This window comes from Melanaphis sacchari, unplaced genomic scaffold, assembly GCF_002803265.2.
Source record: "Melanaphis sacchari strain LSU unplaced genomic scaffold, SCAv2.0 Contig159_pilon_pilon, whole genome shotgun sequence".
Classification (NCBI taxonomy): Eukaryota; Metazoa; Arthropoda; class Insecta; order Hemiptera; family Aphididae; genus Melanaphis; species Melanaphis sacchari.
This window is the reverse complement of record NW_020270721.1, coordinates 843-289,200: the sequence shown is the minus strand read 5'-3', so window position 1 is coordinate 289,200 and position 288,358 is coordinate 843. Positions and strand designations below refer to the sequence as shown.

Below are 288,358 nucleotides of genomic sequence, written 5' to 3'. Positions count from 1 at the left end.
TTACCTAAATTCTAAAATATCTAACACATACAAATTACAAAATTATATTTAATCAACAGTTTATTTATAAGCTATATTACCGGAAATGTTGAAAAAAATTTAGGAAAAGATGACAATTCCGTCGTTTATTGGCAATATTATCATGCATGTTTGGTTGTCCAGTTTTTTTAGGTGCGGCATCGATTGGTTTATTTATGATGAAATTGGTTCTTTGTAATTAAGAAAGATACTACAAGAAAGCTCTGAATACAATGAACCATGTACTAGTGATTTATTAGATTTAGTAAAAAAAAAAAAAAATAGTATTATTATTGAAATTGATAAAAAAAAAAATAAGAAAAACTAGTTGAAGATTAATTTTTTTTTTTTAGAATGATTATGTAAGAGAAAATTAATGCTTAAAATATACATATTTAATTAAAATATTTGAAAAACAATAAATTAAACTGAATGTTTTTATAATGTATTTTAATATAATTTATCTGCTTTTTTTAAATATACAGTATTATAATTCATTATAATATTATAATATATTTATTATTATTTAGAAATGTGAACATGTGCTTAGAAATGACACCATTATTTCCTTAATTTAGGAACTGTTGACATTTCCGGTAACATATATAAAAATACCAACCTACATAATAGAATATTATTATTTATTAGTTGTTACTTATTATTTATAAATACGATAATAAAATTTTGTTCTACAATGATGACTTAAAAAATTGATTCTAAATCAAATCTAGCTTTAATGTAATACCTAATCAAATAGCCAAAACGCTCATCTCGAGATATTCCTCATAAATAACGCAATTATATAATGCATTCGTTCACTAGTGTGTTTATTATTTATTTATTTATTCATTTATTTTATACATCGTAATTACATTACAGTGATAACTATTAGTTTCTATAGAACATAATTCAAAAGACGTTAAAACATTATTTGTCTTATATATCATTCGTGTAAAAAAAAAAAAAAACATAAATAGCTGGTATAGACTTAATAATATTGGTGTATAAGAGGGATAAAACACGACGAAACGAATTATGAATTATGAATTACGAAATTTTCAATATATTTTAACGAAAAAAAAAATTATACTTATTGGATAACCGACAGTAGCTGGTCCCATAAAAAAAAAAAAAAAAAAACATTAGATCGGGAAAAAACGCACGGCCACTGACGTCGAAATAATTCAATAGAATAAAATAATAATTACGAAAATAAAAAAAAATAGCACGCATAACGCGGTATTATTAAATGCTAATAATACAATGAAAGGAAAGAAAAAAGAAATATTTATATTAATATACAGAATTATTACACATAATTCATACTAATATTTATATTTTTATAAAAATAAAAACAAGAAAAAGGAATTAATGATGTTACAATAAAGTAAAGACAATTGAGACCACAGTGTCAGTTATACAAGATCCGACAAAGAGTATAGATCTTTCAACTCGTTTTAAATTTTATTGTTGACTTTTGTCAGAACAAGTAAAAACACACATTTATTGTATATTTAATTTTTAGTATTAAATATTGGAATTTATTATTGTATAAATAGAATGTATTATTTTTAAGTTATTGATTAGCAAACAAAACAAATAATTTGCATATATTTACAATGAATAATAATTTTATTATAAAATAGTAATAATGATAAATATTTATTGGATAAGAGTTAATTATAAGAATTATAATAATAAATATAGTAATAATTAAAATAAATGTAATAAATTATACATAATATAGAAAACATTTAATAATCAATACAAATTTTAGTATTTGATTTGAGTTCGTAAGTTAAACATACCAAATAAATCAATCAATTGTACTTATTATACCTAATAATGTAATATAAATATGCAATTTATATCAAATTCAATAAGTGTTTTAACATAGAAACAAACATAATATATTCACAATTACGAGGAATTATTTTTCGTTACATTTTAAGATCAGATCTTTTCTGTAGATTATAAACGTGTAGTTCAGAAAATTGAAATAAATGAAAAATAAACGTATGACACGGCGTTCTATATACGCAATTTTTATACACGTGAGATCAAATATTGTTGACATTTCATACTTATATAAATTATAAATGTTTATTTGTTTACCATATATTATATAAATTTAATATTATAAAAATACTTGGTAATTCAATCGTCTTTTATTTAAATAGGTATTTAATTAGAAGTAAAATAACAGCAGAATTGCTAAAGTGATTCAAGTAGGATATTGTTTCATTTTCACTGGATTTTTCTTTGACACTAAAAATTCGTCAAGAATATTGATCCTTTAGTACAACGTTTTAAAGAAACTATAACTAGATATAGGAAGAATGCATATTATAAGTATGATATTTTCTATAAAATGTTAATAAATTATTATTTATGTATAAATTGTATATATTATATATGTATGAATATATATGTATTTGCTTATATTTTAGTAAGTAGTTTTTGGTGGATAATTAGTTCTAATTGTAGTCAAGAAGCAAATCTAAAAATAATCTCTGCCATTTTAAAAATAATCAGAAAAATTTGAAACGAAAATTGCAGAAAATCAGGAATACATTTTGTTTTTGTGCTGTAACTAACACAAAAATAAATAACCGTTTAACCATTGAGCGATTTCATTTTTTATTGTGTATTTATATTGAAATTTTGTAGACAGAATATAATTATATTTTTAAAAATAATTTGAATTTTTTGTTTATAGAAATTTAAAAAACTTATATTTTTTTCGATTGATGTTGATAACATTTTTATTTATTGATCATAAAGTTAGAAAATTTAATAAAAAGTTTGTCATTAGTTGTTTTTACTGCAATTTAATGTTATAATGTATTATGCAATGTTTTTGGAAAATATATAAGTTCGACCTTTCATATTAATAGAAAAATAAATGACTTATAGTCATGTAAATATAATATTGTAAATTTTCTTTAAAAGTGGTAACTGATTAGTGATTAACCATTTTTCTTTCAAAACGAGTCTTTTATTAACAATGATTTATTAGATTAATTATTGAATTCAAATTGTACATATTTGTTATTCATTGACCTATTCAATGACAAGGTAGTTGAACGAGTTCTCTGGTTAATTTTATAATATTTTGAATTTCAAAGTGTTTTATCGTTCAATAGTTTTTGGATCTAATAATTTATAGACTACGACTAATTGTGAAATTAAATGTGTAATAAATAGATTTGAATTAAATGATTTAGTGGTTGATTAAGTTAATTATAAAATAATTGTTATTGGTTTATTATTATTAGTTGTGGATGTATTGATAAGGAATGAGTTTCTATAAAAAAAAAGATTGTTTATTTCTGATAGGGTAAAAAATAAAAAATAAATGAGAACTAAAAACCAATAGTTTTAAAATTTTAATTAAACATTTTTTTTTTTTTTTTCATAAATAATCACAAATTATATACTGCAGATGAATAATTATTTTATTTTAAACTCGTTTGGTGACACTTAAATTAATTTTATGTTATTTTAATATGATTACATTTATTATTTCACTGGTAAGATTAAATAAATGGAAATCAAAATTTCAGCGTTTTTTATAATTTCACTTATTATATTATAATAGAAATCTGCAACCAGTGGTCATAAAACAACTATTTCGACTGTGTGTTGGTTCCGTGTCGGTTGGAACTTAGAAGCTGTTTTGAGTTAAAATAAAATATAATCATTTATTTCACTAGAATTGAGTACTTAACTAATTTGATTCATTTATTTAATTTGTTCATAAGTGTTTAGTTAAATTTGCATACAAAGTAATTCTTTAAAATCTTAAAAGTGAACACTAATTAATTTTATCAAAACTTTTGAAGGTTTTTTTTTTTTAGATGGGTACTCAAAGTTTGTAGTTCAAATGAGTGGTTCATTATTTTTTGGGATGTGACGTGAAACTTTACTCGGTGCTTCTAAACTTAATTAACTAATCGTTCGAAAATCAATTACTGAGCGTTGTAAATAAAAGAAAAATATTCTTCTTTCCAGTAAGAAGGGGTGTTTTGGATGACGACCGTGTAAGAAGATTTAATATCTAGTGCCAATGTGATCAAGCGTGTGGAGAAAACGATATAATTACCCCTGTGTGTAAGTTATTACATATTATGTTTTGGTATAAAAAAAATGAATAATTAAACTTTTTATGCATCGATTTTAATATATTATTACCATAATACTTGTATTGTTATGTTAATTTCATTGTGCTATTAGAATTATTGTATTAAAAATCTGTAAAACGTAAACATTATAAATAATTTAAAAAAATAATATTTTTGTACAATTTTCGCTATTATCGCGTGTAGTATACCGTTATATCTTTCATTTTTAAATAATACAATAACTTATAGAATTCGCATTAATCAACCATTTATTATTATAATTTTCGTATACCCATACTAATTATAAGGCACATAATAAATAATTATTATTACGTTTAATTGTTAACCATTTACAATCATGTATTATTTTTAAAGTGCTGAGTAGACTTAGAAAAGTTTTATTAGTTTAACATAAGCAATATTCTGAATTGATTAAATTTAATTTTATATATTCAAAAATAGCGTATGGCAACTAGTGAGTTGGCGAGTTAGCATTGTGATCAAAATGTGCTTTCCATTGAGTGTATTTTCACGAACTATTTCATTAAAATCATATACAAGAGAAATTTAATGTATATTTCTTGGTGTCATTTCTAATATGGAAATACACTTTATAATATCTTATCTCAGTAGAATAAAAATATACATGTCAGACTTATTTCCGTCGTAACTGAAAAAGGGCACATCTCTCAAATATTATAATATTCACTTATTCTTTGTATCACGCCGTATTTATTTTAGTGTACGCAAACAAATATACATTGTCGTCTATTATACTAAATGATAAAATTATACGGTATTATAATAATTTGGTCTTTAACAATGAAATAATTGATTGATTATCGTATAGAATAATTTAATGTTTCCACTCAATTATTGTGTTTTTTTACGTTTCAAACACAATCGAAAAAATAAAAGTAGTTATCATTTTACTATTACTCTTTATTCCATAATAACAAGCTATAAAAAAACAGCAATTTATTTTTGGAACTGCAAAATAAATGAGATTTATACGTAAAATATAGGTACATTTCTTTTGTTTTTCAAACCATATTAATTAATTTAAGTCAGATTTGTTAAGATGAATTATAAAAATAATTATTTTAATGCAATACATTCAATACTTTTAATGTATTCTATATTCATGTCTATCGGACAATGTACATTTTAATCAATTTCGGGTTTTTGGTATAACTATGAAGTGCCTATTATACATATTGTTCTATACTTTAAGTCTGTTAAACGAAATACAAATCAATTAAAATATAAAACTCATTACGTATAATAAAACTTTTCTGTTGTACCTAAATAAATAAAATTACCAATACTTTCGTGTTATTATTAAAATTGGTATTTCTGAGTAAAATAAAAACAATTCATATTGAGTCATTTTTAATAAAATCGTGCCCATGCCTGCAATCTTCAGAGAACACAGATTTAACACAAATAAAAGTATGCGTACTCTATATTTATTACAATATAAAAATCAAACGTGAAATTGATAATATATTTTAAACGTCTAAAATTTAATTGGAAGAGGAGAGGAAAATTATTCGAAACGCTCGATAATAGTGCAAAAATCATTTCACTCTCGCAAATCGCACGATTTACGAGAGCTTATTTATACACGAATAAGGCGAAAATGTATTAAATTATTAAGTGCTGGGTCTTATAATTTTTGCAATTAGATTAATATATAAGCAGTACCTTTAGAACTCTTGTTAAATGTTTCCTACAAATATTATAATATTATATTAATTGACACTTTGAAATATTATGACTAAAATTATATAGGCCTAATATGTAAACCTGGGCATTAATTATTAAAAGAGTTGAATATTAACCTAACTCTTAACTGAATCACACAATGAGGTAAATAATTTTCCATGATATGAAGTTAAAATTATCAGTTAATTAAAAATATATTTTGTTTCATATAAATAATTATTTTTAATGAAAAATACAATAAACAGAAATATTATTATATGACGTTCTTATTTAAAATAATAAATAATAAATCATTTATCAGAGTATAAAATTTAATATTTCTGGGCTTTAATATAAAAATAAAAATAACGTATATAAATAACTGCTATCCAAAAGTAGCCATATTATGTATTTTAATAATAAAATTATATTTTTGTTATATTACTTTTGAAATAAAATAATAATGGGTTACTTGCCAAGTATACAAGCATATACTAAGCATCGAGGGCGTTTTAGTTTAGAATGTTTAGATGTTAAATTTTGGTAAGCAAATATTTTATTTTTTCCCAATTATTATAGAATGTTTTAGATTTACCTGCGTCCTACATAATACATTATAATTTGATAAGTGCCCTATTGATATAGTAGATTTAATAGTACTTATAAATTTGAATTTATAAAATTAAGCATGTACTTCATATATTTATTTAAGTGAAAAATTAAAAAATATTAAATCCATAAAATGTAAATTAATTAATTTAAATAAGCGTATAGATATTGTTTATTTTTTTTACCTTTGAATCCTATTTCGTTTGATATTTAATAACTTGGTTGTTGTGGAATTTTATATCATTTTACAATGAGTTTTAATTTTTAAAGAACTTTAGTCATATTTCTGCTACCTTATTAGTTAATACTAACATTAAATTTAATACATATGTTGTAGGTATTTATAACGCCAATCACTTTAAACAATTTTATATTGTGTTGATAATTAAATATGAATAAATATTGGTTCAAAAAATGATCGAGCAATTAAAATATTTTAAAAAGGATAGTAAAAAAATAAATAAAAATATGTATAACGGTAATATTGTGATAGAAAATTTTAAAATCTGGTAGGTACCTATGTGTATAATCTAATTGGAATACAAAAATATTGCTATTCTGTGTAATATTTGGACCACTATAATGCGCTGAGTACCGTCGACTTATTTTTAGATCATATGTGTAGATTAATACAGAAACATCAGCTATCTACACGAGTTATGTACGTCATAAAATACTTTAATACATAAGAAAGCAACCATGGTCAATCTTCCACCACGAAAACCCCGACTAAGTTGATAGACTAAGAGTTAAACTACGGTAATAATTATTGCAGCCATCGCCATCCACTGGTTTTTCGATCCGACAACAAACGTGGAGCTACAGTCGGTGGTTATTTTCGATTCACGTATAGTAGTTAAATGTTAATGCCATGCTGCTGTTTGGAAATCGTCTTACATAAATATATATCATATTGTATTGTATTATTGTGTTTTAATATAACTCACCATAATATATACTACCTGGCTCATATATATACATATATCATATATGTGTATACAAGTATAAATCTGTATAATATAGATAGTGTGACGGCGCACGATTTCGTCTGATTCCGAGAAATGGGCGTTTAATATTATATAGCGAATTTGCTAATCGGTTTTTCTTTTTCTCTTGGCGGACGTCCGTTAGCTAGTTAATAATAATATATAAAGGCGCCTTGACGCCGAGTCGTTGCGCGTCGCTCTCCGTAAACTCGATGATACGCTGGTAACATAAACTAACGTAATGACTAATATTTTTACTTTGCCGTTAATTAGATATTATTTTAACCCAAATATATATATATATATATACATGTACACATCTACGTACGAAATGTATTAGGTACATAAAGTAAAAACAATAATTAAATAATAAAACGACAATCAATAAACTTCAATTTTCTTCGTGAATCGTATCAAGGAAAATTACCATTATATACCATTAAAATACCGTTATCATACGGTGGAGGTTATTGATATTCAATAGATACGACATTTATGTAAATAAATGATAGTATTTTTAATTATGGCAACACATTACAAATATCTATGAAGTAATAATTTAATATAATGTCGAATAGTATCTTAAAAAAAAAAAAAAAAAATAATAATAACATTTTCAGTTGATTAAAATATATATTTATAAAAATATCAATATAAATTTAGATTTATTTTAACCTTCTTACAAAACATATGAGCTAAGTAGAAAGGGTGTGTTAGGAAATTTTGACATTATGACTTTAACCTGTGTTAAATCGGACGTTGTCTGGAATAATAATTTCAGAGATAGGTTTATAGTACCTATAATTTCTGACTTAGGTAGTCAAAGTACACGAAACAAAAACATATTATGACGTTTTGGTCTACCTTATTTACTCGAAGTTTTTTTTTAATGGGTCGTTTAATGTTTTTTATTTTACGAGTGTGTTAATAACATATTTGTCGATGTAATATATTTTTATACTTCACTACCTACTCCTACCTATAATAGGTATTATCAATCTATATATATAGCCATCTATCATACTTCACAACAGCAAAAAAATTAACGAACACCTCACGAAATCATGAAAATTAGTAAGTTGTATATTCGAAATAACATGTCGGTCAAACTCTCAACTGTTCAAATATCTATAATGTTTAGAGGTTAACATTCATCGACGATAATTGTTCTTGAAATCATATGTTCAAGAACGTAATAATTGCTCGTAAAATTAGAATACCTTAAAAATAAGTTATGTTTATATAGTTATTCTTTGAAACGGAGACGTATACCTCACGTGAGACCTAACTATCATCCCATCATGTATATTGTGTATCTATATATTATATTATTTAGCATAATTTTACCATACAACTTGCACTACTGTCGATAATAATCGTTGTATAAATAGCTTGACAGTATTATACCATATACAATATACGTACAATTAATTTAAATGATATACATACTTATATAGAAATAACATTAATAAGTCGCCAAAGTAATACAATCATACCTTTTCAGACGTAAGTACGAAACCTTGAAAAAAATAACAATAATAATATTGAACACGACAAACTTAGCAAAGAGATTGAAAGTTGAAAACAATTTTAAAATGTTTCTTAATTTTTACTATTATATAACAATGACCTAAATACAATATAAGGATGTTACATCAGAATGGATCGTTTAGTGCTTTTTGGGTCTATTATATGTTTGTTTTATTTCATTCTCACGTTAAAATGTGTGCCGTTAATGGCCGTAGGAGTATAATATATACGAGTAGAAGTAGTATTATATATTATTGTGTATAATAGTGTCCGTTCACACCGTTTGAAAATAAAAACTTTCATTGTAACTCAAAAAATGCACGACACGCGTATCCACATATTGCAACAACTTATCATAGACATATTTTTGACTATTATCTATTTGCGTGTTGTCAGATTACGTTTTTATATATTTTACACATATTATTATGACAATCGTGTGATCAACTGATAAACTGATATTATGTTTTTCGTTGTATAATAATATAATGGGTCATGATAGTTTTATATTAAAAGAATTTATCGTAAATTAATGGGTTTAGGTTATTTTTAAATGATAAAGTATGTAAATTGAAACAGTTGAATGTTTACCTATATATTATTTAATCTTGAACTATTTTTAAATTTGCTTGTATAACGATTGTAAATGAGACATCAAATATAGTAGTTTAAAAACATACTGTTTTTGAGAAAATAACTAAAAAATATAACAGTGACAATATTTTCCCTTATACTATGTGTAATAAAATCGATAAGGTTTGGCGTTGTCATTATATACACTTATATTGAATAAATGCGAATCGTATAAGAATTTCAGATCTAAATATCGTTTATTGATTGAGAAAATGAGAAGTAAGTAGTATAATATTATTAATCATTTTATAATCATTATATTATATTTATTATGTAACATTTTTTTTCTTAAAATGTTATCATATTTAAAAAAAAAGAATATTTTATTGACTTTCTATTTATCTGTTCATTCTGTTCAAAATAAATTTGAAATTTAAAAATTGTATAATAAAAAGGGTTTACATGACTTAACAACATTTGCTATCTTGTAACAATCAATAAGTATTATAATACTATGCTTTTTTTTATGATAGTAAATAGGTGATTGTAAAAATAAGTAAGAAAATCATGTGGAGAAAGTATAATATAAATATTATAAAATCAACACGTAATAAATATATTGAAAATCACTAAAAGAAATTTCACCAAGTTGTAATTTACAGTTGATATCAAAATTGTTTTTCAATCAAAATTCATTAATTGTATTTTTTAATCGTTGAAAATCATCAAATAAAAAAAAATAATTATTAGATATGAAGAAATATTTATGATTTGAACAAGTATTTCATTAATTATAATATCAGTTACAAAGCTTTGATTTTATCAGAAAATCAAAATTATTATCAGTACTAGGATTTTTTCAATCAGGGACAACCAAAATATTGTTCAATTATATGTATAAGATTTATTTTTTTTTTTTTTAATATTTATTGTTAAACGGACTTATTATAAACGATAGTTAAAAGCTTACTTTGTTGTTGAGTGGAATCCATTAAGGATGAGTTCAATTCAAGATCAACGATGAATATTGTTGCATACAATGAAAAACGATACCTACTGAGCGAAAATGTTATAACTTTTTCGTATATTTAAATAATGATGTAAAAAATTATAATTTAAAGGAATTTTTTATTACATGTTTAAAGTTTTTGATAGAAAAAACAATTTTTTATCGACATATAAACAAAATATTTCAAACATATATATATTTATATATATAAAAATAATAATAATTTATATATAATATATATTTATATAAATAACAAAATTATACTATATAATATAGAAAATATTACATCATGTATATACCTACGGTTATTCGTTTTTTAATTAAAACAATATTTTGTCAAAAATTAGTTGCATACATTTTCATTTTTTTTTCTATTTTTGCTTCAATTTTTTTAATATTTAAGAAAATATTATATCTATAAATAATCATATTTCTTAAAATAATCATTGGCAATAAATTCGTAAAATGTAAGAAGTTCAATAATTTATCGAACTAAATATTCATAAATGTTACTGTAATTGAATAGCAACAATTTAAAATCTTAATATACACTTAAGTGTATAAATTTAAAAAAAAGTTATAAGTAGTAGCCATTAAAAAAAATCTGATTATAATAGAAAACCATTTTTATTTTTGAATTTAAGCTAAAAGTGTTTATAAGAATGGTAATTTGTTTATCGGCCTCACGGTGAAAAATATTTTTAGTACTATTTTTACCATTATATAAGTTCCGTACTACGTTAAATGAACATTAGTTAAATTATATTCTAGAGGAATAAAAAGTCTTCCCTCACTCTTTGACCTATGTAACATTGTTTTAACTACTGTAAATCGAAAACGCACAGGAATTCGATGTATAATCCTTATCCTTTAAAGGCAAACACATTTTATTATAACATTTTATTGATATCCGTTGTGATTTTAATTTTTTGTATAGAAAATTGGTGGCGTCAAAGCAGCATAAATATATATATAATTATCAAAAGTGTCTTTTATCATAATAATAATTAAATCAGTTTAAATAAAACACGTTAGAATGAATATAAACAATAGACCGTTGAAATAGCGAAAGAAATATTAATATAAGTTGTATAGATTTAGTGAGATTCTACAAAAAATTCCACACCAGCATGTGTTGTTTATCCATCTAGTAAGTAAACATAACATATTATAGCATGTCAATTTTATGTTCAGAATAATCAGTTTTATTCTATTATTTTTAATTCTAAGAATGAATTGAAAAATTATTAAATTTTAAGGTTAGAATATTAAACGATTATTTAGTTCTTAATTTAGGTTAATTTAAATTTAAAGCAATTAAAAAAAAAAAAAAAATTAAAAACGTTTTGGGATCTTAAAATGGATATAACTTGCTTTAAGTTTAAAATATCAAATAAACTTACACAAGTCCCTTGAATGATAATAATAAATTATTCCAACATTTAAACTTAATGATGCATCAATTCACTGTAATACAGTTAAATAGATTATTCTGAACGTAAAATTTGTAAAAACTAATTTAGTGTTGTCAGCTTTAATATTAGAGTAAATTGAATTTTCAAAATTAAGAAAGTATATCATCTGTGTTTATAATAAGATTTTTATGAAATACTTTAGTTTTCAGGAAAAAATTATAAAAATGTTTAAATTGTAAAATATTCATATCTCGCTTTAAAATTAAATTATCATAAAAAATAACGTATAAACACAGATGATATTTTTTGTTTTAATTACGATAACATATAGATTTTACTCGATGAAAATTAACTACGTTGCATCCATCTTACATACATATGATTAAATTTGAGTTCAATAGTTTCGATTTTGTGTAATACCCTTTAATAATAATATAAATAATTTTCCTATTATTTTGAAAACAAATCTTGAAAATGCTTGTAACTTACTCAAAAATTAAAATAATGTGAAAAACCATGACAAAGCACAGAACAGATAATGTTTTTACCTTCAAATTTTATAATAGGTTAATCTTCTCTATTTTTAAAGATTATTATTTATTACACTAAATAGAAATTTTTGAATACAATATAACTTTGTTGTACTCATGAAATAGGGTCAGGTTATGTGAATATGGTGTTTTATTAAGGTATATTTTGAGTTGAACTGTAATTCCCATTAAAAAATTTAGTATATAAAAGGTTTATGGTTTATGTAGGTAGATAAAAATATTGTAAATTAATGTATATTGTTTTTTGTAATTTATTTGATGCCAGTTGTATTTTAAGTAATTAATTATTATTTACACACATTATATGATTATTTTATGATAATTTGTATATTAATTTTCTCTTGGAGAATGTCCCATTTAATTAATAAGATTTTATATTATTAAGTGAAATGTTATCGATAGAAATTATGATCGTAGTGATAATTTTCGTGTAGTAGAATTTCAGAAGAATAATAAATGAGTAATTACTTACTTACAGGTCATAAACTGGGTCCAAAGTGAAATTATAATTTGATAGTTTATTTCATTGTTTTATTACAATAATAGTATCTATCATTTCGTAATGGGTTGTTTTTCATTTCCCAATATCTATGTAAAAATTACATGCATTTATTGTTTTTATTTTTCTGTTCGTAGTGACTTGTTAATTTAAAACAGAATTCGAATAATTACGGCGACAAATAGTCTGAGTTGTCGGCAAGGAACTGGGTCACAAAAGATGAAAATGATAATATTTTCATCTGAAAATTATCACTCCACCAGAGTCCACCTCATTATTTAGTCATTATTACATTTTTTTCACCAAGCAAAGAAACGTCGTTTGGGAATGCGTCTAACGTAGCTGATATTATAAGAAACGGCGGCAGTGGGCGGCGGACAAATGGGCAGTTCACTTTCTTCGTCGCCGTAGTCGTATAGGTTTTAAAAGCAGAACTATTTGCAAAATGCGTTCAAAATGAAAGAGTACAAAACGATTTGACAAAATGACTTTGGGAGGAAGGAACAGTTTTCGAATCTGATTAGCAGAGTATCAAAGCTGTGCGGCAACGGCACGTGACTTTCACCGAATAGTAATATTTTTATAATATATTATACATATTTCTGTACTGTCATAGTTTTTGGTCTGCCGTTTTAATTAATTTCATTTTTTACTTCTTCGACGTTTAACCTAATGTCGAAGAACCTCGAGGTTAGTAGCGCAACCAATGGGGGAGGGGAATCTCCGGACTGTAAAAAATAATTTACTAAGTATATATATAACTAATAGTATTACTCGGAAATGCTCGGGGATAAACGAAACAGAGATGAACAATTCACTTACGGCATATATTAATAAGTAACATTTTTATCTTACGTGAATCAATAATAGCTTGCAGAAATAAACGAATAAATAGTACTTAAAATAGTGGGCAAAAAATTTAAAATAATTAGCTTAATAACTTATTTAAACCTTCTTTGAATCTTTAAAATCGGTAGAGTACTTTTTGATTATACAAGCCTCACTCAAAAATCTTTGCATTCATATCATAATATACCTAATAGCTACTACACTTGATTTCTATTTTTATAATCTTATACGATCCATCCGGATTCTAATTATTATGTGTGCCAAATTTGGTACTTGAATAAAATTAGCCGACTATCTATTGTAATATAAATATATTTATCCATTTTTCTGTTTTGCTTCAATAATTTTTTTTTTGTCAAAACCGTTTGACTTTTTTACTATTTTCTTTTTTTTTTTTGTATGCAAGCCTCAATCTCTATTTTGTCACTAATAATACAGTAATATGTAATAGCTCATTTATATTTATACAGAATAGTTTTATTAACCTAATAACTAAAAAGTATAATGTAATACAGATAATTATATTTAATCATTAAAACTATTTTATAATTGTAATCAATGGCAATTCTGTATAAATCAATAAATCAACAGAAAAATATTCGATTTTTATGAGCCAAAAATAATTTACGTGTAGACCTATATGGGTTGAAAACGAAGCAATAAACTCTTCCAGAGTTTTTAAAAATATATTGACATATATTTTATTGAAAACAGTTCAGTAGCTTTTGAGTTTGTTGAGGAAAAAAAGAACATTCATTTTTATATATTATACACTACTATAGAGATATGAAAATATAATAAACGATAATAAATTATCAAAATTATCAGTTATTGGCGATTTTGTGATAGTTCGTGTTATGATAGCACAACTATGAAGAATATTGAAGATGAAATAAGATAAATATTATTAATAGTGTCTATTTTGTAATCGTTTTAAGTTATTAATTATTAATAAATGATCTAACAACGTTTTTAATTCTAAAGATTTGCACCTAAAAAATATGTTAATATATTAAGATGTAGTAAGTTATAATCAACTAAAAACTAAAACCAAATTATTCTTTCGATATTTTTGTTGTAACAAGTCTGAAGTCACTAAGATTATGTTAGCTTATATACGGTTTATTATTGAATAAAGTGTATTAATTTGCTGTTGTTAATTTATGTTACTATAAAACCATAAAACAAAAAATTATTAAAATTAAAATACAACGTATGTTTCTTTAGCCAACTTACAAAATTAAATGATCAAATAGAACTCACCTTTACAAATTAGAATATATTTAAATGACAAATATACGCTCATACATTTACAAATGATTTCTTTGAAGAAATAATAATGTTAATATTGTTAATTTAATATAAAGGTACTATAGGTACGTATAAAGTAATTATGTATTTATATAAATTTAGCTTATTGTAATATTTAACACGAAGTTTAAATGACAAATAAAATTCCACAAATTATATAGGTTAAAAAATTACTTAATATCTACCTATTAATTATAGACTGAATAAGTGAATAACAAAAACTGTTCTATAGACAGTCGTTATAGGTAATGAGTATAGTAATTCAATATTATAAGTGTGTATATTTTTAAAATTTAAAAAGCGTTTCAAATAAAATTTATTACTTTTATTGAATAATAATATTCTCTATTATTTTGCGTAGCAATAATTAATGAATTTTGGCATATTTATCTGATCAAATAGTCGTTCTACAGTCATCTATAGTTGTATCAAAATTGTTTTACTTGTCAGTTCTTTTTTTCTTATATCGTATCAAAAATCATAATCATTCATGTAGATAATATTATGCTTACAATTTTACATTAAATATTCAGACTAAATTTATTGAATCATTAAAATTTTATATTATAAATATTATGAATATAAATGTATAGGTAAAAAAAAATAATGACATGTCTTTCGTATCTACTATTTTTGTCTTTCGTCCATAATTGAAAATTTAAACATTTAACTAAACCACACCTGTGCATGTACGGCACACTATTGCCTTTTAAATGCACGATTTTAGTATGTCGTTATTTTTATCACACTCGATCTCAGTACCCTTGCTGTTTTACTTTACACTATTCTTCATTTATATATTTATAAAACAATTAATCTTTCGCATGCGATATTTCACTCGTTATTTCGAATTTGTACATCTAAACGAATTGTTTACCAAACGGTTAAAAAAAATAATCACACGTTATCGAATCAAGAACAATGTGAGCGTGGGTGAAAAAATACATCACGGACAGGTATGAAAAGTTTCTTCAACAATAATTGTGAGTCTTATGCTACACAATAATATAATATAATATTATATTATTTTACCGTATATTATTGTGCGTGTAGCGTCATTCCCCACTCGGTCTTGGACGTCGCTGGGACGTCGTAATCGCCACGTTCGGGAAAACGGTGGAAAAGAAGGAGAAAAACGATTCACTTTCTCTGATATCCAATTAGACAATCGGACGGGTTTAATTGTGCTCGGATAGTCGCACACAAAACATTTCCAAGTCGCTCGCATTCATTGAACATGTACAAAATAAACAATGATAATAAAACACCTTTCACGTGAGCTCTGCTGGTCCAGAGGTGTTCGCACGTGTATAATTATAATAATATTATTATGGTTAACACATATTCGTACATATTAATGTGTATATAATATTATATAATATTATGATAGTTGAAGGACTCTTTTTCTAAGCCTAGAAATTTTAATTTATCAAAAAAATCAGTCATCTACAGCTTGTTTCATTTTATATGACTTATTGTGATGTGAAAATTCAATAGAATACCAAGAATTCACTGAACAAATTATGATCGTTGAACATATTATATTGTAAAAAATATATATTTCAATATTTGGTTTGACTTATTATCGTCATGCATTTTTCAAATGACTAATATTTTACGCGTAAAAATATTATACAAAAATTTGAAAACTTTTAGTAGTTTTAAAAACATATGAAGTATTTAAGTCAAATTTAAGTTATTTATATACCTACTTAAAACATGTCTGCCGTTAGCGCAATGATTTGATTTTAAATTTGTGCTAAATAAAATGATGTTTTTTCAGTAGGTATTGTCGTATTATACAATGTATAAATTGATTTCTTTTCTTCAAAGAGTATTCCCAAGGGGTAAGGAAAATATTATTTGTTTCCCAGAAACGTTTCTCGAGGAGCATTTCTAGGTGCTCGTCACTAAATGAATTCGTGAAACCATGTTTCATCGTCGTCGTTTTGGTATTTCGCGCGATTGTCATTGTATATTATTTGTAGCATTATATACAGCACTACTCACATATCATATACCCCGTATACTGTTTATTTATTTTTTGGTAATATGTTTTTTTTTTAGCAGTAGCAATGCGATTATGTTGTCGTCATCCGTCGCGGTCTGTAGAAAAGAGATGAGAAACCTATACTGTGAGAGAAAGGTAGAGATTGACGAAGAGCCAAGGAAGGACGAGGTAGAAGTTTCGAAAGATAAATTGCATGGGCATAATATTACACTGCATTACCGATTAAGAATGCAAGAAAACAATACGGTTTTTGGTTTTTGTGTTTTCTTATATTTCTATTATTGTTATTAAATTAATTACACTAATATTACAGCCACATTGTGAGTTTATACACATAAAATTCTTCATTACTGTACACGTTTTTATATATATACAATATTATAATAATAATAATAATTCATCGAGACCTGTACGGTGGCGATGCGCGGTGGTCTCAGTTGAGGGTGGCGTAGTGCTTTGTAAGTGATCAAATGCAAGATTTGGTCGCTAACGATTGTACCATTGCAGCCAATAATAATAATGATAATAATAATAATAAAAATATTAAAATAATTTAAAAAAAAAAAAAAATAAAAATATATCACCGCGACAAGCTGGTATATTACGCGCATCGCGTACAGGCGAGTACGACGGTTCATTATTAAAAATATACCAATAAAATAAAATAACTTAAATATCTATAAATAGTGTAAAATAAAATAAAATAATATGATATGCATAATATATATAATATATTATTATATTATATACGAACGCACCTAAACGCGTACGTCGCACACAATGTGTTTATATATCATGCTTTATGTATTATAAATTATTAACGTTATAAATATGAATAGTTTGGATATCGGAAAATCGGTACACTGCACCGTATATAATATTAAAATATTATTATATACAATGTCTTCATCGGTCCGTCGGAGACTTGCGCACAGCACACGGTGTAGGTATGGTAAACATAGTAAATTGCTAAATCACTATTGTTGCGACGAATTGATTATATAGGAAATCCAGTCGACTGTCAACGCCACCCTGTGATATATGCCGGGTTGCCCGCGCTGCGCACACGAGTAACCTGCCGACACGATCCCGATCAAGTACCATCTGCCCGTCTTCTCTAACATCAGTGGTCCACCCGAATCACCCTGTGAAAATTGAAAACGAAAATGTAAGTCAACGGATTCGACTATTGCACGGGACCGGAAGATATTATGTTCCGCGTACCGGATAAGTTTCCGGGCTATAGGCAGATAATATAGATACTGATAGATGTAGCTGGTTACCTATCGTATCATATATTATGTAGGTTGGTATATTGTTATTATCGTGGCGTCTACCACTAAAAGATCTACGAGGTGATTCATTTAAAGGTGTACACTCATTATAACAAACATTATTTTAATTGATATCAATGCGAAACAATTATTTTTTTTATTAAATTTTCACTTATTTTGGACCACGGTACTTATTTTTGATTTTACATTCCTAAGCTGAATATTTTTAACAGGAAATTTGCACTAAAAACTAATTTTTTGAGTTAATTAAATATGAACTATAAGCATTTAAAACTTAGACGGGCGGAGTAGTGGACCGGAAGAATAGAGCTGGTAAGTATATCACTTTACTTCTTCTTTTTTAAATTCTTGTTTTTATTTATCGAAATACTTCTAAAAAAATATTTTGGTGAGGAATATGAATTAAAAAATTTATGTTTTCATTCAAAAAAGTAAAAACTTAAGAAATCATAATAATTATAAAAAGTTGTATACATTCTTACCACTGGTGTATACAATAATTAAGGGGTATTTCGGTTTGAAAACCTCCTGTTTAATAATAGTTGAATATTTATAACAAGCAGTTATTTCAAACAAAATTATAAATATTCAAAATAGAAATATATATTATTAAATTAATTAACCACCCTTGAAAAATGTATGATTGGCGTAAGAACGTTAGCATGTTACAATAATATAATATATACGTACGTATATTATTATTGTAACATTAGATATTATTGTTGTGGATATTATCTTTTTTTCACGGTTTGTGTTCGTTATTTTTCCTAACGTTAAATGTTGTATCACATTATTATTATTATTTTCCTGATTTTCTTCAAAGAAAATTTTTAACGTACGACTTCCATTGAGCGTGTCGGAAGAAAGCCGCTTCGTTAAAATCGCCGAATGCGTTAGTCACCCATCCGGAAAGATCTCGACATTCGTCGAGTAGATATATCATACGTGACGTTAGCTTTCATAACAGTTATGCGCAATGAGTTGTGCGTCAAATCATAAGTCAATGTGATAATGTTATATTATCGCCAATTATTGAGTTAATTTATTTTTTCATAGAATTTAATCGACTTTTAATTGCTCAAATAATAATAATAATGATAATAATAATTTAATAAATATCAATTATTTCATCATTGTGATTGTGGATTTGGAAAAATTGAAAGACAATTTGTTATTGTTTTACACGAAATTATATTCCGGCATGAAGAAAGCGTTAAGTCGGGTTGGTACAATAATTCCTTTTAATGCTCATCCGGAGGACAATTTGGAATTAATATAGGTAATTATATTATTATGTTATTTGAACCAGTGCAGTCGAAGGCTATACAAAACGATAATTTAGAAGAGATGAGAGAAAAACCCGTTGGCGTAAAATCTGAATCCGGTTGCGTTTTACTTACTTGGCACGAATCCTTCGATCCTTCCCGGTAACCGGCGCACATCATCTCGTCGTAAATTATAACGTTTATGCCGTTGGACTTGTGCCACCTCTCGCACTGTCTGTTGTCGATGATCGGAACGTCGACAGCCTGCAGCGTCTTCGGCCTCAGTCTAGAACCTGTGTAGCGAAAAACACGCAAAACAACAACAGAACACTGTACTATCGATAAACAATAATATTTTAAAACATTTTACATTTAAAATGCCAACCGGCGTGCAATCCGTTTCCGGATGCGATCGTTCGGGCATCACGAGGTAGTACAGACACGCCATAATATAGAGGACTCGTGATACCGATAAGGATCGAGACCGTTAAGTATTAGGAGAAGGTATCCTAACATATTTTAAAAATCATCGTGTCCGTAAAGACTTCACAAATAAGAAACACCGGGGTCCTTTTATACGAAGAAATAATTGTATGTAACGAATATAAACGAATTGAGGGAGGGGCATAAAGGCCAATGGTAAAAATAGTTTTCTGTAGCATCGAAGAATAGGGATACAGGGATATGCAATTTTTTTTTGTCACCGTTTCAATAACTTTATAAGTACATATATCGTGATTTTCTCCGTTATCGGATGTTTGAGGTCGTGTGACAAGAGTCCCCGTATACTTGAATAATTCAACTTATTTTCTAGTATCTATACGTGTAATTGGCTAGTTAAGGTTTTCGTGAAATACAAAACAAACCATTTCAACTATTGTACGTGCTCTCGGTCGACAGTTCTATTATATACCATGTGTGTTCCTTTTTTAGCGTTACGTGTAATATTTAATAGTCTACCTATTTCTACCGATAAATCCATCAACGTGTCGGGAACCTTTTACCTCGTCGCGTTTTTCGTAAATTAATTTTGTCTTCACGAGCGGGTAAAGACCAAACGGATTTCGACCGACAATAACCGAAAAGATTCACCTAGCCCGCGAGACGTGCGGGCGAGAGACGCCACTGCTGCGGCGGTAGCGACAACTGTGGTGTGTCTGATAGAGACGGCATCGCACACAAAGACTTTTTTAGAAACTCGTTTCCTTGCTCGTGACACGCGTGGCGGACACATTTCCTTTATTGTTTAGCGTGCGTGTTTATGTGTGTGCGTATTTTTACCAGTCCTACAACGCGCGTTCGCGGCGAAATCGCTAGATTACGATGATGCGCACGCATCGTCCGTCGTCGCCCACGCAGACCCGATATACGTTATAATAATAGCTGCGACAAGAATGTACATAATAAAGTTTGCATAAATTATACACATAAGAGCATAATAACGATTTATCGCAATATTATCAACTGGTATTATTCTATGTAAGTATATAGGTATGTTCTCGGCGATCCGGAGTCTGAACACGCACCCGTCCGCCGACCAAATGCCGGTCCTACATAATCTCCGTTGCGATATTATTATTATTATTATATTAATATATTATGAACTTACAACACGTAAAATGCGCGTTAATACCGCTGGATATGCGAATACGACACTGTGCTGATTATAATATTAAAATGGATGGCGTTTAAATAATTGTTCACTAGTTTGAACTGTCCTAGTTGTCAACATTTCGTCTGCTCGGACTTCAGTATAATAATCGAAGATTTTATAAATAAAACTGCTACGGTGATATTTTTGAGTATGCAGGTGGTTACCGCATCAGTACTACTGCGGTAGGTCCAATTTTTCGATTTCAACGAAATTATTTTATTTTATATTTCTTAATTGATCTTCTGATGCTGCGAAAACGTACAGCTTTAATGCTTCACAATCAAAACCCAAATTGACGTTAATTATTATTTCTTTTTTTTTTGTTCATTACTTACACGTCGTTTTGAAGATGTAATTTGTATAATAAATTCAACGAAGGTCGAAGGGTATAATCTTTCGAACTTTCACCATGAAACGCAGTGATTTCAACGATCTGTCTCCCACATCGAAATCGTAAAATAATAATAATAATATTAGAGCACAGATGTTGTAGGAGTTGTAAATTGTTCAATGCATTCTCAATATAATATATATACAGTATACATATATGTATATAATAACAGATCGAGTTAGAAATCAATAATTATGAACATTGTATATTTCTATAGATACAGTAACGAGATTTAAAACGATAGTTATTATGCATCTAGGAAAAAGTGCATACTTCTTAATTTATTTGTATTTTCTAAAAAAAATACGCTTTCATTGCTTCGTGCACAATTATTGAAGATAGGTACAAATCCATGTTTTTGTTATCCCCCGGTAATAGGTACACCACAACGATGTATCGTTTTTGTCCAATCAGCTTTTCATTACATTTCATTAATACTGTGTCATAGTTGTTTTCAATAATAAAAAGAACTGTACGTTTATATAGTAGAGAATAACTATTACGATATGACTAATAAGTAAAAATAGATAAGTTGTATTTTTTTTTTTTTTTTTGTTTTGCATACCTTAAATTTTTTGCGTGCACGATAATAAATTATATACATGTTAAAGCGTATAATATACGTTGGTTCGATCGTTGAAACGCGCTCGCGTGCGCCGTCATTCTAACACTGTACGTCATTAATAACAATATTTTATTATTGTATTGTCGACTGAGCGCCGACTAAACATAATATTATCGTAAAGATTTCAATCCGTGATCCTCGAGCGACAACCACTACGATGATAATGATAATAATAATAATAATAATAATATTATTAACATAACGACGTACGACTTTGGCGCGGACGATAACTGCAGTGTACACGCCGCTCTATAACGTGGAGGAAGCTGTCAACCGAAATGTTATCAATATCATTGTGAATTCGTTTACCCGTCACTGTCTTCGGACGAGATTCGAAAGCGGGTGAGCACGCGAACGCGTAGTTTTCTTGTATCATTATTATTATTACAGTTGTTTGGTACCTATACGACTAAACCGTATTGTACCTAGTTCTGCTGGTCGTCGATACGTCGTTGCTGTCTTGCTTACTTTTTATCATTATTAAACGAGTTCCAACATTGGCACGAAACGGGATAAAACGGCCGACTGATGTTTTCATTTTATTTGCCGACAGATACTATCGTTTAATACCTGCATCGTTATATTATTATACTGATATTATATTATACAAAGTTCTACAATATTTTTTTCCATTTAATGCATAATTTATTTAAATTCTGTAATTAGTATTTTTTTTAATTTTAAAACATATCTACTTTAGTGTCATATTTTAAAATCTTAAGATCTTTTTATACTATTCAAGAAATATCTAGTAATGATACAAGCTTATTTTTTTCAAACGATTACTATTCTTTTTTATTGAAAATTATGAAGTACCTACCTAGATGATTATTTTTTAAATGCTGATACGTATCTAAATCAACTTTTAGAGAGTAGTTTCGAATAGTTATTAAATTACGTAATTATATACTATTTTTAAGTCTTAGTCATCTTTAAAAATAATTTTAAATTAATTTAATTTTGTAATCTAGTTCGTATTATACTTAGGAAAATTTTTACCAATTATAAAATATTAATAGATAAATATAAGTTATTAAAATTTTCATACTATCTTAGCTCCATCAATATTCCTTAATTTATCATGGACCTATTATCTATAAAGCCCTATCCTTAGTATATAAAGTTAAGTAATTTAAAAACTACTCTCTTAAATTTCTATTTAGATAAACTGAAATTTGTAAAAATCTTTTGCTTAAAAGCTTGCAGTAAAACGGTGGTTATCGTTTGAAAACAATTTTGGATCACCATAAAACACTTTTTAATATAAAAAAAATCTTAAAATATGACATTTAATTTTTAAGTGTACGTAAAAATTCAATAAACCAGAATTTAAGAAATTATTTATTAAAAGATGTAGTTAACCTTGTTTAGCGAATGAGCCTGAATAATATTTGGTATTGCTTGTATCTAACTTTCAGATTCTTCGTTAGAATTTATAATGGTCTCTGTCGTTCTTTTCTTCTCTATACTTATCTTCTTCTACCCCATAATCTCACTACCTTTGTTTGTAATTTTTATTATTGTATAGTTAGTAGTCTGCACGATTATCATCACCCGAGGTTTAAAAATAAATCGCACGCTACTCTATTAATATTAAATCTGTGCACGTTCGACCGTATTTTAAACGATAATTAAATATTGTACAAAACTTAATTTTCAAATCGCTTACTAAATGCGAATGTTGTTACTTATATATATTATCACGAAATTTCTATTATATTTTATTAAAAAGAACAAATCTATAGGAAATTTTTCAAATAAAATGTATAACAATTTGAACTGCTAGGTACTTTATAGTATACTTTCTATACAAAATTACTTATGAAAAAACATCCTATTCGTTTAAAATCAAGAAAAATCCTTGAGTATATTGCGTACATTGAATAACAATAAATATTTTTCAATTTTCGCGTAGCAAGAAGATGTTTTTTAGTTCGATTGGGTGAGTATTGGTCATACATGAAAAATACATAATTGTAAATAATTTATATGCTGGAAAATTATTATTTACAATAAATACCGGAACTTTTGATATTTTATCGATTTTAGTAATTCAATTATAATTTTGAAAATAACTACTATTGCAAAATTAGTGAGAAATATAATTTTCATTAGGTACCCAGTGTTATTTTTTATTACAAGGTATTTGGCATGCAATTTATTATTCAAATATAATTATAATAAACATTTTCGGACCTAATTGTTTTCAATACATAATCAATTTTAGAGATTTTTATATTTTTATACATTTATACTGCTCTTGATATTTATTATTTATTATTATTTTAGAATCAAACCAACATTTATTGTGTCATTATACCTATGTATAATTTAATTTTATACAGCTGTTGGTTTTCGAAATTTTCAAAAGACAACGTTAAACCAATAATTTAATTAAATCTAATTTCTCAAAATTGCTCTGACCGAATGATTGAATGTTACTGTACGGAATTAGTAGTTGGTCGTTTTTTTCCATCCCATTCTTCGTAGAGCGGGTATTTTATATTTTTATATGTCTGTTCCGTTTAGGTTGAATTCACAATTGTTTACACTCTGTGTAATTTTAATTATTAGTGCGACATCCGTTATAATACTTTCCGGACAGACGTCTACTGTAGGTTCTCTATTACTTTTTTTCCAATTTTAACTGACCAATAATTTGTATTGACAATGTAACATCAGTGACGAATGTTTTTTTTTGACACCAATCAAACTGTACACAAAAATTTGTATATATTTTATACTCCTCACGATATGGTCTCGTAGTGAATTTATTGTGATACAATCGATTTTCGCGCACCTTTAGCCTATCCATTACAACGGACATCGGTCGTTAACGGTATAACATTGGTTAATATAATTATTATTGTTATGACGTTATATAAACAATTATACCATAAGCTGTATAATTAGCGTAATGTTTTCTGATGGCATTGTACGAGTGCCCCGGAACGTGCCCAATAATAATACGAATATTTTAGTTAACGCGAGTTGTCATCTCCTGTTCACCAATATAACATAGAAACCGTAACAAAAGGACAACAGATTATTGCATCGTTCGCATAACCGTTATTGAGGTCGTAGCACGATACATATGTATACCTAGCCGTAGGTACATCTGTTTTTTCTATGGTTGTTGAAACGCATAAACTTAATTAAATGTGTAACATACAGCTAGGATTACCGTGGTTCCGCAATTTTATAGATCACTAGGCTTATAATTTTACACAGTAATTCAAATACGGATGATACTACACGAACGGTATATCGGTGAATAATGTTTACCGATTTTTCTCCCTTCTCGATCACACAAACATTTTTTTTGTCTCTCATTCTCATAAAGACATTTATATTCGTCTCCAAAAATTTTAATTGATTTGAGTCAACTGTATTATAATATTTACGAGTAAATATGAATAAAAACTATTTATGAAAAATACTCTACTAAATAATAATATAATTGTATCATCACTCACTTTGAGAATTATTATTAAAAAAATAAATAAATAAATAGTAGTTTTAGAGATCACAAAACTAACCGAGGCTGATTTATTATCAGTTTTTATAGAAGCAGTCTGAATTATAATTATATTAGACTAAAACTATTAATATTACACTAGAATCTTTCAAAATGTGTTTTGTAAATTAAAATAAAACCACATCAAAAATTAGATTAAAAAAAAATTATAATTGATAACAAACTTATGATATAAACATAAAATATAAAATAATATCTATAGGTACGCTTAGATATTTTGACAATTTTAAATTAGTTCGAGTTTGATTCATATTGCAATTAATTATTATTTCCAAAATCGGAGCATAAATTTAAAATTACCCTTTAATTTCGTTTAACGACTTGTATTTTTACTTTCGTTTTTTGACCTCAGACTGAAAAAAAACAATCAGTAGATACCAGTTAATAAAAAAAAGACTCGTTAGAATTTAGCTCCCGGGTGAATACGTCTAATGAATATACAAATATAATTTTTATGATAACCTCCTCCGAGGTGCAAACGATTGCATCATATAGACTTACATGACGTAGGTAATAAGGTATATATTATACGAAATATAATAATATATTAGGTGAAGAGTTATTTTTACTGTGTGATGAGACTGACTAGTTTCAATTACTAGTAATGTCGTCCTTGTCCGGAGACAACGAAGAAAATTAAGTGACGCGTCGGCAATGCAGACAATGGTGTATAATATTAATAATTATGGTAAAAAAATGTAAAAAAACCGGTCGTAAAGAACAGACTAAAGTGGTCGTGGGGGCTTTTATATGTGTACACGTGTTACACGAACACGGATCAGTGGCAGTATTTGCGGGCGAACGTACGTCCCCAAATGTTTGGACACTAACTAATAAACATCTATCAACTATAGGAAATAAAAAAATTATTTTAAATAAACAATATTGGAATCATCGTTGCAAAACCTCTGCTTGTGAAGTAAAAAAACATAAAGCCTATACTAATGTTCAAACATTTTTTTCAAGAGACTTCAAATTGTTATTAAGTTTGTATATTTTTAAGTGGCTATTAATAAATTTTCATCAATATTTACATGTACATTTTTTTTTAATTAACAGTTTAAAATTAATTTTATTATACATTTTTTTTGATATTTTTACCACATAAATGACAAAGAATAGTCAAATTTTAAAAACAGTCTTGCAATATATACTCATCCTTAACTAATATTTTGATTTTTCGGAGAAAATTTTAGTGTGACATATTATCCTCTATATATTGGGGTGCTGTAAAAACTTCAAGGGCTCAGTCCTCAAGTTCTAATTTAGTTGAACTATGATCAACTCGAGCTGCATTATGAACCTCATTTTATGCATATATAATAACTGGCAGCTGTAGTACCTATACGTGGGGGCCAGAGGGCGTCACCCACGTCTAAATAGTAATAAAAAAAATCTCCGCTTTCCGTTCGACTTACGAGTTACGAATAATAATATCCCTATAGTCTCACCGTATACACTCTCTCTCCAGTCTCTCCCACCGGAACTACTCTGTGAGACGGTAGACCATCCGTCAAGCAAACGGATAATATGGGCGATGCGATATTATTGTTATACGCGTAGGTATACTATATATTATATTGTACGTAGCAGGAATGTGATTTATTGGAAAAGTCGGTTCGGCGACTAAACGTTGTGTATTATTGAACCACGATTTGAAACGCATATTTAAATAACATGTTTATAAGCGTATTGAAATACCACCGTAAATGATAAATTTACAGATGACGCAGCGTTATAAATAGATACGTATAATGTAGTATAACTGACGAGTTAAAAAAAAATGATTTCTCGATCTCGAACTAATATAAAATACGCGTTTACTTGGTGTAGTAAACCGTATTATAGTAAGTATATTAATATTGTTATTGTATGGCCAGTGGATAGACTCTTCAATGTGATTGCGTTAACGGGAAAATGTGGTTGGTCTGTTTGGCGTCGAAAAACGTCAGCGACGTATGCTTTGGAGGTGGTGATTTGAAGGAAGCATACTATGGGAGATTATCACACTCAAACGATTTCCTAGTCTGTCAATAAAGTTTGCAATTTTTGAACGGTTCACAAATATTTTTAAACGATTTAATTATGTTGTATTGTCAATAGTTTTAATGTTCTACCCGTTTCGCCTATTACGGTAATAAAAACATTGGAAGTATTCAATTAAAAAATTCAACCAATTTTTTAGTTCTTACCTTTTTATAGGTTTATAATCTGATGATGGATTATCATGTTATCATTTAATATTGTAAAAAATCAATCATGTTCTGTAATATCAAGATAAAGTGAATAAAAAAGTTTAAAAATTTAAAAGCTTTACTTTTAAAAGACATATGAACATCACTTTCGACAAAATGTGTCTAGACTCTATTCCCCTCTCCTTTCTAAACTATGATTATCAAACAAACACTAGAACGATACACTAGAAAATATTTGCAAAACCTCGAGTTTACCTCATCCCTAATCAATATAAAACTGTTTCTGGTGGGAGGAACGTCGGTCATCATTCGAACTTTTACGATCGTCATCGTCGTACATTTTATTATATCATATTACATTGTAATGAGTGTATAACGTTTATTTACCGGCTTGCAGAGCTCCCCATCCGGCGGCCCATCCGTAGTGGCCCAAAAAGTCTTCGCCCTTGTCCGGCAAGCAGATGGGTGCTATGTGCGGCATGTACTGTACCGGTCTGTCCAGCCTAAGCACAGCCACGTCGAACCGATCGGCTTGCGGCGTGAACTTGAAGAACGGATGTACGCTGATCTTGCGGACTCCGAACGTGTACGCCGGCAACGGTTCCACCGCCGAGTTGATGACATAATCGCCGAGCGTCACCTGCACCTGTCGCGCCGACGCCCTGAGGACAAAGAAAATGCATAAGGCGGCTGCACGTGCTTACTGCAGTTTAGTCTTTCCCAAACGTTTCGACGCAATATAACAGTTGTGCTTTACCACGGCGGGTACGTCATACGAACGCATGTCTGATAAAACGACTTGGAAATTCGAAAATGATTTGCTAAACGTTAGTAGCGATCAGATAATACACTTGCACTTTTGCGTCATATGGGTCTTATTTTGGCTGGCAGGTATATGGTTAAAACGATTTTAAAGTCTACACATAATATGTATTGATAGAAAATTATAGTTAGAGCTATAGGGATAACGTTACAATGTAATTATATTCCCTGGTGTTCTAAACGATAATCTAGGATTCAGAAAATAATAGAATCGGATATTATTTAGTCTCCAGGAGTCATTAGCCATCGGACGTTTGGTTTCCAGCATAACACTTTGATAACAGTAGAATGTTTGTTCTTTGGATTTTTGAATCGTGATTTTTATTTATTTATATTTTATTGCAAGAAAATAATATAAAGTTTAGAAATAAGTTTTATATTCTTTATTTCATTGATTTTCATATTCTATTTCGTCTCATTATCTCAATGATGAAAAAAAAAAACGAACGAAATATGGAATATGTCAATAGAAATTAATTTATAAAAAAAGAAAATACATTTAAACGGAATTTAATTATTAAACGACGGAGGTATATTAAATTATTTAAAAAAATAATATTCATGACCTAAAATGTTAGTATAAATTTGTGAAACGAGAATTATTTAAACTATTTATGTTTTAATTTATTTTAGTCATATTTTCATAAAAAAAAAAAAAATTTATAAATTCATAAAGATTATACATATTATTTTTAAGAAATTAATCCAATGATAAACTCCCGGGGACCAAATATCTAATATTATAATATATATCAAATATTGTAATATTATACTGTTAAATTACGTCCGTAAACTTAAATTTTTTGACAAATTATATGTTTTAGAGCAATTTTCAAAATTAATTTTAAAGCAAATGTATATCGTAATAAAAGATGCATTTTTTCAAAATATTAACTGAGACTAGAGAGAGATATATTATTATGGTTGGATTGTTCGAACATGTTTTACATAGAAGTTGTTAACCATTAAACAGTTACATGTTTGTGTCAACATAAATTATTTAAAGTCGTTGTATAATTAAATTTTGACCATTACTTAATTATTGCTGTACTTTACTCTGCCGTTTCATGATAAAAACGATTAGCAAATCAAAATGTAATTGTCTTATCTTAAATTGGATATTTTACGAGCTATAAAATCTCAGTTGTACATAATATAAATTTGATGATCGACATAACGGGAATAGGCTGTGATTATTTTTCTCATGATAATTATTGATCAGTTATTAACTGTTAATATATTCGTAAATTGGTGAATTTCATCGTCTGTACATAGTAACACAGTTAATCACATAGCAGTAATTGACATAAAAAAATTGGAAGTTTTTGCTATTAATGTTCATGGAATAAAACATAATATATAATATAAGAATTAAAAAAAAACATGATTAACACGATTATTGTAAATTAAAATTTCTAAAAGCTGATAGTTTCTTGAATGATTTTTGTACTTATTCGTAAATCAAGTTTACGCCAGTAAACAGTAGGTATGTCAACAATGCCAAGAATACAGCAATGTTTTCGATCACTAATTTATAATTCTAAAATATTTCGAATAAATCTACCAAGAAGCTGCTTCAGCACTCAGCAATATTGACATGTTTATCAAAGCCTGTTGCTCCATGAAAAGGTATTTAGAGCAAAAAGTGCATTACTATTTGTAATGTTCTACGAATTATCTCGTTATTTATTTTTTTCATCTGTATAGATTTTTGATGTTGGTGAGCATATAATTTTGGTTGGCGTAGTACTTGTATATAAAGCATAACATTTGTATGTAGGTACAAAAATATTAAACTACGATAAGAGCTTGTTAAATCCAGTTCAGGAATTACTAAAAAAAATGTTCGATCCCATTATATTATTACTCTTTGATAGTTTATTATTTCTAAATTATATCTACATTTGAATTTTCTTTGAAAATTGAAACTATACAATTTCCATGTAAAAATGAAACTGAAAAAACCTACCTATCATATTATTATTAATGGCAGTTAAAATCGACCGTATCACGTTTGTGGACATTGTATTTTCATTTTAATCTACGAAATGTTTGCGTTGAATGACATATTTTTATTTACGTGTAAATAGTTACCTAGACAAAATTCGTTCTAGTAAAACGAAATACGTACCTAATTAATCTTTCGCGTAGCATTTGAAGTCCATAGCATGAACGTATGCTCATATACATAATCTTTTATAACTATATTAGGTTTATGAACAGTGATTGCTCTATTTAAACGTTTACGTGTAAGTATTGTTAAATTGATTTAAGTCATCATAATGGCTACAGAGTAAAGATCTCACACTAATTTGCAATTATTTTCAGTGATAGAATAAAATAAAATTTAGAATAAAAATCACTTTCATATCTTAAAGAAAAAAAAATTACAATAATTTCACCTATTGATAAGTTTTGAGTATAATATCATTATATTATGTCAAATGTTTGGAAAAACCATTAATATATGATACCATCACTGTATCTTTTTTTGGAATGCGTGTTTAAACAGCACTGTAAGTACAATTACACTGATAAAATATTATAATTACACATTATACAAAAGTCTATATAATAATGTAATCACGTAAATAACAAAACTACATAATATATAAGCTTATATCATATTATAATGTAATATAATATAATATCTGATGATTTTTGATCGAAACCGAAATGACAATAGTCATTATCGTTAGGACTAAAAATCGAATTACCTGGCAACACAATGTCCGGCTGTTACTACGTGATACCTGTTCACTAACGAACCACCGCACCGACTGGATCCGATGCGAATATAAGCCTAGAATCATATAAACATTATACATTAATAATTATTGATTTATACGTATGTATTAATATTGTACACAAGTGTAATCGAAATTTTTCTTAAGGTAAAATTGAGAGAGAGTGAGATTAATAATCCCAAAACGCCACTGCAAGTATAATTATTTAAAAAAATATATTGATGAAAAAAATTACGTAACAATTTATAAATATAAATATATTTTAGTGCAATGATTATGTTACTTTTCAAACTACCGAAGTGCATACTTATAAGTTATATCATGAAAAATTGTTTATTAAAAATACGAAAATTCGCTACGATAAAATATGTATGTTACTTGCAGTAAACATAGGTCACAATTGAGTTCAAATTTGACATAGGTATATTATATTATGTTGTAAAGCGTCTAAAAGGTCGGTGTATAAAAAATAAAAACGAACATTATTATTTTGGTGCATATATTATATACAATATACATACACTATTTTTACAGTATCGTGTCCATTTTATTTGTACTCGATAATTGTTTTACGATTTTATTTATAGTTATTAATTACACGAGTTATTATACATAAATTATATTATTATGTACACAGATAATATATTGTATTAAACAAAGTTGCGCGGGGTATTGGGCCACACACCGACAGACTTGCTCGTTACGATACCTGAACCGGCACCGCAGATTGCTCGGATCCGTTTCACCTTCCGTCGTTCGGATCGATGTTATTAATAATTTAATACGACGCGATTGTACAATAAACGTCACAATATTTCAAATGCGTAAAATGATGTCGAATAAATTATATGGGTAGGTGTATCGTCGTCGTGTTTTAGAAATCAAACGGCAGCTGCAGTGACAGTGGTCGCGTTCGAAAATGATTATTGCGGTAATGACACGTGTCTCGATGGTAATAATACATTTTACGATGTTTTCGTTGTGCAGACGGATGAAAATCATTCGACGATGCTACGCTTTGTGCATTCGATGGTGTTTAGGTCGTGAAAATATACAGACCAGTTTGGTTATATATACGTCATATACTGGTATGTATAGTGGACGGAGACTAATATTTTTGAGGTGCGCCTCCAAATCATTAAAAAAAAAACTAGTCTTGTTGAGTGTAGTTCTAGTATAGTTTAAAGATTTTAACATTATTACATTACCAGCGCATGTTTTAATTTATATTTTTCTATTGTTAATGCATTGTAATAAAACTTTAAATAGATATATAAAAGTAAAACATTTTAACAAATATTAACAAATATCGAAATTAAAATAGCTATATATGAATTATTGTATTCAGAATTTTAAGCATTATAGAGGAATATAAAAATAAATAGTATAATGCATCCAGGAGCTATGCGAGTATGAAATTAACTACGATTTTAATTTTAATTAATGATTAAAAATAACTTGAAAGATTCGTATAAGTTAATATATTTATATAACATATCATATGTTATTGATTTTTCAAAAACAATTGTAAGTATAATAATAATTCAATTTTTACCAACTAAAAATACTACATAATACAATATATACTAACTACTTACTTACCTGGTACGATTTAAAGCTGACTACAGTAAACCCTGGGGCCCCGGAGATGCGCTTACCTATTTACCCTCTTAATATTCCCATTTATGGAAACTTGTACGCGGTTAAGAATATTCGAGAAAAAAATAATATACCATTGCATAATATGTTATGATTAATAAGGCTAGGATTTCAATGTATTGATATGCTCTTTTTTATTTTACAAACTCTTTTTTATACATTTGATCACTGATTTCTTCATATTCAAGTACATCTACTTTTTGTTTTGCATAATATTTTAAATATAAACATGAAAATTTAAACTAAAATATCTAGGTAATAAATGGCTAGAAGCCATAATTACGCTTACGATTTCAATTTCAGGAATCGGTAATTTTGTCTTTGACGAAAACAATTTGAAAATGTTCTGGATTTATTTAAAAGTAAGAGTAACGAAAATAATTTACTTATTCAATTTATTTTCAAATTCAAATTCTTTCACATACTATGATTAGAAAATATTGGTAAATTCTTTGCGTATCTAATTTATTATATGTATTTTTATAGTGTATTTGAATAAAACGAAATGCATACTAAACTATTTTTTTATTGCATAATATAAATCCTAGCCCTAATTATAATTAATATCCGTTGTTTTCAGCGACGACGACGAGAGGTCGTAGATCAATGCATACCATTACAATACAATATTGGCTGATACGTGTATTGTTATTATTCTGTTATTGTTGCTTTACGCGACGGCGGTGACTTTTTTTATTTTTTTTATTCTATTCGGGAAAACTCACGGTGAATTATCGTTAATTTAATAAGGCGAATAGCAAGATCGCGTTGTATTATCATTATGGAATCGCGACTGTAGCAATATTGCGCTTGTGGAATAATTACCGTACACTTCCAGCGGTAGCACGGTGTTATTATTATTTATTATATTGTTATATTACAATGTAATAAATATTATATTATTATTAGGTTTTGTATTTACACTAAACAGGTATTATTATCGTTGTTGCTATGATATTATCTTAACATAATATATTATGTTATATTGTTGTGGTTGTTGTTTTTTACCTGCCATGGAAAGCTGCCGAACCCGGCTTCGTCGCCTCCGACAATTCTTCTTTGCGCTCCTTGTTGCTTGGCCACCGAAACACCACAACCTAGATAATATTCATACATTTTGATCAAATAAAATGCTCGTTTATTTTAAATACCATCCACCAAGTTTTTATATATATATATTTATATTTAAGCGTCTACATTCATTATTTCGAAAAGTTTTAAATTTTTTGAAAATATTTGTACATTTATATACATTTATTTGTACTTAGATTATTTCATGTCAAAACAATATAATTAAAAAAACAATATGATACGATTTATTTTTTGTAAAATTTTCGCTCTGCTAAATTGTTAACTTAAATAGTTAATTTAATATTAGTAAATAGAAAGTATTTCAAAGTATTTTGACTCATATAAATAAAATTACGAACGGTATAGTTAATAATTAGTTATTTAAAGCTCAAATGAACGGTGTATAGTGGACCAATTTTTGTGGAGTACCTCTATGCTACTTTACTCATTTAAACTTTAAATACTTGATTACTAATTAAATATTTGTACAAAATTCAATTTATTGAAATATAAATATTACAAAAAATATTCTGTTTCGGAATATAAAAACAAAAATGAATGTTGTAATTCAAAACAAAAAAATATTTAAAAATTTTTTTTCCGAAATAATGAATTTACACTCTTAATTAATCACCTTTTATACATGATTAGTCTGATATGAATATTTTGTTTTTGTCACATTTTATAGATAAATGTGTGTTATTTATTATATAAGCAAGACTGGGCAAGTAAAAATTAATGTCTCTTTGAACTTTGCAATATGAATTGCGAAATTCAATAAGAAATTAACTTATTGATTCGATAGTTAAATTGTTTTGTTTTTCTCGGGATTTCGACTACTACGGAATGATTAACAGAAGTGACAAAAATGTGTTAAAGTTATAATAAGTATTAATCAGGATTTGTAAATAATTAAAAAGAAAAAAATATGAGTAACTCGTTACGTTAAAAAGTTAAATTGATTCGACATCAAATTATTAAATCGGAAATGCCCCGTCTTGATTAAATTTAACATGTGGATAATATTATGAATAATGAGTCTGGTATAGGTAAACATTATTATTCTATATTATATATGTTTACCTATACATTTTTGTATAATATAACGATAGAGTCAAATTGTAGTATTTACAATGATATATTCGTCTATATAATATTATGACGATCGTGTAGTGCACCAAAACCACTTTCTAAATACTTGTATTATCATACAAACATAAAATATTATATACTATGTATATTTAATATTGTAAATACTATATAATATTCTCAATATCGGTTTGAGGCTACAAAATTGACCCTGTATTTTGGTTTTTTATTTCATAGCCCAAAACGTATTTATAATATTACGTATATCATCGGACCCGGTCAAAAGGGCATGATTTTTATTATTTCATACAGCATGAATATTACTCATTATGTTAAATAGGTATATATCTATAAATATATATATATATTTATATATATATAATATTATCGTTTTATATCATCATTATCAAATAAAAACTCATTTTTACAACCACGATTAATATTCCAGTAGTTTTCGTGTAATATAGTGTGCGAACATCCAAAAATATCGTTGATACATTATTCCAATATTCTGTGTGATACGCCCAGTCGTTATTAATTTTTACAAACATTATAGCCAACCAATTAATACCCATATTATATTATATTTATTTTGTATGTTATTAGACTCGTTGCAAATAATGTAATTGTTATTATTATCATTACAATATACCTACCTACGCGTTTTGATGGCCTACCGCGACGAAAACAAAATATTTTAATACGCTATGTTATATTATTAAAATGTTATTATAAGATGAGTTAAATAGATGAGCTGAAGTAGACATTAGTGTTAATGGTTAAGATAATGATAACTTTACTATATTAATATGGTTATACTACAACTATAGTTTTTATTGGGTAAAATGTTCATTTGATATATGTACGATTGTAAAAATATTTGGTATGATATATATTTTATAAGTCATAACGTTATGTATAGTTTTGGTATTTTCACTCTCACTATGGTGCATATTTTCGTACAAGTAAAATGTATACTGTAAGTTCGTGTTTAAATCATAATATACGGTTACCCGTCTAAATGATATAACGTAATATAATAATATATTATTAATTATATTTTAGGGTCTAGTCGAAGATAACAATAATTTGTTGGCGTACTTCCAATCAAAGATTGCACGATAATAATACTAATAACTATTATGTATTACGTATATACATATTTAATTAGAAAATCACGCGTAACACTAATAAATAATGATATTCGCTCACAATATTTGTCATTGTCGAAAGTTGTTTCGAGAAATTTTTACTTTTTTCTTAATCAAATAATATAAGACCGAGCGATTACAACCAGAAAGGCGTTACGTGTATATATCCACCGGTATATTATATTATATGACTGGAAATCTACAAACATCATTTCCAACAACATTATTTTTGATGTCTGTTCGATTTGAAAGTGTCGCGTGCGAGCAGCAATATACATAGTAATATCTATAAGCGTGTCCGAGTCTTTAAATTAGTTTTATTACTATTATTATGATGCATTAATAATATCATTATCCATATTATTATTATTCATTCCGTAAAATGTAAAAGCAAAAATAAAACGTGAAGTGATAACTAATATATTATCGGCGGAAGGAAACATCGATCGAACTTTTTTCTTTCGTGCGGAAAAACGAAATGCAATTAGTGATGTAATATTATACAAATACAATGTGAATCACTAAGTACGAACACCCCATTTTTATTTTAGTAACGAAAACCTTCATTTAAAATTATATTGACTATCATTAGTTTGCTAAAATTGTGTGATTTAGAAAGACTACCTAATTATAATAAATTAGTAAAAGTTTTATATCTTCACAGAAATATTTTGAAAGGTTAAAAAAAATCTAAATATTTGAAAGTAGGGTATTTCAGTAAACCTCAGTAATTCAAGTTTTTGAAAACTCCGCGAATCAGAATACTTGGATAATTTGGTGCGCATATGCTGATTGACAAAAAAAACATGTCAACATTATAATATTGAATAAGGTTTTTCAAAAACAAAAAAAATATACATTTATTTTATATTATAATGTACAAAAATCTAAAACCATTAAACTATTTAAACTAACATTTTAATTAATTTTTGATTGCCGTATTTTAAGATTTTATAACGATTAAATATTATAATGAAAATGTCATAAAATTAAATTTTTATCGTCGCTTGTCGTTTTTTTGAATTTTGATCGCCGAAACGGTTTGATTTTATTTTCCATCATAATACCTAACTAATAATTTCCGAAACTTTCACACTTTAATTAACAGGCAGTACTTATACTCTTAAGTGCCTATATAAATATTATGTGCTGGGAAATATTGTCTTCTGTTTTCGGGAATTTGGCATAGAAAATAAATAGTCACGGCACAATACTTCATGAGCCAGTGGAATAATATTGATGTACTATAATAGTGTAGTAGCACTTCAACACCAAAATATTTTTATTTACTATAAGTATGTAGCTTCTAGTCTTATACATTAAGAAAAGTTAAAAAAACATTAATTTAACAATCACCTTGTCCCGTTACATGTGTATTGCGAGATTTGAGTGAAAAAAAAATGGAGAGATTGAATAATATGTCATTATATCATATATAAGTGAATAACTCTAAAAATATGAACCAAATTATGTCATTGTCATGAGGGGTTCGGCCGGATCTGATATATTATAATACTTGGAGATCGATTATGGTAATAATAACAACTATGAAACGCTGTCGATATTATAATATAATATATTATATTATCACATTATTGCCGTGATGCGAAAGGCCACGGCGTCGCACGCGTCCTTCGCACAAAAACTATCGTTGTTCGGAACGAAAGAAAAAAAAATTCGCTTTCTACACAATAATATAAATAATAATAGAGCGCAGAGTTCCGCTTAATGCGATCACGTTGTCGGTGGAGTTAATTTTGATTATATTAATCGGTCGATTCCATAAAAGATTTTTTTTTTTTTTAATTATCTTTTATCAATATACTCACTTCAAATAAAATAAAAACAAAATATAGTTTAGAAGAAAGCATTCATCACCCATAAACGTTGTACTAAAATTTTCAATACCTAACGTAATATTGCAAAGCTAAATTTAAAGCTTTCTCTATAAGGTAAAATTACTGTCGAATAAATTTCTAGCTTGTTAAAAACATCGTAACAGTTGTTTTTCTACTTCGAAATTTTTCCTATTTGGTTTCAAGAAAAATTAAAATTTTGTTTTTGATATTTATCAATTTTTCAGAATGATTTTTAATTTTTTATGATAATTTATACAAGATAATAATGTATATGTATATAATAAACAGGCTGGAAATTTACAAAAATTAATCCTAAGCTTTACTTTGAAAATATTCTAATAAAACGAATAAGGCTTGTTTTTATTATTATTATTATTGATTAATCATTTCGTTTACCTGACATGTATAAAGTGAAATATGAGAATAATTATTATTTCAAGACAAGAAGTAGGTTCACAAATAAGTTTAAAAAATTGTTTAGGTAACGTTTACACTATTGAATACTACTTATATTAGCTTTTGATTGTTGAAAGACTATAAATATTTTTAATTTTTATAGAAATAATTTAATTATCCGGTACTCAGTGATTCCAATAAAAGGTTTACTGGATTAAAAATATGAAATTTGGTTAGATTTTCGGACATTTATTTATTTATTTATTTATTTTTTTTTGATTTCAATAAGACGGTTAACTTCGTTAATAATCAATGATCGCATCAAACGGAATCAGCTGTAATATTCTTATTAGAGCTGTTAATTAAAATTTGAATGTACTAAAAAACTTAACAAAACAAATTTCAAAAACTGTGTATGAAATTAAAGTCTAGAGAAATTTTAAAAAAATCTATAAATCCATCGATTTGAATAAAAAAATAAAAAAATGTTACTAACGAGATCTAAAAAAATCAAAAAATTCAAGATAAAAGTTTCAAAATTTAATTCTTTAGCACCTAATAAATATATAATTCAAGCTTGTAACAGCTCTAACAATACGAATGGTGAAGAAGTCTCCGCAAGCATACGGCTGGCGATCAAGAAAGCGTGTGCGCAGAAAATTTAATCGTGCACCCTTGGCATAGGTACACGAGTTTTTCGTCAAGAACACAACTAATACCGCGCAGATCAAAAAGCGAAATATAGTCGATGACAACCACTCGACGGCGCCAATAGCTGTATGTATACCGCGGTTGAAAATCGCACGAACATATCGAACCGTCTTCGAGTCGATTATTATACTGTTATCAATGTTATATCATAATTCATAATATTATTATTTATTATTTAACGCACTCGCCGTCCATAATACACGGCGCGAATACGCGTGTAATGTACATTATTATACTTGAAACCGGCCAACAGGCAACAACTATGTCGGTCCGTGCAACGAACAAATATATTAATATTTATAGGTTCATTGTCGTAATAATAACATAAATGGCGTTATTTTTTTATTTATTATTATCATTATATTATTATATAGGCGTACCTACGTTATATTATTATTATATTATGATATTACGCCGGTTGACATTGACGACACGGCGTGAATGCGATATCGACGTTAAACGGCCGCATGCATTTGTATTAATAATTTACCATTATAATAATGATCACGACTACTACTTAGAAAGTCGTATTGTACGTTATAATATAATATTATTATATAACAATATTATGATCGATCCTCGGAGAAAAAATCATCCCCGCCACTTACCCCTCTAACGGTTTCACCGCCACCGACGGTCCGGCGCATAATATCACGTCATTAAGTTATTATTGCGTTGGCTAAAATATTATTGTTACTAATACCGTTTTTTTCTTTTTAATTTAATCAAACCGTTTTGACTTGCTTGTCTCGTCAGTGAATAAACCGCGTGTACGCGCGTCAAAATATGATAATATTAATAATAATATACACATCGGTCGCGTCCATGTAATGATATGGTATGACAGTATACCCATAACGTCGAATCCGGAAATTCTCTGCCGATATAATAATAATAATAGCATAATAGTACAACAACACTATAATATTATTATGTACAAGTTGAGTATGTTATACCGATTATCGACGCGGTGACCGCGGTGACGATTTCCCCGCGAAATTCGCGAGCCGTCGACATTATATATCATAATATTATACACATTATTATATTACAGACGAAACGTCGTGAAAACCGCATACGATTTCACCGGTTTTGATTTTTGTCACAATCTCGGACAGACCATAGACGCAACTATGACAGTCGGCCGAACAGAAATTCGAACTGTAATATGATAACAATAGGTAATAATTTCGTAACGCCGCACAGATCGGGGATTTTATCGATTCCGCAAGACAATATTTTACTTTTTTTCTTTTTTTTTTTTTTTATTATTGATTTTTCGCTTCCACATCAAGGGCATTAGCATTACAATAATATAATATGTCGGACTTCAATTATTTTTTAAATTTACTTCATTTAAAATTTCTATTTCATGGACATACATTTTTATTAACAGAAAACGTACCTATTGATTCCGCTAATTTAGAATTGTAAGCTTTATAAAACTAAGAAAACAAAGTAATAATATAAATTTCTTAAACAAAAATTAAAAAAAAAAAATTTGAAATTTCATCAGTTGTTTTAAAATTGATGCAAAAACTAATTTGTATCATTTATACAATCGTATTGTTTTAAATGTATTACGTAAGATCGGAATCATTTTAAAATGATGATCAACATATTGTATTATTTTGTTATTTATATTTATAACATAATATTGATTATTAAATTTTGATCTTAATAATCAGACGGCAAAAACCATACCTCGCAAAACCAATATTAAGTTGATACTTCTAAAGTAGGCACCGTTAAAATATTTTGATTTCCAGAAATATCATTATTAAAAGTACGGCATTTGATATTATGTTTAAAAATGCTAATTTCTAATATAGGTGACCCTTATCAAAAAATACGCCAATATTGTTTATCTTCGACTTTAGGTTTGTAACTAATGTATTATAATTTTGTATTGTGTTACTGCGTTACCGATTTATCAAGGATGGTATTATCTACCAAAAGAATAAAATGTGATATATTTGTTTTGATATAAGTACAAAGCGTATTTAAGGTTAAAAAAATGTTAAAATGTTTAGTTTTAATGTAACTGGTAGTGTTTGAACGTATGGCAAATGTTATGAATATTTTTTTAAGTGTTAGGATGTTTTTTAGAGACATCAAGTCTGAGTGTATTGCTCATAAAAGTATTTTTCATCATCATTTCAAAAACTATTAAATTTTTTTAAATATTTTTATTTTTTAAATAATTTTTTAACGTTAAAAATATGATTTTTCAAACATATTTTGATATTTTACCGTTATTCATCATCATAATTTTTACATGTTTGGATAGCATCATACATTTTTAACTTAAAAATCAGATTCAGAATATGTTTCTAAATATTTTGATTTATAAAACTCGAATTTTAAATGAGTACCTACTACCTAGTTATAATTTATAAATATTTAAAGTTCAGATGAGTAGAGTAGAGTGGCACATGGGTACCCTGAAAAATGATGGTTCACTGATCCGCTCGTCTAACCTTTAAATATACTGATGTATGTAACAATAAAGCACTCTTTGTTATTCGAATTTTATGCATCGAAATATACTCTGAAAAAAATTCTGCTTAGAAATATAAAATAAAAATGTATGTTATAATTTATAAAATAAAAAATTATGATTTAAAAAAAAAATTTATTATGACTCAAAAGCGTTTTGAATAAAGTATTTTTTAAATTTTTAATAGTTTTCGAAGTAATGTGTGTCATACGTTAAAAAAAAATAATTTTGTGTATTATGTTGTACATGTCTTGTCTTCGAGCGACGGTTTGTGAAGTTTGTACAGAAGCAGGTCGTAATCATATAATATAGTAATGATATACGTATTATAGTTATTATACAGTTTGTAGCGTTATCGTTAGACAAGAAATGAAGAATGAAAATAATAAAACAGTATAAAGTAAAGTGATGTACAAGGTGTATAGGCAATAAAACCGCGGACCGGCGGTGACTTACTGGGGTCGTTAGTCACTGGGCCATAGTCGACCGGCACCGACGCTCTGTTAGTATTGATAGCAATATTTTCGTTCGTTTTGGCGGAATTTCGGTCGCAACAAACGTACAGGAAGCCACCACAGGTGCTCTCAATGTAACCGGATGCCATCCAGCAAGTTAACAAAAATTCACAGCTTCCTGTATTGCACAAACTATTGCGCTTGCTGTCTACTTCCAAGTCGGTCCATTCATCTGTGAACATCATCCACCGTCTTCACCTGATCATTTTTTACATTTGGAACGGGATCTGAGGTCGAAAATATGCTCGTGGACAATATAGGTCGGATGTAATCGTATGATATCATAATATTTTAGTCAAGTCGTAATTGTTTTACTATTATTTTCATATTAATGTTACTAGTTTGATTTAATACTTTATTGTGTTTATCGGGGTCGTCGTTTCACGGGGTTGTCGGTAAAAATAAGTCGTTTTATACTGAGTCCGTGTCCTTCCAAACTATTATCATTAATAGGTCTTATTTTATTGCGTTTGTGTTAAAAATACAATAGTAAATATTATTGCGATGTCATTACGCTTTTGGTATAGGTAGGTACAATAATATGTTAATTATTTTATTTGTGTGTTTAGTATCAAGGAATCCTCCATGGTATAACATATCTACTCATACACATATTTGGAAGCTATAATGTGTTAATCGTGCAAGTATAACATAATATATTTTAATTTAAATATTACACCAATAATTAACAATTAATTAATTAATTAAAATATTATTAATCTGCATAGAACCTCCCATTATATTATAGTGATAAGTGTTGATCACTCAATACCAATAATTTATAGACGTGAGAAAACTATAAAAAAGTAAGTTGTCAATAAACGTACATAAAATAATATTAGGTATATACTATAAATGATAAAAGTTGGATAAATTTACAGATCATTAAGGTCTAAAATTTAAAAAATTATGAGGCCCATTTTTTTGTCTCTATCTTGCAAATGTATAGCTATTAGCTTGGGTAATGTCCTTTCAGCACAATCAATTTTGTGTTGTTATCATAATATTAGACTGAATTAACTTATTGTCAAACTTAAGTGAACGCTGCTCCACATATTATATCGTCACCGTCTTACAAATAAACGACGCGACATAACAAATTACGTTCAGTAGAACCAATTGTATGTTGCTAGTTTTAGTATTAGAGTGAATTGACCTATTATCAAAGTAAAAGGTAAAAACATTATTTGTAGTTAAGCATTGGTTTGATATATTAATTTTCAAATAAGATATGAGTATTATAAATATTACAAGTAAATATACTCTTATCCATAGCTTAAATTTTAAAAAAAAACTAACGTTTAAATAAGCAGATAATGTTTTTAATTTTAACTTTAATAAAAAGTCAATTAATTCTGATTATTCTAATATTAAAATAACATAACAACACACAATTGGTTTTGCTAAACTATAATTTGCAATGTTGCATGTTTGTAAGATGGAGACAACATATGCAGGGGTAAGTTTTTTTTTTTAAGATGATAATATTATCTAGCGCCTCTCATAGGATTTTATTGATACTTTGACTTTAAACGGATGTTATAATCGATAACTATGTAAAATTTAGTATGATTTAAAAATATTTATAACTTGCGTTAAAATATAGGTATCAACAAAAAGCTTGTGGTTGTGCAAGATATTATTGTAACCTTTAAATTTGAAATTAAGTCAATTCACTCGAATATTAAAGCCGACAACATAAAATTCGATTCTATCGAGCATAGATTTACTATAAATGCCTGTGACTTATAAGACGTAGATAATACGCGGGTTCGTTGTGCTTTTAACTACAAACAAATACTCGTAATACAATATTTATAAACATTGTATCAGAGTCTCGGGAATGATCAGCTGAAGGTGATCGACCAGACCCGATTCACTCGTTTTTTTCCCACAGCCTATTAATTGTCCCACGTGATACGATTTTATTAGTTGATTTCTAAATTAATCATGCACAAAAATACCGGATTTAATGCTCCAAACTCATTACCTACAGGTACTCACTGTTAATGACATATTATAATATGTAGAAAATTATGAGGAACACCGATTACATGCCTAACCCACACGGGCACAAGTACAACTCTACACAGTTATTTGTATATTATTATTTATTATGTAAGCTCCTGATGAGCAATATATTTTAATCTGTCGGTCTTGGCGCTCTAGCGTTAGACGTATATTATGTTCCCATGATGTTTATATTCGAACGGCGTGTTATCGCTATCTAATTGTACACACATCTTTAACACCTGTCTCGGTGAAGATTTAAGCACGAGAGATGTGTGCCGTATCCCATTATAATACGCATGAAATAATATAATATTTGGTGAGGATGCACGCCACGATAACAATAATAATAATAATAATAAATAATAATATTACGTTTGTCCGGGGCTATAGTTTTTGTCGTCACGCCTTATTGTTATATTATGCCGTACAACAATATAACACAAACCCAGACGACGGTATAACAATTATAATATTGTCCCATACACCCCATTATAATAATATGTACAGAGTGATTCGCCGAACATATTCAACATAGTTTTCATTTAGGTTTTTTTGGATTTTTTAAGTGAGTATATACTTAAGGACTGTATTTCTAACCGTTTAGATTTTAATACCGTGAGGCAATACAGTTTTTTTCGAATGATAATTGGCCTTTTACGATTTTTAAAATTGAAATATCAACAGAAGTTATTTAAATGTAATACACTAAGGATAATAGTTTTTAAAAATGGTTAGGTTGTGTAATGTAGATGTAATTTTGGGTTTGATATTTATCATATTCAAATAGTGTTTAGAAATAAAAATATTTTTATAGATTAAAGTATGAATTGTTATAATTAACTCAGAAACTATTTATTAAAATTTAGATTTAGATTGGTATATGAAAATTTTTAAAAGTTATCTATACCTTAATAATTTATGAGCTTCAACTAAAGATCGATTTTATTTGAAATAATCTCCAGGGGTTAACACGAATCTTTAAATAACGCATACAAATCCAAGTGCCTACGAAAAAATATGGTATTTAGTTAGGTGTACTTAAAAATATTCCAAAAAAAAATTTTAATGAATTCAAATAACTAGAGAGTAAAATAATGGGTGGGACTGTGGGAGCGTACTTAACGAATCACTCTGTACATGCAAACACGCACCTGGCTCTAACTGCACAATAATATGTGTACGGCGTAGAATCGTCGAAGGTAATACAATCTAGGTATAAGAACCCTTATCCGTAAGCGTTCATCGGGCATCAGGAGCAACAGCGACGAGGTCCCAAGAGGTTTTGAATACATTATATTAATTTCATATAGTCGTGCGGGGGTAAAAGGGGTGACTATCCTTGACACCACAATGGATTAAGGATCGAGAATTTCGAGGTGAAACACTCTTATACGCGGTCAAAGCACCGTGGCTGGTTTTGGGGTCAAAAATCCCGACCGTCGTCGCAGCAGCAGTACCAGTAATAGCTCAATAATTTCTGGTGTTTGTCTCGCAGACGATTTAACTATAATGTATAAGCGGGTACGGGGTAATACCTATATTATAGAATCATATGAAGCATACTTTATTTTATACTTAAATTGATGGTGAAAATATAATATATTTAAAAGACGGTTGTGTGACTGTAGATTATTTTTATTTTCATTTCTATGTACACGGACGACGTCCCGGACCGCGGTCCAAAGGAAAAATATTTTAGTATATCCGCGGTCGGGACGTCGGCGATGGTCGGTAGTCGTGACAGACGTATAAAATCCGACGTATTAAACATTATAATATTATTACTGTGTACGTTCATTGTCGTGTACAATAACTTACGATCCGCCGTCGGTGGAGCAGCATATAGACGACGCGCGACGATCTCGCGTGGAGGAAATCGTGTCCGGAAATCGATGATCGTGTACCTTTACCTACAATATTATAATGTGCCTGCGTGTATCGGCGGCGGGTCGGTTTACGGGAAAAAGCGAAAGCGTACGATGACGGTCCGCCGGTGGGAAATCGAACGCCGCGTGTTGATTTGCTGTCGACTGTTTATTTATCGTTTTGCCAACACCTTCTATAGTTATACAATATATATTATAATATATTATTATACGCGTGTTTTAACGGCTGTCACGATCTTAACTTTGACTTTAACAAGTCGTCGCCACCGCGTCATTGTAAAAATCGGATATACGCGCGTAACGCGTCCGGTCGGAAGATTACGTGAACGACGCGTTAACACGCCGGCGGCGCTTCTATACCGCGGTATGCAGACGACGGACGTCCGCAAATGTGTTACGTAGGATAGACACTCTCACTGCTGATGCTGTTGCTGTTGCTGCGGATACCCGCATACACGACGGCCGTATCGGACGAGAGTATTTTATTGTTATTCGCATCGTGTTGCGTAACGCGATTGGGACCGGACCGGACCGGACGTGTGTGTGTGTGACAGTCGGCGCAAAAAAACCCGCTCGACGTTTTGTATTTTATAGGTACGATACACGAAACGGCGCGCCGTTAACGGGACAAACCGGTAAGCAAAGCGCGCGCGAAACCGCTCGACCAGCCGCGCTGCTTTCTTATTATTATTATCATTGTGTTGTTGTGTGCTTACCCACGGGAATATTATAATAATAATCGTTTCTCTCCGGGTAATACTACCGAGTTATACTTACGATTCGTGCAAGTAAACACGTTTTAACCTCCCCCTTAGGCGCTATAACAGTTATTACTCGTAACATTATTATTATTATTATTATTGTTATTATTGTTTGCGTCACTTTATAATATATTGTATAACAAATACGCGATATTATCCTTAATTTCGTCTGGACTTGGCGATCGCTAAAATTATATTGTATACTAGGTATATCGTAGCATAGTATATTAAGACAATAGCAGGACACGTACATCACCCGCGACCCTCCCCTCCCGCGCTCCCTACAAGTAAGCCCTGCCCCGGACCGCCCGTCGATAAGCGCGCTGAGCTGACACTGACCTTTGACGTCGTCGGGCTGCGAAACCAAAAGGTCTTGGAGTCCGTTGGGTCCACCACCGAACGGCGCCTGCAGCGTTCCCTGGTCCACGGGGTCCCGGAACACGAGTCGGGGACTCCTAGGCCCCATGGCCGGCGGCGGCTGCTGCGGTTGGATCGGGTACTGCGGCAGGTAGCTGAACGGCTGCTGTTGTTGCTGCGGCGACAGCTGGTGGCCGGGCAGCACGGCGGCCGGCGACCACGGGTTGCCGTTCAAGATGTTGTTGTACGCGGGCGGCGGCGCCTCGTGCGTGGGCGGGAACCGGAGGTACCGGCGCCGGAACTCGGCGGAACGGTCCCAGGCTGTGGCCGCCGCGCCGTTCCGCTTGTGGTGGTACGGGTCCGCGGCGTACCGGTAACGCCGCCGGCGGTTTTGCTGCAGCTGCAGGTCGGCGGCCAGCGACGGCCCGTGCTGCGGCTGCTGGTACCGGTAGTGGTTGTTGCCGGTATAGTGGTACGGCCGGATCATGCCGTTCGGGTACGCGGCCACCGCGGAACGCCGGAACCGCTTGCGCCGGTACAGCTGTTTGGACGCCGACGAACGCGCCACCGAGTAGTCCACGGCGGCGGCGGTGTCTTCGGCCGCCGTGTTCGCAGCGTCTGCGGCCGCCGCGTCGTCCACCGCGTCCTCGACCGACCGTCGGTACCGCTTGTACCGGAACAGTTGCTTGTACGTGGACGACTCGGCCGGCGACGTGGCCAGCGCGCGGCGGAACCGCTTGCGTCGGTACGACTGTTTGGCCGCCACCGAAGCCAACAACTGGGCGTACAGGTCTCGGTGTCGCGACGACATGACGGCCATCTTGAGCAACCGGACGTCGTGGTTGCGCTTGTTCCGCCGGGTCTTGGCCTTGTCCGTCGAGCACATCTTGCACGCGGCCGTCGAGTTACCGGAAATCGGTGCCGGTGCGACGGCGGTGGTAGTCGTCACGTTCTTCAGCGGGTCGTCCACGTATTGCCAGTCCTCCACGTGTTCGTCGAACTTGCTGGGCTTTCCGACCACCGTCTGTCCGCCGGAGGCCGTGTCGTTGCCGCCGTTCGTCAGTGGAGATTGCGTCGAGTAATCGTCAGTGGCCGCAGCGGCCCACGACGCCGACGACAGCTCGGAAGCAGACATGACGGTCGACGTTGCCGTGCCGTTGTTGTTGTTGACGTCGTCGTTGTTGTTGTTGTTGTTGTTGTCAGATCCGAGACATCGGTCGGCCAACAGCATCATCACTGCCAAGGCGGGCAAAAACACTAACAGACACCTGTGAAAACGAACGGATTTAACGATCGATCCATATTAAATTTAGCGTAGAAAAAAAAAAACCGGAAATTTAATAGGAAACGCGTATTTTGTTGTGTCATTAAATATTTTAAGTTAAGATTTTTTTTTTTACATGAAATCCGTTATTTTTAATTTTTACAACTCGAATAAAAAAACGATGTAGCACATATCTTCCGTGTCGTATATATTATATAGTTTTGTTTTTCAACTATGATTACACAGCCAGATTAGTTTTTATCAGTGCGAAACGATTTACGTCCAGAGGTGTTCTCTTAATACATATTATTATAGACTCGTGTTTCTATTGATCTTTACGTCTTGTACTCGTATGTTGCCGTTCTTCCGGCGTTGGCCACACATTTATTATGATAGAAGACTTTCGATCGGAACAACAATGTTTTATTTATTTACAGATTTGTATGTGATTATATTTTATTTTCTTACTATCAAAACAAAACAATCGTACAACTACGGAATTCGTAGTAATTTTTTTTTTAAGGAATCGATCTGGGAAATAAATTGTCATGTAATTATATAAAATATAAAAAAAAATTGCGTCGAAGGTGGTACATATGCATTGTGCACATAGTGATGTCAAGATTTAATCGATATCTTGTGTATAAATCAAAATACTCGCGAAACGATGACACAAGTTGTTTACGTAACATCTTACGAGTATGATATTACAAAAATCTACATGTAGATACGATACACACACAGTCACTTGTGTCAGACACAGACGAATTTGTATGACTAATGTTATTGCTCATTAGATACATTATATTTAAATTGATTTTATAATACCAACTCTGCACAGCGTACACACACGAGATATATCGTTTATAGAGTCTATACAGACGATCGCGTAGAATTTCGTTTAATATTTATTTTTTATATTATATACAGAACGCCATAAAATTTAGAATATTCTACTTGAATTGTTTCGTACAAAATGTTCTGCACATCATCTACCAATTTCTACCAATAATGATATTGCTCATCAAAATAGCGTATTACACACGCCGAGAATCGATGTTTTTGTTTAAATTTTAAAAGGAAAATTTCAGAGTACAATAATAATATTTTATTCATGCTAAAAGTTATTCTATTGTTTTTTGAGATCACTTATTTATTACAAGTCAGAGGTAAGGTCGGTCTCTCGATATGTCGGTAGCGTCGTCCAATTTATTATAATAGTTACCTTAGACGGTTGCATCTCGGTGACATGGCGAACATAGTGCGAATCTTACGAATGACCGGTGTCAAAGTGAAAACTCTCCAGCCATTTATTAATGATGTGAAAATTAAATATAATCCCTATACGGTATTATGTTTTTGGTTACGTATAAATTAATTTGAAAAAAAATATGATTATATCTTTTTTTTTTTTGAGTTCAGTGGAAAGAAAAAAAAAATGTAACTTTTGTTTGAAGAGAACCACGTGATTCCTCGGACACTAATTACAGTAATGATTTGGTCGGAGAATTTAGGGTTTTACGTCGTATAGAGCGTTATTCGCGAACTGCTACAGAAGATGGTTGCGGACCGGAAGACGACGTAGAACCAGTGCTGTGTTCTCGGGCCGGCATGACGGCGCGAGCGGACAGATCGGACTGATGCGTTCGAAATCGGACTTGGCGCTGCTGTTGGCCGCGGACCGTCGCGTCGTCGTCCGGACGAAACTCCCACCACCACCACCATCACCACCACCGCCTTCGCCTACACCGCCGCCACCGCCGCCGGATCACAGTGTCGACGGCGGGGCGGTGACAAACAGAAAATAATAATAATAATAATAAAGGAAAAGGGGAAAAAAATACCACCGCCGTGCCCATATTACACCGGTAACAGTATAGGACTGTGTCGTAGTCCACGCGCCCAGAACACAAAAGGAACGGCGACGAGGAGAGGACGAAGGAGAAGGAGAAGAATAAGAAGAGGAATACGAGAAAAGAAGAAGAAGAAGAGAACGCGCGCGCACTCGCACACACAAGTGAAAACCACTTTCATTTGTTATAAACTTTCTTTTGCAAGGTCAACCGAGGACCGGCATTGAAAAACCGAACCCCCTCCGCCCCCCCTCACTCGTCCGACAACCATACTATCCGCCGTGCGAGTATATTACTTACCTATTACTTTACGCTGCTACGACTCAGCTCGCGTATAATAATATTATTATTATTATACTCATCGCCGCCGCCGCCGCCGCCTGTTACGACACACACCAGACCGGCTGTTATTATTATTATAGCAGGAACGATGCGAGTGTACCTCTGTCTATCGTGTGTGTGTGTGTGTGCACAACACGCGTATACGGTTTTCGTAAACACTTTCACTGTACAAGTATACACAATATAATACTATAATATTATGATATGATACGCGTGGTATATATTAATTATTATCATACAAAAAATACGTGTATTGTAACGATAATACTGTTATAATGTACACGTCGTATGTATAATATGTACATTGAAGTCAGGATTTAAGGGTTGCGTCATTAGGGAAATAACTTTTTACGAAACACATATTATGATATTGTCTTCGATATAAAATATATGCATTTTTTTGTTTTTATTCATTAAGTGCAAGAGCTTATGGTACTTGTAGAATAAATCATATCTCGTGCCTAAAACAGAAAAACTGCAGTGTAGTTACTAGTTGTATGCAAGTACGTCTTGTCGTTTATTTAAAATCACCACTTAATCATTCGAACCACATAATGGATAGGTATATACTTATTTATATACGTATTAGCTCTATTAAATGACTTCACCAGGGTTAAAATTCATTTCTCTCTTTATCGTTTTCCGTTTTGCTTCGATTGAAACATAATAGTATAATATAAGCACTGTAATTACAATTCACATTTTTTTAAATTTTGCTTTACGTCCATAGACACTGTAAATGAAATTTGAATAAAAATTTTAATTTATACACTGAACTTCCACTTTGCCCCATATTATGGGTAGTCGTATAATGGTATGAGTTTCCTTGGTTTTTTTTTATATATAAACGAAGAAAAGCGCACGAACATTCAGGAACATATTTCTTAAATTACTCGGGGAGACTTAAATGAAAGCTGGCCATGCGTATTTATATGTACGATATAAGTATTAAAACGGTTTGCAGAGTACTAAAAGGTAGTTGAAGTACAGGTCCTAAATTTACTAACGGTAGATACAAAAGTCTGAAAAATATGGTGGACTGTAGGACAGCAAGGGCTTTTGTAACAATCGAGCTATAATGTAATCATCGTGGGTCAATAATAATAATAATGAATATAATACGAAAATAAATTATATATTGTTATTATTCGGTTTCAATAATGCAACCGTGATAAATAGCGCGAAACACACCCGCATAATAGCGACGGATTCGAATTGAATACTCTCAGGGTGTCATTTATTTAAATATAAGCACAATATTATATAAAAGTATAAAAATCAATCATTAATTGTTTAACTATAATTTAGAAAATTTAGAAAATTAATAAATACAAGTATCATGATTATTATGAATTGTTCTTATTTTTTATATATTATACATTATTTTATAAAAATACCCAGGATCTAAGACCTAAGTAAAATAAATTTATTTCGACATACATTTTTTTTTTTAAATTAATTGAATTACCTATAACTAGGAGTAAGATTTTGATACAATGTAATTTTTGTTTCTAGTGATTTAAAACATATTTCTATTAGTAAAAATGTGTTTTAATCACTTTTTGATAATACTGATTATTTTAATGTAATTTTTATTTAGTAAGCTTTTACAAATTTAATTTATGGTAATTTTTCGATGGTTTTTTCGAGATTTTTCAAGTTTTTAAGAACTCTTTTCAAGATTTTAATTTTCTTCTATTAGTATTAAAAATATTAATGTAGATACATAGTTATATTGATGACTAAATAGTGGTGAACGTAAATAATAATAATAATAATTTTTTTTTACATTATTAAGAGACTTTCCGTCAGAATTTGAGGGATTAGTAAAAAATCATTACCTATCTTTCTCACTTATTTAGTATTCGGACACACGCATTTATATCTATTTTTTATTATTTTATTTTATATTATTTATAATCATGGAATATTCATTCTTTAATATTAACGTATGAACACAAATTTACGATGGCTAGTGTTTGCATAATTTACAAAATAGGGACCTGCATTAGTTGCAACAGGAAGGGGCTTCATGGACAGGGCTAAGAGCGAAGAGTCTGTTTGCCAATTTTTTGATATTATAATAATATATAATTAAAATATAATACATGGATTGGCTGTATTATCTATAATATGCGACATGGTGATTGGACGGAACAAACGCGATCAACCGGGTCGTCGCAATACGACTGTATAATATTATAATATCAATATATATATAACAGTAAGACAATAACGTATATAATGATGATAATTAGAAGCTAAATATTATTATCAAATGAAATAAATCAAAAAAAAAAAAAAATCAATCGCATATCTTAGGTATAGTTATGAAACAATGTGATATTAAACATTATTATAATATTTTTATGAGTGGTTGAAAACAAATTTAAATCTATTTTACCATTCGTTCGTGTTTATTTTTTTATTTTAACGTAAACCACACATATTATATAAAAATAAAAACTGGACTTTTTATGCGGTTTTCCCTGCCTGTATATACCGCTATTGAAAATAATACGACGGTCGATTTTCTGCAGATCACACATTCCGCATTATTATTATATTATTTGTTTTTCACCGGCGATCTCCCGGGTTTGCTGTAATTTTATTATAATATTAGAATTAGGATGTTTATCAGTTTTACATAATATGCTTTCTTCTACTTATGTACATATAATAAGTTTGAATCGATTTAATATGAGTAATATGACGTAATATAAGTTGTATTAAATTTTGTATTGCGTATATTTTTCATTTTCAGGTATTTTTATTAGCTGTAAAGACGTGCAAATGCATTTTTTGTTTTTGAACGAATTTTTAAACTATGTGCGTATAGGTAATTTATTGTAAATTTTACACCTACATTTTTAGTCACACACACACACATATTATTTAATTTTATTAAAAATTAAAACCATAATTTTAATGTTATTATTGTTAAAAAATAATTATGTTAATATTACTTATTAGTTATTCTAGTTATTAATAATTATCTAATATTTATTATTAAATCATTACACATTTAGACCTATCATTAAAATGTAAATCTAATATATCTTATATACCTTGAATAAATAACGAATAATGCAAGTAATTAAATGCGTTTTATGATATCATATTTGATTGCTTTAAAGCCATACTTAGATATTTTTAGTCATACAGGTATGCATTTTTTTTTAGAGTTATTTTGGACATGAATATCCCACCCCAGTTATTATATAATAGTATAATAATAATAATATTACTACCAAAAATTATAATTTCCAGTGGTAATATGTTAGTACATTTCCATACTTGTCTCTTTCTTATTTATATTGTTTAAAATATTGCTCATATTTTTACAATAAGCTTGTTCTCACTTATCACCATTACATGTGTAAAACTGATGTTCACATAAAATTAATATATTTTTTTTAAGAACATAGTATAAGTAATTCAAAAGTTAGTATAAATGGATTTATATATTATTGAAACGGAAGATCCAGTGGTTTTAATACATACTGAAATTAACATTTTTAACGCGAGAAGGAATAAACGAAGTAGTAGGTATTATATAAGTTATTTTTTATTATTATTATCTTTATTGTTGGAAAAACTCCATTTACAAAACAATATATATAATTGTGTAATAACATATAAATACGATAAAATTAGGTACGAATAATATAAAATTCATATTCAATTAATTTTTAAAAAAAGTACATATTAATATGTGGAATGTAATTTTATAGTTATAATCAATTATTAACTAAAATTAATATCCATAACGTTTCCTATATTCATCAGCATATTTTTAGGTGATGATTTTAAGTAAGTTTTAGAGACATTATTAATAATTTAAAAACGTTCTTGATTTCTAGTGGTTTTGGTATTAATTCGAAAATATAATTGTTCCAGTAAATAAGGACAATCTACAGAGTTATTTAACAGTTTTAATAAAAATGAACAAGAAGATTTATTCAACAACTCAGAATATACCTAATTCATTGTTTGACGGCATTAAGAACACCACCTCCTCTAAAGAGACTACTAATATTAATATTACGGTCATATCTATATACATTATAATTATTAAAACTCAATTTGGAGGAACTAATATTTTTAGAAAGCCGTGTTTCAGTAAATGTGAATGCATTAAAATTAGAGTAAGGAATTTTAGCTTCAAGATAGTTTAATTTAGAATTTAAATCTCGAAAATTTTGGTAATGAATACCTAGTGAAAATGGAGTGGGTTTAATTAGTTTTTTGAAGGTACAATAGTTGGAATACCCTTAATATATTTTATAATTATTTGGAGATTTAAATCAGTATCGTAAAATAAATCTTTTAACTGTAATATATCAGACAAGCTCGTAGAATTTTCAGAATTGAGTTCATTTAATAATTCTATTTCAAAAGCTGGTGAATTTATGTTTTATTTAAGTGAAACATAATCCTGTTCAAGTAAGTCAAAACGACTCTTTAAATGCGTGTTTTCGGTTTTTAATTTTGAAAATTTAGATTTAAGATTATCAAATTTCGTGTTAAGGTCATCCAATATTTTTGAAGACGCTTTTAATGTTTTATCTTGCTCATTGGCTGCATTAACTAATTTGTTTTGTATTGTCTTTAAATCTGTTAATAGAGCTTAAAACATCATCCAATTTAGAATCCATTATTAGGGAATTAAGATTATAATAATTATACAACAGTATAAACTAATATGAATTATCAATGTTAATAAACAGAAAAAAATATACGAAATAATAATTATACTATATATATTATGTATATTGTACATATATGTACATAATTTATGGGATAATAATGCCAGTTTGACGCTAATTAAAATAAAATGATAACAGAGCGCACCAATATCAATTAAATCACAACACAACCGCATTAATTAGTGACACTATTGTAACTATTATATAAGTATATGATATGTATCAAGTAAGTAAAACCTAATCCTATTTTTTTGACTGGTTTTTTCCAATTATTTTGAAAAACACTGGGAACTTTTAATGTCGATCTTTCAAAAATACAAACCAGCTCCAAAAGATCGGTGCATTTTTCGATTACTTATCAGTTATCGTGTATATAATATATATATATGTGTGTGTGTGTGTGTGTGTGTGTGTGTATAAACAGCACCCATCATTATATAATCAATACATTTGTCGTTCCGTTCAGAGTCTAAGAAAAAATGGGACATTCGTGTAGGTATGTGTTTCTTACACAAGCAATAAAAACGTACACAGAATTAACCAGAAACACAGTCAAAACCACGTCACTGGTTATAACTTATAACACCTATGTCCACCTACTTTAAAAATGGTTAAGCTCGTCACTTATTCACACCACGGTCACCACGTGTATATTATAACTAAACAATGCCGGTGTATGTGTGTGTGTGTGTGTGCATAAGTGTTTATCGCCACGAGGAACCACGGTTGACCGTCCTCGTCGTCGAGGAATAATGAAAGTTTATAATAATAATATATATTATTATTATATTATTATGGCGTGTGCTGCAGTGCAACAGACGTCGTTTTAGCGTTTTACGGCGGTAGAAAGTCATAATACGCTTGTACCGTATACACTGCAGCGGCAAATCGACGAGGCGCCCACGCGTGTTTTGCAAAACATTATTTCTGTATATTATTATACACGACACACAGCTAGGACGTATAGGTAATAATTCTGATCGTCCTTAAACTGCGTGTAACACCGTCATAATACCTGCATAGTTATAATAACAATATAATACTGTTCGAACAAAATATTATACATTATAAAATTATATTTTAGGTATACGTTTGTAGTGTTTGTACAACGATGGCGTTCAAACGGTATTAGATTCACGTGCTGTATTCTTACTGGTAAATGAAATCGAACTCGGGCCAAGAGTAAAAGAACGAGTACCTAGTCTAGCTGTGGAATTCAAAGCGTTCAAATGCCATATTTCATATGTACACGGTAATAAACCATGTGTGATAATAAATTATTATTGTTTTCATACGAACAAATGTCGGCTGATTTAATATCATATATGTTATCGTCAATTTATAGTTGGCATACTTTTATATCGGATAGCGTTATGCACAGTATTATGTTTTAAGTGACATTATTAATAGATACTGACAACAGTAGGTACATTAAGTTTCGTTTTACTTGAAATTTAACAGTATAATGTTATAAGATTGTGCTACAACGTTGAAACGTGTACAGGGATTCTATTCGCGGCGATATAATTTTGTATAATAATGTATAGGATTGCGATCAATAAATGCTATCTGTAATATATAAATATAGTTACAATGATTATTATAATAATAATACAATTTACAGTCTTGCGAAATCCGGTGGTATAATAATATTATATTATATTTAAAACATTAACTAAATACATATACGAGTATATAGGTAGGTACTCGTATTTGTCTGCCCACGTGTCGCATATTAGTAGATTATCATAATACACCCGTGGGAAACTGTCGATGTTATATTATTATTGCAAAAATAATGCTGTATTTTTTGTCAGTACCTATTATACATATTATCGCAAATTGCACTGCATGTATTATTATACATTTTAATATGTCAGGTACCTCATTATAAAGATTAAAGAGCACCGTTTGAATTGAATAATATAATGAATTGCACTAAGCGCGCGCGATGAGAACACAAAGGATTGTTTTTTATTATTTTCTTTAAATCCCGGTGCGCGCGCGTGAACTAGACTCTGTTCGTGTGAAAAAATGTGTGGACGGATTGAGAAAAAAAAATAAATAAGAAAGCGTGAACCGCTCGAAAATTAAGTAATGTGTCGACGATTGCAAAGAAGAACATTCGATCAAAATCGTCTGCATGCTTACTGAATTGAAAACAAAAACGGTTAAATTCGCCGAATGGCTATGCAAAATAGCGGTTTAAATTGTACGTACACTTGTAATATTATATTGCTATATCCTATTCCCGTCGCGCATAATAAATACGAAAAATCGAGACAATCACAAAAAAATATATTATGCAGATTTTGGCTTATTTTATTATACATACTCGACAACAGTAATTCGTTAACATATACAGCAAATGTTGCGGGAAAGTCGTGGTGTAATGTATGAATCTCTCGGGACCACAATACCTGCGAGTTTCGAGCTCCATAGTATCAAAATTTAAAACTATTATCCTATTCGAAACACGTGTTGATTATTTTATAATAATCAGAATATCATCATCGTCTAAATCTATGTATTCGTTAAGTGCTATTATTGTTTGTACGTTAATAAAATCAAAAATGAACCATTAGTGTAAGCATTATTATGTATTGAAATGAATTTTAAATTTTTTTTGAGACATACAAAACAATATTATTCTACCAATAAGGAGCAAAAATAAGTTGCACGTAAATTTATTATAAATATGTGTACAGTTCATGGTAATTTAAAAATATAATTTTTGAAATAGTATTCTAATAATTGATAAAAATTGACTTTTATCATTCGATTTCTATTCGTTATTTACTTGTTTTATTTTTTTAATCATACCATTATTATAAATTGGTTATTGATGTAATAACAAACAAATGATTTATGTTTGACCCATGGGAACGAGGACGAATTTGAACAAAAACTAATTTTGATCAGGAAATAATATCATTTCCCCATAATGTCAATGATTAACCATAATTGTATAATACTATCACACTTCAATATATATATATACCTACTTTTTTGTTAACCATTTTGACTGTATTGGTAACTTGAAATATTTGTTTTTAATTGTAACATGAATGTATTCAAAATATCATTAATAATATTCATATAATATTAATTAATAATGTTTATGTCTTATCTAATCTCATATCATAATCAATAATTACATTTTAATTTAGGTTTTAACATATTTCTATATTCTTTTTATTGTTGATTTTAATTATTGATTTATGTTTATCATTCCATATTTTATTGGTATGTGTATTTTAAAAATATTATATTCTAATTTTTAAAAATAATATGCTCATTATTTTATTAAAAATGTGTACAATTTAGCATTGATTGCTGTCGAATTAACGTAAATAAAATATCGTGTAAAATTATTAATTTTTGAACATGGTTACTACCGTTGAATTAATAATACGGTTTTGAAGAAAAGTAAAAAGTGAGCAGTGGACGTCTAAACAGTTCTCTCCGATAACAATCAGAAAAAAAATCCGTTTTCATGTAGCATAATAATTTACTGTAACGTATATGTCTTATTATATATAATATGTACAGTTATTGACGTTAAATAGCTGTCTTCCTTTCTTCGTTCGTGATTAAATAATGACTACCTATTTAGTAACTGAAAAAAAAAATACAAGTGTGCAATAATTATTTTATTTTGTAAATTAAGTACAACTTTAATAAATACCTATAGAAGCGTTTTTAAAAAAGTTCATAATAAACATTATTATTATCAATCAATTAATTTGAATTTATATTGTAGAAATAAAAATATATATATATATTTTTTAGAAATTCTAATCAAAATTATTTTACGTTTTATTTTCTAATAGTATAATAATTTTTAAGTTACAATCATTTCCAACATTAAAACCAAGATTTTTTTCTAATGTAAAATATTTGCAATTATTTATTTAAATTCTTTAACAATATATATACATATAATGTTACGTTAAAACTTGGCAAAATAAACCTAATAATTATATTTATATCATTTTATCCGTGTTACATAGAAGTTGATCATATTCTACACAATATCTTTAGCTGATTTGAGTTATTAAAACATTAATAATTATTAACTCTACTATATTAGGTAGATGATATTAGTGATTTTTATTTCTTGAATAAATTGTTTAGTTATAAGTTATAATAACTTATATAGCTATTTAAATCCAAAATATATCTCTTGGGTTTACGTTTAGACGTTTTCATATTAAAATGTCTTTTCTAAATGTACAAAATATTATATCTATAGAAATAAGTATAATAAGTACATAGTATAATATTGTATTTACTGTTCTGTGAACTAGCGGTTTTTGCTAGGATTTTGAAAAGGACCAAAAACATTTATTTTAATTTTAAATATTAATTGACATAATGGTTATAAATTTAAAAAAAGTTATATACAATTTTACAAATGATTTATTCTTTCAATTTATTAGTTTACTTATCATAAGAAAAATTGTTAATTTTTTAATTGCAATTATTACTTATTTGTGATTTGATGTTATTTTAATGTTAATGGACGGAACTTTTTTGTTTAAAAGGATTCTGATACCAATAGAACTACAAAAAATGTGTTTAATTTTTTTCACATTTTATCATTTAAAATTTAATTTTAGTGTAGGTGTTACAAAATTATAAAAATGAGCTGCGTTGTTTATCATTATTTTAAACAAACTATACGAGTATATCATTGTATGTTTGGTAAATTATCTGAATATATTATCTTAAACACTATTTTTATAATTTTAATTTTTTGTTCTTAATAGGTATTTGTTCAAATTTATCCTTTTAAAAAAATATTTCGCCATAATCAAAAATATAATAATACAGTAATAGATAATATTGAGAAATAAAGATAATAATTTAAATGGTTAAAAACGTCGAAGCCCAGCATACTGGTATAAACCAAAGGAAACGTATATTTATCGGTATAATAAACGTTAACCGACAAACGGATACATATCCATCCGATAAGGATATACGTTTATATTCTTATAAAATATGTATGTATTATTATTTATACAAAATTTAATTTACTTATATGTATATCTTTTAAACAATTAACGATTATCCTGCGCGCACACTTTCTAGTCAACCTCACAGTAACTATACACACACCCGACCCGTCCGGTTTCGTAAGCTGGCGTGGTGTGCACACAATCATACATGTCATATTATTATAGTTGAACTGCCATTTGTTTTCAAAATTCCACTTCAAAGCTTCGCTATTTACCCGTCGTGTGTTACGTAATAAACGGTATCTACCGATACGTCCTGCAACATATTATGTGACTCGAGCGAGAAAATTCCCGCATCGGTGACGCGTTATCGACACCGACTGAGTCACTGGAAGCAAACCGCTGACTCCGCCGGTGTGCCATTGCGCCAATATCGGTTCTCCAGCTTTCGTAATTTTGAAATACTCCTCTCTTGATTATAATAACAGCCGCTGAGCCGTTGGTCTATTACGCCATACGAAAATAGTTAACATCGAATTTATCCTATTATACATTGTTGTGAACACACCGTAAGTAAGGTTGATAATATATCATATTAAGCTGCTGAAATAAGTAAAATTATTTTCCAAATATTTATAATGACACACACTAGTATAATATAGAAACGTGGTTTCCGAGAGACACTCAAACGACAATAATATGGATATAATATGGTGATTATAGAACTGCTGTGAATACAAAGCATTAAAATACTGTTTAACAATCGTGCACTTATATGGATTAAATATTTGGAAATTTTTGTTCGTCTTAAAATTAAAAAAATTAAATAAAATATATATATATATGTGTATTTTTTTTTTTTAATGTCATCTTACCCCAATAGCCGTATATAATGAACGATGGTATTTATTTATCTTGGAGGAAAATAAGTTCCGACGTATACATAGGTTAAAGATCTACCTATGTATAGCTTATATACTTTTTAAGTATGATATTGAATTTATTGATTGAGCAACTAATCTTTTATTTGGTAAGTTATTTTTATATTATGTATTTTGTTGTTGAAATAATTAGTATTTTTATTATTATAAGTACAGGTCATATTTGAAAATTAGTGATTAATATTTTGAGACTTTAGATATAAGACTGATTTTTATACTCCGACTATTTTAAGTAATTTTTTTTTTTTGATAAATACAATTTTTAACAATCAAAAAACAATAATTAACATGCATCACACTCAAGTTATGATAAATGAACAATAGTTCATGCCTATCACCTGAATCACAGCGGCGTGGACTGTATTGTTTTTGATATTGTCGCGTATACCTATAACATATAAATATCCTATATGTTGAGTTATGACCGGAAATACAATAATAATATTATAACTGAATATACTATATTATAATTTACAATACGTGGATATAAATAATTTATAATAACATCATAAATTCGATTATATGACGAATAGTTTATGTGTTGTTCGTGCGGTCGATAACAAAATGAAAGTAATAATTGAAACTTCGATTATAGTCTTGCCATACGATTACGATAACAGCTTGTTTGATGAGCTATTATGTAAAACTATAATATATACAGCTATTACTGTTTCTTTTATGTGTGTGTAAAATATTGGGTTAATTTTCTAAATATGATCGTCTTTTTTTTTATCTTTTAATAATGTTTTAATTCATTTTTAAATTTCAGTCTTAGCTTTTGCGTGTAAACAATTATAAAAATGTGTTAAATTACTTAAATTGGATATTTAAAACCGCCAAACACAGGCACCGGAAGTCTTACCGATAGAGTGGGTACATAGAAAACTATACACGCAGATAATATTGAACGGATGTTTGTTTGCGTGGTGTCTTTAATGGAACATTTTGGAAAGTGTATAAAGTATACTATACACATTCAAATAAGAACTAGATAATATGATATACATAGAGTTTGTTTTCGGTAGGTTAAGAAAACGTTTAAAGTTTTAAAAAAATATTTAAATTTTGAACATATTAGATATCAATATATGATGTTTAGATGCAAATATAATAAGTTGTAACTGTAAACTGAAGCGGATTTATATTGAAAAAATATTGGAAAAGTTCAATATAGTGAATCATTAATAGGCATGTGATTTGTGACTTATAACAATAATCAACCAAATCATAGTAAATCTGATAACATCACGGGAAAAATGAAAATTTTGAAGTACACAAAATGGTTAAGCATAGAAAATAGATCGAGTTGGATTATAATGGTTTTGTTTCAGTAATGTTAAATCATAATTTTATTTATAAACCCATTTTTTATAAATAAAGAATATAAATACATATTAAGTAAATAATTAATAAATCTTGATTAATTTATTTTATTTTGAATTATATTTTAAATTTAATAAATATTAATCATATACGAGTAGAACATTAAAATATTATAAATCGTATAACGTACAATTTATGATAAACAATTAATGTAATAACAATAATTTAGATTTATTTACATAAATATTCAGTTATCTTTATTGTTCAAAACAGTCATAACTCTCATTACAGCAATCAACCATCAGCAAATACAATTAAATTCCCATCCAGTGACCTACCAAGCAGAAAATAATTACGGTAAAATAATAAATTCAAACATAACACTTAGATTTCTTCTCAAATGTTTTACATGAAGTTCTACACAAAAATCAGACATTTTGTACTATGTATAATAAAAAATAATATAATACTTTCTAGTACCTAGTAGAAAGGTGGTAAATTAGTGATCGTAAATAAATTGTAAGTACTTGTCTGAATAATTATTTACACACAGCAAAAAATATCGATCAACACGCGGAGATAACTTATATGTTCTAAAATACCTATTGTATAAACAGATAAAGATTTTCCATGAATAGTTTATGTATACTATTGAGTTTGTCTATTTTTTTTTCTTTATGTCGTAAATATAACCAACTTGTAAATTCAATTTTTATAAAAGCTCGACGAATATTTAAATGTATATTTTTCGCCTTACAATTTATACATATTTACAAAACATAACTGATGTTCATTTAAATAACATAATACTCGTATTTTTATGATATGTTTCTATGTAATATGTATAATATGTGGCTTTAAAGATATATTAGAAATCGCATACTGTAATAATTAATATGAACAATATTTGTAAATGCTAACTGTTAGCATTTAGCATAATATATGGATGGTATATAATAAAAAATGTATTTATACAATATACCTATTACCTAATATGAAAAAACCCGTATTGTATACAATAATTTATATCATGTTTATTGGTATTTGATGTCTCATTTTTTTTTTTTTTTTTTTTTTTTGATAAATCAACGAGACATTCATAAAAAAAACAAAACCCTCACATTTTTTACTTGAGCATATATTTATGATTTTTTTTTTTTGTGTTAAATAACAGAAAGAAAAAACGTATAACGAAATTTTGAAAATAAACCGGTCTGTAGTCCACCACTGGGCCGTAACAGTAAAAACTACTCTACCTTATCGAATTACAGACATTGCTGTTGCTTGTTTAAATAGTCGAAGGGAGAAAACAAAAGTAAAACTATTTTAACAATTATTGTCAATAAATAATTACAAGTCATGTAAGAGAAGCTTGAGTAAGACACGGGAAAAATTAAATAGGTATTGCGTAATTGTGGAGGGCCTAACTTACTTTTCTCAAAATTATCTTTACAGAAAAACGTAAATGAATTTAACAACTAAGTAGGTATATAATAATATTATATTATGATATAACTAGTGGCGGGGGCCGGACGTCCATGTATAAAATTTAGGATAATTCGTTTTAACATAATAAAAATATAAAAATTATCTTTTCGCGCTATCACCAGCATAGAATCATAAATTAAGAATAAATTTTATATTGGATATGATATCTACAGTTATTGTCGTGTACATTAATTCCATAACTTAACGTAACGATGCACATTAATAAAATACAAATCATTTTGGTCATAACACTAAGAATTCACTATAAAGTCCATAAGCCACTTCGCTTACGTTTAACGTCATAACAGCATACAATACACATGATATGATTGCTATAACATAGAATAATATAAACTATAAACATGATCAGTAATCGGAAAAAAACACCAAAAAAACAAGGAAAATAAAAACTAAATGAAAAATATATTTAAAAAAAAAATAACTGATAAAAATAAACAATATTTTTAAATTTAAATTTTAAGTAGATGATATTTTTATTATTTTTGAATAAAATATGAAATGTGTGGGTACTGAGTATAATAAAGAGTAATATAGGTATGTTTTTATTGCTGGAAATTCCCTAGACCTCATCATACTTTCTTTCATTGTTTATCTTTGTATATAGTGTTATTGTTTGACTATATACATTGTTAGTCTGTCACCAATGTGTTTTATTACAAATTGTTTTTCCTAACCGGGATATTAATTTTTAGATATCTAACTGAATAGGAACAAAATTATTAAATCTAATAAATACTGTCAATGCGTAGCGCTTAATTTAAATGATGTACACTTATATGAAAGAACAAAGATAAAAATCATCTTACTAAAAAATGTTTCACAGAAAATATAGCTAATTTTCCTAGAATATTAGAGATTAGTATTTTGAAAACTTACTATTCCGTGGTGATAAAATATGTTTAAATATATTTTAATAACTTTGTTCGTTGAACTTTGAGCTTTATTAATTTTTTCCTTTTTATGTTTAACCGCTTGGAGCTATATACCGTATGCGGTATGCTTAATATTTTAGCTTCTATGAGTCGAAATGTCGATGACGTTTAACAGAGAACAAACACGTTTTTTGATCTTAGTATATTGCTTAGAATATACATATATTATAATACGTACACTGTATAAATTAGGTATAGAAATGTCCTATCTACATAAACATTAAATATAAATGCTCGTAATACATTATGTTATAATATTACCTACATATTCAATTTTTATTTTGTAATATAATTGAGTATTTTTAAACATGGAATATTTCATCGTTTCGCTATTTAGTTAATCTAAAAAAGAGTTATCGAATTCAAAAACATTTTAGTGTCTAGAAATATTAATAAATATATACAGTTATACCTGTAATTGGATGTGGAATTCTCGGTGGATCAATTTGTACCTGGACGTATTGTTTAAAGTGCATCAGGTTTTTTGGACAGTTTAAGTTATTTCACTGTGTCAGTGATATGTCCGAATGTCCGATTACGCACCGATGACGCACTGACACAGCTAATGACTGTACATATAATAGATAAGTACTTATGGAATGCTATCTGGTCGTTTGTCAATTTTAACAAGAACATATTCCGTAGTAAATGTAAACACCGTTTACTTCGTATGACGTGATTGATGTATACTTTATACATTATTGTTTTACTACGTCATAGTTGTGGGTATACTGTCCGGTATACGGTTCTTGTTCACTGCGTGGTAATACAACGCTGAAAGATTAGTGATTACTGTATGATTAGACTTTACAGTATTAAGTGTAGTGTTCACGTAATGTGTTTCTGCTTAAAACGTTTTATCGGCCATGTAGGTAGGTACAACAAACACGAATCACGACCGACACAATACATTATTGCATTATTGTAAGAAAATGATTATTTGAAAATAGTGTCGTAAGTTTATTTATTTGAGATAACGCGGATAATACCAAATAACATGTTACATCGGTTGTAGCAGGTTATATATTATTAATTTGCATAGTTAAAATACATTTTTAATGATAAATAATTAATTTGACCACTAAAACAACACATTTGGGTTTTAGCTATTAAAGCGTAGAAAATTGCAATACATACATTATATTATGTTAAAATAATAATTTATGATAGAAGATGGACATTTTCACACTAACCTCCCCGAATTTCATTTTTTTAATGAATTCTGTAAAATGTCATTGATGTAGAATCAAAAACTATAGTTATCAGAAAATAACAGATGGTTTTGAAATAAAATATGTGGAATATTTAAATTAATCGAACTTTTATTACACAAAAATTCATAATTTGAACAAAAATAATTCAATTATTTGTTATTGTTCATCCTATTTTTAAAGATAATTATAAAATATAATTTCAAATTTTTTTATGTATATGCGTTTGAAAATTTTCTGGTTGGAAGGCTGAATTTCCATTAAAAGAAAAATGTCTTAAAATTTTTTAAGCTTTTTCCTTTTATTTTTATTCAACTTAAACTTTAAATAAAATTAGAAATATTTACTATAAATTGAAATATTATATGTATTGCCACTATTGCTATGTTGATCAAATAATATTTATACTTTCATTAGGTATGTTAAGATAAATTATTTTGCATGGTATACTTACTTTCCATTTAGTTATTTAAAAAAAAATAATTGATTGTTTAGCTTTTCCAGTTTAGCTTATCTAACATCGGTTACGTCTTGTTCTATCTTATAATGCTGATAGATATCCGTCTTAAATAGGTATGTTAATCATTTATAATATTAAAAATCTGTGAAGTTAGCCTCCTCTCCTAATGCTATAGTGTCAATAAAATTAATATACCTAAGTAATAATATACGTTTTGAAACAGGCACATACCACTGAAAGTATTAACTGAGCCAAATATATTGAATAGTTTACTATATAAACAGCACGTAAAATGTATCTTCAAGTGTAATAATATATTAAATAAAAAATTTTCCATCAAGTTTTAATTAAGGTCATTTTATCTGTAGATAGATTATGGCACAATAATATACTATTGATATATTATAAGGTATATTTGCCGCCAAAACTTACTAGCATTCTCGAAATTATGTTGCTTTATATCACTCATTTAATTATCCGATCGAAAATCTGTAATATATTGGGCTTGTTCTATTTCTGCCGAAGTTATTTGTTTGGTTAGAACTTATAAATTTTCGAGGAAACCTTTATAATGTAGCCTAATGTAGCAATTCGTTGGGCGACAGCACACACAGTTATCAATCATAGTCCATAGGTAATACTTAACGATTTCGAAAAACTGTTACGATGTTGTATTACATACTTATATATGTATATATATATATATATATATATACGCACGAGCTTATGTGTAATTTATGCCAAAACGAAAACGCAACACATTGCGTCTTCCGTAATAATTTCTCCTTTCCCCGCCGCACTCTCGAGACACGTTTTGCGGCCGTGAATTCATATTGTTTTTATTTTTTTCCTTTCCACACGCGCACTTACGAACACACACACAACACAATGCCCAATTATCATTAACATAATTATTATTTACAGTAGTTTTAACATTATTTTATTATCTCGCGATGATGATGATATAGCTGTAGCTTAATGCATCTATACATTATAATATAATGCTCACATTTAAATCAGTTCCATCGTATTTGTTTCCTTGACGCTAAAGGGAGTGCTTGAAGAGATGACTTGGACTTTCTATAATTGAATGGAGTTTTTATTAATGAAGTAATAAGTAAGTATATATTTTTCTATTGATTTTAAATTAAACGAAATAAACATCAGTTTAACGTAGACGTGCGTAGAGACGTTATTCATCATATGTAAAGATAGAAGGTGATATCTTAATATACAGACGATAAGCATTATTGTTATTTTCATAAATATATGATATGAGTATAAATTATTTATTTTCTAACCATGTAATTTTTTACTTTTTATCTCATGAATTACAAAAAAAATAACCTTTAAGTGTCACATAATAATAATTTTCACAAATAATTTGAGAAAATTTATTATTTTGGAGAATCACTGTTTTATCAAGACATAATATTTTGTATAGTTTACGTTCATAATTTATTATTTTTCGAAATAAACTGAAAACGTAAGACAAATTTATTATGAGTGGTGTTCTTGTATGAAATACCTATATCTTAAACGTGTACCTGAAATAGTGTACTCCTGAAAACAAATGTTTTCAACAAATACAAATTTCATGTATTCCTTACCTATAGCGTGTAAAATGATAATGATTTTTTTATCCGTGAGTAATATATAATAATATACATTCGATATGATAAAATAATACTGTTAACCACTTTCAGGATTGATTGTCTGTTACTAGTATCACGAGTAGACTATAGTAGATTTTCATTGTGTGCTGTGTATAATGTACTTATGTTGTTGTAGTTTTCAATTTGCTCTATAATTTTTAGTACACGCGTGATTTTTTCAAATAAATAAAAAAGCTAACGTATTGTCTGTCTGTATATGTATACCTATTAATTGTACATATTCATGTTATCACGCCTCGATAATAATCTGTAATACTTATAAAATGTATTCCACAAGTCACAACATAGATGATTAGTTATCTTTATAGTTGCAATGCATAGCGGCGCCGTTTCACAAAATTTCGACGTGAGAACGGATAAATTAATAATATTATATACCAATGTTATTATTGTATTAAATAGCTAACGTGGGTAACAATAAACATCATATTATTATTGTCGCGATACAGCCCATAAGTTTCCCAGTAGTTGATGACGAAACTGCACAACAATGGCTTTACTGTATTTATTGTTTTCAAAATATTATTACCTATAACTGTCTCAAAAGCGACAATAGTACCAATAGGTAATTGCCGATCGGCTGTTATATTGTGTCCTTTCGTTGTGTTTTTTTTTAATTGGCGAAAGCGAATTTTCGGAAGTACGTTTCGTCGGTTAAAAAGTAAGGCCAAAGGTTTACTAAACTACCAAATAAACAACCCCTAAGCTACCATCAAAGTGATATTGGCATTACTACTTAAACATTTAAACGAGCACTTATAGAAATGTGCATACTTATTAAATAAACAAAATATATCATTTATACTGACTTATTATAATTAGATACTATGATTGCGTTGATACAGAAATGAAATTCATAACAAAAGGTCTTATAGCTTGTAATAATGTAATAATGTTTGCATATTAATTAACAATATTGTTTTTATTGCCTACGTTATTAGTTTTGGTATTTTCAAATAATAATTTTTCGAAACCCGTGTTAATAACTGTTACGTACTATGTTATATAGTATATATACAGTTTGGAAATTGCTTAGTTATTAACTTTTTCGATCTAAATGACAAAATTAATTTCATTGTTTTGGCCAAATAATTCTCAGCACGATGTAAAAGTGAATAAAAGAATTGAAAAAATCTTTGAATACAAAATTGACAGCTTGTGGAAAAAGAAAACGGTTAACACTGATGTTATTGTTGTTGTGGTCAAAAAGTTTAAAATCTACTCGTACACATAACATGCTAGCAAATCACGACGAACAACTTATAAGTTATATACCTATACAATCAAAATCCATTTTCAGATATTATTAGAAATTGAAATCCAAAAAGGGAAAATTTGAACACGGCTTGTAGCGATATCAAAATAAAATTGAGGCCTACGGTGCAGGACTTCCATCGATTCTTCCTCGTGACCGGTTTATGTTGTTCATATTAAACGTAAAAAAAAAAAAAAGTTCGCCTATAAACATTGCCTCAGGGTCATTTGATTACACTTCGGTAGTTACCAAAATCATTGTGATCGAACGACTTTCAGATTTTCGAACGTTTGGAACCGGCCGTATGTATTCGGTGGTCAATTTACAATATAGTATGATATATCTAGTCCTGCAACATGTACCTATTAGTATAGGCGCCAGCTACTGCAAGCGCGTTATGGATACAGTAGAAAACCGGTTGAATAGGAAGTCATTGGGCTGTTGTTGTCAGATTCAATAAAAAGAAAAATATATATTTAATTCGGACGAGTATATTATAGCCAATAGCGGTAGGCGCGTACGCGCGTGATGATAATACCGCGCATGGCGTGTTATGTGTATAGGGACAAGTGGAGAAAAGCTTTCGTATTTAACGTTTTTTTATTATGCAGGTCGAAATCAACAATTAGAAACAGTGTAGAGACAATATTTTGCCTTGTCATGGTATATAATATAATCACGCGGAGAAGTTAACCGGTCAAATTTTCAAATTGTTCCCCTGTCCCCCCCGTTCCTCGACAACAAATTCATCCGATGCTTGAAAAATTACTAGATAATTCAACGGTAGAAACAAACGTGAGCGATCTCCATCTTTACAATTGAAACATGCGACTAGTATTAATAATGACTAATGTAATACACTTAAGGTTAGTGGTTGTCTAAATAATCGACCGTTTACTGGAATTACTTTCGTAAAATCCAATCACATTCACAAACTTTCAAATAATCTTCATTAAAGAATCAATCGCTTATGATGAAATTAACTGTACCAAACTGTTATATCCTAGATTACCCTTCACACCAAAAATGATGTGATTATAAATGCTTAAAAAAAATTAATAATAATATATTTCATAACGATTTCATGTATATTATGTGAAAACTATAAAAACGTGTTAAAAGTTTTCCTATACTTGTACTTCTCTTTCTCTTATATTTGTGCGTTAAATTTTTTACATATATTTGTCTCTTTAAACTATAGAATTTCATTTTTCTCTTAAATTTTTTATAAATATTTTTTTTTTAGCGGACACACTATTATAATAATATTGTTTACATTGATTTTTTTTTTTTTTTATTAAATCTGTTTTAAAGAACTTTCTTATAAACTATTCGATTTCCTGCCATGAACATTTATAATTAAATATTTTGCCATGTTACACGTCTAAGAGACAATTTTTGGTGTAATTAATAATATAAAAAAAAATGTTAATATTTTTAGTTTTATAGACTTATAAAAAAAAAAACTACCTAAAACTTAGTTTTTTCTAGTATATATTTATATTTTCATATTTAGGTACATTCCTAAACATAACATATGTATTAATCATTCATAGAAGGTATGAAAAAAGAACTATTGATAGATTTAAATAATAATAATAAAAAAAATATCTACTGTATTATAAGTACCTATAAAGTATTATACGTATATTAAAGGTTATACTTAAAATAGTTAATTATAATAAAAATGTAAGTGATTTTTTTTTTTTTTTTTGCAATAAACGAATTAAATAACCTAACCACATGAGACATGACCCATATAACCTATATGTCGTTCAATAGCACATCAAAACCAATAAAACCACACGATATTTCTTCAGCCTTAGAACGGCTGCGGAATACCTGTAATTTACTTTTCTACGTCCACGCATGCCAATTATTTATCCGGAACTACTTTTCCCCACTATAAAAATATTATATTATGTCCAAACAAGATTCTTCGCGTGACGTGCATTTTCGTTATGTAAACGGTGTAAGCACGCGGAATACAGTCCGTGCAATATCTACATGAAATACTAGTTTGCCGGTTTTTATGATAAGTATAACTAAGACTTTCTTTTGAGTAATTTATTTTTTTCTTCAACATAAATATTAACGGTTACACTTTGATTGTGTAATACAAAACACCGGGCCATGCAATAGTACGACGCATCAATTTAATCTCATCTATTAAATCTGTTTACGAACGACGGGACATTCATCTTTTTTATTTTAGCATATTTTGATATTCACTATATTGCTATAATATGTATAAATATATATATTAAATTATGTTCACAGAGTCTGTTCAAAACAATATTGCGGTGGCGGGAATTAAGAGGAAAGTAAAATTTATATAACAACGCGAATAATTAGGCGGGATTTCGGAGGACATTTCCATGAATCACGAGTACTAAATATAGGTACTATTATAATATTGCGTGAATACAAAATATTCAAAATAGGTCACTAAATTTATTTGAATTTTATAAAAATATAAATACTGAGTAACGAGACAAAAAGGCGTAATATGTATGTACTTACTTATGTGTTAATGCGAAAAAAAATTGATATGAGATACTTGACAGTAAGTGTATATAAATAAAAACCTACGCAAATTATAATATTAAGCTTAATAATTTAATTAAAATCATCTTTGAATACAATATCCATAAAATACGTATAAATAGGTTTAGGACATAATATGGGTATTGGGAAATTGCTGAAACAGGTACTTACTATTTTTAACGTTATTGAGAAATATTTTTTTTTCGATTTTCACATTATCGGCAAAATGTAATATTGTTATTAACCTACTTGGCAACTATGCAAGTTTTGGTGGTATATAAAAACAAAAACAAAAATAATTCTACATGTTCATCAAACGTTACGACAAATTAAGATCATAAAATATATCATAATTTATCATATCCATTCGAATAATTATATTCTCTTTAAATATTACCTAAATTATGTATAAAAAAAAAATGAGTATGCATACTTGGTATCCATATTTCGTTTTTGGCATAATTAAAATAATAAATAGAAAAATAACTTATTCTGTACAGCAGCATGCAGTTATGATATAATATGATATTTATACTATTGCCATTATTTTTAAATAGCAGCTATTATTGGTGCGTGAATCAGTGGGTCTATGATATATATTAGATTTTGTGCTAAGCGACGAATATATAATATTATAATGTTGATTTTTTTTCTGTATGTCTGAAGCTATCTTTAAGAAAAGTAAAGATTTGGGGAAATTCGACGGTGGTAGCTAGTAAGAAATTGGATCAAGTTGGTATTTTTTGGGTTAAATTAAAAAGTTCCCAGTAGTTATCAAAATTAATAGGAAACAAATAACTGAATAATGGAAATATTTATGTAGCACTTTTTAGTTTACTATAAAATATACATTAAATATTCACCAAATAATACCACCAATAATATTGGCGTTTTTAGTTAATAATAGGCATTTAAAATTTTCGAATTATTTAGTCAAAAAACTTGGAATGTTAAATACACTAATTAATACTAATACTATATTAGGTTCTTCATAAATCCCTCATTCTACGCACCTATGAAAATATTGAAAAGTAATTGATATTTCTGCACTGTCAGAGTCTAGATTCTCCTTGAGTTATAATGAATTTATATAAAATATATTGATACATTTTAGGAATTTGTCATTGACTAAAATAATATTTAACAAAAATAGGTATAGGCATAAAATTGAAAATAATACAAAAATAGAGAAAGTTGCTTTATAACATAGGTTTCTTTAGTACACTTTATCAAAGGGTAGGTAATTGTGATATATATGTTAACTACTCAGCACAGACTTTATTTATAAGGATATTTAATAACTTAATTATTTGCTAATATTACTTCAAGTTATTGTATTTTTTATGAGTAATATTACAGGTTAAACTAATTTTTTTATACATATGTAATATTGTTAAATATTATAATGTTATACATCATAAATTACTGCTATATTAACTTTAAGTCAACATCAATAACGCCTTATATAGAATTGTTTGAAAAGGTTATAGTATAAATGACTTAAAATTAGTCTGAATATTTTGAAAATATTATTACATCTAATATAAATATAGGAAAACACTTTATGGCAAAAATTTCAAGTATTTAAATGTTTTCAAATTACAACCAAGTAAATTTAATTTTTGAGGAAAAATATATTTACAAATTATGCATATATAGGTAGGTATATAATTGATGTTTTTTAAATTTTTATATTAACTGATCTATAACTAAAACTTAAAAAAATATTATTACATAATACGTTTAGGAAATAAATATTGATTGCTTTTTACAACAAACTAAATTTTAAATTTTCATAGTTTAAAATCTGTGACGATATTGTTTATGAAAATTTAAATTTTTCAGTAAGCATCTGAAATTTCAATCAAAGACAATTAATAGACACGTTCGCTAACGAAGTACAAATCTTAACACGGTGTCTATTAGTATTGATTTCTTAATCTATGATTTAAGAATCTGGATATTAATGACGTGTATCAAGAAATTCAGAGTTTGCTCGAAAGCGAAGTTATTAGTTAATAAGTTCATATTGATTAAATGGCATATTTTTAAATTCATATTTATTTGAACTTCATGTAATACCATTTTGGATAATATAATTTAAGTATTTTATGTACCACTGTGCTACAAATGATCATATATTAAATTGTTACAATATTGCGTCACTGAAATACAGAATTATTTGATTCTGTGAAAATATTCAAATTTTTCAAAAGGTTAATACGACGAAAAATTTAATAAAATTCATATTATTTTAAATTAAAAACACTTAATAATAACCATGAGATGTTGTGTATAATATATGTGCTTGTTTATGGTTTTAAAATTCAATATACTAAGAGTTATTGAGAATCATTTCAAAACTTTAAGAGCTATTTAAAAAATATATAATTTAAAAAAAAATTGTTATTTATAGGTAATCATTTCATTACTTAGCTATATCATATATATCATACATAATTTAAAAAACTATAATTTATTTGTCATTGAAACATTGAAATAGTCTTTTGAAATGTGAATTTTTTTTTTTTTTATCAATAGGATTACGTAAAATATGAATATTTGTAATGGAAAGAAAATATTAAAATATCAAAATAAGTACACAATAAAATTGAAATATTTAGGTACTCATACATATTCTGTGTATATTGTTAAAAACCATAAACTGTGTAGTATAATTATATTATTATTACGTCCATCTGTTACCAATAACACAATCCTATTTCACATATAATTCAATATATTCAATATATTAATGCATTTAAATTATTATGCGATAATTCGCAAACAGTGTTTTCAATGTTTCAAGTAATAATAACGCACTCTATCCTTCGGTAACAAGCGGGTCCAAGGAAGACCAGTGGCCACCAACATAACATGCGTGTATCCTGCTGTTCGGTTTTTGCCAAATTATTATTCAGTGTAGCGACTATTGGCAGTAAACTATTGATTTTGTCCTCCACGTTAGATTATACTTTGAATAAATAAATAAACGAATGAAAATGTAACGCATTTCTTATAACAGTACAAAAACCACATTTAACAGTTTTTTTTTTCATTTTTGCTCGATACCAGATTAATACGGTATATTGGTACTTATTACTCCACCGCCTTGACGTGAAATAGTGATGCTAATTTCGCCAATTATTAACCGAATGCTTTGGATTTCTAACCACTGCGGTGATATGCTGTCTCTGGCCGTTGTCACTAAATTTTAGAATCTCTCTGGTGCTGCTGTATCGTATACGCATCGCCTGCACCACTGACGATGGAAATCCGTAATCGAAACGTTTTGCAGCCGAAAGCAAACAATACATTCGCGCTCGCTAATGAATAAATATATATATATAATAGTGACCATCGTTAGAAAAAAATAAAAACGTCCTCCAGCGTGTGCTAATCTAATGTCGTTTTGTAATGCGTTTGATTCGGCGTAGATATAAGCTGGATAGTTATTCGACGTAAACGGACCGTAGGTTCATACGTAAAATGGAAACTGAAAAGAAAAACAATAATAAGACCAAGATCGATTAAACTCGGATAATCCGGTGCATAGATGGACACGGACGGACCGTAATACGCATCGACCATGTCGCGTGGCCGATAAGACGTCAAACGGTATATATCGTAATATTATTATACATGTATACTTACGCATTTAATATATAATACGAGTATAATCGTATGCATTATTACATAGGTACGTGGTGCATGTAGCTGCGCTACATGAAGAAAACGGGAAAGGATAGGCAAAAAGTTTCACTTTCGCGGTGTCGCCGTAAAATATACGACGCGCATTAACTGTTATGTACTTGCACAGGTATGTTTTATTGTATTGTATATTATATTTTTTGTTTAATTAACCGTATTTATTTGCCAAGAAGGTTTTTGAAATTTTGAAAAAAAAAATATAGTTTATTTAGTATGGAGTATGATAATATGGAGGTATCATTTATTACTTGTTTATGATTATGCGCCAAAATTTATGACACTATTTACACTTTTACCAATAATTAAATGAAAAATACTGTTTTTACTGGTAGTAATGATTTAGGTTTTTTAACGACGATAATCTATAGCTTTAATATTTCATGGTCGAAATGAGAAAATTTTCGAAAAAATGTTACTTAAACATTATAAAAATCGGTTTTTTCTCTTACTAACAATAATAACATTTAGAGTATAGTGAGGATGGTGAACAATGACTTAGCGAAATGCCTCTCGCTACTTTGTTAAATAATATAACAACATAATACCTAGATAATTGTAATTGCTTCGATCAGTCAATATTATACAAAAACATTTGAATTCAAAAATAATAAAAAATTACTTAGAAATTAAGCGTGGTCCGTTAAATAGATATCAAATTAATATTTGTAGCCATTATTTTTACGTGTCCGTGTAATCTGCTCAAAATGCCATTGCGTAACAATAATAATATAATATTTAAGTGTCCGGTGTACCCGTAAACGTGTGCGTGTGATCAGTTGCTTGTACGTATTTCATATTATTACGTTTAATGTGGAAATAAATTTCTGACGATTTCTCGTAGGAATGTCTACTACAGCCAGTTAATCAAAATTTCGGAGAAATCTTAAGATTTTAACTGTTTTATCACTATAATATTACATTCCTCGGTTGCTAAAATGCACGTAATTATATGTTACGCGATAATACGCGTACATCAATATTATTCTACCTAATAATACCTTGCTCAAAGGCGGTGCAACTAGTGCCGATTTTTTTTTTTTTTTTTTTGATGAGTTGGAAGTCAATAGTATTATGTTAAAGTAGAGAGTTGTAATATTCATATTTTTTTATTTCTCATTTGAAAAATTGTCATTTGCATTTTACGAGTAGGTTAGGTACCTTCTATTAAATTTAGATATTTGTAATGATTGGCTCATTATAATAAATACCTATAAATTTAGATTATATTTATAATATGTTTATAAATTGTTCATAAGTATACCATAATCAACAAACTAAAATTATATTTTAATACAAATTTCAATCTTTTAAATCATATTATATTTTAGTATATTAAAAACATCTTATTTAGTATAATAAAGATAGCCAAATTTGAGAAACTGGTATTCTTGGAGCATATTTGATCTTAGCTAAATTTTTGCCTCGGAGAAATATTTTTTGCAATTACTATTATTTAATATACATTTGGGAGGAGGGAGGGAAGAGGCTACAACAATATTTGATAATACTTAATATGCTCTTTATGCTACTGCAGTTTGTTTACGAAGCTAATACTTACATAAACAATCAAATACACCGTTTACAGTAAACTTTGTTAACATGGGTACTTCATACTACAGCGCAACTTATAACTGTATAATATTATTCTTCTAATTATTTTATTTATTTTTTTTTTATTGTTTTTGTTGTTTACGTATCTGGTTTTAAGTATAATTATTGTGCAAACGACCACTTTTATTTAACATTTATTAACGAGTATAATATTTTGTAGTTTAATTTTTATCGTATAACCACCATAACCGATTGTGCATTTTATTAGTTAACACATCTAAAACGTTACATGTATTTTCATGGTCTAGCTGTTCAGAAAGTGGACAAGTTGGTATAATTTCCCCGATGAGTTGGATAAGGAAATAGGAAGTGTACTGCTTCGGAGTTTGGATACTTAAAGTATACTGCAATAATTACAAATTAAAAACTCATTAGATTACTTACTACGAAGAATGACTAGCAGAGTATACGTCGGGCATAAAATAAGTATTTAATTTTGGTGAAAGGTCTTTGAATTGTTGAATTAAAACAAATAGGTAGTACGAATTTCACATAATTGAAACTATTTGAAATTTGTAGTAAACTATTTCGGGAAATAATCATTTTCAAATCTATAGAGCAATTTATATATTAATTCAAGGAAGTTTATGTATGCAAAATATTAAATAACAGACAAATAAAATATTTTCACATTTTTATCCAGCTTATAAATATGTTACATTTTTATAATGTACTTTGGAGATAATATTATCTTATACATTGTATGATTTTATACAATAAATTATTTTTTTTGATTATATTAGAAATGACGATAAGAATTTAAGACATAATAATCTATTAGAAAATTAATAGTAAAATAAGTTTATGACAACAATTAAATACATTAATATGGAAATGTCAAATAAAAAAAAATAAAATAATGCAAACAAAACATACTTGCACAGTTGAATCTATTTAATTTCATGTTATAAACATATGCGGTATTGGTAATATTATTTAAGCCTTGAGGATTTTAAACCAGATAATACTATTAAGAAAGTAGCCTTACTTACTATTGAAATAACATATATAGTATTATTTTTATTTTTATTATTGTTGTTTGAGATTTAATAATACTATTAATTTTTTTGCTGTCTAGTATAATTAAATCAATTTCTTGAAAAGACAATATAGTGTTCGGTGAACAGAAAATAAATGGGGATACATAATGCAAAAAGAGAAATCTAGTGCAATCAAAACATTACGTTATTTAAAGTAATTTATATTTGTGTAAAAATTCGACATTTCATTACGAACAAATAACAATCAATCTATTAGTTTAGCTTTAAAAAATAATATAAAATATCAGTTCATAAAATTAGTAAAATTGGTCATAATTATATATCAAATATTATATTATACGACCGATCAACATTGTTCAAATGAAATTAAAATCAATGTATTTGAAATTGTTCAAAAATTAAATAAAATTAATAATTTTCTCAGTACTTTATTTTTTATTTATAGATAGTTGAGCATTTTTACAATTTAAATTTTTGTTATTAACGATTATAAAAAAACAACCAAAAATATATTTAGTTATAATAAAAGATTAATTATATTTACTAGTTGTAATAATTATACCGAAATATTTAATGAATGTACGAAGAAAAATAAATCCGAATCCTCATCCTTTTTTTCAAAAAAGCCGAATTAAAACGCAAACTGACGATTGATGAAGGAAATCAGTTTGTATGTAAATTGATATCACTTCTTGAATGAAAGACAATGGTAGCGTATAATTAAAGTTTTGCTACATAATTATATATTGAAGTACAAATATAAAATATGGAAAATAGTCATAATAATGAAAATATATACTATATTTTGTGCCTTATTCGATAAATAATAGGAAATGAGAAATTACCTAGCTAATAACACAACATAACATTGATCGAATCATTTAATTTGTTGTTTAAAATATTTATGGTTGTATAAAATAAATTTTACGGAAAAATATATAGCTTACCTTTCAAAATAAGACCTTACCTAAGCTCTAATAGCTAAATAAATATCACTATAGTTATGTCGAGTTTTATAATTAAAATTTCAACGACATTTTTAAAACTGTATTATTATTTATCATAATTATAAATGGTACATTATTTGCACCCGACGTCGCGTAGTCGTGGTCATCACGGTGCATAAATGATAATGTATGGTTCACCGATTCGAGGACGATTTTCAGACCCATATTTGATCATGGGCATAAGTGTATAACTGGTTTTTACATGGTATGAACAAATAAAATTATATATAAATATGATCATTATTGACGGCAATGCAATCAGATGTTCCAATGTATCTAATTATTTTTCAATACATTCGACTTGCCTATCTATATTCATCATTAAAAACAGATAATAGATGTAAACTTGATGTATTTATAGGTAACTATATTTATTATAATGTTGTTTATAATTAATAAACAACAGTTAATTTAGTAAAAACTAGTTGTTCAGTAATAATTTTTTAAGTGAAAAAACCGGTTAATAAAAATCTCTAAGCGTGCTTATTTTCCGGGTTTCCTAAACATTTTAAATTACTTCATTTAATAATCTTAATATATCATTAAAAAGGTTTAATTTTATTATCATTAGTCTCATTTCTAATTAAAATGTTTAATAACAAAAAGTAAAATAAATGCAGATTAAATGATTTTAAAATCTAATATTCAAATAAATTTCTATTTAATGATTGTTATTTTAAGTTTTTGAAAACGTATTCAATATTAATAGGTATATCTACTGCAGATACACTTATTTTTAATAACGTTCAATTTTCGTACTTGAAAGCATTTAAATGTTAATTTTACGGTAATGGTCCATCAGGAGTATCTATAATATTTGTTATGTTTGTTTTAATATAATTTGTGGGTCTCTCTGAGAAATAATAATTGTTCACAATAAAATCGTACTGTATTTTTGTAATATACGGTTTTTAAAATTTTTATTTATTTGTTATAATTTGATGATTTATATTTTTATTGTTTATCAAATAGATACCTAGTTATTATTTCAAATTTAAATTTATTTAGTATTATAAATAAGTTTATACTTTGTAGTCATAAAAAAATAATTAATACATTAGTAGCGGTTAGATGGGCAGAGACCAATTGCAGCTAAAATAAATTTTTAGTTTAAGGTCAGTATAATGTGTACCAATTGCGCATGTATTCAAATTTTTTTACCTTCAGATATGAAAACATTATTGTTCAATATAATTTCATCCATATCAATATAAACAACCTACACTAAAATTCTTGAAAATTAAAAACTTATTTATTGATCAATTGATGACTAGTTTAAATAACTGTTTATAATATATTTTATAACAATATCGGGAATTTTATGCAACATTATTATTATTATACACATATTTTGATCGTGCAAGTATGCATTCGAGTGATGAACGAAAACAAGTTTTCTTAATCATTATTAATAATGTTACTTCTTGATGATTTTAAATTTCAAAAATGTACTAAATAAAAAAATGGAATTAAGTGGAGGTGTACAGTTAAATCGTATCCTTCAAATGTATTATCTGATGAAAGTGAAACGATGCTTTTAAAATCTAACTTAAACTACAACTACGAAACAAGTGTAAATACTAACAGACAAGTTTTTGTTAACTCGTTAAAAAGAAAAGCAATAGAACAAGTTACTACTAACCACTAAAATTAATTTGCAACTAAGTGCAATTAAGTGTGTTAGATATATGACATTAAATGATGTGATACGACAAAGCGTTTATCATACTCGTAGAAAACATTACCATAATTTCCAAAAAAATATAACCGAAGTGCATACAGCATTAAATAATTTGGATATAAATACATACAAGGGTGAGAATTTATTACTTTAAACGAAAATATTTTGAATATAATATGTTTTTATAAAAAAAAAAAATTAGAAATTTTATGTAGTTGTTACAAAATATTTGTCGTTGGAACATTTGAATTTTGTTCTAAATATTTTTATCAATTTTTTACAATAAATAGTTTGAAAAATGGGCTCTATATTTCATTAATATTTTTTTTTACTGCAAAACAAGTTATCAAATACAAACAAATATGTATTTCATGTTTTGACTAATAAATGTGCAACGTTTAATCTTGATTTTAATCCAAAAACAGTTGTAGTCAATTTCGAACAATTTATACATTTTACTACTAAACAAGTATAGCATTCAATACTTCTAGTAGAATGTAGATTTAATTTCATAAGCTTGGCGAAAGAATATTCAAAGTTATGGATTACAAACAGAGTATAAAAACACTAATTCTAAAATAAGAAGATGACTGCATTTAATTTTTGATTTGTCACTTTTTCCACATGAAGAATTGAAGGATGAGTTTGTAGAAGAAATAATTACAATTCAACCCATTATTTTAAATCTTACAAAATTTACTGATTATATCATTGAAAATTACATTTTATCTAATTCTACATTCTCTCCAATTCTTTGGGCGTCTAAACTTATAGAAATAAGTTCTGAACTTTTGAACGTACAACTAATGCGTGTGAGCTTTTCACGCTTCATTTTCTTCAAATTTTTATTCTTCCTATCCAAATATTCTTGTCTTTATTACAGGAATCATCAAAACACAGAATAACACTTAAATCGCAATAAATAATATAGAACAAGATAAATATATAGAGATTTCAAGTAGAGCATATTTAACAAAAAATTGACAATCAATTCTATTATTAAGAAATACTAATCTGGTGAAATTACCAAAAAAGATTTTTTTAAGTCAGCGTGTTATTATTATTGTAAAAAGTTTACAATGAATTATAACGTAATTTATATAACTTTAACTTTTAATAGTTGACTATTAAAAATGTGAAAAAAAAAATATTTATTTATATTAAATTATGCATTAATACTCGCAAAAAATTGATTAGTGCATTGATTTATTATATAATTAAAATGTTTTTCTTAGGTATTGTAAAATTTTTTGAGCGCAATTGCTCAATATCGACCTAAAATATATAGAATGCAATTGGTCTATCAACTCTAAAATATTTAGAGTATAACTGGTGTATAAAAAAGTAATTTTAAGCGCATTCGGTAAATTTCTAGTTAACTAACGTCCAATTTAGTTATTCACGCTTAAAGTAGTTAGTTTTTCTTACTCATAAAATTGAAATGAAAAGCAATACATTTTTAACCACTCCCTTCACACATAAGTAAGTTGTAAGTTTCAAGTCTGAATGGAGTGGAAGTTTGTTTTTTGTTATTTAATATGATGCAGTCGAATCTCTATAACCCAAATCTTAAGGATAATAAAAATAAATGTGTATTATGTATTTTTAAATTTATATACATTAAGATACAACTAACTAACACCTCAAAACGTGAAAAAAAATATTCCTGCTATCGAGGCTAAAGTTATTGCGATTTGACTGTAATATTATGAATTATAATTTATGATATTTACATTGATAACTTTAAATTATACTTTTAAGTTTAAGCCTGTAATCGTATAAATCAATATATATTTGATATGGTTTAATATAACCACATCCATGATTTTATGTGAGGATTAATTTTAAAGAATGTTGTATCATCTTAAGATCATAGTTGGAAAAAAATCAAGTAAGTGGCTGGATCCATAGAGCCCCAAGCTACTGAAGTATTGCCTTCCATATTTAGAGAACCTATGCACACTTATGATACATATTAATTATTCTGAAAATTATTGTTGATGGTTACTAATAAAATGTCTATGTTTAGTACCTATACATATACTTCTCTTATGAGCATAATTTATTATTATATTATTATATTATAATCAAAAAGTGTCATTGCTTATTTTCTAAAATTAATTATTAATAGGTACTGATTTAATTGTTAATTTTATAATATGAAAGTGTTAATGGTAGCAGTTAATATTTTTAAAATATACTAAAAAAATAATAATGTAATATAATTTTTTAAATTAATATCCCTTGTCATAATACACCAAGGTTCGTGGTCTCTATAAAACGTATCCGATTCACCGATTATTAATTTTATGACATGCCAACTTTTACTAAAAATATAAATGGCTTGATCCACATCCCTTGAGGATAATATTGTATTCGATTCGTGTAATTTATAATAATAAATATTCGTCACTAAAAATATTAACGAAGAACGTCTGTCATAATAATTTCGATTGCATTTTCTATCAATAAATATTTTATTTTATAGACGCAATTATCTACATTCAAGAATCGCATTTGTATAGAACAAAACACAAGATTCTTCAATGAATACGTGGAATACGTATTATTAACAAATTATATACTGTTATACTCGAAAGATAATTATTGCTATTTTGTTTCTTAACATTGTTTTATTTAAACGATTCAATCATAACTAAACGAATCCACGAGAGCCTTGTCCTTCTCCGCATCTGTCACATTATCTTTTCATTACCTATAATATTTGATTTTATTTTTATAAAACTTTATACTAAGTTAACGAAACTGGCTGAATTGGACAAGAGCAATAAAATATTTAGGGGAACTAGAAAATAACATTTTTTAAACTAGGTACTAGGTATTTACTTTAAAATATGGTTTAGTTCGTATAAATAAATTAAAAATTGTTAATCTAAACCATACATGTAATCAAGTCTCAAAAGTCCAATTAAAATTTTTTTCGCATTAAGATTTAAAAAAAAAATCCATTTATTAAGTCTAGTACAGTTCAAAATGTTATCGATTTAGTGTAATTAGATCTTGAGTCTCTGACTATTGAAATATTTTTGTATTAATTGTGTTATTTGAAACTTGGTCTTTATTGATTTGCACATTCAATGCAAAGTTTTTAATGTCTTTTGCATCAACATTGTATGATGTATTATTATGTCCAGAATGAGATAGTTTTGTTAGGATCAGCAAAATATGTATTTACGAGTACTATAAGTCCAGATTGCTATATATATATTATGAAAATATTTTATTTTTAAGTCAACTTTTATGTTTTAAATTTATAATATTATTGTAATTTTTGAATATATTACTGCATAACGCACATAATTATCGCTGTTACACACTTATATACATAAATTATACATAAAATGTTTCTTAAAGTTTATGAATACAGTAGAACCTCGATTATCCGTGACTCGATTATCCGTGTTTGCGATTAACCGTGCCCATTCTTCCGAACATTTTTAAACATATTACTCGATATCGACAATCGTATTAATGACATTTTTGACGATAACTTCATATTTTAAGCCCTAATAACTTGTTGTAGGTATACAATATTATGGATGTAGGACGTATGTATAACATTATTGTATGTATACGTCTTCTTATGTATATTTCTAATTACAATTGAATCAAAATTTTTAAAATTTCATTATTATAAAAAGTCTCGATTAACCGTGATTTTCATTTATCCGTGTGACCCTCTCCCCATCATTACCCCGGATAATCGAGGTTCTACTGTACTTGAATTTATTTAATGATTATTGTTGTATTAAGTTTAGTGTTTCGTACGAAAATGTATTGATCATCATAATTGCACGATACACGTAGGTACCTATATTTTAATTTTTTATGCTAATCTATAATACCCAAAATCCGTCGATTATATTGCATATGTAAGTTAAATAAATTATTATTATTATGTTAAATTTTTTACATTACATATTTTTTTCCTACGCTTTTTAACAAAAAAAAAGTATTGATGTGTATACCTACTTATAATACTAAAACAAAATTACACCACACTATTTGATGATAACTGTACAATATTCTCTGAATTTAAGTACATCTAGATAGGAAACATAGACTAAGTTTTGAATACTCATCTCTCTTTGTTCATATTAGACTGCATTATCATGTGACACCTTTAATATCATATTCGGAAGTAATATTATCAAAGATTTAGTGTAACTTAACATATTATAATGTTAATTTTGTTTTTTCGAGTATCTATTGGTTGTTAAAACAATCTTTATAACGAATAGAAAAAACTAATTAAAAATAAATTATAATATAATTTAAATAAAAATAACTCATTCAAATACTATCATATTGAAGTTAAAATTTTATAGGTTCAATTTTTTATCTATAAAGGTATTTTAAGTTCTAGTATGTATTACGGCTTTACAATACATAATATAAATAACCAGTTACTTATAAATAATACAGGAAAATTGGTGTAAAAGATATTATGAGAAGTCTTGTCTTAGGTTTAAACATACACACACACATAGGCAGATATACAAAAATTATGCCCATATAATTTTATAGTTATTTAAAGGTTTAAATTTATTATTGATTATAGATAAGTACGCATACAACAATAGTTATTATAAAATATTAAATAATGTTATAACTCGTCCGTTGTTCGTCGGTTGCAGTAATGAAAACCTATAACTATGATGATATTATTATTGTTATGGCCGTGTGTTACGATGAATTTTACCATGCAAAAATCTTCAAATGTACATAGTGATTGAAAATCAAATCGTTAATACATAGCTCAAAGGCGGATCCAGAGGAGAGCAGGAGGTAAGTGCCAATCCCGTTGGAAAAAAATAATATTAAAAATGTTTGTATTAGTGGGGGCTATATGTATATCATATAATTTTTCCTTTAAAGTGCCCCGACCGTAAATACATGCTGAATCCGCCCTTGACATAGCTTGGTATGGTAATGAGCTTATTATGAATGTATAAACGTATATAGTATTATGTGCGTAAAAACCACTTGATCACGTCCGGGAACTAGAAAATTCGTCGTCGTCACAGCCATCAAAAACCCTTGCGAAATGACCTTTATCATATGATTCGTTAATAAGATTAACATAGAGGTGAATCCGTCGTCATCGGGTTATAACTGTAACATATAATTAGTTTCTATGGATCAGTCTCCTTAGTGACGATATCTAGTAACATTATAATAAACACTATAGGTAAACATCACAATGTCTTATAAAACAATTGTATTTCGTAATGTATATATATATACATATATACGTATATATAATTTTAGAACAAAAAACCAAGATGAAATTTTTTAACTATAATTTTTTATTTGTTTCGTCTTTTACGTTGGAATTTGGAGTGGCAGTCTTAACAGCAGTGTTTACGGTAGGTGATTTTTAATTTTTTTTAATTTACAAAGAATTGTATTTCATATTCTTTTTATAAATATAAGTATATACCCCATTAAACAATTTCTATTTGTAAGCTGTGTGTTAGTAGGTATTAATATTTAATACCAACATAATATTGAATAATTCCATTATTATTGCTTATTATAATAATATGTAGGTACACTCATTATAATATTTATCTTTCAACGAGTTAAGTAAATTATATAAATTATTATTATTACTCGTATATTTTTACATTAAATTTAAATAAAGTTATTTTTGGACTTTTTAGACCAGCCATCAACTTTTAGCTGAAAAAATTGATTATACATTGGTAAAATAAGTTAATTTAATTTAACTTCTCGTGGTCTTCTATTATACATTTTTTATGGTATCCCATATACGAGTTAAATTGTTAACAATGATTGATGACAATTTTATAAGTATTAAGTACATAATACAAATAAATTATTTTTACCAAGTTTAAATCGTTTAATCACTTAAAATAAATAAATTATCTATTCTAGATTTTAACATTGGCCGTAGTTGTGGTGAATGTGTCCGAGTTATCGAGTATGTAAGATTCATATATTTCTTTAATTACGCCATTATTATTACTGTTATATGTGGTACTAATAATGCACAGATAAAAATAATAAACTAGATTGCTAACATATGATAATAGTTGAAGTCAAAAATCTTGTCACAAAATAATCTAAATAATATGACCATTCTGCGCAATTATCTATTATAAAAAGTTAAAACAATAAATGAAAGAAGATACAATATATATATAATATATATGTATTAATATTGGCACACACGTTTGGTATTGATAATACGTACTCTAATTCCCACAAACATTCCGTAAAATTACAACTTTATTCATTTCAAAGTAAGCATACGGCAGTAAGCAATCTAGTTTATACTATCTATCCCTGAGACTAATAGTAAATTAGTTTTTACCTCGTTTAGAGAATCTAATTGTTTTGGGATCTATATTCGGACTGCTACTTACTTGGGGAATAGCGTTTGCTGGAGCTTTATTGGTAAGTTAAAATATTGTTGTATTATTAATAAGACGTGTTATCTATAGTAGGCTAATAACTAAACTTGCAAATTAAAAATAATTTAAATTATTTACACAAAATATAATAAACAGATAAATGTATCATTGTTTTAATTAGTGCTTACAAGTTTTCGTTTAATATTTTTAAAAACACTTCCAACAAAAAATATAGGCATTTAATTATTAAAACGTTGAATAAATTTTAGTATAGGTCATATTAAAATAATACCGAAAAGTATTATACTCATTGGTATAGGTAAATATTGTAATAACTACCTAGGTACCATCATATTTTGTTCATAATTAATTTGTACTAAATTTAATCATAGAGATCAAGAAAATTGATAGCATTGTCAATTGTTATTTGGACCATTTTCATTATTGAATGGCTAGTTTTATCGTTATACTTTAAAGTACTCATGCATGATATGTAAGATATTATACACAGCAATCATCGTCATAACATTAATAACTGTTAAAATATTATATAGCAAATACTGTGTAGCACCGAAAACGAGTTGTGCAACATCCATGTGGCTTATTGACAGTGGAGAAGCTTGTTCAGATAGTTCAGTTAGTTCAGATGTAATGTACCGATTAATTTATTTAATAATATTATATTACTAGAATATATTTTAGAATTTTTAGAGATTAAGGACATAATGGTCTCGGTAGTTATCAACATTTGAATGTTAACATTTTACTATACATTTTAAATTGTAATTATATAACTTTAGGCTAATATTATACCTATCGTTATTTAAGTTTTACAAAACTTATGAAAAAAAAAAATTAGCTAAGTAAAAATAATATATAAACACTGCACCAATAAAATAGTATCCATGACAAGATATAATAAAGATATACCTTCATCTTTCATTTAAATGACGAAACATAAAACTTGTATCGTACTTTTATTAATTTAATAATACTCGTTATAAGTCTTACATATTAAATTTATTTTATAAAGTATAGTAGAAGTTTCAAAAAAGTATATTTATTTTCTTATGTATTAAAAATATTCTATATTTTGCAAATAGTATTTTTGACGATTTTATTAGTATTAAACACACATTTTACATACGACCATTTTAGGTGGTAAGTACTTAAGTACTCATAAAAAAATTTTCACAAAACATAGTTTTTGAATTCATTCAAATTTAAATAATTTTATATGTAGTTGATATAGCAAGTAGATGCGTGAATGATACATAGTATAAGTAAACATAAAATAATATTGTGTGTAATATCACTTGAAAATGTTAACGAATTTTAAGGAGGATGACAAGAAAAACGAAACAGACAGTGATACAGAATTAGACTCAGATTCAGATTCCAGTAGAAGACTATGGTCGATAAATGACTCTCCCGAAGTAACTGTTAAAATTTTTCACCCGGTGAGGACGAATACAGTCCCAGACACTGTCGCTACTACTCCAGCTGCTGCTGATACCGTGATTTCAAATCAAACGAGTATGATTTCCAATGTCAGCAGTGGGTGTGGGTGTGAACGTCACTCGCAGACTACGACTGAAAGCCCACCGAGCGATTTGATTACGCGCGTCATAGAGTACCGAAAAAAATATGACGATGTATCGTCAACCTTCGGAGGCGGCGATTCGACAGCGAAAGAATAAAGATGAGAAAAAATATAAGGCATCATATGAGGAATATGATGGAGATTACACAAGTAAAGAACGCCATAAAAAAAAAGGTCATAGTCGTAAAATCAATAGCGACGGCGATGACAACGACGATGATGACGATGACGACGATGATGACGACGATGGCGACAAAGACAAAGACAAAAGCAAGGACGACGAAACGATAGAAAAAGGTGTAAACAAACCTGGCAACACCGCTGAAAATAATTTAATAGACTTGTTGGTTATGGCATGTTTTTTACGTAAGATTTCATTGTTTTTATTTTCTGCGCGTGCGAATTATCCAGACATCATACTGCAACAACTATAACAATCACACTTGCACGATGTACATATAAGGCCACATGGGTGGTGCACAAAAAGAGCGATTTACGGTGATTTTCTGTTTTTCTGTGTTACTAAACTGATTTAACAGAAAAAACCTTGTCTAACCAACCTATGCTATGTTATTATAAAATAATTCATAATAACTAAATGATTCAGTCAATAACATAATTTACATTTTTTCAAAATAATATCTATAGTAAAAACTAAATATTTGATTATACACAGTTGATGGTCGTTTCATAAAAAAAAAATTACACGATTAAGCATTTTAGTATTTGTCTTATGAAAAAGAATATCCATTTAATGGATTTTTTTAATTTTTCACTAAGTGGAAAAAAATAATTTCTATTTCATGAATTGTATACTTTTCATAAAATACACAATTTTATCAAGTATACATAACATGAATACATTAGAATCCACTATTGATAATTCGAAGTAAATTTTCAGTCACTTGAAAATCTCGAGATATTTTCGAATAAGAATAATACAATTTTTGGTATACACTCAGTAATTTTAAATCATATTTTGAACAACCCAGCCACGGTTAACAATGTGAACTTCTTACTTAGCTCTCGGCTTTTCTCTGCTTTAGACTAAATTAAATATAGCTTAAAAAAATTACTTATTTAAAAATAGTAAAATATTAATTGCACTCAGTGTTATATCATTAAATTGTCATATTGTTTTTAATTAAATCTATTTTTATACATATCGTTTAATTTATAAACACAAGTACGTACCTATATATTTAATTTAATAGTACATTTTTATTTATTATTATTATTATTACATACCATATACATATTTTTAACACAAATGTTTATATTGCATTTTTCATAACTCTCGGTGATTCAGAGTATTTTGCTTATTCTTTCAATACTTAAAATCTATTACAAAATTGAATACTCAGTAACTTGACGTTTTTTATAAATCCCTATAACTTCGAATTATTGAGAGTTGACTGCAGTTTCAATCATAATTCACCAGTATTTGATATAAGGTCCACCGTATATGATTATTGAATGGAGATGCGAAGTCAGAGTTAGTATCGTCGTGTAATCCATTGCCATAACTCATAAAAGCGTATAACTAATTTAAAATTTAAAGGAATCCACGCTTTTGTGACCGCAATTTTTCATTGAAATTTCAGTCTTACATATATACTTTTTTTTTTTTTGCAGTGTTGTACGTGTATGCGTTGTATGTACTATTATCCTACCACAATGAACTGAAATTAATGAAGAATTGTAAATGTACATTTCTTACATAATATGAAATTTTACTACCTAAAAGCAGCCATTAAACAATGTTACATTACACACTGCATGGTATGTAAATATAGAAGGTGACTTCAATAATAGAAGGCTAGAATATTAAATTTGAAAATAATTTTATATTAGTGACCGTATTTAAATTTTAAAAAATATAAACTTTAAACAATAATTAATAATTTATTTATTTTTTAATAACTAACAATGGTTAAAACTTAAAAGTAAATAAAATTAAAACAAAACATAAACGTCCGTTGATGATACTTCGGGGTTTGGAAGGAGGTAGATTATTTGTTAGTTTATGTGCAGTAGGTTTCTACACCATTTACACTTGAGCCGTTTGGAAGGATTCCCGTGGATGGCCAAAGAAAATATATCGTGCATGATTGGGTTCTGTACTTTAAAAGGCGATTATGAAATCTTTTGTAGTGTATTTTAGTCACATTTACAACAAAGGTTTGGAAAGATCGTGATGGAGTATGTGATTATAAATATACTATAGTGCTTTAATGATTTGTCTAGGAACTTTGGATTGATAGATTTGTATTCTATTGATGTTAGTAGGTGTTGCTGATTTCCGGACCTGTAAACCTTAGATCTATATTTGTTTAAGTAGCACTTTATGTATAAGGAGTTTTTTATTTAGATGGATATATTTAAAGGTCAGTAAGTGTCGTAGTTGGCGGCTGCGATTGTTGAGGGTTAGACGATTAGAGAGCATATAAAGAACCCAGATGAGCCAACGATCTAGGGTTAGTTCAAGATACTTGACATTATTATTTATTAGAGTAGAGTAGAGGTTAATTATTGAGATATAGTTGTGGACAGTCTTTGGGACGTGGTGTGAAGGTATGTGGAGTGATTTTATTTGGTTTAATTTCAGACCCTATTATGTGTACTATGATACTAGTAGATTAAGATGGGTTTGTTTAAATGAGAAGGCTATGTTTGGGTTAGAGTGCAAATAGTGCTTTGTCGTCCGAAAAGTTAGCTACTATTGTGTTTTTAAGTAGTGAGTTGGTCCGCGGAGTAGATGCTAAGGAATAGCGCAATAACTTTACTTTATGAGACACCGGCTTCTATTTTAAAAATATTTAAAAGAGTTGTTCCTGAGAGAGCAGAGAAGTGGCAGTCATTAAAATATAACCTTTTTGGGAAATTTACTGCAACTTTGGTTATGATTTAGTCATGCCGGAAAATTTGTGTTTCTGGTATTTATTTGACAAAATAAAAATGTTATCAATAAAGAACACATGGTAAATTTCATAATACGAAGTGAAGTTTTTAGTGAGTATATTATTGATCTCAAAATCTTATCTCAAAATTGCAGCTATTAATTTTATTATTATTAACTATTATATAATAATACAAATGAATAGGTATAGTTATAGGTATATAGTATAGATTAATAATACCTTAATATTTACTTATTTTTAATAAATATTATATTTTATTCAGTATAATATTGTCTTATAACTATTGTTAAATCTTTTTATTTTTGTATTCAATTTATTTAAAATATATTATTATATACGTAAAGATATATAAACAATATATTTTAATCGTGATTTATATTTATAAAAAATATTGTTTTGACATAATAGTTTATCAATGTTAAAAATATTTATGTATTTCTAGTTTTCTTTAGTTTATAAAACAGGCAATTTATAAGAATTTCAAGTCTTTTTTATGTACTTGAGTAATTCACTTGGTCATTTCACGAAATGGACAAAATATTACCATTTAATAAATTGGATAAATTATTAAAATAAACTGTGGGGTATACCGTGCATCTATAGAGTACAGAGCTATAAATAGTCTTATATTTAAAGTGATGCATTTAAATATTTATACTTTTATTTTATTAAAATACTCTTAAATTTTCTAAAAATGTTTTTTTTACTTAGTTTTATGACAAAATAATTTTCTCGGAAGTAGTTAAAATTTTTAAAATTTGTTATTACTATCACTTTTTTTAAATTTTACTTTAGAACTTTTTAACTTTTCTTTATAACAGCATATTACATTATTAACTTCATATTCCAAAGCAGAATATTTTTTAGAATACCAACGTTGATATAAATATATGAATCAAATTTTAAAAAAGTTTAGCTAATTAGTTATAAGTATTTATTGTCTTAAGGTATGAAGAATTGTAGCACAAATGTATATCGTAAAATGTTAATCCATTAAACTCATCTAAACTTTAAACACTTATAAATTATAATTAATCAAATATTCGTTAAAAACTAAACGTTTTACAAATCGATGTACTCAGAAAAATATTCTACCTTGAAATATGAGTTATTTTTTCAGATAATGTCTATTTTATCATTAAAAATATTGTTTTGCAATGAAATAAAACGGCGTAAAAATATATTTTTTCGAAATAATAAGTATAGACACTCTATCGCTCTGTATATATAAGTATACAGTAAATGCGAATTGTGTAGAAAAAGTGAAACGCGAGTGTGTATTTTTACACATATTTCGTGTGCACAAAAATGCTAATTCGGTAGGCAGTCTTATTATTATATATATTTATATACATAAATATAAAATATATGCATATTTATTTATATATGTTATTTTTTTCCCCTAGTTTCATAGTTTCACGGAGAAACCGAACGAAACTCGATTTCCTGGTCGGTTTTTTGACGACCAGTTATTATATTTCATATGCAAATACATGTTTTACGGTAGATCAAACGGAATATCCTATTTATTATATTAAATATATATATTATATCTTTACGTATGTGTGGATTATAATACACATTGCACATTCACACTCATCATTTTATAAAATAATAATACAATCCATCGCACCGCATGTGCAGTCTTGTGCTTGCAAGTATTACGTTTGTGATTAAATGCTTTGAAATAAATGCATTGTATATTTTTTTATTCAATTACAGGTGTAAAATTGGATGAGTTTGAATCATTTTATGCTCCGATATTATTATTTTATGATACCAGTCACATATTATTCGTTTAATATTAAAAAAATAAATGTAATCGTATAATAACAATAAATATTGTATAAAATACTTTAAAATAGGTTTTTTTTTCTTTTACTTGGAGTTGTATACTTTTAAATTTCTATTTACAATAAGCATACCTGATATAGGTAAATATGAGACAAGATAGTGAACTAAAATACAATAAATTAAATTAGCACATATTATAGTGGGGCGGGGACTTGATTGAAGGAACTATCCAATGATGTAACTTCATGACATTTAGGTTTTTGTAGGAATTCAGAGAACAGTGGTGAGGAAGAATATAAAAGAGGATTTTAAATTGGTTTAAATTCATCAAGAAATTTAAGAAGTGAGATTTTATTGTTGTTTATATGAGTATCTACGATTGATTTTGAAGGATTGTTAACCCTCTATTATATTTGCATACAGACGTGTGTTTTTGAGTTTTTAATGACTAGACCTTATTGATACCGTTTAGAAAGATTTAATTGATTGAGGTCAGTTATTGACATTTTTGGTTTGAGATTTTGGTGTGTTTGTTGGCCTATTATTTGTATATTTGTATACTCTTTGTAATTAGAAGGGTATGGCCTTTTGCAGAAGGAACATTTAACTTGAGCTTGGGAGGTTCGAATGCAGGAGATAGATGTATGATTTTCTCCACATTTAGCACACATGAAAACAAAAATAACTTTTATTCGTGAATACTATACGTAGAGATTTATCAAACATGCTAAATCCTGTTTGTTCCTTTTAATCATACATATATCAGTATAATAAGATAAAATAGTAGTTTCTGAATAAAATGTATATAAATACGTGATGTGTTTTTGTGAAGAAAATCAACTATTACCAATCAGACGTACATAAAATAAGTATATACTTATATTCGTGTATAGTACCTAGGTACACTAACTATACACGCATATACATTAATGTTTCGCATTAAAGAATTTTAGTTGACTGATTGTCTTTAAAATAATAAAATCTATTATTTATATTTGTGAAAAATCAAGTGATATAAAAATGTATACACTATACACATCCATATATACATATAATTATAAACACACACCGGACATTATAAAAACATTTATAACAAATAATCAACACCTAGTACCTATTATACCCTAATAATAATACTAATGAGTATTATTGACAAATATAATTCTTACATGATCTAGTTGATCTTATAATACGCGTATTTAATATTTGAATCTCACATGCCCAACATATTATCATAATATTATAATATACTAACATATGAAATATCACATAATATTTATTCATATTAATATATTATTTCTAACAAATATAATAAAAAATTAATTCCGTCTGAAAGCTTTACTGAACAATAGGTATTATTGCCATAGTTTGCAAATAATAATTACGACTTTTGGCCCTCCAAACATGATTTCGGCTATTTCCTAAATTAGAAATGCAATTTTCACAAGTTCAAAAGACATCATACTTGTATAAGATCTTTGTCAACAATTACATAGTAATTAGTAAGTAATACTAACCATAGTAAATTTCTGCTGATCTTAGCAGTGAACTTCGTTATTCTTAATATTATAGTGATTGACTCATTATAAAAACTATAAGATAACAAAATTTACTTCGTTTTGGCGGTGATGATGTTTTTTGATTCATTACCACATTTAAGAGTGATAATAACTTACTTAAAAATTATTTATTTTTCTACATTTTTTATAGACAGAATATGACACAGAGTCATAAACTTCAACATTTGTGCATACGTGATAGCACGGTCGTTTTGTATCTATATATTTTGAACAGTATAATATTTTATTTTGGTATGTGCAATAAGAGGCACGACGGAATTTAATCGAAACCGAAAGCCATAAAAAAATTCCCTTCGTGGTTCATTAAATAAATGTTAAAAAAAAAATAATAAAATAATAAAAAACATATAGATTTTTTCACGGCTCGCCCTCGCCGACTACATAATAAAATACGTGTGTGTATTTTGTTATAATATATTATATTCTTGTATGAAGTACCCATCTGTACGGTTTATAGCGTTACGGGCGTTACGCGTCATGCAGGGCTATAATATGACCGTTACTACATCAATAGGTACCTAGGTAAAACGTTATTAGTTATTGCTTATTATTGTTATTATGCCGCCGCGTAATACGGTTCAACGATTACCTACTATAATAATAATAATAATAACATAATACAACTACAAATCGTCCCACAATTCGTCGTATTGTTATTTGTTCATCGTCGTTACGGTTGCTTTATTATACAATATTATTTGAAATATATAATTTTTTATTATTTAAAACCACCATCGGCAGTAATGGTCATTGGAATAGATAAATCATTCATTTACATAATATTGTACTTGTTTATTTAATAAGTATAGATTACATAAAAATGGATAAATGGTCAAGAAGTCGTACGACAATATTATATAAACCGCGGACTTACGAGATCGCGATATAAACAATTAATATTGTAAAGAGATATTAAAGTGTGTTGATTGGATTGGCGACTACGATGAATTTTCTGGTAGTAGAGATATTGCATCAACGGGGTCAAGGAAGTAATTGTATCGTTCCTGAACACATAAACCAGGTGATTATCTCAAAGAACACTCATTATTTCAAAAAATATTAAAGTTTTTAAAAATATTTTATCAAAATAATTTTAGGTCGTTAAAAAATAACATTTTTGAAATAATAATGTTTTTACTATTTTCAATTTTTTTAATTTCTTAATTTTTTTAATGCCAATATACTTTGTATATATTTTTCAAAAAATTTCAATCCTCACAACAGAGACTAAAATATATTTTTTCGTATTACACACTTTACATTCAAATTGGAGTTACTGTAGGTGACTTTTTCTTTTCTCTAACTGTTTCAGAACAGATAACATTCATTTTATTTTTAATATTTCTTTCAACGCTATGCTCTACAGGCATGTCATCATTAGTATGGTTGTAATAAGTTTTAATAGTAGATGTAGCTAGTTCAATTTGTTTTTGTTTTTTTATTAGCCACTTATGCATTATTAATATTTTAATATTGTAATACTTAATTTTTCAGAACCAATAATGAATAAAGTATAAACGTAAATTGATTAAATATTAATTAAAATAAAATCTTAAGTTATAAACTCATAAATCGTCGTTAACTTATAGTTATTAGTTTAATCATAAATTATTTTATCATACACTATACATAATACTATACTTTAAGATTAATCAATATTTTTATAATATAATAAAAATTCTAAAAATAGCAATATTCATGGATAATATAAGAAAGTAAACAAATAATCAAAATATTGATAATATAGATATTACATAATATACAATATAAATTAAATTCTTATTTATTTCCCAACAATAATTTTTTAATTAATGAAGAACAAACTGTAAAAAAAGTTATTAGTTATTACAGGTCATTACACACTTTTTAATTTCGTACTACACACAATTTTAGCCCCTGCCCCACAATAATTACGAAAATAGGTCAGTAAACTCAAATCTACATAATAAAATATACAAATAATTTAAATTCGATGATTCTTCTAATTTCTATATAGGCGTATTTTTAGGTCTGAACCATGAAACGAATATACTACTTCTAACCAATACAAAATGAGAAATAAAAAAGCGGAATGATAACGGTTGACTTATTTATTTACCTATTTATCTTTCAATTTATTATTATTCATAAACGCAATTAGACAATAATAAATTTTATGCTATACATATTATTGAAATATTGATTAATATTATGCTAATTTATGCATACAACTACGAGTATACGCCATTGTTTTATTTCGCTGATCTCACCGAGAGATCTCAAGTATTTTACCTATATGTATACATAGTAATGATGTTGTATTTATATTTTATGTACACTTTTATCCTTCCGCGATTTTAGCTCACGTTGTACATGCACCGGCATCGATCTCTTCTCGACTGTTCGCCACACGAGTGGCTTCGATAAATCAAAAAATGACATAATGAAGAATGAACGCTATCTATCAACTCTATCGCCACCATCGCTAGACAAAAATTAATAATAATATACGTTTCGTTTGTCCTCCGTGAAATCTATTTACTGAATCTTTGATGTCATTGTGTTGCTCTTTCGCGGTGTTAATCGTCCGTGGTGGGTACGTATATAGTATACGTACCTGCGTTTACTCTCGGAGTTTGACGCATTGTTCGGACACGAAGAAAGGAGAAAGGAGAGTGCGTAAAGCCGCGGTGAATAAGAGAGTATATTATTATTATTATTATTACTATTATTATTATTATTATTAAAATTATTGTATGTATACATGGACGTGGATTAAATGTCTTACTTTGGCCAGTCTAATGTTATGTGATCTACGTGGTACGCCTATATTAAAATAAAATTGTTCATTATGTATTATATTTTTGAAATGTAGTATGTATGTAGTACTTAGCGTGCACCAAAAAAGATTGCGCAAGTGCTATTTTATCGTATGGTTTTCATTATTTTCGTAAGTTCATAAAATAAATGCGTGTTTTTAAAGCAATAAAAGCTAATAGTTTTTTTTTTTTTAACTCATTTAGTTAATAATATGTTATAATAAAAATTGCATTAAATTTTTGATTTGTTAAATTAAAAGTGAATACCGATTTTTTATTATCTTTAAGAGATTAAAAAATTTTTTATTTATATAGCATACTTGATTTGTTAATTCAAAACTATAATTTAGCAATTATAGAGTATTTTTATATAGTTATTCATGAAAAAAATTTCGTCGCTCAAAAAAAAAAAACAGTTCATATTAAATTTTACCCAAAATTTATATTTTTGACATGAATACGAAATTGATTAAGATGACTGAGAAATGTAATAATCCAAAAATAAGTAGTTATGAGTTACAAAGCTTAAATTAAACTAACTTTAATTTTTTACTCATTAATGCCCAGTCTTGTTAATTTATTAGTATAATAAATAATTATGTGGATTCTATTATTATAATTTATAATACGCCATAATACAAAACAATGTAAATTTCAATTTCAATTATAATATAGGTTAAATTAGTATACGTATAGTGATAGCAATGATAGCATATTATACAGAATGGACAAACCAATTTTCCAGTCAAAAAGGAATTATTTAGTTTCCTACTATTAATATCGTAGATACTCTATCCAACATATTAAATAAATTTTAGTTGCATTGTAGTTGATATTTTTTACGTATTATCGGTATAAACAGATAAGCTCATTATACGACATAATACGTATATAACTATATATACATATTGGAATTTGGAATGGTGACTATAATGAGTTTATATTTTTTACAAAAATAAACGATACATTTTTCAAAACATGTTATTAGGAGTATGTCTTTTCAGATTATTTCAAGTCATACTAAACAACATTAAAAAAAAAAAATCTTAACTAAGTTTTTATTCTGAGCGGAACAATTGGTGTATTAATTTTACAATGACAAGTGTTTTTTATTTTGTGTATAAAAACATTTTTTATAGAAGGTACTTAAATAAACTACTTTCATTTAAATTTTTTTCTAGTAGTAAATTAGATCTAGATATTAGTTGTTGGGGGGGAGGGTCAAAAATATAAAATTCCCAATACTTTTTAAAATAACCAATAAAAATACAACTAAATTGATTTTATTTCTGTTGTTTTTGATAGCTTAACAATGAATTATTACTATAGATATTGAAAATTCTAACCAAAGCATACATATTTTCACTAACTAAACATGGCATAATTTTAAAATATTTCATATACATTTTTATATTTATAGATATTTGATATTGTTGATTTTTTATTCGTTTTAAGTATACAATTTTTGCTTTTTAGTAAAAAAAAAAACCTAGAATTTTAATAAAAAGTTCCACATAAGTTGTTCTTACTGCAGTTCGAAATAATCAAAAATACATAATCACAATTTTTTTTACAAATTTTGAATTTCAAATTTAGACGAAATTTGTCATCTAAAAAAAAATATTTAAAAAACGTTAAAAGTTTTTGAGTAAATTATTATTTTCTTTTAATAACACCATTCCATATGATGGTTTATAAGTTTATAACACAATATCATAGTCTACTCTCTACTATCATGAATATTATGAATTCGCATTAAACGATTACAGATATATAAATTATGTAGATACCTACCTATATAATGCGACTGATCATAGTAATAATAATATCTATCATGATCTTTTTGTTTCGAGATATTATTATTATTATTATTATGTTACTGTCGCTATTGTTGTTTTCGTGGTAGACAAAAAAAAAAAACTCAACACATATTTATACGTATTAAATAATAATAATACATACATTATTATTACCTATTGTAAGCATGGTCACAAAAACACATAACCTACGTTTATCGTCTGCATGGGCACAGTTATTCTTATTAGTATCTGTAATATCTGTATAAATTATTTATCATAATGAATAATGATACATGTATGATGCATATTGTAACGCGCCAAATATCTGTCACGTATCATACCCATCATCGGAAAACGCGATGGACCGTGATAATAATATAATATTTATTATTTTAAACAGTAATAGCTATTATGCTGTATCGTAATATTCGATTACATCGTTTTTACACTGTGCATTATTACTGCTCAAGCATAAAGTATTATCGCACAACAACACTACGAACGATCTTAAATAATTACCTATTTATCATTGGCGTACCTATACATAATGATTTTCTTCCTACTTGACAGTCGACGATAAACTGCAGTGTGTGTATCTATCAGATCTATTACCTTGGTATTAAACTAATCCAAAATTTGTGTGCTATCTTACTATGAGTATATAAGCTTGGTTAGGGATCCCAGTACCATCTGAAATATTAAACTTTTTTTTTTTCGTAAGAACATTTACAAATTCTGTGTTAAGGCATAGTATTACGTCTTATTATATAATTCGATGTTATTATTGCCAATTGATCACCCTTTCACATTTTTTGAAATTTATTTTTAAATTGTATTTAATTATTGTGGTTATCTCCATCGATATGGGCGATGCACATTTACTGGTATTTTAAGTACGATTAGGTTTGTGAAATGGTTAGTAATAGCAATAATTATACAAATTTAATTTAAACTTAGCAGTTCCAATTTCGTTGTTTTTTTTTTTTTTAATATTGGAATAAGTTAACCAATAGGCTGTTATCAAACTAAAAGGTAAGAACATAGTCTGTGTTTTCTCGTTGAAATTTTACAATATTTTAATTCTTAAACGGGTTTGAGTATATTTAAATGTTAATATTTTACATATTCATAACCTGCTTAGAAATTAAAATACTTGAAAAAAAAAATCAACGAGAAAACACAGCTGCAGATAATAATATTCTCACATTTAAGATTACTAATATTTAAAATAACAATATATGAATGTAAATATTATGGTACCCGTTAGATTTGGCTACGGAAGGCCGAGATGATACATTCGAATATGACACTATCCTATAAATTATTATAAACACATAATAATAATATTAATTATACAATATCCATTTTGAAAAAAAGGGTTTTTTAACAATTTAGGTACCATAATATTGACATATTGTTTTGTTCACAGAAGAATATTATTACAGCTGATTTGGATATTATCTTTAAAGCAATTGTATAACCCATTAAATTTTGTCTCATGCTTAGATTTGTATATTGTCAGTTCTTCATTTTGTACGTTTTTATTGAATGAAACACAGTTATATTGTGTATGTTTGATAATTAATAATTATGTACATTCTGAGATATTACATAATTATTAAAAAATTCTTCTACGCTCAAATCAATAATGATAATTTACTTGAGTTTTTTTTTTTTTTTAACATTCGCAATGGATTTAATTTTCCGAGTTATTTAATAACCATAACTGATTTTTATCGTTAATTAAATGAGACTAGTTCCAAACATCCAGTCTGCACCTGTCTTTCTTCTTCTTCTTATTTTTTTTTTTTTTTTTTTTTTGTATCAATTGATTTCTATTTGACTGTACATATACCAACTAGGTACTACACATAATATATTATACGTCATATATAGACATATTATAGGTATAAGTCGTATAATATTATACACAAACGGGTTTGTATTTAATTAATAGGTGTAAAATTTTCCGTATTGGACTACTATAAGTACATTATACTAAAATACTGTATACACGTTTTGCAGCGCACATACGATATGTGTTTATATAAAATAGACGATTCTCAAATAAAAAGTTTAAAATTCGTCTAAACAAGTTTCTCTGTTGAAACATAAAAATGCGAAACAGGTCTTGTGGATTTAAAAGTAATATTCATATTATTATATAAATGTATAAATGATTATATTGTTAATCTTTATATTATGTACATCATATCATAAATACCTATTATACGTATTCGGAAGCTGTGATTGTTTAAATGTGTTCGCGTCAATTCGAATAGACCAAATAAAAAACATTAAAATGATAGATTTTTTTATTATTCTGTAGATCTATGATAACTGAATACACAAGATATTTGCGTATAGAATTGTTAATCATGATTTTTATTTATTTTTTTTGTTCATCAAGACACTATAAAGAATACATTTTATTTATTTTGTTACAGGTTTTATTTAAGCCACATAGGTAGGTCCCTACTTAAGTTTTATGCATGTACGCAGTATGACTTCTTCTTTTTTTTTTAATGAAAATTACCCATTGTAAACAACAATTATTTTTCTTTATCGTTTTTGTAAATTTTGGTGGTTAAACCAGTTTCTTAAGTTAAAAAATTACTGAATAATGAATTCTAATATCATTTGCACGTCTAAACACTAAACATGTGCAATTATTCTTATCAACCAATAATTTTCGAATGGAAGAAAATGGGTCATCTTCTACAAATATTTTTGTAATATTTCAAACAATACTTAAAAAACATTTTTTTTTAGAATTCAGTTAAAATTCGCCGACGCTCAATTAACTAACTATAGCTGGTTTCACTAACGTGTAAACTGGTCTTTGGTAATAATGGAAAAAGTTTCAATTCAGGCAGATCAAAATTTCACAAAATATAAAAACAATTTTTCGGTAAAAATTTAAAATATTACAATCTACAATCGACATTTTGATGAAACTGCACTATGATATTATTATTGAATTTTTTTTCAAGTGCTTTATAATATTTAATTTGAAATTTTGTGGTTTAAAATAAATGAATTATGAAAAATGTAAAAAATTAGAAATCATTCTAATAAAAGAATACGTAGAACTTATAAAGCAAGAACCAAAACAATATTAAGGATTAGATTTTTTCACAAATTGAAATTAAATCACTCTACGAAAAAGGAAGCAGCTTTACGCTAAACTTTTTTTAAATTCTTTCAGAACAAACTAATGAGGAATCTTGTGCTAAAATCTTAAAATAAACCATTAAAAGTTTTATGATTATAAATTTTCAGCTATGTAATAATTTTTATGATTTTGAAAAATTGTTTAAAATAGTAATGACTATAAAAGTAAAATTCGGTAGTAAAAATGGATAGTTGATATTTAAAAAGAAAGAGTTGCATTACTTATTGGTGAAACTTAGCCAACGCGATGGACAAAATTCAATAACTCTACTATGAAATAATATTGAGCGTTATTTTTAGTTAACGCATTGACATACCGCGGTAAATGCAAGTAAACCTAATTCTATTATAAAAGTTACTAATTTATTTTTTCTTATTACCAAGACTTGGATTCTGTAGCTTTTGTTATTTATTATGAAATATAGGTAAAAAATTAGCTGAGTATCGTTTTTTTTTTTGTTTTTTTGGTAATTATGATATTATATTATTTCTTAAATTGCTGATACAATATATCTGATAAATAAAAAATATTTTTATAATATAATACTTCAGTAAGTAATTTTTAACTTTATGTTTTGAAATTTGCATGGGCACATATATACACACGCGCACATAATATTAGAATGTAAAATAGTATGTAACAATATACATGACTTATTTCGATAAATGCAATTTTGTCACTTGTTAATGGTTCGTATACGTTTTAGTCAAAAACGATTAATCAGTATACTTGTGATAGGATCTACAATCTACCAATGTAAGTGTTGTCAATACTCAATAATAATTATGAGGTGGTTTAATAAATGGATCCTATGACTTGTCGTATTTCCGCCTTAGGAACAAAATTCAATTTTTACTGACAGTTTTTCTGTTATATTGAAACACAAAGGAGTAAATATTCACTATATTATACTTTTATAATGATGAGTCGAAGAAATAAAGAATCAACATTTAAACGAAAATATAATTTATTGATATATAACCCGCAGACTGTAATGGCCATTAATTACATAAATTATCATAATTATTTTAATATCCTCCCAATGTATCATAATTTTTATGAAGTTTTGTTTTCTCTAAAAATAATAATATTTAGTATTGTATATTTGTATGCTAATGTAAATAGGAATTTTTGAATTAGATATTCATAGCCTCTTTTTTAAAATAAATAATATAACTGTAATTAGGTATTTGCTATTTTTTAAGGAAGAAATTGTATAGACATTGAAATAATAAGTAAATCGACATTAACGTAATTAATACAATTAGTACTATGCATAGAAAATATAGATCTCATGCTCATTTAAAAATACTCTGTCTTTAATTATAATATATTTATATGTAACGAACTTTTTTCTAAATATTTAGACTAAAATTTTCAAAATAATTTGTCAATTTTTGAACTATTTTAAGGTATTTGATAATTTTTAATTTTTTTTTTTCTATAAATATTGATAACAAAATAATTTTTACTCGGTCAAAAAGCATGAACATGTAATGTAAAAGCATAAAGCAGTAAGTAAATTAAATGTGAATTTATAATTCTTTCTATTTATGAATTTACATTTAAAATGTTTACATAATTCGTTAAGATTCATCGTGGTTACAAAAAATTGAAAATTACTTTGTAGTTAAAATGTACAAAATTGACAAAAATGACAACAACAACAAAAAAGTATCGATTTTAACCATTTTGTTTTCTAAATTACATAAGCATTATTGTGCAATAACTCTGATAAATAATAGCCTCTCTTTGCCCACCACTAATTATTGCGCTTACCATGCAGAGGAATGCAATTAAACCTATGTATAAGTTATAATAATATAATGTAACGTACCTACAACAATAATCCTAAATCATTTCTAATATTTTTTCATCAAAATATACCAATAATAATCCTCTCGTCAATCGCTATGAATAATTATTTGTATTAGGTATAATATATCTGTGTCGGTATGAATGTTCATTGCGTACAGTTGTCATCAGCGATAAGGTACTTGGTGGATGAGGAGTAGGTGGCCAGTAGGACTTACGTTCCGTCGAATCAATGCCGGCTGAGACAACAGGTTCGCGTGAACGATGTCCGCAAAAATGACAACATTTTATTGTTTTCATTTCTGCTTACACACATCGTACATAATATAATAACTAATCATTAATATACTATTATATACCCAATAGAAATAATTATTATTCCATTGTAGTTCTGGATCGGATCGATTGCTCCATCGAAACGTTTAAGTACAGGATAGCACGAACCGCCTGTGTTTGTACAGGTAACCCATCATCTATCGCTGCTGGTCGTTGCTGGTTTTCGTTGAAAACGTCGATTGCAATGATATTACGTTTATACCTACGTATCTACTTAATATAATTATTATCGAGGTATAATTCATTACGAACTGCAGTTTGCCAATTTGTTCCGTAATGATAAACACGATGATAATAATGCCGGGTGATTTGCGGACACAGCGAGACGGAACATTCGAAATGTTTCTATTCGTTTTCCCGCGCAGACTTGCTGCGACCAGTACATGACCCATTACAATCACTACATCAATATAATAATATGTGTGTGTGTGTGTGTTTAATTTATATTATACTATTACTATATCAGCTGTAGCCTGTAGGTACCTATAAACCGTAGAACGAGACGTCGAAAAATAATGATAAAATCATTCGATGTCGTGTTTCGAAACTTTTTCGTTTTGTTTTGTGAACCAGAAAACTTACGTTTCTCATAGGAACATAGAATAATATGATTTGAATTCTTGGAATTAAGTCTTAAATCTTCTGATCCGTTCAATATTACCTACTCAGCATTATTAATTGTGTCACTTACTCGATGACCTACCAAATCTACTGGGGCGTATTTGTATTTTAGGATTTTGTTTTCTGAACTTTGTTTATCGAGGTGACTCGAGAGCACTGAGCAGAGCACCTCCTCTCACTGTGCAACTAAGTAATTTTAAAACTGTGATAACTGAAAAACATTATAAACACATCACACGTTGTATGTAGGTACTGCATCTTAGTAAAAAAAAACTTGAAGAGGAACTTTATATTAATTTATGTAAATTTGGATGTTAAAATAAAAAATTTTCTAAATATTTATCCACAAAATAAATTTAAAATGTTCAGGATTTTATTAAATTTCGTAAAAATTTGATATTAAAATACAAGTACCTAGTTATGAAACAAATTACTACAATATATTTGTATTTTAGACATTTTGTATCGGAAATAATAAATAAACAATAATTATTGTTAACGGTAATTAAAGAAAAATAATAAAAAACCAACTTCATATTAAACTTTCAAAAATTTTTACTTGAAAACAAAAAAAAAATTTAAAAAATCAAAAAATTTAAATATTTAAAACAAATTTTTTATTCTAAGTTTTGAACGGAGTAATTGGTCTTAAGACTTACAATGATTATGTCTATGTGTGTACGTGGTGTTTTTTTTTTGTCTGTTTTTACCTTTTGGGAAAATAGGTAAACATTTTTTGATCTTAAACTTTAGGGATGGTTTCTAATAGGAAATTTAATTTAGTTGTTTTTTTAAATTTACAATAATTTTTTTGATCATCAAGAAAAACAAAAATAAATAAGAAAAATCGTGAATCTGATTTCAAATTTAAATCAGTTGACAAAATTGATTTCTATATTTTGTTAAAATTTAATAACGAATAATCGTAGAAAATTTTACCAAATTTTTATGTTTGTATTTTGTTCGGGTAGGAAATATTTTGACTGTTTTGAACTTTTTATACTCGTATATGAAATTTCCAATATTTTTTAGTTTATTTTTTAATAATGACAATTAAAAATTATTCACCGTGTACAAATTCTTGAAAATTCAATATTTGAAAATATGTCTGTATATCCTTATAATTTATAAATAGTATTTACAGATTCTAAAAAAGTTAATATAGATAAATAAGCACTTAGTTTTTTATAGAAATTTAAAGATTTTTAAACAATAATTAATTATGAAAAACGAAGTTGTAATATAAAATTGTATGTATATTATGAGTGTTACCATGCATAATGAAATGTTATAAATATTATATAAATTAATTTTAAGATATTATCTACGAGTATTTAAACTATTTTACTTTTCAGTATTCACATTGTTTTATGGTATCTAACTTAATAATTAATAATAATTGTTAATGATATAAATATATTTTACTATTAAAATAATAAAATATTAATGATAGGTATAATAGGTAAGTATTGTTTTTGGGAAAAACTAAATCAACATACCGTTATATCAATATTAAAATTAATTAATTTAATAGTTACATGACAAAACATATATGGTAATATAGCCGATATAGGCAGAGAGACCATCTCTGCTCAGAATAGTTTTTCGTGGAATTAAAATTTAACACATCCATTACAGTGGACTCATTCGACATCTAATGTACAGTTAAGCGGTACGCACTTGCTTACCTAATTTTTAAAAATTTAAATTTGCTATTATACTTAGTTAAAATTGCCTATAATAAAAAATCACTATCAAAACATTGATTTTCTTTTTGTGATTTAATCGGACAACCATTTTATTGTCTATGTCTATAGACTGTGTCATATAATATTGTCATTGTTTTTTTTTTTTAATAATTGTTCAGAACACACTGCTTTAAAATAATTATTAGTTGGGAGTTTTTACCTACCTTCTACCTACGAAGCTATTGGCTACTAGCTTAGAAGTGTTCTTATTGTGTTAAAACGGTTAAGTTATTAGTCCACCTAACCTGACAATAATTGATATTGTACTATCCAAATAATTTTATAAGTCAATATTTATTATTTATATTAGAAATAATATGACGTATAATACTCAATAATAAAATTATTATTAAAATTATTTTTTCTAAAGACAATTTAATAAATGGACATAGAACACAGCAAAGATTAAAATTACCCACTGAATATTGTCTTAACACACATTGGTTAGAATAATATTAAGGTGATTTTCCATATACAAATAAAGCTGTTGGTAAGTAAATGTCCAGTTCAACATAATATCTAATCATCAATTTTGTGAACAAATTTTTGCCACCCCTTTTTAGTTTAAGGTTAAAAATAATTATATTTGTTTTTACTTTAATATCTAAATAACATTTTTCAACTACATTTCTACCTAGTTTTTTTATCATAATAAGGTAATACATATTACATATATCATCGACTGTTTTAATTCTCAAATATTTATTATCAAATAAATTCATTATTTTAATTGACAATTAAAAGAATTAAAATAGTAATTATTAATAATAAATAGTTATAGAAAATAATATCTAATAATACTGACTTTTAGAACACTAATCAAAATATGTTCTATTAATAATTATATTAAAATCATATAATACTTTTAGAAATTTTTAATAACTAATTATTTAAGTGATTGGTATAACACCAAAGTGTTATATTTTTGTATAAATCATTTATTCCAATCTAAAAAAATCTACAAAGATGATAATAATAATATAAAAAAACAATAATAAGAAATTAAATATAATGTTAAAAAAAATTATATATATATAAATTATCAAACATTCTATTATTAAGGTCAAAATTCATTACATAGAAAAAACATATAAAAAATTATATAGTAAAAGTTAGTAAAGTAAACACAAGGTTAAACATAGATTTGAAGACAGAGTAGTGATAAATTAAATAATAAATAAATTAAGATATATGGCCACAAAATTTGATTGCACGTTATAAGAAGTCTTATTTTCTCCATAAGCTTTTGAAAAATCCCCGTTTTGATTGACTGGTCACACATTCTTCACTTATATCTCCTAAAATTAATTAAAATTGTGTATAGTTTATCAAACGATGCAATTATAAAATATAATAACAGTTTAAATTATATTTCCAATAAATAATATTAACTAATATTAGTGTAAATGACACACTATAAATGCTATTTAAATTAATAAATAGTGTTTTGATATTAAATTAGTTTTTAGGAATCGCATAAAAAATATGATAAGTGATATTTAAATGGTATAAATTAAAACTGTTTAATTAGATTTTTATTACAAGGAACTATAGACTGAAATATAACTTGATAAACAATTTATTATTTGTTATAACATATAATTTATAGCTAATATTAAACTATATTTCGACTTTTATAAATCACGTGTATTTAAAATATTTAATTTTAAAACTCATATTTTTGTTTATATATTCATACTCATAACATATGTATATAGAAGAGATAAATTAAATTAGTTACCGTGTGGTCCAATCACTGAAGACGAGAATACAGTTTTAGATTTGTTACTTTTGTTAGTATTACCTGAAACAAAATAAAATGTTATTAAGTAGGCATCTCAAATGCAATACAAATAATTTTAGGAGTAATGAATTACACTATATTAAGTGTACATAGAAATTGTAGATCATCTTATATTTAGTTATTTAAAAAAATATTTTCAAATATTGGAAAATTTTACAACAATAGTAAGTTCATAACAATACTAATTTATACTTGGATGACTCGAAATTATGTGACGTAAAAGAAAATAAATGAATTAATCAATACTTTGAAATTAATGACTATAATTTTTTTTTTTTTACTTTTATTGAATTTAATATTGCTCAACATTTAACTTAACACTAATATATTTAATAAACATAATTGTTAAATTCAATTTGTAACCATAACAATCTATTGGTAGATTAATACTGTCATATCAAATTTAAATGTATTATATACTTTAAATAGAAATCTTAAACAGTTTATAGTATGTATATTTTACTATATCTATATTATGGTAAGAAAAAATAATTTTAAAGAAGCTATAAAATACAAATTATCAACATAATATTATTATCAGGTTTATGATTTTTGAAAACTTTAACAGTATTGACATGACTTCACTAGGATATCTTTCTATAAAAACTTATTTAACTAATTAAACTAGTAATAGCACTTGAAAATGGTACTATAGAAACATTTAACTTAAGAAAGTGACAATTTAGACTTGGTTCAAAAAAGTAACTAGTGCCTAAAAAAGGGACCAAAGAGAAGTATTGGAGTAGTAACATCTGTCCAATAGAATAAAACTAAAAAAATACATTAAAATATAATTTCCATATGTTCGTAGCTTATAAGCTTAACAAAAATATAAAATTTTTCTTATATTAAACGTTCAAATCCAATGAACAATATTAGTTCATCATAATTTTGTTAAATCAAAAAATATTTGATTCATTTCTAAAATAAATTTATTAATACTTCATCAACTAACCCTTTCTAATAAGTAAACTTGTGACACGTCGTAGCGCTTCTCTGGGAGACCTGTGGAAAAATTTTGGTGTAAGGTTAGGGGGTAATGTAACAGGTTTGTGGCCTTCTCGAGAATCCCATTGTGAGTGACCCACAGGGCTTTTGCTAGCCAATTTATCAAGTTGTTCAACTGACACAGGGCGGAACTGTCGCTGCCGTGGATACCATCCCCTACCAGGTCCATTTAAGTGCAATAATTCTGCACCAGCCATTGCTTGACCCAAACCAATGCTAGAACCATGACCAGCACCCCTCATATTAATGCTCATACTATCTGTAATATATAAAAAAAATAATAAGTTATCAATAAAAATATGCTTACATACACTTTTATACTTTGAACTTACTTGACATTTGAGTCATTGTTTTAGTACCAGTGGCCGAATACTGACGTGGAAAATCACATCTTCCTAATAGTGGTGTATCTGGCAATGAGCTAGAAATGTCTGATAATTTTTCAATAGTACTAGGATGAATACTACTTTTAAGCATCAATGGTTTTGGGTATCCATCAGAAACGGGTACTTCTGATGGATAAGTTCTTCTTTCTGACTGCACCTGTAATTTTGTAGAAACATTATTTATGAACATTAAGCATAATTTTTTTTGTTAAACAGTTATTATTCACAAGACAATATATTATAATATGTAAGTATGTTCTCTTAGAATATGAGCATTAGGTAATTCTGAATTAAAATAAATTATGTTATTTAGCTAATGTATTTTTTACATTTTTCAATTTTTGTATTAAAACAATGATATAATAATGAATAATACTACAATAACATCTAATGAATATTCTATTTTTTTTTTTTTTTTTAATGTATCTAAATATTTTTACAAAAACAATTATATATAGATATATATTAATAAAAATTATTTTGATAGGTAAATCACGTAAAAAATATAGTATTTAATTAAAATAAACTTAAAGGGATTGATACAATTTAAAAGTAATTTACTTTAAATTAATGTGTTTTATGAGTTTTGCTATTAGAATCAAAAAATAGAAGATGATTAATGTAAAAGTAAACTAACATAAAATAATACAACTATACTTAATTTTAGGTGTTAATGACTTGTGTGTGTATAGAGTATATCACTAAACGAGAGTAATATTTACATAAACATTGAAAAAAAATAAAAACAAATAAAAAAATAATTAATTACTCACAGATCGTGTTCCAATTTTTTGATGTTGTTGAAAATTATGAGAAAATTCAGCGTCTATTGATCGAGATTTGATTATTGAAGTACTCGGTTCATTTTTGTGAGCATTAAATATGAAAGGTACAGGTGCAGAGTTTTCTCTTTTAGTTTCAACACCATTTAATATAGGTAGCTCTGAAACTATACACAATTTCATCAGAACAAATTAATTAAATTATAAGAAATAAGGATTTTCAATTGTTACCAGTTTCTTCAATAGGTGATGGAGGCAGTGGTCCAAATAAAAACGAATCAAAATCTCCATCAGTATTGTTAAGGCTTATTTGTTCATTCACAAATTCTTCTAATATGTTAGCATTAGCATAATTTTCACAATCATCATTAGAATCAATGTCAAGTCCTTTATCATACAAACTAAAATTTGTATAACCATTATCAACACAGTCCTCTCCATTTATACCTTCAAGTCCTTTATCGAACATATTAATACCAGTATAACCAATTTTCAAATTGCCATCTTCATTAACACTAATTTCATTTCCATTCTCAACTACATTCATATTTGTATAATCTATGTTAATACAATTTTCATTGGGTTTAGTTTCACATGCATTGCTAAAAGTAGTGATTTTGGTATAGCTAACATTAGTAAAACCATCATCATTATTAGTTATTATATTATCTTTATTGAAAACATTAATATTGATATAACCAATACTGGTACAGTCCTCTCCATTGGCATTAACTTCATTTTCTGTGTTCAATGTGTTAACATCTGAATAGCCAAAACTAGCACAGTCCTCTTCTTCATTAGTTTTAATTTCATGTTCAGAGTTGATAACATTAACATTTGTGTAATCTATGTCGGTACAGTCTTTTTCTGCGTTAGTTTGAAGTTCTTTATTAAATACATTAATGTTTGTGTAATCAATGCCCGTTAAGTCCTTTTCTATAGCAATATCGTGTTCATGATTTTTATTAATATTAATATTTGTATAACCAATACTGGTACAGTTTTCTTCAATGTTACTTTTAATTTCATTTTTATCGTTGATATTCATTTTGTGTTCTTTCTTAAAAACATTACTATTTTTATGATCATCATTTTGATCAATTTTCTGGGTCATAATTTCATTATTCACTTGACAATTAACAAAAATATCTTCAGTTTGGCAGCTTGTGTCAACATAAACTTTTTGATTTTGATGTTTAAATAATTCGGTTGATACTTGCACAGACATGTCATGTTTGGCAACAATATTTTTGCAAAGTTTATTCATAAATAATTCGTGTTTAGTTGCACACATAGTTAAGTATGAACACGAATGATGATTTTTAGAACTATCATGACTTAGATTTGGTAACGAAGAAACTCTGTAAAGTAAAGGTGGTTGTGGGGGCTGAAAGTCTGGTGGCATTTCATCTAGACCATCCACTAGACCTTCTTTAAGTAAAGTTTTTATGTCTTCAAATGTTGAACTAAATCGATTTAGTTCGTTGTCTTCGGTTAAAGAATGATTTCTATTATTTACGTATTTATTTACATGAGTTGGTATATCTTCACATTCTTCTGGAAAACATTGAACATAATTATTGCTTGAAACAACAGGACTTTCTTCTTGTAAAAACTGATTGTGATCAATTGCTATTGAATGATTATTCAATGGCACACTTTCACTGACTAGAGGCAAGACAATTTTTAAGACATTACTTGGTTGATCATCTAAACATAATTTGTTAATACATTCAGACTGTAAATTAGCTGTCTGAAGAACTGTCACACAACTATTGAGAGAAGAAGTAATTGGGTCTATAGCATTGGTTTCCTTTTCAGATTCTAAAGATGATATGTGTGACACTGTTTCAAGATCAACACATTCCATCACTTGTGCTAAAGGCCAACTTTTACGATCTTTTTGAAAAACTACTGGCTTTGAACATGAAATGTTTTCATCGTTTTCATTATATGTTTTATTTTTAACTCTAGGCTAAAAAAAAAAAAATTAATATATTAAGCTCATAAATCAAATTACACAAATTACCAAAGTAGATGATACAGCAATTGTATTAGGCAACATAATACAGTGTGATATTTCTTATTTTTGAGCTATTAAAAATTTGATTATCCTAGAAAACAAAACATCATGATGTAACTTCATATGTCTAATAATAACACCATAAAACAAATGCAAATTAAGACTATTAATGTATTATACTTTAATAAGCAGAGTTGAGATTTTATAGCATTAACATATTTCTTATGAAATGCTTGAGAAATAGCAGAGTAAGCTAAAAATGTAAGTTATTAAATTTCCATTTTATTTTGCATATTTTTAGCGCATATTTACCTATATTTAAAGTCATATTATTTATGCGATTTCAAGTGCTATAAAATCCCAACCGTAATAATAAGTAAGAATATTTAATTTTAAGCATAAGACTACAATAGTAGGAAATGTAATTTTAATAACAGAAGCAATAAACTACATTTTTTTTTTAAATAACACATGTATAATATAAATATAATTATTAATAATTTCATGTCTTATCAGTAGAGCACACATTTTTATGCACAAAAAAGTATCAAAAGATGGCATAAAATATGCAGTAAAAATCATAAAATATACAATGAATGAACAAAAATATTTTTTTTTATTCATTTAAAACTTATAAATCAAATAACTTATTATAGTTAATTACTTAAATACTTAATGAAAATGTTCACTTTAATATGCAATAACCATTAAATATATCTACAGAAATTTGCAAAAAAAATGTCACCATTAGATTAAAATATTATTATGATTCATGAAAATAATTAAAAAAAAATTCAAAAAAGTGAAAAGGAAAAAAATAAGTGATTGCATAGAAATCAATGTTCTACTTATGCATAATATTATAATCCTAAAAAATATTTTTCTATTTTAAAATTTTTAGGATTTTTAAATTAAATTGTTGAACGATAGAATAACAGTGTTTCTACATACTTTACAACATTAAACAACATATTAAAATATTTAATTATAATCAAGTACCTATGATACATTTTCTTTTACAAACCATACAAATATAACATAGTATCTAAATATGTATACATTTGTTTAAAATAATTAGTTTTAGAATAAAAAAATACATTACAAATATATCTATATTCATTTTAACTCGATAAATCTATTTATTTTTAAGAAATACATTAGATATTGTCTAAAATCATTTAATGACTTTTTAAATAGTCATAAATGTTAATAATGGCTACATGCCCACATGCCTTCAATCTAGCACATAGTGTGCTAAATAACTAAATTTGTTTTTATTCTAGACACATTGTTATATTTTTAAGTTTGACTCACAGTAATGTTAATAGGTAACAATTGCCCTATTTTAATTTACAATTATGATAAATATACTAACCTACATTGTTCAATTGATAATTGAAGTTTAAAACATCAATAATAAACCTATTACTTTATGGTCATTAGTACTAATTACATATTATTTAAACTTTAATTTAAAGTTTGTATTCTGAAAAAAAAAATCATAAGTGCCTTTAATAAGTAAGTAGGTATTAGTAATATTAAAATAATATTAGTTATTTATCAGTTAATTAAGAATATAACATATAATTATAAGAAAATACAAATTAAAAAAAAACTAATTAAGAAAAACTTATTGTAGAGTATAGAGGGTAATTTGTATTTATTCAATAATCCAAGTTCTCAACAAATGTAGGTGTAAAAATTTCTATATTTAATTTAAATTTTTTTAATAATTCAAATGTATTTGATTAAAATTTGTTTTTCTTGAAATTTTAACTGGAGATATTTTTTTGTAGTATTTTTTTCAGATACTGTAAATATATGTACAGATTATTTTGTAAGTTCATATCAGGTAACCGTATAACATGATATACCTAATATCTAAGTTTTATGGTATATACTTATTTAGATATTTAAATGGAGAATTTCATCATATATTAATAATATTAACATATATAAGTAGAGATAAAAAGGCTACATAAAAGAATAAAAACTTGTTTAAAATATTTTTTAGAAAAAAACAAAATGTATTATATTTCACAAATTTCTCATTAATACAAATTGTTTTGTTGCACATAAGACTTTATTATATAGGAATTTCAATATGCCAAATAATAGTAAATTAGGTAATTTAAAATAATACATTTCTAAAATATAGTTATTTTATATAGTACCTACATCTACCTATCTACATATTTAAAATTAAAATTAAATAATAAATAAATATTTTAAGATTAATATGTATTTACATAGTAAGCACATTGTAGCATACCAATTATTACCAATATTGAAAATTTGTGTTGCATATTGTAAGTATGAGTAAGTGAATAGTGTATACTGAATGTATATGATTTTTGTATATCGATGAAAGTAAAATAAAACGAGTTATTACATGGTTATTATTTAGATGTGTACATGGCGTTTTCTAAACTAGTACTAAAATTAAGACACATAAAAACAATACATATTCCAAAAATGGGAAAAACTTGTACTTTCTAACTATACAAGTTTGCTTACATATCATCAAGTTATATCTATAAATTATGACTAAATTTACTTACGTAAAACAGAGTTAATGTGGCAGGGGGAAAAATCCAACTCCAGAGATAGAATACAAGTCACACTGTACCACTAGTTATCTCCATTCTACGAAAAGACAATGTCAACATTTAAAACAGGATTAGTTGAAATGTTCGTCTAGATTCTAGGGTATTATCTATTGGTGAATTTGGACGAGACGATAACAACGAAAGCGCACGTTGAAACGAGAGGCGGAAGACGAGACTGTAATGCCATGATAGACAGGCTCAGTATCTCGACGAAGCGAGTCAGATGTACATCTCTGAACCACGGTTTGTGATACCCATTAATACCATGACATAATAATCGAAACAACAACAAACTCACCAGACACGGCGGCGCTCCGGCTCCTGTTTCCAACGCGTACGTCGACGAGTGGCATCCACCAACACTGTGGACCCGCGGAACGCCGTCGAAGTCGCGGATATATCGTCGTCCTAGTCGTCGCGTACCGCCGTCATCGTCACCGTCGTCGTCGTCGTCATACCTCCGAACGCGCAAACGGAAAACGCAGACGGCCGGCCCCCCCGCGAACGTCCATTCACTCGTTTTGACGAGTAAACCAGGCGAAATGTTTTCGATGGGGTAGGAGTAAGAAAAAAAATAAATAAAAATAAAAAAACTAAATGGTCAGTAAAAAAAAAAAAAAATCAACAAAACGATTACAGGGAACCGAAACGAAAATAATAATATTAAAGAGTTGTTACTGGCCGAAAATAATCAATAACTCCGCTTCTGTTTTGTTGTTGTGTATGTGCGTACGTGTGCGCGTGTGTGCGTGTGATAATGGCAGTCCTTGACATTGATAACACGGTGTTTACCATTTACTGCCGTCGCCGCCGCCACCGCCGCCGCCGATGACGCCAAACGCCTCCGCCGACGGAGATTGTGGGTCGCGGTTCGCGCGCGCGTGTGTGTAGCGTGTACGACTACAACGACTACACCGTTCGGTGGGGTCAATGCTGGGCGGTGAAGGGAGGAGTAAACGTTTTTACGCTTCTATAATGCTACGACCACGACGGCGCACGCACAGCCGTCGAATGTGGCACTTACAAAAAACATTATCATACCGCCATCACCACCATCACTGGCATCACTATGAGTTATAATAGTCACTGCTCGACGTGGATTCTGACGCCGCGCATTAGATTTTTTCACATCGGTGCAGTGGTTATAACTTAAAAATAAACCTCTCCCGAGAGGTTTGTACTAAAGTGTTTTCACAGTACCTACTCTCCTGACGGTGAAAAAATAATTAAACCGATAACCCGTGCAGCGTTAGTGCAGCAGGAGTGGCTCGTCCGCTTCTTTATCGTCTAGATGCGATTGCTGCCGTCTACGCTTTTTGTAGTCTATAGAGGTGGTAAGCCTAGTGCTAGCCAACATACCTATAATCTGCGCAATCTGTTGTGGTGTGGAGAGGGGCGATGTGGAGGATAAAAATATACTCGATAGTGCATAATTACTTTTTTTTTATTTGGTAGGTACCTACTAACGCGTATGTATATATAAGTAAATAGTTGTTAGTGTTATAAGTTATAACTTATAACTATTGTACTATTTAGCCAGAGGTCGTACCTATTCTGTGTGTTTGTGTGTGTGTGTGTGTGTGTATGTGTACCGCATTTCTGTATTTCTGCACTCTTTTGGCGTGTAATGTGGTAAAAAGATATCTTATTTATAAATGCACTGTTTCAGAACATTTTGAATTCTGATTAAAATAAAGTAAACTTGATTTGTGTGTGTGTGTGTGTGTTTTTTTCTCTATTAAATACATTTTAGGAATTTGAAAATCAAAATAGTTATTAAAGAAAATCGTTCACCTATATGAGGTGTAAGGAGGGGTTAGCCGTAAAAACCAGACAAATACACTTATTGAGACTTTTCATTTTTCAAGATAACTAATACCTAACACTACTTATAGATTGATTTTCAAAAAAAAAATCATGAGTACTTACGTATTTACGATTTTAATATTGAAGTCCATGAAAGATACTGGCCACATACAATATATGAATACTATTTCTGTTGGTTCGTCAATGTTCTATTATTGGTAGGTACCTACATTTCGTAAAAACGTTATGAACTTTATCCAGAATTGATTTTTTTTATTTTTCCACATAACTACCTATCATTTTATCATTTTTTCCTCGAAAAAATTCATCATAAATTATAATCACGAAAATTTGCACTTAAATTTAATTTAGTTTTTAATTTTAACACCATATACTTATTACTTATAAGTTTATTTAACTGAAAATTAATTTAAATGATTAGCATTAAGTGAAAAATATATTTTATAGCGTTTAATAACATTTTAATTACATTGGATACTCAAATTATTTATCATCGAAACAATTTAATTTTCTTTACTAAATTAGTACTAAAACTTGAAAAGATAGTTACTTAAAATAAATATATATATATATAGTATATATTATATACAATAGTTCTCCCCACGTGTAGAAATTTAAATAATTATAAATCATAATTAATAATAATTGTTATATTATATTAATCAATTTAATAATGTTTATAAATTAATTACTTTATATACCAGTTCATGTTTCCTATGAAGCATAATTACATATTTATATCTGTATATGACTGTATATTATCTACATTTAAAAGATAACATTGACATTTGTCATTTAATGATTATTACATGGAGACTACAAGTATAATTTTTTTTAATAATTTACAATTCAAATTTTGACTTTTGTTAAAATCAAGAAACATTGCATAATATTTTGTATTCGCTGTTAAACATTTTTAAAATATTCAATTTGTATACCTTAGATTTGAAAAGTTAATATAATAAAATTGCTTTTATTAACATTTCGTTCTGAAACTAACAAATTTAAAATTATCTAATTACACCTTATTTTTTACAGAAATTTTTTAGTTTAAATTTAAACAAAATTAGGTATTTACAATTTTAAACAAATAATCACAAATTCAGCTAATTTGTTGTAATTTAAAAATATTATTCATGGCAATTAGAAGTATTTTATTATATTTTATATCTTCACACTTATGTACAATGACATTTATACAAATTTTTTGGCAAAAACTGATTCAGCTATCATATTCCTAATAGTAAAATAAATTATTTTAGTAAAAATTTATACCTATATCACAAAATATACTTAAAGTAATATAAATAGACTGCTAGCTGATAGATAGCCTCTGCTTAGAATCGTTTTTTATTTGTAATATTGAATTCAAATTTAACACATACGTTAGGTACAATACTAGTGACTTTAGGGTCGACGGGCAGGGGCGGCCTGCGCGATAGCCCAGGGCGGCAATTTTTGTTTAATTCTCATGGGCGGCATTTTAGCTAAAACTTTCGCAATTTTATAATTGTATTAATATTATTAGTATATTTATATCTATGTGTTATGTAAAGACTATTTTATACTTTATTTTATGTTTATGACGAAAATATTATGACTATGAAAATAAATGTTTTTAGATAAACCAATATTATTGCATAATTTGTATCATATGATTATTTAATTTTTTTATTTATTTAGTTTTAATAGGGCGGCAAAATAGCTCACGCCGGTTCTGAGTGACTTACAGTATTTACACAGTGATGAAGTTAATTCAACAGCTTATACTGTTTATGAGAGTGATCAATTACTTAATAGTTAATACTAATACTATTAATACTATTTAAATATATTACTTAATATTATTCCCTCTTTTATAATTTGTTTTTAAATTATGTCTTAATATCACCTTTTTGTAAAGCGACTAAAATATCTTTACGATGATAATAGCTATAAGTAAAATGTCAATGTTCAATTGTTAACTTTCAACTGTGAAATGGCATTTAAAAATATAATAATTATATGGATTATGAATTGCGTGTTAGTTATTTTATATGTGTACATTATTATCGATAAATAATTTATCCATTTTTGACCAATAACTAACGATTATATATTCAATATTATAAATAATTATTTTATAAAATATGTTAATACGAAAAAAAACATTATTACCCATGTATAATATTGTATACTTTATAGTTGACTGTTTTCCAAGTTCTAGTAGATAGGTACTCTGAAAAATAATGAAAATTATTTGAAAATAAATCATCATTATACGTTCTTATATTTAATTCATTAAAATATTAACTTCAGGTGCTCATCAAAATGCATGTGATTTTATTTTAGATGTTTTATTAAGTTATAGTAAAACAAACATGTAAGAAATTTTATAAGTTAAGTTAGGTGTTAAAATAAAAATTATCGTTAATGTTAACTAAAAAATAATTTAAAATGTTCGTGATTATGATGAATTTTGGAGTGCCATCGAGTTTTTCCTGGCATCTACTTTCCTCTGATTTCCGATAATTTTACAAACGACAGTCACACACTTTCCATAGATAGGAAATCTTTGAAGTGTTATTTTAATATTGTACCATATTTACCAACAAATAAATTTATATTTCTGAATCAAGGGTTCAGAATATCTGTAGGCTTGATAATGATCAGGACCAAAGCAATTGAACTGCGAGTTTTTAAGAAACTACGTACACTCTTCAATTAATTTAATCGTGATTGGATGGGCGTGAGAGGTCAAGAGGGATTTATTAATAAACTTGTATTATTTTTAAAATTTCAACATGCATTTTCATAACAATAATAGTAATAATAGCCTTGTTTTGTAAACCTTAATATAGATTCCAAACTGTTTGGGATAATAAGCTAGTTTTCTATTATATGCATGTAATAAACGATTTGAAATAATTACAGTCAGCCAAAATGCTAAATATTAGTTTAGTTCTATGTTTTTTAAAGAAATATATCTGTTGTACTATATGATTCTTATGTCTTTTATTTTATAGTATCCCCTTCCAGTGTAAGATAATTTAATAAATGATCATTATAAATTATAATTAATGAAAAATGTAGGTACCTATTATTATTTTTTAGAAGTAGGTATATTTAAAATGGTATTAGCTGTATTTATATTCGGAAATTAATAAATGTTGTAAACATACCAAAGGTATTTTCAAGTTCTCGTTCATCTTTATAGTTGGAAAATATTTTGTAGATTCTCGTAATGTGATTTTATTCCTAAATAAACTTAAAAATACTGGTATAATGGTGCGTGTACATTATACATAGTAAACAATTTAAGATGTAAATTAAATGTCGAGATCCTTGAAATTAGTATGTAGAATGATTGTTAATATCTCAACAAAATTATAAATATCTATGATAAATTGATAATTGTTTTGATCAATGAATTAAATAGATATTGAATTAATATTTATTTTTTATCAGTAATATATAAGGTTTAATGATTATTGAATCATATTATTTCCTGTTCTTTTACATGAGAAAAATTCATAAATCTAACATTGTAACGTTTTTAAAGATAGTTGTTGAAGGAAATTTATTTGTGATATTGGTAAAATTATACATTTTTATTTAACTAATTGTGTTTATATTAAACATTTTTTTCGATTAGCGATTTCCGTGGTTTAGATAATAGTCCCATTTCCAAACCCTAAAACTAAAAAATATCAAACTTAACTGTATATACAATTCTATATACCATCTAATATCATAAATAAGATCAATTCCATATATTGATAAAGTAATTTAATTATAATTTACTTATAATAATAGGTATATAATAAATGACTAACAACTGTTTTATATTAGTTGTCAATTGAATGCTAAAACTGAATTATTTTCATATGTTTACTTGGAGTATTTATGTAGATTACCTATTAGTTATTCAAGTATAATTAGGTACTAATTAAATCCATACATTAATGTATATGACTGTTTTTAGTTCTAGATAATAAAACATAACAATTTTTTTTAATTAATTTACATTCCGATAATTAAATTATAGTGATTGACATCTACCTACTTATTGTCTAAAAGTCCAGCTGTTACAATTTTCTTACTAAATGGTAGAGCATAAAATACCGACTATTATATAATAACTGTTGAATTTATAGCTAATGAGAGTTAATTAAACTCTTGACGATTTTCAAATAATATTTATCTTAAGGTATACTCTTTTAATGCATATAAAAATGTATTAAAATTTCAAGTAGTATATTAAATTATATATAGAAATGTATAATATTTTTACTCAGTGTTCCTTTCTTTTTAGAGTTAGAGAAATTCATATCCAATTCATTATCTTTAAATTGAACTTTAAAAAGCACTGGTATATAAATATATTTTTTGAAATACATAATATTCAAGTCTTAGGGATGGATGGCATTTTGAAACTAGTAGTTGACTGTGAAGGAATGGTAAGATATTTCCCATAAAATTATATAAACAGATGTTTACTTTGCTTTGAGTTAAATAAAATATGACAACCTTATATTTATTTTAAGAATAAAAAAATTTATTAAACGGTAATCAAATGTTAAACTGTTATAAGATTTTTGTATGCTAAAATAAAAAAAATTAAAAAAATAGTACCTACTTAAAAGTTTAAGAATAACTTAGTCTGTATATAAGTAAAAGTGAAACAAAAAATTTGAGATATCAACTATTCTTATTATTATTTAGTTTTTTTTTAATCATTTAAATAGATCAAATAATAATAACTATTTAATCAAATCAAATCATAATTTTAAACTGTGTCAAAAAATTTGAAATGTCATACAATATATTGAATAAATTATTCTTTTAGTTAGATATATAAAAATATATTAATACAATTTGTTAGTATAAGCGTTAAAGTTAAAATTTTAATAAAATTAAATTCTACGAAATTAATAAGTAGTTTGTAAATTATTTTTTAGTTTAATATAATATACAAGTTGTTTATTTTCAAAATCCGAGGTTTAAATATGTTAATAAAATTCTTCTTTTAACATTATTTAATAATTAAAACATCAATAAAGATTTTAGTTATTTTCACTTGAAATTTGTACATACCTATATAATATAATATTTTACTATACGTAATAAAATGTTTAATATATTCAGATTAATTTTGAGCTATTATACATTGCAAAACAAGTTACTATAATTTTAACATAAATATAAAATAAAATAAACTTTATAACATAGGTTGACAGACTGTTTTTGCTCAGAATCGTTTTTCGTTAACAATGATTTATCATTGAATTGAAATTTAACATATCTATTACAGACTACAGTGACTTAATAAATTATGAAGGTACACCTATTAAACATTAAATCAGATAACTACTTGCCCATTTTTTTTTTAATACTTTGATCTACTGCTGAATTAAGTGTTCATGTGAGTGTATAAGTTTATATCGAAATTAAGTAATGAATATTGGTCGCAGGCACACACATAAATTTATATTTAAATACTCTCAATAATTGCCTTAAAATTTATTGTTTTTTACGGACTGTAATTTCATAAGTAATGCATATTTATATTTGAATTATAAGTATTTTAACTATTTAAAAATGTTATAGGTATTATCTAAACATTAAGTAAAACATTTTAATATGAATTAGTTGTGCGTAATAATGAGATTCGTAAATATACTCGTATAATATTATATAAAAAAGAAAATTGTGAATGAAACAACAATTAAAAGGTTGAATGCTATAAATATAAAACAACAATATTGTTCATAAAATATATAACTTTTTTAGTGTATTTCAAACTTTTGCTATTTGACCTTAATTCTAATATGTAGATATATTTGAATTTTAATGAATTGCGTACTTCTATTGGTTTTTTTTTTTAATTTTGATTAAGATATACGCATTATTAATATAAGTTTATACACACAGATGTATTAAAAATTACTCAGAAACTTTCAAATTTAAAATGCTAATACAATTGTGTAGTGAATATTATAAATACATTAATTTAATTTATATATAGGTAAGTGTTATTTTAAAAATATAAAGAACACAATTCGATTAAAATGTATTATTAATGAACACAATGAATGTTTGGAAACAATACAAAATCGACTTAGGTGCCTAACCTACTGGTGAATATAGTAATAATAATTATAATAATATAAATAATAATAATAAAAATTTATACATCGAAATTATCAAAAATTAAAAATATAATAATATATGACTATGATCCGTTTCGTGTATCTTGAAGACATTGTTGTTTTATGTTGATCGTATGCACACTTGGCATCTACTGATGCGAGTGCGACTGTCATCCTTCTTCAACGTTTGTCTCTTAGGGCTGGTGAACTGTTCATCAATTTCAATGGTTGCCATCCAGAAACTCATAGTGTTGGCGAAATAATGGCACGTTCCTCGCGCCCCGTTACACTCGATAAACGGAGTAGCTCTAAAATCTTCCAGACAAGAACCAGGACTGGCCAACGATTGACCGCCACCTTCCGCACCTGCGGCCGTGTGCTGAAAAAAATATAGTATAAAACAATTTCTATTGTAACAGGTTTAAATAATAATGATGGAAAAATGTAACGAAAAGTGAAAAAATACCAAAGCTACCTATGTACCTACTATCTACTTAAAATTACTAAAATAAAAAAAAAGAACAATTAAAGGCAAAGTCGCACAGTATTATTTGACGATTTTTGTAGGTGATTAAATGATTGATCAGACTGTGTGATAGTTCAGTAAAACTCAGCGAAAAAGTCCTCCGGGGAGGGGGGAATTAATAGCAATAAGTCCAGTATTTTGAGGAATAGTTAACTTCGATAAAAGTAGTTAATCGTCCAAATACAGTTAGTTTTTATGCTGTGTATAATAAATGTTAACTTCATTACTAGTTAATTTTTGCTAATCATTGTTGATAATATTTGATTCTATAAAAGCTTTAATTAAATTAAAGTAAGTTTAAAAAAAAAATAATAATAGAGAGTCATTTTTTTTAAATATCAGACTAATAATATTATGTTATGATATACTATTATTTATTAATCAATTCAGTTATATGAATGAGCATTAAAAATAATAATAATATTAAAAATTGAAAAAATATTGTGATTTCATATATTTTATTTTTTTTTATGTTGTAAAAACATTAAAAAAAACAATTTCTTTGGTAAAAAACTGAAAACTTTAAATATTTATGAATTGTACAAAAAAGCCAAAATAATCGTATTTTCAAATTCATAAAATGTCTAAAAAAAATACTGATACTTATAAATGTTTAAACCTATATGGCTATTCATTTTTTGATTATCTATAAAAAACGACTCCAATTATTATGTGTATTAAATGTTACTTAAAATTTGTCAATTATTTAATTGTTGAAATCTTTTCAAAAATGAGCATGTAATTTGTTTTACACTGAAGACCGAGTTTTTCAAAATTATCAAAACTTTTATAGCACATGTTTAACTTTTTACATTATCAGTAAATTACTATTTCGATATAGATTACAAACTGAACTTAAGATTAAATATATTTTTGAAATAGATGAATAAATTATTACATCACATTTTTTTGATTTATCATCTAGGATAATATTACCATGCATTCATCTTTTCTAATAAAATATTTTACTTCTGAGTTACTTAAATGTAAGTATAATGTATATTTTTCACTTTTCAAAAAGCTAATGAAATTTTTTAATTTTTTAATTTTATTTTGCTTGCTTGTTTTACTACGTACGTTTCGTAATACAGTATAAAATCTACCCGATTCAGTTGAAACTTACCATCACAAAACTGTATCCAATCCATAAACCTTCCCAACCATTGGGACAGTCAGGAATTTTTGACGCCTGACTGTGCACGGCAATAACGTTAGTAGGAGCTTCACATACAACACACCTAAGAACACATTGCAATAGAAAGATAATAATAAAAAAATTGATTATTACTGGTTAGCTATTTTTTAATGTCGATGATGGTTTTTACCTAGAAATATATTTTTGAATATCGTTCTCTTCAACTGGCATCATTGGTAACGGTGCATTGGTACTGAGCCAATACGATTTGTCGTTTCTACTAGCGTAGTTGCATACGTTATTAAAGTCGCAGAACAAGAATGGCATGGTGGAGAACTTTCGGATACAAGAACCAGCAAATCCTGAAAACGATCAAAATTTTTAATCTTGACATTTCTGAGTATGAATTATAATTACTATATACGAGTTGTACCTAATAAGTAATAAGTAATAACCTAAGTATGTATTTATTATTGAATCATCACAAATTTCAGTTGTACAGTGTACACATATCAATAAGTTGCTTTAATTTAAAAAAAAAAATAAATAAATAAATAATTAATCAATCAACTGAATATTTTAAACAAACATTTTTTTTGGCCCGACATATTTAAAGTTGTGTATTTATGTTGTTAAAAAATTCGTAAAAAATAAATATTTTAGTCAATAAAAATTATTTTGCCTCAGCATAGGTAACATTCTCCTCTTTTTTTTTATAGAAACTTAATGATCTTAGTATTATTAGACTATCTACCAAAATGATTTAATATTCTATAAAATAATTGAAAAATGCACAAAGGCTTAGAGTTTTTATTGATTATTTTTATATATCTTGGGGAAAAAGAAAACTTTCTATAATATAATACTATTAATGAAAACTTTAAAAATAATGACAATGATTACTTTCAAATAAATATGTAAATTTACCTAAATCTTGATTGTGTGATTTTTCGTTTCCTTCTATGTATAACAAACTAAATCCATCCCAGAGTTTTGCGTGATTTGGTTCGCATTGAGGTATTGAAGAACTCTGACTATGTTTGACCAACAATATTCCTGTTGAATAATTTGGTTCTGATTCACAAGATTTACCAGCAGGTCCATCGTTTCCTCGTTGACCTGGGGGTCCCTGGATACATATTTATAAGATTAGTAAATTTTATATTATTTATAATATATATTATATATGCAATATGCATGTGTATTAAATTAGTAAGATTTTTCTTTGGTTTCCAATATCTTCATTTAGTGTTAAGAATTTTCAACCATTCATGGACTTTTTAAATATCTTTCGGAAAAAACCAATCATTATTTTTATAATGTTTATTTATAGTTAAATTCTATAGTTTTTTCTTTAGAACTAATAATATATTTGAGCTGAATTAAAAAAAAAAAAATTGTTAATAAAATCAACTAAATAAAAACTGCTTAACTAAATGTTTTACTAATATTTTATAGGTCATTTAATAATATTACGGTGGTTATTAGCTTACTAATGATTCATTAAATGTTAATTGATTGTTTAACAGTTTAACGTAAATGACTAATATATTTGTATACTTATTTATATTTAATAAATACGTAATATATAATATTATGTATTTTTTTGTTTTTGTTTTTTCATAGCTTTCACGAAAAAAGTTTCTATATAAGTATATAGTTTAATTTATCAAACGTTTTCATATTTTATTTAATATCTATGTATTTTCGAATTCACATAGTATGTAAAAAATAAATTGTATACTTATTAACTATTGTAAATTATATCATAGTTCATAACCCACTTGTAAACCTGGAAGACCTTCTATTCCTGGTTCACCCTTTTCGCCTTCTGGACCAGGAGGACCAACAGGTCCATTCAAACCAGGGAAACCTACATTTTAAAGTAAAATGAAAACATAGTATAATTTTGTTCAATAATTTAGAAAAAGTATCAATTCATTATGTTTTTACCTATTTCTCCTTTTAATCCATCTAAACCAGGTAAGCCGTCAACTCCACGGTCTCCCTTTTCACCTGGCCAACCAACAGGTCCTAAAAAAAATTATCTAGATAACACTTTATATAACAGTATAATTTTAAGTTTAAATCATAAATATTATTGTTACTTAAAAATTTCAAAATATTTAATTGTATGAGATATTTAAAGTTTTAAATACCAGGTAATCCTCGTTCTCCTTTTGCTCCTGGTGGAGGTGCTAAACCGGGTTCACCTTTATCACCCTTGGCTCCAGAGATTCCAGGCATACCTTAACATAAATAAAATCAATAAATTTAATAATCGTTATTATGTTAACAAACATTTAAGACATAATTATTGTTTTTTTATGTAAATATTTTGTTGTTAAATTATGAGTAACAACTAACATGTATTAATTATTTAATTTTTAATTTGTTTAACGAACCTATTTTTCCTGGAATTCCAGCTATTCCTTTGTCTCCTGGCAAACCTTGTACACCTTGTAATCCTTCAAGCCCTTAAGTATAAAAATATACCAGTTCAGTTATGTGAAAATTAAAAATACTATTAAATAATAATTAATGTAATAAGTAATTGGGATGATGATAACTGGTAATTGATAAAGAATATTAAATAGTTACAGGAACACAATGTCAGATGAGGTGAATGATTCTTCTACGGATTTTGCTTGTTCCTATTTATTAATTTATATCATTTAAAATAAGTTTTTATACATTATTTGTTTACCTTGATAACCTCTATCTCCCTTATCTCCTTTAGCTCCAGGAAAACCTGGTTCTCCTAAATTTAAAAAAATTAAATTTATCGTTATTGATTATTTCTATATAAAGTTTATACTAATTTTAAATCTTATACAATAATTACCTGCAAATCCTACATCACCCTTATCTCCTTTTTCGCCATACGGAGCAGGGTTTCCTGGTTCTCCTTTTAATCCTATATTTACAATAATATTTGTATTATTAATTATTATTAATACGTATTTTAAACTATTATTTTAGGTAATTAATTTAGGAGAATCATCAATTTTATTAGTTACCCATTAATCCTGGTGGACCATCTTTGCCTGGTGCGCCTGGATATCCATCTGATCCCGGAGGTCCAGGGAAACCTGAAAAAAATTATATTGATTAAATATGGTAAAAAAGTATATATATTAATTTATATAAACTTTTTATTTTTTCGATTTTAAGAATTAAAATATAGTATTTACTGAAATAATTAATTAAGTTAATGCAAAAATAAATTATTTAAAATAAAATAGTTGTAATTTAAAATGTAAATATCATTTCAATGAAATTAAAAAGTAAATTTATAAATATTGTAGATATTTTTTGTTATTGTTGTTGTTTTTTTTTTAATAGATCATCATAGTAATAAAATATATATTGTACAACATAATATTAATTCATTTTATTCTTAAATAATAAATATTATCATATACCTGGTGGTCCAATTGCTCCAACATCACCTGGTGAACCGGGGAAATGAAAATGTTAAAAAGTCCATTAAATTAAAGGTCAATTTTACATTTAAATGTTAAGATTCATCATAATATTCAAAAGTTATTTCAAATTAATTACTTATATATTCTAGTAATAATTTGAAATAATTTTTAAATAAATGGAACTAAATTTAAGTTATATTAATATAATATAAATATACATACACCCATTGGTCCAACAGGACCAGGTAATCCTGGTAATCCTGGTAATCCTTTGTCACCTGAAATAATAATACAATATTTAATATAATGGTTTAATATATTGTTTATCGTTTCTAGTAACATCTAAAAACAATGCTTAATTTATTATTTGCTAGTATTTTTTTGATTATTTAAATAAAATTAATAACATAATTTTACACGAGTTTCTACAACACGTTATAATAATTTGGTTTGGTTACAAAAATAAGCATAAATTAAATTTTTAAATACTTTACCTTTCTCTCCTATTAAGCCAGGTAATCCATCTCTGCCATGTTTACCCAATAATCCTAACATAAAAAAAAAATTATCACGACTAGTTTACAATAGATTAAAAGCGTATCATTAACAAAAATAATAACTTTAAAATTTAAAAAATAATTTATTCAAAATATTATTGTTTCGAGTACTTAGTATTAATTTACCTGGTAACCCCTTTTCTCCTTTTATTGTTGTTCCCGGGATGCCTGGCAGTCCTTGAGGTCCAACATTACCTAAAATATAATTGAAAAATAGAATCATTTTTTTTAATATTTTTTGCTAGTGAAATGCTATTCGGTATTATTATTAACCTTTTTCGCCTCTTGGACCTGAAGGACCTGGATAACCAGTTACACCTGGTAATCCCGTGTCACCTTTTTCTCCTTCAATACCAGGTGGTCCACTGAGTCCTGAACAATAAAATAATTAACAATATTTTTGTTAAAAATAAAGTTGACTTCATTCATTTAAAATATTAAAGCAAACAATATTGACATAAAAATGGTTATTAATTAAATTTACTGTTGTAGGATAAAAAGTATTCTTACCGGGAGGTCCCATTGCACCAGGTATTCCTGGGTAACCTGGTGGTCCTGGTTCACCTTTATCTCCTTTAATATCAACTGCAGGACCTGGTAATCCTCGGTCACCTAAAATTAACCATACGAAATTAAAATTAAAAAATTAATAATATCGATCTATTTGATGATACTCGAAATTAAAATCAAAATATATTATGTTAAATTACCTTTATCTCCCATAGCTCCCTTTAGTCCAATTGGTCCAATTAATCCTAGACAAGTAAATCAAACAATTAATATTTATGCGTGTAATTATGATTGTATTATCACTAATTATTAAAATCAAATTAAAGATTAAATATTTTTATTGAAAGTTGTTAAATAGTAATTTTTTAAGTAACATACAGTTATCATACCAAATAGATGGTTCAAATATTTATTAAAATAAATGAATATATAATTTTTAAATAAGTAATCTTAAATATATTTTCTAATGCAATTTTTTTTATTACAATATTGATTTAATCAGAAATCGAATACCTGGTAAGCCTCTTTCTCCTTTCTCTCCATCTAATCCTGGTATTCCGGAGAACCCAATATCACCCTTTTCACCTTCTTGTCCAGGAATTCCTGGATAACTAAAAAGTTATAAATCTTTTTACTTTGTTTATGATAAATAGTTTATTATAAAACTTTAAAGCCATAATTAACTTATGCATATAATAATTTTTTATACATACCCTGTATTGCCTTTCATTCCATCTATGCCATCCATTCCCGGAGGTCCTGGTGTTCCTGGGACGCCTCGAGGTCCCTTTTAAGAACAAATAATTCTAGTGTCAATAATTATTCTATATATAATTATAAAATATTCATATTTTTTAAAATTTATTATTTGATAATATAACTTAGAACAGTTTATTTATCAATAGAATAATCAATCTTAATTTCATAAAGTTTTAATAAATTATTAATCTCATATAATAATAATCGTCATGTATACTTACCGTGTCTCCTTTCATTCCTGGAACACCAGCAACTCCAGCAACTCCCTTTTCACCATCATTTCCAGGTCTACCGTCGTATCCAGGTATACCGGGTTCTCCCTAAATGATACATTTACTGCGTCAAGTTTTATAGATATATATGTAGTGTAATAACGATATGATAAAAGTTAACAATGTAAAACATAGGTTTTTACGCCATTTGAATCCAAAATATTTTTTAGTAATTAATTTTGTATTATTAGAAATTTAGTAAATCATAACTATATTTAAGTTTGTAAAAAAAACATATATTCTGACTAATATAATGTCGCGATTATTATAAAAAAATATGCATATACATTAATTTAATATTTTTAGTATTTACTTCCAATAAAATTTAAATGTATGCATCATTATACTGACTGGGGTATGAATATATTATGTGATAATATTCATTGGTTATCTCTGTGCTATAATATTAAAATTATTATGTAAATTTACCTTTTGTCCTGCCCATCCTTGTAATCCAATTCCTGGGAATCCCATGTCTCCTTTCAATCCAGGTAAACCTGTAAATTTAATTTATAATATAATTACTATTGTAAAATGTAAAAACCGAATACTATGTAAATAATAAAATAAATATTATATTGAAATGTAGTGGTTAGAAGTTAGACTAAATTTTACATTTTTCTTCTATTAAATTTAATATTTGTTAATGAAAGTCTATACAATTATATGTTATGAACATTTAAATTATAAAATAATCATAATATTATAATCTAAATGAATTTTATATTTATTAATTAAAATGAAGGACATATTATGTAAAGAACTTTTGAAATTAAAATAGAATAACATATTTAACACTTATAACTTATGTTTAGATTAATTTGTATACAATTTTATGAAATTATTTTGTCTTGTAACAGTAAAAGTTAATAATATTTAATAATGAACTATTGTTATATGTATTATTTGATATTGAAAGTTTTCATGATAAAAACATGTTTATTGAACCCACACTTAAAAGAAAATATTGAAATTAATACATATGTATAGTAGTAGAGAGTTCTTATATTAACATCGAATAATGAAATTTATTTTTGAAGCAACATTGTATTTTTCATTTTAATAACATAAATTTTAAAATCATGCAATAGTATTTATATTTTATAACATTTTAATATTTATTTTTCAAATTAGATGTGATTTAATTATGTTTTCATCATAAAAGTTAACCGAATTCAAATAAACAACAGTCACAATAATAATAACACTTCATTAACTGTTTTGATTCTTCATTTTTTTTTTTTTACATACCATATTAGTTTCTAATAATTTATATGTACCTATTGCTTCAAAGTTCTAATTATTCAAAACGGAAATATTACAAATCAGTGTAATACGTTTTCTTTTTTGAGTACCTATCTATAAAATTTCGCGTATTACCGGAATAACGGAAAACATGAACTATAAGCTAAAATAAATAATATCCTACAATATTTAACATATTTAAATCTCAAATTGAATACTCTAAACATGTAGGTGTTTTAGTGGTTTTACATTAAGGGTATTGAAATTGATGCGTTCATGATACAGAAACTCGATTAACAGGAAAACCTCTTATGACTTGAAAAATAATCGCGTATCTACCAATTGATAATTTTATTGATTTTATCAATTATAAGATTTTTCCACTGATAGTATTGAATTTAAATGTAAAAAAAATCACATTCATAGATTGTAATAACCATCTATGTATCTTTAATTTTGTAATTTAATTTAATGTATTGGTATAAAAATTAAAAAATATATATTTATATTTTAATTGTGTTCACAATAACTAGATCACTCAATATATTTCTAATAAGTGGTTATTTTTGATCTGAATAACTAAGTTGGGTAGTATAACTATGAGCTTTCATTAGTGTATAGTTAAGCAAAAATATCAACAACTTAAACAATTGTTTGATGAGATATGAGTTTTTTCGAATACTTTAGACAATAATCACATTTTTTGTAATGTGTGCTATAAAATTAATTACATACATAACAATAATATATCATACTTCAATATTTGGTTAAACATTAGACACTCAGAAATAGGCAATGGCCAAAAATAGTATTTAGATATTTTAAGTTTTTGAAATTTATTTACCATCAATTCCTGGTAGTCCTTGTGGTCCTCTAAGACCGGATTCACCAGGCTCTCCTTTTTGTCCTTTTTCTGAAACTGGACCGGGTTCTCCTTTTAATCCCTAGGTATGTTAAAAATGAACATAAAAAATTAAAATATCAAAATATACTAAACTAATATTATAAATAACGTATTATACATCTAAAACTTTTAGAAAAATATCTATTTCTAGCATTTTAATTAATTAACTATATACAATATTTTTTTGTCATTTGATTAAAAAAAAATCAGAATTTACCGGTAATCCTACAGGACCTCGTTCGCCAATAGGACCTGGTAAACCACGTAATCCCGTTTCACCCGGAGGTCCAGGGAAACCTATATCACCCTTTTCACCTGCAATTTACAATAATAATAATTGAAAACTATAAATAGTATAATTAAAATTTTATGAAAAAATTGAAAGAAAAATGTCAGTTTTAAATTTATGGTTTTTAACTTATAATAATTATAAATATGATTTTTTATTTAAATAATTCTATAAATGTTACATGAAAGTGTAACAGAAATCGAATTAAACGGAACCTAAAATAATAACATAAAAATATTTCCTGTTTTTTTTTTAAATATCTAGCGTATTTAATTTTTTTTTAAAGAACATAAAAATAAAATAATTCATTATTAATTCAAATTATACCTCTATATCCTTGTGGTCCTGGCAAACCATCTTCTCCTGGTGGTCCACTGATTCCAGGTAATCCAATATCCCCTTTATCGCCCTTTTCTCCTATAAATTTAAGTTTATTTAGTATAAATTATATAATTTTAAACTTATCAGTTAGTTCAATTACAAACTAATATGAAACAATCTAATTGAGTAAAACATGTTATAAAAAAATAAACTTTTAATCAGTTGCAAATTTTATACCTGGCATTCCATCGATTCCAGGTTTTCCAACCGCTCCTGTAAAAAAAAAAAAAATGAAAATGGTTTATATTAATAATTAAAATTTTCAACACGACTAAAGTAAATTATTAATTGTTATAAAAATGATTTAATGAAAACAAATTCATATAGTTATAAATTACAACTTATTTTTACTTTTAATTTTTTTTTTTTTTGATTATAAATATTTATGTTAAAATCTAAACTCAAAAAATAATTTCTATACCTATTATTTTAGGTATAAAAATTGATGAATAAGACAGGACAGAATCAAAATAGATTTGCTATAAATTTCACAGTTTTTGCACATTTCTCTCAAAAATAATTGTGTAGTCGCAAAAACTACTAAAACTATTTGTATTAGATGGTCTTATTTTTTATATAATTACACAAATTCTGGTTTAGATTAGCCAAGATATTTTTTAAGCCATATCGGATTAATTTAATAAATATAAAAATATGTACTTAACAACATTTGATAAACGATTATAAATAAATCTACCTAAAATTAAAAATAAGATTAATAATATGTATTATATATAAGTATTAGTTAGAATACTAATGCAAATTAAATGATTGAGTGAGCATATATGATTGTATTTACCTGGTAATCCTCTGAATCCTGAAAAACCTTTTGGACCTTCCGGACCTGTGGGTCCAGTATCACCTAAAATTAAATCCATTTAGTTTTAAGTAATTAATCGAAAATATGATGAAATGCTAGTTAAATTAAGTTATTATAATTATTGATAAAATTAATTTTTTTATTTCAGAAGTAAATTTACCTTTTGGCCCGGGAAATCCTTGCAGTCCTGGTCTACCTGGTTCACCTGGTAATCCAGGTTCACCTAACAAAAGAAAATTATATTTATAAATAATTTCATGTAATTTCAGAAAAAAATATTATCATGAATAGATCATGGTCTTTCATGCATATATTATGATGTTATGATGTTTTTTATTATTCAATTAATCTCTTATTTTCGATTCTCATATACCTATTTAAAATATTAATTCATAATATAATAGTAATTATATTTCGCTGGTTTATCTATTTTTAAGTTTTAATTATCCCTTTTAAAATATTTAAAGTTAGTACTATATTGATTGGTTCACCAGTTAATTATTAAAGTGTATCGATAAATAATAAATAAAAAATATAACATTATTGACCCTCAACAGTTTTTACATTTTAAAACACATATATAACATAACATGATTTAGGTATATTGTTCTAGATATTGTATACGTTAATAGAGTTAATAGAATAGTGCTCATAATAATATTGATAATTGTAAGCATTTATTTTGCACGTAAATATTCACTATTTGATTGTAAATATTTGCTATTCATTAAGCAAAAATTATTTATTGTTTACTAGCTATTCTAAACAATAATATTTTTTATTTGTTATATGTATTAATCAAACTATTACCTTTTGGACCATCTGCGCCGGGTAAGCCATCATTACCGGGTGGTCCACTTGGTCCAATCGGGCCTGTTGAATAGAAATTAAACATATTTTATTATAAAGGATATTTATTTAATTTTAAGATATTATGATATTAATCACCAGGTTCTCCCTTAGGTCCTGTTTGTCCTGGTAATCCTTCTAAACCAATTTCACCTGAATAGAAATACACCAAAAAAAATGAATTTAAAAATAATATTAATTTCAATTATACATACGATACAAATCATCAAACGATTAAATTAAAATTTAATTATGTAATATGATATTACCTTGCATTCCTTTTTCTCCGGGTAATCCAGGAGTGCCTATAATATAAGAAAAACGCATATTTATAAATTATATGTCATCTGAAATAATGTAGTAAAATATTTGAATTATTATCAACATACCTGGTTCACCAGAGACTCCTGGTCTTCCAAACGGTCCTTGAAGACCTGATCAAAGTTAAATAATTTATTAGTATAGTTTATACTTTATATAAATATTATATAAAAAAAAACAGTCATCGAAAATCTTTATTTGTTATTTAAATACTAATTTTAATTACCTTTCTCTCCCTTTTCACCTGGAAATCCTTCTGAACCCTTTGGTCCAATCATTGGTATACCAGGTTCACCTTTGACACCTAAATAATATTAAAATTCGTTAGTTTATTTTTAATATCATTAATATCCTAGATAAAAAGCTGGTTAGTTATTTGAGCATCGTATGTTGAAAGAAAGAAGTAGTGTCGTTGTGAGTATGGTAACACATACAAATGATACTTCAGTCCAATAGTATATTTCAGATTCAAAAAGATTCAGATCCAATTGTAATTAGTATTAAATGGTAGATTAAAATTTAATATATAAATAATTTTGTGTTTCTTTGTCTTTGTAAATGGCCAATTACCGAATCTAGTCAATCATGTAACTCGAAAACGAATAACTGTAGTACCTTGAAATTTTCATCAATTATTATCGTTTTATATTTACATTATTATTTTTTTTTACTATTTTTGAGCTATTTAAAGGCATGAGAAAAAATCATTTTTTTCATAAATGTAGATTAAAAGTTATTATCTGAGAAGAAACGCTTAAAAATTGTGTACAAAGTTCTTATTAGTTTTTAAGTTTTCAATTAAAAAATATCAAACATTTTAATAGTTCCAATATTTTTTTTGTAAGGATTCAAAGTTAGAACTTTGATAAAACTCGTAAAAATCGTAAAAATTAGTAAATTATTTTGTAGTAAAAAAAAATTATGAAATATTTTTTTTTTATCTAACTTTTGAAAATGTAATACAAGATTCCTCTTAAATAATTCAAGTTGAAACTATAAAATCTAAAAAAAAGCATAAAGGCGATTATTTTTTTAGATGTTTTAAGTTTTAATTTAGATGAAATTAATGATTTGAACAATAAATAACGATTTAATAATTATTTTGTTATAGTATAAAAACATTATTTGTTAGAACTCAAACTTTTATATATTTTATATTATTATGAATTTCATTGTACACAATAACATTTTTGATTTATTTTAAAATATTATATATTTATAGATACTATGATTTAAATTTTACTGTTATAAGGTGTTTACAGACAGATGTTATTATATTTTGAGTCTTATAAGTTAATATAATACAGTATATATTATTTTAACAATTAAATACTAATAATATAATAAATACAATTATTTTCGGGAAAAATACAATATTAAAAGTAAGGTAAATGAGTTTAATATATGAATATTGTAAATATTACATAAAAAAAATCACTCGGTATTATTGGCTGATATATCGTATTAGCTCAGAATCCATTTTGGTATACTATGATATATGATTGAATTTAAATTTATCACATTTATAATAGTGACTTTCTCTCAAAACCTAATGTACAGCAGAGTGGTATTCACTTATCTACATTTAAAATTATTATTAAGATCTGAAATTAGAGATAATAACTCTTGTAATCATGAAATAAAATAAAATAAAATTGTGATATTGAGTTTACAATTAGACAGTCATTAAAGTATTCATTTTTGTTTATCTAAATTTACTTTAAATTTAGTATTAAGCAAACACTATGTTAACTATTCGTATTTATGTAATATATTTTTTAAACAACCTTTAGGCGAAGGTAATCCTGGATATCCTCTTTCTCCATCACGCCCAGCTTCACCGAGGAAACCTGAATATAGTTAAACAAGGAATATAGTTTATTACCGTAAAAACAAAGTGATTTAATTTCCATGATGATTAAGTTATTATAATTATTTTAATTTAACAATATATACTAACCCATTGGTCCAGTATTTCCCTTTTCTCCACGAATACCCGGTGCTCCTCTGGGGCCAACAAGACCTAAATAAAAGTTATATTGATGAAGAACATTTTTAATTCTTACAAATATCATAAGATATAAAATGTAATTAATATTTATAAATAATATTTTATATAAATTAAAAGTACTTATTTTTATTGAGAATATAATTGAAAACTTTGTATTAATTAAAACATTAAAAAATAATTGATTGACTTAATTGAAAAAAAATGCCAATTGCTACCTGATATTTTATGTACTGCATTGAAAAATAATGAATCATATATTATATATATGTTTTTGAAATTATGATAAAAAAAATTTTTATGAACGAGGTCGCTTACAAATAGCTCGATAACAAAAAAAAAAAAATATTGTTTACAAATTTTATAGATCAGTTTTTTTTTTTTTTTAGTTAACATAATTTATATTATTCATTGGTTGCAGAAAGACCCTATAGATACTGTAACGCGAAATTTTAACGTTATACAATTAGTCCCATCATTTTTTAGTAATCATGAAACTGTGACTTCAAATAAATCATGTAAAATTAAAAATAATTAAAACTATATCTAGTCCAAAAACACATGTATGTTAAAATATTAATAATATATTATGTAAAAGAATGAATTTAATGAATTTGTATTTAATTTTAAGTTACTCACCTGGAATTCCTCTTGGTCCTATTGGTCCACTTGGACCCTATAAAATGAAATGTTTTCAAATTTTTAAAAAGTATTTAATTTGAAAATTTAAAATTAAAAACAATATGAATTGTGATAAAACAACATTGATAAAAAATCCTTTATTATTAGGATCAAATACTTACAACTGGTCCTAATGATCCCTTTTCTCCCGGATAACCTAATATGAATAAATAATCAATAGTAAATAAATGAAATATACTTAACATAAGTTAAATTTACTAAATCAGTTACTAACCATCAATACCCGGTGGACCTGGTTCACCTTTATCTCCTTGACTTCCGGGTTCACCTTTTTGCGCCCTCTCGTACTCCCCAAGTTCGCAATTGCCTATCATTTTTATATTTAGTGAGAGTTAATGAATAATGTATAAAAAAGTAATGATAAGTATAAATTATATCGTCTACTTAAAAATTATTTTAATTAATTAATATTCATACTAAATATAATTATATAATATAGTATAAAATAAACATAATATTATATAATGTAGATATATATGATAAAACATTTTGAATATTTATTAAAATAGAATTTTTAAAATATTTAAAAAACATCTAATTACACAATGTATTGATGTAACGATGCCATGAAAATATTTCAAAACGTGTATTTTAAAGCTCATATTTACTTTAAGATAAATCTTAAATTTTTGCTAATTTTATAATAAATTTCACTAACCGGGAGTTCCTTTTGGACCCGTTAATCCTGGATCTCCTTTATCTCCTTTTATTCTATTAAAATTAAGGTAAAATTTGTTTTAAATTCAAATAAATCAAATTCGTTATAAATATTAGGTATACCCAGGTCTTCCCAAAATTCCTTGTTCTCCTTTAATACTAATGCCTTTTTCTCCTTTGGCTCCATAATATCCAGGTTGTCCTGTAGATTAATAAATAAATATTTTAGCCATAGTTAATATTTCAAAAATAATTAAACAGTAAATATTATGTAGGTAATTTACCTGGTATACCATCAGAACCTGGGAAACCTCTATCACCCTAATAATTAAAACAAAAAGTTTACGTTATTTAATTATAATTTTATGATGATCAATATTATACATTTTATCAAATTTAATTAATAATATCATTAATAATATGCATTTATATTTTTTAAATTTTGTAAACTTTCAACTTTAAATGAGCAATAACATTCTTGTTTTAAAAGAACCAGCAACCAAAAAAAAAAAAAAAAATACGTAGTAAATAACTATTGTTTTTTATATCATACACATTAAAATAAATTGCTATTATAATGATTAATTTAATGATAAATAATATAATAAGAAATATAATAAATTCATAATATTATTTTACTTTTTAGCTTAAAGCATTCTTTATCGTATATTTTTTTTTATTTTTTTTATTAAAGATGATAACTTTTAAATTAAATTCAAATTGAACAAATTTTACAAATTTACAAATTGAAATATCCATGAGGAAGTTCAATTTTAATCAGTTATTATTTTATTGTTAAGAATTTAAATATATCTAATAGGTATATTAGTAAGTTATTCATTTTTTCATAGTTTAAAAACTTAAATTTCATTTTTTTTTTTTAAATCACTAAACGTATGTATACAATCGTATGTAATCAATAACATTGAGTTACAATTGATATTTTTTTTTAATATGAAAGTTTTTAAAATATCTTAGAGAATATGTGTATGAAAAAAAAAACAAAAACTTAATATTATACCAAAATTAAATTTAAAAAAAATCATTTAATCATAGTTATTTTAATGCGGTGTTTACTTTATCTCCAACAGCTCCAGGTAATCCATCTAAACCTGGTCTTCCCTCAGGTCCATCTAATCCATCTGCTCCTCGTAAGCCGTCCCTAATTAATTAAATGATTTCAAAAACATTAAATATTAAATCTTTAAAGAATTTTAGATAATATTTTGACATCAATATATTATTTTATTCAAACATTCAAAACAAATTTAATTAAACGTAGGTATGTATTAAAAATCCGTTATTATGTTTATGTACTAACAATTATATTTGTATAGTTTAGTTTTATTTTTGAAGGAAAACTATTAAATTTTAATGTAAACTATATCGTTTAATGCAATAACAAAATCATAAGTAAATATAAGTTTAAAGAACCAAAGTTTTTTATTTTACTAATAGAAATAATTTAGGTAGATACTAGACAGTGTTAATAAATAGTATTATATTTATACAATATATAAATTAATTTAACATTGATATAAAAACATTTTTTGTAAGCAAACATGTATCGAATTTGCCTATTTATGACGCCGTCTAAACGTTACATTTCATAAAATATATATCTATTTTATATATTCACCAAGAATATAATATACAAATATATACTGAAAAGTTCATGATGATTTTTAATGTTTCAAAAGAAGCAAGATAATTTTTCAGATAAAAATTGCTTATCAAAGTATATTATTAAATTTGTTTAATCTAAATTATTACTATCATTATTTTATGTCAATAAAATTAAAAAAATAAATTACCTTCCAGGATCACCACGAGGTCCAGGTTCTCCTTTTATATTATTTACCATATTAGCTGTTATCATCGCAGGTTCACCTTTTTCACCAGGTGGACCAGGATCACCTTGTAAGCCATCTATTCCCTGACAAACAATTATAAGTATTGTTCAGATGCAATTATTTTGCATAAAAATTATAGATAAGTGCTAATTTTAAAGATATAAAAAATATTTAATTACAATTTTTTACAATTTTAAAAGGTTAATAAAAAACTATATATTATTATAGTATGTGGTTAGGTTTTTTTTATACATATATATTTGTTTATTATATCAGGTACATAAAGTTCATCGGTATAAACTGTGTATAATATAACATATATTAATAAAAATGAAAATGTATTGATATATTGTGACTTTAAGAATATATTGGTAGATAACACTCACAGAATTATTTCTTATTAGTTATTGAAATCATATAGCTGTTAAAAATAGGTAATAATAACGTATGTATTAATAATATCATGTTAAATCCTGTGCAGGCTATTACTTCACATACAATTTGATATATGACAATTACTCATTGCTATATTTTTTCGAAAAAATATATTATATCAATACTTGTCCAGTTATTTTTATATTTATACTTTAATAAACAAGCATGTTTTAAAATTAAAATCGATTTATAATGTACCTAAAGTTTGTGCTGTTTTGTATGGTTATTTTAAATCATCTATTTATTCCTAAAATGTAGCTTTAAAAGGTATGTATTAATTATTTTAATTCTTACAGGAGCACCAGGTTCACCAGTTGGTCCGATCAATCCATCAGCACCAGGTTCCCCTGGATATCCTCTTTCTCCTGGTGGCCCTCGTGGTCCCTATAAAATAAATTATATATTGTATTGTTTTGTATTTTAAAATTGCTTAAAATTATTTTTAACACATTTTTGAAATGTATACAATCAACGTAATTAATGAGAATGATTTATTTAAGTATTACCTTCAATCCTGGCGTTCCATATAATCCAGGCTCTCCTTTACTACCTTTCTCTCCCGGACTACAGCCTTGGCAGCGTCCACCTATTTCACCTTTTGGTCCATCTCGACCTATAATTAGTATAATATTACATAAGTATAAGAAAAAATGAATTAAATGAAATAAAAATAAAAAACTATGTTTAATAAATTATGGAAATAAATTATATTGTTAATTTTATAAACATAATAAAAAATAGTTTTTTTTATTAGAAAGAATGTTATGATTAACCTGGGATTCCTGGGGTTCCTGGTTTGCCTTCTTCTCCTTTTTCTCCTGTAGCACCCTTAACACCTGGAGATCCAGGAATGCCAGTTGGCGAATCACCTAAAAATAATTTTAATTTTAAATTATATTATCAAAACGATATGAGCATCAACGGTTAAATAATAAAATATTTTTAATATGATATGTTACCCAATTATGCATACCTGGAGATCCTCGTTCACCCTGAAAACCACGTTCACCTTTAAATCCTTTTTCACCATCTCGTCCATCAATTCCATCATATCCTTTAGGTCCCTATTAAAATATTGTTTTCTTAAAATTATATTTATGTATAAAAATATCTATAAATCTATTACGCGTAAGTTATAACTAGTATTAATAAAAAAAAAAAGGAGAATTTATCAGAAAACTTATTTAAACATAGTTTATACGTAAATAGAAAAAATAAATATTATTTTTATCACTCACGATTATTGAAGCGCCTTTTTCTCCAACAGCTCCTCTAGGTCCAGGTGGACCTTGTACACCAGGAAATCCTATACGTACATTTTTATATAATTAAAAAAACAATAAGTTTTCAGATTTATAATATACGTTTTGTTTTACAATGTTTATCTAATAAATTGACTTATTAACTTATGTATACAATAAAACAAAACCTCAAATTTAAATGTAAAACATTTGAATTGATATTATATTTTTCAATTAAAAAAAATCTATATTTCTAATCAGCGATGAATTTATTATAGTATGTAACTGTTCAAAATACGATTCCTAAAAGTTTTCAAAATTCATCAAAAATTGATTGGTATTGGTAAAATATACATTGTAATGTTAAATAATATTTTGTGATAATTTTTTTTCTTTTTTTTTTAACAACTAATTAATTAACAAATTTTTGTTTAATGGTATTTATTTGATACAAATTCAAAATGTTGAAATGGTTTATTTGATAAATTTTTACACTTTTTAATAAAAACAAAATGTTATATTAAATCTACAATTATTTACGGGTTGCGTTTTGATAAGTTATGATAATTTATTTATTCATTTCTGTATGATAAAAAAAAATTTAATTGAAAATAAATTAGGAAAAATTAAGAGCTAAAATCCCATCAAGTAAGTACATGAAAATAATAATTATATTTATTAATTAATATAAATACCTCTTTGACCAGATTCTCCGGGTAAACCTGCAAAATCAAAAATTAAAATTACTTAACTGATAAGGTAAGCCATGTTTTAAGTATAATTGGAATATAAAATATGAAATTAATTATAATGATTATTTTTAAAATTCATAAAATTTAATTTATGTATAATATGGTTCTGAATAAAATTGATTATATTCAAAACTTAAATTAGAATTAAAATTTACATACCTGTAAGTCCTGGTTCTCCTTTTGTTCCTTTTTCTCCTGGCAATCCTTCTAAGCCCACTAACCCTGGTACTCCTAAATTATTATAAATTTGAAAATTAAAAATATGTTTATTAAAATGTAATCACGGTATTTTTTATAACTGAATAATTAAAAATGTTTAATAAAACTAATAAAAAAGTTGTTTACTAAAAATATTTGTTTTTATGTTACAATGTTTTTAAATACGTATGTATACAGTATAGTATCATTATTATACTGTAAAAAAACACACCTTGACCTCCAATATTGCCTTTCGGACCAGGTGGTCCTGGTAAACCGTCCATGCCATCTAAACCCTTTGGTCCTGAAAATCATGAGATTAATATAAGCAAAGATGAACTGAATTTATATTTTTAAATTATACTAAATAAAACATTACAATTATTATAAAACAATGATACTTCAAATTTTTGTATTACATTTTTGACTTATTGATTAAGTAGAGAAAAAAATTAATAGATGTTTAATATAGAAGTGTGAATTTATTTTAAAAGAATTAAAGTTTCACAGGACTTAAAATTCTGAAAGTATATAAATAATATGTTTAATACATCCAATTTAGTTGTATTGAATTAGTCATCTACATATGATGTGTATCATCTAATCACGATGAATATTAACGTATACAAAATGTAATAGAATATTTATTTAGATTTAGTGGTAAGTATTTAGGAAATATAAATGGACATTTTGCAGATTTATTAAACTAATTTTAATAATATTTTTATTTTTAATTTTTAAAGTATATGCATATTAACTTTAATTAGTTATTATAAATTAAGAAATCATTACATGTTTTAACTTTTTGAATAATGTTTTTAACTGTGCACATTATTTAAAATTTAATATTTACTACAATTTTTAAACAATATTAAATTAATTATTATATAAATTAGTTGGTATTTTTTCTAAACTAGAAATATAAAACACGACGTGAATTTTTATTGGATTGTACAATATTTTGGTATTACGTTTTTACTTAATCGGATTGTCAAAAAAGTAAAATGTTAATTAGATATCATTCTATAAGCTATATAAAACATCAATATACCTGTAGGTCCAGGATATCCCCGTGGTCCTTGAGGTCCAGGTAAACCTGGTCTACCTGTTCCACCCTAAATATAAATTAAATTGTTTAAAAATTAAATTCATTGTACCATTATTATGTACTCTATAATTGGTAATTTATGACCAAACGATAAATTATTTTTGGCTGGCTAACTATGTTTTTTATAGATTTTATAGTATTTAAAAATCATAACAAAATAAAATATTTTGATTTTAAATATTATAAAATAATATTCTTGATTTAGTAAAAAATAAAATATACCCCTGGTTTTCCTGGAGGACCTCTTAGCCCAGCTGCACCTGGAGCCCCGTCCAATCCTAAAAAACAAAATAAAAATAATGATAAATTTAAATTATAAAATATTTTGTAGAAGATTTTTTTTAATTAATCCATTAAATTTAGCTCCAATTTATAATTTAAATTGTATAATGTATATGTATCGTTCAACTTAAAAAAAGTCATTAGTCATTACAATAATACAGTACAATTACAATTTTTTTTATAATTTATATAAACTATTCTTATTATAATGGGGACTTAATTAATTTTCCATTAGAGTCTGATCGTTTTTCTTCCCATTGAGAATCGTTTTTATTATTTTTAAACTACAGTTTTTCAAGAAGTTTATCTCTTTAATTTGGATTAAAAATTATAAGTAAAAAAAATTTTTTTCTCTTCATCTCATTTAAATCTAATATTCTCAGGCTCATTTATAAAATATACTAAAATGTATTTAATTTATCTCCATTTAACGACAAGTGTTCAATTTGATCTGTTCTTTTATACAAGATTTATTATGAGATATTATTAATTGCATTGAACTTTTTTTCTGTTATCCACTTCAAAATAAACTCCCTGAATATTAGTGATCCAAAAGCTTTGAATCAAATGTTTCCAATAAAAATTAAATTATAAACTGTTCTGCTAATATTTTAATAATTGCGTATAGTAAACTTGATTTAATTTAATTTAATCATTATTAAGATCCTTAAGACATTCAGTATGATATTGTAAATATTTTATCATATTATATAGGTATATTATATTAATAATTATTAACATGTAAATGAAGTATATTATATTGTATTACATTATTGAACTTAGATAGGTACTTAAATTGCAACAGAACGTTTAACCCATATACTGGAATATACAGAATATAATAAATAAATAAATAATTAGCATTCACAATTTACTATAACATACCTGGTTCTCCTTTAAGCCCTGGTCGTCCTGGTAATCCATTTAAGCCATCTATTCCTCGATCACCTAAAACAAAAAATAAAAAAATATTAATTTTTATTTTAGATTAGAATATATTGAGTTTACAATTATGTAAATATTTTATGTTATCGCATTTTAGAGCAAAAATTAGATATTGTAGGTGATTTTTGGTAGAAAGTTAGATCTGATTGGTTTTATGAAGTTGGAAAAGTTGGAAATGTTTAATTGTTTTTCAAATAATTGAGAAAAACAAATAAAAAATAGAAATATTTACATAACATCAGTTTTTAACAAAATTAACTTAGTTTATAGAAATTTAATTTTTTTAGTTTTTTTCAATAAATGTAGATAACATTTTTTATTTTCAATACAACGTTAATATTTCACAAGGTACTAAACATATGTATTATTTTTATTTATTATAGCTTTAATACATTATTGAAAATAATTCCAGTTTTTTTTTTTAATTATTTGATTTTTAAGTATAGTCAAAATTGGATATGCAGACAAAAATCAACGATTTTATCTTAAATTATTTTAGTTATTTTATTGTTATTCAAAAAATATTATAACTTCTGTACACAATTAAATTTTCAAAATTTTAAGATTTATTTTTAGCTATTTATATCACAGAACAATTTTTATCATTCTACTGCAACCAAGTCAGTAATTATTTTAAAGTTAAAAACGATAGTATGTTTATGATATAATATTATTGATATGATATAATATTCTTCATTATAAAATATAAAGTGCTATTTAAATATATTACCTTTTTGTCCGATTGGTCCTGCAGGTCCATGATAGCCATCACGACCCTAAAAAATAAGGTAAAATATTAATATAAAATAAATGATTTTTGTTTTTAATTTTTAATTTGTACTTTTATAGTTTATATAATACCTTATTAAATAAATAAAAATTCACACAATTTATAGTTTATTTTATTTAAAATGCTTAAAAATTCTAAAAAAATATTGTGAAGTTTATTTTAAATAATAAATATTTATTTACTCTTGGTCCTGGTGTTCCTATTAATCCTTTTTCTCCTTTTTCACCAACATCACCTAAAATATAAATTGATAAACTATAATTAATTTAAGCTGTTAATCGTATTTTAATGTAATAATACTAATTTAAATTTATAAATGTTTTTTTTAATTAATTTTAATTTTTCTTACTGAGATAAACCTTTTATAAGTATGCTAGTAACCAAAAACAAATCAATTAAATTAATTTTAATATACAATATCATGATTATACTTAAACACAAATTATTATTATAACGTATTTACCTGGTGTTCCTGGATCACCAATAGGTCCTGGTTCTCCTTTCATTCCAGGCTCACCATCTTCACCCTGATTAAAACAAATAATTGTAGATTAAGTTATTTGTCAATTTATTTTATTATTTTAAATAAAATAAAATACCTACCGCATTTCCTTTTTCACCAGGTTCACCAGTTGGTCCAACTGTTGTACTGTTACTTGCGAAAAATGGCGTGTTTGATAAAGGTGTTCCTGGTGGCCCACGTTCTCCTTTAATACCTTTATCTCCTTTAGGACCTTCAAAGCCAAGTCCCATATTTCCTATATTTTACAAAAACAAATTAATTTATATTCTTATTGAGAGAAAACCTAAAATTATTTAACCTAATGCTTATTTTCACCAATCTAAAATCATACAGTTTTGTAATAAATACAGAATGTCTAAACATACATTTTAATTTTTTTTTTTTTTTTTACATATTCTCTTTCTATTATATTTATTTCTCGATAAAGACTCATCATTAGACATTTCAAATTATCGAGCCAAAAATGAGAAAACAGAGAAAACAACAGTATTGACTATTGAATATCAAAAAGTTATTGACTAAGTCCAAAATAAATTTACAGTAAGGTACTGTATAATATTTTATAAAATTTACAACTGTTTATCTCTTTATATTTGATCTAAAGTTTAACTAAACATTTGCGAATTAATAAAATTATTCAAAATATTTAAATTATAATACGTACCCTTTTCTCCTTTTAAGCCTTGAGGTCCATGATTTCCCTATAAAGTTTATAACTTGTATTACTAATGATTTATTATTAATATTCTTAATAATATGAATATTTGATTAACGTATGATTTAGCACTATTAACATTTTTTAATTATTTATGTTTAGTAAATAGTTGAAAATAAATTTGACTTACTTTTAATCCAGTTTCTCCTGGTGGTCCAATAGGCCCTTGTATTCCCTGAATTCCAGGATTTCCAGGTAATCCTGAAAAAGTTAAAATATGACATTATAATAGATACTATAGTTATTTAAAAACATCAATATAATTATTAGAGATACATTTTTTTACTAACCTTTAACCAGTTATAAATGGGTTAATGGTTATCATATTAATAAACAAATATTTTACTCATACCTCGATATCCATCCAAACCGGGCTCTCCTTTCTGACCTTTATTATTAATCGGTATTAGAGCAGCTTCTCCTTTTTGACCTTTAAAAATACAAATTGAATTTATTTTTTAATCTTTAACTAATCATAAATAAATATGTATATCTATTGAATAAATTAATTTAAACCTAAACAAATTCTAAATGTTAAAAATGTAAATAGAAATATACCTGATATTATATATTTATTTTTTTTTTATACAAGACAGTATTTATCAAATAAAAATAATCATAGAAAAATAATTACTTCATGTTTTAGGATTTTAAAAACTTATATTATGTTATTTATGGTTTTATTTAGTTTAAGAGTAATAGATTTAGGTATATGTGTTATTTTTTATTGTTATATTATATTTTAAATAATAACAAACAAAATAACAATATAATTTAATAAAATTATACCAGCTAATTTAGGTATTTACTTATTTCAGTCCTTCAAAACATTTCACAATGTAATAATGAAAAATTATTAAGAAATTAAACAAAATCAATTAACGATAATTGAAAAATTGGAATAATATTAAACAAAATAAATCAATAAACATAATTTAAAATTGATAATTATCGATAACATATAAGTAATGAGAAATTTAGATAATTAACATAAATTACATTATTAAAAATATATGTGCTGTTTTTACGTTATATCTATGACATAAATCATCATTTCAATAAAATTTAGTTTTTAGATACTTATAAACAATTCAGAGTTAACCCACTTCTTTTGATTTAGCTACTTTTTTCCAAAATATTTTAACGTTATTTTTTATTAAGTATAAAATAAATTTAGTTATCAGATTTAACTATTTAAAATATCAATATTAAATTTATTGGTGTTTATAAATTTGTTTTTATTCTTAACATTAAAATACAAAATTAAAATAACATAACAACATGAAATTTATTAAAATTAATTAATAACTTAAAACATTAACATTTTTATAAATGTTTATATGTTTTTTTAATTTAAGTAATTTTTATTATTTACCATTAAATAACAATATATTATGTGTATGTGTCTAAAAATTTTTAATTTATTTTAGGATTTAATTATAACATATTGTTATTGTTAAAAAACTTAAGCCTCATACTAATCTATTTTCTATTCATTATTAAAAATTAAAAGACAATAAGTTGAAAGCTTATATGCCTATTTTAAAATACCAACCTTTTTCACCAGTTATTCCTTGGTATCCACGAGGTCCAATAGCTCCTGGTAATCCTGGAAGACCTGGATTTCCCTACAAAATTGACATAAAATGTATTAAATTATTAAAATATTAAAAATTATAAAGTAATATATTCTTATTTATTTTAATTTAATAGTTTTGAAAATGTTTTAATAACAGAATGCCATATTATATAGATAATGAAATTGAAAAATAATTTGTTTCTTTCGATATTTACAGTCTTGTTTATGCATACATAATAATTTTAGTACACTGGTATATCATTTACACTATATATGTACACATTATATAAGCATATACATTATAAATACTGTATTTCAAACATTTTTTTTAATATTAAAATGTATAGATATTATACTAAATACTTGATAAATGTATATAACTGTAATCACTTTACAGTTTACAAAATTATTCATGTACGCGTAGATCTAGCTATAAACCTTTAAGGCCCGAGTTCACATACTATAACTGACTATAAAACGTATAAAACTGAATTGATAGCCAATAATCAAAAATTTAGTAGGAATCGCTAATAAGTATAAAATACTTTTTTAAAGAAAATATAAATATATAAATGTATTGAATAACTTTAAAGCAATAATATATATATATATTATAATAAAATCTTTATTTTTGTAAATAAGTTTCATATTATATTATATATATATTTTTTTTTTCTAATATTTATAAATTTAATATAATAAACGATAAATCTAATCTCAATAATTTGATCTACCATAAGGTAGTGTAATGAGTTATATTAAAATTGTAATATAAAACACTATAAAACAATTCTAACAGATGAGTTAATTAAAAATTATAGAATAATTTTTTTATTGATTTAATATTATCAAAGTAAAAAGTATACTTAATACACACATCTGTTCCATTACATCCGTCTAAACCAGGTATACCCGGCAATCCTTGAGGGCCCATTTGTCCTGGTACCCCACTGACACCTTAAAAAAAAGTATATACACAGTTATATATTGATCGGACTAGTATAAAGTAAATTTATCTTTGAAAACAATTTTTCTTTTTTCTCGAATAAAAAAAAAGTAAATAGGTACTATTTTTAAGTTTAAATCCATATTTCAAGATATTATATATCATATCTAGTAGGTATATAGTCTTAAATGATGAAAATTATTTCTAAATACCTGGAAATCCTGGAATACCCGTTTTTCCCTAAAAACAAAATAAAAGTATTAAAAAAGTAAATACATGTGTTATATATTTAGTTATACAATTTTATAATTTCGTTTGAATAATATGATATTTGTCTTGTCTTTAAATTTAAAAAAAAGTTAAATTCGTGTTAGATCGTAATATTAGTATTACGAGAACTTACAGTGCTATACATTTTTAAGACATAAGCGACTACGCATCCACGTGTATGATATGCTCTTAAAATGAGTTCTTAGAAGTTATGTAAGGAAAACATTTCTAAATGTCTAAATTAAAATAAACTTAAACAAACCATAACTGCAACTATAGTACAGTTAACAATGTACTTCATTGTTATAAATATATTTTAAAATTAAAGTAAAAATTATCCATTATTTATCGAAAGTGTTTGTCGTTTTATTGGGATAGTAATGAATTGAGTCTAGGCTACTCTTAATATATATTCTTAAACGGTTCAATGGTGTATATTCGTTCAAAATTACCATAGTCATACCAAATACTTCATGAACACACAATTTATTACGAATTAAAAATCATGGATTGAACGTTGAAAGAAAAACGATTTTCATAATTTATTATTCATTAGTTTAAGTTTTGATTTCAAAAAATGTTGAAAGATGAGTTTCAATAGTGAACTTTGTTATAAGTGTTTGTTTTCTTAATTATCCTTTAATAATGCAATTTTAGAAAATTTCAATGAACACAATCATGAATATATTGATTTTACAATAATTTGTATGCTTTTCTTTTTCTGTCTATTATCACCGTTTCCAAGAGTTAAATGCTTCAATTTTTAACTTTGGGTGTGGTTTTTGTTAGCGAATTGAATCTAGTTGGTCTTTTGGGATTTAATAGTTAAAAGTAATCATTTTTAGAACTTTTTAAAATAACCAGTAAAAATAAAATAATTAAAAAAGAAAGGAAATTAGGTAACTGCTTTATATCGAATGAACTTGTCTTTAACTTACTAACTTGTCTTAACTTACTCTAGTCATTGTAATGTGTATTTTTAATTGGATTTCAATTATATATTTTTGAAATTCTTCACAAAGACGGTCTGGATGCCTATATTTTCAAGTTTATTTTATTATCTATTAATATTGATATAAAGTAGTTTATTAACTATTTATCAAAATAACCAGAAAAAAAAAATTATAACTATTAAGTTTAAATGTAAATAAAGAGTAATAATTTTAGTTATTTTGTTGTAATTTAAAAAATATTCTTATAGATACTGATAACTTGCTATGCAGTAGAGTGATCACATAATTTTCCACTTATTCAAATAATTAAATTTCCTCTTTGTATTAATAAATAAAAGCCTGCAATTAAATATAGCTAATCCCAAGTACCTAATATAGTAATATCAAATATTAACTGTTTGTTTAGTTATTTAAATAATTTTATATAATTTTATTCGCAGTAACAAATTTTCAAAATCTTATTTTTCATTCAACGACATACGATAAAGTTCATCGTACATTGTACTTAAAATCAAATTAAATAAAACTAGTACTTTACCCTGTCTCCTTTTGGTCCTCGTACTCCTATTGGACCAATATCTCCTTTGTCACCCACCGGACCTGGACATTGAAAAATAATAATAGTAAAGTTGTATAAATAATCATTATAACTTATACGCTTTGTAATTCTATGTTATTATGTTACATAAGTGTGTAATTATTGATTAATACCCAAGGCTTGGGACTTTATGCACTTAAATATATGTTTATTTTCAATTAAAAAAATATACTTATACAAATTAAATTTAAAAAAATGAAATGTGAAATGTGGAGTGACGCTACTGATTATTACCTTATTGGCATTATTGCAGACAAAATCATAAGATAAAATTAATTTAGAATGAACAATTTATATTGTATCTAGGACCTAGGTGAATAATTGTATTTTAAATAACTTTTTTATAATGCACCAAAAGAAAAAATTTACATTAATATTTTTCATTTTTCTTGTAAATCAAATTAAAAAATATATAAATTTATAAAATATATAATAAAAACGAATAAATATTTGCGATATGCATGCGAGGAAAAAAAACCTTAACTATACGAAATTATGCAATAAAAGTTTTTGAATTTGAAAAACTTATATCAAAAAACAAATAGGTATCGAATCTAATTTCTTCTATCTATTTCCCGAACAATTATACAAATGCATTAAGTCCTAAGCTCTGTTAATAACTATTATAGAGTAAGATATAAAAAGTGGAAAATAAATATTATAAATATGCAATATTATTAAAAATAAAGATATTCCTGTTTAAAGTTTATAAAACATATTTAAATGCATATAATTAATTTTAATAACAGTTATGACAATGAGATATTTTTTGTTTAATTTGGAAATTTATTATGATTGATTAAAAACTAATATATATATATACATAATATATATGTTGAGTTGCATAAACAATCACTAAATATTTAATTTCATGAATTAATAGTGAGTTAATAGTTCTTTAATCCTAGAATAGTGCCTATTATATTTTAATGAACCATTGAATAAATCTTTTGACTCTGCAACTCAGCATAAGAATTTTAAAATTTTGAATTATAAAGTTATTATTTTATTTTCATTCAATATAAGTGTTTGTATCATAGTAAAAGTTTACACAATTCAACAAAATAAAAGAAACTAATGGCAATGTTTTTTTTTTTTTTTTTTAATGTAAGTAGTCTATAAACTTTTATCATTCCATTACAAGCACTGTTTTTTTGTTATTGTATATACCATTAAATATTTATTATATATATATATATATATATATTTAAACAATTTTAAACTATAGTAATTAAGTATGAATTAATTTATGTTGTATAATTTAAAATATGTTAATAGTTACCTGGAAGACCTTCAAGTCCTTGATATCCTTGAATTCCTTGGGGACCTGGAGCACCAGTGGAGCCCGGTGGTCCCTTAAATTAAGGTTAACAAAAAAAAAGTTTTTATTTTTATCCCATACACATATATTATATAACATTTCCATGATATATTTGTATGACTATTAAACAATTATTTTAACTTACTCGGCTTCCTTTTTCCGCGAAACATTTTGGTGTACAATTTGATGAGTTGCTTCTTTGATTAGAAATGGCATATCTATTGTCACCAGTGTATCGTTTTACTTCTTGATCTCCATAAAAGGGTTCATTTAAATTTGTTTGATTTGAATCCTTCCAAGTTGGAATCCATTGCTAAAAATAATTAACCACAAATTATTTATCATCACTAAAAAACGATATTTGTCTAATAGTTTAATTTAACCTTTTTATTGGTAATTTGAAAATGGTTGAAAGTTATGTACTTTTGATAAACTAGGGGGATTCGACATTAATCTCAAGAATATCATAACTAATGCATTTTTCAAGTAAACAAATAAAACAACTTGCTTCGTTGTAAAATTCTTACACTTAGTAAAATAATCATATTTTTATAATTCTATTTAGCATATATAATATGTTATTAACTAGATTACAACATTTTATTTTAATTGTTAAAGTTATTATGACAACTGAACATAAGTTTACCATTAAAGTGTTTAATCATTATTCGATTATATCGATTATTTTTTTAACAATTTCCTGTAACATATTTACAGTTATTGTTGCAATTAAAATTATACATTAATAAAAAAAAAAAATGGTATTTTTTTAATCGATTTTGCGTCAAGTGATAAACCATATTTTGTTGATTTATAAGAATTTTTTTCACGTAATTTTTTGTAAATTAGAACAGTAACAACCAAATAACCAAATACATAACGTATACTATATCAATGTTTTTCCGTGCAGAGCAGAAAACATTAAGTTTTTTTATTTGATAAATAAAGATATTATTCAAGTCACATTAAACTTCAATTAAAAAAAAAAAAGTTTAGTTTTTAGGAGTTATGATGAACATTTATGTATCACAAATATTTGAGTATTTTGAAATATATTCGTGGCATCATTTAAGTTTATTCGTAAAATAGAGTACTTGCGTGAATAAAGTATTCCTCTATCAAATAAAAATAGATCAAAATTTGACCAGCTATAAATAATAGATTTTTAAATTTTTTTTTTTAATTATATAAAATAAGATATTCCCAGCTTATAGCTATCTATATCTATGGATATTACAGAGAAATGATTTTTTAACTATCTTTAACAAGATAATTGTATACATACTACATTGACTGTGTGGTGAATACTAACTAGTCTAACTAGCTGTAAACGATTTACAATTTACATATAATAAATAAAATAAAATAATATCAATAAACAATAACAAGTATACAAAGATGTGTGGTTAACTAACTTATAAGGTCGTGTGGCCGTCCGCGTTTTAAACGACGTTCGAGTAGTAGATGAATGTGGAAGTTGTTGTGAAGTGAGCCAGATGAATATAGAATTAAATTATAGAAATTTTTTATAAGAAGCGTATATGGTCTACTATATTAATTATTTGAAGGTCTTTTTGTATATTTTGGTTACGTATGAACCACGGCGCGTTTGTCATAATTCTTAACACTTTCTTTTGGAATATTTGGATTTTTTTTAAATGTGTAGTCGAATTAATTCCCCAGATTGGACATGCGTACGTAATTAACAGAAGTAGAAATTTCTTATAAATGGAAATTGAACATTTTTTATAAATGACCGATTTTTCGTTTAAAATCGGAAATAGCATCAGTAGGCGGTGGTATGCTAGTTATAATTTTGTTGATAAATGAAGATTTTAAAATTAAAATAACAATTATTGTATTAATGACTTAAAAAAAATTAAAATTCTACAACACAGAAAATATTTTCTTCTTAATGTGGTCTACTGTTACGTCTTAAGCTTTTCTTCTTTTTTTTTTCTTCGGGAAACCATTTTTCTGTATAATATTGTAATTTTACCACAATCAACAGAGAATTTAACATGAAACAACTAAAAAATTTTTTTAAATCAGTATTCAAATAAAATTTAAGATGTTTTTTCATTAAGATAATGTGAAATACCTTCAGACACTAAATAACTATACAAAATGAAAAAACACTAACGTTCGTTACTTAGGCCTAACGCTAGACAAACGTCTCATCTAGACAGAACATACAAAATTAAACGTTCCACATTAAACCTCAGAAAGAAAGTATTACTATATTATTTACTTGGTAACCACTCAAAAGTCAATCTCAACACTAAACTACTAATCTATGAGTAACTTCTCATGCCCATTTAGACTTAAGGCATCCAGATATAGGAAGCGGTTAAATTTTCAAATCTAAACAGAATACAATGATTCTAATTGATTACCTTGCGCATAATAACTTAGTTTCCTTTCTATGTATCCAACCCCATATTTCAAAAACACCTATATATTAAAACTGTCTCAGAAGTGTTCTTTATTACATATAAACTTTATCTTTCACATTTAAAAAATCATTCTAACCCACTAATCTCAGAACTTCAATACCCGGAATCCCCAAAGAAAGCTTAAGAGGCGATGGTGTCGTGATCTAAACACTTAATCTTTTATTAAAGACAAAAAATAATAATAATAAAGAAAAAATATTAATACCTGTTATTAATTTATGTATTTTTCATATATACATGCATATTTATTTAAAAAACTGAAAAAATCAATTCAAATAAAAGTGTAACCACTGGGTTATTTCGTTTCTCATGCAATGTATGTAATTTTTTATTTATAGTTCATATTTTTATAGTAAATAAAGTGTTATAGATTGTACAATTTAAAAAAAAAAAATTTCTTCGAAATTTATTAAAATTGCTTACATAGAAATTACTTAAATAGTGAAGTATGGTGTCCTCTTAACAGTGAATACTCTTCTTTTTTTTAAGTGTTAACTTAAAAATATTTTTAAAATGTAATATAAATTTTTTCCTTGATAAAAATAATTTAAATGTTAATGAATTCTATTGCATGTAAATTTATAATGGCATGCGTTTGTAAGATGGAGATAATAAATACCTACTAACGGATGTAATGTATTTTTTTAGCTAACATAAAAATAAATTCAAGATAAAAAGCCGGAAATAACATGCGACAAATGATCACGTCAAATATTATAATATTACACAATATTTATGTTGTATTTGATATATATTTAATGCAGCTCTTTATAATAATTATATAACTGTTGGTTGCTATGGAAAAATGAGTATGAAGTGTAAATTATTAGGTAGGTACGCTAAACAAACGATCATGTTAAGTTAAATCATCATCACGTTATTGTAAAACTAATATAATCTTCCACGTAGAACCCCAAAGGTATATAATAAATATGAATCATAATAAGAGTCAAAAATTTATTTTTCTACATAAATATAGGTGACTAAAATTATGAAAACATTTTACTTGTACTGTTAATGTATACAAACTTAGTACCTTATACACTTTTTATAGGTAGTAAGTATACATTCAATACATAGGTATTTATTCAATACTTTTTCGATAGATATCTGAAATTTATCAGTTCTCTTGGGTCATTAAAGGTTTGAATCGATAAGAAATAAATGATAAAATATTATACATATGTATGATGCCAAATAATAAAAGATAGCAAATATAATTAAATAAGAACAACTTTAAACACACCTACCTATATATTTATGTAAGTGTCAGGTATTTACGTTAATTATTACTTTTAAAAATAATTATTATCATAATTTTGTTTTGCGGATGTCTATTATAGTTTGCAATCTAAATAAAAATGAAAATATTTCTGATCTATGATTTTATATACTTTAATATTGTATAATTTAAAATGTTTTCTATTATATGGGTAATACTGTTTGTAATTGAACTTTTTTAAACCATCTTAATCGTTAACATAAAACTTTTGATGAAAAATAAATACTAGCTTTTACAATAATTCATTTTTGAACATAAAACATAATCGTAATAATTTTTTGATATATTTTTTTATGAATTTTGTGAGAAAATAATTTCTACACATCAAAAGAAATATTTTATAAACAATGACATATCCTTAAAGATTTTCGGAAAATATAAAAATATAAATTTGTATATATATATATAATACATAACTGAAGAAATGAATAGTACAAGTACACAATTTAATAAAGAAAATTTTTTTTTTATTATTATTATTGTGAATATTTTAAGCAATTGATTTTTGTTTCCGTGATGTAAGCTATAGGTACTATCCTATTTCGTAACAATTATAATAGTATTACTTAAAACTGCAATTTACATTTGTTTTTATTACCGTTTATTAATATATTATTATGTTTTATACTATGAAACTTTAGAAACGTAGGTACAAGACATTTAATACATTATACATGTAATACCTATAATAATATTCCTCTACGGAATAATAACATATTTTATTATTTCATTACCGTTCGACAATGATTAATTATTGTTACATTTAAATGGTGTTAAGCGCGTGTTCATTCATAAGGTTCGTCAAGTTTATCACACAGCGATACACCGATGTCCCCCTTTGCCTTAACAAATTTTATAATAGACAGCCGTCATAAGTTGTTCTAAGAAAAACTCTGGAATCGCGAGTGCACTTTACACCGACACCTAAAGCGGTACATCGATGTATAAGAGATAAGGACAGACAAAACTACATCGGATCGTTTGCACGGAATGTATCGCATATTATTATAATAATAATTATTTTAATATTGTATCCAATAATATCTAAAAATATTAAGTCTGATAAATTAATGTTTACATTCTGGTACGTTGTGCAGCCAGACGGTTGTGGGTACGTCACAATATTATTATAATAATACGCGCTGGCACTGTGTAGCCAAATATTAATGTATAATAATGATTATAACCGAAAAAAAAAAAATGAGAAAAATGTATAAGTACTTACCGTCGATACTGCTGTAAACAGATAGGCGAATAATGCGAATTGCCTGAAAAAAAAAACAACAACTTAAAAAATAATAATAAAAACAGACGAAATATTTTTTGAAAACGCTAGGTTTTCATCTGGTCATTGGGATAATTTTTTACGACCGTCTCTCTCGAGACGATCAAAGACAATTTGACAAAAAAAAAAAAAAAATTAAATAAAATTCACAATCGAACACAGAAGGTCTTACGGCGAGGAATTAGAGACTTTACGCGATTTGGGAGATTATAAATTTTTTTCCGCGAAAATAATTTGCTCGACGTGTACGAGATGATGTTTTACGTTCCGGACGAAACGCTCGGACAATGTGATGAGACGGTAAATATATATATATATATATATTAAAAAATTCGGGTTAAGACAATTATTGAGTTCGATATAATAACAGAAAAATAGAATTAGTATTGGCTTTTGGCCGCGGTAGGTACTTACCGCCAACGGAGCAGGCTGAGCCGCGGCATGGCAGCCACGGTGTGCAGAGATAGGTAAATACCCGCTCGGCACTATTTCGACACGAGACTCGTGCGGCGCACCGACATAGTACTCTCTACGGGCCGCGCGGTACACGCCGTTTTCGTGGTGCTTCTGGCGCTATGTTGTGATGGGTTCGGCGGCGGCGACGGCGGCGGAGGCGTGTGTCGGCGTTTGTTATCGGCGGTCGGAAAGCCGACAGCTCGTCGGACGGCCCTCCCGGTCTCGGCGCTCACCGATCTCGCCACCTCGCGGCCGTTTGCCGAACTTGGCGGTTGATGAGCACGGCCGCCCCGGGCCTTTGTGCGCGCGAAAGAGAGTCGGATGTCGCGGGCGATTGTGCCCCGATGATTTGAGGGGCTCAAAAATGGAGAAAAAAAAAAATGTCTGGTTTTGCTGCCGCATGAAGTGGTTTTGTTTATACGGACGTTTACTCGTTCGTGTAATACGTTTTTTTTTTTTTTTTTTGATCAAAACACGCTGAAGTGAAACTTCTAGATGCCAGACGTTGACATTTCGTCCACTATTCAGAGGTGTCTGTCCCGAGTGATTTCACGGTACTACCCTGCAATGTTTAATATTATGATATTGTTGGCGTGGGAGTTGGGTGTATGATCTTTGTATTGAAACAATTCGTCGTCCGCTTGTCAAATATTAAAAAAAAACCTACTATGTTTTCAAGTACTAGATATTATAGGGTAATATATATCATATAAACTTGCAGTAGTATTCGGGAACACTGTTGAGAACTTATTGTTTTTAATAGTTTACTAAATACCATATCATTAAAAAAAATTTTAAAAATAATTAAATTTATGATTTAATACGTATTAAATAGGAGCAAGTTATTATATTTATTTTGTATTTTAAATGTTTTTAAGAGGATATCACATCCGATGTGCATCGTGGTGAATTTGCGTATAGGATTCAAATCGTGTTTAGAAAATTTTACAATTAGAATGAGTTTTCAATTAATCATATCTTACTTAAAGGTAAGAGCATAATTTGTATTTTATCATGGGTCATTTATGATATTTTGATTTTTAAGCAAGTTATTAAAATTGTATAGTATTTTACATAGGTATTTTTTACTATACTCGCCTAAAAATTAAAATATCGTATGTAGAAATACATATTGTGTTATTACCGTAGAGTTTGAGAATAAGTCAATTCACTCTATTACAAACAGTTCGCTACACATAATTTAAATTGCTGAACACAAATTTGCTGTTGTTGAACACAATATATGCGAATGAGGTGAAGTCTCAAAAGCACATCGGTAAATTGTTCCAAACGGTAATAAGCAACAACCCCCCGGTAACTGTCAAGTAGGTAACTAAATTTCATTATATAAATAGACAACTATAGATTTGTGACTTTGCAATATGATTTTTATTGTTTTCAATATCACTCGTATGAAAATAATATACTAAACATTGTTTTTTGAAATCCATAAATTTCTAGTTATTCAAATTTCGAAATTAGAATAATAAATTTTTGCACGAGCGCGTTGTCGAAAAGACGAGAAAAAATTAAAGCTAGGTTTATCGCGCAATCATTGGAGTGGTCTCTTCTTCTTCTTGTGGTAAACATTTCGTAAGAATTTCATCGATTCGAACAAATAATATTTATATATTTTGATGTTCACGTCTCGTTGCAGTCGTTTTTGGTGGATTTTTCGTATTCAAATCGCTGCGCGTATAATAGTAATAATATTATTTTTATTTTATTCATTTATTTTTTTCGATATTCTAGCGTTTCTCGTTTCCTGGTCGACCTGGTCTCGCAACCGGTGGCGGCGGCGTCCGAGAGCGATAACGGTCGCCGATAACAGCCGCAGAGTTCGCGCGCGCGCGCTATTATAGTGGTCCACAGGGTCGGCGATCGAACACCATGGTGCCCACCACGTGGTGTGCCGCAGCAGCGTAAGCAGCAGCACTACCTTCACCACAAAAATTAACCGCGTTTGGTGGTAACGAAACGATAACGCGGGCTCGTTCGATTAGCAACAATAACATAAATGCTTTATTATTTTCATGTGCCTGCGTATTTTTTTAATTATTTTAATACAACATTGCCACAGGACCGACTCTCAACGAGTCGCACACGTACAATATTGTCGTCGCGACATTAATTATTTAGCGTATAGCTAGGACTAGGAATTTCGGTTTTTTTTTTTCAATCCACCGTCCTCCGGCGGTCGCGGACAAACGCGAGCGCGCGCGCGCCCGCACGAACGCACGCACGTACGGCAACGGCGGCGGCGGCGGCGTTCGGCTGCTCTACGGCGGCGGGCAACTACACCGGAGGCGACCTGCCCGCAAACCACACACAGTCCCAATGGCGCGCGGCGGCATTTGCCGGCGGCTCGGTGTCGTCTTTCTGGTGATCGTCTCGTGTTTGCTGTTGCTGGTCCCAGAAACGCAACAGGCGGTAAGTAATTACGCCAAAATCATAATTACAATAATAATAATAATAATAATAATAATATTATATTATATAAGTACACGATAGTTGTCATATTAAGTCGATAATAATTTAACCGTCGTTTATATGAAGATATTGTATATTATTTTGTCATGATATTGTAAATTATTGTAGTCACATATTATCGACACGACGGTAGACCGTTTAACGCGGTACATTCGCTCGTCACCATATTGTATTGCGCCCTAGAGGTGGGCCCAGATTGAGTCCTGTGTGGCTCTGTGTCTGTACAGCGGGCTGACACTTGATTATGAGCCTCTCCGCGGGCTAAAAGAATAAATAAGCTACTTATAAGTACTTTCAGGCCCGGACTGGGTCACTGTTCTACAGCACAGTAGGTCGTACGACTACAATTTTGTAATAAAATACTTGCATTTCTTTTAAACAATTAATGAGCATAAAAAAAAAAGGTTTTCTTTATATTGTGGGGGACCGCTTGCTTACTGAGAATAGTAGGCCGATATCCTACCAGTCCGGGCCTGCTTTCGTTCAGTTATAATCAAACATTTTATTGAACGTATATGTATTGTAACAACTTTGGCATAGGTTCACGCCGTGGCATTCACAAATTAACCTGAAATATTTAAATAATGCATTTATACAGGTAATATAGTACTTAGTATTTCATCATTTCTATCAATTTAAATCATGAAAGTGTCCCCTCCCATGTTTGCTCTTATTAATACTGGCAGCTTGCTTATGATGTCTAATTATATATATATATATACGTCAGATGGATTGATCAACATGCAATGTGCTAAATACAACTACTCTTGAGCTTTACAGTTATACGCTAATCACGACGTAACGTTTATTATTACAATCAAGCCTAGATTAAGGGGTGGTGGGGGAAGTGAGAAATATCCTGGGGCTCTTGAGTTTAGGGGCCATCTCCACAGAATATATTTTTAATGGTCTTGTTAAAAAAACTTTTCAAGAAAAAAAATAATTACTGGTAAATTTTAAAATAAAATATTACTCATTTCATACAACGAAAAATCACCAAATGATAAATTCATAAAATAAAATATTAAATTGATATTAGAATATTTCATTATGATATGATAAAGTTTGTTACCTAATTAAAATGGTAATCATGAACTTATTTTTAATTTAAGTAAAGTATCATAATTTGAAAAAAAAAGTACTAAGATTTTATTTAAAATCTCGAGTTACCGAATTTTTGGTCTAAAGTGCATGTTTTAAATTGATACGAATAAAAATAAATATTGGACAAGCCAGACTCAAAATAATGCATCAACATTAATAATATTATACTCTTAAATTGATATTTTTCAATTAATCTATTTTAATAAAAGTGTTCAACAATTTCAATTTTTAAAAGAGAAAGAAAAGAAAAAAATTTATATTATAAAACTCGAGTAACCAATATACTTTGTGATCTTATTATATATATATATATATATGCAATACTACATGTTATTATTAATTTATTAGTTTTATAATTTTTGTACTTTTTTATTTTGTATGGTTTAAAACTATGTACAATAACATACAACCCTTTAAAGTATAGTAATCTTTTTATTTGAAATGAAATTTGAAAGAGGCACACTAAGTGTTTAAATTTCGGGGCCTAATTGATTGAAGCCCGGTTCGATTATAGTTTTTCTATACATATAAGCACATAGCTATTATGATTAAGCCATCGATATCTGACACATTAAGTTGAGTACATCTTTAGGGATATATTCTCTTCTCAAGTTATGTGCCACGTCGACAGTGGCGAGATAAATTTTTGAGAATGCAAACATTATATCGGCCTACCCCTCCTTGCCACATTGAATCCGTTTTTCTTCGTTTTCGTAGTGATAGACACACTGTATATTGTACTTGATATGGAAGATAATATTATAACAATACACGTCTATTGCCAATGAATTGGATTTTTTTTAGGTGTAAATCGTAAATCTCATACATATATAGTTCAAGACTTGTATATTCTAATTCGAGCATACTTTTCATTACATTTTTTTTTATTGTCCTTTAACTTAGACGTTTTGTTGATAAAACGTGTATTTATTATCACATATCATTTTATTACTGAATATAGATCGATCCCGACAGAAGATGTATTCGCGATGTACAGACTGAAACTAGCCAATGACTTATTTTTCTACATACAGGTCCCAAATTGTTAGTATATCGTTTCGAGTACACATAATTTGGATAGATATTTTTAATATCCAGATGCTTTTGCATTTTTATTGTTTGATAAAAAAAAAATAAAATTGGATCATATTATTATGTTCACCATCACGCGTTTCATTAATAATTATTTTATGTATTCAGTTATATTTTATATATTTCGGGGTATTTGGCACATTCATATATATGCGATATTTAAGTGTGAACAAATACGGTCATCTTCAAAACAATATATATATATATAAAACAAATCATAAAAATAATAAAAAATTAAACTAAGAATATACGAGAGACATTGAGGATTTGAAATAATTGTTGACAACTATTGCTTATAACGAGATGAAGTTCGTATAAGTATATATATATATGTCATGTCTATAATTGTAATTATTAGTTATCATTAGTTGAACCAATTTAGTTTATAATGTATATGCTTATTATGCTTACTATACTGTTCAAATATTGTAAATGTTTAACACTAGTTAAAAAATTGATTTTGATTTTAATAAAATATATTACAAAATCTGGCTCAACAGATTGTAACTTATACAGTAATATTATTATATTAAAAATACACATATTTATGATATTTTCTTATGATGTTTAATATACTAAATTTAATATAAAACTATTGATTTTAAAAACTAGTATTAATAATTAATGATAAAGTTAAAATAAATTTATTTTATTATTTTGCGATATTTTCACACTATATTTATTTACTGTGTTATTTTATCTAAGATAAAGTTGTAGTGATATCTTCTTATAATATCCGTTAGGTTTATATATATATATATATATATATATATTTTAATCTTGAAATTTGCAAGTTATTGCAGTTTTTTTTTAATTGGACATTTTTAATTTTTTTTTTTTTTTGATTACATATTGTAATAAATCGATTTTTCTAAATAATTTTTCATTTGAAAACTTTATTTAGTTGCTTTTGAAATATTTAATAGGTTAAACTGTTTGTCTTTATGCTATTCGAGCTTACTATACAAACAAGTGTATCGCAATTTTTTTTTTTTATATTTTTGTAATAAATATTATGTGTGTTACTCTTTACCTCCAAATGGTATATAATATTATTTAGATTATTCGATAGTGGCCGCAAATAAAAAATTAAATACGAAAAAAAAATTGTTTGGTGATGCTTGTTTTTCGTGTAATAGTATGCGTAATAAGTGATTATTAGTGTGTGACTGTAGTATAAAATAATAATTATTGAAACTCTCTCGCACGATCACATACGTTAACTTGAAAATAACTTCCTAATAGGTATTTTTAATGATGTTTTTATTTAATTATAATAAACATTAACATTTTTAATATTTAAATTTCTAGAGTTAATTGAATTCCAGAGGGTACCATCGTTATAGATTTCCCTCATCAAGTGCGTCATGTGTTGTTTTTTAAGTATATGCTTAAGTCAGTCATCTTTTTTACTTATTATGTTACTAATACAGATTGTACCTTTTCAAAATAAAAAGGGTTTATTGAGTTTAAGTTAAAAAAAGTAGAAAATTAATTTGCGAGTAAACTTCCTAAAGAATTCAATATGTCTTTAGAAAATAAATATAAATATCAGAATAGTTGGGAATGTTGGAAATATTGTAATCTAATTCAAATAAAATATAATTTTTTTAAGTTATCGAACAGGATATATTTATTTTAATTAAAATGTTAGCGCCTTTACATAACATAGTGAAGTGAATTTATACGTACATATATGGTATATATATTCAGATGTATTTTGTATTATATACTTGCACAATTATTTATCGTAAATATATTTTCAGTATTGAAAATAGCATAAAATTGTTCAATAATATAAGTAAGGTATACCTTTTGTAGTTCCTTCTTAAAATAGTATTATCTCATATTGTACTCTTATTTCTAAGTAATTATTGTTATCATTTGTATTCCAAAGTGTAGCAATTTGTTTAAATTGAAACAGTTATTTTTACATAAAGATAAAGCAATATAAGGCGGTATATCACATTACAACTTAAATATAAAATAATAAAAAATCACGAATTATTATTTTTCTAATTTTATTTTTATTACTTAAATATTAAATATTTTTCTACCAAAATGATTATAACTGCAATCGAAAAAATAATTTTATTTTATTGTTATATATATATATATATATTATATTATATAATATGTAATTAGTTAAACATTTTATTTTCTAAAATTTATACGGCTAAGTAATATTATTTATTTCCAAAAATAAAATAAAGTATAAGAAAAGTTATAGAAAGAGATAAATACTTAAATATAGCTTAGTTGTAGTAATTTCATTTTAAAAATATAATTTATATACAATATATCTAGATTATAAGTACAATAAGTACATTTATTTAAGTTTAAAATAAACTCATAATTTATCATATTATTGCATTTTATAAATTTTGTATTTATAATATTTAGGAACTTCGAATTAACTAAATACTAAGACGTACTTATAGGTGTGTATTAAAAGTGAAAAACAGATAATACATTTTTAAAATATAAAAAAAAAAAAAACATAAAATTGCTAATACTAGCTATGCATTATGTTATACCTATATGCTACACAAAACACAAACAATTACTTTTATATCATGTTAGATATAATTATTAATAATAATATCAGAGGAGGCATGAATGAATTATTAAAATTTTAGGAACTTTAACTTATGCAGTTGCATCAATTGAAATAAGATTTGATATCATTGAACGATCAGATCAAGTTACAATATTTTAAACCCCTCTTATTTTCAACATTATAGAATACTTACATTACTTAATAATCAGATAATAATGAGAAAAATATTATGAATAAGCACTATTGATATAGATAGTAAGTGTATAAAAATTGTGCTGCATCATAAAAAATAAAAGTTCATGCCTTTACTGAATAATATTGTACTACATGACGTAAATGTACACTTATATATTTATTACTTAAAAACTTTATGGTGCTATTCCAATAGATAAATGATACAAATAATTTATTTTAATTATTTTATTTTAATCAAGCAAATCAATTTTTTTTTTAATTGCGATACTAATACGCTCATCAATATTAATTATTACGCAATCAAATAAACTAAGTCACATTTAATAATTATGAAACTTTTTATTTTAAAAAATACATGTACATGCATGATAACACTAAGCAAAATTATTGTTTAGCTTAATATAGTTAAAATTAATTAATTGAATTAAAGCTTTTCAATTTATATTTTATAAATTTGTGCTATATTTTTATATACTATAATATATTAACATTATTTGATGAGAACAATTTATTTAAAATGAGTAATATTTTATGTATTTACTAACTAATATTATTCATTTTGTAGTTATTTATTTATTTTTATAAAAAAAAATCAAAACAATTTAAGATTGTAAATATTTATAAATGCATTACCCCTAGTTTTGTAAATTTAATATACATTATATTAAAATTTAAAGTTAAATTAGTTTCTAATAACTGTATAATAAGAATATTTCGGTAAATATGTCTTAATCATTTTTATTGAAATGAGCTTTATTTTAAATCATTTTTCATTATTCGTTATTAATTTAAAAATAAAATATGATTCTATTATTTTATTCATTTATATGATGATAATTCAGGTATTCCACAACCAAAATTTAAAAAATAATAATGAGCATACATTTTTACAATTATAAACAATATAATATAAATCTATTTCCAGAGATTTATTACATTTATTTATTTTTTTATAGATTACATAAAAAATGAAAAAGAATCCATGGTTAACAAATATAAATATGACAATATATAAATGACCTGATTATTAGTTAAGTGATACTAATCCATTAAGATATGTTTTGTTAATTGACAACAGCAGTAGATTTAAGAATTGTGGAGATAAGTCAGAATCCTAACTGAACGATTCGGTCAACGACTCTGGACTCTTATAAGTTATAATTATTTTCTATATTTTAAGTCTTTGTAAACGGCATCGATGAAAATATGTTTTATGCGAATGAATCTTGTAGGGGATGCATATTTAGACGTCCTATTTAGCAATTTAAAAACTTTGTGATTTTTTTTTTATGGTCTATTCTAAGTCTTGTAAAAGGCCAAAGGTCAGTGCTAAATATTTTATTTTATTTCATTAGTTTATATTGAAATGCAATAACCATTGTTGGCATCATAATATAAGAGTGTATATTTATTTTTCATACGGGTTAGAATATTTCAGTGCATCTTTAATGACATATTTAGCAGCCTGATCGTTCCATCCATTCGTAGAAAAGCCAAGGAAATAGAATATTTTATTCTTTAAGTTGTCATTTTGTAAATTTAAAATAAAAAATTAAGGATAAGTTTGTAAATATATATACTTGAGAAGTATTATTATTTTAAAATACTAAATTGAGTATATTCAATGTAGGTATAGCTTTAAAACCAAGGAGAAATAATACATTTTATAAATTTGTATTACGCGTTAAATTGCTCATCATACTATAACTATATATATATATATATATATTATCTAATTTATGCATCTACAACTTTCCAACTATAAAGCAAGCTGAACGTATGATTTAAGATTTATCACCTCATTTAAAAGTATATCATAAAATTTATTTTTATATAATTAACTTATTGATTTAGTTTAAAATTTTTAGCTCCAAAAATTAGAATAGATTGACAATTATTATTCCAAAATGAAACGCAATTTGTTGGTAGAGTAAACATTATTACTTTACTTCATTTTATAAAAATATTAGGAAACTAATTCCTACAGTTTTGGATCAAAAATGAAAATAAAAGATTGAATAAGTTTTTTACTGCGATTTACTGCTTATCCAAAAATCTAAACTACTAAAAGTTCAATGCTTGAATATAAAACTATCCTTATTTAAAGTATTATTTAAATGACAATAAAATTATGCATGGAAACATTTAGGAGTAAATTCGAGTATTTTCGTTCTTTATACTAATAGTAAATCAATAATTTTAAAAGCTTTTAATAATTTTTGCAATGAGCTTCAATAAAAATTTTGAAATAATTGATAAAATAACTTAATAAAAAATATTTGTTTTCTTACATATTTATCTAACAGAATTAAGTCATATTTATAAACATATTATATTAGGTAAGTTTTTTAGGTAAAATATTAACTATAGATATTTATTATCTACTGGTCAATTAGAACTTAATTTTAACTACCAGTTCAATTCAAGATGGAGTATATATTTTTTTAATGACCGTCATTGAATTTAAGTATAAATTGTACAATTTATTATATTTTTATATGTTTAACGAGTATATTTTATCATACGTATCATAATGTTAAAATATTAAAAACCAATACTATCACTTCATGTAATAGTATTGTCGAAGAGAACTGGAAGTCCGTTATCCGGTCAATTGAATAATATTTGTCGGCCTAATTTAAATATAACGATAATTACTGTGTTATACATTATCAATTTGCGGTAGTTATGTTGCTGCTGATAAGACACCGATTTATATAACATGAATCAATAATGAATGCTTGCATAGTATGTAATATAACATATATAAATATATATGTATATATGGAGATAATAATATTATATTCGGGGAAACTATTCGTTTCCTGTGTACCAATATCATAAAAAAACATCATTAATGACCATCGTACTATCTATTATTAATCATTACCTACACGTGCACAATAATTTCATGTACATAACGATAGTTGGCCTTATTTTTGATTTCTATATTATTATTATTATTACTCTAAGTATTAGCGTTTTAATTCATAATCTAATTATTCATTCTTTTATTTTTTCTAATAGCATAATCATATTTGTTACATTGCATTTTTTTTTACTAGGTGTTCATAAAAAAGCGAATTAATTTTTTTGCGATTGGAACAAATATAATCAACGAAACATTTTAATAATGACCGTTAGATATACGGTCTAAAGTATTTTTATTTAACTTATTATAATAAATATATATCATGTTTGATATATATTATTACGACGTTTATTAGCAATTAGTTAATTTTATGTAATGTTCATAAGATGATAAATTATGATATCGAAGGTTAGATACCGCCTTTGGAATCATCGCCTACCAATACTTACAATTAATAATAATTATCAAACTTCACCTGTTATAAAATATACAATACATGTCTTAATGCATTTTGAGTATGTAAAAAATTGTCGATGATTTTTTTTAAATTGTAAATTTATTATTTCACATTTATCGATACTTTTATTTTTAATAAATTGTTTTATCTATAGATACACAATTTGTTGATATGTGTAAATTATATTCCAATAAAATATTTTATTTTTGAGTTATGACTAGAAATAAACACTATAAGTGTGTGATAGAGTCATGACAGTAACGACTAAAACTATAATTAATAAGCTTCTAGAAACTTACATAAACGACTCAATAATCTAGGTATTTTAGCAAATCTTATGGTATGCATGGTGTGAAGCTACATTGTGAGACTACATTAATAAAGTTATATTTATATAAGTGGCTTTGATTTGCGTTTTAAGATTTTAAATTCGATGTTTTGTATAAATAAAAAGGTAAAAAAGGTATGTATTCATAGATTAATTTGAATTTGTTCATACTAAATAACTAAATAGTATACAAAATATCGACCCCAATTCACATCTATTTGAGTGGCGATTGCCACATCTATTCCATAGTTCTCTCCTAATCAATAATATCTTTAAAAAATATTTATATGAACGTATAATTTAAAAAACAATAATATGTAATATTTTCAAATAATTTAGATATATTGAGTACGTTTTGATAGTTTTATAGTTCCTGTAAAAGATATTTTCCAAAAATAAAAAAACATCCAAATCCGAACAAGATACATATTGGATTGAGTTATTGGGTGTAATAATTTTATTTACACAGACTGTTGCGACGAAAAAGTGTTTTATTAGGTAATATAAAAACATGAATAGAAACTTAATTTCAATAAACGATTCTAAGTGGATATTGATTTACTGTAGTATTTATAAAATATTTTATCATATTTTAAATTTGATTTGTACTAAAAAAATAGTTGAAACAAAGTTTAAAAAGTTCTTTACAATACTTATAAAATACTTAACAAAATAGTCAATATAGATTTTTAAACCTACAGCCAATTTATATTTTTTATGATTTTTATAATGATCAATAATTGGGTAATAAAGATAAACTTTTATACTTAACGCGCTCCTATTGTTCATGTTTTAAACAATCGTAATTTAATTGTATGTATTAGTAAATAAAACATTTTTAGTTTGAAAAAAAACACCATACATATAATTGACTTAGCAAAAATGTCAGTTAAAACTACAAAAAATTCAAATTTATTTTCAAAATTCAAATTTAATGCATAACAGCTGAATATATTTGTACTTAATAAAAGCTTGTTAGAGTAAAATCATATTTGAATTACAGTCAATGCCGCTAAAACATTTCTAAAAATTGTATTCTTGCGACTGCGAGGGTCACTTATTATAAATTATAATTTTAGTCATACGTTCTTAGCAATCATGTTAGTATGAAAAAATAAATATTGCTTATAATCTAGTCCTTGTAAATTATTAAATTGCATACGTAATAATAAATATAATAATAGTATAAAATACCTATTTTTAATTTTAACATGGAAAAAATGATAGATAATTTCTTGTAAATAGTAAATTGATTAAAAATCATTCAAAACTATTATTTTACATGCATAGGTTAATATTTTTATTAATGATTTTTCATACTTGGCTTCCGTTGCTTTTTTTTTCATAAAATCACCAATAACAATTTCGCCAAAACATTTTGACTTAAAATATTTAAGTTTTTTTCAAAATATTATGTGACAGTAAATTATTTAAAAATTCAAGAAAACAAACGATAAAATAAATTGTTTTCATAAGTACTAAATTTATCAATAAAAAAAATAAAAAATATTGATGTATACTTAAAAAAATATGGTGATTTACTTAAACTGAATAAATTAAAACAAAGTTTATAAATTAATGCATTTCTTGCTTTACTTTTACAGCAAAATTTAAAAATAAAAATGAAATTATTTCTGAGTATAAAAATAAAAAATATATTAATTTATGATATGTTGCATTACTTTGAGTCATTAAAAATTGGAAAAGATAACAATTTTTCTATATTCAAAATTTAGTGCTACAATTTTTTAATATTTTTAACAATATTTATTATACTACATAGAAATGATATTCAAACAAATATTTCGATTTTGTCTAACTAAACTTATGTAACGTAAATATCATAAAAATACATCTTTTTAGTTATAATATTGTAATTTCGTAGTTATCTGCTTTCTAGAGTAAGAATAATACTGTTCCATCATTTATTTTATAGCTTAAAAATAAATGGTCAATAAAAGACGGGTTTTGTTCAGTACAAATTATACGAATTTTAAAAGCACTTTTATTTTTACTTTATCTAAATATCTACATTAAACATTAAACGTGTCAAATTGTGAATTACGTTTAATTATATAATCAACATTATTAATAATGCTTATTGTTAATTCATCTGTTTTCTTAACGTAAATTAAAAATTGTAATTGGCACACACCTAATTAGTTATTTACCGGAAACTTGAAATCATTTTATTATTAATTGAATTTGCTGTAGAGGCCATTTTTTTATGTTGTGATCAGCAAACACGTGTTTAAAGGTCTAGTATATTTCTAGTGATTTGACCTATACTATTATGCAAAAAAAATACGCACGTACCTATTTCAATTTATATAAAACAAAACTATATTTATCAACAGGCCCGTTGAGTATATTATTTTTAATGCGTTTAAATTTTATGTAAAAGTGTTGATATTTTATTGATTTTATTATTTTATACTTGTCCGAGAATTCTGTTAAGCACGTACATATACTAGATCTATATCTGATCCATTTATAATTGAAATATTTTAATGTATTAAATTATTTAAACTATCAAGACATAAAGTTAACTATTAGATAAGAACTTGAAAAGGGTGTAAAAGTTAGGTACGTATTTTTACTTCTTTTTTTTAGATTTTTATCACCAATATTAAACTAACATAAATTAATATACTGTTGTTATTCTACATAATGACTTTTGAACTACCATGCGTAATAAAATAATATTGTACTATTAAAATATAAATGTAAATAATAATAATATCATGAAATGTATTTCTTATATAATTTTTAGTAACAATGAATATAATATAATATAAATCATAATATATTTGTAATTTTACAAGGTAAATTCAATTATGTTAAAGAACATTTTAAAACAAAGTAATAATAACAAATCAATAATTTTCAGTAAGTATCTTTACCTATTATTTTAACTGTAATACTGTCATTGTTTATTAGTATACCTATTAATTTTCTACACCATTTTAAGTTTAAATACATTAAAAATTGTATGGATATTTTAAATAATTTTTAATATTTTAATTTAACCAAAGTGATTGTATTTTCTGAAATTTAGTTAATTTCCTATTGAGCTAATTAATGCAAAATAATGATAATAATTTAAAATCAAACAAATTCAATAAATCATTAATTTAGGTATAGTTGTGTTTATAGAATTATTAAAAAACCTTCATAAATATAAATGTATGTAGATACCTATCTCCAATATAAATAAAAATATAATTAATTATTATATTTTATACCTAAATATCCATAATATATTTTGTTTAAAGTATATCTGTTGTTGAATAAGCAATAGTTAAAATTTATCAATATTTATTTGGCAATACGGTTATATTCAATAATTATATATACAAAAAAATTAACACACCTTCATTGTTTTCGTAAATTTTTTTTCTATCTATTAAAAGATAATATTATATTATATTTAACGCTAATTGGCTACAATCATATTTAAATTAACAAAAATTGCATCATAATATGAATGTGACCCAAATTCTCAAAAACGGCATATTATCTATGAAATAATTAATATTATAGGAAACTATAACATCAATATTACAAACTTATAACAGGTATCAAATATCAATAACTAATCATTTTAAAATATTCTCAATAAAGTTCTTGTATAAAATATTTTTAAAAAAAATGTACCTTGATGATTCAAAACAACAAAATTATTAAATCACTTCAGTTATTATATTTCAAAAATCGTTTGAATTTTTAAAGTTGTGCTAAGAAATCTTTCGGTATTTTTTTTTTTTTTTTTAATGTAATTTAAGCAAAACACGTATATTAAACATATTATACATATTAATTTTAATTTAAATCAAAATCCATAGTATTTATAAGCAAGACTTGCATTTGAAAAAAAATTTGTTATATGTTATTCATACAATTAAAACTTTTAAAAATTTTGAATTTATCATTATTCAGAATTTAAATATTATTCAACTTTTGCGTTAATCGTTGTTTAGAATTAAATATTTAAATATATCTTATAAATAATAACTATTAAATAATTGGAATTTAATTATTTAATTTAATAATGTACTATATATAATGTTTTTCATTATGTTTTGTTTGATGATATATCATATACTTTGTTAATTGTTAAGTTTTATTTTGTTTATTTAATTATTTATGTTCATCGTTTTCCGTTATAATTACATTTACAAATTTCGATTGGTTTTTGTCCAGTATAAACGCTATAATCATAACGTTATTATAACGTTTGCAAGCCCTGTTTATAAGGAAAACTCCGGTAACATTTAAATAAGTGTCAAGGTTTTAATAAATCTATAAAATATTTTTTTATTGTAACAACTTTAATTTTATTTGTTTCAAAAATTTAGTTAGTAAAATCAATTCACAATCCAAGTTTAAAGATTAAGCTTAATAAAACTTTTAAAAGAGATATTACATATTTCAACTAATTTTTAACAGGTCGACCGCACGCTAAAACTATATGAGACTTGCCATTATCACCATGTAAAACTTACAGTTTTAATTCATCTCTACGACACGTAAGGTTCTAAGAACTGTCACAATACATTGTTTTATATGGAAAAATACTTTAGCATGGCTTACTTAGAAATTCTTTGAAACTGTTTTGAAAAACTAATATTGCCTTGTGATATTTTATTTTTTTAAATTAATATTTTTAATGTAAATCAAAAATCTAAGTACAAAGATTCATTAATGAAAAATGATTTTCACGATCTTATCAAAATTATTGTTGTGTCAATTCTCCTTATATGGCAATCAGCCTGTTGAGTGCAATTTTTTAATTTACCTTTTATTAGTTCATTTAAATGTATTGTTTAATTTTAATCATTTTATTATCTATCTACAATATAATTTTTTAAGTAAGTAAATGCAAATTTTATTTTTGAAGTGCATGATAACTATTTCGAAGTTAGTATCTACTAGTACGATATCTAAAATTTATCTACGTGTCTTAAACTCATAATGTACAATTCGTGTAATACTTACACTTACATTTTTTAACACACAACTACATCATAGTCATAAAAAAATTATCATAGCTTATATATTTTGATATTTGATATAAATTAGGTACCTATTTGCATAGTGAAATTTTTGGTTGTATGAAATAGTTTATAGCTAAACAATGATATGTTTTAGTCACTCGATTTTAAACATATTAATCTTTACTGACAAGTGGTTAGGACAAATATTTTATTTTTATTTAGCAGTGCAAAAATTAAATTTGTATAACTTATGCATATTTAATTATTTTTATATGAATTAAACATCCTTGGCACGTGGATATGAATCGGAAGTACTTTTATATGGTCATTTGAAAAGGGCCTTACATTAGTTGGATTATCATCCGGAAATCCTAGTAGCGTAGGCTGCGATTGCCTTTATTTCACAACGGGTGTTGTCAGCTAATTTTATTGAATCAGTACGTTAAGAAATTTATAATCTTATCATTTGAAACTAATAGCCGGATGTCCGTGAGATACTAGTCATTCATAAATAATATCCTATCCTGTTTTAAAAAAATATTTAATAGTACATTTTTTTAATATTGATTACAAATTCGATATAGACATTAATATCATAATGACGACTTTTGATCATAGTGTATTACAATTTGATAAAATGTATTACCTAACTAATTTGAACACTATTCAAAAAGCCGTATTCAAATATTTAAAAATAATGTATTTTTATAATGAATTTTTGATTAATAATTTCAAATTTCGTTAATTCGTCAGCAAGATAATAGATTCTTAAAATCGAAATATTTACCCTAAGGTATAGAAATTCTTAATTGTTTTGGTAGTAACTGGAACACATATAAAGATTTACCAAAACTTTTATACTAATTTTAAGAGTTATATCTCACCAACGTATTAATGAAAATTATTTTGATCTAAAAATTCTTTAAAAAAATATTCTTATCATTTTATTAGATTTTTAGTACCTATAGGCTTGTTACTTGAAAATTCCAAAATAAAAATGTTGAAAAAAATAAAAGTTTTGTTTGATTCGAGAAAAGCGTGAATCTAAAATATTGATTATCAATAAAATATTAATTTTTTTAATAATGTAAGAAGATATATATATTACTTGTTTTCTTTTGATGAATAATAATAAACAATTAATTTTTTTATTTCAAATAATGGTTTCTTTTTATTTCCACAATATACTTCTAAAAACATTTATTATCTTTGTTTCTTGAATTTCAAATTGCACAAATACGCCTAAGGTATCGAAGTACAATATCATAATTCACTCGATTAAACCATAAAAACTTATGTCCACTGAACCAATTTTGTGTTGTTAAGCTTAAGCCTTAAATAATATTACAATAAATTGACCTATTATCAAACTTAAAGATAATCTATGTTTGAACATTGGTCATTTAAGATATTTATGAATAAATATGATAGTTATGTAAAATTTTACAATATGAAAATATTAAAATCATGCTTCAAAAATTTAATATCGTAAAATTCAACATATAAACAAAAATAAAGTTTTTAACTTTAAGTTTGATTATAGGAAAATTCACTATTCGCTCTAGTAACAGCTAAGCTTATAAAATTGGTTTTATCAAGAGCAAAATGGCTATGCTATAACTTTATAAAAATAAGTTAGAGACAAAATTTTTTTGGTATACAAGTTTAGTGTCCTCTTACAAAGATTTTTAAAATGAAACATACTGTATAGTCTATAGTAAAACAATATATCCTTATTATAATACTAATATATTATAATTGTATTATGTTTTAATAGTATTTTAATTATCATTATTTTTATATTATGATATATTTTATGTATTTATGTGCAAATATAAATCTATATTTTAATGACTTTAGTATTTTAAGTTCTCAAGTCTAACTATAATAAATTGAAAGTTATATTGAACGAACGTTAATTTGAAATGTATGGTTATTTTTTATAGGCTTGTAGAGGATGCACCAATCCATTTAAATGTGACTGTAAAGGAATTGTCGGAGAACCTGGTGACAAAGGTATTTTTGGACAACAGGGTCCAGAAGGACCTCCAGGAGAAACAGGTATGATATTAACATAATAATTATAGCTATAATTTAGTGTTTTGTGTGTATCTACTTAATATTATTTGCATTTTTTATTTAAAAATACTATATCATTAGGAAGGAAAAAATATATTTTATGATATCAAATATAGTACTATAAAATTTTAAATATGTTATTTATATTATGATTTTTGAAATTTTCGATTACACTAAAGGAAAATATTTTGAAATACTAAATTCTTTAAAGAATTTTAAGTCACAAATTTTAATTTCTTTACTGCGACTTTTTTTTTCGAATGCGAACTAACCCTTTATTAATGTTAACTACTCTGCAGATGACCATTTTTTTTACAATTTTAATGTATCTAAATCGAAATTTTAAAGAGTTGTTTACGAGTTATTCAAATTTACTTCAGTTATAATTTTCTTTGTAAAGTATTTTATTTATAGATGAAAATTGGTTTTAAATAATTTTAACAACAGATTAACAACATTAGAATCAATTTATTTATAAAGGGAAAATAAGGTCTATAATTATTATTGAATCAATCTGAATATTTTTAATTATTAAATTTTAAATACTTGGCTCAAAATTTGTTTAGAATAATTTGTTTAAAATCTATTAAAAAGATTATTGAATGACACGTCATTTCAATCAAAAATATTGTACTTTGTTTCCAAAATTAAGACTGTTTGTGTTTAAATCTTACCCATGGGAGTGAATTTATATAATATAATGCATATTATCATACTATACATGGTATTATACACACTGTATAGAATTGTTTTATTCAATGGTGTTACACTTAAAAAGTAAAATTGTAATTTATTAATGTTTAAATATTTTATATTTATAAACAAAACTATAACTTTTGGAATTATAAAAGTGAGAAAACAAAAGTATTTTGCTTTTTTATTAATTACTTCATAATTAATTAATCATTGGTTATAATTTTTAATTTTAATTTTAAATTTGTCTAATATACTCGTATATATAAATAAGATTCAATTTTCAAACGGGAAATGGTTGAGTAATCAAGCATTAGTTTTGTATGTAATTTCAAATTTACATATTTATTTTGTAATAAAAAATTTTGATTTTAATACAGTGTATAATATTATACTAAACTTTAATACTCACTGTATTATACAAAACGTTAAACATATAATATACAACTGATAATTTAAAAAAAAAATTGTATCAATTGTAGTTTTATATCACGAATTTTACCAAGGATTATATGGTTAAGTTATGTCATGTACTCGATTTTATTAATCATTAGTAATATATTTTTCACCTTAAATACTCAATAGTATCTCATATCGATTATATACAAGTACAAAATAATTAAATTAAGCCAATAATTTTAAAAACAATTAAGTTTTGATATTAGAATTGAATTTTTTTCATTATTTTTTATATTAGTGAACCCAAAATTATTATGCTTGAAAGTATTTTTTTTTTAACTGATTTTGATTACTAATATTTATTTTATTACTCGTAGTAAATATATTTTTATTAAATAAAATAAGTATATAATTTTTATTACCATAAGTTATATCATGTACTTAAAATCATAGTGGCTTAAAATCAACCTTTTGTTTATATTTTAGGTCCGGATGGTCCATTAGGGCCAAAAGGAGAAAAAGGATCATTTGGTGAACGGGGAGATCCCGGTTTAAAAGGATATCGAGTATATACATTTTATTTAAATATAACATACTTATGCAGTTATACTTTGAAATTTATTAATTTTTTTTTTTCTAAATCAAAAAAGTGATAATGAGTCACTTAAATGGTTGCAACACTTCAACCATTTATACACCGAATAATAATAATTAAAAAAAAATACAATAAATTTTTTGGCTCGTAAGTGCAAAATATAACTCAAAAGCGCAAAAATAAATATTTCATTAGCTCAAAAAAAATACCTTTTTAAAAAACCATGAACGCCAATGGATTTAACAAAAAAAAAGTGTATTTTATAAGTTAGATATAACTTTATACCGTATATATTGTATAGTTATCTTAAATGATAATGAACCTTCACCGTAATGTGTTATGAACTTAATGTTTTTTGAACTTGATCACTACTAATATATTTTTGAATTATTAAAATACTATATATTTAATTAAAATAAATAATTTAATTTGATGATAAATAATTTTAAAATCAAACTTATAATGTAACAGGTACAATATTTATTCTTGCGCTTTTATCCTACTAAAAATTTAAAATTAATTTGCTCTTTTGATCTGACGAAAAAAATCGGCGAATTATGCTTTTGGGCTTCACCGAATGTTTTCAACAATTTTCGATTATGAAAATGTTATGTTTTATAATCAAAATAGAAAATTTAAAATATTTAAAAAAAAAAACTAAATTTTATTTTAGATTATTAAAAAACTTCACTTTTTTCCTAATTATTTTTAAATATAATATTTTAATGTTGATGTTTAATTTAAAATGTATTTCTAAAACGTTTTTAGGGTGAAAGTGGTTTACCTGGTTCCCAAGGAATTGATGGTGATAAAGTAAGGAACAATTAAGTATTTTAAAAATTTAAACTTATGTATTATTGTTTGAAAAATTAATATTTTATTTCTCCAGAATATTAATATTCTGCGATAATAATAGTAAAAATATCATATATTATTCAATTTCACTGTTTTAGGGTTATCCGGGAGTAGCTGGACCACCAGGACTGAAAGGTTTAGAAGGATGCAATGGAACGGATGGTAATGACGGACTTCCTGGCCAAGATGGGATTCCCGGTGTACGAGGTCTCGTAGGACTTGATGGTCTGCAGGTGTGTTTTATTATTAGTTAATAGTTAAAATCTGTAAAAAAAAAAAGTTTTAAAAAGCTAATAATTAAAAATTGAAGAACTCATTCTAATATTAAGTGGTTGTCAGGTGTATATTATAATTATATTGAATTAGGTTTTAATTCAATGATTTATGTAAAAAACTTAATAGTCAAAACTTGAACATCAAACACTAATACCATGGTCCCCATGTATTTTTCAAATTAAATAAGAAATCTTATTCATGATCCTGTTTCAAATTTTCAGGTATTTTAGTTAACCCTCAACATTTTTATCAATTGGTACTTAAAATAATACAAAAAGATAATAATAAAATTTAAATGCCTATAAATATATAAATTAAAATTAATCAAAATGTTTTAAAAAATGTACGGTGTACAAAAAATTATAATTCAATTAATAGTATAGTACCTATTTTCTGAACGTAAATTTGCTATATTGTATGTTTATAAGACGGAGACAATAGAGTAGGATCGTTTTAAGACATTTTAATTCAGTTTTAGTATAATAACAAAGATTGATTTCAAAACTAAATTTACAATAATATTCAACAATTAAAGTACATGGGTATAAATTCAAATTTTTGTTATTTACAATATCAGCATAATGAAATAATTTAAGCTAGGTATTTTATTACATTACAATATTACATCATACTATTGAATATTTGTTTAATAAACGGGTTCAGACTCAAAAATGTATATTCTATCATATTGATTATAGTAAATTTCCAAATAGTGATGAACACTAGTTATAACTTATAATTGAGTTTGTTTAAATCATTATTTTTCTAGGGACCAAGAGGAGATCCTGGTGACGGAGGTGCAAATAGCAAAGGCCTTAAGGGCGATAGAGGTGAATCAAGTTCACCAGGAGCACAAGTAAGTGGATTATAATTTTTTTTTACATGTATTATTATACAAATTTCTCATATATACATATATAATATATTATATATTCTAAATGAAAACTTAACAAGATATTAGTGGGGTATATATATAGTATTAAATTACTTAAAAAATGTGGAATTAAAAAAGTCTTTGTTGTACATATTATGATAGTTTATTTTAAAAGAAATAAAAATAAGTATAAAGAAATCATCAACATCACTATTTAATAATTTATTGATAATGCTTAGCAAAAGAATATTGTCTCCTTAGTTTTTATTTTTGAACATTTAACACATGGAAAATATAATCATAATCAGAGAGCCACAGTCTAAATATATTACATTTATATAAGATAAACCGAAATATTTTATTTTATACTTCTTCAATTTGTTTACAATTAGTTTAAGTAAATGTTTTTATATAATACAGACATACTGTATATGAGTACGAAATGCAAATAAGAAAAGAGTATAGCCTTTTATAAGTGCTAGAATAATTAGAATAGACGCAATTTATATGAACCATATAAAAAACGGATAGTTATTATTATTTTTTTTTAAATTCAAATACTTAATGTAAGTCCATTCATAATTTTGAATCAAAAATTGATTCATGGTCTTAAATAAATTCCAGTTTAATAAATTATTAAATAGCTTACTACGAAAATATATTAGAGAATTACAATTTTTGGAATGATGTATATTTTATAAAAAATAAAATATGATTTTTTAGAATTAATAAAAACGTGTAAAAATATTTTGTTGAATTTAAATTAATATAATTTTTTTTAATTATAGGGTGAACCAGGATATCCTGGAATTGAAGGTGTGCAAGGTGATATTGGTATACCCGGAGAACAAGTTAGTAAAATATATTGAATTAAGATTTTGTTTTAAACATTTCTATTACAATTTTTCTTTTATTCATATATATTATAGATTATTATTAAAAACAGTCGACTCTAGATAATTCGAAGTTGGCGGGACTTTTGAAAAATTTCGAATTATCGAAAGTTCGAATTGCTAGTAGTTTAATACATTGAGAAAGCAAAAAAAATAAATAAAAATTCGAATTACTGAGAGTTAAGAAAAAAAGTTTTTTTTTATTACTATGCATACATAATTATTAAATATTTTAACAAATTAGGTGAAATTACAGATATTTATTGTTTTTAAAATGTTAATTAATTATGTATATAATTATACTTTGTAAATTAAATTATTATTATTAGCAGACGATTATGAAATAAAATACTTACGATAATTATAGTTATCGAAAATAATAAGCTAAATTTCTACACGATTATATAGTAAATTATCAATAAAAAAATTATAAAAAATACATTTTGGTGAATAAACTTTGAATTACCGAACGTTGAACAGATGAAACTTCGAATAATTGGCACGTGTTAATGGCCAGCTTTCCTAAAATTTAATTACAAATTACCGATTGTATTTAAATGAATAGTTTTTATTCAAATTACCGAAAGTTTAAAATTATTAAAGGTTTGAATAGAGAGTATTATTATTTTTATTTATCGAGAGTCGACTGTATTATGCTTAGTATTAAATATTAATAAGTTGATTAGAAAAAAAATAATTTAATTTTAATTTTCTTTTCTTAACGATTAAAGTGCCATAGCGTCAAGTTTTTTTTTGAATGAGCAACTAATGTAATATAAACAATTAACTTTTTATTTTATACTACATTTCAATAAAGTTTAATAGATTTTAGGCTCCTAGGAAAGACTTATACTTTTTTACGTGAATAACAAAAGAACTTAATTACCTATTATTACCTATTAAAATAAAATGTTTAAAAAAATTATATAAATTTCATATTATTATTTTATTTACATTTATAATATTGATAATGTATATAAATCATTATTTAAATTAATTTATTACCCAAATCATAAGACATAAATAAACTAAAAATTAATTACGATATTATTATATAAATGCTTAAATTACTTACATAATTGTTATTATTAGAAGGTTATAACTTATAAGACAATTTTTTACTTTATACATAATATATGTATTACCCTTGTTTTTTTTTTTTAATTTAATTTAATTTTAACTGAAAACAGGCCGTCAAATTGTATATAAAAATAAATATTTATTATAGTCTTAAACTTTTTAATTAGGTTTAAAATTAAATTAATTACATTTTTTAGGGACCTACTGGTGATCCAGGGTATAGTGGACCGAGGGGTGATACTGGTGACTCTCAGCCAGGTTATAAAGGTAAGTTGGTATTAAATTTTTAAATTATACAACATATAGCTATTATAAAACTACAACATAATTTAATATTATGTAATAGATAATAGGTAATATTTATTTTTTTAATATAGTCTCCAATATAGTATAAAATAAGCCATGTAAGCCATTGTTTTTATTATTTGAGTTTAATAAATAGGCATCTATATTTTATTTTATTTGAATTTAATTATTAATTTATAATTACTGAAAAAATTAAAAATTAAAATTATCGCAAACGCTAAATATCAAATAATTGTAGCATAATTTTTTTTTTTTTTTTAGTCTACATTGAAATAAATTAATATCTGAAAGTCATTAAAAAATAAAACAAATTTAATTAATTAAGCACACTTTATTCTAGAAGGATAATAAAATCCTATTCTTTTATTGTATTGAAAAAATTAGATAGTATAACTAAATAGTGTACAATTAACAGCTAATTAATTTACCAATTTACCATCGATAGGTTTAGAGGTTATGCTAGTTAAATTTATACCTTTCATCATTGGTGAATTATAAAATATTATCTAATTATTTGTTCTTTAAGCTTTAAGTACTAACTATTTTTTTTTAACTGTTCTTTATGTTATTTAATCGACATAAAAAGGTTTAGTAATTTTTCTTCCTCAATCTACATTTCGTATAACAGCCTATTGATTTATCACATAATAAGATAATAGCACATAGGACGCTTAAGAAATTTTACAGATATTTTTAACATTATTTGATCCATAAACTATAGATATATTTTTGTTTTGCAGGTACTATTGGAGATGAAGGAGATCGGGGAGAACCAGGACCTCCAGGTCCAGCCGTCGAAAATGAAAAACCTTTGGATTCCCCAACGGATGCTAATGTATACAAAGGACTTCCGGGAGATCGTGGTCCTAAAGGAGATCATGGAAAACCTGGATATAAAGGCGAGACCGGCACTAAAGGTCTTATGGTAAGTAGGCAATTTTAATGAGTAATAATTTAATTAGTAGCATCGTTGATATATAATTAAAAATAAATTTCTACTAAAGCACGTGGTTTAAAATAGTTAAAATTACATATTAGGTAATAATATAAATATATATATATATAACTAAACATATTATATTGTATTAGCGCACGCACGTATTAATGGTGATATTATGTTTAAAAATAAGTAAACAAACAGTATTTAACGAATTTATCTGTTCACAAAGTTAAATTGGAAAGAGTGGTAAAAATATACCTATAATTACTTGAAAGAGTAAAATATAGTATGCATTTTTCTTATTTATTAAAGATTATTTTTATTCAATTGGATTGAGTGTAGTAATAACATCATTTACAATATTTATAACTAACAATAGGTAACGATCTAACTCATTATTTTTAATTTAAGGGCCGTCCCGGATACAATGGATTTAAAGGAATAAAAGGTAATTTATATCGATGTTTCTCTATAATTATAATATAATAACATATAATTATTTATATTTTAAAATGTATTAGATTAAATAAATGAGTACCTACACCAAATAAAGAGCGACATAATAATAAAATATTAGGTATTTACGTAAGTTGAAACAATAGATCTGTAAAATACTAATTCTTCGGTATTATATCGCATCTTATAATATTTTACATCGATTATCTACAAATTTAAATATGGAATGAACAAAACGTCGGTACCGTGTCGGCCGGGTTTAAGTAATTGATCCTATGCGGCCGGTAGGTGCTTGGGATAATAAGTGTGGTCCTAGGTTAATGGTCCTACATTATTGGATATAATAACACGGGTAACAATCAATGGGGACGAAGTAGATTACCCGTTACGCATAGGTTAAGCAAGCGGCAACTGAGCTGGTGAATCGAGCTCGGGTAACGGCGATATTTAAGCAAGTGGATGGATAGGAAAAGATGGGTCGGTTGCAGTTTGCACAACTGCAGTTGTGGCAGATCCTGCGCGCCAGTCTCGTTCTCCTGGGTCCTCGGACCTCTTCGTGCTAATACGCTCTCATATTTGATTACGACGTGCGACTCTTCGTTAGAACGCTGATGCATGATTCGCCGTCGCCCGTTGAATGGTCATCGTTCGCTGGATCGCTTTCTAGTTCCCTGGCTCGTGCCAGATAAATACTAATCTAGTGTTCTTCGATATACAGGACATAGGTACACCAATATATATATAAAAAAAAAATGGATAATAACAATGAATACTAGCACAACAGTTTACATTTCAAAGAAATTATAAGTAATGAGATGATAAATTGTCCTAAAACTTATAAAATACCTTTAAAAGACATAATAAAATACTAAATAAATTGTTTTTATAATAAAATTTATGTTTATAATATTTATTATATATATATTTGTTATACATTTATTGTGTTGTGATTACAATGTTTTATTGTAATGATAATAAATTGTAGTATTGGATAGCTGCATTATTATTACATTAGTCAAAAAATAATTCCAGAAAACGGTTCAATTTAGATTAAATGTATTGAATAGACGCGAGAGTTATGTTTGAATTAAATCGATTTCATAAAAATCAATCACATTCTATAATATTAAAATGTGTATATTTTAGGTTCACAGGGTAACGTTGGTCAAAGAGGAAAAGATGGTAATGTTGGTAAAGATGGTCCTAGTGGCATGAAAGGTAATATTCGAAAAATTAAATATTTCTTAACTAGCTTACATAAACAAATTGCTAAAATTATGTATATTGTACAGGTGATAAAGGAGCCCCAGGATACACGGGATTAGCAGGTGAAGATGGAGAAAAAGTAAGTAAAAAAATAATTATTTTATAAAATAATACTAAATAATACGTATACTAAATTTTTGATCATTTAAAAATTACATAAATATTACAAATGTTATATTGATGTGAATGATGTAAAGTATAAAAAAAAAAACTAAATTAATATACAATTTTACTCATTGATTCGTTTGTAATAAAGGGTGGCATTGGTGAACCTGGACGTGTAGGAATTCCAGGAGTACAAGGTAGTGAAGGAGAACCAGGTATTTATGATCCAAATTTGGATGAAATTAGAATTGGCTCTGAAGGACCTCAAGGACCTATTGGTAAGTAGTAATACTTATATTATATAATTATAATAATATAAAATATATTTATGATCGAGTTCTACTTTTATATAATTTATAATTCTAATTTTTGAAAACAATTTATGGACTGTATGTCTATATAGACAGATACACAACGAATAATAATAATACATTATAGTTAGTAGATAAATTACTAATTTCTTAAAATAACTAAATAATAACTAGGTTGTTATTTTATAAGATATAAAAATATTTTATGTATAATTTATGAGATATTGTAATGTTACGTACTATAATCTTTCTTAAATTAATTAATTTTAAATTTGGTTTGATCCTATTATATTTATCAAACACTTGAAAAAAAATTAACAAACCAATGTAATTATTTAGGTCCTGAAGGTTTAAAAGGAGAAGATGGATTACCAGGAAGGGTGCGTTATATTTTTAATAACTTTTTAAGTTTACATGATTCATAATATTATATAATTTTAGATTGGTCAGCCAGGAATTATGGGACCACCTGGTGAACCAGGACCCCCAGGTAATTCTTTTGAAAATAATATAATTCGTAATATAGTATAATTTGATATTTTTGATATTATTGTAAATTTGTAAAAACATAAGAATTATGAATTTTATATCATAATGTATTATAGGTATTCCTGGATCAAGAGGTCTTAAAGGATTATCTATAAAAGGAGAACAAGGAGTTGAAGGTAAATTATTTTTTCAAATACTATAAAATATATATTTATTAATTATTTAGGATTTATAAAAATCCTTTAACTAGTTATTAGATCTGATGAAAATAAAAATAAGACAATAAAAGCCATGTGTAAGTTAGTATGAATAAATATTATGTAGGTGTTAATAAATTTTTTTTCATTTAAATACATCCTAATACTTTTATAATAACTAGTAAAAATAACAATAAAACAAAATAAATGAAAACTTTTGAGAATATTCCATAATAATATGTAGACACTAAGAAAACCATGTGTAAAACCATTTGTCTCAAAACAAACATAAAATCATATAAATAATCAAATTAAAAAAAAAAAAAAAAATATCTGAATTTTTAAAAAATAAATTTATTTCACAGTAATCGTCTATTTTAAAATTTATTTCTGTGTTAAAAGTTTTCATGATTTTGGCACCTACGTATGGTTGAATGACATAAATATTGATTTTATTTGTTAAAAAAAAAAAACAATTAGTACTTTCTAGTTAATAAGTCATTACTAATATTTGACATAATTAGGTAACAACTATCAGTGTTATTGACATAAGATCAAAAATAATATTTAAAATTATCATAATTTTTCTTAATTTACTAGTTTAAACTCATTAAAAAGTGAATTTTAAGCATCTACTCAATATAAGTAAAGCATATTTTAAATAATTTTATAAACCGATGTGATATTGGGTCAATTTACATTTAATTTTTTAATAAAGGATTGGCTGGGCCAAGAGGAGAACAAGGACCTCTAGGATTTCCAGGACCTGTTGGTCCAATTGGTGAAAAAGGAATTCAAGGTGTAACTGTGTTTGGACCTCCTGGTGAAGATGGTCGCTTCGGTAAATATTTTTATTTCATTAAAATATCAATAGTTTTCAAAAAATATTACTTGTGTCGATAATAAATTATTTAATATGAAATTAATACATCTACTATATTTGTTTAGGTATTGATGGTTCTCGAGGGCCTAAAGGAGACCAGGGTGATCAAGGATTCAAAGGTTTGAAAAATTATGTATATGCGTACACCTGTGTTTTATATTAACTTTAAACTCATTATTACAACCCGTAATTACACATGATAAGTGGCATAATTATTTAATAATAATTCATTAATTTTCAAGAAATCATAAACTTAATTATTATTATATACTTACAAAGTAATTTTAAAATTAATCTTAAAACAATAATCAAATTTATATTATTTCAGTTAAGCATGCAATTTTTATTTTTAGTGAAAACCATAGAAAATATTGAAAATTTAATTTTAATTTTAAAATTTTATTTTTAGGACCAAAAGGTTTCCCTGCAACACGACCAGGAGAACGAATTGTTGGACCACGTGGAGCTCCTGGTACTCCAGGATTTCCTGGTATGCCTGGAGATCCCGGACTTCCCGGTAAGAATATAATAAAATAAATCATATTATTCAACTTAAATTATTTTATTTTTATATTATTATAAATAATAAAAAAAAAAAACTATACTAAATCACACTTATTTGCAGGATTTCCTGGTTTGGATGGTTTAAAAGGACCTCCGGGTGATGATTGCGGCTATTGCAGTCCAGGTGTTTACTTGAGTCTTAACGTATTTTAATTATTATTAAGGATAATTGATACTGTGAAAAATATATTTCCAATTTAAAATAATTAAATAGTATAATATAGCATGTTTATTTAAAAACTTTTTGTTTCTATTATTAAAGTTCATTAATATATTTTTATTTTTAGGCATTGATGGAGCTAAAGGTGATTCTGGAGATGATGGACAAAATGGTACACCAGGAGCTCCAGGTAAAAATATTCATAAATATATTTTGTCATATCACTTTTGAATAAAATAATAACGATTAAAAATGTTTACAATAACTCGGCTATAGCGAGTTTTGTTGAAATTGTACTATTAATATCGCATACATTTATTTAGTCAAAAACTTTAATTCGTATTTGCTTTATATAATACTTTCTAGGACTTCCCGGCTTAAGTGGAATACGTGGAACTAAAGGAAAGATGGGCACACCTGGATTACCAGGTAAAGTTAATTTTGACAGTTGCTAATTTTAAATGATTTTGTATCTCACACTTCATTCAAATAATTTACATATTTATAATTCAAAATGATATATATGATAATTTTGAATTTTTATATTTATAGGTTATAAAGGATCGTCTGGAAGACCTGGATCAAGAGGTTTGTATTGTATCATAAATTATTATCAATGCAAAAAATAAAATTAATTTTGCAAATTTCATTGAATATAATTTTTTTGTTAGGTTTGGCTGGGATTCCTGGAATGCATGGAGAAAGAGGATCAGTAATTATGAATGGCTTTCCAAAAATATTAATATCAGGTGATAAAGGTCAAAAAGGATTTCCTGGCAGAGAAGGCGATATGGGTTCAATAGGGTATTTACTTATATTTTTAAATAACCATCTAAATAAATCAATACCTTTTAATTATTACTACGAGTATATTATAACAATAATACACAATTTATATTTATGAAACTATAAAATAGATTTATTTTATAATGCTCTAATTTTCCAATATCATTGAGTTATAATATTTTAATATTTTACAGCTTACCTGGAAAACCTGGACAACCTGGCCATACGGGTAGAAAAGGAATGAAGGTAATTTAACATAATACATAATACATTAACTAAACAATCGTACTTATCTAAAATTATTTATATACTTCAATATTAATCACGTATAAATAGGGACATTATGGAGATTCAGGAATACCTGGTACTGATGGCCGTCCAGGAGAACACGGTAGACCTGGATTAAAAGGAGAACCCGCTGATGAATTAAATCCTGAATATTTAAGAGGAGACCCAGGGTACGTTATTTTATTGATTTATTGATAAAAAAAAAAAAAAAACTTTCAAAAATAAATATTAATAAAAAAAATTATCGAATATTAGGTATTATAATACCTCCTACTATTTACACATTAATCTACAATAATAATTAATATATTATTAGGTATTCTGGTATTTCTGGAACTAAAGGTGAGAAGGGTAATACAGGTGCTCAAGGTGAACCTGGTGATAGCAGTCAATATACTAGTAATAATAAAGGAGAAAAAGGCTTTAAAGGCATACCTGGTGAAAGAGGTGTGATATATAAATATATAATACCATACATAATGCAACATTTTCATAACTCGAATTAACATTTATTTTTTAAGGTCTCTATGGATTAAAAGGACCAAAAGGAGTAGAAGGAGATCAAGGTATTAAAATCCCATAACACTACTATAATAAATTAAATAATTCTAATGTTTTATTTTTAAAGGTTTTATTGGATATCCTGGCGCTGCTGGTCCACCTGGTTTAGTTACTGAAGGTCCTCCAGGGTTAAAAGGTATTAAAATGAACATTATTTAATTAAAAGTTGTTTATTTTTTACTTTAGACTAACTTGTCTCTTTTAGAATATTTATTGTTTTATTTAATTGCTAAATATTTTAACAAATTACTGTACAATCAGTACAAACGTATTATTATATATATAATACACCTTAAAATAATACACCACGTTTATTGGTAATAAAGCGAAAAAAGTAAACTATCAACTTATTAAAAACTCAAAGTAATTATATCAAATATAAGTCATAAAACTCATACCTTTATATTTCAGTCAAAATAATTTAAGTCAAACAAAAAAAAAAAATTAAAAAATATATTAATAATTAATAGGGAAATGGGTATAAATCTTTCGATCATCTTATTTTGAATTTTGTCATTTGAATATTAACCTTAACGATAACTTATGGCTATATTATAGTTATTAGGTATTATTTTAATATTTTTATGTAATTTTATTAAACCTCTTTTTTTTACCTATCAATTATATTGCGTCATCATTCCACAGAATTAGGTTAACCTTATTTTTTTATGTATAATATTGCATACAATTATCAAAACAACATAATTAAAAATGATGTGACTATACCATATTAGAACTATTACTTATTCCTATTTGACCAAAAATAAATTTGAACATAAGAGACATCAAACTATTTAGTTTCTCACAAATTATCGCAATAATAATAAGTATAATAAAATTGCGTATTTTAAGAAATGTGGTATTCAATTGATTCATTGAGATTTTTGTTAAATACCTACATATCCTCTACAAGACCATGTTTTCAGCACTCAGGATACATTTTTTTTCTAAATATCTATACATTGACTGTTGCAAAGATTCAAAAACAATTGTGTCCACTGAATTTTTGATCAGAAGCATATTAATTTAGTATTTGTTTTTAAAACCTATAACTGCTGTATGTCCAATTAACTTTTGGTCACTTGTATTTGATAATTACATTTTCTACTTTCTATTTTACTAAGTATACGTAATAATGTTGAAAAGATTTTCGAATACGATACAATAACTAAAAATGCTTTTAAAATTGAATACTAAACGACACACTGAACACATAAATAATAATAAGAGCATAAACAATGGACGACGGTGAATTAAAAAAAATTTTATTTTTGATAGTCATACAAGGAAATATAATCACGTTATATTTAATAAGATAAAAATACCAGTTTCTTTGATAAGTATTTATGTTCTATTAATAATATTAATATAAACTTAAACAAATAATAATACGATACATTAACAAATAATTTTGTGTTCAATTATTGTTTTATGGAATAAATTGTATTAGAAATAAATAAAAATTTACTAAAAATGTATTTATATTCACAAAATTTTTTTAAAAAAATATCAAGATTTGCAAAAAAAAAAAAATGTTTAGCTTATTTAACAATAAATAGAAGACATAGGAAAAATATTCAATTTCTGTTTCTCATTCCTACTGATATTTAATGATAAATAAAACATGGCTTTTGCATAAAATATTTGACTGCAATAACAATAATTGGCTAATTCGTCTTAGTGTATTATATAGTATCTGGTATAATTATTAGTTGGCTATAAATATTTGAAAAAAAAATATTTTTATAGTTTTGTCTAAAAAATATAAAATTTATAGGATATCCTGGTGCTATGGGCGATCAAGGTTTGAAAGGAGAAAAAGGAATTCCAGGAAACCCAGGTTTACCAGGAATACCAGTATGATTAATACATATTTAATTATTTAGTTAATTAAATCTAATTAATAGTTAGAATTGGAAAATAATAATCATAAAAATATTTGTTGTTAATAAACTTATAGGGTCCACCTAGTCAAAAAGGAGATCGCGGAGAACCAGGTCAAAGCATATTAGTTGGAGAAATTGGTGATGATGGTCGTAAAGGAGAAAAAGGTGAACCTGGAGAAGAAGGGTATGGAATAAAAATAATAAAATATGTAAAATATTTGTAAATAAATTATAAGAGTTAATGATAATGTTTTGACGACTTCAAAAATATGTTAGCTAGATCAATTTCATAAAATTATATAATTCCAGAAAATTGAAAGATAAAATCACATTTAATTAACATATTTACATCTTATCTAGGAAATCAAAATATCCAAATTTATTATTGATTCTTATTTTATTATTTTAGTTTAAAATAAAATTGAGAATATTTAAAAATTCTAAATATTTTTTAACGAGAAATTATAAACTTTTTTTTATTAATTTGTTCATATACTTTTTAATTATTTTCAGAATTCCTGGTAATAAAGGTTATCCTGGTTTGAATGCAGAATATGGTCCAAAGGGTCAAAAAGGCAGTCCTGGTATTGTAGGACCAGCCGGAATTCCGGTAATACAACTGTCCATAATTAATAATTCTATATAATACTTATAGTATAATACATTTTAAAGCAAATTATTCAATCAAAACATTTTATAATTTTGAACATTAACAATTTATAGTTTAAATTAAAACTACTTTTTAATTTTAATATTATGTACATTGTTAAAGATTAGATTTTTTAAAGATAAATCCACGTAAAAAGTTATAAAAATGTATCAATTAATTATTACCAAAATAAATCTAGGGTAAAAAAGGTGAACAAGGAATATCAATTAGAGGACCTCCTGGATTACCTGGAGCACCGGGATTAGCTGGTTTATCCATAAGTTTTGGTTCAGTTGGTCCAAAAGGTATAAATATAAAAACAACATATTATTTTAATCTTGAATAACAGTACAAATATATTTTTATGTTTAGGAGTTGACGGTGAACCTGGTTTAAATGGAACTAAAGGCTTAAAAGGAGAATGGGGATTAGTAGGTAAGTAAATGATAATATACTAATATAATATTAAAAGAAACATGACATAATATGACAAATATAAAAGTAAAATAATAGAGCTACATAATTATTGAATAATAGAATCTCTTATAAATAGTAAAATATATCATGCATGTAATTTAATAAAAAAAAATGTCATGACTTAAAAATGAAGTAAAATAGCATGACGAAATCTCATTTAACTTGGTATTTAATTGATAATAATATTGAGAGCTCATTTTAGCTTTTTTAAACAAAAATAATTTATTTTAATAAAATGTATTAATCCATCGAGTAAAATTAAAATATAACTTATTAATATACAAATTATTTTAATTTATAACAATAAATTATAGGTATTTTATTGTAAAATCACTATTTTAAACTATTTTATTTGCATTTACAGGACTAAGAGGAATAGATGGTGACCGGGGTCCAGAAGGTAAACCAGGAAGAAATGGTCAAATGGGAAAATTAGGTACATACCATGCTTAATTTATATAAGTTTAGTTTATACTTTTGGAGTTAATTATGATTTTTATTAATCAAAAGCATTATTATAAAAATGTATCATTATTATTATTATATAGTATGGTACTCATAACATACCCATCATTGTTTATCTCTTGTTTTGCAGTAACAATTAATGCATTTTATATACTGGTACACTAAGTAAATTTTACCAACCTTCTACATTTTTTATAATAGTAAAAAACAGTAATATCTGAATAATAGAAATATATTGATAATATAAACAAATTCATGTAATACTTTAAAGCTCATTTTAATTGTTTTAAGGTGATACTGGTCAGACTGGTGATACTGGTGACACTGGAGTTCCAGGTACATAATCAATAAAAATATAACTCAAAAGTATTATTTTGTTTTTAAAACATTGGAAAAAAATTTAAATTTTTATTTAAATATAAAACTGAATTTATTTCGGTTAAAAGCAATAACACCAAATTGATTATTTTTGAATTTTAGGATTAAAAGGTTACGAAGGAAGACTGGGTATTTTTGGTCAAATTGGTGAAAAAGGAAGTATGTATAAGTTTACCTTTGGCAAATAAACACTTTTTTCATAAACATTTTGATTTTCACAATACTTAAATCATTTTTTGTAATTTAAAACATTTATAGGTCGTGGAGATTTTGGTTTACAAGGTTTATCCGGATTAAGAGGACAAATAGGGGAAAAGGTATTATAATTGTTTAAATTATTACACCAAATCAGTGATACTAAATTTTTAATAACTTAAAAGTTTGATTATTAATTACCACTAAGTAGATAGTTTTAGAGTAACGGGATTATTTAAATTCTTGACGGTAAAAAACAAATTATACTTAACTAATTATTAATTACTTATAAAATAGGGATAACCCAGTGTTTCCCAACCTAGGAGGTGTGAGAACTTTACTAGAAAGTTAGTAAACTACTTAATATGTCAATTCTGTTAAACTCTGTAAAATATAATATAATATTGTATATTGTTCAATAAAATGAAACATAATTTTGTTAGACTTTTTTAGAAAACTATGAATACTTAGATAATATTATTTATAATTCAAAATGTTGTTCAAATATATCTCTAATATGTCTAATAGGGAGCCACAGGCTATCAAGGACTCCCCGGAATTCCTGGTATAAGGGGAGATTATTCGTTTAGTGGTCCTAAAGGAGAAGCTGGTGCCACAGGTAAATATAAATGTTTATTCGATATATTTAATTATCATACTCTTATATTTATATACATTTTTATGGCTTTTTGTTTATAGGAAGAGATGGTGAAATCGGTCCAATGGGTTATCGTGGATTAAATGGCCAAAAAGGTATGCGTGGTGACAACGGAACAACAGAAATTGGATTGCCCGGTGAAAAAGGTATATTTATAGTAACTATTAATATCATGGCAACAAAAAAAAAAAAAAAAAAATTAAAAATTAAAATTTATAGCAATATATTTTTTATATATTTCAACTTTAATTGTTTATACGTATAGGTTCTAAAGGAGAACCTGGCATTGATGGTAAACCTGGACAACCAGGACGAAAGGTAATGTAAATAATTAAATGCCTACAAAAACTATTTCAAATTAAATACGTGAAATAATGTTTCTATTCAATTTAATAAAAAATTAAAAGTTTACATTAAAGTAAAATAGGTAGCTAATTTTCTGGTATAAATAAGCCGTTTCTTAATTATATTACAGAATTTGATTATAAGTGTCAATAATAGATAATATAATTAATTACAACACTAAGTAGCAAAAAAATATACAACTTAGTCAATTACCATTAGGTATTCAATAAAATAACATCACCTACCTAATTACATTTTATACAAATATTTTATATGCTCTATAATAAAAATTATGTTTTCTAGGGTTTAATGGGAGACCTTGGTATAGTAGGAGATAAAGGTAAGCTATTATTTGTTTCAATAATATATAAATAATTATGTTTTAAATTTATTTAACTTTTAATGTGTTAAGTGAATTATGAATTCATTAATTTATGTAAGTTTAGTCAATGTGAGTCAGATATGTAACTTAATATTTATGTTTTTAAATATTGTATTAAAAATGCTATCTGATCGATGATCAGATAGAAATATTTTTTTTTTTTATTTATACGTGATATTTAACATTAAAACACGTGGAGTTCAATTATAAGTATACGGACTTAAATCATAATAAAAAAATTAAAATACTTAATTTAAATTTTCAGGTATTGCTGGAGATGAAGGTCCAAAAGGTTATCCAGGATTAAAAGGACGATCTGCCATACCAGGTATATTTAAAATGAAGTAAATAAAAAAAATAAAATAATTTAAAATACCTTTGTTAAATACAAATAAATCTATGATGGATTTTTTTTTCTTTTTTAATATTATTAAAATTTAAATACAATTTATACATAAATAAGTAAAATACGTAAATTTTGTTAGTATAAAGTGACGAGAATGAGAGGTGTGGACTTAGTACTGTTATTCGAAGTAATAGAATGTAAAAAATACTTTTTTTTTTTTTTGGTAATTTTTTTAAACTGCATTATAGAAATTTATATTAATGATCTACCATTATTACACTATTAATCATGAATATGTTTTAGTTATTTTTTTTATTAAATTAATAACATATTTTATATATTTCATAGAAATTAAATCGTTACATATTTTTTTTTTATTTTTTTTTTAATATTTTATGGTTGAACAGTAATAGTTACATATTAACCGATTAAGATTGAGGATTTTCTAAATATTCTTAAATATTTGATAGGCAATAATTTAACACATTCGTCAGATACTGTTGTGCGAATGATATTTAACAATAATTTGGATAAGTGTTTTTAGCACCACGTGTTCAATCAGCACGCACATAAATGCTCTGCATAAAATGAAATATTCAGTTTTATCAGAAATCAATTTAAACTAATTCAGACCTGAAGTCTATATAACAAAAATTCTCTTTGATAGTTATATTTCAATACTTATTAAAACTCACAATAAATTAGAAAGACGTTTAAGAGGCCGAAAAATTCAATTTTTTGCAGAATAAAAATCCGAACATTATATTAGGTACTTTAGGAATACTATTTCAGATTTTTCTTTAAAACCATTAAAAAATAATCTGCTTGCAACCACTTTAAACTTAAAAATCAAAAAGTAGATTATATATCTTACTAATATCTGATTATATTAATAATATTTTTTATACAATTATTGCATTTTAAGGTAGTTATGTTACATTATATTTTAACTTTTAATTCTTCTATTCTTTGATCCTTATATTATTATTATGCTTTGTTTTATTTCCTTAAAATTTTATTTGATAAATTATTATTTATTTAATTGTTTTTGTAATTATTAGGATTAAAGGGGCCTCTTGGAGCACCTGGTATACCCGGTATTCCGGGTAATAAAGGCCAACGTGGATTAGAAGGCATGCCCGGTGAAATCGCAAAACCAGGTACTAATAATTATTTAATATGTTGAAAATTTTAGTGATATATGATACTATTATAAAACATTGAAAATGTAATATTATTACAATAACTTCAAGAAACAAGATTTTCGTCTATTATAAGTCATAACTCAAAAGACTCAAAAAAAATAAATAGACAAAAATTAGATTTCTAATTAAATTTTTTATTAAAATACTTACAATACTTAACTACTAATAATATGATATTGTTACTAGGATTAAATTTTGTAAGATGACGTATAACGTTTTAAAATATTCCAAGATTTTTAATACTAACTACTTTATTATTTTATTATCCAATCCTCGTTAATTTAAATACAATTTAAATGATAATAAATATCAATAATTTCTAAGTTACTAAAATTTGTTGAAATAGGTTTACCTGGAGATCCGGGATACAGAGGTGCAGTTGGCTTAGAAGGTTTAAAAGGACTCAAAGGTAAGTTTTTTTTAAAAATTAATTTGTACAATTATATTTTTGAAGCGTTGCTAACAATTAAATTATAAAAATATTAATTTTAATTATTTGTTCAAATATAAATAAAATATTTTGCACTTTTATATACTTAATGAAATATTGATAAATTAGGTACTTTAATTTTCAACTAGATTAATTCATTTTTATAATTATTTTTTTATTATTTCATAATTATAAACATATCACTTTAAAAAATGACTTATAAAGAATTCGTATTAAGTAATTGTCACATCGTGTATAAAATAGATATTTTCTTTGCTGTTTTTTATTTTCTATGAAATTGAAACGTAAATAATAATTATTTACGTTTTATGTTTTAAAGGACCTTCTGGAGATCCAGGTTATGAAGGATTTCTTATTGGAACAAAAGGAGAAGCTGGAGATCCAGGTAATACCTATACTTTATATTAACATTCTTATGCAATGTTATTAACAACTTTCATGCATTTTATGTTTATTTATTTATTCAGGTCATGTGCATTTAAGAGGTTCACCAGGCCCACCTGGTTTAATGGGTTTACAAGGAATCAAAGGATCTAAAGTATGAGTATAATAATTTATTTAAATATTAGGATAACAAAAACAAAAGATCACTAATTTTTTGACCCATTAGCAACTATTTATAATTATATTAAAACGATTTTATAAATAAATCATTATTAATAAATGTATGGGTGACCTATACCACCATATTCAATACTGTAGACTGAAAAGTATAATATTAAAACGAAAAAAAATAATAAAACATATTAATATCTAAAAAATACCAAAAGTTGTTTTAAAATCAAAAATATAAATATAAATAAAATTTAAAAAATATAAAATTAATTTAAAATGCATACCCTTATTTAAAATCCTTTTTTTAAATCCATGCTGTTTTGCTTGGTCATTGAAAGTATTTGATTATATTTTATCATCTACTCGTTTATTTTTCATATATATTTAATAAAATACTTTTACAATTTTCTACCATTTGTATCAATCACACATATAAAATGTGTGAGTGTGGAATATATGTTTCACAAAAATAAATAAACGGAACTAATGCATAATAGATTAGTTATACGCTCAAAAGATAACATAAATGAATGAATAAAGGATAAATAAGATAAAATAAGAAATTAAGTAAATCTTATAAAATCGTTCTAATTTTAATGGTATAAAGCCGAACAGTTCTATTACATTTACTATTATTTTTTTTTTTATAATAAATAAAAGTGACTTCCTAACTGAATTTTTTTTTTTTTTTAATCACTTACAATTCACTATTGAAAGTATCAAACTGTGGATTTATTAATGAAAAAAAAAAAGTGTAAAAATTGGTTTTAAATCCAAATTTAAATTTTAGAATTTTGAAACACTTTATTTGCCTACATATATCAACTACATATTTTTTGTGTGTTACAATACTAGTTCATTATTATATTACTAATTATTGTTTTAATTTCGATATAACCATACGTCCATACAAAGTATTACTATACTATTTATTGGTTAGATTAAACTATGTAAATACAATATTGAATATTGTCTACATAATATTTAGTTAGAATATGGTAATTTGTATCTATCGTAATTTTTATGATATCATCAATTATTTATAAGAATCGTTATATTTCTATAAATCATTTAATATACTTGTTTAGGGTGTAAGAGGTAATGTTGGAACTCCAGGACTCACAGGATTAACAGGATTATATGGAATAAAAGGAGAAGAAGGCGACATTGGTCCTGACGGTCTTCCAGGTATGTGATTTGATTATGATTTACTATCGATATTTAGTAACTCAAGTCATATAAAATATTTTAATATATTGAACATTAATTAATATCTTAATTCCACATAGGTATTCCTGGCTCCAACCCGGAACATGGTGAAAAAGGAAGAAGTGGCATTGACGGAGAACCCGGAAGGCAAGTTATATAAACTTATACACATTTGACTTTATTGTGAAATTTAACTTTTTATGTATTTTATCGTAGTCCTGGAATTGATGGACAAAAAGGAGCACCTGGAGAATATGGAAATGATGGGGTATGTTTTAATAAATATTATAAGAAAAGAAAAATTTTAATTATGAATATATATCTAAAAATTAAAATAGTTTTAATTCTTGTTATAAAATATTAATAAAACATATTATTTTTAAATATTATGCTGATTTAATTTACGTTAAAAAAATATTATTATTTTCTCGGCTAAATTAACTTGAAACAGAATTAGAAATAAGTTTAAATTTATTCTAAAATTATTTAGTTTTATTGAAAATAAATTAAATATATTCATTAAGAATTAATTTTCAATTACTTTACTTTTAATTGTTTTTTTTGTTTTTTTTTTTTTTTTTTTTTTTATCAGATTAATGGATATGTTGGACCGCGTGGTATAAGTCCAAAAGGAGAAAAAGGAAAATCTGGTCCAAGAGGTTTGAATATTTTTTTTTTAATTAAAATAATAGCGTTTACAGTATATAATTTAACCTAATCTCATGATATGTTCATAATTTATTTTAATTTTTTTATCAAATTATTTTTTATTATGTTTGTTTTGACAATTAATATTATCATTTAACACAAATTTACATTTATTTATTTTCTTTTTTTGTAATTTCTATTTTATAGATTGAATACTCATTCTAAAATTAAAATTAAAATATAAATAAAATTTATAAATATGGATTCTCATTCACAGGTGTATCTGTCCAAGGTGAACCAGGAGCTAATGGTGCTCCAGGAATTGATGGACTACCCGGCAGACAAGGATTAAAAGGTGTGAAAGGTGAACCCGGTATTATAAAATATAGGTAGGTACCTAAAATTAATAAAATTAATTATTTTAAACAAAAATAATTGTATTTCTCTATATAGCCAAAAAGGAGAGCAAGGCGAGTTTGGTGCAGCTGGATTATTTGGATTAAAAGGTGAAAAAGGTGAAATTGGAGAAGCAGGATTTGAAGGGATGCCAGGTATTTATTATTAATATTTTGTTAGTTACATTATGATTATACAGATTCATCGTAAGTGTTTTCACACTTTAATTAGACCTTAAATAATCGTCCTACTCTACACCTACACTATACACTTTATTTCTTTTTATAAATTAAAACCATTTAAACTTAAACGGTAATCGTAATAATTTTGAATGATTTAGTGCCTTACCAGAACGGAAATACGATTATTTGACAAAACACTGTAAAATATATGGGTAACCACTAACAATAAACACTTAAATATTATGTGTAGTACGTAATTGTAAAAATTTTGTTTCAACTCTCCGTATTCAAGGATGTATTGGTAAATAATGTTTCAAATATATACCATATTTTCCAAAAAACATATCTCAAAAAAATGTTTTCTTACTGAGCTAGAAAATGAGTTACTATTACTTCTTAATTCTCAAACAATAAGTTACTAAAAAAATATATTTTTAAAAGTTATGCATATCAATGAATAATAATCTAAGCACACTCATAATAGATGATAAAATGATATACTCATTGCCAACCATTTATCGTGTGTTTATAAAATTGATATTATTTCATGTATGCCGATTTCTTAATAATTATTGTTATGAATAAACGTTCCAATAGTCAATACATCTCTGTTAGTAGGTACTTCTATTCAACTGTATGATCAAAAAAATGAATTCAAATTAAAAGAAAACAATTAATAAGTGAAAAATTGAAACAAGCCTTAAATATATTTTGTACATTTTTAGTTCGTACAAATTATACAATGAAGTGTGAAAATTCAAAATAATAATACACTGCTTAGTACCTAGACTATAATAACGTATAGTTGTAAAAATTAGTCGTTGATTAATCATTGTTAATATAATATAATGGTATATCAATATACAATCAAATTCTAATATATATTGTGAAAATATTAAATTGAAATAATATTAATATATCATTTATATTTTAGGACCTCCTGGTTTAAAAGGAATACAAGGCATGCCAGGACAACCCGGAAATGTAGGATTTATGGGAATACCTGGAATTAAAGGCAGTGTGTTCATATAAGAATATAATATAAATCATTATAATATACATACATAGATAAGTAGGTGCATAAGTTAAGTGAACTAATACCTATTTTAATAATATTATCATAGTTTTATATGTACTTATGTCATTGTTTTAAAATATAGAATATGTATACACTATACATATATATATATCCATTTAATATTTTGTATGAATATTTTACTTTAACTATAGGGCAAAAAAGGAGAAATCGGAGAGTCGTTATATTATAATGAGACTCAAATTAGAGGAATGCCTGGGGATGATGGGCTTCAAGGATTACAAGGCAAGTTCAAACGAATAATAACATTCAACTTTTTAGACTTTGTCAAAGCATAATATTTAATAATTTATAAATATTAATATTTAAAAACTGTAAATTATATGCCTACTGAAGATATCTAATCAAATATTTATAAAACAGGGTTACGTGGACAACCTGGTGATGCTGGATTCTATGGACGTAATGGTTTACAAGGAAAACGTGGTGATGTTGGTTTCTCTGGCTTACCTGGAATCAGAGGTATAATATTTCCATCGTAATTTTATTAGAATCCATATGACTTTTATACAATTATTAACCAAATATATAAATGTTAATACGTCTATCATTTTCTATACAGGTCTAAAAGGTCCCAAAGGACAAAAGGGAAGACAAGGAATCCCAGGAAAATATGGTCCGACAGGATATCCTGGTAACGCATGACATCAATAATAAGATTTTAATAATAGTTATTAAATCATAAATTATTATTCTTAGAATAAAACAATGTTGTAATATAATTTAATTTATCACTTATTACCAATTTACTTTTGGTTTTTGTAACAGGTCGCCCTGGATTGGCAGGTATTGATGCTCTGCCAATGAAACCACCACCTCACCAAGGTAATTTCTTCACGTATCATTCTCAAACGGATATTATTCCAACATGTCCAAAGAATACTGTTCAACTCTGGTCGGGTTATTCACTTTTACATTTCATGGGTAATGCCAAAGCACACGGGCAAGATTTAGGTAAGCAAAAAAACGAAAATTGTATTATAATGGTTTTTAGTTATTATTTTTTTCGCGCATAATATTTCCATGTATTTGTATTAAAATTTAAGGTGCACCGGGTAGTTGTTTGAGAAAATTCAATACAATGCCATTCTTATTCTGTGACGTAAACGAAGTATGTAATTATGGGAGTAGAAACGATTACAGTTATTGGCTAAGCACACCAGAACCAATGCCTTTAATGATGACACCAATTTTAGGTTCTGATATTTCAAAATTCATATCAAGGTATAAAACAGATATCAAAAATATGCTTATTTTTCATATATTATTCAATATACATTTTAATATCTAAAAAAAATAATGTGTTTTATATTGTTCTAAAAGATGTTCAGTGTGTGAAGCTCCTACAAAAGTAATTGCAGTGCACAGTCAATCAATGGCCATACCTGAATGTCCAAATGGTTGGAGTGAGTTGTGGATTGGATACAGTTTTATCATGGTAAGTAAAATAAAAATTATATTTATTTTTAGCTCAATGCATTATACAGTGAAATAAAAAGTTTTATTCATAAATGCATTTTGTTTATAAGGATATTATGGTTATATCTATTTTATTTTCATTTCAAATAATATTTAATACCAATATGGCTATAATCATAGGTTATTATTTTCATGTTTTATATTATATCTATGTTTCACAAACTAAATTACCAACTATTAAACAATTTTAAACACGCCATCGACATGTCGATGTGACATTATTTTATATACTTAACCAGCATGCAACAAATATAATGTAGCTATTGGTTTTCGTTTTTTCAGCATACCGATTCCGGTGCTGATGGTGGTGGCCAATCGTTGGTCAGCCCAGGTTCGTGCTTGGAAGAGTTTAGACCAAGACCCTTTATTGAGTGCCATGGAATAGGACGCTGTAATTTCTACACTACCGCTTACTCATATTGGTTGTCTACAATCGAAGATCGAGATATGTTCAGGAAGCCTCGACCCCAAACACTCAAACAAAATACATTGCAAACGCGTATTAGCAGGTGCTCGGTGTGTCTGAGAAACCGATATTAAGCCGACAATCAATTTGTAATAAGCAATATTCACTTTTAATTTTTTTTCATTATTAATACTTCTTTATACAAATATTCTGATACTTATAATATTTTATTAAACATTAAACATAAAATCGATGTGTTCTGTTAGGCAACAAGTCATTAGTATTTATATTTTTTGAATCATTAATAAATATATATATATAATATTATTCGTATTTATAGCATTGTGATTTACAACATTTATTTTGAAACAATTTATGTAATTTAAATGATAATTATATATTTATATATAAACTAATTATTGTTGTCATTAATTGTATGAAAGAATCATTTATGGTAAACTACTATGATTCAGTAATTTTTAATTGTATTTTTATCTTATATTAACCAGTAAAATATAGTTATAATATAGTAAAAATATGTTAAATTATTTTTATTTACAGAATATTTTTGATATAAACACTTATTTTTAGATTTAAAAATTTAATGAAATGTATAAAAAAAATACCATATAACAAAATTATTAAAACACTACAATATCCAATCTTTGTTTCCTGCATCATTTTATTGGTTTATGCTTGTGTGTCTACAATCTAAACTCGTAATGATTGATTTACACTTAAAGGCTATTTAAAAAAAAATGTATACTATAAAAATAATGTTGGGACAAAACGGTAGGTAATAAATAATTTAAATTAACACATTATTATACTTAATTTGGATGTTAAACGATGTTTTTCATAACTTCAAAGGTGAAACTCAATACTAAACTAAATTGTTTCCAAAACATTGTTTCATTGCAATTCTGCCATGGAACTCGAAAACACCGTTTTACAAGTTCAAAGCGGAACCTTTGGTTACGTCACGAGGCAATGTTATGTATTAATAGAAATAGCTTATATTTTATCTTATATGTATAATCGGAGTAACCAATGAAACCAATGTAAAAAATTCACTTGTCAAATGTATATGTTGTATTATATTACTATGCAATGTACATACCAAATATTAAAAAAACATTCAAGATGTTTACCACATTAACAATTTAATAACAATATTATATTACAAAATATTCATAATAACTTATTATTTATTTTTATTTATACTAATAGTGTAGTGTATTTTATAATTATGTGGACACAAATTAATGATTTGGTAGGTAAACGTACTGAAATCAATATGACGTCTCAGTATATTTCCAATTTATCATTTTAAAATAAGTAAAAGTACATACTTGACGATTCATACATAATTACTAGAACCATTCATTACAATATACAATATTAACGCACAAGTCATAAAATTATTTTAATATAACAAATATTAAATAATAATAATAATAATACGATAATATCTATATGACGACAGTAGTACGGGCGTATAAAATAACCGGAATATTGAAAATGAATTCTCACTGAAATCTATAATTAAATATTTTTTAAACCGGAACTGTTGTTTAGAGCAAATAGTTTTTACCAAATAACTTGATATTTTCAAAATTTACCAATGCATAATGATAATGAATAGCTATGATAGTTTTGATAACTTATTAAGTTATAAAACCGTTTTGCCAGTTACATTAAAATTGATGGTTATAAATTCTACCCAAAATGAGTAAGTAAAATAAAACTGTGTTAATGATAATAATTTTAAATGTATGAATGTTTTAATTTTAAAGAACAATAAAATTAATTATTATTTTCTAACAATATTAATTTTTACCCACACTCAGATTTATAAAATTTAGCCATAATTTTATCCTATACTTACATGTCCCAACGTGCTACCTAAGTACGACTGTGGAATATTAAAAAATATTTTATTAGTTTTCTTGAAAAATTCTTCTATAATAAAATAGAATTGCAGTGAATAAGGTAAATTTTGGTTCGCATAAAAATCTTTGATGCATTTGTAGATAATCAAATCATATGAGTATTATCGGTATATAATAAAACATAATTATTCTCGATAATCTCTAGTGCGTTTAAATCATTGCTGCGCACAAAAGAGTTCTTAAAATTGTTAACTTAAATTGAATTTATAGTTTGTGTGGAAATCATGGTTAATACCAAATTAGTTACCTCACTTACCATTTTGCATCTACTTTTCTATTCTACTAATTGAATTCATCACCATTTGGTTTTAAGCTATTATTTACTATATCAATTTGTAATTATTACAATATCGGGTATACCCAATAGTATTATGTTTCAGTTTTCAATATTGTTTTAAATTTAAAAGACGTCCAGAATAATTTTACCAGTTATTTCCTAGTTTTATCTATATTTTATATGATATTTGTAAGTCCTCGCGGTCTTTAGCCCATTTCAGAATAAATCTAAGTACTAACAGTTACACCAGCTTTACATAAACATCACAGTAGCGTAAGATTAGAGTACGAAGTTGTAAATTCTACTAACGTCAATCACAATGTAGACAAATTTAACAGATTAGTAGGAACCTCCGTAGAATTAAAAAAAATGATTCTGATACCGAACCACTACTGAAACTGTTTTTCAGATGAAAAAGTACATCTAAATCTTAAATAAAAATCAATTCAGCTTATTATGTTTTAAAAAGTCGAATTCCAAACTGGAACTAATTTGGTCAACTCACGAATTCGAATACATTTAAATCGTATCTAAAAAATTTTCGTGATGGAATTTACCGTGGACCTTCTTTTACCTACTCATATTGGGTAGAATTAACATACATTCATAAATGAATCGTATCGAAACTGATTGATATACTTTGCAATAAAAACTGAAATTTTGAAGAGCCGAGGAACCGAACCGGTAACTAAACGGGCCCAGTCCCCGACGCGATTCTGCCAAACATGTTATAATAACATTATTGATATTAAATACGCGTATACTATACATTAAATGATTTTTGTGGTACGGTTTCGGGAGAGGACGTAGAGCGGACCGCGCCGCCTCACCCCCTCACATATACGACGGTTTGATCTTGTATGACCGTTTCCAGATCTCGCACAGGCACACGGTCGAGTGAAACCTGTAGAATATGGCCAGTGGCATGGATACGTGCGTGATGATGGTCCACGCCCACAGGCCGTAGAAGTGAAGCTGTATGGGGTGCGAGTCGGCCCGGGACTTTTCCAGCGTGTTGATTGCCCACATGGCTAAGTTGCTGACCAACAGGAACGTGACGATCTCCCTGCCGGGTTTCTTGCGTATCTGGTCGGGAGTTACGCACGACCGCCGGGACGCGTCTAGTATGAACACCGTCTGGCAAAACGTCTGCACCAGCGACGCGGACGCGGTGATCAGCACCAGTATCGTGTTGTTCTCCTCGGTGAAGTGACCGCTGATTATCGTGAACGTGCTGTATATGAACGTACCCGTCTGTGCACCCACCAGTAGTATGTTGTCCAGCTCGAGGTTCCGCAGACCGTCGAACTTCAGCTGCCTGACCTGCGATGACGTCGGGCACATTATTTACGTTTTACGACATGATATAGATACAGTGTACACGACTTGAGTCATTATCATATACACTTGGTTACTGGTTAGGTTTATTTGGAAACCCTTGGCTCAAAATATGAGCAACTGTATTTGGACCCTCGATCTAGTTTAAGAGAAAAACTATTGATGTGTTCTAAATTAAAACCTCAGGTCATTAATAAATACATGAGTAATTATAGAGTTATCACAGCGTAATATCGCAAGTCACATGCACGTAACTAATCTTTATCGACATTTTTGTTCTAAGGCAATAACAAAATACATCTATTTAAATATGATGTACACTTACTTTAAAAAGTAAATTTTATCATTAAAAATATTTTTGACGTGATGTTTGGCAACGCAAAAATATAAGATGATTACAAATATTGATAGCTACTATTAAAAATATTTTTAAATACTTCTTTAGCTCTTTGTAAATTCGCTTCTTTAATGAAAAAAGACCGACCATCGTGTATGCTTTAATAATATCTCTAAATCGACATGTTGATATTTTTAATTGTTATGAATTTATAGTATTAATCAAAAACTCTAATAGTTTTGTCGCTATGTTATAGTAAATAACGATAATAAATATTTAATAATTCATTAATTCCACAACATTTTACCACCACCACCAAGTGAACACACACGAGCATTTTTTGTTTAATATATTTTTTTTTTTATAATAATTGATACAATTAATGCAATATGTATATATGTATAGCGTTAATAATTAAAATATCATTGTTAGTTTTGAAATGTTCGTCATATCGCTAGTACAGTACAAAAAATCGCGACCAATCGTTTTATTATTTTCGTTTTTGTAAGAATTTATTGTCCAATGTTTTTGTTATATAATTTAAGTATAAATAGTAAAATATACGCTTGAATAATGGTACTATTTAATTGTTAGCCAGCTCAAATAGCTCGAGTTTAAAGTATGATAGAATATACTATACAAGGTACACCTACCTATGTGTACAAATCGCTAGATTTATGAACTTATTATTACGTGTTTAATATTATACTATTCGCTCGCATCAAACAACCAGTTGTTGTTGTTGACATGTTATCATCACGAACACAAAAATTATTGAAACTATTAAGTTGCCGTCAATTCAACGGAAAAATATTTTCCTAAAAACGTCAAAAACTATCTAAAAATGATCGTTACGGTTTGTCGGACGTCGGGACAACCGGGGAACTCGATTACGCATTGTACGTAGGTACGTCGTCGTCACGCACGCAATCGTTTCTATACACAAGTCCCGCGCGCGTGGAAACCTAAAACCGAAAAACGTTCACCGAGTTTTGAAAACCTATAGCGAAACGTAATCCGCGCTATTTGCGGACGCGCGTACGAGACCGAAAAACGTAGTTCGGTGTGCTATTAATTATTCTGTCACGTATTATTGTGGGGTACGGACCTGCATCATGCCGACAATGGTGGCAAGCGTGGTCATGCCGTACAGCGACAGCTCGCAGACGTTCACCTCCATGACGGCGAACGTGATGAGCTCCGGGCGAGAGATGAGCACGAAGAACAGTATCAGCGAGATGATGGTGAGCACCAGGAACAGTATGCCGACGAACAGGCCCTTGTGCGCCTGCGCGCAGTCCACCGAGTAGTAGTGCGGCGACTTCCGGTAGTGCGTGATCTGCGCCAGGTTCTCGCACCGTTCCGCCTTCCGCTGCCGGTACACGTCCGCGTGCACCCGGCTGATGTTCTTCCACATCACGTACAGTATGGCCGCGCATATCAGACTGTACTCGATCGTGCACGGGAACAGGAACGGGCTGGCGTTTTGCACCAGCGACCCGATGATGTTCGTCCGGCGGCACTCGTAGATGTGGTGCGGGCCCGCGTTGATGCTGCGCCGCAACCGTTCGGCCACCGACGACATAACGGACGCCGGTGACTGCGTCGTGGTGGTCGTCCACTTTTTGAACACTGCACAAATGCGTAGAGTCAACACGTCCGAAGAAGTTTTGTGGATAAGTTATATAAATAAAAAAAAAAAAAAACGGTTATCGTGACTTATAAACATCTTCTTTGGTCAGGTCTCTCGGTCGTCCGAGCGACCGAAAAAGCACATGTGTACATGGTCATCGATTAATATAATATTGTAAGTATAAATACCGCGATGCAGGACGAAAAACAGATAAAATATTTTATGAGGACGTTCCTTCGTTCTTTTTTTTTTTAATTAAAATAATTGTTTGTCTGCGGAACTTGTAAAAAATAGCGACTTCATTTAAACTAAGTAAAAGAAACTCGTTTTTCTAAAGAGTGGACCGAGAGAGAAATTTGTGCTGTTGGACCAGATTATCCAGAGCATAATCAACCCTAACCACCAGTATCAAAAATACACGCAATACGACTATTATAATACGTACATTATTCGGTATAGTCGTTTTAAAATGATGCGTTTACTAACGAATAGTATTACATTTTTATTGATATAGGTTAATATTGGATTTGAATGTAAAATATTAAAAAAAAATTTTAATATATTTTTTTCAATACCTACTTAATTTATGAGAACTTGATTTGCAAAGGGGCTTGGCATGGTTTTGTGGGATACAAGTTCAGACCAGTGGTATCTATTGTATTAACAGAAAACCTAAGATATTAAGTGGACGTCAACACCTGTTTATTAAGGGGTTTTATATCGACGACTTTATAAAAATTCACCAGTTAAATACATCTAAATATAATATAATACTTCAATACTAATTTAGAGTAAATTTTGTATTAAGTAAGACACCCGATGGTAAAATACTTGTGCTGTTATAAGTATAAACATGTAAACATGTATATCGATTTTATAAACTTACGTGAAAAATGATTTGGTTGTTTATCGACACCGATAGAATTGTCCGCAGGATTGTAAAAAGTTAGTATTTCGTGTTTGGTTTCTTGTACGAGTACATTGAGCCATACTGATAGATTAGTGCCGATCATGTGCATGAGTCCAAATTTTGCCAATACTCGGTGACGTGTCACTTTCATTTGTTGCTGAAAACAGACAAAAACTTAGAAAACAAAATATCATCAATATTGTACTATTTGATTCAGTAAAAATAATACTAAGAAAACAGATTTTCAACTTCCAATAATTGATTATAATGTAATTTTCAATATACTTAACTTTTTCCACAATATAAAATATTGGTTCAAATTTTTATCATAGATTTAAAATAAAACATCGTTTGTTTTTTTTTTTTTTTAATGTATAATATTATATTTTTATACAATTTTTAGTAATGATATGAATAAAATTATTACAGTTAAACAAAAAATAGTAAAATATTAATTTTTTTTAAGTAACAAAAAATGTATTTAAAATAAATTGAAACGTTTATAAATAGTTTTTTTTTTATTATTTATTAATAAACTATTATTTTATTTGAATATTGTATTTGGTTTTTTAATATTTTTTATTTTAAATTATAAATTATACAAGAATGTATTGATTTTACAATAATGTAAGTGTGTTTCTTCTGTCTGTCACACCTTTAGGGGCAGTAAAAATTGTAAAAAAAAGGAGGTGGTTTCAGGTAGAAAATTGAATTTATTTGGTACTTTGAAAATAAGTAAAATATTCCTGAAAATAAATTTTATAATTAACAAAAACAAAAAAAAAAAAGGACGAACAAGTATGAGCCGCTCTGTTGTACATTAGGTGTTGAGTGAGTCACTATTATAAATTTATTAAATTTAAATTCAATGATTTTCGTTTTAAATTTAAACACTTATAAATAAATATTGTAAATAAATTTCAATATTTTTTTAATGGTCAAATTATAAATTATAAGGAGTCTTATATTCAATTTCCAAGTATTTTTCACCAAAGAACAACGTTTTATCAACATATAATAAAAAATAAGTAAAAAAATGTTTAATTTAAAATATCTATAAATAGCTCAAATACTAAATCAAAAATTATATTTTTATTATTATTATAATTATATCATGTGCAAAAATAATCATATAATAATTTCGTGAAAATTTCAAATGTCTGCAATTTTCGAGTAAAATAAAAAAAAAAAAACAAAATCGATTTAGTCAAAGACTAAATTTACATAAAAATTCTTGTTTTTCTTGATTTTTTCTCAATTATTTTGAAAAACATTGAGAATATATAATTTTGACCTCTTAAAGTACAAACTAAATCTAATTTTCAATCTTTAACCACCCTCAAAGTTTAAAATCGAAGCATTATATCGACTACATGTTGTGTGTATAAGCTTAACAACAACAAAAATAAGTAAATAAATAAATAAAATACATTATAAAATCACTACATCCATCACTCCGCTTTTATTTATGAATAAAATTTATTAAATCAACTTTCCATAGTACTAATAATAAAATAAATTACTTAATTAAAAACATCTAAAATAATATCATACAATATACTTAATAAAATAGACAGACCATATTTTTCAACGAATCATTTTCGTGTACAACGAATTCAAATTTAACACAAACATTACTGTTACTTCTTCGATGACAAAAATTACTACATAGAGAAGAGGTTCCCTGATTTCTCCCTTTTATAAATATAAACAGTTATTCCTTTTATCGAATTTTAACTTTTTATTGAAAAAAATTAAAAATGTTCGTATTTTTGAAAATTAACTTTTATTTTTGTTAAAAATGTATTGATTATTTATGTATACTTTTTAAAAAAAATGTAAAACGAGAATATTTATTATTTTTTTCAATTAATATTAGCTTCATTTATAAACTAAATTATTACCAATAATATTTTTCCAAATTATATCTAGCTATTTTTAACACTATATTATAACAGAATTATACTTAGATTCGTTTTAAAATATAGCGTTATAGTTTATATACATAACTACGCATTTAAATCCGACTAATACAATGTGTTGTAGTTATAAATATAAATACTTATATTATATCTACTCAATTATCATAACATTCAATCGAAATACACTTTAATAAATACATAAACTTTACTCAATTGTTAGCATAATTGTATATATATATATTTAAATAAGAATCATTAATATGTATTTAATAAGATTTCCATGCAAAAATACGTGCATTTATTTTTCAAGTAATTAATTTACAACAATTATACTTCATACATCTATAGCAAACAAAAATCTTACCTCGTCATTTAAAAATATAAAGTACATCTGTATAAATATGAATGCCATTCTTGTAGCCGGCGTGAGCACTAGAAGCACATTATGACATTTAGTCGCCGGTTCGAGTTCGAAGTATTGACCGAATTCCAGACCCGAATAAATCATACTACCTATGCCGAAAGCTAAAAACCAAAAAGATCAAAAAATAAATTATTTAATTAAACTCATATTATCTTATAAACTCATATAGTTTGAAACTTCAACAAAATCAAGTAGAAAATTTAATAGTACAATATCAAAGTTATATTTTATAACCAATCTTAAAAAAAAAAAAAATGACGAATATAATACACACAAATATAAATACATGATATAAAATTGAATATTATTAACGTTTAAAATTTGTATTTTTTTTTTCGAATTAAAAATAATACATTGAAGGTTATAGATCATGACACTAAAAATAATTATAATAATTGTTATATCGAAGTATAAAATTTGTGAAATTTTTTTGACTAAAAACTGTATATTATGATAATAATCATTGATGAACTATTAATAACTCTTTCAGTTTTATTAATAGATTATTTACAAAGAACAAATAAGTAATACATTATAATTAATAAAATATCTAAAGATAAACTTATAAAACGTTTATTAAATATTCAAATAAGTACGCAATATTGTAATTTGTATAATGTATTGTGCATTTATGTATAGAATATTTTTATCATAATTTTCGCTTAAATAAGTGTTTGCTTTAATTACTACAGTAGTTTTACATTTAAAAATGAAATATTTATATATGCATATAATATTTATAATATAAAGAAAAATGTCAAAAAAATTAATTTTATGACATTTTAGAACCCTAAAATGAATATGCGGATAATTAAATTTAATGTAGACATCAGATAGGTTGTCACGGCAACAACGGCTATGTCAACAAGTCTATATGTTGTAAATGTAGTCCAAACTAGTCGTGGTATGTGTCACGCAGCATCAAGTTTTTTTGTTATCACTTTGTTTGTTTACTAACTAATAAAATCTATACTTGTTACTATAAAAAAAGTCTTAAAAAGAATATTTGCTTTTTAATTAATAGCGTAATACCAGTTTTAAAAGATTTTGTTTATATAATACATATGGCAATAACATTCAAATATGTAGAACCCTTTGCTTTCTTTTTATTTACAAAGCCGCCATCATACCAATTTATCTAACTCATTCTGTACTAACTTATATATTAATTTAAACTTATAATTATTTTCAACAATCTTTTTTCGTGAACTAAATATCAAAGTTCATTTTATGGCAAAGAAAAAGAGGAACGGTTAATCAACGTAGCATTGTGGCCAGTAAATAATAATTTTTGCAAAAATAATATGATAATATAGTGTGATAAATCATACAGAAATTAGTATGTTCAACCTACCAACGGCACCCATTCTCAGATAAAAACTTCCGTAATGCTGAAATGTAGACGGTAACACGAGGTGAGACGATTGTCTCCGAGCTTTCGAAACGTGCGATGCCCAATGGTCCATTTCGACGCCAGCGGTATTCGTAAATTCGTCATCGTTGTCTTCGTAATATTCCGAGTCTCCATCGCTATTTTCCGAACCACTTCCGGATAAGGAATCGCTTACTGAATTATCTATACATACGTGGTATTCGCGTTACGATAACAGTAAATAATAACTAATCAACTAATGATATAGTATGTATTTCAACACGGTTAGGTTAGATCAAGTTACTTACTGAAGTTATTGTTGACTGGTGTCATCGTGGGCTTACCCTTAAGCAGCATCGCGTACATATAAAAAAGAAACGCCATACTTCCGAAATAAAGGTACAAATAATAACCCTGAAGACCAAAAATAAAGTATTGAAAATACGTATAAAATAAATTACAACAAAATATGAGACAATTGAAAACGTCACCTCATAAAATGAATGAGGAATGTGAGTAGATATCACTTCAGACATCGGAAAAGCTATGCCCATGACGACCAATAATTTACCATATAGAGCAGACAGAGTCGTAGCAAGAGCTTGCCTGTACATTTTAATAAAAAAAACATATTACTTGCAATAAATTGAAAATATACAAATACATCGAATTCACTTAGTAATACGAGTAGATCCCAAGTTTCAATTAAATTCTAACACAAAAATTAGTTGTTATTATATCTACAAAAACTTTTACTACATAATTACCTATTATTGTACAAGTTCTATTGAATACATATCAATTTATTTTGATTTTCTATTTTTAATAAATGAAAAAACAATTTTGATTTGAAATCTATAAATATTTATGGTATGCAATTTATTTGTTTTCTTTATTTCTATACAAATAATAAATTTGATCACAGTAATAAATAGATAACTAACAATTGCAAGTAGTTACAAAAGTCTATACGTCTTACGTTATAAACTTTGATAAGTTGGAAACAACAAATATTTCATATCAATTTTAATTTAAAAGATATCTGCGACATTATATTTTTGTACATTTTTGGACGTCATATAAATAATAGAAACATACAATGTAAAATTTTTAAAAATATTTTAAAATTAAAAAAAAATTTATATAAAATGTATTACTACGATCAGGTTAAGATTTCAGTAAAAATTTGTCAATACTTCTTAAAATAATCACGAATTACAAAAAAATAAAAATATATTATATAAAAATTTATTAAAATAATTACTCATAAATTTGAATTCGACATTAAAATAATACGCCTGATAATTGTAATGTGTTATTTTTTTTAAAAATTCACTAAAAATATAATTGTTTTTCAAAATGTAATTTAATAAACTACCTTTGTATACTTACGCTCCCATTTTTCTCCAGGTATTATGTAACTCTTCAATTGTCATTGAATCCCTTTTCATTTGATGAGGTAATTTTTTTACGGAAGTGCTCAGTGTAGACAAATGCTTTGCTGTTGACATCCTAATCAAAATAAAACAATGTGTTAATTAATGTTCTATTGACGACTATTGTATTATGCTAGCTAGTAGCTAAGTTTGATTTAGTTTACAGAATCAAAATGAATGAACTATATTGTATACGTCAATTAAAAAAAAAAAAAAATTACTTATTTAAAATATATTACACATCGGGAGAGTGGAAAATATACTTTAATAAAGCTTAACTGTTAGTATGTTTAATATTTAAATTTAAAATCGTCCATCGTGCACTTATATAATATTATATAATTTGTATTATAAATATATGACGATCTATTGAAATAAATACCAGTAAATTCAACTTTACCTATCTAATTACTTTTTAGTATATTTACCGTGTAATTAATCGTCATTATAAATTATGAATTATGAAATTATAATCCATTTATTACGCATTATACAGGCTGCTGGCTGTATAGTTACTTGATAGTTTGACACTTGGAGATTAACAAAAATTGTTAATAATGTATTATTTATAAAATAGTTTTGTAAAAAATAAACTGCACTTTTCTGTTTGACTTTTTTTGATAAAATTATTGTCAAATTTTGTATTTCCTTAATTGATTCAGAGTACAAAGATATTTTTACTGACTTACACAGCCATTAAAATTGCAAAAACTAATGTTTTCACATGACAATCTGGGTTAAAAATGGCTAACTTCAACCATATATAAATATTAAAAATTATGTATATTATTTTTTTTGTAACTAACTCATAAATCATAGGATTAATATTTAGCGATTTGTTGAACGGAACTCGACAGTTAAACCTTAATATTATGACGTTATATACTTACTCGAACAGTACAGAATTTGGCCTTGGTAAAATTTCATCCTTGTTTGGCGTGAATTCATTTGGGGGAGTAGAACTTATGACCTTTGCACTAATTAACGAAGGTGAAAATTCTGTTCCAGTAGGTTGATTAGACATTTCGCTGGTCCAACTGCCCATCGATGCATACAACAAGTTGTTAATATTACAAAGTATATACATCCATGTTTGATAATAAGATGATTTATTATAACATTTTCCGTATTTGATTAAAACTTTAAAAATTATTCATGTTCACTTACGTAACTAATACTAGTCGTGTTAAAAATATAATTACAGACTATGCCTATACTTTTTAAAATGTTTTTTAGTAGGAATATGTTTTTAATAAAAAAAACATAAAAATAACACAAATTAGTAAAAATAATAGCTATTTTTTTTTTTTTTTTGAAAAATAGCATTATAGAAAGCCAAAAATATTATTTCAATAATTTGTTTAAAAATAATAATATAATATAGACCAACGTTTTTCAGTGTGTTGCAAAACACTGGTATATCTGTAGATAAATTAAAATATATCACAAAGTACCTATATGAAATGAAACAAAATGTACAAAATTTTTTGTCATTTTTTTTGTTTTATTTTTTCTTTATTATTTTTAAATTTACGTTACAAATTAAAATTAAATATTATCTATTATTCACATTTTTATATCATTTATCACAAAGCATGAAATATTTTAATGTTGTGTCACTATAATACAAAGGTTAACATTGATATAAACTACAATATATACTATATATATATTTAAATATAGACCTACTATAAAAATTCTGGAAGTTCTTCATAATTTAATGTACTTATTTATCCAAAGAAAATAAAGGTGAAATGAAAAATATATAAATAAAAACTTAATTAGATAAATGTTCTAAAATAAATTATTTATCTGAAAACTAGATAAAATTTGTCCATGAACCACCATTTTGTGATCCATGGTATATCTAATAGTAATCTACAACTTATCTACATGGTTTTTTTTTTTTTGTTATTATTATTATTTTAGAATTTCCTGAGATAATTGGTAACACAAGCGTTAGGATGGCGATTTAGTCATTTAGTAGAGCAATTTACTGGAAACATATAATCAAGTAAAATAAAATGGAGTTTAAAAATAAAATAAATTAAATTAAATTAAGTAAATTTAAAAGAGTTTAATATTGCATTTTCCAAACCTACTATAACAATGTTGTCAAATGATAGATAATCATTTAAAAAAGAAATACAATTTGTTGAACTTGTACAACTAATTTGTTCAAGTCTTATTAAAATTAAAATGTCACATTTATGTTCTGAGTGCATTTAATGACGTCTATGGAAAAAATAAATACAATACACGTACACCGGATGTATTTAACACAACTACTAACCGGTTTTTATTCACTTATTATTCGTTAACGGATTGTATCAAAAATGCACTCGTCAAACAAAACACATACCTACTATCACAACCATTGATTATTTCATAATAAAAATTGTACCTATTAAGTATACATTATTATATTGTAAAAATTATTTGTCTACACATGCTATCTGCATAGTTACCATACGATTACAAAACGTATTATGATAATAACTAAAAATATGTTTATATTTATTTGGTATTTTAGTACCAGTTTAGATATTTTTGTTACTTAAATGAAATTTTGCACTTTATTGTGCTAACCATGATAATTTAAACTTAATATTTATATAGGTTTTTAAATTTGTAAGTTATGGAATCATATAACTTAACGATAATATTTTATTATTTTATTAAGTATTTTAAAAATTAAGCTTACAATCAATAAGTATAATACTCTACTTTAAAAGCCCGAACAATTTTAGAAGTATGTGTTTTCTCAAAAAATCACAGGCAATCATTTCAATACATATAATAATACAAACTGTTACATTATTACATCAACCGGTATAATTTAAATCATGTTCAGTGAACATTTTTTTTTCCTCCAAAAAAATTATAAACCACTACAGTCCAACAAATAATAATGTCAATTGGTCCAGTTTGTTGTGTCTCCTACTAAATATATTTATTTTTTTTGTATCAGTATAATGTAGGTAGTAACTATTAATAATATACTGTGATGATTTAAACGATTAAAATTATTACCACGGTCACTTAATTTTACCATTTTCATGCCAGCGCATGTTATTATCGAAGACAAGAAGTAATAATAATTAGTTACCTATTACCCTATTCATTCGCCTTACAGAGTGATTAAAACATCGTTCTTCGCGCACAATAGAGTTCATTATAGAAAATGCCGGAAGTCCTCGCATTTACATATTATTTTAGTACTATAACAACCTCGTATAGTCTGACAAATGATTATCAATCGATTGCAAATTTGGCTATAACTCATAACAATATACTTAATCCCAAGTGGTCATTCAATTTTGCATAAACATTACGTAATTTGTTAATGTACATAATTAACGTATAATATTATTCGCATCTACTCAAAGCAAATAATGCTAGTACCATTAAAGTAGTCAAGCATACCTGCCCATAATAGTAGTACGTATATCGTTAAATTAGCTAACGCTTGTATGCGAACAAAGTGAGCAATGATTGGAAACAGATATATAATATCATATTATAATATATAAGTACCGAGTAATAAGAACTAATACGTGTAAACACTAAAGAGTGTATTAACATTTAACATTTAATTTTTACCTACGAGTGCAGTTAAAGTAAAAGTATTAACATAGGTATAGTAATTACACGATTTGAAGTTATAAATATATTATACATCGTTCACATTGTACTCGTCTATAAATTAATTATTTATAGAATATATTGATTCACTCGTGTAAATTTGTAGAGGTGTTTTCGTCATAATGAATGATATAAGAAATATATATATATTCAGTAAAATATTTAGAATTCAAATAATACATTTTATCAAATGCGAAAAAAATTAAATGTCTTAATAATATTAAAAAAACCTTAACATTCGTTATTCGGAAAAATTCTTTGGTACTTAGATACAAAATATAATCACTCGTTTAAAAACACAGTGAAAAATAGTAAACAAATGGGTTAGGCGGTTACACATGAGATGCCTACTGGCTATAATATCATAGATACTTACTATACAAATCGTAATATTGTTATGTAATGTGAAAACAACCTTATAAGTCATAAGTTTAACATTTTCTATTTATTTAAATAGTTTGCATCATTTTGAGCCATAATTAATATGGAATTGTAACAGCGACAATATTTTCGAAACTATTTATGAAACATTTTTCGTCGAAAACTCGTCGGGCACATGTTTTTCGGTTGATATACAAAATTGAATATTTATTTGATTACGATAAGATGGACAAAACTATGTATACACCTCGTAGTATTCTTATTGTAGCTGGTATCAGAGTTATAACATGCGTACAAGCTAACGAAATATGACGTATAACTTACCTAACGTTTTCTTCGTCGGTCTTCATGACTTGCGAGTACCACAAAAACAAAACCGAAAACGATAAATGATTTTCGTTTCTTACCTACCAATCATATTATACACTATATGGTTATTATAATTATCAATAAAATGAAAGCTAATAAGAAAATATAGATGCTCCATCAACTTACTGTATTCGCAATAATTTAATAACAATATTATTGCGATAACCACCAGGACATCATTGTCTTGATATCGTTTACTTTTATGTTGTTACATATCATAATATTACCTACGCTGTATCGCGAGAACCGCATTCACCCGAGTGTAGGAAATCGTGATGTGTTGACGATTTGCCGACGGGATGAAAGGGCATCTAGTTCGCTGACACACACGCACACGACCTACACACGTAATAATAATAATAACACATTATTATTAAAAGCCGTGTTCAAATGAAAGGGGGATCTCCCCCACTCCTCGAAGTGTGATCCCTGCGGTGAAAAAAAATATTCCCGGTCAGACCGGCGTAAATAAATTGACGATTGCGCTAACAAACGCGACTACATTGCCCTACTACGCCAAAGACAATGATATTATTATATTATATTCTATTAAATACTGCAACACGATTTATGAGTTAACCGCGGAAGCCGACCGGAAGCGTCCGATACGGTGATACCCCCATGTTATGATGAAAAGTACGACGTAATCGCATAAGCGTTAGAAAGGGGAAGGAACTGGTCCCAAAATTTACTGGTAGCCCCCTCGAAATAAATTCACCTTCGAAATCGTATAATTTCAATTCTAAAATTAATATAATATATAATCTCACACAGTGCACATTGCACACTAAAATGCTGCACGCGATACGTATTCAACAACGCCAATGCCAACAATACAACAGTTGCCGTATTCAGTTTAAATTTAAAGTTTATGATATACTGCTGTATGTATTGTCTAATAATATAATATAAACCTTTTTAACAAATTCTTAAATTATAATACATCTGCCTATAATCTTATACGCCAGGAGAGTAAGGAAAAGTCTTTAACGGTTCCGAGATTTTATGTTCATAAAAACCTCGTTGCTCCCGACTTACTGTCGTTTACCACGATCACATAACTAACTATTATTATCGTCGTAAGTATAGCTCAAACATCTTGAAGTGAACTGATTACTAATCTATATCTATATAACCAAAAATTAATAATTTTATATCAAATTTCTTCATGTGTTAGTCGTTTTAAATCAGTCACAATCTTAACTGTAAAGCCGGGTCCACACTAGGATGAACATTGTTATATTGAACACTCTTGTTCAAAATATTTCCTGACTCGACGAACTAATACTACTGTGCTTTCAAATGATCGATGACAGTGATCGTAAACTTACACAAAAGATTTCCCGTTCGCATTATTTATTTTCATGTTAATACATGTATGATTATTTCGGTATGAACGTGTAATTGGTAGTTTTTTGAATACTTATTTAAAGTTTTATTATTTTTTTTTTTCAATAGAAATGACGAAGACAATAATTACTAATGCAGCTTTTATTTTCACATCTTTAGTTGGTGGTGATGAACAATTTTTGAAAGTAGATTTCGTTACAATGGAAATTATTTAAAACTGAAACATTAAAGATTCAAAAACTTTATAAGAATGTCAACAACAAATTTTGAATCGTTGCTTGAAGTTATTGGTTCTCATCTCAAGTTGAGAAGGATATAACTCATCTAAGAGAAATAATTTTACCAAACGTGCGATTAGCTGTTAATTAAAGTTTTTTGGCTACTAGTTATTCGTATACAAGTTTAATGTATCTTTTTAAAATTTATTGACAATTAATATCTAATATAGTATCAGAAGTATATGAAGCTACAGTAAACAAGCTATAGTCGAAGCTCTAAAATTATATGTGACGGTGAATATCAAATTATAATATTAGTTAAATAAACATCATACAATTGATAATATTGTAATACCAAACATGTAATTAAAAATAATATAAATGAAATGAAAGAAACTGTATTTTAATAGGTAAAAAAAAATATTAAACAATGGATAAAACTTAATTAAAAACAAAAAAAAAAAAAATCACTTTTTAACATAAGTATAATAATATTTATAAATTATATTACTTCATCAGTGGCATAATATTTAACTATATTTAATTAAGTGTAAATAATTCTTCAATTCGGTATTATAATATAAATATCATTACTAAATATTTAAAATTCGAATGTACGATACATAATACATATACTGTTTGAAATTTTGAAGTACCTAGTATATATATACCTAAGTAGCAAGTACCTATATAAGTTACAGTTTCATACGAATAATTAAATAAATAACATCTGTAGGTAGGCACTTAAGGTACAATATAAGTATATAAGTATATTATTACCTACAGCTAGTACAAAAACAATGATTGTTATTAAATAATAATTATAAATTCAATATATAGGTAAGTTTTTTAATTTTCAATTCTTTATTCAATATTTAAAATTAATGTTTAAAATTAAAGTTCAAAATTTAAAATACACAATAATAGTTTAAAGTATGTATATAGTTAAGCTTGATCAATAATTAGTTATTCTTATAAACTTTTTAAATCATAACTATTTATTCAAAAATAATTATTAATTTTAAACTAAACACATTTTATAAATAAATTATTATTTATAACTATTTTTTTGTCGATCATGTCCACACAAAAGACAGCGTTGTCAAACATTTTCTTTAATGTTCGTTCAAATACCGCCTGTTGAGCGAGCATTTAAATATTGTACGCACACATAAGAAACACGTACAGACTAGGAAAAACATTATCAGCGAACATGTTAGACGACAATGTTCGTTCTATTGTGGATCCAGCTTAAAATTTGATATGCATTCTGAATATTGTCAGTGATGAATGTCACACTGCATACAACCATTGATATAATAATAATAATAATAACTAAGGCTTATGCATCTACTGGCTCACTCTCTTCCTACGTACCTACTTCTAATTTACAAATACCTAAACTTAAACATGACTAAACCTACCACGAAATTTAAAATAAAAACACGCACACATTGATATTACTAAATATCAAATCAACAAATTTTTACTGGGTAATTTAGAAAATTATAACATTGAATCGATAATAAACTAAAAAAATGGATCCTTTTATTTGATTCAAGTCGATTTTTAACCATGTACTTTTCAGCAAGTTATTATAGCGTGTAAACAACGAAAATATTACTATTTGATCAAATAATATTATTCTATTTTATTGTAAACAATGCAGTGTTTTTTTTTTTTTTTTTATGAATCCGTAGACTGCAAGTCTATAAGCAACTGTTAAAATTATCAAATTTATTTTACTGTTTAACCAGATAAAATATTACCAAAATTTCATATAATACTCTACATAAAACAATTAAACAGTGTTTATAATGAAAATAAAATACGTTTATTTCGTTTAACTACGATTTCCAAAATCCTTAAATACAAATTATACAATAAAATGATACAGAATAAAAAGTTAACTATGTAAAAAATAAACATTTATATCGGCCTTGATAGCCATGTAGTCAATAGACAGTCAACAGTTCAAATAATAATAATCATTAACTTTATAAAGTAATATATGAATCATTTAAAAAGAATTATCCACTCCATAGAATAACAATAATAATGATAATTCGCTACTTAAGCAGCGGTCTTAGCCAGCGACTTTCTTGGTTCCAAACTTAATTTGAATCCATCAGTCCTCTTTAAGATAATGTCAGCTTGAAGTTTCCAATCTTTTTCAGCTAGATTACTGTTTACTTTGAAGTTTCGTAGGATGGTTGACAAAATAATTTTTAGTTTTAACATGGCGTATTTGCGACCTAAAAAAAAAAAGAAATACTTATTGACAATTGAATACAAATTATTTATCATCACATCACACGTCGCTATAAAAACAAAATGTTTTGCATAAAACACAATTAAAAATACGATAATTAATTTATAAATTTGATTCATAAAAGGTTCTCATAGGTTAATAAAGAAAAATAATTTATACTTTTTTTATAGTTAAAGCTTTAAGAAAAATCTGAATAAACAATTAATTGACCTTAACCCTACTATAATACAATTGTGTTTCATATCGTAAACAATTCGATTTTTTTTTTATTTAGTTTTAGTTTAATTCCTAATTAAAATTTTATTCATAAAAGCATTATTCTTTAAATAAATATAATAATAAATAACATGTGATTCAAATTTAGTTCATAAAAATGAACAACAGTTTATTCAAAATATATCCATTATAATAATAATACAAAATTAATTATTGTCGTATTTAAACGACAAATTAAAACTGAAGTTTTGTAATTTTCAAATATTACTGCAATAATTATATAACGTAATAAAGTAATAAAGAATAACATACCGACGCAACTTCTAGGCCCGGCACTGAACGGCACGTACGCGTAATAATGACGACTGGCCGATTTCTCGGGCAAAAAGTTGTCGGGGTTGAACACTTCGGGATTGGGGAACACATCTTCGTTACGGTGAATTTTGAACGTGGCTATGACGATCGTAGCACCGACTGGTAAAGTTACGTCTCTAGACGCTGAAAAAAATAAATATCGATTATTACAATAATTTATCGTACGGATTCCGGCCACAGCAAGGGTTGTTTAGACAGTACGCGAAAAAAGTCCCTATTGGGGGTAGCTCAAGGGTTAAATTATAAATATTAAACATTAGTGTTTGGAAGGCGCAAGAACTGAGAATCGGCCTTTGATCAAAGCCAGTATAGCTATTCGAGAATAGTTAAATTCGAATTGTCGCGAAAAATGTCGAAATTAAGACTGCCCTCAGAAGGCAAACTCACCTAGTTTTACATTCTCTTTTATTTGTCTGGAGATAATCGGAACCGGAGGATACATGCGCAACGTTTCCATGATGCATCTCTCCAGGTATTTCATTTGCAATGTATCTTGGAAAGTCACTGGTCTGTCGGAATCACCGAATATCGAGTACAGTTCATCAACGACTTTTTGCTAAAACGACAAAAGCGCACAAAAATCAACACGGGAAACTTACATAATATTACACAAATTGAACAATAATTAATGACGGGCAAATCTTACCTGTATGTCTGGGTGAGAACCCATCAAACACAAGAAGAAACTGCTACCGGCTGCTGTCGTGTCGTGACCCTTATGAAACAAAAAAAAGGATAAAATAAGTATAACTTTTCAAGAACGTATTAGGACAATAATATGAGCAAATTCGTCTAAAGTTTTGTATCGAGAAATCGAAAACTTTTTAAGTGTGAATAGAAATCAATCAGAAATATTAATAAGTCATTAATCAATGTAATTATTTGTTTGATAAAGGTTTATGTAGTATTTTGTATAACATAAAATATTTAGTAAATTATTTAACTAATGATTTGTACATTATGTTTGCTACTGTTGAAAAAGATTTTTTATTTTATTATAATCTCGGAACAAACCTCAAACATGATTGTGTCGACTTGTTCACGAACTTCTTCATCGGACAATACAACTCCATTTTCTGCGCACTCAATTAACAAGTCCAAAAATGCCACCCTCTTCTTCTCACCTATAGATTAAAAAGAACACAATATTTTCTTTTGAACTAAAAAAAATTATGTGGACATGATATGTATTACCAATTCCGTCGTCTTCTACGTCCAAGTCGTCTTTCAAACCTGCAGACTGACCGAATGAGTTTCCATACGGTACTTCTTCTACCTCAGACGTTGATTTTGTTTCAACAATTTCTTCAGAAACTGCTGGAATGTCGGAGACCTCGTTAATTTGACTCTTTTTCTTCCTATAATCTTCCTTCTTCTTAGCTAATACCTAATAGAATTGCAAACATATTTGTATTAGACTTAATCTTAAATCAAAAAAATATTTTTATATTATACTAACGTTGTTTGTCAAACCATGTATCAGGTCAAGTAGCCCAACTTGTTGCCTTGCGTATTTTGTAAAATTAAATATAAAATCTGATTTTAGCCACAAATTTGTATGACGCATATGTAGAATATCACACATTCTTAAAAAAAAAAAAAAAACAACGACAACAAATCAACGAATTATTCACAAATAAATCTAATCACAACAACAGTGTAATTATTCACATGAATTTAAAACGTTTTAATAAAATACCTGACCGGATAAGTCAACAACTATAATAATAGGTATTGATTTAGACCAAACAGTTAATTGACATTCATTAATTATTATGCGATATATTAAACTCATAAATTAAAATATTATTATATAAGGCATTGTAGACTTAGAAACTTAAATTACCAATCAACTGTTGTAAGTCAATTCTAATATTATTTAATCGTTTAAACGGCAAAATTAATTATTTATTACTATGGGTACAGGACACAGGTGTATAGAATTGAGATTTATTTTTATTCGAATTTGTTTTTAGTTTACTTACTTCATTACAGCGGCTGCGTATTCAAAACCACTTTTCTTTTGGGTTTTTTTACTCACTCCCATGGCGGTTTCTGTAACGATTAAAAATAGGGAGAGGAGTTTTAAAATGAGTTACGCTTAAGCAGTTAATGACGATGTAAAACAACTTTAATATATTGCATGTGGTTTCTAAAACGCCCGACTTACCCAACAAAATCTCCACTGTGCATTCACTCATGAAGTCATGAATGTCAAATGTGGAGCTTCCCATTTTTCGGAGCTTGCTGACAGTATCACGGCTATTGACATTGAAAAGTGTCACGAACGATTTGAGCACGTTTAAGTGGAACGTCGGTGCAATCAATTTTCTGTGGGCCCTCCATTTGTCACCTGTTCAAAGCATGTGGATGTTTAACAATAATATCAATATCTACGTATACATGACTTATAGCTTTTAAGGGTTGATAAATTCTTACATAATAACAATCATCAGATTTTATAGTTAAACTAAGTAATTTAGTATTGGAATTTAATTAAATATTATCCCACCCTATCTTTTTAAATACACCACTAGTGTTAATATATCACAGTATGAACATGATGCTTACCGGTACTAATCAACAGGCCATTTCCTAACCATGGTTCAAAAAAGCGGTATTCGGGCGATTTGTCAATATACACGTTACTGCTCAGGATCACCTGCATATTTGAATACATTACTATATAGTTTCACGTTTGAATTTATACCGACGAAATGTAGAAAAAATATCACTTTTAGTATGCAAAAATATGTATATTACCTCGACATCTCTGGGATCGGTTAAGAACACCAACAACCTGGGCCCGATCCACATTTTGATAGGTGAATTCTTTTCAAATTCAAAACTTCGTTCATAAATCTTATAAAAAATTGCTGTGAATATAGAAAATAAAAAAAATAATTAAAAAAATATACACATCACATAATTTAATTAATTTCTACGTCACCAAATCGGTTACTATTACAATATTATTATTATTGTACTCACTATGTGGGTCTTGCATAAAGTCCAAAGCATTTCCCAGTAGCGGTAACCCTTCAGATCCTGGAATCTTACTGGCGAGGTCATAGAGCTGCTTACGGGACATCCGGAAATATATGTACCATAATACGATGGCCGGTGTGAGGAGATAGAAAAACAGATTAAATGCTGAGAGCGCGAAGAGTGGGTTGACACCCTGAATGTTGGTCGCCATTCTGCACAAACATACAATTATTCGTTAATAAATCTCATTTATATTATGACAATGTTTTTTAAACTAACAAAAAATAAAAATGAAAATCGATCGATCGATCGATTTATTTGTATTATGAATGATAACAAAAAATATTATAAGTTAAAATTTTGATTAATTATAGTTATTCTATAGTTGGAAATAATAGTTAATACTTAGAATACTTTGTATGCAAATATGAGAGTATTTAAATTATTTGTCTCATAAATATTATATTTAACCACGCAGGTTAGGTAATATTTCAACTTAAACAACAAATCCGAAGAAGTATTAATATGCAAATAACCAAATGATATGCAAATGCCAAATAAACACAATATTAATAACCTTTTATTTTTAATTTGACCTGTCGTATGACAGACTAGGTTAAGTTATATGATAGTGGGTTAATAGGTAAACCTTCTATCAAAATTGTTATAATATATTAAATGTTGAAATTAATTCTCAAGTGTATAGGTAATCATTTTACGTTTTTAATTGCATATTTTACGATTTAAATATTATATTTCATTTAATTAATTAATGGTTCTGTGTTTTATCACATTATATGTATTTTGAAAAATAATTATGAATTGAGGAAAAATAATTATTAAAATATAATATAACATCAGTTTTATAATTTTTGTATTTTAGCCTAAATACTTTCAAAATCTATAAACTTAAATAGTTACTATTTTTACTTAACTGCATTTTTATTACACTCTATTTTAAAGTACCTACCTAATTTAAAAAATACATTTTAACTTTTCGAATATCAAATGTGGAAACACTTTTTTTCATAAAAACTTTTTTTTTATATAATTATGATTAAAATTAGAGTTATTTATATAAAATATCTACCAATACCTCTAATGTTTTACGATCAAAATCTATCTTTCTATAATTCAAATATTCTAATTTTGATATTCTTCTACGTAATTATTGAAATACATCAATATAAAAAAAGCATTTTTTACGTATATTTAATTAAACTTTATTTTACTTAGAATTGCTATGAAGTTTCTTCTTAAAATTTCGTTGACTCAAATAAATATAATTACTATCAACAAGAAAAGTTATATCTTTATAGTTGAATATTTTTATAAATAAATACTTATACTATAATATTTTTAAAAATTAATGAACGAAAACTACGCAAATATAAGTATAATATTATAGTAGATACTCGACTAAAACTGGTTAAGTATTTATTACAAAATGCAAAGTGAGTATTAAATCATGTATAAAACAACAAAATACTTTAAAATTATATATCTAGCTTATGTTATTAATAGTTACTAAATGTCTTAAAATAATATATAACATGTATTAGGTATATAGTTGTACTACGTTTTTATTTTAGATTCATTCTCAACACTAATGATTTTTATTACTATAATATTTTAATAATATCATAAAAATTAAATTGATTTACAATACTTTTTTCAATTAAATCGTTAATCGGTATTTAATCATTTTAGTTTATTATATTATTTACTATTTAGTTATTCAAACAAATACTTCCAAACAATAGTTTAAATATATTAAAAACAGCTTACGACAATAACAAGTCCTTGAAATATTTGTAAATATTAGTGAAAAGATTTAATTGTTTTTGCAATTAAGGTACTGTCATTTTTAAAATACATTATGTGCTTATTGCATACTTTAAGAACATACCACAATCGTGTTATCTAATTGATGTGTCACTTTCAATCTAATCTACAAAATCTACATACTTGTATTATATTTATTATTTATTCGAATAATACAGTACCTTTTTTTAACTGTATTAATAACTTTTGATAAAAAAAAACACATACAACTAACGTTAAATTTATAATATAATAATTAATTGATAAAAAAAAATTTGAAGTTTGGTTTCATATTGAATTTATTTACTTCTATATTTAGTAATCCATTCAAGAATTTAATTCAACATGTATCATCCATTGGCCCGTTATTTATGATAGACGACAAAAATCATGAAACGTTTAAAAACGTTATAAGACTTTTAATTTATTCTAAACATATTAATATAATATAAAGATTGAATGATAAAACCGTTTTTATGAGAAATAAGTATTCATTATTGTTTTTTAATTTTTTTACCGAAAACTAAATATTTTACAATATTTTGGTCGAAAGTCGTCAATCAAAATAATGATGAGGTCTAGTGATACATGCCTCCACATCATTATACATTTTCAGTCAACAGAAAAGTAATAATTTATAGAGTATAAAGAAAATACAACTAATATAAGATAGGTAAGACATATAACATATTATAATTAACTATAATTGAAATGGATGTACCTATCTATATATATATATACATATATTATATACAATGAAAATGTATTACCTGTATCATACAATGCCAACGAAGTCTTGAAAATTCGAAGTCAATAAAATTCTGCACAAAAATGTGAGTGAAGTTTGCAAGACTTCGGGCACCTCTGCTCCAAGCTAGTGCACACGGTGTATTTAATGTCGATAATGTCTCTGCGGCATCTAAATGGTTGTTGAAGGAACACTGAATGCTGAACACATAACACGGCTTCGGAGACGACAAGCTTTTATATACCCACTCATTGTTCGAGTTGTTTGCCAGTGAATATGTAATTAAGGAGAAGATCAAGGATCACCTTCATTTCCATCGTCATTAATAAAATATTACTATTATCGTTTTTTTTTTTTTTTTGACCATTGATTTCACACATATATTGTTGAGTGGTGATAGAAATGTTCGATTGAACAAGTTGGTTTAATTACAGAAAAAAAAACACCTATGAAATTTAACTATTATTTTATGTATAACATATTGTGCATTTAAAGTATAGTAAACGCACTTTTAGTCTATTGTTATAATATTTTCATAATTTTTTCGTTTTCATATTTTTATATATATTTACAAGTGATAATCATGAACATGGTGAAAAATTATACATAAAAATTACTCGATATAGTATCACAAAATATAGGTACCTACACGGGCAAACAGAATTTTCATTGTGTGTCTAAAAATCATTTTCAAACGGCCACCAAAAATATAAGCTTCTCTTCGGATTTTTCAAAAATCAATTTTTTATCAACAATTACAAAGTAATTGTTTTCATTCTTAATGAATTTTATTAAATTATATTTACTAAGAATTGCTTTCCAATTTCAAATCAACATTTTCTGTGTTTTTATAAATTAATAAACAGCAGTTGTATACCTACATTACACATTATATTGACACATTTCTTATTTCATGATATTAAATATAATTTCTTTATTAGTTTTTATTTTTTACTATATTAACTTAAATATTTTCAAAAGTTGGATTGTTTATTTTATTTCAAAATTAATTTTAAATTCTATTTAATATACAAAGCACGTAAACAATCGTCTGACAATCACAATATTTAAATATAAAACTAAGTATATTTCTAATGTTAAAATAAATTGATCTGAATTTTTATCAATAATAAAATTAAATTAACTTTCAATTAAATACATTGATTTTTTGATAAATTATACCTAAGTAAGTTATACTTAATATTATACTAAGAAATTAATACTTAAATACGAAGGTGAATATTATAAACTATATAAACACATTTTCAATCATTATATTTTATTTATGTATACAAAATGAAAATATTCTATCATACTGAAATAATATAAATGTAAAATCAATAATATTAAGAATTCGATTAATTCGTATATACATTTTTGTATACATATTGTAATTTTTAAATATATACATTTTACATTAATTTAAAAAAAAATGTATTACTATACTGATTATATTTTATTTAAAAACTGTACTGTACATTCATATTAACACTATTTCAAATACTATACACTCTATTAAATCTATTTTTAGATTGTTGTTCGAGTAAAAAGCTTTAAATCTCATACAAAATCCTTCGTATTTTGTTCTTACATCAAATTTAAATATTTAAAATACTCATAACCTGAATTAAATAAATATAAATTTAATCTTTAATCTTTTATTTTACATTTTCTGTCATGTTTTATCATATTTTTCGATATTTTTTATAATTTCTGTTCCTTAGAACTTTTTTACACATTTTATAAATTATTTATTAATATTCGTTTTGTATTCATAATATTAATGATATATTACACAATAAAATAGAAAATATACTTATAAATTGATGTTATAAAATTTTATAAAATACAACAGCTACCTACAAACATAAGGTATGTATTTGAAGTGAAAAAAAAATCAAAAAATGTAAATTTTTGATATTATTGGATACTTTAAAATTCAGATTTCAAAAATAATATGTTCATTACCTAGAAAATTGTAATATAAATACATTTTAATGATAGCAATATGTACTTTAAACAAATTATTTAAATATGTATTCAATTATAATTTTTACTAAACTAATTAAAAATAAAATTATATTTTAATAAAAATGTATATATATGTATATATTCAATAATAATCTTTTATCGAAAAATTTGGGGTACTGGTACACTTTGTACAGATATGGTAATAATTTTCTTATTATTCACATAGTTTTTGAAGTAATAAAACATAATATTGTATACATATTTATTATACATATACTATAGGATCGTATGCGCTAATTAGATAGGTACTAGGCTAGATATCTAAACTTATACTTTAAAATGTTATGTAAATATAAATTGAAAAAAAAATTTAATTGGTATACATCATACTTAAGTTTGTGTTTTTAAAACGATTTTCATTTCTGATAAATTTTGACATGAAAATATCAATAAAGCTCAACCTTAAATTTTTAATGTAAAAATACTGTTAAAATATTTTTAAAATAGATATTTACGTAGTTAATTACAGACGAAAAATATTGATAATAGACATGTTAGACATATCCCTTTTACCAGTTGTCTTTATGTTGTTCGTTATTTTTTTAGTAATGCCTAATTATTAAAGATTACTTAGATTATTTTAAAATTTTAGTGAAGCAAAAATGAATTGATTTTATAATGATTATACTTTTAGTAGAATGTTTTCATAACTGTTCTCACAACATCATTGTATGGTGGTAAATTCTCAAGTATTAATTTGTTTAATTTCTATGTAGTTGACAGCGTTAAGAAATAACTAGATAGAATTGATTTATCTTTTATCGTATTTAGATAATCCTCAATTAATTTATATTTATCTTCATTTAGATAAAATTCTAGTTATTTATGAGTACCCATTTAGATAATTTTTTTTTTATGGGTTTAAAAAAACATATTAAAATTAAAAATATTATTTTTTTCAAATGTAAATTTTTTTTATTTTATTAACTAAGAGATTGGCTTTTATCTTTTAATGAAGTTCATTCAAAAATTAACTTTTATTTTTTTATTTTTTTCATGTTTAAGCTTTTCTTATACTGTTAAATCAGAGAATGACTTTTCATATTATGTTCTAATGAATAAACCATTTTATTTTATGTGTATATTTTAAAATGTTTTAAATGATATATTTTTTTACCTATATCACTGAATATTTGCAAAATTAATGAAATTATCTGATATTTATTTGGATAAAAATGTATTAATTTTTATCTTTATCTAGATAATATTTAATGTAATTATCTTTATCTTTATCTATATAAACTATTAATTATCTATTCCCAACACTAGATTAGTTAAAGAAAATTATATGTAATCAAGTAGGTATTATGAAACCACCATTTCGTTTCTTGATAGTTATTTTAAATAAATCAAGGTCCACGCAGAATTTTTTTTATTTTAATAATTCATTACAATTTTTAAATAATAAATGGACGTTTCTTATGGTCCATTGTCCATCTGATTTTTCAATCTGCATTTTGTTTTATTAAAACTTGATATGAGCTTAGTTTATCTTTTATTTACAATTGTTTTTACTATTGTGATGGAAAAAGGCTGCGTATAGTTATATTAAAATAATATTTGTGATTAAGTATTAAATGCAATAAATGTCGCATGTTGTTTTACGTCAATAATATACCAATTACAATTTTCCTGACCAGCGTTTAATACTAGTTATTTGAGGTCGTAATGTTTACTGATTGTAATCACTACTCTTTCTTATTTTTCGAAATAGTCATTCTACAGTACGTATTTACCACTAGGTAGTTATTATAGTTATTAATTATTACTTATTACTTATTAATGTTCTATAACTTACTACTCCACATCTCCAAAGTAGCATTCAATTTAATAATTATTATTTATCAAGGCTAAAAATCGACAAAATAGTTACTGAGAGACTAAATTAAGTTATCCGTTAACTTTTAACTTACCAAGTTTTTTTTTTAATATCCTATCTCAAAATATTTATATATTTTAATATTTTCATTGTTTACTTAATTAGTTTTAACATTTATCCCGAACATACTTATCAATTGAAAGTAAATTCTCTGTCTACCAATTCTACTAATTACATATAATATTTACTTAAAATAAAATTTTCAAGATTTTGTGATTACTTAAATATTCACCTTACATAGTTTCAAATATTATTATTTTATATCAAGGGCGTCATTTGTTTTTGGGCGGAGAGGATAGCAGGAGATACGACAATATCACTAACTAACCTGATAATTTTTAAAACTAGCTCAACATTAATACTTTTATGCACCATTATAATTAACTTTTAAATTATGATGTTTAATTTTATGAATAAAATATATGTTTTATCGGATTTATTATCAAATTTATCTATGATGAAAACAAAGTATAAAAAAAGATGTCTTGTATACTATCAAAGACAGGTAAAAATTTAAAAATAATCTATGCACTACGTTGTAAAGTATTTGAGTAAATATATTCAAATACTTTTTTTGGTATTAAATATTTTTTATTAAATATTTTTAATTCCGATTTTTTTGTGTATTAAATACTCTAAAAATAAAAACATTTATATATTATTTATCTCTAATGACTACTGCACTTGCTTTCATATTTCATATATATATATATATATTGTACAGTATATTTATTTTAATAAAATTTGTAATTTTAAAGTCAATATTCACTATCCAGTTAACTCTAAAATTAAAGTTAAAATTTAACTAAAAGGGACATAAAAATTAAATCAATATTATGTTTTGATTAAAAATAATTTTCATAGGATTAAGTGATTGAGTAATACTTCAAATACTTAAAAAAATATTAAAGTGTTATTCAAATATACTAACTACAATAAATTTCAACAATATTCGATTACTATGCAGTTTTTTTTTAACTTTGAAATTGGTACAGAAATTTCATCTGCTAAAACACTATTTACTGATTAACCTAACCTTAGCTTAAATATTATAAAATCGTGTTTTAAAGATTATCCTGAAGGTTTTAACGAGACTTTAAAATTATTTCTATATTATTAACGTTAACATTATCAACAGTTTCTGATAAAAGATTTTTTTTTTCTTTTCAAAAGAGTTAAAACCTATTAACAAACCACCAAGTGTGATAATAAATCAAATTATTTAATGGTTAAAGCTGCAGAGAGGGAAAAATTCAGTTATATCAATTTAAAAGATGCTTTAAACGCATTCGCACACATGCAAATCTGTAGATATCTGCAAATTTGAATTTAAAAATAACTAATAATGTCAAGATATGAATTGTGTTTCATTTTGGAATTGAAGTGAATTTGTTCATACTACAATTGCCTTTTTTTCCAAATAGTAGTAAAATAGCTTCAGCTGATTTCTTATTCGCTTTTAATACATTAAATAGCTATTTGAAAAGTATAATATTTGATATGAGTAATTTTAATTGGGATTTTTAAAGAAACGGATATATTAATATATATTAATTTTTTTTTTTTTTTAATGACCTGGTGAAATGTTAAATTAGCTTGCCTAAAATTGCGCACACCTAGAAAAAAAATTGAAACTACACTCCTATTTTATGTGCTTTTTCATCATATATTTAATTTGTTTAGAAGAATAAATTTAATATAATATATTTATTATTATTATCACCCTCTTTACTTAAATAACCAATATTACCAAAACATAAAACATAGTTAGATCATAATTCATAAGTGACAGATTTGGAATAAAATTTAAAAAAATATAAAAATATATTTATTTATAGTCCATAGATATAAAATCATATTATGTTATATAATATAATTGATATGATATTTTTCTGATTTGATTTAATTTCATTAGTAGGTATCAATTGAAAATAATTTATTTAATCATGTTTCCTATCTATATTTTATATTATAGTTATATAATAAAACAAGTCCATGGTCTAAATCCTAAAATATAATAATAATATTTTAGTCCATGGACAAGTCTAGTAATATTTATAATTTAAATAAACTATAAATTAAATTATAATATATTTTAATGAAAAATAAGTAGGTATAGTGTATCGATTTTTTTATACTATACAGATATATTATATACATTTAAAATTAATAGTCTATCAATCACCATGAGACACTAAATTTTGTACAATATTTATCGTGACAAAATATATAACTGATAATTAAGTCACAATCCTTATTATTCCAATCTCATCAGTCCCGTTATAATATAAATGAGACATTTCAAATTGCCTCTCTCTCACAAATTATTTTCAAAACCACTACTAAACAATTGAGTTGTAGGCGTTTAAATATATATATATATATATTATTTTTTTAATGTTTAATCGATACCATAAGATTGCTCTATTTAGTGATCGAAAAATTTGTTAAAGCTGGTTATCGTGAGGATATTACGTCATTTCCTAGGTCAAAAAACAAGATTGAAGCATAGTACCTAACTAATTAAAAATGTGATTCACTAAATTAAATTGTTTGTATTCATTTATTGTGCTTTTACAATAAATATTACATTTTTAATTTAAATAAATAGGTACTTAACAATATAACACTAATATAAGTTTTCGTGAATCCAGAAGAGATACTTTTGAACGAATGTAAAAAATGACATTTTATTCATAGACTCAAGTAGACAATTGCCATTTTTTTCAATATAATATGTTAGCTTATGTTTAATTAGCATCTATAACTTACAACATAAACCAGTTCAAACCATTAAACGTTAACAATATTCAAACTAATATGCATAATACATATACATGATACACCTATACCTTATTAAAAAAATTATGACGCACGCATAAATTATTAACTAGGACAAAAATAATTAAAACAATATCTGAATATAATTACTTTTGGGTAAACCGTAATCGTCTAAATATAATTCAAATCGTAAATATAGGTACTTACTTAAAAGTAGATCACTATATAATACGTGTATCTGAATGTACCTACCCTTGTAACCGAAGATAATAACTTATAAGACTTTATATACATTTCATAACCGAAAGAAAAATATAATGCTGACATCAATAGCGACGTTGATTTGAATAAAAAATGTTGTTTATTTTACAATCGTGATAATATTGTATGGGTACAAAATTAATGCAGTTCTGGAGTAGATAAACGATTTTTAAACAGATTTTACATAATTTGTAGGGAAATAGTATACTATTGTAATAATTACGATCAAAATATGTTAGTTAATTTTGTCCAGTGCGTTGATGTGTACAACGTACTGTTGTTCTTATTAGTAAAAGTTTCTATAGTATTGCAAAATTATCATGTATCTTATAACTATAATATGCTATCTAACAACACTTATTTTTTTAATAGGTAATGTCTTTAAACCACACCGTGACACACTTTATAGCATTCTTTGGCACTTTTAAAATTATTTTCATTTCCCCGGCATCCACCATACTTAAATTGAATACAAGTCTTTAATTCTTTATTGTAATAATAACGCACAGCATTGATGTTACAAGCCCCTTCATTTTTTTCCATGCTACATATTTCTGAAAAAAAAAATAAAAAAATGATTTATAATTTATTTTTATAAGAATGTGAATTCCTCGTATACAATATACCTATCATTTTCATCACTATGAGTAGTACGAGTCTATAGTTATTTTTTTGTCATATAAATAGATAACCATACTTATTTGTAACACAAGTGTTTATGATTGTGTATTATTAATAGGTAATAATTAGATATTGCTTGACATTAGTATTAAACACCAAACCACTATAGTATTATAATGTCAAGAAGATTTTTCCAAAAAAAAAACTTCTTATCTGTACATATTTTTTTTTCTATCTAAAACTTATTCTTTAAATAAATAAACTTTTTGTGGGATTGAAATATTCTGCGAAGAATTGCAACAAATAGACGAATTGTTTTAATTTAATTTTCAAAACATTAAATGTTACATTATTACATACAATTAAAATTGAAAATAATAATTATAATAGTTTGAGCAGTAATAAAATATTCAATTATTAACGCAAAACACAATGGAATAAATTATATTTATAATATCACGTATTAACTTAAAATATACACACACACACACACACATATATAGTCTACTATAGGTATGTGCAATCAGGTCAGGTTACTTGGTTATGACTTTAATGCTCGTATTTGCACTATATATACATAGGTAATGAATGGTAGGTATGTTAAGAAGAATATATATTAATGAATATGATAAATACACAATCTTTTTTTTACAATTTGCATACTTAATTTAAAACGCTACAAGGGCTCGATAAAATAATGACAACTACTTGTTATTATTAAATATTTTATTTAAGTTGAAATAAAACTAACACTAGTTTAATGTGAAAAAAAATCATAAATATATTTATTTAGTTAATTTAACTCATTCTGAATCAAATATAATATGATTTCAATAATTTTACAATAATTAAATTTTACTATAACAAATTTTAGTAGCTTCGAAATTACTTATAATGTCTGTGGGCCTTTAAAAATAAAATAATAATAATAATAATAATAATTTGTATTTCAATGTAATATACTTTGTAAATTAGTTTATGTAGTTCATATAGATGAGTATTTTTATAATGCAGAAAATACATGCGTCCATATTAGTGGTGTTTAAATGTCTCAACAACAAATGTAAAATAGCTGTTATAATATTATTATTCAAGTGTCTAATGTTGACTATAATAAAATAAACATTCGAACAATATTCTAAATGAATACACTAAGTATATTATAATATTATTATGTACAGTGCCGGATTACCATTAGGCCAAGTCAGCGCCCACCTTAGGGTCTCACTCATTTAAGAGGCCCCATGAAAATTGAAAACCGTATTTTTTTTTATTTAATAATACCAGAATTTTATTAACGAATTCAGGGAACAAAATTCAATATGAAATATAAATGTTAGTTTATAGGTATTATATGCAGTAATAAAAATAAAATTATTTTGTGAATTTTGTCGTCATGGTAAATACCTAGGTACTTAATAATATTTATCATATATTATCTGGCGGCGATGGTGTCGAAAATAATTACATAACTGTTGTGCGTTGCTATCTAATCGACCAAGTGACCGACTTCTTAGTAATTATTAGTATAAATAACAATAATAGATTTTAATGATACTGGAAACGAACTTTTTCAAAGTTGAAGTTGTTCAAAAATTTTCATCGATCTTCAATAACCCGAGAACGTTTAAATTCACTTTTCATTATGACTACAGAAAATATTTTACAAAAAATAGACTTCAAAGATATTCTTGAAGAGCTTACTTCAAAAAATTAAGAAATTTAATATTTGAAAATCAAATGTTTTTTTTAACTAAAAATTACAATTTATTTTAAGATTTTTTCCTAGTTCATTGGAAATCATTTAAAAAAAAAAATAGGAATAATATAATAATTAATTAATTTTTTTTGTAAATGAAAAAATTTAATGTACTCATTATTTTATTTATTAACATTAGTTGGTTAATATTAAAGCTATTTATTTTAATTATTGGATAAAAAAGTTAAAGATGTATGTAAAAACAACATTGCCCAACATTTTGATTGCCAAGGAGCCCACAAATGTTTAATCCAACACTGGTTATGTCGGTGATATTGAATTGAATCCATACTACTATTATGTATTTGAATTGAGTCCAGCTTATTATCTTAATACCTTTAAATTGAGTCCGTATAGATAAAATGTCATAATTACCTATATAGCCGGTGTCACCACAATTAGTTAATACTTACTTAATTATTAAATTATTACGAGTTAAAAATGGAGTGTATGTTTAGATATTCACCCATAATATAATTATTTATCCTCAGACAATTTTTAATATTTTGTTATATTTCCAAAAATAATAAGATAAGTATGTACTTGAAATTACCAAATTATATTTTCAATAATCATTTTATATTTTATAATTCGTTAATTGTATTTTTTATGAATAATTCGATTTTAACTTTAAAATTTACCTTTAGCTAAAGACGAGTTGATTTCGCAGGTAGGACGCGTCCCATTACATGTTCGAGTTTCCTCCAATACAACTTTATCGACACATTTTGTGTAATTTTCACCAGACACGAGTAACAACCGAGACTTGACCGACAATCCTTGGCCACAAGTTACATTGCACGGACTCCACATACTCCACTCGGTTACTGGACACATGCTAGTGAATGATGACTAAAACACAAATTACACTAAACGGTTAACTAGCTCGATCTTAGCCACATCCAAAATGATATAAAATATTTCCAAAGCCCTTTAAACAAAGCTAAATTTCCTTAATAAATAAAGTAAATAAGCCCGCCTCTAAATTGCTATCTTATTTCCAAAAGTATACCGTTTAGTATTGTTTTTTTTTAAACGCTCAAATCTTTGTGACTTTGTCATATATTTTTATAATATTTAGAATTACCTGTTTAGCGACTTTAGTACAAGCTGGTTGCATGCACTTTTTCTTCATGACAAGTCCAATGTGACGACACTTTTTGTAACTCGTGTGATCTAAAAATTGTCTGGTACGGAACATGAATCCAATACCACATGATACAGAACACTCAGACATCGGTGTCCATTCCGTAGTATTACATTTTGCGTCATCTATTAGCAAGCTGTCGTCTTCTTGTTCCGTTTCACCACTTAATATAAAAAAAATACTAGTAGGTACTTAATTTAAAACTAATATTAACACAGTTCAAATACATCCGAAATTAATTTACATAACCCTAAAGAAAATGTTTAAGGTATAATGTTGAAGACTTAGAAGAGTAGTAGGTACTCAATAAAACTTGGTAAAAGCATTTTCATGTCTAAAGTTTTAAGTTGTATACTAATCATAAAATCTAAAAAAACTAATATTTTTATATATTTAAATTTAAATTTAAAATCATTAAGAGTGATGTAGTTTTAATGAAATTTAAGAACAAATCAAAATTACATCACACATTGATGAATCAAAAATGTTAATAATCTAACTTTGAAATAAATTCTCTGTATAAAATAACAACACTCAAATAGATATCATTATTATTATCACGATTTATACTATTATTATTAGGAGTTAGAACTGACAATGAAAGTTACAACAACATGATACTATTTTTTCAAAAGTCACTGAAATAACTGTTTTAGGGGTGTGTCTAATAAGGTAATGAAATTAGTAAATAAATTATAACAAAAATATTGTTTTCAAAGCATTTTCATTCACTCTTATTTTCCTCAAAACCAATAAAAGTATTATGTATACTATTACACAAAAAAATAATTACGGGCAAGTAGGCACTGAAGACAGGCACATTTCTTTCGACACCAATTGTCTGTCACAACCATACTGCTGAGCAGCAGTTTCGTTTAAATAATTTCTAGTTCTCGATCTCAAGCCTTTGCCACAAGCCACGTTGCACTTGGTCCATTCAGAGTATTTTGATACAGCACATTCAGCTAGACAGACGTTTAAAGAAAAAAATCTAAAGCGATATGATAATGGTATATGCTTTATGAGCATTATGGTTTTGTCATATTAGTATATCTAATAGACTAAGACCAGTAAAAAAAAATATGCTTACGCCTTAATACATCTTGAGAATTCTCCGACACTACGAGTTCATCCATCAAATCTGTTATAACCTTGTCGGAACAAGATTTCGGTATGACGTTGATTCTATTCAAATGTAAACGCGCCAAAGGTTCCATCTCGTTGCCATTTTCGTTGAAAAAAGGCGATCTGGGGTCATCCGGATACAAAGGGGTGATCCGAAAAATGCGTTCATGTGGTAAAGTTTCTTGGTTATGTGACTAAAAATAATTTAAATTTTATTTCATGTATATAACCGTGTAAACGACAACCTATCATAAATTTTATTTATTTTATCATAGGTAGGCACTAGGCATATTTTATTTTATTATTTTGTTGATACAAATAATGAAACTGATTATTTGAGCAATTTAAACATGAATGTACATTATATACTCAGATTTGTACACATTTTTTGTTTACAATATACATATTATTAAAAGTATGATTATAAATGTATAACTAATTATATTATGATTGAAAGAGGTAAATTTAATTTATCGCGTAATAATAATAAGAAGCTGATCACGATTTAATAATATATCTGCCCAATATAATAATGTAGTACATACCTACTGCAATATAACAATTTATAAATTAACTAATTTATTCACTTAATTAACCACATTATCAATATTTATCAACAAAATTGAAAAAAACTAAAAAATAATTTCATAAGAAAATACATTACTTTTGTTTATTAATAATGTACACAATGTCACAATATACAAGTTTCATCAAGTAACGTAAATTTATTTATATCGATACTGAAATTTAATGTGATGCAAATAATTTCATCTTATTACTATTTTAATGTTATTAATCCAAAAAATCACAACTGTAATCATCGTTTAAGTACCAGCAAAAAAATATATCCCATCATTTAGTTACATTATTTGCTCACTCTATGTCATCATTTTTATTTAACTACTATTCAGTCTTTTGTATCGACGAAATTAAATAATATTATTAATAAATTTTTCATGACAAACGTCACACAAAATTCCCAAATTGCTATTTAAGTCATTAATATGATAGGCTTAGAATTCTCATGTCAACCTTTTTAATAGCTGTGTGTAATAAATAAATAAGTTTGAGAAGTTCTTAACGGCAAACGTGACATAATAATTGATTTAAAATCAGCCAAAATGTAGAAAAAGTCAAATAAATCAATGAGTGAGACAATATTAAGATTCTAATTATAATTTTAAACAGGTCAACATGGTTTTTATTAAGAAAATCGTCAAATAAATTAAAAATTAATCACAATATGCTTATATTACGTAGGTAAGTGAGTACACTACTACTGTTATTTACTGAATAAATTAGTATGTAAATATATGAACTTTCGAGCTCTAACCAAAGTGACGAATTAACGTTGTATTACATTTGAATGTATTTAGTACAAAAATCAAATATTCTTAATACTCATACTTAATTAATAGCAAAAAAATATATATAATATTTATTATACATATAATCAAGGTCATTTTAAACTTCATTACTCATTATACCTTCAACAACTATTTACTATTTGAGTATTAGATATTGGTATTTACCATTTGTAAGTTTTTGTATAAACTACACTGAAGAACGTCTAAAAACAAAATTTTTCAAGAATCTTAAACATGCATTAATTTTAAAAAAAAAGTAAGATTGCTTATCAATTCATTATTAGAACACTGTAAGGAAATTTCGTGGAACAAAATAATATTATTTCGTTAACAACAAAAAATCATTATACTGTCACTAATTCATGAAAGTTATAGATGGAATTATATTATAATATACCCATAATATTAACTAACATACATTTCAATATTATACTAATGGAATTTAGTGTATACCGTACCGTATATGGTAATAGCATGATTAAATATAATTTAGAAAATAATTTCGACGGTGAAATCAAATGCATGTACTCAAACCATTCATCGAATAAATAATTTCTCATCAGTTCCAAATGACATTATAAATTAAGTTTTACACTTATTATGAACTCGATAATATATTTCGTAACGGTTATACCTTCAAGGAATATTTCGTGTCTATAATACGGAATTGTCATTAATTAAATTTACAGCTTATCATTATAATTCACGTACATCGGGAAAAATAATATTTTATTAAGCTCAACTAAATGTTTGAGATGTAAAAACAATTAATTCAACTATAAACGTCGATTACTAAACCTAATTAATAAATTCTACAGTTACTACATCAACATTTTTGTTTTTACGGTTAATAGTTTATATGTGCTCCATTAGATTGGTTATATTATTAAATGTCTTTGCAGCATTTTGGAAAATAACTTTAAAACCTTTTGATTCTCTATTAAAAATAATTCAAAATAAATTGATATTTGATTATGATAAAATATTCCTTCTATTTATAAATCATACAAGTTTAAAATTATATAATCTATACAGCAGTCAATAGTGTCACCTATGTTCAGAGCTTCAAATCGATAATATTTTTTAAATAGATAAATTTTGAAACAAATGTAATGTTAATGTCGTTTTCTGCGCTTTTCCTGCCATAAAATTTTATTTCTACGATAACAGTCATATATTTTAATTAAATATTTTAAAGTTCAATAAACCAATAATAAATCACTGAAGTAAAATTATTTAACTTTCCTCAAAGTACAGTTGCACCCCCTATGCTTTTTAATATTTACTCTACTCACCAGCTCACGTACCCACAAACAAATTTAAATGATTACTTATGACAAAATAATTTACTCTACTTACATTGAACCTGATTTAGTCTCAACCAATTTTCGAAATTATCTCAATACCTTACATATTTCTTAAGTACGGTGTAACAAAATCAATGAAAATAAATCTGTCAACAAACTTTTTTTTCCATCATGGCCAATCTACACCAGTATACCTAAATAATTAACTCATACTTAAAGTCGACATAGTCAAATACGGATTAATCTTGACTTGAGAAAAAAACTTTAACTTTACAAAATTTAAATTAAATGGACGACTTTATAAACACTGACCTAACTTAGGTACATATTTAAAATCCACCTTTCAATTTATAACTTATTTCAATACATATTTACTACTACATTCTACTACTCAAATTCATATTCCAGACCTCCACAATCTTAAAATAATAGAACTAACTAAAAAGCTTTTTATCAAATTCAGAGATCATCTTAAAAACCACACTAATATTCTTATCCATAATCTATTAACAAACTTTGTTCCAGAAAACCCTCTTTCTCAAACAGTAACCTTAAAATATAATTTAATAAACACTATAAACACATAAATTCATACTGAAATACTATTAATTGAATTTTTTAAGCTTTTGAGGTTTTTTGATTTAAATAAACAAATAAATGTAAGAAAATTAAGAACATATACTTATTATATTACATGTATTAAAATCGTAAAATTTTCGAAATAATAATAAAAAAAAAAAATTTAAGATTAATTAAAATATTATAGTCTATAATAAATTACGATTTATTTAACTATATTATATTTTAAAAAATGTACACATATGTTAAGTTACTATGTAACAAATCTGAGCATTATATTTTATTTTAGCTAATAAAGCAAAGAATTTTTATATTATAAAAATATATTACAAAATAAAAAACTAATTATTATAACTAATTATTTGTTATAAAATAATGAGTACTTATATCTTACCCTTTTTAAACATTAAAAGCTTAAAGTGCTATAAGGCATACATCTAAATATGTTAACATATCTATCTAAATCAATAAATTAATTTTAGGTAAAAACTAATATTAGTATAGTATTGTATAATTATTTTACCATATATGTACGTCCGCTGTCTGTTCCAACGTCGTAGACATACAAGTCTATAGTTCTGTTTTGAACCCACTGACAATTCTTTTCACATAAATTGTGGCCGTTGATACCTACAATCCAATCAGGAGATGGGCCTAAAAACAATTTTCATACAAAAGATAATAATCATAAACGAGATTCGCATTGTATATTTTACCAAGCATAGAAGCCAAGGAAATGTAATGATGTTTCTTGTCCACTCGGAATTTAGACGTAGCGTTAGTATTGACGCGTGGATGCCAAAGCCCTGTGGCTTTGATCAAAGTTCTCAAATGTTTCTTCTAACAATTAAAAACAATACCTTTAATTTTGTGAGTAAGTATAAAAATAGATATTATTTTGTTTAATGAGCATAAAAAACGATTAAGTACCTGCTGCCTTAGTTCGGATTCCAAAATCGCCGTTGAACCCCATTCGGCCAACTGTCTAACACCGTCAGTGGCCCACTGACCCTCAGCCCAAAAGGAATAGTTTTTATCGTGTGTTGCTCCGATTATGTCACTGAAGTGTGTAAGCCACAAAGCACTTGGGAAGTCCTTTGGATGAGTTTCTGGTGACCAAAGTCCTTCAAATTTCATCTGTTATTTCAATTTAACAAAAAATATTTTAAAAACATGATAACATATAAACATAAACTTTTATACAAACCACAAGTATCAGGTACGCGGGTTACAGATATTTTTTATATTTTGATTAATTCTAACTTACCTCATAAACGGCTTCGTCGCAAGCGCAACAACTTTCGGTTTCAGCTTGTGAGTTTGGCTTCGTTACCGTATCAAAAGACATTTCGCATAGTTCCTTCAACAGTTCAACACTCTGATATTTATTGTAACTGTTTTCATAGTTTATCAAAGCCCTAAAATATATCAATACCTTATTAAACTCAACATTTAATATTAGTATAACCAGTCTAGACATTAACTAGTGCAACCAATAAAAAAGTTAAAGAATTTAAACTTTTTAACTTAACTTAATTTAATTGATTGATAATTAGTATTATAATAGTTAGTTTAGTCAATTATTGTATACACCAAGTAAATTTCATTTAAACACCTTATGTATACGCAACCGCTTCCAGTTTTTGGAGCTGACCACACGAACCGCAACTTTTTCAGTTTGACTTCCAGATCAGACTGGACAATAGTATTGATGCACTCCGGGTGGAACGTAGCACTGTCATCAGACGATAGTAACTGAAGCGAACCTGAGCGATCCGGTGATGCGGGATCGCCACAATCTTCGCTCGTCGAACCATGGCAGTCGCGTTCCGCAGTTACCAGAAACGAATGAAAATCCAAATTTTCACTTTCGATCGTTACTATAAATATAAAAATATTGTCATTATTACTATATTTTACTATTAATACAATAACTGATAACACAATTATTACAGTAAACCGATTGAGATATTTTTAATATTGATTATAAAATGTGTATTCATTGTTGTATTGTTGTATCTATAGATACATTTTAATCTTACATAAAACAACAAATTAATATTAAAAAATAAACATGTTATTTTTCTCATAATTGTACCATATCGTGTTAGGTCATAGTCGATGAAAGCAACCAATTCTATTTAGAAAATATATATTTAACACGTTTTACTGTGAAAGGACGTCTATTATAACATAATGTCTGGAAAAGTGCAGCAAAATATTGAAGAGAAAACTATAGAGGATTTTTTATTCTTTTTAGTACATTTTAAAGAAGCGTTTGATTCATTAAAATCCGAAAGCGACAAAGAAATATGCAAAGTAACAAACTAAATACTGTATACCTTATATCTTTACGATCATTTTTTACTTATACGAGTATGTATTTTGCATCTAATCCTAGAAATGGCTGGATAAACTTGCAATTGAAACGTATAAAAATACAAATGAAAAACAAGCGCGTAATATTTATTTGTCGCAACTTATATTAAGTATGAATGACCGAAAGCTGACTGCTCCTTTCAATGAAAGTCCAAAACCCGGCCCACTAACTTTGGATGGCGTATTTACGAAAATTACTACTAAACCCAGTTTAGAAGTTGAACAGGAAAAAGAAGTAAGCCATCTAAATCTTTTAAGGGCTTGCAAATACAGGCAAAAAAAAATAATTAAAAATCGACAATTGCTTAGATCAATGAAAACAAAGAGAAATGGACGAAATTTATTCGAAATCGAGAATTAGAAATGGTCGACTTGAATCATTTATCGAACGATGGTCGTACATACATAGCGTGCAAGACTTTGCCTGAAAATGGTGGTTTATTCGCATACGTTGCCGTGACGGTGGGTGGAAATACGGGATGTTGGGTTAATACGTGTGGTCAACCAATGTAAGATTGTTAGCATTAAATCATAATTATAATCATTTAGTATCAATTTAGAATTTAAATATTGAGTAAAATTTAAAATTTAAAGCCACAAGACTCGACTTTATTGTATTTATAAGTTTTTTAATCAATTAGTATCATAATTTTATAAAAGAAATATCAAATTTTCAATAAAAATATCTTTGCATACTTCCTAATTTTGCGTTGTTTATTTATTTTTTTTTTTTTTTTGTGCGTTATTTATGCTTATTTATGCTTTTACAATGTATATAATTTTTCTATAATTATTGTGTCATTTTTAGAATTAAAATAACGTTGATTAAACATAATTATAACCAAATATTTATATTTTGAAGCCAAAATTTATTTTTTTAAAGTGCGTATAGATTTATTACAGATTTAATGTATAGTTAATAATTTAAACTATAATTTAATGATTTCAAGAATATTATCAATATTTTAAACAATTTAAAATTTACTTAAATCCTATGATTAGGTAGTATGCACATCCAATAATAAAAAGTTAAGTGCTTAATCTTTGTTTCTAGTACATAGTTTTGATTGCATATTTAGTTAATTTTATAGAGTATTTAACATCAAACACTAATTATCACGTAATTAGCTATATTTGTATCAGACGCGTTATTTATGAGTTAACAATAATTAGTAACTACCAAGGAACCATTTTAATTATATTCATCATTACTCATTACATATATTACTAATTAAATTATTCATGAAACCAGACATGCACAATCATTGGAAATCTAGTATAATTCTCACTTCGTTCAAAATCTAAAATTATAAATGTTTAAAAATATATTTTTATTATATTATAATAATAATACTTAAATAAAAATATTTATAAAAAATGGCATTATGTTATCTTTATTTCCCAACATATCAAAACCCAAAACCAAATAGAATTGGTAGAAAAATAATTGTATCATAATAATTATTAGATAAAAACAAAATAATAAAAATAAAAAGTATGATATTTATCGATCAATCGAAACTCTATGCATGATAATTTTTTTTTTTAAGTAGATATAGTTAAACTGTCAAAGAGCCTTTAATGAAAGGTTTCTTTAATCTGTGTTTCACTCAAGCCATTATTCTTTCATCGCTTTTACTCATTGTTCTATTCTGTAACAGATTGTAAATAATATAAATAAAAACCAAAAAAAAAAAGTAGATATAGTAGATTTACCCAAGGTTGAGAAAAATTTAGAAATTATGTAAATTTAGCAAACTTTACTAGATATTTACTTGTTTATTGCGAAAAATACAGTAAATAACACAATGTGAAAAATGTATGAAAATAATTATATAAGTGCAATTTTACAATAGAAAACCCATTTATTTTATCTTCAAAATGGTAACGATGATAATAATTAAGCATCTTGTTTTATCGATTTAAAGTCTAATTTATATACAATATTTTTAGTCCAACACCTGTAGTAAAGCCGATAGACTTAAAAGTTGAAATGTCCAGCACGCCGAAAAAAGTCTGTGAACAAGAAGACAAAGTGTATCAACTAACGACCGAAGTTAGAGCAATTTTATCAAATCGAAAATCGCAAGAATCCCGGATGTTGACTTATGAATTTTTCAAAAGATTACATAATAACATTGAACAGGAGATGTTGTCTGAAGAAGATCCTAACAGTACTGCTTGCCACGATCCACACGTCGAGGCATTACTTGAAAAACTAATAGTGAGCAATATAGCTACGAGAAAGTAACGAACAGTAGTTCAATCATATACCTAACTATAATCACTTTTATTACGTTTAAGACCGAGAGCAAAGGATGTGAAAACTTCAACCCACACTTATTCAAACGTATAAAAATGCTTTCATTGTTGAAAAAGAGACTGAAGAATATGCTACAAGAAGTAACAATACAATTAATAAATAAAAGTAATATAATAAAAATTATAATTTTACATTTGTTACATACAATATTTTGTATTACATTGTATTACATATTCCTTTTTCATTTTCCCTCTACTGATGTGGCGATACATACAATTGGCATATATATATACTTTTTTATATGTATTGGCTGTTTTAATTTTTGACTGTTTGAACGTTATGACAAGCTTTAAAACATTATGACCGATCATTTTCATAATTTAATACGTTTAAATATTCTAGATCGAAGAACGTAACCAACAACTTTCTAACCACGAAATCGCTTCGACTTCTCCGATATTATCTCTACTCAGCCCAGCGTCCACCTGTTCAAATTCTATGACCGAAATGATGTGGCAGGGAGCATTAATGGAAAAACCCACTAGCAAGATGGCGGAGACGTTGGCCAAGACATATCCCGCCTGTGTGGTTAAAATGTATAAAATGATTTAATATAAATTTACCGACATGTAGTTTTAACATACTTACAACAATATACTATTACATCTATTACTTCAAACACAGGTTGTTAGCTCTGTTGGCGCGAGAGCGTCGGAAAATCATAAACCAGCTGCAGGCAAAGCAAGAAAAACTAGTAATGTCCGTGAAGAGAGATCTATTCAACGAAATCAAAAAAGGCATAATGGCTTACAAGGTGAATGGCGACCGATTTGGATGCAAAAATCGTGTCCTTATACTTATTTTATGTAATAATATTTTGCACATTATTTTGCCTACAGGTGGCCAGACAAGAATGGGTAGATGTGATGCGCATCGTGATGCATTACAACAAGATAAAAGAAAGTTTGATCGAAAAGGACCTTGGCGGCAGTTCTAACAATACAAAAAGTGACTATCTACAGGAAACAATTCACAAGGAAATCGAAGACACCGTGAAGCGACTAGACAAAGGTAATAGGAAAAACGAGAAGCTACAAGACGACATATGTGAGTTAAACAAGAGCATACATGTGATAACCGAAAAAATAGAGCTCGAACAAGTGCAATCCGAAGACCAATTGCGTGCTTTTCAAAACGAAATATGCACTGAAAAAAGTTTGATTATGAATAGAACCCAGACTATTTCAAAATTAGAAAAAATGGTAAAAGCGACGCAAAAATAATTTATTTTTTAATTGACATTTGAATATCTATCTACGTCAATAATATAATAAGTGTTTTTAACAAACATTCTAATGTTTTGTTGGGCACTTGTTTTAACTTACATTTAAATAAATCGAATGCTTTGTTTATTTCAACTGCATCACGCATGCCGTATATTATTTCTTGATTTACGGTTATAAAAACCAGCTAATCCTTTTAAATGCTGGAATATGAACACTTAATAATGTTTTTGTAATACTAAAAATAAATGACTACATACTAGTTATGAAGGAATTGTTTAAGCCTATACCTATTATAATACGTATACCTAACAATTGCAAACACGAGTTTTTATATCAAAACACTAATTAGTAATTACAGATAACAAATTAATAAAAATCATGTAAGTTGTGAACACAATTATTTACCTTCAAAACCCTTCAAAATTTAAAGCAAGCTACCAAAAAAATTTGTAGATGGGATTAAGAATATTTGTATTTTGCAAAAAAAAAGTAATCGTTATCCTTAAAATGTTTTTTTATAAATAAATTGTCATAGATTTAAAAAGCAATTTTTTTTAAAAAAAAACACCCCGTATCGATGTTTATTTATTAATTACATCACTTGAATATTGCAACATTTGATGAATACTTCCTTTTCGAAAGTTAATTTTACTCGTTTTAAGTATCAAAAATAATTATAAGAAATTAGTCAATAATTAATATGTTATGTTAGTATCCTCAATTCATATATCTCCTTTTTAGATTTCGTCCACAACTCATATGGTTTTTATAACTTACTTTTTTGTAATTAGAAAACGTCGACATTTTTAAATTTGTTAGAATTATAAACAAATACAAAATATTTCAACATTCAGCATAGTTTATATTAATATACTAATGCCTTTTAGTTTACAAATGTTGTAGAACATAACAATGATTTTTCTTGTTTTATGTTGAATATAATCATCATAATATGATTTAATTTTGATAAAATTTAAAAACCATTTTAGTTATTTGATTTTCTGATCTATAACGCTATTGTAAAAAAGGTTTATTTTTATTATTCACACAATATAAAATATACATATTATAAGATTAATATAATATACAGTATACCTGTAACCTGCATGTATAGGTTACTATAATAATTTAATAATAATTAAAAAATAAACTATAAATTTATAACATAGTTAAAAATCATAGTGAATCTTATATTATAAAATATTATCATAAACCAAATTCCATTTTATATTAATTTTAAGTATCAACAAAGAGAACTAGTATAAAAAGATATTAGGTATATAAATATATAAATAAGTTATTAATAATTTATTTAAAAATCTAAACAATTTGTTATATTTATTATCTGAACTATATTATACCAATTTTACCTAATTATTTAGTCAAATTGTGTTTATTCCTAAATGTATATTAAATAGGGTAATATGATCAATAAAATTATAATATGTATTAGCATGGCAGGTATGTCAGTATGTGTATTCATTTTCCTATGCGTGTATGTACTATTTTGTAAAACAGACAAAATGAGCATGACTCTCCACTGCAAGCTTTCAGACATGACAATAATATTACTAAACTCATAAACATAAATTTTTACGTCTGTTGTGAACAGTGATTTTTTTAAATATTTTATAGTCCATTATATAGAAATATACTAATATAATTACAAAAAATGTAGATACTAAATAAATAGGTTTTAAATGCTAGAGTTTTACTGAATGAACTATACGTATAAACCTTAACTATCGGTAAAGTTATTTTAATATGTTACTAATATTATGTCTATAAACTAAACTCGTACATTTTTTTTTGTTATTTATATTAACCATAATTAAGTACCATAATTATTTTAGATCCGAGAGATTCGAATTTCATAACCAAGTTTTTAAATCTTACTGTTAAATAATGTATCGTTTAAATATTATAGTATTGTTTTCAAATTTATTTACAAAATAAAATTGGTAACAATTAAATTTAAAAGAAAAAAATATTTTATCATACATAAAGTATATTACATAATATTATAATAAATAATTTTGTTAAGTTACTAATTTGCAAAATGAACCACAAAATAAAAATAAATAGCGTTATTTAAGGTAAATGCCGCTTCACAATATGCTTATACTAGTACACATTAACGTTATTAAGAGATAAGGGAGACTAGAAGCATATCCCTCTTCGGGTCTTGGTAAATAAACCAAGTTATGGCAACAAAAAACCATATAAAAGTTATATCATGTGTAATAAATTTGAAAATCTGATACCCATCTTAAAACATTAAATTTAACCTTGGACAAGTCCACAAACTATTAAGTATTAGGTTAGTATAATAATATACCTAACCGGTTGACAGGTTTTTATAGCATAACACAGATAAACAGATCTGAAGAATTTAAAAAACAAATAATAACACATAATATGTATTAACATAATTTAGTTTGCTGATAAGAATAATAAGATCAAGTTAAGAAATATTTTGGTGGCTTCAAAAGTTTTAGGAGCCTATTAAGCCCCGTCCGATTTACGACTACAGTATTTGGGATCGTGGTTTTTAATATAATACGCACAAATCGGATCATGCGATTCTTGATACGCGACCTCTTACGGGGTTACAAACATATCGGCGACCTGATGAAAATCACTTCCTCCAATATATACGGTACTTACCGATGTACATCGAGTGCGGTATGTATTTATCCGGGTTGCCAAAAATGGACATTTTGAAACCATTTTTCGTCCATTCAACCGACGTCTTGGCCTTTTCCAAAGGCTGTAAGTTATTTTCTTCGCAGGCGCGACCCACGGACAAAAACGCCAAGCACACGATTACGATTTTGGGCAGCATCTTAACAAAGAAGACAATCGAGTAGAAGCGTCCAATTGCGTTCACTACAGTGTCCCGTTGCTCGTCGGTCGGAATATTTTTATTATTATCGTACGCCGTCTAAATCGTAGTTAAATTAACGTCTCGCAGGACCACTAAAACATTGGCGTGCGATTACACAACTATGATACACCTCCTAATTGCGTGCACAGCGCTAACGCCCAGCAAGTGATATTATTTTATATTGTGTATGTACAAAGTCGGTAGTCCATGTTTCTTATCGATATCGCAGTACCCACCTGTATATTGTAAGGAGCTTAAACTACGCGCGCGAGCTTATCGCATATCACAGGTCAATTCGACACAGATTAGCATGGGCGGCTCGCCCCCCCCCCTTGAATCCATCACTGACTACTCATACTATTTTATGGCAAGACGGAATTACCGTCTCAAGAGTTAACATAATTTATATTACTATAAAAATTGAATATTAATAATATTTATAAACACAATGTTTTCAATATAAGTAAATCAATCTGCTGAAATACTAATAGTTAAATAAGTTACTCTAATAAAAATATCAAAAACATACCACAAAATGTACTTAGAAATATAGGCTGATAGACCACCATCTGCACTCAAAATTTTTCATATAAAATGATTTATTATTGAATTCAAATTTAACAAATTAATTTACAATGATCCACTTGACACCTATTATACCCATTTACCCGCCTAATGCATCTATTATTTCTTCAATAGTAATAGGATCCTGTGGACCCAGCTTAAGAGTTTTAGAAGAATAAAACTTAGGTCTCTCTCGTTAGACTCTTATTTTTTTTTTAATTAACTACGTTAATTATATGTTTAAATTAACTTAAAAAACACAAGAAAATTGTATTTTGAAATAATCGAAAATGTAAGATGTATAGATGTTTAAGACAACTTCTGAAAATAAAATTTTTAAAATTGAAGTTCAATGTGATCTACATAAACTCTTTAAAAAAAAAAAAAGAAACAATCAAAACAGGTTTAACTATTTCACGGAGCAAATTTTTTTACTAAAAACTCATTTACTCTGAAATAATTGTCATGAAGTAATACATTTCTTTACTATAATTATTGTACCTACGCGTTAGATATCTAAAATAAAGCAAACTTTTATAAATAGTTGTTCAGTGTTTTTTTAAGTAAAAACCGAAAGCCGAACGAATATAGAATAGCTAATACATAATAATACTTAAATCCTAATAATAGATATCTGGTATGTTAAAAAAGTTCCCGAATTTTTCTAGTATATACCTATTATAAATATTTCCTAGTATTACGCAATATACTACGTAGTATAAATAACACAGTGTTTTCAATTATATGATAATAAAATTATCATAGTCGACGATTTTATTGAATAATAGAAATATAATAATATTAATAATAGTATCTTTTATTGTTACAGATGGAATGAAATAATAATTAATGCTAACCAAAAATATGTGTTATACTATAATTCAGATAAGGTTAATAATTATTTTAATTAATCAACTATATAGGTGTTTTTTCCACAGATAGTCCATTCAATATTATTACAAATAACAACAATAATAATGAACAATATATTATATACATAAACATTTTATTTTTAATTTCTTAATTATATACCTAGGTACTGTTATTTATAATACATAATTAATACCTATTTATTATTTTCGACAAAATGTCGATAAGTTTAACAATTTGCTTTATTATTTAATTATCTTTAAATTCAATACCATAAAATATTACAAAATAAATATAATAAACACAATATACTTAATATTAAGTTTTACATTGTTTAAAATAGACGTTTGATTTAGTTTTTTTCTGGAGACGTAATTTCGTTAATTATCTGTATGAAAGCCTTTTTTATCCCGTCACTTAAATGTATAATTTTATTCATAATATTATGGAACATTTTTTTCAAATTACCCTTTACCTGTGAGTTATAGTTGACAAATGTCAAAGCATATCCAACCCCAGCCACCACTATCAAATTATGCTGAACACAATAAGACTATCATAATAAATTTTTCTAAAAAAAAAAAAATTATCAACAGTCATTAATCTGTTATTAGGACTTAAAAATATTTGAAACTTAAAATAATAATATAAATATTGTATATTACTCGTGTGTTCTGTAGTCGTTACGGAGAAAACTACATTTTAAGGATTTTAGAAATGAAATAAGCTTTTGTGTGAACATTTTCACTAAACCTATACTTACCTATTTAGTTTTTAACATAAAATTAAACTATATAACAGGGGTGGGCAACATGAATAGGTTCGCTAGCCATATAGATAAAAACAATGTACCGAGAGCCAAAATATTTATAGACACATTTTTTATAATTTGATAATTTTTTATAAAATTTTATACTCATAGTAATATTAAGTAAATTTTGATTTTATAAACAAGACGCGAATCGCATCTGACAATGACAAAAGCCACAAGTAGCTCGAGAGTATATAATATATTAATATAGTGAGTATTACTTTATTAAAAACTAATAAAATTATAGACTCAAAAAGCCCAATACCACACTTAAGTCTCCCACATCCCACAATATAATATTTAAAAAAACGTTATGCGTATCAACCAAGATGATGAGCATGCTTGGTGAACCAACCCTGTATATAATATTATAATATAGAATATAAATAATTATTAATCAACACTTAAAATGTTTAATCATGATAGGTAAAAACCAAGAGTTACCTACATATCTAAAACTATTGTTTTCAAATAATTGTAATATTTAAACGATATTTCCACTGAAAATCAATTCAAACTTCTTCACCAATCATCACTATCATACTAGTATAATAATATTTACCTACATTATAGTTTATAATATAAAATATGGTCGCGTGAATAGCTAATGTTAATAGTTAAAAATAACTTCATTTATTTTCACGGAAGAAATACTAATTAGCTTAATAAAACAAACAACAATTTTATAATATTTTAAACTTCTAAAAAAATACGGAATCGTAAGTTCTGAATTATTAATGTCTTCTATAAAAATTGCTTGCACAAATAGCTATATTTGATTTTCATTTTTTACACACAAAAACAATATAAGACTAAATTATTTTATTTATTTTATTGTGGTTAATGTACGTATAAAAAAAATAGATAGTACATAGATAGGTAACGTAATAACTGTTAAACAATATTTTGATATCCTTAGAAACTAAATGAAAAATTATAAAAATTATACAATGGGTTAAATAAAAAGAATAATAATTAGTTTATAAATAACACATTTATAATTAGAACACGGATTTTTATGCACTAAAAAGTATCAAAATATGCCAAATAGTATGCAATAAAAATCATAAAAATATAAGAAAATTTTTTTTATTTATATAAAATTTGCAAATTAAACAACTTACAATAATTAATTGCTTACATAAACTAAGTATATAAGAAAATTTCGTTTTAATATGCAATATATTTTGAATTTTGTAAAAATATACAGAAATGTACAAATAAAATTTCAACATTAGATTCAAATTCTTATGATTCATGAAGATGACTGAAAAAATCTAAAAATATGAAAAAGAAAATAATAAGGGATTGCATATAAATCCACGCTATGGTTATAATTTAATGCCAACAAAATTATTTTTTATATTTCTACTTGAAAAAATGTTATTTTACACAATTGTTTTTAAAATGTTTGCTTTAATATACAATATATTTCAAATTTTGTAGAAATATGCAAAAATATGCAATAACCATTAAATTACAGAAATATGCAAAAAAAAAATTCACCATTAAATTCAAATTGTTATGATTTGTGAAGATTTTAAAAATAAATTGTAATAAATAACAAATAATAAAATTAAAATGTACATAGTTGTAAATAATTATCAATTACATAAAAAAATTATGGTGGATGGATAATAAAATTAAATAGTTAAAAATCCAATAGTAATTCTTAATTCAATTTTTAAAATAATTTATTATTGGCATAATTTTACCACACAACCCAGTCATCTTGTTATTTTGAATTAAATATGGATAAAAATTAAGTATCGCCTTCCTACGTCTCGTTTAATTTTTTAATCATTTTCACAAACATTACATGAGCTTATTATAAATATTTTTTTTTTTTTTACTATTGTTACTCATCGTTGACATTAAGTAATAAGTATACATCTTAGAAATACCCAGACATAATCGTTTTTAGATTACTTCAAGGTAAAATAATGTGTAATCGTGGTAGCTATCTATAATCGAACCAAAGCCAGCGGATAATAAGAACACAACAAATGCAAAACGATTAACAACAACAAAACTATTTTACAGTTTCATTATATAATATACATAATATCATACACAATATGGAAAAATCACATTTCAAACACTTTTTGCATTGTATATACATAAGCCTAATATTAAATAATTTAGTGTATTTATTTATAAAGTTACAAAGTCAAATCATTAATGGAAATATTTTAATACCAGGAGATAGGTTTATGTATAAAATTTATAGTAAATAAAACTGCATTTAAAGTCTGCTAAAGACTCGATAAAAAATACATTTGTAGTAGGATACTGGCCATTCGGTTACCTATAGGATATTTTAAAATAATACTTGAAGAGATTAGAAACTGATTGTTTTCCAAGCTAAAACAATAAAACGTCTTCTTTTTATTCCGACTTAAGTACCGAAAACTATAATCGATCTATTTACGTAGTAGGAATTTTGAAAAAAAGTTAAGATTGTCGTCATGTCTTATTTAAACACTATAATACTAACAACTTTTGAACTCTTTTTTAAATCTGTTCATTAAAATTTGATTTAACGTTAAAATTGTTGCGTATATTTTTCAATAATATTGTTAACGACTAACCACGTTTTTTAAAATAAATATACATAAATGAAGTCATAAGATCTAAAAAAATATAAGTAATATTCATTAGATCGTTCAAATCCATTTTAAATATCAAAAGTCGTAGAATTTTTAAGAAAAGTACTAAAATAAGACTTGAAAATTGAATACAAGAGTCAAAATTCCTTTTATATGTTAATATTGCCTTCGTCATACAAGAATTCAATGAAAAAGTTTAACGTAAAAGTCGCATGCTCATAATCATAATAATATTTCAATTGCCAAATGATCGAGTTTCAATATCGGTAGGTAACTCGATTATTATAGTCAAGTGACAGCCGTTATAAAAATGACTTATTTAAAACTTATTCTTATCTACACACTAACTACGCATTTAACCTAAATTTTAACATTTGTGCATTGTTTTTTCAGAAATTAATTTAAGGCAAATACCAAGGGTAGCCTAAGCACTTCCCCATTTGAGCAACCCTCATTTAACCTATGGACACGCTTGAAACTTACAAGAATACAAGACTATAGACAGTCCATCTTTCATCTTGGTATAGGTAATCATTATTAATTATTTTATAAATAAGTGATAAAATTGTATTGTTGCATGTAAATATGTAATTACTAATAAGTGGTTGGTGAATAATTTTTTTTACTAGTTTTTTGCGTGTATTTTAGATTCCATGGAAAACGCTACGGCTAAGATTAATCAGTTGCACAATTGTGTACGTGTTGCGTGTATAAGTTTTTCCCCCTAGTATGGAAAATTCGCACATTTTTTTTCCTCGGCTCATAAAAATGTATAACCTAACCTAATTGACATTGGGTCATGATTATTGTTAGTATAGTTATTTATTATTATTTAGTATTATAAATACAAAAGTTGCGATGCGTCGTGCGTGCATGCATACACGGTAGTAAATTTACGTTATTCGTAACGTGACCATACGTTCCGTTTCGGGCGAGACAGTCCCGCTTTCGAGCTAAGTGTGCCGCTGTCCCCAAAGAACCTAAAAATGTCCCGCTTTAAGAAAATTTAATTTGTGATAAGTATTTATTGATCACAAATCACAATCATAAATTTATACAGTACCCATACGTATACCTACATATGTAATATATACTGTAAAACACTAAAACCCATAGTCCATAGATAAAAATGATACAAAAATAAGTACTATAGCATTATTATTATGATTATTACATTAATTACGTTTTTTTTTTTTTGTCATTTTTTTGTATAAATAATTAATATTTTTTTCCAATAAAAAAATTGTCATTTAACGGTTTTCTTATTAAAATATACAGGTGTCCTGCTTTGAAAAAAAAAATTATACCGTATATACACCTAACAACACATATTAATTATTTATCATCGATTACATGCATAGGTAGTTAATATATCTATTATAATTCTATAGTTGCATGTGTAGTGCACACCATTCGTGGGCTTATTTTAACAGCGTAGGACATAACACGCTACGTAGGACAGGTGTATGGTGATATAATGAAAATTAACACGTTATTAGCTATAATTAAATATAAAGTGATTCATTTTATTTACAATAAAAAAAAAAAATTAAAAAAATTGAAACATTGAAATGTTTCTCTCAATAATTTTAAGACAGCATAATTAAATTATTCTACTCCAGACTCTGAATATAGACATATAGTTATCAAGTTAACGACTTATACAAAAAATGACGATGTTTTTTGGTAACGAATTACATAAGTCCTAGTTCCTACAAATTGTAACGTTAAACAAGATCTAATACTATGAGCTTGCAGCTAGCTTATTACATATTATAGGCATATAGTTGACTAGTAGCATGGTCATAGATTGAGTTTTCGTTTAATTTATACAAGTCTATAGAAATGCTGATGTCTAATTAAAACAATTTATCTAATATCATAAGTTTCGTTCATGTAATATAATATATATTATATACTACATATTTACAAATCTATACACTATACACACATTATCTCAAGAATACCTAACTTATTAAAAATACCGTTTTATATAATTTGATATCACTTTAAAACAACATTAATTTTAAAACAAATATATATATTTATATTTTTTTACAATATTTTACATATCATTTTTTAGATTTTTACTTTTTTAATGACAGCATACATTTTTAATTTTATATTCGAAAGCAGAATATTTTTCAAAATGTTTCAATTCATAAAACTCTTATTCCAAATAAGAAGTCGACTATAAATATTTTAAGTTTGAATAAACGAAATAGCATTACAGGAGTATCTTACTAAATGATAGTCTAATACTCCAAACGTCAAAACTTTAAATACCTACGTATAACTAAATAGTAAATAACTACACATTTAAAGTTAAATTGTTACACTTCAAATTACTCCAAAAATATTCTGTTTCGGAATATAAAATTAAAAATGTATTGTCTCATCTAAAAAAGAAAAAAGTTAAAAAAAATTAAGATGATAAAAAATAGAAAAAAATATATAATTTATTTTCAGAAATATTGTTTTAAAATGACACAAAATGACATAAAACGTTAATTTTTCGAAATATTGAATATAAACACTTAAATTCTCCTTAAATGTAAAAACTAAATATATGTTCACTTTAATAATAACAATCTTATATTAATTAAAACAAATATAGAATAAAAATGGATACATACATAATACTTAGATACATATGTTTATGTATACTAAGTATAAGTAAATATATATATAACGAGGCATGTAAACTTATTACACACATAACTAAAAGGACATTTATAATATCCAGTCAACTACCTACCTAATATAGTACTACTATATTTAACATAAATAGTTTTGACCGAGATTATGAAATGTTTAATACATTTAGGCAAATAGACATAATGTGTTTATGTGAAATCTTACACGATGCATCATGTTTTTCTCTAATTGGATATCTATGAATAACTTATAAATGATAAAGAATGCATGTTTTGAAAAAAGTACGATTATTGATTAGTTTTCATCAAAACTTAGTATTTTGCGTTAAATACATCAAATATTAAAAAAATATATATATTTATTTTTGCTTTATATATTATAAAATTATAATTACTAATACCTAATATACTTTTGTGGCCTGTGAGGCTTCTAACCCAACAGCTGATCCCGAGTTTCATATTTTTATAAACACTAATAATGTGTAATTTTTTTGAGCTAATGTCATAAGTTATACATATCCAGCAACATTTGTTGTACATCATAGACCTTTAGAATTAGAATGAATTGACCTGATATCAACCTTTAAATTAAGAAAATTACCTATGTTTATACGTATCGTAGCTCTTTAACGATATTTTAATTAATAAATTAAATAAATCATTTAACATCATAGACAAATATATTCATTTAATTTTATCATGTAACTAAACCAACCTTAAATAAAATCATTAGTAAGACAATAAAAAGAAAAATACACGGCACGCTGCTGCTAGTATATTACATCGATTTACCCAGCATACCGACACACAGTATAATGTATTATATGGTGGATGATGTTTGCGACAATTTATACTTCGCGCTACACCGGACGTCAGACTTGGAAACATGAAATAAGTAGGTAGATAATAATTATTATTAATTTGTGTATGCGAGTAACCTATATTATAATATTATTGTTATCGGTGACAGTGTGTCGTAAACAAGCACCGGACGATGGCTGTCCGCTACAAGATAAATAAATTCGAATAATTAAATATAGGTAATAACGAGTACCTATATATATATATATATATATATATATATATATATACTATAAAATCCTTGGTAACGGCAACTATTCAGATATCAAACAATAATCTCGTACGGAAACGTTAAATTAAACAAACTATGAATACGCAATCGAAATTTGTTTGGACAAATAATAAATTCATAGATAAATCCAAAATATTATAGGAATTTTAAAAAAAAAAACCATTTTTTATAACAAAGCAAAATTATTTGAATGGCCGATGGAGCGGAAAACACAAACACTAACGTGAAACCAGAAAAAATCGAAAAAAACAAATCAAAAGAAAATAAAAGATCAAGAGATCAAAAGCCCTCGGTGTTAGAATCACACGGGTACAGTGTGGGCCGAAGCGTGGGTAGTGGATCGTACGCTACCGTTAAGGTTATAAACCGTATAATATATAGTATTTAGTTCTCAGCTAACACGACGCGCGATCAATTTTGTTCTTTTAAAATTGTCGATAAAAAAACACACACACACACATCACATAAAATATAATAAGTTTTGAAACAATAATAATATGTGTGCAGATTGCACATTCCGAACGCCATAAGTGCAATGTGGCAATCAAGATCGTTTCAAAACTTCAAGAGGCTCCCGATTATTTAGAAAAATTCCTCCCCAGAGAAATCGAAGTGGTCAAAGGCCTCCAGCACGAGAATTTAATCAGATATTATCAAGCGATCGAAACGACGCACCGGTAATAAATATTATTAATACCAATACCGTTTACTGTGCATTATCATTAAGGACCAGATTAACATGCAAATGCATAATATTATATGTATTGGAATAAGGTTTTTGAAATCTGATGAAAATTGTTTCCGGTTTAGACCATTCTTATTAAAACAACACTAATTGCATTTTACATGTTTTGCATATTTCAACGGTTTTACCAATTAAATGCATAGGTATTTAACGCATATTAGTAAATGGTAGTTTTATAGGGCATATTATTATTTATAGCACACATATTTGTTTTTCGTCGTATTTTCACGTTCACAGCCACATATTATCGATAAAATTACGACCGGTCGTTATTGCCAAAGATAAGATAACAGCAACATAAGAATATACCTATAATATATTAAAATATATAGATCAATTTTTGTTTTGATTTTTTTATTCATGTAAACTAATATTTTATTGATTAAAAATAAAGGATGTTAATATGACAAAGGTGAGGAAATACTTTTTTATACCTTTTATACATTTTTCAATACTTGATTAATTAATACCTATTGTTTACATAATTTTAAATAAAATATTTTCGATTCAATTTTCAGTGCATATTTTGTAGCATATTACAGTATTTTTAGAAGCATATTTTGAGGATTTTTTATGCATTTAAATCTAATCCCTAATTATCATCATGCATAACGTACCCATTTTGTATGCCAATAGAACAATATACACCTCGAATTTTAGGGTTTACATCATAATGGAATACGCAGAAAATGGTTGTCTGTTAGACATCATAAAAAGAGACGGTAAAATAGAAGATGATAGAGCTCGAAAGTGGTTCATGGAACTTGTCAACGCTATAGAATATTGCCACAAAAAAGGAGTTGTTCACAGGTACCACCGCAGGTCAACCAACGCTAAGTGTCACAAGGACAACCAACCGTCGTTTATTTATTAATCGTATTTTGTTTTCTACAGAGACATAAAATGTGAAAATTTGTTGATGGACACCAACTACAATATCAAGTTATCAGATTTCGGATTCGCGCGTAATAATATGATAAAGAAAAACGGTCAGATGAAAACGAGCAGCACGTTCTGCGGCAGTTACGCTTACGCGTCACCGGAAATATTAAAAGGCATACCTTACCAGCCCAACGCCTCTGACGTTTGGTCTATCGGGGTAGTGCTTTACGCCATGATATTTGGAACTCTACCTTTTGACGATAGAACCTATCAAAAGTTACTGAAAGTAGGTACCATCTTTTCTTTTTGCAACATTATATGTATAATGTATCGACCTGTCTTCAGTGCCGTGGTGAACTCGTATTGCCGGCAGTAAAAATCGTTAAAAACCAGGATAACTTACGAAGTTTTTTTTTTTTAATTTCGTTAAAATTACTCAAGGGCCGAGAGTAGGGATGGATTGAAAGATTTTTGGTGGGGTTAATATTAAATATGTAATAGCTACTCTAGGCCTGGGGTTCTAATGACAATCGTTATTACTCTCATTATGTCACTGAATGTGAGTATAACAGATAATTTGTGTAATATGAACATTGGTTTAGCAACAAATATTTTGTCATTTTTTTTGTTATTTTTTATTTCACTAGCAAGTTCAAAAGCCAGTAACATTCCCTCAAGACGTAATTATTTCCGATACCTGTAAACAGATGATAATAAAACTACTGGCACCGTTGAAAATCCGTTTGAACATATCAGATATAAAAAGTCAACCGTGGATTCAACAGACAGATACAAGTCCTGCTGACAAAAACAACCCCGAAAAATCAGTAACTTGACAAGTAATTCAGATATCGATATAGTAGTCAAGAGTGTTGTCAACGGACCTGTTTATAAGGAGTTATTAAATATAGGCAATTTACGAGTCATAATACGATATGATGTGTTCCGGAGTATAATTTCGTAAATAATTATCATTTGTGTGCGCATCATGTCTTAATCACTGTAATGCTAATAACCAATAAGTAATAATTGACTCGTTAGTGAATGCGGCGTCTCGCCGGTAGTATGCTCGGAAATAGATTTTCGACAATTTAAGCACAAAACCTGAAGACAATTTCATAATTTTACGTCTGTAATAGTACCAAATTTCTCATACACAGATTGCTCTCGTACAATATTGTATTCTATTTTTAAGCAAATGGTCCATTTTAAGGAGTTTTGTATAGGCAAAATCAAGAATATTGGCGTGTACGAGCCATAAATATAATTTTAATACAATATGAACTGCGCGTAGATTGCTGGGCTCATTTTCATACAGACACATCTGGAACATCGTGGCCAGGGAAGCAAAACTTAAATGTCTTATGTATAACCATATAAATCCTTCTTCCAATATTCTGCCTTAGACTATTCCCAAACTATATCAGTAATTAACTTAATATTGTTTTCTTTTTTTCAAAAACCATGAGCCACACTCCACGGAATTAAAGTTCTTAATTTAAAGTGAGTATTATCATATAATGATATTGTACGTCTGTATATATTATCATATCTATGAAGTATGAACCCAAACTTGATTGTTACATAACTGGATTGTTATAAAATAATTACAATATCATAGGTATAGAAAGTAACAATATTACTTGAACACTATTGGCTTTAGTGACACTATTGGCTTTAGTGTTTTACAATCAGTTATGTTTTTTTCGTATAATATCTAGATTAAATATTTTTTAATAAACTATTTTTTGGTTTTTAATTATTAGTAACTGGTTTAAAATAGTATTTATTAATATGGATATTGGACCGGTTGAAAAATGAAGTCAAGAGAAGAAATTAAGTACTAAATAATAAATATTGGTAAAATAACACTCAGATTTAAATTTTACACTACCTAAAAAACATCAATGTACATACAATTATGAACAATTTTATTTTTTATTATAAAAGATTTTAGATAGAAAAAATGTTTGTTTTATTATTTGTATTCTTTTCACATTTTAGTGGATTAACATTTTTCTGTTTTCGCAACAGATTATTGTGATATAACTACTGAGACAATGTTTAGTTCTTGGTCTACAAATTGTGAACCATTATAAAGACCGTCTGATAGGGTAATAATTTGATGATATACACAGTTTTTATAAAAGCAAACGCTACGACATTAATATGTATAAACAATTCGTTTTAATTAAGAATAAAAAATAAAGATAAATTATATCCTCAAAACTAATCAGTCCAAGAAAGTCCGGGACAGTTCTAGTTCTAAGCCCCAAAAACTTAATACATTTATATTTTTAGTATAAACTTATAAGCATATAACGTCTAACTAGACATTTAAATAATGTGGTAACCCTGAATACAAAAAAATAGTTCAGGTACCTGTAAGTGCTATATCGTAGTTATTAATATATTATTATAGTTTATACTTTATAGGAAGGTATAACGCTATAACGCTGTTATTTATGGAACTGTGTCCACAATATTATAAAACAATAACCACGAAAGCGCACATAATAACACGTTTTTATTTTTTATAATATTACCAATAGGTGTTGAATATTACACAATACTTAACTTTCTATAGTGAATTGTTTATGAATAATTAAAAATTACTCCGCGCTTGACTACCATTCTACCTCTCAGCTCCATATCTTTCCATACCTGAAAATGAATTAACCAATATGAATGCATCTCATTAGTAATAAAGTAGATAGGAACTAGGAATATATTTTATAAGGAAAGGTTCTACTTACTTATCATATTTGTTACAAGTGATGTAAGAGTAAACACATGTTCGAGTATTATCATTCCATTGGTATAGGTAATAGCTACTTATATAATTTTTACTAAGATATTTATCTTTTGTTATTTATTTAAAATTAAACTTTTGATTTATGACATTAATATGTAGGTATTAATAATAATTATTTAATATATAGGTAGGTACAGCAAATAGTAACAAAATTGTTATAATGTACAGAACGATTATTAATTCATTGAATAACTCTCATTATTTCAAAGTATTATATTAATGTTTTTAAAAAAAAAATATTTTTTTACATAATTTCTAGTTAAAGTAGAAAAAGTATTCACAACTTATGTACATGAAACTTGTCGACTTTTTAATAACTTTAAAACAAAATCATTCTCACTCCATAGTTATCACAACTTACATAGTAGGGACATACTGTACGGCTGTTCCGTAGTCTGCTATAACAGCACTTTTGAATTTTTTCCTATTAACAAAAACTACGTATTGTTTATATTTTATTATTACCGACATTTAAATTGTAAATTCAACAATATTGTTATTTTTAAACAAACATCATAATTTTTATTTCTATTAAACCTAATAATAATAACTAACATAGTATTTTTTTTTTTTGTTTTATATAAAATAAAGTTTTAGAGATCTAATTATACACTAAAACATACAGATATTGTATTAAGTTTTAAAACCTTTGCTGTCTTTATCAAGAAAAAGTATAGTTATAAATTAAGTCAATCAACACGTCTAATAATTATATAATAATTTAGTTGAAAAATGTATTACATATTATTTTTAAGCACAAATAATTAAAAGTCATACTTTTCTATTAACTTACTTTTGATATTTAATTTCAAATAACAACTTACAATGCAATTAAAATCAAAACTCTGAAGATATTAATGATCCTATCAAAGATTGCCACATTGGATAGTTCTCACAAGAAGTCTGATCTAAAGAATTGTTCAGCATATTCTTCAGACCATAGTTATCTACTTGAGTTCATCGAGTAGATAACCATGCTCTGATTGACGGTGGCTTACACATGTTATGTTATGAGAAAATATTAAAACATACTACATAGAACTATAAATAATATTTAAAAAAAAAATAAAACAATTTATCTTAGCACCAATTATACAATATTAAAATCATAAATTATTCATTAATAATGCAAAAAATAATGTTTAATAATTTAAATATAATAATTAACAAATAAAATATAATAATAATATAATATAATATACGTACATTTGTATGCATATTGATCACTGATCAGTATTTAAATCCAATTACTTTAATTAAACCAAATCAATATTTTGTATTAAAACCTGAAAGTAAATTACTCAAACAAGATATATATTGTCAACAGACAATTTTATTTTAACCAATAATAGCTTTATTAAGGGGACTACCGATCATTTTTAAGAAGTTTAATATCAGAAATTTTCTAAGTGTGGGTCCACGTGGGTTTTGTTAATGTGTTAATGTGTGCATAGTAAATTATTTTTAGTAGACATATATGATAAGTGTAAAAGAAACAGAGGACTACTTTTACATACACCCTTATGTCAATAACACCCTTCACGATTATTATTTTTCTCATCTAGACCAACTATATCAACTAACATACATATTCGATAAAATTTCTAAAAATAAATTTTGAATTTATTATAATTTTACTTGAAAATGATTCTCACACATTTTAAATTGATTTTTTTAAGTTATATAATATTATTATTTTAAAATTATTAATATTTAACATTTTAAAATTATTAATATTTAACATTTAAAAAATGAAATTTTGATGGGATTGATAATTCAAATACAAAAAAGTGGAAAAGTCATTTTCAAGTAATTTTTTTTCTTGTCAAATTCAAATATACTTTCCAGTGAATAATCTTAATACTAATATTGTCATTACAATTGATAAAAGATTAAGTTTATTTTTTAAGAAAACCTAGCCAGTATCAAATATTGAATACCATTAAACAGGGAATATTCATATTAACATTAATTAACACAAGTACAAAGATGTATATTTATAAGATTTTATTATACTTATTAATAATATATAAACGTAATTAAATTTTCGCTTATCATTTAAAAAAATAATTCAATAATTATTACAATACAAAAGTAAACATTTTAGAACAATTTTTAAAAGAGATCATAATATGGTCAATTTTAATTATAAAATATGATCTTGTAAAAATTCAGTCTTGTTATAAAAAATTTAAGAATTTATAATAAATTCAGAAAAAAAAAATGGAAACAAAAAAGTAAATATTTTTGTCAATATTGTTCTTAATAATCAATATCGTAATCTTCAATCATATCCATGAAGTTTGTTAACCACATGAATAAGTCTTGAACCTTAGCATCATCAAATTTCTTTAAACATACACTATTGAGGTCTTTAAAGCAAATTGATAAACATTTTAAAGTATCCTAAAAAAAAAAAAAAATTTGGTGAATTTGTATTATGTATGTATTTTTATACAAGATTAATTACCTCAGGCCAAGATAATTGTAAAATTGACATAATTTGATCTGTAAGTTCATCAATAGTAAGAAAATTGTTTTCTATAAAATACTGTATCCAAGCTGTTATTTTTTCACTTATAATAGCCTTATGAGAATTTGACTTTTCAGACAGAATATATATATTACGTTCACATATTATCATTGAAACAATATACAAATTTTCAGCCAAATATGGATGATATGCTTTCATTACATCTTTATTGATCAACTTCGGCATTTGATACGCTAAAATAAAATAATTTAAATAACTTTTTCCAAAATTATCGAAAAATTTCAATTCATTGACTATTAACATACTTGCTAGTAATACATTATCAATTAGTCTTGCAATTATAAATCGGTATAAATTAGATTCCATCTTATTTTTATTTTCTAAAACAATTTTAAATTTTTCAGAATATTCTGCAATGTCATCCGATGATAGTTTATGATTATCAACTTCAATTATTTTTAAACTAAATATCTGAAAGGAATAATATAAATAATTTATTAGCCCGGTTAACATTTTATTTTTTTCATAAACATTTATTATTATAATAAATTTAATTTATAACTAAATACTGAATCACTAAAATATCACCTATATTATCTGTAAAAATATCAAAATAACAAATATGTCTGTGATACTAATATTTTTTTAAATATAATCTAGGACTAAGTAGTTTTAATGTTATTTTTAATTCTTTTAGTTAAGGTTAACAAAAAAAAAAAATATGAATTAAGTCAAAACTTAAAATTAACTTTTCTTTCATTTTACTCGTTAATTTAGAATAACATTTTTAAAAAGTAACTATTTATGTGTAATTACACGACTAGTTAAAAGTAACTCAATTTTAATTTTTTATCTTACTTTTGCTAGGATTTTTTTTTAAATAATTGTGTTAAATAATCTACTCAACAGATTTAATGTTTATAGTGTTCATCTAAGACATTAAAATATAACATTATACTACAACATTATTAAGGTAAGAGCCATAATAACAGAGTAACATAATATTCACACTTTAACTAAATGTTTCAATACTTTTTATTTGTAAAATAATTGTTGAAATAACTTTTTTTTTTAAATATACTTGCATTCAAATCAATCAAGAGTTCATTCTCTGGAATAAACATATCTTCATCTGGTTCATCACATTGAGTAGGCATCAATAGTTCACGAAGATTATTTCCATCTTCATTTATACTACCATTTTTCAAATTCGTTTTTAATTCAGTGCTAATATAAGTAATGAACATATCTGTAAACATAATTACTTATCGTTTCAATGCACAAAATTACAAACAAAATACAACATATTACTTTTGATATTTATATGATTCTTGACCCAATCTGTAACTAGTGCTTTAAATTTACGAACTGTAACAGCAATACAAAATGGCAAGGAACCAGGATTCAACGATTCAGAATCTAATAATTCTTTAATAGAATTGGGAATATTTTTTTTAGAAAAATGATCAACATACTGTTGAATAGAAGAACTCAAAAATAAACTACACTTGGCAACATCATTTTCATCTAGTTTGAACTCCTCATCCTGTAGAATTTTATAATAATTATTGAATAATTATCTAACAAACCTAATGATTAGTAAAATAATTATTTTATTCACTGTATTTTCGTTGATGTGTTCTTTAAATTTTTCACACACAATATCAACAAATTGATTCTTTACAGCTGCTATACCTTGATTTTGAATCTTTTTAGTACATGAAGAAGCAATTCGCTTAGCAATAAAATCAACTGTAGCCAAAACAGACGGAGAATGATTTTCAAAGAAATGTGACTCTAATTCTAACTAAAATTACAATTTTATTATTTAAAATGAAAATTTTTTGTAAATTGTATACTTACTTCTATTTGACGATTTTGATTTATTTTTTGGTTGGGTAAACTTACTGTAGGCGATAAAAACTTTATCTTTTTATTATTAACTTTACTTTCTAATACAGTACGATAGTTATTTAGCTGAGGACAATAGTGATAAATTTGCTTTGTATTTACTATAAGATCATTTTTTAATTCTTTCACAACATTTTCAACAAGATCTGAAAAATTATAAAACATAAAAAACATTAATCAGAATAACAATAATATGTATTATACAATAAATTACTTTTATCAAAACATCTTTTAGAGTCATCAAATAATGTATGAGGTTCTATATTTATGTGTTCAATTAAACAATTGAACTGTAACCTCAACATTAGTTTAGGAGCAGTTATATCAGAATTTACCATACAAAGAGAATATATCAATGTCAGTATATCTTTATAAAAAGGAGTTGTTATTGAAATCTGATCCACTTGATATAAGTACTCAATTATCCATGAAGTAGTTAATACAATTTCACCAAGTCTACATTTAAGCGCATAGCGTAATTTGGCAAGTAAATTTATTGGAGGTAAAACCTATATGTTAAACAAAACATTAAAATTAAAATTAAAACAAAATATATTCTAATATACAAATTACCTTTGATCGTATTTCCCATATATATTCTTTTAAAGCTGGATTTAAACCATCATAATCTTTATATGAATAATATAATGTAAAGCCCAAAAATTTACCCAACAATTTTAAAGTATCAATATAAAAAAAGAAAGTTTGTTGATAAATTGCACCTTGAAAATATAAATTTTTCTTTTTAATAATTCATATTTTTAATCAATTAAACAGTACACACCTTCTTGTAGTTCAGAGGCCCATTCCATTGTATTGAATACATCAATTCTATGCACTAAGGTGTCTATTAAATGTTTACAAAACACTCCATCATCTAACAACATAATAATGAATTCTTTAAAAAACATTTGCATGCCAGGAAATTCATTAGCTGGATTAACATTATATCCACTAGTATAGTCTCGTTTAGTTATTCGTTGATGTAATAATTCTAACTTTGAAGCAGATAATTCTTTAATAGTTTTGTTTTTATAAACATTCTAAAAAAAAAAAACAAATAAATCAAAATATTGAATAAATTATATTTAGATAAAAATAAATTTAATATTGATAAATATGCGGTGTAAAAAAATAACCTTTGATTCTTCAAATGTTGAATTTATCAATTGAGCAACAAATAATTTAGCAAATTTACTCATATTAACAGAGTTGCTGTTTTCATTAAGCATTTTCTTGATATTTTCAAATTTCTTAGGATCTAGTTCATACTGATTTTCGTTTTGTTTCCAATTTTCTAATAAATCATAAAATGTATCTCTTTGGGTTTTGAAAGCATAAAACATTTTTAATGATGGAAAACAATCTTTGGCATCATGTTCACCATCAAATTTAACCATTTCTTTTGATATACTTGAATTTAAAGACTTTATATCATCATTTGTACTCTGAAAACAAAATAATTCTCAATATTTCTTTACATCTTATATCCAAGTATATTTTATTAGTATAATAAAGTTTTGCAATTTACTAACTAATGAATTAAATTTATTTTCATAAGTTTTAGCCAATTCTGGTGCATATGTGTTGATGACTTTCTGTTTTAAAATAAGATTAATAATTGGTTTTTCCAAATAAATTAAAATTGAAACTAATTGTTCTATAGTTTTTGCAGCAAAATAATGACAATCATCTGATGATTTGAAGTACATATTATTTGAACTAAAACTATCATTATTAGATTTTATTTCATGATTTTTTACTGTAAGAAGTGTAAACACATAACCTAATTCATGAAACAAATTACATAATATATTAGAATTTATCATAGCTGCATACAGATTTCCTAATATATCCAAGCTTCTTCGTTCTTTCTTCGTAGAATCTGAAACATTGAAAATAATATAACTACAAATTATTTAAATATTAATGAAAATTTATATTGATTGACTTTTAGTTTTGAAATTAAGTATATAACTTTTATAATAAGTATTTAACCATATTTATTTTTCTATTATAATTAAAAAACAGATTCAAATAAAAATAGTTATACAGGTTTTTTTTATATATATATAATCTTAAATTAAAAAAAAAAAAAAACTAGAAAAAAATATGTCATTGATTTATAAAAATAAAGTGGTAATGTTTAATTGCGAAATGTATAAGAAAGTTTTCAATTAACAATTCAATATCAATTAATAGCATTTTAAACAGATTCACATCTTATAAAATTGAAGTAACATAAAATTCTATTAAATAATTTTACAAGCTAGCATCTCACCACTTATTTTTGTTTTGTTCATTTTTGAAGTCACCGTACGTATTTGAACTGTCTTTTTGCCTTGGCTATTAGAACATTTTGTTGTTGATACTTTAGGTATTATTCGTTTCACCATCGGTGATTCAACTTCTGGCACATTAAACACATTGTTTATAACAGGCTCATTCTCATCTGGCTGATTTACAAACCTGTTAAAATTAATATATTTATAATTTTTATAATTATAATTTAGCTTTGTAATGAAATTAAATTGTATCATTTACTTACTGCATAGTCTTATTATGAATAAAATCAATCACATAAAATGTAAATTCTATTTTACCTACACCATGACGAATATTCTATAATACATAAATTATAAATTAATAAATCGTAAAGAAATATATTAAATAAATATGACATATATGGTAAATGGGAATAAGCGACATTTATGATCTAAGTCAAATGGTTACAATAGCATATATTAAATAAGAAAAAAATGGGTTTATTCAGATGTATATATGTAAAAATCAGCTATAACATTTATTTAACGAACAGTATTAATTTTCTATGTTTTGTCTGCTTTAAAAGAATTCTAAATAAAAATAAAAGAGTATTACAGAGAATGAAAAGACACAAGTATAATTTTTTGGGGTATATAAATAATGTTTATCAAAAATTGCATAAAGTGCATGGTTTTATACCTAAATTGAGTAGATACTTAATACTTCTAAATATATAAAAAGATTTAAGCATAACCAATATCAATAGAGGAACAAATTATTATCATATAAAAAACAAGTTTAAAAGTAAATTGATCTCTAGAGCAATTCAAATTCATGTAGTGGATAATATTTAAAATCTGGAAATAATAGCAAGATTCAATAACAGTTTGAATTCATTGAAAAATTAAAAATAATATTAGCAATCTGGCAACACCAACATACCAGTCAATTGATTTTGAACATGCCACAATAAAGCGTTTTTGTAAAAAAAAGTTTACAATATGACTAGTGAAAATGTGAAATGGCAACAAGTGAATAATCAAATTTAATTGACAATAGACACCCATTCTTTAATCAAAAATTGAAATATATAGTATTCAGAATTCTATGATTGGAAGACAAAAAATAAAAAAATTTTTAGTTCTGAATTTAAAACCTACACACAACAAAATCCTTCAAATATCCAAAGTTAAGTAGTTTCTTTTTAAAATTTAATAAATTCTGATTATGAAGTATAAGTTGTTTAGTAACAATGATGAAGAAGAACTAAAAAATTATCTTTTAACTAAAAAATTTTTTTTATGAGTAGAAATTATTTGAATGTACTTTATTTTGATGAACATATAATACATAATAATATTATATCATGTCATAATTAATAATAGTAATAATTCCAAAATATAATAGGGGATATATGTACTTGATAAATTATATAAAATAAACGAAAAAAATTCCAATTCTTATTTAAAAAAGATTATTATTTATCAGTAACAATAATTTAAAAAATATTAAAATCACAGCAAAATATTTTTTGATTCTTTAAAAATAAGGAATATGTCACTTTTGTATTTCTTTTTACAGTATAACCATCAATCCATCAATATATTAAATACATCAATCAAGTAAGACTTCTACAAGTATTAAATATAAACTTACACATTGTTCAAATGATTTAATTTTTTCCAAAATTTCATTTATATCAATGTTTTCTTCCAATACATTATTCATCAAACTTGCACATCGAACTTCAGATTTAGACATATACTTTTGCATGGTTGGTTTTATTTAACTAGAATTATATAATCCCAGTAAATCTAAAAAAAAATAATAATTAATGAATATGTCATAGTTATTAAACAAATATAAACAATGTTTTGAAATTATTATGCATACACATCCCCACATAAAGTACCTTAATTAACTGATATGACAATCCGCAGACTCCAGTGATCAGTATAGGGAATTTAGTGCTCTCGTAGCTCAATGCAGTACTAAATGTATTGCAACAGCTACCAATGACTTAACATTTATAGCATAGATAAGTCCTTCAAAATGAGAGTTGAATTAAAGTAACTGTAACAATTCAACCTCATAAAAACACTTTCTTCAAAAATCAAACAACAATATGTCAAGACATGTGGATTTTAGAGAAAAGTATATGGAGATATTAAAATGGATTTAGTTTTTGAAACATAAAAATATTTTTTCAATTCAGAGCAGTTTTACTATTAATTGAAAAAAATAGAAAAATATAAACTCAGTCTCAGTATAGTAGAACTGTAACAAATAAAATGTAGAGAATAAGGGACCAAAGTTATAAGGATACTTTTTTTCTATGCTATGAATAAATGTATTACAAAATGTCAATTTAATACCAGCTTAAAAAATTTCAATACAAACAAAAGAATAGTTTTTTCAACAATTTAGTCCAAGTAGTTCAATATAATATTTTCAAATGAAAAAGCGTAAGACATAGAAGAAAAAATATGATTTTTATAATAATTTATAAAGCATTTTAGATAATATATATATATATATATAAAGATAATAGCAAGATAAAAATCATACTAAAAGGCATGAATGCAGATAGGAAAAGAATATTAATTTAAACCAACAATTGGTAACCAGTCTTCACAAAAGTGAGTATTAGTGAAATCTGAGATTAGTAAATTTAGGCACAAGAAAAAACTTAATTTTATTTTACTCATGAAAGTATTTAATATAAACATTTACATGGAAATTGTCAGATGGTCTATATGTAAATCAGATTGAACGTATTATGTTGTTATATTAGATTTTAAAATGGCATAAGAAATAATTAATCTTCTAGAATACACAGATAATATGGTTAATTGGGAAGGGACTATGAAAACACTAAGAAAAGTCAGTGCACAAAACTTACACATACAAGTAAGCATCTGTATTAGTTCAGAATAAATATTATTAATTTGTATGAGAGAAGATGGAAGGCAAACTAAAGAATCTTTTTTGAATGGGATAACACGTGTTAAGATTTAGACGAAAGAACGAGTTTGACAGAGAAAATTATACAGAGATATTAATTTATGCAAAGAGCTGTATATAATTAATATATTTGACATCGAAAACTTACGAAAACGAACAAATTTTAACCACTGCTAGTAGAGATTCATAGTAAGTAGTTTTTAAAGTTGGTAAATCTTCGTCGGCGGGAATGAAATAGTGAATAGCGATGGAAGACAATGTTATAAGTTATAACGTACGTCGATTAATTACATTACAATACAGATAACTTAATAATATTGTATTGTATTGACATGCTTATGATGATGATGATAATAATAATAATAATAATATTTTATTCTAGAGGCGGCTCATGATAAATAACAATGATAACAAAATAAATTTACCGCCAAAACGACGCAAGCTACGGCAGTCCTTTGTTTCTGCACACGTTTATCAATACGGATTACAGAATCGCTATCAGTGGAAATTAGTGACGTAGCCATGATAAAGTAACATTGTTTAGGTTCGCCGTACCATCATCGACAACTTCATGACTAGTTCATGTGTTTCGAGCGCGCGAGCGATACATTCCATTATTTTTATTGTTCTGTCGATAAAATTTGTATGCAACAGCGTCGGAGTCGTCGGACCGTCCGAAGAATTATTCGCGGTGCTCACCAACTCCTACAAGTGAAAACAGTCATTGAAACATTATCTAAATAAGATAATACAAGACCGTCACGATCTAGGCATTCTACCGATTCCATCTTCACGGGACCAAATCGTGTTACTTACCAAGTACCAAAATTATTTCTTCGTTAAAACGCGATTTTCGGCGTCCTTATAGCTCTCCTAGCCGTCGTCGTGTGTCTGGTTCTAGCAGCATGGAAAGTTTTACTACGAGCGATTTGGAGGATTCGGATTCCCGTGTTATTTCACTTGAACCTAATACGGATAATGGTACTTGAATGACTACTTAAAATAATTTTTTAAATTTATTATTTATTTATTTATATTTATTACGTAATTTTCAGATTCCAATGAAGACATTGATTTGTCTGTTAACAGTATTTGGCAATGTATGAAAAGAATAGAAACAAATTTGGACTTTTTATCAAAAGTATTTAATGTAGAACAATCTCCTGAAGTTAAACAGACAAAAATGGACGATGATGAATTTTTATTTTTATTTCCATTGACAGAAATAGATGATGTTGTTGACCTTGAATCAAGACTATTAGATGATTGTTCAAGTTTTAAAAAAAAATTTGTAAGTTATTTTATATTTTTTTTTTCATTTTTATAGTTGTTTTATAATATAAACTCCTCATAATGTTGGCTAAAGATAACGCAAAGCGTCACAACTATTTGAAATACTTTTATTTTTTTTCACTAACACTGTAAATTAATATTTCTAATTTTTTTTTATATTTGAGTTTACCTTTTTCTATTTTTATTTTAAATTTTTAGTGATACTGAAGTTTTATTGTAAATTATTCAATAAACAAAAAATATAACTTAATTTGTTTTTCTTAATAAGATAGGTATGTTTATATCATAGTTGTTTCATAGTCAATATTTGAAATAACTAACATTGTTTATATTGAATTAAAACCTACCAAAAAATTGAAGAAAAAAAAATAAGCCAACTAAATTAGGTACTTTTCTGTTATCCCTACTACCATGCCGATGCCGCGACTACCGGACTACAGTTCGCTCGATTACCTGTTTCCGTTGTTGCTGACAGTTGTATTATTTTAAAATAATTATGAATCTGTGGAATTTACCAATAATTTTGATGACTTTGTTTTATATTATAATAACTTTTAGACTTTTGCAACTGCAACTGTGATAATTTATTTTTATTTATTTAATATTTTATGTTGACGTTTTTTTGATAATTTTAATGACTTTGTTTCATATTATAATAACTTTTAGAATTTTGTAACTGTAACTGATAATTTATTTATTTTTATTTAATATCGTAATTTGACGTTTTGTGATAAATTTGAAGTTTTTATGTTTTATACTATAACTCTCCACTACTGTGATAATTTATTTGATTACTTATAATAAACGTTTTACTAATATACATTAAAATATAAATAGCAATTCATGACGTGTATTATGTATTAAAATACAGAATATCTGAATAGTACTATAGTAGTCGAGATAACAGAATTGAGAGTCGCGGTAATAGGGATAACAAAAAAGTACCCTAAATTAATATTATTTTAAATATTAAATTATATTGTATATAAGCATTTATTTTAATAAAAAATGTTTGTTGTTTACAGATTTCATATATTACACCTGAATGTAAACTTAGTTGTCTTTGTATGTCAAATCTAAAACACTTTGTTAGAACACTTTTACGTAGATTGTTTACGTATAGTTTAGCAAGCCACTATTCTTGGCGTGGATTTCGAGGAAATTTTCAAATTGGAAATTTAAGAGTTGTCAAAGTTATTTTTGGTAAGTACCTTGGTGTTTTATGATTAGGAGTCATTACCTAATTTCATGTTAAAAAAATTACTCTTTTTAAATATATTAATTATTATTTTTAAATACATCCTTAGATATAACACAAAGCAAATTCAAAAATGTTTCAAAGCAGTATGTTAATTTACTAATCAAGGAATGGATCAGATATGCCAAACAACGGCGTAGTCAACTGAAAAAATTAAATTATTCCTAAACTCTTACTACTAAATACTACTTAATTATTTTTTAAATACTACATTTTCCTGAATAATTATTTAAAATAATTTAGATAATAATAAGTTTTAAATGAAATAAGTGGATTAATTTACTAATACTATTGTAGTGTAGGTAAATAAATTAGAACAATCATTAAATGTCTGCCATGAACTTTGTTTACTTATTAACCTATATATGTATATGTATATATAACCACAATTTTTATTAGTGATCTACAAACATGTGTTTTTTTTTTTTAAACTAAAACTTAATGATTGTCTCTAATTTAAATTATTGATAACTTTTTATATTAAATAATTGAATTAGTCTTTGAATTATTGAAAAATGTTAATTAATAATATTTTATTATTATGATAAACAAATAATATAAAATGTATCTTGATTACTTATGATTGAACTACTTTTAAGACTTTAAGTTATGATTTATAATTATTGTGTATTTTTTTTTTTTTATGATAATACATTCTTATTTTAAAAAGAGTCAAATTTATGTATAGTATTAAATGACTAATTTTTTAATAATAATAATAATAAGTAATAACTATTATCAATAAAGTGTTAGCTATTTACAGCCACTATTAAAATAAGACATGTGAACTATTATATTATGTTAAGAACTATCCCTCGATTGTCAATCACAGTTATTAATTGTATTTAATGACCTAGTTATCCCATAAAGCTTACAAAAACATTTTACTTCATTATGAAGTTACTCACTTTATTGTTTTAATATTATAAACATTTAATAATCTAATTCTGATGAGTTTAAAAATTAAATTTACCAATGTATTAAAGTAATTTTTATGATAACTCCGTGACCAATTTAAATATATTTACAGTAAATGTAATCCGATTATAAGGATAATTGGTATAATTAGTATAAGATTGTTGATTTTGGTAGAAAACATTGTTGAGATTGAATCTCCATAAGCTGTTCATTTTTATGTAGTTACAGTTTAAATATGATTCATTTATTTTTTATAATTATAAAGTATCAGTGTTTAACTAAAACTATTTTATTATAAATTTTGAACAGTTTCAATTTTTTTAAATTGCTTATAAAATTTGATCAACTGTTTTTTTTCTGAATACTAAAAAAATATGAAGATATTTAAGTAATAAAAATAACATTATATTGCATGCATAATATGTAATAATTTTTTTTTTCGATTTATTAATATCATAATATTATAAATATTCAATAAAAAAATTATACAAAAATATAGATAATTTGAAATTTTTATTTATAATTCTTAATTAAATACATAAAAATAAATTTAAATCTAACGTTATCACTCAGTAATGAATTATCAGGGAAGAGAAAAAGTACCATTTCAAAAATAAAGATTTCAAGTGATGATAATAATGACCATCATTGAGTATTTACTAATCTAATGATCAATGACTACACTTTGAGACATGCTTTATGTATATGACATATGTTTTAAAATTAAAATTAAACTATTTTATTTAAGTTTAATGGTTATTGATATTTTAAAAACAGTTTTAAAGCTCCAGAAATTTAATAGATTGGTTATACTAAAAATTATAATATTAAACAATACTCTTAACACATTCATTTACTTTTTTGAAACAAAATTGAAATAAAATAATCGTTTAGAATGTAATTTATAGTCAAATTTTAAAATAAAAATAATTAAAACAATATTTTATATTTTAATTTTAATTAAAAAACATTTATTATTATTGTTAGTCAGCTATGGCAATTGCGCATTAGCACTTACTTATTTTTCTCATTTTTTGATTATCGTCGTTATTTCATTTATACGTTTTATATGTTCTGTTGTTTTTGTCCGTTTGTTGAACTACATCTATGTGATATACATGTTATATTATTACAAGAAAAGCTTCCTGTTAAACATTTAACAAATTTCTTCCTACTAATTTCCCTTGCCATTTGCTATGATCGACACTGATATTCCTATACTACTGACTGGTAACTACGGTTTGGCTACTCTAATTTTTATATTTTATATTATTCTTATTATTCTTAGTCTTAGTAAAGAGTGGTCATTTTTACCAGTAATAGGGCAACATTGACACTTCGTGTTTCTTGGTCCAGCGCATTAGACATTGCACGTGGTTTATTGTTGGCTGCATAATCTTGGTGTATGTATTGATATTGTTATTTGTGGCAAGTAGGTAAGTGTTTTTCTTTGGTTATTGTATGATCTGCAGCTCACAAGTAATTTTTTATATATATTTATACAAGTACATCAAAGAACTTATATTATTGTTATTATTATATGAAGCCTATGAGGCTTTATATTTATTTTTATAATTCAAATAAGCTGGCTGCTGCCTATAACTATTATTATCACTGACTTCTAAAGCATATATATAATATATTATATAATTGTCATTTATTGGACTTTCTTTTTTTTTTAGTCATTATTTATTTTTTTTTATTTATTATTTCCTTTTTTTTTTGTTATTTGTATTATCAATTGAATATATTGCTAACCAGGCAGTTTATTACTAGGTATTATTATTATTAATTATTATTATTATTATTATTGTTATTATTATATAATGACATTATGTCATTATCTAGTAATATTGAATATAAGAAAACATTATTTTCAATTAATTTTTCAAATTTAATCTAATGGTAATGGTTTGTAATTTAAAACTGACTTTTCTATTAAAAAAAGAAAAATTGAGTTTTGTATTTATATTGTGATTTATTATAAAAAAAGGATTTTTATATTAAATTGAATTTCAAATTAACATATTGAATATAACAGAACATGATTTTAAATTTACATCTTATTCTGAATCTTTTTTCTTTTATATTTAAAATAAATTTACAATCTGTACCTTGGCACAATAAGTAAATGCAATAAAGGAAAAACATAACACAGTATTAAACATATCTAACCTAACATAAAGAAAGAAAATAGTATAATAAGCTAAAATATACATGAATCGTTTGTGGAAAGAAGCCACCCAATAGAGACACACTTTCATTTGGAATTATTATTAAAAATTGTATTTTTTAAATGATAGTTTATCTATCAAGCAAGTCACGACACCATTTTTGTTGTAACCTTCTTGCAGGGTTAACGGGGATTGATGGAGTAAAAAGATTTCGATCAAGCGAGTTGGGATGAGACACCAAGCGAAGGTGGAAACGTTTGTAGAACAATTTAGCTTCATCATAAACTAGACGCATTTTTAAATCAAAATGGTTAGTAAAATTATCAACGTATGGAGGGGAATTTAATAATTTACATAAAGCAATATATTGGACTGATTGGATGTTATATATATTAGATTTTTTTACATTTCCCCAAAGTTAGCCCAAGTTTCCCCAAGGCCGTAAGTTCACAAAGGTTTAAGAAGGGATTTATAAATAATTAGTTTAGTGTCGACATCTGTATGTTTGTTTTTAATAATGAGGTTTTTTAGTAGACGTAAATATAAATTTAGGATTGGTCTCATGGACTTGATATGCTGGCACCAAGTCAACATTTTATCGAGGATAGGACCAAGATATTTAGTGTTTGGGGCACTTGGCATTTGGGTGCCATAAATATCAAGACATCAAGGCAGGGTACAAGTCTGAGCGAAAACGTGGTGTAAAAAAAATTAGAATACTGTAAAAAGTTTAATGACCTAATAGTTCATGGTATACAATCTCAGTTTGACAGAAGCCAATCTAATCTCATGTTTAGGTCAGCTACAAAATTGGATTCTATTGCAGGCGAATTTGGTCAACTTAAGAATACTTCTATGAGCTGGATGTGATATGTATCAAACTTCATATGTGTGCCTGTTCAAATTCAATCACACCTTTATCGTATGATATATTTCTTGTGTTTATGGAAAGCATTGAGGTGTGCATTGACTATTTCAGCCACTAATTCAGTGTCAACAAAACTAGATATTTGTAAGTTTAATTCTAAGTATTCATTGATATAAATCTTGTTGTATAGTATTACAATTTTTGTTTTCAGGACTGTTTCCTTAATACAACGGGATGTCTATTTATCATGTTATTGTGGAAAATATATGGCCAGAAAATGTTTGAAAATGAAGAAGATTATTTAACTTTAAAACTAGTTATATAAGTATTAGGTGATTTTATTACATAATGTTGAGTATTAAGATTTCCATAAGATTATGTATAGAACATTGAATATTCTTTGATTCTTTTTGAAACTAAAACCAAAAATTGTTATAACTTTTAATCTAAATTCTATTCAATGTTCAATTTGTTTATTTATCAGAATATTATAATTATAAAACTAAATCTTAATAAAAACTCAATATTTATTGAATCTTTTGAAACCAAACCAAAATATTCTTCTTGTTTTGTTTAAAGAAAAGTTAACTTCAAGTTCACTATGTTTATTTTAGATTTTTATAATTAAAACAATTTTAATCATGATATATTGCAAATACATTTCACGTTAAAATCTTAATAAAACTCAATATTCATTGAATCTTTTGAAACCAAAACCAAAATATTCTTCTTTTTTCTGTTTAAAAAGTTAACTTCAAGTTCACTATGTTTATTTTGATTTTTATAGTTAAAACCAATTTTAATGCATTAAATTGCGGCAAAGATTTTCAACACTGAAACTTTAATAAAACTCAATATTATTTTATCTTTTGAAACCAACCAAAATATTCTTCTTGATTTTCTGTTTAAAGATAAGTTAACTTCAAGTTCACTATGTTTATTTTAGATTTTTATAATTAAAAACAATTTTAATGCATGATATTGCACAAATACATTTTCAACGTTAAAATCTTAATAAAAACTCAATATTCATTGAATCTTTTGAAACCAAAACCAAAATACTCTTCTTGTTTTCTGTTTAAGAAAAGTTAACTTCAAGTTCACTATGTTTATTTTAGATTTTTATATTAAAATCCCCATTTTAATGCATAAATTGCACGGCAAATAGATTTTCAACACTGAAACTTTAATAAAACACTCAATATTTTGAATCTTTTGAAACCAAACCAAAATATTCTTCTTGATTTTCTGTTTATAGATAAGTTAACTTCAAGTTCACTATGTTTATTTTAGATTTTTATAATTAAAAAAATTTTAATGCATGATTGCACAGAAAATACATTTTCAACGTTAAATCTTAATAAAAACTCAATATTCATTGAATCTTTTGAAACCAAACCAAACTCTTCTTTTTCTGTTTAAAGAAAGTTAACTTCAATTCACTATGTTTATTTAGATTTTTATATTAAATCATTTAATGCATGTAAGTACGAAATAGATTTTCAACACGAAACTTTAATAAAACACTCAATATTATTATCTTTTGACAAACCAAAATATTCTTCTTGATTTTCTGTTTAAGATAAGTAACTTCAAGTTCACTATGTTTATTTTAGATTTTTATAATTAAAAACAATTTTAATGCATGATATTGCACAGAAAATACATTTTCAACGTTAAAATCTTAATAAAAAACTCAATATTCATTGAATCTTTTGAAACCAAAACCAAAATATTCTTCTTGTTTTCTGTTAAGAAAAGTTACTAAGTTCACTATGTTTATTTTAGATTTTTATAATTAAAGTATTTAATTATAAAAATAAAACTCAATACATATTGAACGAAGTTAACTCTTTAAACAAACAAATATTTTGGTTTTATTTCAAAATTCAATATTAATTTACAGGTGAAAACAGTTCACTGTCTATAAACAGAAAATCAGAAAATATACGATTTTAATTTCAAAAGACTCAATAAATATTGATGTTCCGTAAAGATAAATTATTTACCGATACAGTAATGCATTAAAATGAGTTGCTATAAAAATCTAAAACATAAGCAGTGAGCTTGGTCTTTAACTGTGAAAAACAAGAAAGAAAGTATTTTCAGACTGATTTCAAAATTCAACAGAATATTAAGTTTCTAGGTACAACGTTAATCGACTGTGCTGATATCTGCATTAAAACAATTTTTAACCAAAAATCTAAAATAAACATATTAAACAGTTAACTTTATCTATAAACGAAAATCAGAAAATATTTTGATTTTATTTCAAAACCAAAATGATACTAAATGATGAAAATCTGCCGTGCAATTCTTCATAAAAATAGTTTTAACTAAAATAAACATAATTGAGCAATCCTTTCTTAAACAGCAGAAAATATTTATTTTGATAAAATTCAATAGTATTAGTTTTCTAGATTTTAACGTTAATGACTATCATCCGATACTTTAGTATAAAAATTTAAAATAAACATAGTGCACTTTAATTAACATCTTTAAATGAAAATCAGAAAATATTTTGATTTGGAATTTCAGATAAAATATGATGTTTATTAAAGTTTCGTGTTAATATTGCCGTGCTGATTAATAGGTAAAACAGTTTTCAACTTATAAAAATCAAAATAAACAAAACAGTCTTTCTTTAAACAGAAAACAGAAAATATTTACTGATTTATTTCAAATTCAATAAATAATGAGGATTTTAACGTTGGCTAACCGTGCCGCATGCGCGATATCGTAGGTAAGAGCACCGTTTGATGACCATGAATACAAAATAAACACCGACAGTTAACTTTTCTTTAGACGAAGCAAATGTGTACGGTTTTGAACCAGACTAAATAAATATTGAGTTTTATTGAACCTGTATAATATTCTGGATAATGCTTCGTGGGCGCATTAATTAATTTTCTGGGTAAAAGTTATAGCATTCTTTGGTTCAGTTTCAAACTTTCGAATCAAAAAGTATTCAATGTTCTATACACTAATCTTATGAAATCAACTCTCAAATATATCATTGTAATGAAGTCACCTATGCTATATAACGACGCAAGGTAAATAACTTCTTCTTACAAAACATTGTGACACAATATACAAATGAACATCTTTGTTGTGAGAATCACGAAAAACGAAAAATTGTGTACTGTACAGCTGAATGAGCTGCTTAGGAATGATTTTGTTGACACTGAGCCAGTATTTCGAAATGCGCACTTCAACCTTTCCGCGGCGAAAGCATAAGTTCCAGATATGATATTTGGTGGTACCTTCCTTTGACATCCCTTCATCAGAAGTCATTATTGAGATTGACAAATTCACTGCTGCAATAACTAAGGCTATTTTCAGCGTAACATGGGTAGACCGATGCGATAAAACTGGTCGAAACTTCAGTAGGCTTTTGTTATTCTGAGCGCACGCCACGTTCGCTCGAACAGCTGCCTGCCTTGATAATGGCGGGCGACCCCGCGCTGACGCCTTGATGCCCCAAGCTGTCTTCCCGGTCTACCATCGCGACAAGAAGCGACTGATAGCACCAGCATATCAGAAGTCCATGAACCAATCTAAATTTATGTTGCGATCTGCTAAAAACCTCGACAGCCAAAACAAACATGCGAATAACTAAACGCTGACAGACTTTTGACGCTTGAAAACTTGTTCTTTGAGTAAAATCTAACAACGGCAATCGGTCCGCTCATATTGCCCATGTAAATTATTAAATTCCCTCCATACGATGATATATTTACTAACCATTTTGATTTAAAGCTCGTCTGGTATGAAGCTAGGTATTCTACAAACGTTGGTGTCTCGATCATCTTTGCGTCACATTAACACCGAAGAACGCAATGACAATAAACGACGCAGGCTCTTAAAAATACAATTTTCAATAATATTCAAATGAAAGATGATATTGAACTTTCTTTCCTGAAGCATGTGCAACATTATGCTGTTTTCTTTATCGACCGGGTTAGATATGTTTATGCTGACGAATATTTTCGCTGTGCATTGCTGACCCGACCGAACACAATTATCAGGTATTTTAATGTAAAGAAAAGATTCAAATAGATATGGCCAAATAAATATTACTGTTATATTCAATATGTTAATTTGAAATTCAATTTAATATAAAAGTAAATATCTGTCTCGCTACAAAACTTGCTTTTAATAAGAAGGTCGGTTGCGAAGTGCGTACTATGGAACAAATTTGAAAAGTGGTGAAATAATGGGCACTGTATATTCGGCCACTGGCATGGAGCATGTCATCGTGCTGTAATAACAACAATAACAACAATAATAATGGTGTCAACAACATGCTAGTGATAAACTGCCTGATTAACAACCTTCAGTGATAATACAACGGCAAAAAGAAATAATAAGCAAAAATGAAATGTGACAAAAAGAAAGTCAATAAATGACAGTGCTACTATTATGACCCGCCTTAACAGCGCTTTAGAGGCGTGATAACTTCAATGGACCCGGCCGGCAAACATTTGGTATGAAACAAATATGAAGCCTCGCCAAAGCTTCATACTCAACAACAACAATATGGTGATCAACCGCTGTACAACAAACTCTGTAAAAATTGCTGATGACTGCCGAATGCAACGAGAAAACGCTTACCCTACTTGCCTGTCGCTGGCTGTCAGCAGCACACCAGACCGCGACCAACAATAACAAATAATAAAACTGCAAGGTAGGTAATGAGCGTAATTCAGATCGTATGAAGAACTGTCGTGAATGTAATATTGAAGAGG

General features: G+C 26.2%; 12 protein-coding genes and 1 long non-coding RNA gene across 20 annotated transcripts; 5 read left to right on the top strand and 8 right to left on the bottom strand.

Moving 5' to 3' along the window:
* Positions 1-17,439: 17,439 nt before the first annotated feature.
* LOC112592172 (serine protease 53-like) lies at positions 17,440-50,608 on the bottom strand. 2 transcript variants are annotated; one of them, XM_025336174.1, is made up of 8 exons: positions 50,182-50,608; positions 47,675-48,960; positions 42,617-42,847; positions 34,392-34,480; positions 31,695-31,780; positions 28,543-28,817; positions 19,888-20,045; positions 17,440-18,337 (listed from the first exon to the last, which is right to left on the bottom strand). In XM_025336174.1, the coding sequence occupies exons 1-8, from the start codon at positions 50,214-50,216 to the stop codon at positions 18,170-18,172; spliced, it is 2,328 nt and encodes a 775-aa protein (XP_025191959.1). In that variant the 5' UTR covers positions 50,217-50,608; the 3' UTR covers positions 17,440-18,169. The 2 variants fall into 2 exon arrangements, with proteins under 2 accessions (XP_025191959.1, XP_025191960.1); XM_025336175.1 differs by lacking the exon at positions 42,617-42,847.
* Positions 50,609-86,995: 36,387 nt separating this feature from the next.
* LOC112592141 (chromatin modification-related protein EAF7-like) lies at positions 86,996-91,417 on the top strand. Its single transcript, XM_025336137.1, is given in 8 exon segments — positions 86,996-87,079; positions 87,612-87,657; positions 88,060-88,133; positions 88,483-88,583; positions 88,645-88,738; positions 89,431-89,730; positions 89,732-90,059; positions 91,329-91,417. Coding segments are annotated over 8 exon segments (1,116 nt in total).
* A 17,929-nt stretch (positions 91,418-109,346) lies between these two features.
* LOC112592154 lies at positions 109,347-117,876 on the bottom strand. The gene is made up of 9 exons (XM_025336154.1): positions 117,191-117,876; positions 116,845-116,929; positions 114,290-114,374; positions 112,492-114,235; positions 112,252-112,427; positions 111,425-111,635; positions 111,040-111,351; positions 110,022-110,084; positions 109,347-109,578 (listed from the first exon to the last, which is right to left on the bottom strand). The coding sequence occupies exons 3-9, from the start codon at positions 114,323-114,325 to the stop codon at positions 109,508-109,510; spliced, it is 2,613 nt and encodes an 870-aa protein (XP_025191939.1). The 5' UTR covers positions 114,326-114,374; positions 116,845-116,929; positions 117,191-117,876; the 3' UTR covers positions 109,347-109,507.
* Positions 117,877-118,796: 920 nt separating this feature from the next.
* Positions 118,797-121,371, bottom strand: LOC112592171. The gene is made up of 3 exons (XR_003114546.1): positions 121,308-121,371; positions 120,877-120,937; positions 118,797-118,924 (listed from the first exon to the last, which is right to left on the bottom strand). It is a non-coding gene; the product is annotated as an uncharacterized LOC112592171 (long non-coding RNA).
* Positions 121,372-124,725: 3,354 nt separating this feature from the next.
* Positions 124,726-160,188, bottom strand: LOC112592174 (collagen alpha-1(IV) chain). Its single transcript, XM_025336177.1, has 69 exons — positions 160,160-160,188; positions 159,686-159,728; positions 154,868-155,035; positions 154,684-154,756; positions 153,342-153,403; positions 151,793-151,820; positions 151,512-151,591; positions 150,611-150,683; positions 149,408-149,485; positions 149,186-149,256; positions 149,005-149,041; positions 148,421-148,575; positions 148,281-148,344; positions 148,000-148,052; positions 147,758-147,803; positions 146,968-147,030; positions 146,023-146,078; positions 145,744-145,807; positions 144,925-144,996; positions 144,654-144,725; positions 144,438-144,464; positions 143,740-143,807; positions 143,475-143,565; positions 143,275-143,370; positions 143,008-143,114; positions 142,796-142,885; positions 142,028-142,149; positions 141,291-141,375; positions 140,498-140,534; positions 140,337-140,415; positions 140,215-140,267; positions 139,771-139,863; positions 139,658-139,692; positions 139,494-139,530; positions 138,807-138,869; positions 138,634-138,696; positions 137,073-137,150; positions 136,915-136,959; positions 136,795-136,830; positions 136,625-136,678; positions 136,487-136,549; positions 135,837-135,899; positions 135,656-135,718; positions 135,034-135,069; positions 134,803-134,892; positions 134,404-134,501; positions 134,127-134,226; positions 132,467-132,534; positions 131,987-132,085; positions 131,720-131,793; positions 131,520-131,617; positions 131,207-131,251; positions 131,007-131,108; positions 130,770-130,868; positions 130,623-130,691; positions 130,434-130,487; positions 130,162-130,217; positions 129,937-129,979; positions 129,532-129,603; positions 129,357-129,428; positions 129,219-129,272; positions 128,917-128,988; positions 128,671-128,760; positions 128,465-128,545; positions 128,296-128,384; positions 127,439-127,640; positions 126,702-126,873; positions 126,500-126,614; positions 124,726-125,229 (listed from the first exon to the last, which is right to left on the bottom strand). Exons 1-69 carry the CDS (start codon positions 160,186-160,188, stop codon positions 124,972-124,974), a joined length of 5,343 nt encoding a protein of 1,780 aa, XP_025191962.1. The 3' UTR covers positions 124,726-124,971.
* Positions 160,189-162,068: 1,880 nt separating this feature from the next.
* LOC112592138 (collagen alpha-5(IV) chain-like) lies at positions 162,069-205,108 on the top strand. 4 transcript variants are annotated; one of them, XM_025336127.1, is made up of 61 exons: positions 162,071-162,631; positions 178,243-178,357; positions 179,954-180,033; positions 180,831-180,875; positions 181,016-181,150; positions 181,963-182,049; positions 182,856-182,918; positions 184,238-184,307; positions 185,087-185,271; positions 185,698-185,734; positions 186,889-186,960; positions 187,035-187,087; positions 187,265-187,391; positions 187,764-187,804; positions 187,866-187,914; positions 188,030-188,089; positions 188,829-188,951; positions 189,059-189,112; positions 189,403-189,510; positions 189,619-189,681; positions 189,845-189,907; positions 190,084-190,146; positions 190,270-190,305; positions 190,389-190,521; positions 190,698-190,749; positions 190,840-190,961; positions 191,108-191,238; positions 191,313-191,357; positions 191,420-191,488; positions 193,130-193,209; positions 193,313-193,422; positions 193,752-193,848; positions 194,087-194,192; positions 194,260-194,322; positions 194,729-194,800; positions 195,121-195,165; positions 195,310-195,366; positions 195,466-195,524; positions 195,931-196,021; positions 196,102-196,206; positions 196,326-196,378; positions 196,709-196,745; positions 197,053-197,115; positions 198,195-198,293; positions 198,685-198,747; positions 199,109-199,126; positions 199,257-199,327; positions 200,433-200,532; positions 200,634-200,700; positions 200,770-200,821; positions 201,146-201,212; positions 201,479-201,590; positions 201,655-201,752; positions 202,714-202,793; positions 203,010-203,100; positions 203,239-203,337; positions 203,438-203,509; positions 203,644-203,829; positions 203,922-204,099; positions 204,199-204,313; positions 204,637-205,108. In XM_025336127.1, the coding sequence occupies exons 1-61, from the start codon at positions 162,539-162,541 to the stop codon at positions 204,892-204,894; spliced, it is 5,238 nt and encodes a 1,745-aa protein (XP_025191912.1). In that variant the 5' UTR covers positions 162,071-162,538; the 3' UTR covers positions 204,895-205,108. The 4 variants fall into 4 exon arrangements, 3 of the variants coding, with proteins under 3 accessions (XP_025191912.1, XP_025191911.1, XP_025191914.1); XM_025336126.1 differs by having other exon boundaries at positions 199,109-199,174; positions 204,637-205,107; XR_003114545.1 differs by lacking the exons at positions 203,438-203,509; positions 203,644-203,829; positions 203,922-204,099; positions 204,199-204,313; positions 204,637-205,108 and having other exon boundaries at positions 162,069-162,631; positions 199,109-199,174; positions 202,714-202,797; positions 203,013-203,100; positions 203,239-203,323.
* Positions 205,109-206,000: 892 nt separating this feature from the next.
* On the bottom strand, positions 206,001-221,087 carry LOC112592152 (proton channel OtopLc-like). Of its 2 annotated transcripts, none has more exons than XM_025336151.1 (11): positions 220,883-221,087; positions 220,712-220,794; positions 217,252-217,398; positions 216,318-216,437; positions 215,417-215,531; positions 215,234-215,339; positions 214,908-215,129; positions 213,494-213,654; positions 211,184-211,364; positions 209,773-210,296; positions 206,001-208,312 (listed from the first exon to the last, which is right to left on the bottom strand). In XM_025336151.1, the coding sequence occupies exons 2-11, from the start codon at positions 220,735-220,737 to the stop codon at positions 207,824-207,826; spliced, it is 2,091 nt and encodes a 696-aa protein (XP_025191936.1). In that variant the 5' UTR covers positions 220,738-220,794; positions 220,883-221,087; the 3' UTR covers positions 206,001-207,823. The 2 variants fall into 2 exon arrangements, with proteins under 2 accessions (XP_025191936.1, XP_025191935.1); XM_025336150.1 differs by having other exon boundaries at positions 207,824-208,312; positions 220,712-220,813.
* A 3,048-nt stretch (positions 221,088-224,135) lies between these two features.
* Positions 224,136-230,974, bottom strand: LOC112592148 (cytochrome P450 4g15). The gene is made up of 13 exons (XM_025336147.1): positions 230,770-230,974; positions 228,179-228,387; positions 227,951-228,063; positions 227,759-227,849; positions 227,358-227,540; positions 227,173-227,242; positions 226,647-226,773; positions 226,382-226,574; positions 226,202-226,311; positions 225,834-225,902; positions 225,575-225,743; positions 225,125-225,310; positions 224,136-224,579 (listed from the first exon to the last, which is right to left on the bottom strand). The coding sequence occupies exons 2-13, from the start codon at positions 228,384-228,386 to the stop codon at positions 224,398-224,400; spliced, it is 1,701 nt and encodes a 566-aa protein (XP_025191932.1). The 5' UTR covers position 228,387; positions 230,770-230,974; the 3' UTR covers positions 224,136-224,397.
* Positions 230,975-237,764: 6,790 nt separating this feature from the next.
* LOC112592146 (spondin-1-like) lies at positions 237,765-254,581 on the bottom strand. The gene is made up of 11 exons (XM_025336145.1): positions 254,200-254,581; positions 247,220-247,484; positions 246,872-247,022; positions 246,535-246,741; positions 246,321-246,444; positions 246,128-246,258; positions 242,317-242,545; positions 242,020-242,191; positions 241,167-241,389; positions 240,721-240,931; positions 237,765-238,253 (listed from the first exon to the last, which is right to left on the bottom strand). Exons 1-11 carry the CDS (start codon positions 254,375-254,377, stop codon positions 238,081-238,083), a joined length of 2,064 nt encoding a protein of 687 aa, XP_025191930.1. The 5' UTR covers positions 254,378-254,581; the 3' UTR covers positions 237,765-238,080.
* Positions 247,801-251,822, top strand: LOC112592147. Its single transcript, XM_025336146.1, has 8 exons — positions 247,801-247,923; positions 248,006-248,218; positions 248,293-248,492; positions 249,937-250,207; positions 250,288-250,386; positions 250,649-250,842; positions 250,931-251,060; positions 251,146-251,822. Exons 1-8 carry the CDS (start codon positions 247,801-247,803, stop codon positions 251,527-251,529), a joined length of 1,614 nt encoding a protein of 537 aa, XP_025191931.1. The 3' UTR covers positions 251,530-251,822.
* Positions 254,582-263,213: 8,632 nt separating the features above from the next.
* LOC112592169 (testis-specific serine/threonine-protein kinase 4-like) lies at positions 263,214-265,486 on the top strand. The gene is made up of 5 exons (XM_025336171.1): positions 263,214-263,381; positions 263,531-263,700; positions 264,429-264,578; positions 264,663-264,936; positions 265,298-265,486. Exons 1-5 carry the CDS (start codon positions 263,214-263,216, stop codon positions 265,484-265,486), a joined length of 951 nt encoding a protein of 316 aa, XP_025191956.1.
* A 4,182-nt stretch (positions 265,487-269,668) lies between these two features.
* Positions 269,669-277,426, bottom strand: LOC112592144 (codanin-1). 3 transcript variants are annotated; one of them, XM_025336140.1, is made up of 17 exons: positions 277,248-277,426; positions 276,048-276,208; positions 275,792-275,949; positions 274,419-274,492; positions 274,152-274,339; positions 273,406-273,755; positions 273,010-273,318; positions 272,655-272,913; positions 272,444-272,592; positions 272,085-272,379; positions 271,823-272,016; positions 271,581-271,766; positions 271,271-271,505; positions 271,045-271,208; positions 270,265-270,430; positions 269,936-270,192; positions 269,669-269,871 (listed from the first exon to the last, which is right to left on the bottom strand). In XM_025336140.1, the coding sequence occupies exons 3-17, from the start codon at positions 275,906-275,908 to the stop codon at positions 269,728-269,730; spliced, it is 3,087 nt and encodes a 1,028-aa protein (XP_025191925.1). In that variant the 5' UTR covers positions 275,909-275,949; positions 276,048-276,208; positions 277,248-277,426; the 3' UTR covers positions 269,669-269,727. The 3 variants fall into 3 exon arrangements, with proteins under 3 accessions (XP_025191925.1, XP_025191924.1, XP_025191927.1); XM_025336139.1 differs by lacking the exon at positions 276,048-276,208; XM_025336142.1 differs by lacking the exons at positions 274,419-274,492; positions 276,048-276,208; positions 277,248-277,426 and having other exon boundaries at positions 275,792-275,930.
* Positions 277,427-277,639: 213 nt separating this feature from the next.
* LOC112592156 lies at positions 277,640-280,060 on the top strand. The gene is made up of 4 exons (XM_025336156.1): positions 277,640-278,080; positions 278,155-278,390; positions 279,418-279,595; positions 279,700-280,060. Exons 1-4 carry the CDS (start codon positions 278,005-278,007, stop codon positions 279,816-279,818), a joined length of 609 nt encoding a protein of 202 aa, XP_025191941.1. The 5' UTR covers positions 277,640-278,004; the 3' UTR covers positions 279,819-280,060.
* Positions 280,061-288,358: the final 8,298 nt, after the last annotated feature.

Coding starts and splice junctions, on each gene's coding strand:
- LOC112592172 (XM_025336174.1), bottom strand. CDS start 50,216: ATGTTCGCCATGTCACCGAGATGCAACCGTCTAAG. Junction 34,481..42,616: donor CCCAGTGACTAACGACCCCA/GTAAGTCACCGC, acceptor AATATTATCTAG/GTTGTGGTGTTTCGGTGGCC. Junction 18,338..19,887: donor GATCGAAGGATTCGTGCCAA/GTAAGTAAAACG, acceptor CAATTTTCACAG/GGTGATTCGGGTGGACCACT.
- LOC112592154 (XM_025336154.1), bottom strand. CDS start 114,325: ATGTTGCCTAATACAATTGCTGTATCATCTACTTTG. Junction 111,352..111,424: donor AACAATGACTCAAATGTCAA/GTAAGTTCAAAG, acceptor TATATATTACAG/ATAGTATGAGCATTAATATG. Junction 110,085..111,039: donor AAGTTTACTTATTAGAAAGG/GTTAGTTGATGA, acceptor ATTTTGTTTCAG/GTAATACTAACAAAAGTAAC.
- LOC112592174 (XM_025336177.1), bottom strand. CDS start 160,188: ATGCCGCGGCTCAGCCTGCTCCGTTGGCG. Junction 138,870..139,493: donor AGGACCAAGAGGAATTCCAG/GTGAGTAACTTA, acceptor ACTTTTATTTAG/GTCTTGTTGGCCCCAGAGGA. Junction 132,535..134,126: donor AGGACTACCAGGAATTGATG/GTAAATAAATTT, acceptor TTAAATTTACAG/GTTTACCTGGATTGAAAGGA.
- LOC112592138 (XM_025336126.1), top strand. CDS start 162,539: ATGGCGCGCGGCGGCATTTGCCGGCGGCTCGGTGTCGTCTTTCTGGTG. Junction 196,379..196,708: donor CTGGACAACCAGGACGAAAG/GTAATGTAAATA, acceptor TATGTTTTCTAG/GGTTTAATGGGAGACCTTGG. Junction 201,213..201,478: donor AGGAAAATCTGGTCCAAGAG/GTTTGAATATTT, acceptor TCTCATTCACAG/GTGTATCTGTCCAAGGTGAA.
- LOC112592152 (XM_025336151.1), bottom strand. CDS start 220,737: ATGAAGACCGACGAAGAAAACGTTAG. Junction 215,532..216,317: donor ACCTGGAGAAAAATGGGAGC/GTAAGTATACAA, acceptor TAAAATGTACAG/GCAAGCTCTTGCTACGACTC. Junction 215,340..215,416: donor TTCCTCATTCATTTTATGAG/GTGACGTTTTCA, acceptor TTTGGTCTTCAG/GGTTATTATTTGTACCTTTA.
- LOC112592148 (XM_025336147.1), bottom strand. CDS start 228,386: ATGGCGACCAACATTCAGGGTGTCAACCCACTCTTCGCGCTCTCAGCA. Junction 228,064..228,178: donor CTTTATGCAAGACCCACATA/GTGAGTACAATA, acceptor CTATATTCACAG/CAATTTTTTATAAGATTTAT. Junction 227,243..227,357: donor CACAGTGGAGATTTTGTTGG/GTAAGTCGGGCG, acceptor TAATCGTTACAG/AAACCGCCATGGGAGTGAGT.
- LOC112592147 (XM_025336146.1), top strand. CDS start 247,801: ATGTCTGGAAAAGTGCAGCAAAATATTGAAGAGAAAACTATAGAGGAT. Junction 250,208..250,287: donor CATTACTTGAAAAACTAATA/GTGAGCAATATA, acceptor ATTACGTTTAAG/ACCGAGAGCAAAGGATGTGA. Junction 250,843..250,930: donor CCCGCCTGTGTGGTTAAAAT/GTATAAAATGAT, acceptor CTTCAAACACAG/GTTGTTAGCTCTGTTGGCGC.
- LOC112592146 (XM_025336145.1), bottom strand. CDS start 254,377: ATGCTGCCCAAAATCGTAATCGTGTGCTTGGCGTTTTTGTCCGTGGGT. Junction 246,445..246,534: donor AATCCGAACTAAGGCAGCAG/GTACTTAATCGT, acceptor TTTAATTGTTAG/AAGAAACATTTGAGAACTTT. Junction 238,254..240,720: donor CAACTCGTCTTTAGCTAAAG/GTAAATTTTAAA, acceptor TTTTTTTTTCAG/AAATATGTAGCATGGAAAAA.
- LOC112592169 (XM_025336171.1), top strand. CDS start 263,214: ATGGCCGATGGAGCGGAAAACACAAACACTAACGTGAAACCAGAAAAA. Junction 263,701..264,428: donor GCGATCGAAACGACGCACCG/GTAATAAATATT, acceptor CTCGAATTTTAG/GGTTTACATCATAATGGAAT. Junction 264,579..264,662: donor AAAAAAGGAGTTGTTCACAG/GTACCACCGCAG, acceptor TGTTTTCTACAG/AGACATAAAATGTGAAAATT.
- LOC112592144 (XM_025336140.1), bottom strand. CDS start 275,908: ATGCAAAAGTATATGTCTAAATCTGAAGTTCGATGTGCAAGTTTGATG. Junction 274,340..274,418: donor ATTCATAATAAGACTATGCA/GTAAGTAAATGA, acceptor TAATTTTAACAG/GTTTGTAAATCAGCCAGATG. Junction 271,506..271,580: donor AACACATCAACGAAAATACA/GTGAATAAAATA, acceptor AAAATTCTACAG/GATGAGGAGTTCAAACTAGA.
- LOC112592156 (XM_025336156.1), top strand. CDS start 278,005: ATGGAAAGTTTTACTACGAGCGATTTGGAGGATTCGGATTCCCGTGTT. Junction 278,391..279,417: donor CAAGTTTTAAAAAAAAATTT/GTAAGTTATTTT, acceptor TGTTGTTTACAG/ATTTCATATATTACACCTGA. Junction 279,596..279,699: donor AGTTGTCAAAGTTATTTTTG/GTAAGTACCTTG, acceptor ATACATCCTTAG/ATATAACACAAAGCAAATTC.